General features: G+C 39.0%; 2 protein-coding genes across 3 annotated transcripts; both read left to right on the top strand.

Annotated features, from left to right (window-relative positions):
- The first annotated feature begins 83,583 nt into the window (after positions 1-83,583).
- On the top strand, positions 83,584-239,059 carry TLL1 (tolloid like 1). 2 transcript variants are annotated; one of them, XM_028521099.2, is made up of 21 exons: positions 83,584-84,690; positions 160,072-160,182; positions 163,749-163,829; positions 165,401-165,553; positions 166,303-166,420; positions 169,679-169,857; positions 173,044-173,149; positions 178,385-178,509; positions 185,305-185,420; positions 190,911-191,013; positions 193,223-193,339; positions 194,541-194,686; positions 199,541-199,736; positions 201,953-202,078; positions 204,236-204,396; positions 207,168-207,348; positions 217,002-217,127; positions 219,708-219,835; positions 229,195-229,408; positions 234,742-234,992; positions 236,367-239,059. In XM_028521099.2, exons 1-21 carry the CDS (start codon positions 84,522-84,524, stop codon positions 236,496-236,498), a joined length of 3,039 nt encoding a protein of 1,012 aa, XP_028376900.1. In that variant the 5' UTR covers positions 83,584-84,521; the 3' UTR covers positions 236,499-239,059. The 2 variants fall into 2 exon arrangements, with proteins under 2 accessions (XP_028376900.1, XP_035887821.1); XM_036031928.1 differs by lacking the exons at positions 83,584-84,690; positions 160,072-160,182 and having other exon boundaries at positions 163,752-163,867.
- A 25,857-nt stretch (positions 239,060-264,916) lies between these two features.
- LOC114503383 (phospholipid-transporting ATPase IK-like) lies at positions 264,917-281,005 on the top strand. The gene is made up of 26 exons (XM_036034457.1): positions 264,917-265,014; positions 265,168-265,223; positions 265,680-265,771; positions 266,259-266,372; positions 267,391-267,492; positions 267,785-267,846; positions 268,392-268,464; positions 268,592-268,662; positions 269,093-269,175; positions 270,232-270,390; positions 270,718-270,806; positions 271,338-271,528; positions 271,628-272,022; positions 272,398-272,586; positions 272,663-272,793; positions 273,640-273,804; positions 273,946-274,057; positions 274,847-274,922; positions 275,089-275,233; positions 275,499-275,733; positions 275,819-276,042; positions 278,116-278,199; positions 278,799-279,032; positions 279,208-279,346; positions 279,552-279,679; positions 280,799-281,005. The coding sequence occupies exons 1-26, from the start codon at positions 264,917-264,919 to the stop codon at positions 281,003-281,005; spliced, it is 3,654 nt and encodes a 1,217-aa protein (XP_035890350.1).
- The last annotated feature ends 7,353 nt before the right edge of the window (positions 281,006-288,358 follow it).

The raw sequence follows: 288,358 nt of genomic DNA, 5'->3' as shown, positions 1-288,358 counted from the left end.
CCATTTATACTTGTCCTTTCACAAGGGTTTCTGGATAAAGCTTAAATTCAGTCAACCTAATTATAAGTGTTTTGCCTATATTAACTCATTTCATCTTTCTAACAATTTATGAGGTGGATGCTTTTATTTTTCTACTTTTACTGAAGAGGAAATGAAGGCACAGAAAGTGAAGTAACTGATCCTAGCTTGTATAGCTGGAAAGTGGCAGAATTAGGGTTTGAATCCAGGTCATCTGGCTCCAGTCTGCCCTCGTAGCCACTGGTACCATGCTGCCTGAATAAAGACTACGAATAATCTTGTTCTTAATCCTAATCCTGAGTATTTGTGGGACTGCCTTGTGTGATTATTAGTAAGCACTGTGCCCAGTTCAGCCAAAATTCCTGGGGAGAATCACTGGCTTAGAAAAGCCGCATCTGACTGAGGTGAACACACCACGAGTGAGCAGAGGTGGTGTCTCCTTTCACAAGCGTCTCTGGATGCAGCTTAACTTAAGTTAACCTAATTATAAGCCGTTATCCCCCTGTTGTAGAAAAACTCTGTAACTGGATACAAGAAAATCTTCTGTGAAAACTTGTCTCTCCAGGAAGGTTTAGCACTGGTCTCAGAAGCCCCATTAAATATGATCAAAACTGTTTTTTTTAAACAGTTATGCTAAAAAGGAAGATTGAAGGGAAGGGAAATAACAACATTAGCTCAGTTGTCTTTGGGTGGTAACACAGTGGCCAACTTTTTTTCTTTTCATTTTTTAAAATTTTTTCCTAAATTTTTCTAAAAGTGTATTACTTAAAAATGTTTCTTAAGTGTGAGAGAAAATTGCTATTAAGCAGTTGTAAAAGGAATTACACATTATACGGTTGTGTGTTACAACTTTGCTCCATTTTCCGGTTGTTTTCTAATGTAAGGACACTCATGTACTGCATGTGTGTGCAGAAGTTTTTACAAAAAAAGTAGGATTATTTGTTCATATGGTTTTACGCTCTGTATTTCATTTCTCTGATCAGAATACTGTAAATATCTTCCTCTATGAATAAATACACATATATATCATACTTTGCCATACACTGAATAGGCAAAAGTAGGTTTACAGTTGTTCATATGGAAAATAATAAAATATTTAATAAATGTTAATGAAAGAACAAACTGTTTTGTGTACTCATGACTGTAAATTTACTTTTTCTGACCCCTGTATTTATTTGTAGTAACATATAATTTTTAACCATTCCCTTATTGCAAATATTTAGGTGGGTTCCATTTTATAGCTATAATAGCCCAAATTTTATACATTTGCTTTAATCACTTGTTTAATTAGTTCCCTGGTATAAATTCCGAGAGCGGAAATACTGGGGCATTGGGTGTATATTCGCAGTCTTTCAGTGCGTATTGACTAATTGTCGTTTAGAACAGTGGCTCTAAATAACTCTCTACCCAGTAGCGCCCGGATGGAATACCTGTTTCCGTAGAGACACACCAGATTCTTCATCATCTTCCGCAATAAGATAAGCTAAATACAATCTATATGGATTATTTTTATTTCTTTGATAGCTGCTGAGCTTCATGTGCTTTTGTCATTTGTGTTTCTTCTGTGAATTTCGTATTTTTGTTCTTTGTCCATTTTATTTATTGGCTTTTTACTGACTTGTAAGAGTTCTGTATCTTATTTTTAATCTGTTTTTACCAGTTGGCGAGCTGATTATCTAGAAATCCCTCTACACACGTATTTCAAACACTACATTTAAAGAAGAGATAAGGTGGGTATCCAGAGGAGTTCTGGCGCACACTAAGTGCCGAAGCAAAAGCAGGGGCCTGGAGCTCTCTGGAGCAGAGGGGTCTCTCGCGGCGTGGTGCCTGAGCTGCAGGAAAAGGCGGCACTCAGGTCTCGGGAGACTCTCGGGAAGAAGAGCCGAGGATTCAGCCTGGGTGAGAGCTGTTCCCCTGGCCACAGGAAAAAGGTTTCTCCTTCTCACCACAGTTTCTTCATGAGACAGAACTAGGGCTTGATGTCCAACTGGGCAGCGTATCCTTCCCAGGTCCTCCAGGCCCGCTCAGGGTTACTCATCCCTTAGATCTCTGCTCAAGCACCACTTCCGCAAGGAAGTTTTCCCTGACCTTGCCCTCCAGGTCAGACCTTTTTAACAAAAATTTTTAAACGTTCATTAGACAGTGTCCTCCTTCGTGGCCTTTCTCACCATTGCGATTTTACATTTATTTACCTGTATTTGATTTATATTCACTAAAATGGACACTCTCTGAGGGCAGAAGCGTCTAAGAGGTTTTTGCAACTCTTCATCTCTCTACACTTAGCCTGTCACATAGGAAATGCGTGACTAAGATTTGCTAGGTAAACGGACTGTAGAAAAACATGCACTGTGATTTATAATTAACATCCATAGAGGAGAGTGAGTTCAGTCACTCTCCATGAATACGTTTCACATTTTCAAAAAATGATGATTTGATGAGCCACTTCAGATATTAGTAAATAGAAAAGTCTGAACTCGAGAGATCATAACTTACCAGCAAAATGTATGTTCTAGGGCCCCAAGTGAGCAAACCACTTTTTTCTCCCTCAGGTTCTAGGTAAGCAAGTCCTGTTTAAGTAGAATAATTTTTCATTAAATCCCTCATATCTTTGTCTTTTTAAATGCTACATAAAATTTTTTTACTAAAAAGTTAAAATTACAGTTTATATTCAGTATTATTTTGTATGAGTTTCAGGTGTACAGCATAGTGGCTAGAATATCATATATTTTACACAGCGATCCCCCTGATATGTACAGTCCCCATACATACATAGTTATAACAGTGTTATTGAGTATATTTCCTAAGCTGTACTTTACATCCCCTTGACTATTTTGTAACTACCAACCTACAGCCTAATAACTTTTTAAAAGGCTATTGGTTAGACGCACAGAGACCTAGGGATTAAAGGAAAATACCGTCTGTACCTCTGCCATTCAATGACAGCCACCAGGCACTGTATGGAACAGCGGAAAGATGGCTAGTCAAAACCGAGACACACGGTGTGTGTAAACTGTGCACAGAATTTCAAAAACTCATTATGAAGAAGAAGGGTGAAGAAGATATGAATAATTTTTATAGGTTGAAATGGTATTTTGGGATATATTGTGTTAAATGAAGTATGTTATTGAAATTTATTCCACCTTTTTCTTTATACTTTTTATTAAGTCTAGTAGAAAAATTACAATTAAATATGTGATTTACAATATATTTCCATTGGCTGGCACTGCACTGTATTATAACTCACAGACATAAAACCTTACCTAGCTAAAATCAGCTTTGTACTTATTTACTACTTATTTAAAAGAATTGCGAACTCAGAATTCTGCAAAAAAGATGTTTAAGTAATAAAAATCTGTTATAAAAACGTAAGTACAAAAGCTTACCCGACGGAAGTCTTCAAGGTGCCACTGAACCTTTATTATTTCTTATTTTACCCATAATTTAACACATTTACTTATTCACTTATAAAGTCAAAGAAATAAAAAGGTAACCAATAGTAAGCACATGTGTATCTGAGGATTCAAATTCGTACTCCTTCACATCTTGTTCGGCTGAAAAGCTGGTAAAAGGAAGGCGATAATAGTATGAGAAGGGCAGGTAGAATAACAAATGCGGAGCGCTGTGTATAGCAGTAAGAGGAGCACAGCCTCCGTACTCTCGGAGGACTTTCTGACATAGTTCGGCCCAGCTACTGACGTTAGAAAAAGTTAAATGACTGACTGCAGGGCAGTCTCCATTTGGAAAATATAGGATGAGTTCTGTCCAAAATCATGAAAATAAAAGTGTAAATTTGGGTGGTTTTTTTTTTTCTGTTAAGGACAGCTCGTCTCCTCAGATAAATGGGAAAACAGGTGGAAAGAGGGAGTAGGAGAGAGAAAAATAGCAGTGTGTTTTGGTTCATCAAAATTCTATTATAAAGGAGCTTACCTTAAAAGTTAGTCATTTTTATTGGATAAGACATTTTAGGACAAATACAGATTCGATAAATAGAACGTTGTGAAATAATACCTTAGCATTGATACCAGCTATTGCAATCCACCTCTTTGTAGGAAAATGTTCTCCCTGGCCTCTCATATCAACTACAATCCTCTGTGTGCTTTTATGACAAGATTTTAATGGAGCCTTTGGATTATTACACAGTTTGGCCTGAGGGAGTGAATGACCGTCAGGGCCGTTCACTGACTTCAAATCACATGTTATCAGTGAAACCTTCACTGCGGAGTTTCCTTTCATTGTATCTCCAGGCTGACCATTTCCTGTCAATGTCCTTAGAACGGAGAATATACTGAAAACTGGGGTCAGCCACTATGCCACTAACGCTACACTTCTGGCTTTGGAAGATAAAGCAGTTTTTATTTTGTTTTGTTTCAAAATATTATTATTTTTTCTTTTTTTCAAAAAAATCAACATTACATTTTTCTGTGACTTGTTGCTTGTTAAAGATCAGCAAGGTACATTTTAAACAATGTCTGATGCTGTCCAAAGATTCTCCCACTGCAAAATGAATTAATTTCTTCTTGTGCATATTATGCTTCATTCAGAAATTTTCAGGCTCTGTCCAGCACACAGTCTATGAGACAGCACAGAGTTGGGGGGGCGACCGAAATCTAAACATGACCCTTGTAATGTGGGGTCTCATGGAAGCAATGTATAATGATTAGCTCATGGAAAAGAACTAGGTTTTTGAAAACCCACAGTGTATTAATTGGCAATATCTTTCAGATATCCATCTACAAAGGTGTGTTCACAAACTTGTGTTTTTTTAGGATAAATTTCATAGGTCACTGTTCTTATTTCTTCATAATTTTATTTTTGAAAATTTAATGTAGTCATGATTTTGACCATGTTGGGAAAAATAAGCATATCACTATATAAAAGAAAGTAAACAAAACCCCAAATATAAGTGTCAAAATAGGAAGACTTTAACTGTGCCAGGTGACCAGAGGACAGTTAGCACAGCTGCTTGGAAGTGTGACAATCACCCTCGCCCTTTGGTTTTCTCACATTATTATTAGACTGGCTAATGACCAAGGTGCGAAGGATTAGGATTCTGAGCTCTCAGTAATTAGCAGAATACAACCTGTTTTGATTGGAACAACAGAAGGAGGTGGACGCCACTTACATGCGTGTGTGGGGGGTGGGTGGGGAATGGGATGGAGGAGTAGGCAATAACTGCTTCTTTCCAAAAAGATTTGTTATTCTGTTGTTGTCATTACTACCATTTAAGAGAGTTCCTTCCGCTTTGGCTTCAGACCCCATTTCCTGCTCTGTGAGGAGAGAGCTATCTTTATGAGCAATAAAATCAACTGATAGTTGCATAAAGTAAAGCAAAAAAAACCTGAATCAAGAGATAAAATGAACCAGTCATTTATGCAGTCACGTTAGTGGAGAATGTCCTTAATCAGTACCTCCAACGTAATTATCTGGCATTGTGCAAAATCAGAGCTGGATTCCCACACAGGTAAATTAGCATGATTTTGACAGAGACAGGGAAGGGCTCTCTGCAGGAGAAAGGGTCTGGACAGAGGTCTCTGAGCAAGTCCAACTCAAGGAAGTGGTGTGTACTTTAGACAGAGAGACAAGACAGTCAACGAGAGTAAATGGAGGCCTGAAGAAAAGATGCCCATTTTTAGTTCCAGTTAAGCCCTAAGCAGGGATGAGGTAGGGGAGAAAATATAGCAGTTGTACGGTTTGTCTTCAAATTGTTTTTATATTATTATTGTCTTTTTGTTTGTTCACTGATTGCTGGTTGATGTGTGAAAAAAGCCATTCACTCTGGTCAAATGCTGTTGAACCCCTTTTGGCTCCTAAGAGGATCTAAGAGGAAATTTCTGATTCTCTTGCAAGTATCCACACCAGTGTAATTTTTCTTTCATTTTGCAAATTCCAGGGTCTCCGCTTCTCTGTCACATGCACTCCAGGGACAGATGGTAGAGGAAGACACCACCTGGCTGACAAAAGACACTACCTGGTTGGTGCTCTGAATGTCATGCTGAGAAGCAGTAGCTGTCACCAAGGAAGTAGCGCTTGTTATATAACAGCACATTTGGGCACTTGGTTGTGTTCAGTTTTGCTGTTAATTATGTACTGCCTTTTATGTTTAGACTTGACGTGTACATATCTGCAAACTGTCAACTCCTGGAGGACAGAGAACGTGTCGTGCTTCTCTTATAGCCTCCAAATAACAAGGAACACAAGAGAATTAAAAATTTGATAAATTATATTCAACGTTAGACTATTAGTTCGTGAGGGCAGAGCTGTGACCTTTTGTTCATTGTTATATCTCTAATGCCTAACACAGCTCCTCACATAGTTAAGTGCTTCATAAATAATTGTTTAATGGATGAATAAATGAATTTTAAAAAATCATGAACTATATTATCAGCTGAGGTTGAGGCTGCAATGAAGGACAGGAAGAATGGAATGGAAAAACTTCCTGCTCTTGGGTGATATGTACTCTAAAGAGCACATGAGGGCCATTAAAAAATTATTGAAATTATTGGGGTGACATTGGTCAAAAAATGATATAAGTTTCAGGAGTACAATTCTATAATGCATCATCTCTATATCGAATTGTGTTCACCTCCCCAAGTCAAGTCTCCTTCCATCACCATTTATCCCCCCTTTACCACCTTCTACCTCCCCCAACCCCCTTCCCTCTGGTAATCACCATACTGTTGTCTGTGTCTATGAGTTTGGGTTTTTTTTGTTTTGTTTTTGTTCTGTTTGTTTGTTTGTTTTTGCTTAGTCCTTCACTGTTTTCGCCCAGAGCCCAGAAGATCATCTTTTTACAGATGGTTTCCTCTACATTATTGGCCGTGGTCAAAAATAAGGGCAGAATCAGGGAAACCTGAATGAGGTCTAGTTATGCTTCTGAGTCTGTGCAGTCAGGATGCACGCCACCACTCACTGCCCTGTTCCCAGCTCCCAGTTTCCTCATCAAAGGCGGGACCTGGGCTGAACGCCTGACTTTGTTTTAGTTAAAAGGACCAGCTTATATTTTCTGGTCAAGTAATATTATCCTTTGTGAAATCCAAAGCATATGGTTTTGATTACTTTATACTTTAAACTCAGAGAAGAAAAACAACTCTTGACTCTAACATTTTTTGCAAGGCCAGTTATAGCTCATGTCTACATGAGCCCCTAGGTTCATATACAAGGCTCACAGGTGTCACCTGAATTTGTTGGTCCTACTATTTCAATATTTGATTCGATTCGGTCTATCAGTTTTTCCCCATACACTAGATTAGAAATTAGGTACCATGCTTTAGGCAGTTTTGTGTTTCCTGTTTGGCACATGACATGTGGTCATTAGTGTTTGTTAAATGAGTGAATGAATGAATGAGTGGTCATTGTATTCTCACTACTAACACCCTTTCTTTCTCTCCTTGAGAGGAGTTGCTGTTTTTTTCAGAATATAATTATTTCTCCTCTGATTCATGTTCATATCCTGTATTTTAAGACCTCATGCTGGGAAATCCTAATTTCCTCTGTTGTAAGGTTGATTTGACTACACAGAATCTTCTTAACCTTGGTTTGTTACAGCAAGTTCCCAGCATTCTGATTCATGATTGCCTCATTAAAATCAGAACAAAATATACAGAGGAACATTTTCCATACACTCCTCAGGTTATGTTTTTTTCAGCTTTCCTTCTGCCCACCACGTTGAAACTATAGCTAGAAACTTAAAAAAAATAAAACAACTGAATGGGCAGTTTAAATTACAGTCTGACTTACCTGAAGTTAAATATGAATAAAAAAGCAGTCTAACCATGATCACCTAATATAGTCAGGAATATATTTAGGAATTTATTTAGGAAATGAAAATCAAAATAATATTGATGTATTTTTAAAAACAAATGCCTTTAGGATGTACTATAAATATGATGACTCTAGCTAACTTATCTATGCATGATATACATAAGAAAGTTAAGACAATATATCTTAAGAGTTCTCATTTACAAAGAGAAATTTTTTCTCTTCTTTTTTTATAATCTATATGACAGGATGAATGTTAACTAAACCTATCGTGGTAATCATTTCACAATATACATAAATCAAATCCCCATGCTGTACAGCTTAAATTTATATGATGTGTGTCAATTATTTCTCAATAAAACTGGAAAAATAAATACGCTTAACATTTGAGTGTACAACTTAGGTTGCATATCATCATAATTATTTTTCATTACAAGAAGCATATTTTAATGAATGTGCCCTTTAAAAGTGTGTACTATCTTTCTTCTCAGTAGGCCATCGGATAAGGTAGTATAGGATTTTTCTCTTCATGTTTAGAAACACTTAGAACCAGTTTTATGAAGAACTCTGTTGAGTTCTCATAAGAGTACTACTATGAAAATTTCTGATTCTAATACTATTTCCTCTAAGGTTTCTGAGACTATTTTATAAAATGCTTGGAATATTTTTCTTTAGAAACATACTTTTCATTCTAACCTACAAGCCCAACTTCCTGAAATAGTTTTTGAGCACACTCCCTCTTGTTTCCCGGTTATAACAAAAGATGAAATTATTTATCTTGAAATAACTTTGAAAACATTTACAGACTTATAACATAGGTAAAACTTGACCTTGATGCCATCCCTCTGTCTCTCCCATCTGTTTGCACCCAGCCCTCTAGGCCCATTTCGAGCCAAAGGCTGTCACCCCGAGCTGGTTATTAAATAGCCTGGGAAAGGTGTTGATTGGTAGCTTCAATTGTATCATCCCTAGTATTATATTTTATACAGGATTTTATAAACAGAATATCTTTGGAAACCCAGAAGAAATGGTTGCATATCATCATAATCATTTTTCATTACAAGAAGCATATTTTAATGAATATGCCCTTTAAAAGTGTGTACTATCTTTCTTCTCAGTAGGCCATCGGATAAGGTAGTATAGGATTTTGCCAGTGATAATATTTCTTGGGACAGTAATTTAAAGTGCCTCCAATGGCAGCCTGCTCCAGTCAGATCCTGTCAACAGACATGTTAGGAACTACTAGGCTGTGGCCAGGGTTGGAAACATGTTTTTTAAAAGAAGAATAACAAAAGTATATTTTTTACAGCAGGCACAATGTTATGGGGGCCAGAGAACAGATATGTTCTGCTATTTCCCCCAAAGTAAAACAAACAAACGAAATATCCACCTATGATTGCCCACATATATGCCTCCAGGTCTTCCGTGGGTGGCTGTTGTATGTAAATAGGACAGGTGGTTTTATAAGAGAAGCAAGAATGAGAAAGAGATCTGTTGGTATATGTTCGCCTAACAGGGAGAACAAGAGAGAACCAGATTCTAGAAACCCAGCTGACTTTCTGATGGGGAGATGTCATGTGGCAAGTGTTTCTGAGCTCTGCAGAAGTTATGACTAAGATTTATGGGGGCAACAGCTATAGAATAACCTTTTATTCTAGATGACCTAAGATTTGAAGTTTCAAATCTTCAAAATTTCTAGTTAGAAAGCTAAAATTACCTTTAAAACATATACTTTTAAAATAATTTTTATCATATTAAGAGGTGAGTTTCCTATAATATTTTGTGTGTATATTTTATAATTATGCATGTCTATGTGTACACATTTGTACATTTTTTATTTGTAGGTACTCATTATGCTTATTTGCATTTTATTCATGAAATTTAAAAAGAACTTTCACGTCTAATATATATTAAAATAAAGTATTCATATTCATGAACAATAAGTAGTTTACATGAAAATTAACTTTAACATACCTAATACTTATAGAGATCTATGTTATAATGTGGATAATGAGGGCACATGACTTGTTTTCCCTGTCATTTCTAACAATATTTATGAAAACCCAAAAAAGAGACTCAGAATTATTTTTATTCTCTCAACGTTAAATTCTAATTTTTGATGCTTCTAATCAGCTCTTACCACTATTGTCTTTTCCTTTTTCTTTTTCATCTTTTTATGCAATATTTGCTATCTAAAGAACATTATATGCGACATAGGTTTACTAATCTATGGCACACTAATAAAATGAATGACCGCCCACGCAACAAGTATTCCTGTGCGCTCTTCCCATCCCGCCCTCCAGCCTCACCCCTTAGGCATAAGCAGTATTCTGAACTCTGTGCCTGCCACCCGCTCCTGCATTTTTAGTTTCATTGCATATGCACGTAGTCATAAACACCATACTGTGCATTCTTCAGCTCTTTAAAAATGTTATCCCACAGTCTTCTGGAATTTGCTTTTTTCACTCAACACTATGTATTTTTCTGATTCATCTTTATTGTATATAACTGATTGACAGTGTTTTGTTGAACGCATATATCATAACTTGTTTATCCATTCTCCAGCTGATGAGCATTTGGAATCTCCCTTATTTCTGATACTGTGGACTGATGCTATGAACATTCTTTGTACTTTTAGTGCACAAATATAAGGCTTTCTCTAAAGTAAGCACCTATGACAATTGCTAAATTGTAGTGTATGAACATACCCAATTTTAGTAAGAAATGTTATTTTTTTCTAAATCTGTTGCTTACACATTTTCACCAATATTTGGTATCATTAAATTTAATTTTCCCCAATTTAGAGGCATAAAATAGAATTTTGGGATACTCTTAATTTGCATTTCCCTTACCATTCATGAGGTTGGCTACCCTTTCATGCAGTCTTCACTGTTCTTGTTTTCTCTTCGAAGAAATGCCTGAGGATATTTTTTTCCTATTTTTTAAAATCACATTGTCTGTCTTGTACTGATTTGTAGGAATTTCTTACATATTCTGCATAGTAAAGGCTTATTCATTATGTGCTACAAATTCATTCTTCCAGAGTGTGGCTTGTTTTTTCACTGTATTTATGGTGTCTTCTGATGAATATAAATTTGTAGTTTTTAATCCAGTGTGAGTTATCAGTCTTTTCTTTTGTTGTAATACTTCTGCCCTCTTTAAGAAATTCTTCACTACTCTGAGGAGAGTGGGTTTTCCCATGATGATACTTTCTTGTTTTTTGCCCCCAAAGCGTTGTCTTTCATACTTGAATACTTAATCTATCTGTTCATTATTTTCTTACCTGTTGTAAGATTGGGGTTCAATTTAATTTTTTAACAACCTTTGTAAGAATTGTTCTTAGGTATAACAATATATTTTGTTCCTACAGAAAATGCTAACAGTCATCAATACTGATTTTCTCAGTGTTTGCTGATGATATAGAGAGGTGCCATAGGTATTTCACTATCGATCCTAATACTTGCCAGCTTGCTAAATGCATGTTCTAATAGTCTGTAAATTTGTGGGGAAGTTTTGTCTTGTTTTGTTTTACAATTATATCACTTGAGAATAATGACAATTTTGTTTCTTTCTTTTTGGTGTGTAAAGTTTTATTTCTTCTTGGATTACTATGCTGGCTCAGACTGCTGGTACTATTTTTGATGGCATAGTGGGACACATTGGTCCTTAACTTGTTCATGATTTTAAAAGGAATTCTCCTCCTATTTTACCATTAGCCATCCTATTTCCTTTAGCCTTTTGGTGGAAATCTCTTACTAGGTTAAAAATTTCCTTTTATTTCTAATTTGCTAAATTTTTTTAGCATTTGCTGTGTTGAATTTTACTGAATTTTTGTTTTGAATGTATTAATATTTAATGTGGTGAATGATATCTATAGATTTTAAAATGTTAAGAGACTCTTAAGAGTCTGGAGACAAATACCACTAGGTCATTTGCGAATTTGGGGGGTTTTACTTTATCTACTACTATATTCATTTTGGGCCTATTGCATTTTTCTTCATGACTGAAACAGGGCTATAATCTTCCTTTCATATAATCCTTGTTTGATTTTGGTATTTCGGTTATATTGACCTCAAAAGAAAAGTTGGAGACTATTTCTCTCTTTTCTTTTAATTATCTTTAAAAATGTACGTAAGACCAAAACAATTGGTACCTTGAATGTTTTGTCCAATTTGTCTGTAAAAGTATTTTGGCCTAGTGTTTATTATATGCATATTTTAACTACTGATTGAATTACTAGTGTATAGTTAGGGTATTTCTTCTTTTCTGAATTAGTTTTATAAGTGTTTTTTTCTTAGCATTTGCTTCTTTTACATATATTTTCAGTAAAATAAAGTTTATTGGGGCATTTTCATACTCTCTTTTAATTGCTACTATAACTGTCCTCTTGTTATCTTTTTAATCCCTTTGATTGGTTGGTTGGTTGTGTTTTCCAGCTTTTTCTTGAACAGTACCTCTAGAGGTTTGTATTTTGGCTTAGTTGATTTTTCTTTAGGTCAGTTATTCCTGCCTATAAAAAAGTACCTCCTAACCTCCACATTCTTTGATTTATTCTCTTGGTCTTTTGTTTTCGCATATTGGATGAAAAACCCATTAATTTTGTTTCCCTTTGAATATACCATTTACAGCTATAAAAGGCTACACTCAATGTACTGCTTTCAAAGCAAATCACAGGGTTTGTTTGACATGTAATATTTGTACAATTGTTCTGTTCTGAGTGCCTTACAGTTCCCATTATGGTCTCTTTTTAACTTATAAGTTATTTAGAAATGTGTTTTTAGATTACAAATACATGTAACTATTGTTGTTTTTTGATACTGTACCTTGATTGTACAATGTCCAGAGAACATGGTCTAATAAAATGATTTTTTACATTACTTCAAAACTGATTTTGGCTTAAATTATGTTTAATGCTAATAAATGTTTTATCTTTGTATATATTAGATAATGTATAGTCTCTAATTGTTGCATGTAGAAATCAAATTTGCTGAATGTGTTGTTCAGATCTTCTCTGTCTTTACTAATTCTTTTCTGTTTTTATATTTGTAATTGAGTGAAATGTGTTGAAATTTCTCCCCCTGATGGTGGATTGACAATTCTTCCCTTTTGTTCAATGTACTCTTACTTCCTATATTTTAAGACTAATTTTTTCCACAGTGATCTGAGTTTTGATTTGTTAAGTCTTCTTGATAAATTTAAACTTTTATTCTTATTATTTAATGATATGTTCTAATCTTTAACAATGATTTGATTTTTTAAATTGATTTTGTCTGATATAAGCCTAGTTACCCCATCTCTTTTTTTGATTGTATTATCTCGGTGTGTCTTTGTTGTCAGTATTCAAGATGGTGCCGGCAGTCCCCAACTTCTGGTAACCAGTTCCTTGGTTAGTCCTTTCCCACACTGAATAGGATGCTGCATACACAGCAGCGTGCAGCTTCAGGCCCAGGTTACAAAAACTGTCATGGATTCTTGCATTGCCCGCTCTGAGAGTTTCCATCTTGTGAAGGTACCTGGCCCATAAGAGGTCCTTCAGCCCCAATCAGGCCTTGAGATAACGGTGGGGCCAGCCAACATTCTGACTGCCATCTCTTGGGAGACCCAGAATTTGAGTCAGGCACTTAAACCACTTCTGAATTCCTGGTCTGTGGGAAATGTGAAATAAAGCATGTTTGTTGTAGGCCATTAAGTTTGGAGGTAATTTGTTATGTGACAAACGTACATATTGATAAACAGGAGATGCAATCTAATTGCATCCTTTTACTTTAGTCTTCCCATATTACCGTATTAGAGGTAAACAACACATAGCTATATTTTTAAATCCAACTCAATAATCTGTCTTTCACTGGGAACTTTATTTACTATGATTATTGATATAGTTTGACTTATTTCTGCCATTCTACTTTTTTATTTGTCCCACTTTTTATGCTTGTTTCCCTTTTTAAGTAATTGGTTGAGTTCTTTCTTATTTCATTTTTCCCTCTATGATGTTAGTGTTTATATTGTTACTACTTTTCACTTAGTGGGTATTATGGAAGTTTTTGTCATTCATATTTAATTTATAATGTCCAAAGATACCTAAAGTACTGACAAGATATTATTAAGCTGTAAGAATACAGTAACAATGATTATTCCCCCTTCTGACTCATATTTTTGCCCAGTATTTTAGAGTTGTCTTTTTAAATAAAACTACAGATAATTAGATACTATTTTTAGTATCTTATTATTATATTATTTTATGCTAGTACTATTGTTTAAATTAAGATAACACATCACTCTTTTTATCACTTTTTTTTTTGCCTCTCAGATTATCCCTTGCTGGTAATTTTCTATTTTCTGGAACTGCATCTTTTAGAAGTTCCTTCAGTAAAAAATTGTTAGCAGTGAAGACTTTTTGTTTATCTGAAAAAAGACTATATTTCACTCTTATTTTTAAAAAATAACTTTTCAGGGTAAAAACATCTTTACTTACAGTTATAATAGTTTAATGCTTTCTATTGAGAATTCTGTATGTCTAATTTTCTTTATGTCTTTATTAGGTGATAGGTCTTTATTCTCTTGATGTTTTCAATAGTTTCTCTTTCATTTGGGTGTTCTGCAATTTTGCCAAAACATACCTATGAGTAGATTTCTTTTTATTTATACTGTTAGAGATTTCATTTATTTTGCAACTTTTCAGCCACTGTCTATTTACATATTTCTTCCCCTCAGTTGTCTCTATTCTCTCTTTTTTGGCTTCCAGCAACACATATCTTAGAACTTGTCATTCTATCTTCTATGTATTTTAACTTTAAATATTTTATATTTCTTTTTTTCCCATTTGTACTTCATGCTAGGTAATTTTATCAGATATATATTCAGTTCACTAATTATTTCTTTAGCTATGTCTAGAAAGCTGTTTAACTGGTTTATAGATTTTTAATCTAAAATTTTTTATTTCAAGAAACTCCGTATTGTTTTTTTAAGTCTTTCTGACCATTATTGATGGTTGTATTGCTTACGCATATTTATAATTCCATATTTTATTTTTAAGCATTTATAATAGAGTTTTTATTTGTGGGCCACAGTAGTGGCCCACAAAGGCATCCGTGTTTTAATCACCAGAGCCTGTGAGTGTTAAGTTACTCGGCAAAGGGGAAATAACATTACAAATGGAATTAAGATTGCCCACCAACAGATAGGGAGATTATCCAGGATTATCTGTGTGGTCCCAATATAATCACAAGGATCATTAAAATTGGGAAAAGGAGGCTGAAGAAGTGGGTTAAAGGAAAAGATGGGAATAAAAGCAGGATCAGAGAAATACAAGATGGAGACAGAGGAAAGTAGGTTGTCTCTAGAAGCAGGAAAGGCAAAGAAATAGGTTCACCTCTAGAAGCACCAGAAAGAAACACAGCCCTCCCACCACCCTAATTTTAGGGTATCAGATCCCCAGAACTACTATATCATAAACTTGTGTCGTTTCATACAACTGATTTTGTGGTAATTTGTTAAAGAAGCAGAAGAAAACTAATGCATAGCTATTATATATTCTGCGTCTGACTGCTTAAATATATGAAGTCCTTAAGAGTCAAAGACCATCGTTTCCCATACCTGCCAGTTATCACTCTTAGGGTTTACTCCTTTTTATTCTTGGTGATACATTTATGTTGAATTTATATTTTATTCATCTGAATTTGTAGGAATTCTGTAGACTTCATTGGGAATGTTTTTCTCTTACTCTACCAGGGGTCTAGGTGCAATAAAAACTTAGAAATAAATTTACTTCTCTGGATAATTAATTTTTAAAATGCAGATTCAGTTATCAAATTTTTTTAACTTTAAAGGTAAAGTAATTTGCATATATTATTTAAAAACTATTCTTTAACTCCTTGCTTCTGTTGTTACACTGTAATGGTCAGAGTAAAAGCAAAACCAAAAAACCTTTTTTGTCTTTAATTGAAATGTTCATGCAAATAAGATAATAGATTAAATCTTTGCCTATAACATATTTACATATGCCAAAAGGAAAGCTGAATGAGCTGAAAAATCAGAAAATTTTGACCCTGTGTAGAATTTTTTGAGGGATCTTGTGTGAATAAATAGGGACACCTATTTATTCAACTTTAGGTGCCCCTATTCAATATGTGTCCCTATTTATTCAACCTTAACCGGTGGTTTTTATTTATGTTTCCATGAGATCCAGAGAATGGAAAGCAAAACTGTGAAAGGCAACACAAGTCAATGACTTTTGCCATCAGAAACTTGGATGAGAGACTTGGAAGGAGGGACTTGAAAGTCAATGATGGAAATCAGATTTTTATTACTGGTGACTTTCGCCAATCCAAGTTCTTCATGTATTTTTTCTCACAAATAAGGTAGAATTGCTTGCATTTCACATCAACCAACTGTGTGACTAATTCTTAAGTGTAACTCTCTAGCTCTGGTTAATTGGCTTGTGGGAAGCCCATTAAAGTTGTCAACATCTTTTTTACTTAGGCTGTGACCTTTTCTTCTTCGGGTACGGGCTTTTGTGAATGCAAATTGTGGTTATCTCTGAGATATAACTTACAATTGTAAGAACTTGAATGTATTTTATTTATTTGAAAGTATATGTATTTATACTTTAAGAATGAAGTCATCCTGTCCATTCTTCTTCCTTTCAAAATGTAAATATTAAATGTAACTGGCCCCTTATTTTATTAATCATAGCACATGTGAGCTTGGTATATAGACCTTTCAATGACTGGGTCAAAGTCAAGGGCAGAAAGTATATAGAGATTTGTGTTGTGTGCATATATGTAAACATCACACAGAATGATGTTTTAGAAATCCAATGATGAATTTGGCCTCTCCGGTTGACCCTTTTGAACAGACCCTTGCATCTCTGCCTGCCTTGTATGAATTAGAATGCCTCCTCCTACTAGTATCCTCAAGTTCCACTTCAGTTAGCTGGACAATAAGAAAATGCACTGCCTTTTATATAACAGGACTTCAAAAAGGCAGGCAAAGTTCCAGTGTGGTTGATTCCAGGTTCAGCAAGGTCTTTAGAGACCAAATTCTTTCACTTCTTATGTATGACATCTTCACATTTAGCTTTCTCCAAAAGTGCTGAGCAACTGTCTGCAGCTGTTCTAGGTATCACTTTGGAACATGAAAATATTAGGAGGACAACGAGTAATGACTTGTCATCTGGCTGCCTCCTAGGAGAGAGGGAACATTTCTTAGAAGGCAGACAGACATCCTTCTCGTCTTACTGGCAGGATGGAGCACACTGCCCATTCCTGAGTCAGTCACTGGCGAGGAGACCAAGGTTAACCTTAGATCTGTCAGGCTCCCTCTTAAAACAGGGTGGAGTCAGTCTCCACTGAAGCGCCTGGATGACTGGGGAGGTTTTATGAGGGTAGAAGAAGGGAGAGAGAGATTATGAGTAGGCAAACAAGTTTCAACTACATCACTAAAATATTTTATTTCTTTTTAAAATTTTATTTATTTATTTTTTTATTGTTCAAGTACAGTTGTCTCCATTCCCTCCCCCCCCCCCCACTGCTCTCCCCGGCCCCACCGACCCCCACCTCCCACCCTCAATCCTACCCTGCTTTGGCTTTGTCCACGGGTCCTTTATGCATGTTCCTTGATGACCCTTTCCATCCTTTCCCCGTTATCCCCCTCTCCCCTCCCCTCTGGTTATTGGCAGTTTGTTCTTTATTGCCATGTCTCTGATTATATTTTGCTTGCTTGTTTGTTTTGTTGATTAGTTTCCACTTACAGGTGAGATCATGTAGTATTTTTCTTTCACCACCTGGCTTATTTCACTTAACATAATGCTCTCCAGTTCCATGCATGCTGTCACGGAAGGTAGGAGCTCCTTCTTTCTTTCTGCTGTGTAGTATTCCATCGTGTAACTGTACCAGTTTTTTAATCCACTCATTTACTGGTGGTAATCCACTCACTTAGGTTGCTTCCAGCACTTGGCTATTATAAATTGTGCTGCTATGAACATTGGGGTACATAGGTTCTTTTGGATTGGTGTTTCAGGGCTCTTAGGATATAATACTAGCAGTGGAATTGCTGGGTCAAAAGGCAGTTCCATTTTTATTTTTCTGAGGAAATTCCATACTGTTTTCCACAGTGGCCGCACCAGTCCGCATTCCCACCAACAGTGCACTAGGGTTCCATTTTCTCCACAACCTTGCCAGTACTTGTTGTTTGTTTTATTTATTTATTTAGATTTGAGGTCTTTATAAGAATCTATTTTAAACTCTAAATTAAAATTTCTCATTTATAGTCTTTTTTTTTTAAAGATTTTATTTATTTATTTATTTTTAAGGAGGGAAGGAAAGGGGAGAGAGAGAGAGAGAGAGAGACATCAATGTGCGGTTGCTGGGGGTTATGGCCTGCAGCCCAGGAATGTACCCTGGCTGGGAATCGAACCTGGGACACTTTGGTTCCCAGCCCGCACTCAAGCCACTGAGCTACGCCAGCCAGGGCTCTATATTCTTAATGAAAATTAGAAATGGACAGCCCCTGGACTGCTAGCTGCCCTACCTGTCATTGAAAAGGGACTCTCATGGCCGACACAGACGGCTGATCTGCCACCCAGACAATTACACAATGAGTCAGCCATGAGAGTGAAACACAGAGAGTTTTCAGCACTCCTGAGCATTACTTTCATTGTTAAGGCAGATGTTCAGATGAAACTGAAACTAAAAACAACCTTGTTTTCTAAATGGAGTATTAATCATCCTGGAGGAGAAAATGAAGCAGCCATTCTTTCTGGTACTGTGGGAGTTGTTTCAGGTCATTAACCTTCCTCACTGTGTGCCTTAGAAAATCACTTTGAAAATGCCTTAAACTAAAGAATTACAGTATATGAAATAAAAACATTAGCCCTGACTGGTGTGGCTCAGTTGGTTGTGTGTCATGCTGTGAAGCGAAAGCTCACTGCTTTGATTCCAGGCCCAGGACTGGGTTGCGGATCCGGCCCCTGCTTGGGGCACGTATGTGAGGCCACTGATCGATGTGTCTTTCTCACATCAACGTTTCTTGCCTCCTTTTTCTCCCTCCCTCCCTTCCTCTCTAAAATAAGTAAATAAATGAAATCTTTTAAAAAATAAAAACATTAAAATAGAAAAGTCAAGGGAATGGCTAAAAAAAAGTCCAAACAATAGAGTAATATATGGCCTTAAATTCTCATGTTCAAGAATACTAAATGACACAGAAGAAAATGTATAATGTGGTATTAATTTAAAATTAGGATACAAAGTACTTATGTGTTATGATCCTATCAGTAAACTATTTGCAAGATCTTGCTTTGCAAAATTTCAAAGTTGGGATAGATTGCATTGTTACCAAACATTCTCTGCCCACTCTGATAAAGGATTATGATTTTGCACCCATCTCTTAGGCAGACAGCTGGCTTTGGTCAGTTAAACAGAAGGGTAGTGATGTTGGCCATGTGTGAGCAGAAGCTTCAGAACCACCACTGAGTCTTTGTCACCAACCTTCTCCTCCTGCTTTGAACATGTGTCCAGATAGGGGCCATTTGTCATTTTGCACCCATGAATTAAGAACGCACATGGAGTTTACATGTAATGTAGACAATATATAAGCCTCTGTTGTTAGAAACCATTGATATATCTAGGGTCTGTTTATTCCTCAGCACAACCTAGCAAAAGCTACCCAAGGAGGTCATGTACTTGGTATTTCAATTCAGAAAAATAATAAATAATATAAAATCACACCATGAGCTATAAATATTATTTACAATCACACCACAGACACTGCCAGGGGGAACATGAGTATGCCATTGCACTGTGGAGCTCAGCGAGAGGAAAAGGAGAGGATTTGTTCTCAGATTTGCACACTCCTACTGGGCAGTGTTGGAGTTTTCCCTTCTGCTTGGTCTGAGCATCCTTTATTCTTCCGGCTCCACTCTTCTCTATGAATGCATCCGGTGCCCACCACAAACTACAAATTATCCAGCAAAATGTCCACATTACTGCTCTCCTTATTTCCTCATTTGGCATCTCTCTTTTTCTCCTGTCCATTTTAGTCTCTGTTCAGGGAGGTCTCTGATAATGTCTTCACTGTCAAATCTAATGGCCTTATGAGTCTTCTGGGCTTGTTTTTAGCCCTTAACTCAGATGTGCACCTCTGTCCCTCCCTTGGTTCCTGGGGCAATGTGATGTTTTGTCTCTCCTCACACTGCTGGGACCTTTCCTTCTGTTCAGTTGTTTTCCCTTCTTTTACAGGAGTGTGTGCCTTAAGCTCCATCTTTAGCTTTTTCTCTTATTCTTCCAATAATATCTTCTTTGGCACGCATCTCCATTAGTTTCAGAAGTGCACAGAGGAATGAGCATTGGATCTGTGGGTTACTTTGATTTATTTCACCAGGAAACAGTGGCATGGCTATTGGTACATAAATCCTTCCAAAGCCATTAGTGCATTTCTGAGATTAGTGTAAAATTACAGTATGGGACTTAAATCCGTCTTCATTCATTACAGAAAAATCTTCTCATCGGTGAAATTATTCTAAAACTTGTCTCATGGCATTTTACTATCTAACCTCACTTTTTGAGGCCTTTTTGGTATGATATGTGATCACTCCTTTTCATAAAGAAACCACGCTCAACAAGATATAGTATTGATCTTGGCAAGATTTTATAAGTTACATAAATGGGCTCCCAAATATGGGTTTATGGACTGTTATGTTCATGTAGAAAAAGAACCAAAATTTGAGCTAACAATTTTATAAAGCCTGTTGCAAAAGCACATATGCTGAGAGACGTCTGTTTTCTGTGAAGCAATGAAAGCTTCTGTAAAACTTTGTTTTTCCAGTTACTCTATTGGAATCTAATTAATGGAGTTTCCCATCTTACTTATTTTTGAAGAAATAAAATCTACAATCAGAAAAATTCATATTCTTTCTGAAATCATGTATTGTAAGCATCCATCTTCACACACAATGCTATCCTGAGGAGATAAAATGTATCATGTTTAAAAGACCCTTAGAAAAAGATTTTAGAGTTTACTTTTGGTGACTTATTCCAATGACTAAAACTCCTCAGGAAATTATTTCCCGTCTAACTGGAATATTTCATAATATGCTTAAATGGTTGCTGTTACTATGTCTTCACTAAAAATGCCTATAAAGGAACATTTCTAAACTGGAAAACTATTTTTTAAAATTACTCTTTGCCAACTGTCTTTAATCTAATTTAAGTCTTAAAAAAATTCTGAATCATTTTGAGATACTCTGAATGCTTTTCAAATAAGGTTCCCATGTAATCTCCAGTGTTTAAAATTATGTAAATTCACTTTTCTTAGTTTACAGTTCTATAATTCAGAATATTTTATATGTGTCCATTTACTACATGATTATAAAATATATGCATTTAGTTAGACTTACAAAAATGCCTTTTAAATAAACCTTCCATCAAGTTTAGACCAGTAACTGTCAAAACAAAAAGATGGTCTATGAAAATTATTTTTTGTTAATTCTTTGCAACTTCCTGACTTTTGTGGCCACTGTTACCCTTCGGCAGGATTATCGCAGTGTAACATAAATAAGAGATTAACTTTACAGTCACCCTCCATTCACCATAAAACTCCTTGACCCACTCAAGTCCAGTGGGGTCAGCGTTTTCTTTGGCTAGCTTGAATCTTTGGCTGGGGGACTGTGGGACTCACGCCATTGAATACTGTCAGCACAAGGGATATCCTTTGGAAAACAACGCAAACTCGCTCTCTTTTTTTTTTTCGTACAACGGTAGGGAAACTCTCATTCCTCAATTCATTAATGTCAAAGAGTCTAAAGAAGTCTGTAAGGACAAAGAAAAGCCCTGCTAATTAACCATTGTGTTATAATCATCATCAAGGTTTACAAAATACTTTTTGTGCCAGGTAGCACACAGATTGCACACAAGACAATTTCTGCTGACAAATTTTCTGCCAGCCCTGCATCTCAGGTCTCCACAGTTGGACTTTTTGTTCCAAAGCCTTCTGATTAATTAGGAAAATTCAACAGGCAATTATGAAAATAACTCCCCAAGTCATGTAGGCACAAGGTAGTGTTTTCCTGTTATATTTCAAGTAAACAAAAGGATATTGGTTGATTGTTGGAGGGGAGTTGATTGTAACCTTTTGGCTCTAAATAATGAGCCGTGTGTAATTCCATTTAATGGTTTGGAATTCCGAAGCTATGGAGTTCATTAGGGAAGCAGAGGAAGTAAACACGTGAAAAACAGGGAAAGCGACCGTTTGAATCCCAGCTGGCTTCCTTTCCCCAGCATGAATTTCTAGGTGGACTAAATCCACAGGCACTTCTCACACACGGACAAACTGAATAACTTTTAGTTGTCCTCTGCTGTCTTTTAACCCAGAAGTCTGGTGTACGTGTGCTCAAATGAACTGATGAGGGGAACTGCGCTGAAGGACTTTGGACTCGGTAAGAAGAGAGTTACTGAGAAGCTGATAAAGACGGGCACTTTCACTTACAGTTTTAGCTGGATAGAGCTGCTTCCCCCCGGGAAAGCTCGCGGGTCCATGAACACAGTCCACTGCCCCCTTACAGGAAAGAAGCTTTTTATTACCGCAGCCCACGCCACCTGCGTACCTATCAAGTGTACATTGGTTCTCTTGGGAACAACAGGGTGGGGTAGTTACTAGAAACAAGGCTGGGAGCCAGCAGTGTTCCACTTCCAAATTCTGGCTGACTCCTCCAGCGACCTCTGTCTAGTCCCCTCAATAAAACTAACCACTGCTTATTTAAAACTGGAGCCAGATATGTAATGCCTTGGGAAATATCCACACTTCACTGGGATTTCTTTGGCACGGAATGCATTCAAAATTATCCTTGTCACCAATAAATTTTTATTGGGCATCTTCCATGAACATATGATAAGTGAGTCAAAAGGCATGTAGTATGCCTAGGTTTCCATGATGTGCTTCTCAAAATTGAGTTTGTTTAAAGGGATTATTTTGTACTGTGTTTTTAAAGCATGAGATTTAAAAACATGTACATGAATCGATCTGGCATTTCTGTAAATTAGTTCTGTAGTGGCTGATTGTTAGGTGTTGTCTGTGCTACACAAAATCATTTTTTTCTTTTGATTTAATCTTTATTGTATTTTTTCCATTATCATTTAGTCCTCTAATACTCACCGCCCCCCCCATAATCACCACATTGTTGTCAATGTCCATGGGTCCTTTTTCTTTTTTGCTCAATCCCTCTACTCCCTAACCACCCCCAAATAACTGTTATCTGCTCTGTATCTACAAGTCTGTCTCTGTTTTGATTACTAGTTCAGTTTGTTCACTAGACTCCACATATAAGTGAAGTCTTAATATGTGTATTTCTCTGTCTGGCTTCTTTCACTTAGCATAATGTTCTCCAGGTCTATCCATGCTGTCACAAAGGGTAAACTTTTCTTCTTTTTTTTTACAGCTGAGTAGAATTTCATTGTGTAAATGTCCCATAGTTGTTTTATCCACTCACGTGTTGATGGACATGTGGGCTGCTTCTATATCTTGGAGATTTTAAATAATGCTGCAATGAACATAGGGGTGCTTATGGTCTTTTGAATTAATGAAGGTACGCACAGACTAAAAGTAAAAGGTTAGAGAGAGATATTTCATGCAAATTGAAAAGAAAAAAACCTGGGGTAGCAGTACTTATACCTGACAAAACAGACTTTAAAACCAAGGCTAGAGTAGGAGACAAAGAAGGACACTACATAATAATAAGGGGAACAATTCAACAAGAGGATATAACCCTAGTAAACATTTGCGTGCCCATAAGGAGCACCTAAATACGTGCAACAGATCTTGATGGACATAAAAGGAGAGATTGACAGAAATACAATCATAGTTGGGGTTTTTAACACCCATTGACTTCAGTGGATAGATCTTCCAGGCAGAAGATCAACAAGGAAACAGTGGCCTTAAACAAGACACTAGATCAAATGGATTTAATTGGTATCTTCAGAGCATTTCACCCCAAAGCAGCAGAATATACATACTTTTCAAGTGCACATGGAGCATTTTCTATGATAGACCACATGTTAGGACACAAAATAACTCTGAATAAATTTAAGAAGCTTGAAATTATACCAAGTCTCCTCTGACCACAATGCTATGAAACTAGAAATCAATCACAAAAGAGCACTGAAAAACAAGCAAAGACATGGAGGTTAAATAACATATTATTAAACAATGAATGGGTCAACGACCACATCAAGGAAGAAATTAAAAGATACCTTGAATCAAACAAAAATGAGGACACAACAATCCAAAATCTGTGGGACATTGGGAAAGCAATCCTAAGAGGGAAATTCATAGCATTACAGGCCTATTTCAAAAAACTAGAAAAGCTCAAATTTACACTCTAACTTCATACTTAAAAGAACTTGAAAAAGAACAAAAAACAAAGCCCAAAGTGAATAGAAGGAAGGAAATAATAAAGATCAGAGCAGAAATAAATTAGGGTGTAAAAAAATGGAACAAAAGATCAATGAATCCAAGTGCTGGTTCTTTGAAAAGATAAACAAGATTGACCAACCTTAAACCAGGCTTATCAAAAAAAAAAAAAAAAAAAAAAAAAAGGAAAGGGCCCAAATCCAAAATAAATAAAATCAGAAATGAAAGAGGAGAAATAACAACTGACACCAAAGAAATGCAAAAGATCATAAGAAAATATTATGAACAATTATATGCTAACAAACTGCAGCCAAGATATCTTCACCAATTTTTAACCAGCACCGGTGAGTCTGGGGCCAGCCTGCTCTGAGTGTCTGTCCCTTCTACCAGTGTCCTTGTGTTTTTTTTCTATGTATCCTTAGTTATAGGACTTCTGTTCAGCTATATTTCAGACGGGTTCTCAGTGATGGTTGTAATTTTGATGTGGCTATGGGAAGTTCTGAGTAGCATGCTTACCTACTCCACCATCTCGACTGGAAGCCCTCCCCACTGCTGCAACTAGTTTTTGTATGATTCAGTTCCCCTACTAAAAATGAGACAACCCAAAATAGGATTTTTAAAAAATCACAAATATCTCGTTATTGACAGCCTCAGGACAAAATAGGTAAGAGATGAACCACAAAGAAGTATGTCTAAATGAATCAGAAAAGCATACCAGTGTTTTCCAGTCATTTTTCAGGAATGCAAATAACAGATGTAGGTTATCTACACCTTTAGAAGAAAGCTCTAAGTTCTTCCCAATAGATGCAAAGCTTTCTTTTCCCAATTTTGCATGTGATATCATTGTCCTTGGATGTCAGTGAATCTCCATCAAGAAGGAGGTATTAGCTTGAACTGCCATAACAAAATGCCACAGACTGGTTGGCTCAAACAACAGAGTTTTTTCTCACAATTTTGGAGACTAGAGGTGAGATCAAGGTGCCAGCAGGTTTGGTTCCTGGTGCAGCTGTCTTCTGGCTCGACAATGGCCACCTTCTTCCGGTATCTTCACGGGACATTGCTCCACGCCTGCACTTGAGGAGAAAAAGAGGAGAGGGGAAGGGAGGGGCGGGGAGGAGAGGAGATCTGGTGTCTTTTCCTTATCTTACAAGAAAATCAGCCCTATCAGATTAGGGATCCACCCTTATCACCTCATTTAACTCAAATTACCTCCTTAAAGGTCACGTTCCTGAATATAGTCACATTGGGGGTTACAAGTTCAACATAAGAATGTTGGGGGATGCAATTTAGTCCATAACAAAGGACAGATATTGATCAGCAATTATTAATCAGGTGTGGGCACAGGGAACTAGTACTGTCTAACTCCGTTACTAATACCAAGTAATAATTGTGTGGACTAATTAATAACACAAGCCAATTAAGGACATTAGGCTAAGTGAAATAAGTCAGACAAAGACACACTGTATGATACCACTTACATGTGGAATCTAAAAAACTGAAGTCATAGAAGCAGAGAACAGATAGGTGGCTACTAGAGGCAGGGGTTAGAGAAATGAGTGAAGGCGGTCCGCTGGCACAAACTCGCAGTGAAGTAAGTAAGTTCTGGTGATTTAATGTACAGCATAGCAACTATAGTCAACATACTGTGTTGTGTATTTGAAAGTTATGAAGAGAATAGGTCTTAAATGTTCTTTCTCATCATGAGCAAAGAAGTTTGTAACACTGAGAGGGGATGGATGTTAACTAAACTTATTGTAGTAATCATTTTGCGACAAATACATATATCAAATCATTATGTTGTGCACTTTAAATCAATACAATGTTATATGTAAGTTATATCTCAATAAAACTTGGGGGGAAGCAGCTTAAATAATAGTTCACTTTATGCTATAGACAAATACAGAAGAAGACACTTTGCAGTGTTTATTGGAACCAGAGTGATTTGGAATCACCATTTTAACACTCACTGGTTATGGGAACTTGTGCAAATAGCTTAACCACTCCGAACCTGAGATCTTTAGTGTGAGAGAGTGTTATGAGGATCAACATGTTATATTAAGTATTTAGCACAATTCCTGACACATAATATATACTCAGTAAGTGATAGTTAATATTATGAATTATCATTTCTAGTATGGTACTATAAACATCAAAACTGAATTAATTTCATTAGCAAATGGACATTTGTCAAAATTCTGTAGTAAGCTAAACTTTTTGTATTCTTCACACTTCCCAGCAGGAATTCTCCTGGTCTGTTTCAGAGTTGGAATTCAGAGCAATATGGTCTCTCTGGTGATAACTCAAGTCCCCAAAAGACATAAGAACTTGCTTTAGGTTCACAAATGGGCCCTGGGCACAACCGCCACAGCACGGCCGACAGGAGTTCAAGTACCCCCAGGAGGGTGCGCTGTGAGAGAAAAAGCACCAGTCCGAGGGCAGCATGAAGCTGGTGACCCGTGCAGTGTTGATCGTGACACCTACAGTCACATGACCACGCTGAGGCTGAAACACTGCCTCAGACCACGGACATTTGCTTATAAATATGAGTGAAGATGGAGTTTTTATTTTCAGCCATAAACCTTCTATTGCTTGGCCACATCGACCTCAGGGTATTTTAGATCTTATGAGCAAAGTAGATTTGTTGTGATTATTTTTCTAAATCACTATTCTTCACATAGCTTTTGACATTTACAAGCAATTCAGTTCTCTCTCCTGAACACGATTTTATAGATTTGCCTAGGGTTGGCATTGCCCTTGCTTCTTGGCACAGCATTATGTTACTATTTTTAAGGGCAAGCATGACAGTGTAGATACTGAAATGGAAACAGAGCCAAAACGAAGTTTGGATTCAATTAGAAGAACCAAGAAGCTGACATTCAAATGTCAATGGATTCCCCGACTTACTTTTTTTTTGAAAAACGTTGTAAGATTTAACACTCAGGGTTGCTACTATATTAAGCAATATCCATTTATTTCCATCACAGTGAATAATCACTAGTGCTTTAATTTCAGTTGCTTCCTAAGGACTTTATTTTTGAGCATATCCTTTAAAATCATGCTCTTTAAATACTTATCTCTACTCATCCCTTCTCTTTATAAAAATTGTAAAAGTTTAAAAGTGGGAATGGTTATAATACCCTGTGTTGGGTAAGGGTATAGTGGCCATTATTACAAATAATTAGTGAGAACATTTTGATTTCTAAATTGCTGTTATGATCTAGCTATCCATATTTTGATTTTTCTCAAGCTAAACTTTATCTCACTTTAATCCCTCCAGGTAGCCTAACTATTTTAACATAACTGGATAATATTCACATACCTATTTCTTTTCCTCTTCTAAAACCTGATAAGGTTAAAGGTTACATCTGATCTGAGTCTATTGGTTTCACACTCAGGAACTTTACTTTCTATAAAAAGGAAAATAAGTATCACCAGACCCTTTGAAAATGAATGCAGTGAAATTTGGGCTGGTCATTTTTTTGAGAAACCAAGAAAAATGCTGTCAGCCATAATACTAAATTTGGCAGTGCAGCACTGTGCCAATGGGTATTTTAGCAAGGCTGATGCTATACTTGGGAATTTGTCAAGAACATAAATAATATTTCATAACACATCTGGCTGTGTGAAAAGTAGATGCAGGCTTTATTCTTCAAGCTAACAAGAAGAAATGCCACACATTTAAAAATGTATTAGGGTGAGTTCCTTCATTCTCTTCTTTTTAATCGTATTGTGCAGAAAACGCCTAGGCAGCTTTTGAAATGTCCTGTCTTTGCTAATATCGTGGGATTTCTCCACCAAATGAACTTTAGTTGTGTTCAGACAGCCAATGGGAAACTAAATAATTTTATCTGGACCCTTGGACAGCAAATCTTGCCGGTGAAGCCAGTCGCAGGCTGGCGAAATGAAGACATTTTCCAAATGGCTGTCCTTAAACACACACTGGACTGCCTTCCCTCACCTGCTGTTGCTCTTCCAGAACATTTGCTGGTGACAATGAATAATTGATGCACGATTATGTCCATGATAAAAATACTCCCACCGAGAAGTGACATTATTATTCCTAAAGACTCACAACTTCGGAGCTCAGAGGTTCCTTGAAAAACAATTCTGACCAAGCTTGCAGGAGAAGACAGGCTCTTAGACAAGTTAAGTCAGGTCCCTATTGCCATCTAATCCAGGGACCTTATTTTATGCCATTTATATTTTTATTATAATGTGTTTATTAATTTTTAAAAGAACTCTAAATTTTATTTTTTAATTACAGTTTACATTCAATATTATTTTGTATTACTTTCATTTGTACAGCACAGGGGCCAGGTAATCATATGCTTCACAGAGTGTCCCCTTGTACTTCCAGCACCCATCTGGCACCATGCAGTTATCACGCTGTTCCTGACCATGTGCCCTGTGCTGTACTGGACATCCCTGTGACTGTTTGGTGATGACCCATCTGAACTTCTTATTTAGGACCCTTTCGATTGCACTGCAATGCCACCTGTCCCACAGCAGGTGATTTTAATTCCCATGCAGACAAAGATCCATGATAATTTATTAACATTTGTGTTTGTTCGTATGTACTTAATCTTTTTTGTTCTGACACTAATAAGTGAAAAGAGAGGAGGGCCCTGTTGCCTCTCAAAGATCCAGAAGTTTCAGTTTTTGGGAAAGGGTTACTTTTTAAGGAGAGAACATCCCCTGAACACCCAGAAAGAGCCCTCGATTTGAAGCCTCAGAGACCACCCCCATGAAGGGACCCCGACACTGCTGTCTGGACGGTCCCCCACATACTCACCCTGGAAGCTGGGAACGCGCAGCTGGGTCCCATCTGCCCCTGTCTAAGCACAGCAAGGAGGAGGCTGAGAGCCGTCTGCTGCTGACAGAGCCCGCAGGGCCTTCCAAGTAACTTTTCAAGAAGACAGACAATTAGCGTTTATTTGTACTTCACACATATTAAACCATGCGACACCCCCGTAACTGTTATCCTTATTTCACAGAGAAACTGGGTAAATTGCCCAAAATCACACAGCAAGTGGACAGGCGTCAGAACCTGAAGCCCAGGGAGCCCAGTGTCTGAGGCTAAGCTTTTAAAGTAAAAGAATAATGTTTACTGTAATTCTCGTCTACTCGCCTCCGATTTCATGGTGCTTCAAGCATAAAAAGAATGCAGTTTCTCTGAAGACCACTTAATCTAGTTATTATCTGACTATTTGTAGTCTCACCAGCTAGTTGATGAATGCTTGCCTGAAGATGTGGCTTCATCGCATGCCTAGTAATTATATAATTATTAAGCATGGAGGAACCCAGCTGTGTTTTGGTTTCATTGAACATCTTGGACTTTTATTCAAACATTTTGGGTTAAAAAAATCTGAAATACATTTTGCAAAGGAATTTTTCATTCGACTTGAAACCCAGTTACATTTCAGAAGAAATATAATCGATGTGTTTCTGATTCGTCTACAATTAACTCATCAAAGATTTTGCTAAGTAAACACTGTATTATGTTTAAGAAGCTGGACAAGTCATTTAATGAGGTTTATTTGCCCATTTCCATTTTCTAATAAAATATCACCTTTGTGAAATGAATACCATTTTAAACCACTTGTCATAAAACTCTAAACTTACAATGTTTTAGTTGTTTCTAATTGTGGCTAACATGAAATCTTTGCTTCTTATTGTAAAAACTTTTAGAACGCTTGAGTTATCATTAGTTTACAAAAATTAAAAAGCCTAGCTATAAAAACTTCTGATTTTGTGTAATATTACTTTTTTTAAGCAATGTTAAATAGAGATTAAATATTTGCTAAGGGACTACTTTGTATATGCTTTTAATTTATTAAAATAAGAAATATCTACACAATGCCTGTCATAGAGTAAATACTTAATAAATAACCTGCAAATGAATGAATGAACCAGTGATGAATAAGTGATTGAGTACATTAAACTAGTAGAAACTATCCTGGACCTTTGCCATATTGGCTTTAGATTCTATTTTAACAGAACTCCTATATTGAAAGAAACAATGTAATAATTTCTTGTTAGTAATTTCTTATTTAAAATTGCTTGTGTCTAAAACAAAAGATATTTACATAAAATAAAAAATATTAATTCATTTGCTTGATTATTAGCTTGAATGAGGTACACACATAATATGCATAATGTATAAAAACAGTATGTATAACATTCATATGTTACCCATATATTACAGACATGCAGATGTAATGTATGAAGCATGCACATGTACATACATAGCATACAGTATACACACATTAGGATTATATGTGCTGTATATTATCATATATATTACATAACTGTATGCATCCTTATACCATCTCATTTGATAGTTACAGTGATATCATGCGGTATTAAGCTGATTTTCTAGAGAAATAAACAGAGGGAAGAGTGTTACCTTGTACTTATCTATGCAGTTGGCCCTTGAACGATGAGGGGATGACACTTCCCCCCACCACACAGTCGAAAATCTGCATACAGCTTTTGATTCCCCCCGAGTTTACTAATAGCCTACTATTGACAGTAATCATAACATAAACAGTTGATCAACACATAGTTTGTATTATATACTGTATTCTTACAGTACAATAAGCTAGAGGAAAGAAAATGTTAAGAAAATAATAAGGAAGAGAAACTACATTTACAGTACCATATGTATTTTTTTAAAAAAATCCACATGTAGGTGGCCCTTTACAGGTAAAAACTCTTGTTCAGGGGTAAATTGTAATTGAAATATACCTAAAAATCTGAAACCTTCTTTTAAGCACTTTCAAGATGAGATATTAATGCACTGATTTTCTTCCTTTCTTTGACTATATTAAAAAATTTACTTTCCCTAGGTTTCTTCTAGATTCCACAATAGAATTATACAATGTACTCACATAAGGCACAGGATAATAAAGGTCATGTAAAACTCCTGGTATCTTATCAGACTAAAATCTGGAAAGCACTAATCTAGGCTATTTTCCCCACCACGGAGCTATCTTAGATTTTCCTCTTCCTTTCGTATCTCTCCTTAGTTTTTCTTAAATCACGAGAGATATATAGTTGTATAATTGTGGTAATGGCTTTATTTCTCCTTCAATTACTTTGCACTTAGAATGAATAATGTTATGAAGAGAAACTATAAGTTTATAGATAAATAAATTCCAGAATACATTGCATCTCATTTTGCTTTGTCTGTGTCCTGCTACAAGAAATAAGCCATTGTTGGTATTTTTTATATCTTTGTACTCAAGACTAGCTGTCTTAGTGCTCATCAACAAATTCTCAGAACAGTCAACACTTAGCAGAAATTTGTGTTGCCTGATCTGTTTTATAAATTGGAGCACATGGAGGTTATATATTCTTAGAAAAATGTTTCCTCATTTTCCTTTATAGTCTGTGAATTATGCCTTAGGATGCATTGAAAGGCCCAATTTATCTTAATCAAGTTTTCACTTCAATTTGTCAAAAGCTCAGATCTTTCCTTAATCCATCACTGGCACATTATTCTTTGTTGACAATGTGCCAGAGACATATGCATTGTATGCCTTCTCTTAAACTAAAAGATAAACAAATAAAGAGTGAATTCTGCTAAGCGAACAAAGACCATCATTTCCTACCCTGTATCTCTCACCAGACTGTGAAGTCCTCATCTCTTTCTGAGAACTTTCAGAACTTCAGCTGTTTCCAATGACGTTTTACCAGCAGGCTAGCGCATGCCATCTGAGTTTTATGTGCGCACGTGAAGCACGGCCTGTGGTTCTCCTGTCAAAAATAAAGTGTTCAAGAACTCGATCTGTTTCTGATGCTGTCAGCATGCAAAACACAGACTGCGTTTTCTGTAAATGCAGTAGACTATGTAATGCTGTTCCACTTGACATCTGTCTTCAAGCCTGAGATCCTGTTAATTTACTCCAGACAGACAGACTCTTCTCGGTGGATTCCAGTTTACATTCACTTCCAAAGAAGGTGTAATTCCTCTTTGTTTTTTTTTTTTTTTTTTTTGTATTGCAAACTGTTCACAATTCCTTTGTCAGCATCTGCTACAAGATAAGCCATGAATTGTTCCTTGTTATGGGTCCCTCCATAGCCCTAAGAGGAAGCCCCACCTGTCTCCCAGCCACCTGGGGCTACCATACGAAAAATGGACACATCTAGAAGATTAATCCAGCACACACTGTCCACACACACTAATTCTGCAGTTTTTCTTTTCTTAATAAATACTTCATTTTACTTGTTTTTGCTTGTGGTCTGTTGTGAACTGCCTAGCCACACACAGAGCTAAGCTCAAACTATTCTTTCCACTCAGCTCAACAAAAAGGGCAACTTTGCCTGGGCAGATGGGGGCGTGCACTGCTGTGTGCGATCCATTTCCATGTCAGCGGACGCTCTGCACTTTTCAGAAGCAATTTAGAACATATTTTAAAATAAAATGTGATGGGCTGGGTTGTGCTCTAAGTACATGCACTAGACAGATAAACCTCTTTTTTCCTCCTTGCACTAAGACTAGTTAAAATTAGGGAAGGAGAATTAAATTATAAAGCAATATTTGTGCTTTGTGTGTGGTAGGGAGTTAGCCTAAATACCATGAGAGGTTTAATAAGCTTCCAGTTACATAACCAACAGTAATTTGTGAGACAGGAAAATATGGCACCAAACCGTCTTCAGTTAAGAAAAAATTAGTTAGCCATCATATTATATAAATTGTCAAAAAAGAAGTAAAAAAAATCAATGGACAAAAGCAAGATCTATAATTTCGAATGTTGTCTCTACCATTACTCAGCCACTTAATTCCTCTGGACTTCAGCCTTGTTACATAAAATAAAGGGTTCAGTTTACACTAGCACTTCTAATACAAACTTCTTGGAACCTAGCTTTTCAAGATCTATAGTGAAAAGAATTTCATGATCCAATAATTTTAAGAAATTTAGATACTTATTCTCTCCTTGTCACATTTAGAAATTCATGAAGAAATGTGCTTTCGAAAGACTTTGAGAAGTCCAACAGCAAAGAACCATGCAACTTTGATTCAGCGTTTCTGAATTTTATTTGACCATAAAACGTAGTATTATTAAAGTACTGGGAATTGCTGCTTTACATAATTTATGAAATTCTGTTATTCTAAGTCTTATGTACATTTCATGGTTGATTAATAACATTACAAATTCAATATTTGAAATTAGTATAGCATTTATCTGATATTTTACCATTTTAATTTCACTATTTCCTGTATTGAACAGTCCATATCTCAGAAACGTACATAAGTGACATTGAGATAATGAGCAAACTCTGGTCTTCAGATTCCATGATCATGATCTTTATCCTCAAAAAACTTGTTTTTAATATCATTGATTTTTCAGTCAATTGATCATTTTGAATTCACACATCTTATAACTCTTTTTATATTGTGAATTTTATTATCGCATCTTCGAGTGTCAAAAGAATGTGAAGCCCAGTAAATATCAGTCAGAATTAGAACTCAGTTTCATTTGTTTGCTCTGTGGCTTAACTTCCTGGGCTCTGTACCATCTGAATGACTGGCGTGATCCAAACACTTTTTAGAAAGTAACAGAATGCTTCTACTTAGTGCTCTAGAAAAATTACTGTGATGAGTGGGTCACAGACAGAGTTTGCAGTCGAGATGATAAAGTTTTGGGGATATGAGGAATTGATGAAATGTCATGGGGTATAATTAGGTGCAGCTTAAGAACAGTAATCTCTATAATTACATGATAAGAAAAACACTTGGGGACACCCAGATCACACCAGATGCCATATAGCTTTGTCACCTTGAAATGATTCAGGCAATAATTTGGCAGCTGCCACACTAGGGGCGCCATATGTCTGATGATCTCACAGAGCAGAGTGCTACCTTCTGAATCAGTTTCATAACTATGATTCACACCACACTTGCTAATCTCCCTCTCATTCTTTTACCTTTCATGCTATTTTAACCTTTTTATCCTACTTTGCACCTTATCCCCAGAATTAATCATGTAATTACTCCAGAATGAATAATGAATGAAAGAGAATACCTACAGTACAGTTCATACAAAAATACCTATTGTTCATTTAAGAGACAAAGTTTGACTAATCTATCAGTGTTAAGTAATACTAATTCTAAATTGCGTACAAAGTGCTAACTTTTTTTGGAAAGCACAAGCTTACTCTACCCATGTACAAGGGCTAACTTATATGTCAACGGTTATGGGAAATGGAAAAGAGAAAAAAATTTAGTTCTAGATGGGCTTCATAAACATCAACTAGATCTTGAACTTGAAGAATAAATTGGATCTCAGAGGCAAGGGAGGAGGGAGATGTTGTTCTGGGAGTTTGGGAAGAAAAAGGTTGGCAAACTTCTTAAATAAACTTAAAAGACTTATAGCCTATGCTGTTGCTGTCACAGCTGTGCAACAGTGTCCTTGTAGCTCAAATGCAGCCTGGCCAATACATGTATGGATGGATGTGGTTCTGGTCCAGTAAAGCTTTGTTTATAAAAACAGGTGGCCAGTTCACTGGCTGTCGTTTGCTGACCTCTGCTGAGGTCTTTTAACACCATAAATGATCAGCATTCGACCTTGCTGTTAGCATCCTGATAGCATGGAAGTTGACAATAATAATGACTTTCCTATAAGTTAAGTTCTCTGTGCCTTCCACCTCTTCCTAGACAGAACCTAGAGCTTGGCTGATTCAGGATGCCGGTTGTTACTATTTCATGATAGAACAGTACCATGTACTGGGCACTTTATTTCATTATGTCCCCGCCTCACAGTGAGAAACTGAGATGACCTTGAAACTGAGTCATGGTAATGTGCTCAAGTTGCACAGCCAGTAAGAACTGGAGCAGGGATAACAACCTAACTCATCTGGTCGTGAAAGCCTAATTATAACTGCCTTTCCTCCAGTCTCTGCTGAGCTGGTCTTAAAACACAGTCTTCAAGTATTGAATTTAGACACCACCAGAAATACTTCTAGAATAATATAAGACAAAATGAGAAATGCTCAATCCTTAAGGCCAAACATTAAGATAATCACTGCCCAACCATGTTTATGACACTGGCTAAAGCAACTTTGATTTCAGGGTTACTGATTCCTGAATCAGGAAAGGGTCACCAGAAATTGCTCCGTTCTCAATTGTAGTTAATCCTCTTTTATCCTCTTCAATACGACTTGTCCAGAAAATAATAGTAAAACTAAAAGTGCTAAAATTTGCTGTGGTTCCAAAGGCAGTTTTCATTTTGTTTTTATCGTTGCTATCAAACGTTTTAAAATTGGCTTTATTATTCACCATCAACACAGTGCAGTCGTGAAAATCCAGTAGTTTTCCATACTGGAAGTATCTCATCTAGGATTTAAGCTGATAATAGAAAAGAGCATTTTTTCCACTTCTTTTTTGAGTTTAATACAAAATTCTAACTATTTTATTTCTTTACAACTTAATTTTTTTTATTCCCACTTAACTAGAAAGTGCCCAGGCAAGGTAGGGAAGCAAGTCAATCCCAAACCTCCTGGTTTTAATGTGTCAAGTCTAGTGATGGGAAAATATCTCTAAAAAGTGATAAACCCTAGTTTTCCCACAGGACTGAGCACGAGGAGGAGGATAGAGGACTCAGCGGAACAGAACACCCAAGGTCACGGGTTCTGAGCACAGAGACCGAGTCAGGTAGACTGGGTTCCAGTTCAGCAGGTCAGCCCTGCTGTTCACGGATAACCCGATTTCCATTATTTTTTAAGTTAAAATGTTTGGATTTTTAAAGTGTTTCTTCAGAAGATCAACTTTCCTTTCATCATTTTGATCACTGTGATTGATTATTCCAGGATCCATGTCCATTTTCCCTGTATCTCTTTTGGAGTTTTGTGAACAGACAGTACACACGAAGGACAATGGTGTTGGTTCATGCAACAGGAAACCATGTTTGTAGGGTGTACAGACACCCCCTTACCTTGGGAGCATGCTAGCTGAATAGCAGGAGCTGTTTTGTTTTCATTTTGTTCAATGTTCTGCGTTTTTATTCCCTAATCTGATCTTTGTGAGTTTTTATGGCATTGTCTTTTTTAGAAAAATGTGGAGTTCTTTTTATGATCTGGATATCAATGCATCGCCAATTATGTGTTGAAACTATCCTCCCCCATTTGTAGGTTGTCTTTTCTTTAATTCTGGTGTAATTTTTTTTGTGAATAGTTTTGTGTGTTTGAGTGTGTTAAAAATTCCCCTTTATTCTAATGCTATAATGATATTCACCTGTATTTTGAAAAATTTCATATATTTATCTCTCTGATAAAAGGTCTTGAATGCACTTGAGGTTGATTTTTGTGTATAAAAAAGCCAGTGATCCATTTTTTCCCATTAGTATAACCAGTTCTCCCATACCAATGATTAAAAGTCATCTCTTTCCCTCAAAGCCTGCAATGAAAGTTTTTTTTATACTAAATTTATACAAGTTAATTTATACCAATACCACAAAATACTAATTAACTTTCTAATATGTATATTATGTTTTGATATCTGTTAGGGTGAATTTCCTTAACTTGTTATTCATATTAGGAGTTTCTTGATTATTGAGCATTTATTCTTCCATAAAATTTTATAATCCATTTTTCAGAAATAACTTATTAGAAGTCTGACTACAATTAATTACATTGACTCTATAGGTCAATTTGGAGCTGAAAAATCTCCAGTACTTTTTTAGAAGACTTTACTTATTTATTTCTAGAGAGGGAAGGGAGGGAGATAGAGAGAGAGAGAGAAACATCAATGTGAGGTTGCTGGGGATCATGGGCTGCAACCCAGGCATGTACCCTGACTGGGAATCGAACCTGCGACACCAAATCTCCAGTATTGAATAAATGTATTCACATTCATGATAAATATTTCCATTTATTTAGGTCTTTTGTTAAAGTCTTTTAAGAAATGTTATAATTCTCTGCATAATATCTTATATTGAAATTATCTTATATATAATGTGTTTTATAGTACATCTATATGTTTTTGCTTATTGAAATACAATTGACTTTTCACATTAAATTTGTCCTTTGCAAATTTGCTAAACTTTATTAAGAATTCTGTTTTTCTCTTGCTTCCTTTGGTATCCTTTGTAAACAGTCACATAACTTGCAAATAATAACAATTTTGTATTTACCTTTTCTATTTTTTAAAGTCTCTTTTTTAATGATTTATTTAATTAGTATCTACTTTAATAGTAAAGTAGTGATGTTAGATATTCTTATTTCTGACCTTAAAGGGAATTATTTTAATAATTTCTATTAAGTATGATGGTTGCTATAGATTTCACTGAACACTTTCTAAATCTTAGAAATTAGCCTTATTTTAAATTCTCTAAACAAGGTTGTGTTTATCAGGGCTAGGTTTGATTTTAATGAACACATTATTTGAACTGTTGAGGTAATTATAAGGTCATACTCTTCTAATGTATTACTGTAGTTCATTTATAAATGTATTAATTTCCTAGCATTAAAGCAATCTTCATTCCTGGGAAAGTTTCCAAACTGTCTGCCTGGATGTAAGGCACATCTCTGGGAGCTGTGACGAAACCTGTGTCCCCGCTAGTCCCCACGTTTCCCTTCTGTGAGCCCTGTATTGCCGGGTCTGCAGCAGTGCAGAAAGGAAGGTGGGGACACAAGTTGGGGTGCAGGTGCTAACCGAGAGGAGAAGGCAAGTCCCCTGGGAGTTGTGAGACTTCGTACTATATTTATTATGTAACGTTAATGTTCCTCCGCAGTCCCTTCACCCTGCCATCCCACATTCTCTTAGACTCCAGCTCCAGGAATCACTCTCTTGCCTAGATTTCAGTTTAAACCCGTATCAGCAGCTGTAATCCAGCCAGAGAAATACATGCTGCTTTAGAAAACGAATACAGTTGTTGCTTCTGTTTCCCATGATGCCCCACAGTTTCTGTAGTTGCAGTTAGCTGTGCTGAAACAGGACAGGCATGGAGAGGCATTTGTACCAATTTACACTCCATCCCCACTTCCTTCCCGTTTTCAGTGTTAGTTATATGGGATGTCTAATGTTTAGTAAATAAGTGAAGCATCTTTATTGTTAATATTTAAAAAAAATTCTTACTAGGCATTTTGGGGGTTTTGGTGACAAGGTTTTCAGGAGCAAATTCTCCCAGTAATTTTTTTTAAATAAAAACAACAGTATTGATCTCTCCAAATAATGGATTCCCCAAAATGTGGTTTTAATAAAATATGTTGACTTATATTTATAAGGAACCCAACAACAGGCCAATAATAGAGATACTATTCCTGAAAATACTGACTCAGAGAATTGAACCTGACAGTTTTTCCAATTACGTGGCTATTCATCAGGAGTTCGAAAGGCCCTTGATACAACCAGGCCTGTGGGAGCCTCAGTGTATCTCTGAGGTTCCCATTAGAAACAAGAATGCCCCCAAACCAGCTGGTAATTCCAAGGATGCAGAACTGTTCAGGAGCAAACACAGTGGAGTGAGAAGCAGGGATCTGACCCCAGTTGGGCCTTTTGCGGATGATCTCAAGCAGAAAAGAGAAAATCAGTTTACCTTGATTTCTTCATTTGTAACTGAGAGTTGTTGCAAGGAGCAAACTGAAGAAGAGTCACTTTAGAAAGCAAAAAAGTGCCACAAACACATAAAGTAACACAAGACTTGTTTCAAAAGTAAATGGAGTCCCTTGAAACTATTTTTTTCTACTTTTATTCCTTTTGAGACTATTTAAACGAGAACTGGTGTTGGGGAATTGTGCCCAAGCAACAGCCCCTCGCTGGGAACCTGAAGAGCTTCCAATCTCCCTCGCTTTTCTGTCACCCGTCCCCCTGAACCGGGAGTGTTAAACTGAGTAAGTTGAAGAGTTATTCCTAAAAATGGTAAGAACACAGGAGAGACGACTATTCATTCTCTCACACGGCACAGTTTCCTTCTCGGGTCCTTTGCTCTCAGCCCTTTCCCGTGATCACCCAAGTCGGTCCTTGAATGAGCTTGATGTGACAGGGGCATTTCCAGGGTACTTCGCAGAAGGTGTTCTCCTGTGACCATTGCCCCTCTAAGATTCTGGATTTTGGTTCAAAAGGATTCTGGCAAAAACTGTGGTTTGCGCAGGAAAAACATTCAACTTGCCAATAGCCTTGTTTTTTAGTGACTGCGCACACAGAGAGAGAGAGACAGAGAGAGAGAGAGAGAGGGAGAAAGAACGTGGTGCTGAGGAAGGAGATGCCTTCCCAATAGTGAGGAAATTGCCAATAACTCACAGAGGTGGAGCCTTAAAAAGTTGAAAAGGTCGCTGTCCCAGCTGTGACAACAGCAGGCATTTGTTTTATACTGGAGTTATGCTCAGCGTTATCTGTTATATGCTCTCCGTATAAATCATTTTGACCCGTGTCACTTCTTAAACAAAATTATCTGCTTTACAGTTGCTTCCTATCCTGATGTCATCAGTATTTATAGCTTTTTCTTAAGTTAAAATTCCAGTATGATTTTAATATACTATTTTTGAAACTAGAATTTTTACTCACCACATTTTCATGTGAAATGTGAATTAATTGTCAGGCCAAGTTGAAAGTTTTTTGAAGCCAGATTTAGGAGTAGGAGAAAAAATTAGGAATAGAAGTTTCCAAAGCTGCTGTTGTTATTGTTAAGGTATTAAACTGTTAATTCAATTATGAGTTAAGTTAAAATTCATAAAATTTATGAATGTAACATTTACCACTTTAAAAGCCTTAAAAACCATTGTTTCTGATAGAAGTCACTTACTGTGAAAGATAGTATCTCTACCATGTGATGGCATCCATAAAGAGGTCTTTACTGGCTTGACTTGTGTGGCTCAGTGGATTGAACATTAGACTGCAAACCAAAGGGTTGCTGGCTTGATTCCCAGTGAGGACACATGCCTGGGTTGCAGGCCAGGTCCCCAGTAGGGGGCACATGAGAGGCAACCACACATTGATGTTTCTTTCCCTTTCTTTCTCCTTCCCTTCCCCTCCCTGTAAAAATAAATAAATAAATAAATAAAATCTTTAAAAAGAGAGGTCTTCATTAATTTAGAAAAGCTTCTGATTTTTTTGTCCATAGCCCTTTTAACAAAAGTGTCTAATATGCAGATTTGATTATCTTAATTACCAAAATTGAAACTGAAAAAAAAGAGAGAATGGTAGCTGTCCTACAGTAATCATTTTCTCTGGATGTGCATCTGTAAATTATTTCTACTACATTATGAGTGAAATGTATGTCACAAAGCTCACTTTACCAGTGCTTATCACAATAGTGTACAATAAAGGCAAACTCCAAACACATTTTCCTTTCTCAAAGTAGCAAGGTATTGTCTACATTGCTTCTTTTAGAAACAGCTAATAAAAACTGGGTATTCTCCTTAAATGCTCTAAGAATAAACACATCTAAAGTAATATTTTGTTATCCATTCCATTTGTTTATTGCTCCCTATTCTCCATCTTTTCTTTGTATGTCAATGACACCTTTCCCCTAACTCACAACTGTAAATAATATTCCTCCAACATAGGAGTCTAGCCACACGCCATTCTTGAGCATGCTGTGACGTATTTGAAGATACTGTATGAGCTAGCAGGTCTTTGAATTGGTTTAGTGAGGATTATTGTATGAATGCTTACTTTTGTATTTGCTTCCTGTCTTTGATAGAGCATTTGTAACATGTTACTCATTATCCTGAATTATGTGATTTCTGGTATGATTTACTTTTTCACGTACTATGTTCAATGTGCTTTAAAGAATATGAATCAAGTGGTATGCCTAAAGACTCCCTTTCATTTTTTCTTTCTCATCTTTTTGTATCTTAAGGCTTCCTTGCAAACATACTATAAATAGACTGAAAGTTGAGCCAAATATTAATAATGTCTAGTGATAATAAGGTAGTATAATCATGTTGTTACAGTTTTTCATTGTCATTGTGCTCTTAACTCCCTGCCCTCTGAAAGTAGTTTGAATGCAGATATATGTGTTTGAGAAAAGAAGAGGAGAAATGCTGGTACCATCTATATATCCTTCCTCTAGCCTAAATCAGCATGAGACAGCCTTATAAGTGTGAGGAAAGAAATGGGAAAAGTCCAGTACAGCATCTTATGAAGGTCACTGTTCACCTGTTGAAAAGGAGAAATTATTTAGATCATAACACGTATCTTGTCCTTCTCCATTTTCCTTTTCCAAAGGACTTATTCCATTTAATTTGTCATTGGCAAAATATATACATGCAACTTGATATAAGTCTGCTTGAAAAAAAATACCAGAAAGAAGAAATGTGATTTACCGATTCCATAGGACCAGCCAAAACTACAGGTAAGAGACCTAACAGAAGACATTATTTCTGTTGGTTTCCTTTGCTTCAGGTTGGTTTGTGAAGGCAGGCCAAATAGAAATAAAATATTTATTGTTGATAAAAATAAAGTATTTATCTGAAAAAACAGAGCAAATGGAAGAGTGAAAGCGGCATTACATTTCAAGAGACTGCATCATCAGACCAAGATACACTGCCCCATACTGTGATCAGCAAGAAGATAAGGTCTTCGCCATCTGTGCTCTGGAGGTCTCAAGTTTAAATCTCAATGGGAGGCTGCTGTAGGAGCAGGGGAGGGGTAACTCATTTGTATATGTTGTTTCCTTTATGCTAAAGCAATAACTATGTCTGCATACATTTGTCTATAAGAAAGGATAACATTGCCTCCATACACTGATATTAAGCAGACTAACCTTTAATCGAAAATGAAGACCCATTTGAACTTACCTGATATGTTTCAATCTTAGCTGACAAAGTTTGGGACATGCTATACACATAAAAAGGGCGTCAACAATGATACCTACTCTGTTGTAGTTCATCTACCCATTAATGTTGTTGGACTCCAACAACATTGTTTGAATTCGAGTTGGCAGATCATATTTAAAAGTAGTGTTCCATTTAAGATAATCCTATTTTCTTTTCCCTAATGTCTGGCAACAGAGTAAGTGAAGAGTCCACAATCAGGTTAAAGTTGCTTTGGTAGTAAAACAAATATACTTTAGGTGCATGTTTGCGTGTTGAAATAACCGGGCAGGTGTTGGCATCTGGTGCTGTCTTGGCTGCTCTATGATGCAGCTGCAGTTAAGCCTGGCAGTGGTTGTTGTAGGTACTCGAGGGGAGGGGCATCACCACCTCTGTAAATACATCAGGTTCTTTGCATCATGCATATTTTAATTTCCTATGATTTCCCTTGTCTCCCAGAGAGACTGCACTTATATCTCAAAATATCTTCAATACTAAAAGCATTTATAGAAAGTATAACAATTTTTCTCAAAACAATAAATACCCTCAAAATACAAAAGCTACATCTTCATTTCTTCCCTTTTGGGGGCTCACATCCACCCACATGTATCTCTCTCTTGCTTCTAAGCCACAAGTAGTCATTTCATGATGAATAAAATCATTATGTCCAGAAAACACATTTAGGTTTTTTTCAAGGAAGTATTTATTGTCTGCACAGTCCAACATATAATTCAGCTTCCTGCATAGGATCCTAAAGGAAAAGTCTGATCTTTCCTTTCTTCTGGACATGGCAAGACAAAACCGTCTTCATAGCTCCTTAGTGTGTTACATGCTTGGTCCAAGCCTTCCTTCCCACTGCCCACTGAGTCAAGGGCAGACACTCAAAGTCCTTGCCAGTCTGGCTTCCCGTGATCTCTTCCAGGCTTATTTCTAAGTACTTTCATATTCTACACTCCTGCCAACCACCCATGTTGCTATAACAGTAATGTATTTTCCTGCTTTTGCATTTTTTGTCCAAATTTATTCTCCCTAAAACATTCTTGGGACCTTTTTAACAGTCTGTTAATTGATTTTCTAACACCATTTCAAGGCCAAATACCACTTTATTCATAGACTTTCCAAGTACCACCTGTAAAAAATATCTTCTCCCTTTTTGTTTTTTTGTAACTGTCTTTTAGCAATTACCTTATTGCAGTAATAGTAAACTATACATAACCAATTATATTAAGGCAGGGGTTATGCCATTTATTTTAACAAATTGTTTCCTCCATAATGTCTTATATCCCTTACAGACAGAAAGTACTTGATAATTATTGGACTGAATTTGCTAAAGAGCAAATAGATGTTAATGATAATCTTAAGTGCTAAAGGGATGTAGAGGGCTTCTGGTTTTCTTTCTTGGTCTTATCTTGGTTTTCACAGGTGCATTTACCTGACCCATACATACTGAGTGTCTGACTACCACTTGGCGAAGCATTGGGAATGCAAGAAGTAACAAAACAGGCTTGCATCCTGCTCTCGTGGACCGGCTGTCTCTGCATTTATGGTTGTCATGGAATTTCAGTTTCCTTACCTAGGAAATGACAGGTTTGAATTATATAATCTCATGAGCTTCTTATGATTTTAAAACTATAAATGTAACATTTTGCAAGATTATACATGCACATTGGAGATATGAATTAACTTCTACATTATATTTATTTATAAACATAAGACATATATATGTTTACTTCATCAATACTAATGTCATAAAAACATGACATTCATGATAAAAAGTTGGATTTTCGGGTGGGAGAAGTGAGTTGTCACTTGTTATGACAGATAGGGTAGTCAAAAAAGTTATTAGATATTTCCTTCATCTTTTGGAGATTTTGGAAAAAAATATTGTCCTCCTCTTTTCAGGAATCAAGAATTAGAATGACATTAGAACACAGGGAAATTTGTATTCCATATATATTTTTGTCATATGCCTTAATGTTTCTATGTACCCACTTTACCATCATATTAAAGTTCCCTTTTTTCCTAACATGTAGTTAATGACCAGCACTGGGAATATAGTGATATTCTTGATATAGTGGGGTCTTGTTGGATTAGTTCTTAAATCATAATGTTGGGTGGTTGGCAGTAAATATTCCATATGTCACCAAGTCTTCAGTCTGAGGAAACTTTGTAAATTTTTTTCAGACACTTGTTTGTGGAAGAGAGTGTTTACCATGCACTCCTGAAAACGATTAGAGATAGCCCTGGAACTACGAGATTTTCTTTGCCTATTAATCTGGTTGTATCATGTAATCATAGTTTATCCTTTAAAATCTTCTAAAGCACTTTAAAATGAAAAGATACAGTATATTTCTAGCTAGGGGCTAGTGTTGATTACGCTCATCGTTCAAAGACCTTTAGATTACTCCACTGTATTAAAAATGAATAAAAATATTTTGTGCACTCTGAATTATTCGAGCTAGGCAATACAAACTAAGGTCAAGAAATGTGATATGCCTATTATTCAGTCCCATATAGGAGGCCGTCTCTGGGGAGAGCTGTGTTTGCTTTTGACGGATAATCTGGACACGGCATATTCTCGGTGGACGTGAGGTAAAGCCGGTAGAGTAGAAAAGTGGAAAGGGTAGACTGGAAGAGTTACTTAAAACCAAAATAAGATCAAAATAATAATCGCATTGCTATCATTTAAATATAACTCTTATTCTATTATGAGAAATTATCAGCTGGAGCGTAGGAGGTGAGTACATACAGATGTGAAACTGCTGTCCAAACTCATTACCCCATCACGATTCAGTTGAATCATGCTCTCCAAGGAGAGTGATTTGTTATATTTGTGAACAGGTGGCAGCTTCATCTACTCAGAGACCAATTATGTAAAACAGCATGAAAATAGCCTGGGTGCCAATGTGGGGGGTGGGGAGGGCAGAGAGTAAATCTGTCACATGTTACAAAAGCAATAGTGATTCAATTTTTGAACAAGGAAGATTTTTTTTTAAGTATCCAATGAATTAACTCCCTGCGTAAATGTCTATCATGTAAACTCCATCTGAGTACCTGCTACTGATTCTATTCGTGCAGGTCATAGGAATAAAACTAACCTTCATTATATTTCAATAGTATTTTGCCCTAGGATATACTGCTGGAACTCATTTTAAAGAGTGGTGACCCTTAATAGACAGACCAAAGTTAAGATTTGGAAAACATTGACAGATCAGCTTGCAACCAAGAGCCCAGGCTGCACATGTGGGTTAAAGCATTGCCTACCAAAGTTACTACTTACATGCAAATGTATCTGGTTAGTACAGAGCTGCTTATTGAATTAACTGGTTGCCTCCTAGAAATGAAGAAAGACGCTAGACAAATAGGGAGCAAGTCTGGTTTATTTTGAAGAGGGTGAACTGATCAGAAAGCGTGCCGGGAGGCTGAACGTTTTTTTAGGCACCAGGAGCAGCATGAACAAATGGGATGGTAAGCTGGTGAGGCTGACTCTGGGAGGAAGGAGAAAGCCAACTGTCCCCCCAACTTACCGACCACTGGATCTGCTGACAATTTAAAAAATGCCTTTCAGCAATGCTTCTTGGTAAAGCCCTTTCATACGAAAGTTGGTAAGTTTGGGTGGAGGGTCAGTTTATTTATAGCCCAATAAAAACTCCCACAAGCCCAAAGACAAGTGAAAGTAAAGCTATTATTCCTTAAGCCTGGAAATGACTTAGACGATGGTAAACAAGTTAGAAACGTTAAGGTGTTTATGTCATTGATCTTTGACCTCACTTTTTGTTTTTTACATGGCAAAGGTTGCCTTCAGGAAGTAAAAACATTAACAGTACTCAAATACACTGTATTTGTTGTTAGCTTTGGGGGAAATAATGAAGTCTCTTTGTATCACAATAGGTAATTTTTTTCAATACTTGTTTGGGATTCAAATTCTTTTCTAAATATGTTGATTTAGTAGAATCAGCATCACTAGATTTTGACCAGTCAGGCACAAGCATGTAGGATATTTAAAATTTATTGTGAACTTTTCTAATTGAGCTCATCCTGACTTTATAATGATGCTGTATGTGCTGCTGAGCTTTTTAGATTTGGCAAAAATTGAGTTTCTGATAGAGATTTCCTTGTGAGCTGATGGTTTCCAATCTCTCTGAGGATATACAGTTTTGTTTTGTTTTGTTTTGTTTTTTTTTTTGGTGTCTGGGAATGTGATACAGCTAAGAATGGGAATAAACATCCAGCTGCACCTATCTAAACACATAATTAGTCTGCCCCCCAGGTCTTCCGTGTAATCTGCATTAACTCAGTGTTGCTGTATTGTGGTTGGTGTTGACTGGCTGCTTAACGTCTTATGTGAATTTAAGCTTAGGCTAATATGCAACTAGTTCAAGTTCCTTTACTCTACAGATGTTTACACACGATTTAGATTACAGCCTACATTTCAGTTTAATTTGAATCTCTCTAAATGAATCAAAATTTCTATCTATATTTGGTTTAGATTTAGATACATTTTTTAAGAACTTTTGTCATCTTAGATTTGTGTCTTCCAAGGTGCTTACCAGAAGTCTCCTGGTTTGGCTATTTCCACATAATTTGGGAAAAATTTCCAAGATCTATTGGAGATACAGCAGAGGAAATCTATGGAATTGGAAATACCTGTGGGAATAAATTGTTTCCCAGGGTTTAGAGTTTAAATTTGTCAGATATAAATTATTAAAATAGCTATTTTAACCTGTCTGCAAAGTTAGGTTAAGGGAAAATGAAGCTGCAAACTTTTGGGGGTTTCAACACCTGTTAATTCAGTGTAATTGTGAATTTAATTAATATGCTACTCACTTTGCCAGCTGGATTCAAATAAAATTAAGCCATTCTGATCTCTCTGGTAGCACCCAATCATCCCTTCACTTTTCATTACCTCCCCCTAAGTCCTTCACTCTGGTTTTGTCCCATCATCAATGGTCTAATTTGCCTTCATTTTTAAAATGTCTCTTTATCCTTTCATTAAGTTCCACTTCAAATTTTTAATCTTTATTACATTATATTTGCCAGTCTCCAGTCTACTGGTTTGTCAATATGTAAACCACTTATTTTAATTCTATCGATGATAGAAAACTATTCTAAATGCAAAAAAAGAGGCTAGTAACACACACCTGTTAGGAACATTGTGTGTATGACAGGAGAGCAAGAGATTATGCTCCTGTGGAATATGCTTCAGAGTAAATTGGTTGAGTGTTAACGTACTTTTCAAAGTATTGTAAGTTTCTATAAAATGCTTACTTTTCTTATGCAGATTCCTTATGTGTGGGAATGGGCGTGTTACCTAAAGGAAAAGGCAGAAGAGGAAACTTTGCAGGTACAACTATCCTTCCTGAATCTGTCTGTCCGACCCACTGAACTGTTTTAATATCTGGTGGAGTGTATTCAAGGCCCCGTACAGCTGAGCTCAGGTTTTCCAGTCGACTTGTGCAATGGGCGTACCTTTTTAGATTTAATTCTTAAAACACAGAGAAAAGTATTGGCTGGTTAATAAATGAAAGCCTTTGCCTTGCTTTCATACACTTTGAGGATTGGATGGGGCAGTATTTCACATGCAAACGTTTTTCATCACAAGTGGCATTTTTCTATCATTCCCTAAATGAAAAGGATTCCTTTTTAATATTATGGTTCTTTTTTCCCTTTAAGAATTAACTGCATAGGAAGCCTGTGAAAGATTGTTACTTGTTACACAAGAATGGAATATAAAAATATATAGATTACAGGTTTTAATCAGGATAAAAGAACCATTTTTACAAAAGAAAACAAAAAATCGAGAAATTCCAGCTCTCACAAAACCCAGAGTCTGCCTAATCAGCCATGAAGTAAACATATCAATGTCTGCGAATTCAGTAACTGAATCTGTCTGGAGAGCATGTAGCATTTACAATAACGTTCTGGGTGGCATCCAAGATCTCTCGGCTCGCCGTGACTTCATAAGATATGGACAGACTACAGCTCACTTTCCTTAGTCTCATCTCAAGCTGCCTTCCAAGTAGAACAGGTTAACTGAGCTCCATTATCAGTTAATTTCCCATAATTTTTCCCTTTTACTGAATTTATTGGAGTGGCACTAGTTAACAAAATCATACAGGTTTCAGATGCACGATTCCACAACACATCATCTGTGCACTGTATTGTGTGTTCACCACCCCGTGTCAAGTCTCCTTCCATCCCTTTCATATCGTCCTCCTCCCACGCACCCCTCCACCTCCCCCCGCCCCTCCATACACACCACATTGTTGTCCCATATATGAGTTTTAAAAGAAGGAAATCTTACCCTTTGCAACAGCATGGACAGACCTGGAGAACATCATGTTAAGTGAAATAAGCCAGTCAGAGAAAGACAAGTATATGATTTCATTCATATGTGGAATCTAATGAACAAATTCAATAAAAAAGCAAAATATAGACAGACTCATAGATAGAGAGCAGGCTGACAGTGAGGGGCGGGTGGAGGGATTGAGCAAAAAGGAAAAACAATCTCATAATTGTTTACATCTGCAGAGATGGGAGAGCATATATTTCAATCTCTTACTTTCCCACAACTTATTCTTAGCCTTCACTCCAGCTTTCTCTTTTTCTTTTCAAAGGTAGCAAAGCAACCAGTATTGTGATATGTACATGTGTATGTGTGTGGTTACACACATACACACAATGTTCTAAGACATTTCTACCCAAAGTATTTTTGTGTGTATATATTTCTTGCCCATTTTTTAGTAGACATCTAAAACTCTCAAGAAGACAAAATTTCATTTAACAACTTACTGTTGATTGCCCACTAGAGATCCATTTCACAGTGAGGCTCACTTTCAGTTCATTTCAGTGAGACAGTTCACGCAGTCTGGAGAGGCTGTGCTCTCATGGGACACAGCCAATTGATTTTGCCAGAGAGTTCTATCTCCACAGCCATGGGAAATGTCTCTCATAGAGGTTCTGGTATCCCTGGCAAGGACAACGATGACCTGGCTGTAAAAAAATGCCATTTATGACTGGTCTGATTTGGGATGTATCAAGCTGTTTACAAATTGTTCTACTAATATATCTTCCAGGAGTGTGATTGGGAAGGAAGTTGCGCAGGCTAATAGAAGTTGCCAGGATTTCCCTGTTCCCTTTGTTTGGCATTTACCTCCGTATTTATTTTTCTAAAGCTGCCCTGACACCTGCTTTGATTTCTTTTAGAGTTTGTTTGTAAACCCTCAGTTTAAAAATATTAAGTTGTTAGATTTGCTTCTGATTCCCATTTTTTCACTTCTCTCCATCAAAATGAGACAAAATTATGCTTCACTGTATTTATGAAGTCTCTTTATATTTCATCATCAGACCAGGACTCATTCCCATGCTGCCGTCTGTAGTTTAAGATGGCTATACTCCTTAAGTTCCACACTCTGCTCCTTCTTTTTGTCCGATAACTATGTTTCTTTCTTCTTTCTTAAATTGCTTATGAAATCATCACCCATATTTACTATTATCCCATTAATAACAATAATTAATATTTCTGGAATACTTTGTAAGTGTAGTGCTAACTGCTTTGCATTACTTCACTTGATCTTAGTAACAACCCTCTCATGTAGGTAGGTGCCCTTTGAAAGCTGAGGAGGTTGAGGCACGCACACAGCATCACAAATCCACCCCGCATTTTCAGCCACTCTCTCTTCAGTGTACCTTTTCATTGGGTTGATTTATGCCAGAGCTCTCTCTAAACAATGATTCTTAACCTCTGCAGCTGTCTGGAGAGCCTTTTCCTTTGCTGGCTCCCCTCTATCTTCTTCCTGCACCGACTTTTCCTGACACAATTCTGTAGTTAGGTTTAGTTCCTTCCCAACCTCCCGTCCATGTACACTGTGGGTCCCGTTTCACCCCATAAATCCCTAGGCATTATCTGAGAGTCAGCAGTCAGGCTGGTGGTACCCAAGGCCCTGTTTACAGGTGTGCTATGAGATGGCAAGATAACCGGGAGCTGGGAAATCAGTCATAACCAGTGTTCCTGTCAGTAGAGGGCAGGAAAGCATACTCCCTCAGTCATATGGATGAGCACTGCTTACAGCTGCCTGGAGTTCTTGCTGGGACACAGGGCAAAAACAATAACTGTTGATATTTGATTCTCCTGCTTGGCAAACCAGAGGTTTATTCCATTGAAAATGTTTGTTATCTGTGAGCCTTCTCGGTTGTTTGGGAAAGGGTAGGAATAGGGGTGAGGAGAGGGGAAGTAAATTTACTTTGTTGTCTGTCCCTTCCTCCAAACCTGGTGTGAAATTCCACTTGGCATACTTTCTAAAATGTGGCCTGAGTAGCACACACAATGATACACAGTGTATACAGGAAGCAAAATTCAACAGAGTACCTTTGGCTACCACCCATGCTTATACAGAAGAGGAAATGGGCCATTATCCCACTCTCTACTTGCTGAACTTTGGCTACCATTGCTGTGAGGACAATATTTATCCTCATCTCACTTCATTCAAACTACTGCATTGTTTTCAAGGCACAGTATGAAGCCACAGGAACACAACCCCAGCAAAACAAAACCTTACCTACCACAGCCAGACAGCTAAGTGAGAGGAAAAAACTTTACAAAATTGGGCATACCCAAATGTTGTTGGTATTTGGACACAAGGTCCTTTATAGGATAGGAGTGGATAAACCACTAAGGGTTACTCTCTTGAGGGTGTTTAAAATTCCTTAAGTCATAGAACTTTTAAAGTGGAAAGGACATTAGGGGTTGTCTAATTCATAGACATTTTATTGATTTTACAGATGTTCAGAATACAGATGTGCAGAAGTTCAGAATCATAGGGAATAAATCCATTGCCCAGTATTAAGTAGCTAGTAAGAGATGGAACCAAGACCTGGACTAGGATCTCTGGATTCTCTAGTTTCCTTCAAAGGCATGACATGGTCACATATTTCCCTTTATGGAAGGTGATATGAAGTCTGAGGAGCTATGAGTGTGATTTCAGTCAACTTTTGCTTATCCACAATTAGCATATTCAATTTGTAAATTTTCTACTACAAAATTGTAATCTTGTGCTACTTTTCTTGATGAGCGCACATATCATGCCACCTCCAACTTCATTTATACTCATTATCTCATTGTAACTAAATACTATAATGGTTATACTTCTTCAGCAGAAGGGGAAGGGAGTATTTCTGTCTGGAGGAAATTGAGGAAGCCCTCAAAGAGAGCTTTTAGCTTAGGATTCCAAGGGCAAGTTTCCTAGAATGAGAAAGAGGGAGGTATGAATTGAGTCAGTAGTTTGTGTGCTAATTGGAAAAGGCAGGGTTACAAAAACCTTCCCCACAGGAAAGAGGGAAAGAAAGGAAGGAAGAGGAATGGAAGGAAGGGGTGGAAAGCAGAGCAAAGAGAAGGGGAGGAGGAGGGGAAGGAAGAGTAGAAAGAAAGGGAGGGAGAAAGCATGGAAGAGGAAGGACAGGAGAGGAGAAGGGAGGAGAGGAAACAAATCCAGAATGTCATGGCAGTAGGAAAAAGCAGTTATTTAAATAATTGGTGACAGGATCTGTCTTAGTAAGAAAATTGTTTGGTTTGTTAGTGTTATGAAACATTTAATGGGTCATTTACATGTGACATCATAGATCCTTTGAGATTAGCTTCTAGAAGAAGCTGGCATAACAGTATCGCAAATTAGGTGTAATTATGTTGCATTGAAGACAGCATAAAAAATCACAAAAAAGTATAAGCAAAAAAACCCCTCAGAGAAATATGGTTATTCATTTATATGATGAGCTCAGTGTCAGAAATAAGCAATGACAAAGAATAGTATTACAATGACATTTCAGTTCTGCTTTTTAATCTAGCAATATCATGAGAATCAGTAATAACATTGTTATATTAACATTAGTTAAAGTGTCATTTTCTCAAAAAAAACCACATCATTTTGAGTTGCAAATGTAGCTCCCATTTAGGATTAGAATGCAGAAAACCTTGTTCACACACTTAATGTTTGTTTTGTTGAGTCATAACTATAGCATCTCACTTCATGGTGGTCTGTGAACAGCAAACCATTGTCTCTATGGGTTTGTACAATATGACATCGTGGAAAGAACTTTAGAAATCCACCAGAATGGATTCTAAAAGAGTGTGACCCTGTGCAAATAACTTAACCTTCTCTATAAGCCTTTGTTAAAATGGAGATCATAATGCTTATAATTTTTTTGAGGATGAATCAAATATGATATGGAAATCATCTAACACAGTACCTGGCATTCAAAAGATATATTCAAGTGTAAATTCTCTTCCTTGTTGCCTGCCTAATCTGAAAAATGGTTGTTACTTTTTATCCCTCAGGGAGAAAAACAAAATTCAAAAGGCAGGAAATTGGATTCCTAGTAAATTTGGGCTGAAGAAGTATATTTCAATTTTTAAGGTAATTTAATTTTTCTAGTACTAGAAAGTCAATGCATAATAATATCCAGCTAACTTTTGCTGAATGAATCCTGAGATTATTTCTCTGGACAATTCTGTAATCATTGGACACTGCTACAACTTTCTTTGTGAATAAGAAAATTTATCTAATTAATTAGATTGATGTACCTAATCAGTATAAGCAACTAGAAGGAAGAGCAAAAACAAATAAATATTAAAAGGCAAAGTATGCAATAACCCCAAAGCCCACCCTACCTTACCCCTCTTCCTAAATAAAATAGACTCTAAACATACAGCCTATGTTGACTTATTGCTCATTCTTTCTAAAATTGTGATCGTGAAGCACTAAAAATAAATTCAGATCCTATTTATGGAGTTTTCTTTGTAAGTGGACATTTCACAACATTTTAACTCTTTCCACAAAATTTTGAGTCACAGAACGACAAAAGAAAAGAGAACCTCCTCTGTGAATATTTCCCCGAGGTATATTGTGTTTCCGTCTACTGAGCCACCTCAGGTCAGCTGACCGGATCATCAACAGGTTGATGTCACACGCGGACAGTAGATCCCTAAATCCGCTTCCACCATCGTCCAGGAGGAATAAGCCTCCTGATGGAGAATGGCATTTTAGCTGCCTTGAGCTGCTTTTATTCTAAATTCAATGATCTCTAGGACAGAAAGAGGGTGTCCGATTTCTCAGCACAGCAGACCATACAATGCTACATGTTTTATTGGCAATCTTGTAGTTTCTGCTTGGTTACCATTTCAAGGAAAACTAAACTCATAATATCATGTATACCCATAGCAGTTCCTTGTAAAACTCAAACTTCTCTTTTTATTTGTGTAAACATTTGTAATTAAAAATCAATTATGGTAATCATTCATATTGAAAATGCTATTAAACTAACAACACTTTTTTTCCTTTGTATTTTTTAAAGGGTGACTTGTAGTGGGTGCAATGATTCTTTTAAGAAAGAAAATGCTGTTCGATTCCCAGCCAGGGTACATTCCTGGGTTGCAGGCCATGACCCCCAGCAACCGCACATTGATGTGTCTGTCTGTCTGTCTGTCTGTCTCTCTCCCCCTCTCCCCTCCCTCCCTAAAAACAAATAAATAAAATCTTTAAAAAAAAGAAAGAAAATGCTTTCCTTTAGGCTCACACAACTTCATTTTAACAAACCAAGTGACAAGAAACATATCAAGAACATGATTGAGGGAATAGAAAGAACTTACAACATATCTTTGAATCATGGCTTGACGTCTAATATTCTCAGAACTGCCTAGATGCATGCACAGCCTCTTCCACATCTCATACGCCATCTGCCTCCTTGTGAACCAGGACCAAACATCTTCTCGGTTAGAATCAAACACTTCACAGATTCTGTCCCACGTTTTCTCATAGAAGCTACAGGCTCTTTTGTGGGTGGACTCTCCTCCTGGGTAATATGATGTTTGCATCACTGCCAGCATGCATACTATCCTCTAGATATTCTGTATCATCATAGTTCCCTCACCTGGAGCAGCATTGTCCTGGAGTACACAACAAACAGACCGTATTTGCTGTGCTGGGAGCAATAGCAAAGCACGAGCACCTTTTCTTTTTAAATTTGCTATTTGTTATTTTTTAAAAAATCAAATTTCCTTCTTTAGAAACATAAAACCTTTAAGGGATGTATTTATAATTAGTTTTGAGTTTAGTATTTCCAGCCCTTTATTTCACCCTGCTCCTCCTGTCCTTGAATACCAGACAAGCACTTGCTTCTTCGCTTCCACCTCAAGTACCGTCCTGCTCTGTCCTATTGTGTATACCCCACTGGATTCCCTTCCTGTGTACCTGCCTGCCTCCATCATGGCCCTCTTTCATTTACAGTGGATTACACCCAATTAAAATAGAAGGATTTATTAGTGTCAAATATTCATTTATTTGTATTATACAAATATTGTTTGAGTAACTAACACCTTTCTTCACACATGGACAGTTTTGAAACATTTGTTGATAAAATTTAAACAATTGTCTACACATACGATTTTAGCTTCTGTGCATTCTTATTTGTTTTTTAATGTAAAAGACATCACGATACTTCCTGACTTGTGTCCGGCCTTATGAATAGAACCATGTTTGACTCTGCGCTCCAATTAATGGTGTTCATTTTTCCGGCCAGGTCTCTATTGGCGGCCCAGGATGGATGAGAGCCAAATTTCTGAGGTTGGTTGCTCACTGAGTAGCCTAAACACAGATGCATACACACACACACTCACAACATCAGCAAATGGGATTTAAGGTGGTCCTTCTGGAGTAGCTTCACCTCAAATAGAAATTTCTTCCTCCACTTTAAATGATACTTTGGCATAAAAACTTGCTTGATTTCTCTTGAGTTTCCATGCCTGGTCCAAGAGATACTTACAATACCATGTATCTTATCTCACCCAGATATTTACAAAGAATATTTTTGTACAGTCAATTAATTTAAACCTTCTTACAATGAGGAACACAGGAAGTATAAGGTGCTAGTGAAGAGTGCAGGCTATAGGAGAGATAAGATTTGATCATGACTCAACTGTTTTTGGCTATATGACTAGGGCTATTACTCAACCTCTGGAAATCTCTGTTTTTTTTTTCATTTTTATTTGTTTATCCTTACCTGAGGACATTTCTTTATTGCTTTCAGAGAGAGAAGATTGGAGTGGAGAGAGAGACAGAGACAGAGAGAGAGAGACATTGATGTGAGAGAAAAACATCAACTGGTTACCTTCTCGTTTGTGCCCCTACCGGGGATCTAATCCACAACCTGGGTATGTGTCCTGACTGGGAATGTTTCACTTAACTGAGCCACACCGGCCAAGGAAAACCTCAGTTTTCTTATGTAGAAAGTGAGAAAATTTTAGTGCCCACCTAATGGTGATGTCATTAGAGTAAATGAGGTTTAGCATTGCGTCTAAGCACCCAGTAAATGGTAGTTGCTATTATTACAATTATTGCTGAAATTATTAAGGTTATTTCTATAATGAGAAGTAGGGATATAATTAAGTGTGATCTGTTTTAACCTGGCTAAAAATGATCAACAGTCTCATCTGACTTGGCGATATTTTAGCTCTCAGGATCTCTGAAATATTTATAGCAGTTAAAGGAAATTCTATCCAGGCTTTATAGTAGATGTAAGCACCGCTCAATATCTCTCTGACAGACACCCTAGGCTGAGATTTTATTTTTTTAAGCTTGAAAAGGCTGTGTCCTTAGAATAAAATTTTTTAGAATTTCTATTATAAGGTAAAATGTTTTATCTCTCAGCAAAACAGTATTGGGAATATTACAACTAAGTGTAGAACTTCAGTAGATGCATTATTTTGAATTAGAACCCAAAGATATTACATGTCCTTGGGGGAAAGCACCTATGTAACCAATAGAACAGTGTTTCTGTAGCAACGTGGGCAAGCATAGAAGCAAACTTGGGGCTCTAAAAGCTGCTGAAGACACTGAATTAAGGTGACATGTTGTCAGATAGGATGGCAGAGAAGAACAAGGGTTGCAAGAGTTTAACCTAGTCTTGCACATACAACTTTAAAACTGAAACAATTTACCAACAGGTCAAAGTATTAAATATATGTGGAGAACTGTGAGATATATAGTGTAATGATGTCCCTTTTCCAGGGACACTCACACACGATCAATGGAACTGCACACGCTGGAAATTACTCCCTCTTGAAGGTAAATGCCTGAGAATGACCCTTCCGTATTTATTCTCACCATGTATACAGAAATGCTTCAGTCTCTGGAGTGTCGAATTTGACATTGTAGAATATCAAAACTGTCATTATCACTTGCTTATAAAATGGTAAAAATAACTTGTTCTATTTTAAGAACATGCAGTAGGGCAAACGGAGAAGGACCTGACTATAAGTTTATATTAGATTTCAGCGTTTAAACTCCTTAGAAACATAACAAGACTTAATTTATTGAGAAGTCATAAGCAACAGAATTTCTACTACTACATTCTTTCTCCTCTCCTTTCTAACCTGTCAGCTAGAGTTCTGAAACATGAGCAGAGTCAAGAGAAGAGATATATTAAAATTATATTTGAATTTGGGGACTATGAGGAACTCCAAATTCTCTCTACTCCAATGACTTTAATTCAATGTATTCTTTTTGGGGGGGTGGAAATCCCAGATATATACGCACATAATCAAAATAGCACATTGATATATGAACTATTAACTTAGGAATGGTCACATACAAAAAGCAACAAAGAATAAAATTGAAATGAAGCAGTTGTTGTATTTTTTAAAAAGGTCAATACTTTCAACCTCAGAGAAAATGGATTGCACTTAAAAAAGAACCTGTTATTGATCAATAAAATATACTCTATAAAGTACTGCCACTATTACTTAACATTTTATTCTAATAGAAGAGATACTTAAACAATGTATTTTTCTTAAGTTATAAGACAGAAATACTTGTGAGATTATAGTGTAAACCAATTAATTCATACCACTAATCCTGGTCAGTAACAGTTCAAGACCACGGGTTTAGAGAAGTGACATTTAACGTTTTATAAAACTTGACAGTTTGCTATAGATGATACGATAAAAATACTTTTAAATTAATCGCTGTTCTTTCTAATAATGTCGGGAAGTTGCACCCTGTGGTGTCACCTCCATTTGGGCTTTAGCCCTCCCATCGCATTGGTTAAAAACAAAAACCAGAACAAAACCAAAAAATCCCCAGAGTTTTCCTATTGCAGTCAGTCCTCAACAATATTAGATAAAGTTCAATTTAAAAACAAAGTTTTTTTGAGAAGAGTGGAGAAGAATGGAAATGACTGATATATAAGATTTGTCAAATGTCAAGCTCTGTGACACCTCTGATTGGTCTCATCGGAAGACTGGCGTGGGTCTCCTTCAGGCACAGTTCATTACCCCTGGCTGTGTGCACAGGATAAACTCAGTGTTTTCAAGTCATCAGGGCTGAATAACGCACTAGGAGTCTATTTCCATGTCCAAATATAGGCTTGGATTTTTATCTCCTGGCTTAAATCATTTACGGGTTTTGGCTACTTGAGGAAAAAAAATAAAAGACATGAACACAATATACCTTGCAAAACATTTTTTAAAGGGACGTATTTCATTTGCATCTTGTTTTGTTATTAAATCTTTGTGGACCAAAATGTAACCAATTGATCTCAGAACAAAAATAACTCTAGAGGAATACAGGGGAGTAAGAGCTGCCTGAAGAAGAACCGTCTTCTCTGTGTCGGTCACACCACTCTTCTCGACAAGTCCCTTTGGCAGTTGACACGCGCTCATTCTTGCACTTACACACACACCAGCATGAGCACATTCACTTTCAGGTCTATAGCGATGACTAGCCATGTGAATCTTCCATTCCGTGTAGAAAGGCCTGCCTTCCTATATGGAAAGAAAAGTTAGGCTTGCCATTATTACTTAAGAGGCCTGTAAATTACATAGGTTAGACCAGTGCATAGAACTGAAAGAGGTCTACTTGACCTTCTACTTTGCAGCAATTCAACCAAATTCAGTGTGAGAAGCGGAAGCCTGGAACCATATACTGAGGATTTAACATATCACCAGTCAATGTTACTGCATGCCCTGCACACATGTGGCACTTTATTATTTTTCTCCAGGCTGTGGTTCGATGACCCTCAAAAGTTTAATAAGCAAATAAAAATATAAACAAAATAATGTTCACTCAAAATAACCCAATTAGCAAAGATTTTTTTAAGAAAACTTTCTGCCAGAAAAATTTTAATTTAGTATTGAAATCCCTTGTACTTTTTCAAAAATCCCGAATGATTTTATCGATTTATAAATTTTCTCATACACAAATAAAAAAGACACGGTTTTGAAAATGTGTTTTTATTAAGCCAAAACTTCAAAACTTTATCACCAACTATCTATCTATCACACAAAGCATACACACACATTTACAATGAATTAGCCATAATCTTTAAGTAGGTCAGAAGCTCTTGGCTTCAAATTTGATAATTTTGGAGCAATCATTAATATAAATTCTTTCAACAGATAGTTTTCATTACCAAAACAATATATTTATACCATAATATAATAAATTCATACATTATGAAGATGAAGTGGTATTTTACTAATATTTAAATAGATAATTTTTTCTTAGTAAGAATATATGGGGAAGTTGAGTAGTAATTTAAATAAGTTCCATCTTTCCAAAGTAGACTAAATAAGACTTAGAAACTGAGAGAAAAGAAACATCAACCTTATTGAAAATTCTTGTATATTTTTTCTTATATAGAAGAAAGCAGATTTTAATATGCTTATTAAATTAAAACAAGGTATCAAACTCTTAAGTTGTAACAAATTCTGAGATATATTTTTCAATGTATAAATGCACCTATAAGTACTATTTTGATCTACAGATTAATATAATGTGCATTTACAATTAATATAATACACGTTGACATACATATTAGTATAACCAAGGTTTATATGAGAAAAATTCTGGCTGCTCTGAAATATCAGGAATTTTCTAATCTTCTTTACCAGCCTATTAAGAGCAAGGTACTATTCATTTTATTTGCAGCAGAGTTGTTTGATGGCAATAAATATATGGGACATATACAACAATGGTAGTCTAATTGTCTGAAAATTTAAGCCTGAAGCATCACCTTGCTTAGGGGAGAATTCCAGAAACAGGATCACCTTCTCAACTCCCAAGTTCATAGTACCTCGCTCTCCTGAGCTAAGCAGTGACTTATCCTCAAGGACTCCAGATACTCAGGAGACACTGGAGTCTCTGAGAGTATCCTCCCCAAGGGAGGAAAAATGGTGGCAGGCTTTCTCCCTGTGGCCTGGTGGGAGTCTGGGGCTCAGTCTTGGGAGGATCCGCTCTCTGACCAGCGATGGGGGAACCCCGGGAGACACGACATTTGTGTGAATCTCAGGAATTCAAGATGAAGGCTGACATTGACTCCACTCACCTTGAACAGGACATTTTGGCTCCCAAGGAGACCGCGTGGAGCTGCAATGGAAGGCCATTGCAGTGTGTATGTACTTTTAAAATATTTAAAAATAATAATGGTGATGATGTTAATAACATCTGTACATACACAAAAGTGTGTATGTACTTTTAAAATATTTAAAAATAATAATGGTGATGATGTTAATAACATCTGTAATTTGACTATTCAGCTCTTACTCAATAATGTCTTAAACATTACCACGACAATTTGTCTTTTTTTTTTGTTTTGTTTTACCCATTCTGGATTCTTATCTAGATTGAAGTTTGTGTTTAATATTGGTATTCATTTTTATAACTTAGTTGAGAGTTTTAAAAAACTTGATCAGAGCTACAGATTAACGACAGTGGCACAGGCCCAGCATCAGGCGGCAGTCTCAGAAAAGGCTACACTTGCGGGACGCCAAGTCTTTTGTCTGATGCCATCACTTCTGGGCCAAACAAGGAAGGTAAGATCAAGGTCACTCAATGATATATTTTTGTTTGTTTGTTTTTAGCTTCTTGTTTATCTTTTAAACTTAGGCTGAATCTCAACGTTATTTCTTTGAGCTGTGAAGTCCTGTTAGTTTATCTCCTCATTTCATCTCTTTCATTCACTTATGTGGTCCTTAATATTTACTTGATTGCATTTTTTGTTATGACTTGACAAAGAGTTGACATTTTGTTTATAACACAGTAGTAATTGTGAAGATTTATTTTTTATGTTTTCAATTGCCCTGAAAGATCACGCAGGCCTCTGATGGAGCCTCCTGTGTTGGACTAATACGGCGCCACTCTGATGAGATGTTTCAGTCATGGAGTTCCTTCAACCATGTGAAAACTTGCATTTAGATTCTTTTTTCTTTTTTTTAAACTGACATTTTTTAAAAAGATTTTATTTATTTATTTTTAGAGAGGGAAGAGAGGGAGAAAGAGAGAGAGAGAGAAACATCAATGTGTAGTTGCTGGGGGTCATGGCCTGCAACCCAGGCATGTACCGACTGGGAATTGAACCTGCAACACTTTGGTTCGCAGCCCGCACTCAATCCACTGTAGATTCTTTTCTCTTTATCTAAAGATGTATTATACCAGAACTGTTATTATAGTTACTTTAATATCTTATCTGGATCTATTTTCTGTCATAAACTTGGTGTCTTCCATTTGAGAAGGGATTTTTTTTTCCTTCTTAAATCATTCCTCACCCTGTGAGTTGCCATGGTGGTTAGGCTGGCAAAAGCCATTTCAGAGAGATGAATGTGGTTAAAAGTTGCTGTTTCTTCCTCTCTCTTCCCCACGTGCACCCAGCCATACGAGCCGCAACTACACACACATACCCCACACCATGTACACACACCACACATTGAATATGCACACACAACCCAAAAAGCGATCCAGGGGAATTCTAGGTGTAAGAGTCTTTGGACTGCCCATAGGAAAGTGAATATTTTGTTTATGGCCTTTTGCAGAAGGACTGCTGAGACTGCTAGGGTGTATACCACAGTCACATAGGAAGAAAAATGCCTCTTTCCCAGAGCTCTGGTAGAAGGTCAGTGTCATATTATTGTAAGTGCTCCTATAATGCCCCACAGCAATAGATGTGTCACTTTTTCTCCTCTATTGCAAGTAAAACAGTGTGGAATGGCATACGGTTCTACGTATTATTCTCTAGTATCAACTTTGATCTCTGAACCACAAGTTAAATAATTCAAGATTAGAAGCTCAAGTGACATGAGAGGTAAAAATTAATATATTACTAATTTTTAAATATTTCCAACACAGAGGCTGATGTAAACGAGCTATTTTTACTGTTCTTTCTGCCAATTGTACTGTCTGAAGACTCTGGCCAATGCTTGAAAGCTCTTTTAACTCAGAACTCCCTTAGATGTTCTTTTACGATAAGGAAAAAAAGGAGAAAGCAGAACAGCTCTGTGTTCTGTGGTAATGAGGGAAGGTCAGAAACCACAGCATATAGATTTTTGGAAAAGAGTCAGAACTTTTTGGAGAGAAAAGATAAAGATTATTAGCAACATTGACCTTAAAATCCAATGGAACCATTCCTAAGGCTAAATCGAAATCTTTGTGGAACAAATAACGTGTTGACCCTCAAAATAACCTCATTGCAACTGTAATTATAATGGAGACGTTAGGTAGCGGTGACAAGGGATTTCATTTTAAATTATGGCAGCAGCTTTAGATTCACAGAATAAGCTCTAAGCAGAGTGTTCTACTATCCATATCATTTTTTTGGATAGTAGGACTATAAATACTGTATTTTTCTTGTTTGCATCACTATAGTAACCATATAAATTATCCAAACTGAGATACTCTTTGGGAGTGATAGGAATACTATTACTATTTTGAAGCAACAGGAATAAGCTCAGGCTGCCTGGGGGAAACAAGGATGTATGGTCACCCCCAGAATATATTTGAGGTGGAGAAAATATTTTATTATCCTAGAATATGCGCTAGTATGCACCCTACGGACCCTCAATAGTAGCTTACAATTATTTATGACACAACCTAAAATTAAACCAGTTCAACCTGCAAGATGTGGTTGACATTGAGATTTGTTGCCAGGAGGAAAAGTGATTGAGTTTCATCCAAGTTTTAATCACAGCGCTTTAAAAGCTGTGTTTAATAGAGAGTGATGATATGGTCTAGTAAATATTAGAATTGGAGTCTCGTGAACTGCAAATATGATATGAAACAGTTGTCTAAATATGCCTATCAGTGGAATATTCCTAGGATGTAGGTCTCGTTTTCAGTACCTGCACAATATTGTGGGAATTCCAATAAAAATACACATATGAATCATCACACAGAAATTCTGTAATGTTTCCATGTTGTAGAAGGATGTTTATAATTAACATCCAGTCTAAGACTGGAAATGTCACAACTAATAATACAGAGAAATTTCTTAGGAAAAAAAGCGCTGTTGAAAATGGTATTGTAATTCACAGAAGTATAGAAGATTAGGCTCAATTGAGTTATTTCCCCCAATTTTCTACCATAGTTTTTAAGGCTGATTTAATGTGAAATTTTGATATTTTACTAAAATGTAAAATTTTCCAAAGTTAGCTTATTTGATCTAGGACACCTAGTAAATATATGCATTTCCTTTGAGTTTTAATTGACTACGTTAAAAAAGCTGAAACAGTTGTAGGTAGTGGCCCAATGTAGCTCTTCAGACATTCCAAGTCCAATCTCAGTCCACAGGTTTCATGGATGAATGAAGAGATTACTGAAATCACAATGAGGAGACCTGGCTTGGTGGAACAGGTCTCGAACAACTGTGCGTGAATTTGAGCCTCCTGAGCTGAAGTTCGGTTACCTACAAAAATGAAAGAACTGGATTAGATTGTACCATAGGGCCTTTCTAGCTCTCCCATTCCGTACTTCTGTCCCAGTGATTCAAACCGCCAAAAACCTTTTGGCTCTCATTTGGCCATTAATCTTTTGATGACTATCCTCTTGATCTTGTTAGTGCTGTACCTATTTATCATAGAATGGCTTTCACTGAAATGCATGAAAAATTAACTGCACTTAAAGAAATAATGGTAGGAACATTTCTGCTTTGGGGTTTGATCTGTAAGGAGTGAACCTTTCTCATAGTTTCCCTCTTAATATCTTCACGTCGGTCATCAGCGGCGCATAGCGGCATTCCATCAGTAGTGTGTTTCAGCTGCATTTTAATTTCACCTTTACATGAGAAAATAATCCCAGTTGGTTCATAAGGATTCACTTTCTGGGGAGGCATGGAATAAATTTCTGTGTTGTTTTATTTTTTCCTTTTCGAAGGTATCTTTGCCAGCTACAAGTGAGATTCCATATGTTGTGTGATATTTAAAGAGAAACAGCTCTTGATTTTTTTCGCACCTCAACCACCCTGTTTTAGATGTTCCAAAGAATACCTACCTAAAAATGAGCTGCAAAATAGATTATAAAATTATTTTGACACCATTTGCTGAAGAAAAAATGGATAGTATTTACTAACATATTATCACACCATCACATATGAAAAGGAGGCTAGTAACTTTGCTAGTTACTAGAGTACCGTTTAAAGCAATTGAGTGAACAGAAAGGTTTCTTTTATCTCTTTGTCTCACTTGGAATGACTTCCACATGGAATAGCTACACGGGCTGTGTGCTGTCCAAGACACCCTGATTTTTCTCTGTAGCATTTGCAATTATAATAGTAATTTACAAGTTATGATAGTCATTTACAATTATAAACCCATACCACCTTGGTTTTGTGATGACATATTTGAACACAGTCTAGGTGTTGTCACCTCCATAATAATTCGAACACACTCCTGTTATTCATGATGCTTCAGAGAGTAAGAGCTGTGTAGGCACTAAATAAGTACCTGCCAACAGAGGCTGCCCATAGCAGCCCTGATTGTGGGAGCAAGTTCAGGTGCCTGGAACAGTTTTTAAATCAGATTCCACCATTTCAGGTTACTATTTGCTCACTCTCCAGAGCCTTCAATATAGTAAGTATTAGGAAAATCTCTGAAACAGAAAAAATGAGAAATTGCCCTAAGAATAGATACACTCTTAGTGTGAAGGTAAATTTTACATATATCTCTGCTTTTTAAAAGAAGTTTTTCTAGACTAAATTCTAATAAACTGACCCATTAAGAAAACCTACCATTTCCTGCTGCACAATTTTATGTTTCTGTGGCTATTTTTACAACACTAACTGAAACAAGATGCTCTACCATGGATACTATATACCCACAACATACCCATGGTAGAACATCTTGTGTATCATATTCAAGACCTTTTTTCTTGAACCTGAGGAACAATGGAATGTAAATATTAATGCTGTACTGTCTGAGACTTACTGGTGTCTCAGCAACAAATAGCGGAATATCATTTCTAAGTATGCCAAATAGACTTAGGTGCTAAGGATGTTACAGTACATATTTTCAAAGCACCTTATTTTTAAACCCAGAGAATGTCATGCAAACCTTGAAAGTATTTATCTATGCCTAAAGCAGAAACATAAATATACATTTTTTTACCAGCTGAAATTTAATCATTCAGCCACAGCCTATTATGTTAAAAAATAAAGAATAGTCCAGGAGATGTCTTAAAGTCTCACATTTGCTCTTTTGATTTTTAAGCCTGAATTAAACATGAATGTGTATCCTATGATGTGATGAAAACACAGTTCTGTATATAGGATTATTACAAAGCAATGTTGACACCTACAGAGACTATATGCAAATATCTAAGTTTAATTGGTATGTGTATGTGTATATATATACACACATATATGTATATGAGATATATATATTATATATATAATCTCAATCATTGATTGGTATAAATACTTTAAATCCCAGCTATCTTAATATATAAAAACAAGACAACTTAAGTTTGATGTGCTACATTTAAAAAGGATATTTAATTTAAAATGCAAGTCTCCTTTATTGTCCTTTCAATAAACTTTATTTGTGACATTATCATTAGTGTCAAATCAAAATGACTTGATTATTTTAACATCCAAGGGCGGAGCCCAGCTCACCAGTCCCATTGCCGTGGACCCCTCTGCTGATGTCACCTGATGACATGTGTGAAACACATTCACAGTGAAAAACAAACAAACATGTTAGTTTTTCTCCTTTTGTATTTGAGTAGTATTTCTAGCAAGGAGGAGATCTACCTTTCTTTTGCCGAGAAAGCTAAGATAGTATGCTCCCAAATATATTACTAGAGGCCAGGGAGAAGCATGCCCTTGTTAAGTAAGTCTTTTCTCTATTGGCTCTTTAACTGCATGTTGCAGAAGAACTATTCCCCTAAAATTAAAGCATGATGTGAACTTGGTCCAATGGATATTTTTTAGTAAGCAAAACTCACTAGCTTCTTTAATGAGGATTAGCCAAAGGAAGGCAAAAACCATATCTTTTATTAAACAAGTATTTGGGTGCCTAGTGGTCACGAGAAGAAATCAGGTGTCTACACTGATGAATACAGTCCACTGATTCCAAGTTAAAGCTCAGTACCCTACCAGCTATAGTGATAGAAAGCATCCCATTTATTTGCAATAAGAAATACCTAAGAATTATTTTAATAATAAAAGTTCAGTAGCTTTATGAAGAAAAAGTTTACTGAAAGACAATAAAGCTGACTTAAATGAATATGAGAAACATGCTCCTAAATAAAAACATAGATTAGTATAAAGATGTCAATTATCCCCTAATTAATTTTAAATTTTACATAGTTCCAAAAAAAAGACTTCATTGGACTTTTATTTGCTTGAACTTGTTAGAAGTTGTATAAAGGTTTTCAGAGAAAAAATCAATATATACTAGTGTTGGGAACGGCAATCTGCTTCATTCAATCTATCAATTCAAATGTTAATCTCATTCAGAAATACCATTATGAACAACCCAGAACAGCTTTATCCCAATATCTGGGCACCCCATGGCCCAGTCAACAAAATTACAATCACAGGTGCTAAAGGGCAAAATTAGCTAAGAGCACTTTGAACAAGAATACTAATAAGAGAAGAGTGCTGACAAATAATTATATACTTGATAAGATGTGCATTTCATTATACATATGATTCAATGTATATAATATGAGGTCAAAATGATTAGAACAATGTAAAGCTAGTACTATCTGCACAGATACTTCAAAAGAATAAAATTTATAGTTTATGAGTATCTAATATCACAAACTTTTGCAAACGGAAGAATTAGTCAATAAAATGGTACTAGGAAAATTAATTTTCCATTTTATTAAATTAGAAAAATTTAGATAAAAATATAGAAAATAAATTGCATATATCACTTGATCTTTAGATATGAATGAAGAGATTATAAACTAAAATAAAATCACAAAGAGTGGTTGAATTAGACCATAAAAACTAAAAATTTCTGTGTGTCACAAACATGTCACATGAATTACAGAAGACAATGACAAACCTGAGAAAAATATTTATAGTGATTATGCAAAAAAATAATACTGAAAATCTAAAAAAGGTTTAATTGAAAACTAGGCAAGGATTATAAAAAGTTATTCCCAAGAAAGCTAATACAAATGTGTAATAAATATAAGAAAAAATAGTTTAACATCATTAGTAATTAATCAAATAAATTCTAGTTAATGTGATAGTACTTTGTACATTAGTATTGTCAAAGATTAAAAGTAGATTATATTCACCATTGGGTAGCTATATGGTGAGAATGTACTCTCTCATTTACTGCTGATAGAATATTAACATGATAAAAACCTTCTGAAAAGATTATATATAACATGAGTTTAAATAATGATCATACTTTTCTACATTAATTTCTCTACTTTTATTCTTATTGAATTCTGCTAAAGAATTTATTCTAAGGCAATAATAACAAAAGTATGAGTAAGAATGTTTATTGAAACACCACAAAATTTATAGTTTAAATGTCCAACAATTGAAAATGGCAAGAAAGATTTTGCTGCATCCATACAGTACAATATTAAGAAAATGTTCTCAAATAATTTTTAATATGGAAGACAGAAAATTTATTGAGATGAGGAATGAATGGCCACAGTGTGGGACAGAGCCAGGGTGGGAACACCTGTTTGGGTTGAAGAACTTAATTTGAACATGCTAACTTTGAGATGTAGAAGTACCAGATGGAGACTGGAAATGGAATATATGAGACTTGAACAGGGGAGATATAAATTAGGGGGTAACGTGTCTTCTTGACCTTTTTATTACTGTTTCTGGTATTCTGGTCATTCTGGTTAGAACTCTTTATGTAGTGACTGATTCTTCCTTTGTCAGCCCTTTCCACTGAAAAATACAATTGTTATTAAAGTGTATGAGTTACTCCTAATAGTAATTCATTTACTAGTAGAATAGGTAATATTCCATTAAATGGACTGACATTTTTTCAGGCAATCTGTATTATTAGATGCATAAGCATGGACTGTATTGTCACAAAACCAACAAACCTGGATTGTTTGTGCCCATGGGCAGTAACCTCTCCTTCTCTGGTACGTCCCCACATACCGTTCATATTTTAAGAATCACATGGTGTCTTTTTTCCAATTCTCACAGACACAACGTTTCTTCACACTGAACTTTTCATAGTTTCTATTTTCACCTTTCAGATCGCACCTGTCCCATACCAGCCTATATTTTGCTTTTTTAAAAAATATTTTACTTCATCTCCTATTTTTAAGTTATTTTTAGTAAAGTTAGAGACTTCTAGCATCTCGATTTTTAGCAGATCTGTCAAGCCAAAAACAAAACAAAATAAAACAACAGTAAGAGAAACAAAACAATAAGCGAAGGTAGAGATAGTCTGACAGTAAAGTCATTAACACATACAAAGCATTTCTTAAATAACAGCAGAGAAAACCTGTTCCTTTTCCATGCCAATGGGACTTCAGCAAAGCTGGTTATATTTTGGTCACAAAAAATCTTAATACATTCCAAACAGCAAAAAAAAAAAATGTGCAAAACTACCTTTTTTTGATCACAATGCAAAAAATAAAATAAAATGAATAATAAATCAGTTTTAAAAATCCTTAAAATCCCAGTACTTTGAAATTTTAAAAAATCTTATAATTTTGATTGAAATATAATAAAATAAACTACATACTATAAAATTATTAGGATGAGAAAAATGAATTTTAACTCTTATGAGATACTGCCTGAATTTTTGTTAAAAAATACTTTATGAGGAAGATATAGTGACTTACCTTGCTCAGTACCCATTTGAGCTTCCAATTATGTGTCAGGGGGAGGGGTTTTCTGACTGACAGGAACTAGAAAGCTAAAACCTACTTTGCATGACCTTCTCATGACTAAATTTTTGGATGTGAAATGAGTCTTCTAAGAGATGACTCTCGTGAGTTCTAGAACAGCATTGTCCAATAGAAACAATGTGAATCACATGTAGTTTTAAACCTTATAGCCATCTTACAAGTAGTAAAAAGAAAACAGAGGAAATTAATTTTAATAATGCACTTTATTTTACCTACTATATTCAAAATATTATCATTTCACCATGTAATCAATATTTAAAAACTGGAGTTTTTACATTCATTGTCCCCATTGAGTTTGTGAAAGCTGGTATGCATGTTAAACTTAAAGTACATCGACATTTGGACTAACCACATTGCAAATGTTCAGCAGCCACAGCGGCTAATGACTGCCAAGTTGGGCAGCAGAGTTCTAGAAGATGAAAATGGGGAGAAGCAATTTCCTGCTGTGAAGGCAGTTTCTCCTAGTAGGCACTGTGGCAGATAGGTTGGATTTTCTCTAAGTGGTGTTTCAGTGTCGAAACATCAGAAATAGGTGTGGTGGTGACAGTAACTTCCTGATTTTGGGGGAAAAGCTGGGGGGCGGGGTGTGTTCTTGAAGTCAGCATTTGCAGTGATGGCCTCCAAATTCCTCCCTTTCTAATTGTATTAAATGTGGTACCTCCCTTGGCAGGCCTTGTTCAGGGGTTATTCCTGCTGGATTTGAATCATCCCTGCCTCTTCGGACCTTCCACTATCTCTCTAAACGTACAATTCCACCAAATTTCTTTCTGCTTAAGAGAGAATGTTTTTTGCTCCAGCAGTGGAACTCCAAATGGTAAACTATATCATCATAAATCTCGTGGCGGAAGAAATAGAGATAAATGTATTGAAGACTTAAAAATACTTTTTATAAAGCTACCGTCAATGATATAAGCATAAAATGAAGAAATTAGTAAAGAAAATATAAATTAATTAAAATAAGAAAATCTTTTTGACTAATCTAATAAGTAAATAAAAGCTACGCTGGAAATGTGTAACACTGGAATTAAAGAGCATAAGTGGTACAATAAACACTGTTTAAGCATTAAAATTGTAATAATCACTGTGTTTACATCAATGTCTATAAATTTGAAAATTCTGACCAAACAAATAGAGACCATAAATTTCTAAGGAAAATTGTCAAATGTTATTCAAGATACAGTAAACACCTGAAGATCCATGAAAGAATCAAGCATCTCAGAAGACAGAATATCATTTTTCAGCACAGGAACTTCCACTGATGGAAGTGTCACCCTTCTCCAACCCTTCTACCAGATGTACCAGATGGAGAAATTGGAAAAAATAAAAAAGAACTGAGCTGACACCAGTCTTTCAATTATTTAGGTGGTGTACTGCTAGCCTCCAAAGAAAGCTTCAGCACTCAGAAATATTCATCAAAGTTAACAGAAAGAAACATAATTTTCAGTGATGAAAAGTATGATCTAGGCATCCAAAATGATGTGAACGCATGATTTTTCTTATAACAAAGTGAGTATTTGATACAGAAAAATAGCTACTGCTTATGGCTGATGGCGCTCTCAAGTGAAGTGCACCCTTCAATTCAGCTAAGCCATAAAACAGATGACAATATCACTCAAGAGAGACAGGCTCTCTCACATGTGATTTATGAATAATAAATTAATGTTCACTCTCTATTCTTTAAATTACTGAAGAAGTTGTTATACAGACCCTATGCTATGCAGCATTGTGTTCATAAAAGGATGAGTAAAACAGAAATAGAAAATATCATGTGACGTTTAAAAGATTTACACTTACCTCTTTAGTCATCATTTAATGATGATGTACCCATTTTGAATTTCTACGGCAGCCCGATAATCAGCTCCTGAGTAACTATTTTCACATTATTGAAGCATCCCTTGCTTCAGGTAAGACATCATGTCTTTCCCATTTTATTCTCTGGTGTACACAATGGGATGCTGGTTGAATAGAATTGGAAATAAAATAAAATAAAATGTACTTTCCTTTATTGGTTTACTTTGTGGGTCATGTTTTTCAGAGAACAATAAAAAAACTTTACCACCACCACCACCACCAAATTCTGCCACATCGTCTTTGAATAGCGTTAAACCCATGACTAGTTTCTCTCTCAGAGGTTCTGAGCGACCAAGCCTTTCGATGGCATATGGTCATGGCCAAGTGAAAACTAGTGCAGCCATCTTGATATTGCTGGTCATGTCCCCTCCATCCATTATTTAGAAGAAAATGCCTTTATCCATATCCTTTTCTGTGCAGAGGCATAGCTAGACAATGCTGCACGTCCAGAAATGTGCCTCAAGTACTTTCTTTTTTTTTTTAAATTTTATTGTTGTTCAAGTACAGTTGTCTGCATTTGCCTCCCCTCCCCACCATCCCCATCTCTCTCCCGATTCCAGCCCCCCACCTTGGTTTTGTTCATGTGTCCTTTACAATTGTTCCTGAAACACCTTCCCCATTTCCCCCCCATTATGCCCTCCCACCTCCCCTCTGGTTACTGTCAGATTGTTCTTAATTTCAGTGTCTCTGGTTATATTTTGCTTGCTTGTTTGTTTTGTTGTTTAGGTTCCACTTGAACGTGAGATCATATGGACAAGTCAAGTACTTTCTAGAGTACTAGTACTCACTTGCATTATAAAGAACCTGTGACAACCAAAGACTTCAGTCATCCAGCTTAGACCTTGAATAAAACTTGAAAATTCAGACTAAACCCAAAGAGAATGACTACAGCTAACTGAGATTCTTACTGGCCTATAAAATAGTGTGGATCTCCAAACTAGTATAGTTGTTGCAATTATTCTAGAAATGATGTAGTTGGACATGAACCGTGATCATTTCAATGGCTATTTTTCTGATGATCCATTCTAACACAGTATCATTAAAAGATTCACATTGCTCATGTTTTAAAAATTAATTAAAATCTTATGACTATATGCCACCTCATTCCATACATTTTTGTATTTGAATTATATTGGTTGATTGACTGAAAATACTTTTTCAAAATCACTAATTACAAAATTAGAATCCAGTCTGGTATTGCCAAATTTGATGGAGGAAAAGAAATCATGTAAATCTTTACTTCTGTAATAATATTCTTTACTTTAAAAACTAATCTATAAGAATTTAAAGAAGCTATATTAATAAGAATAGTTCTATGACTATGTAAACTAAATTCCTTAAAAGAGAGAAAAAGAAATCAGAGCAAACAAGTGATAATATAGCCAAAATTAATTAATTAATTTTGTGCTCTATTTATTACTAAAAGAATATAATAAGAAAATATTTTGTCATTACATAGGTAGAGTTTATCCAGTGAAATCTTCAGGACATAATGAGAGTCACCCTCACATGCAAATCTCAGAAATATTACATTTGAAGTAATAATTTTAAACATATCTAAAGTTATATAATCATAGTTCAACATTATATCTATTGCATTATATGTGTGTGTGAGTATAGAATATTGCTGTGCATAAGTATACAGAGGCATTTACCTCAAAAATTACCATAGATAAAAAGTTTTGAGAGATTGTCAAAAATAGTTTGAGATGCAATTAAATTAAATATATTTATTCTATTCTAGGGGATATATATATTTTATACAAATGAATGAACATATTGTATATAAAATATATGTCCAAGAATATGTTTCTTTGGTCAAGGAATCTTATCCTTATTTCTCAGGAAAAATTTTTGATGGAACTTAAGCTTCTTGGAACATCCTCAAATGTTACAGCCCTGAAGAAGTATGGAGTGTTCCAGATTTTCTAAGTGAGTACAAATTTTATAATTCCCATAGCAACTGTAACTCTGGAACACTGAGAACAATATATAAATGTGTAAGTGTAAAGCACATTTTAAATATGTATTACTTAAACCGAATGCCTTGATATAAACAATGATGCTCACTGTTATTAACAATAGAAAGATTAAAATACAGAAAGTTATAAAATACATGTGACGTTTGGAAAGAAATGTAAGATTGGTACCCCAGGGGAGATCTGAAGAGAGACTGTCTCCCATTTTTGTGTAACGTGAAGTCGAGGCTGAAATGAGGCCAGGGCGGGCAGACTTCGGAGAGCATCCGAGGGAGCAGACAGGAGCTGGATTCCTCTTTCATTCTCCCTCGTATTCTCAAGTGAGGACCAACACCCCTATGAAAATTCATTCCTTTTTCCTAAAGTGAGAGTCACGGTTTTTCACAGCACATTGTAATTTTTCATTTGTTTGTCATATAAGTGGTTTATCTCATTGTGTCAAGTTGTGCCTGCCTTCTACCGTATTAGATTCTACATTCGGTCAAGGTGGTGTCCATGGGTCACTCGTCTTTCTGTGCCTGTATTACACTGTTGATAAGTGTGTATTGACCTGAAAAAATGAGGCATAATTATCAAAGTTGTAGTTATTACAACTACACTTTTCAGAATGAGCAGCATGCCTGGTGCCATGTTATGTGCTTTGAGAGTTAAGCCCATGATATTCTCATACTTACCTCACATACTTATTTATACATTTATGTTTTGCATCAAAATGCACTTATTTAATATCTTAATTTCAGAGAATAATGTTTTATAGGATTAATAAACATGTAGTATAATTGTATTGCTTTAAAATTTGAGGATATAATTTTCAAAAATGTTTGCTAAAAAACTGTTGTCAAATAACTGTCCACTTTTAATTATTTGTAAACTATAGAGTAGGCACATTATTTTCTTTTTTTCTTTGATACTATGCTTACATTATTTTTGGATTTTTCACTGTGTTTCCTTTCATTCATGTGCATTTTTATTTTAGTTTTTTTAGTAACTCAAGGTACTCTGATGGTAATAACATTTCTAGAAAATTTGAGGCAAGTTTTCTAAAGGTATATGGGGTGGGCAAAAGTAGGTTTACAGCTCATGGAAAAAGACATGCAGGTTATGCTCATTACAATTAGCTTGATTAACCAAAGAGTATGTTACAATGGCATAATGAGGCTACTTTTGCCCACCCCTGTATATTTTTAGATATGTTCACCCTCTCAAACCTGAATCAATGTTGTGATCTGAATAAAGAAAAAGTTCAAGACAAGCCTTGCGGAGGTCTCTTTATCTGCAGTTCCTATAGGGAAACACACAGGGCAAGGAAATTTATGTTGGCTGACAACTTCTGGTTCTCACTAGAGGTCGCAGGATATCAAAAAACTGTCCAGCCAACAGGGATACAGTTGCCAAAGTTATCTGCATAAAGCAAGCATCCTCCTTGTATGGTCCTGGTAAGACCTCGGAGGGCACTGCCATTAGAGCCCCGCACTCAAAATCACTTTAAGGCCAGTCGAGTGCCCGCCTCCTGTGCTGTTTCTGTCTGAAAGTGAGAGCTTCAACACTGCACAGCCTTTCATGACCTAAATGAAAAACAGGATTTGAAGGGTGGTATACAATTCTCCAGGTCGAGTGCTTTAATATGGTTAAGGTTATCTGATGACTTAGATTATTACTGGATTTTCTCTTTTTTATGAAGTGTTAGAGATATGTAATTATTATCACAGTTGATATTATAAATTCAACACTTACAAAATCAATATTTTTAAAAGAGTTTGAAGTGTATCGCTAGTGAAGGAGATAATATTGACCTGTCCTTTAACTCAACACATTTTAGTAGTTTTCATATGCAAGTATATCTTTGGTAACCTTAATTTTCAACTTTCCTCATACATATAGTATTTTCAATATTCAAGCTCTGATGTCGAGCTCATACTTTTAATTTTTGTTCATCATATTAACTATTAGAACACTAATAAAATAAAATTTTCTCACAACTGTGGTATAAAAGTACCAAGTGTAAATCCAAAGAAAAACTTTAATTTTAAAAAATAATTTTTAATTTTTCAATTACATTTGTCATATATTATAATAGCATCAGCCAATTTTTTTCTTTCTTTCTTTAACATATATCTTAGTGGTTATGCTATTACAGTCCCAATTTTTCCCCTTTGCCCCCCTCTGCCTGGCACCCCTTCTTCTATCCAGCAATCTCCCCCTTTACTTCATGTCCATGGGTCATGCATGTAAGTTCTTTGGCTTCTCCGGTTCCTATATTATTCTCAACATGCCCTTGTCTATTTACCAATCATGCTTCTTAATCCCTGCACTTTTTCTCACATTCTCCCCTGTCCCCCTCCCAGGTGATAATCCTCCAAATGATCTCCATATCTATGATTCTGTTCCTGTTCTGGTTGTTTGCTTAGTTTGTTTTTTTAGAATCACTTGTTGATAGTTGTGAATTTATTGCCCTTTTAATGTTCATGGAGGAATCATTTTGAAAACTTACCTGGGAATGAGTGATATGGTCAAAGGACTAATCTTGCAGAAAAATATAACAATTTGTTACAAATTAACAATATTTGTTTGTAACAATATAACAAAACAGATTTCATCTTTCATATAAATTCTAAAAGGCACAGGAAATCTTACAGGTCAAAAATGTAGTCATCACTTCAGCCGACAGTACTTAACATTTGAAGGAAGTGACAACTGATTTTGCAATAAAATAAGTTCTGTTGAGCTAAATTAAAATTTATCATATATTCACTTTGATGGTTATTATTTTGGGAAGTTGTTTATCGAAAATAATGAAACTTAGGTTGGCGCAGTAAATATCTAGTTAGGCCCGTTTATTTTCAGAGGTGCAACGAGGACAAAATAGTAACTGGTCTACTCTGATAACTGTGCTTTTTGTATAGCTAAGACCATTTACTGACACTTACTCTATTTTATGAAGCACTTCGTGTTTCATAATTTTGTTTATCCTTTGAGATCATGTCCTGTGAATGGAGACGTTTATATACTGGGCTATTAGCATAAAAATAGCTAATAAAATGTTTCACTACATATTGAATTAATTGCTCTACTAATTGTTTTCCTGTTTTACTAGTGATTAAAGAGCAAACAGCTAGTTTCTCTGCGTGTGGGCTGATGATTCCCAAAGTGTAAGCCATAAACTTTGCACTGATTTTAAAGCTAAACACATGACAATTTCCATTTCTCAAAGCAATTGTTATTATAGAGCAAGAAAGCAACAGAGAACCAACTTATTTTTAAAGGTTATCTAGAAATGTTTAAATCTTTTGTTATTTCTTTTGGAAATTATTAAAGTGCTATATTTTAAAAGGGAGCTGAACTTATAAATTGTTCTAGGAATAGGATTTAATTATTTTTATGTTGTTGTTGGAACCAATATAAATGAGCAGACTTTTAAAAAATCCTTTTGAAGAACAGTGAGAACTAGAGATAAAAAAGATAGCAATTTTCTCCAACTATGTTGGTTACAACCGGAATACTTAATAGTAAAGAATGAGTTCCTAAACACGGCTTTACAATAAACCGTGACCTTAAGTCACAGATGGTGGTGTTTTTAGAGGAGTGGTAATAATTTGGGTATAACCTTCTATCAAATACATGTTAACTAAAGTAGAAAATGGAGGAAATTATCCAGAAATGTCAGCACTTTCCTGCTAGCAAAAATTTAAACCACCACACCTATTTCATCTGAAATAGCTAGATAACTGAGGATGAGGAGTGCTTTCAAAGCCTTGTCCGAATGGTTAGCTTTTGATAACCCAGCTCGCCTGTGTGCGCAGTCAGAAGCCTCGTGTGTATTCTAGCGCTCTGCAGACCTCCAAGACCCTCAGAATATCGACTGTTCAGACAGTCCATATTCCTGGGCCAACTGTGCTCTGCCCTGTTGACAAGATTTTTTTTTTAGTTGTCAGACAGAGTAAATCTGAATGAAAGCTTTCCCCAGGAGGTTAGGAAGAGGAAAAACATGAAGGAAATTGTCCCCTGTGAAGTGAAGCCACTTGAGCATCTCAGATTTTTCGAATGTGTGTTGCCAGCCTCAAACAAACCATGTTCACCTATTTTAGGGACCATTAGTTAATGTTGTTAGAGTGCTTGGACGGTGAAAAGCAATCTATCTATAAATAAACACACATCAGATGTTTCACATTGATTGGAGGTTGGTTTTATAGTGCAAAACTATTGCTTTAGGGGTTGGAAAAGTGACCCAAAGTGAGTTATAATGCCTGAAGATGAAGGCCAAGGTCATTAATTATTGCCACCTGAAAGCCAGTGCAGCTTACAAAATAAATTTGGCCTGGTCCCAGAACTAGAGTCAGAGCATAATGGAGAGTTTAGAAATACAGAAAAACTAGTGTTCAAGTGCAGCTGCGTATTATGAATAGAGTTAAATAAGTTATAAAATAACTTAGTGATTTTACAATGCATCATAAAAATGAAAGTCACACAAGTTTTAAATATATGCCAACCAATTACCCAACAACTTATTCAAGAAGTTAGCAGACAATGTCAGCTTTTCCAGTTTAACTCATTTCAGCACATTGGGGTTTTGTTTACTGATCCCTGAAAGATGTTCGCTTCCATGAATCCAGGCTGTCAGACATTTTATTAATTTTTGCCATTCACTCAACAATTTTTTTCAACCACAGTTTACATTCAATACTATTTTGTATTAGTTTAGGGTGTTTAGACATTTATTTTAAGAAGATAAATTAATGGTGTTATTAGCTATGGAGTCTAACTACCATTTGGGCATTTAATTGTTTGTAGGTAGACAGACAATGGAGAGATGAGACTGTGAAGGAAATGATTTCTGATACGGATAAAACATTCTCCTTTTCCAGGCTTCCTTCCTATGCTCTTTTTATCTGTGAAGGAATAACCTTGTTTTTTTCCAACCATTTTATAAATACATATACATTTATAATTTATAACTATTTAGTAACTTTCCTTTCAGAGTCTCTGGTTGGGTTGTTGGCGTTCCCAGGACCATTTGTATTTGCGGGCAGAGAAAAGGCTTCATAGCCACCAAGCTCCTGTTAAATGCCAGGCTCCAGGCTAAGTGACTTACACAGCCGATGTGTTAGCATCACAAAATAACTGTATGAGGTAAGCATTTTATTTTAAAGGTGCAAAAATTTGAGCTAAGAAAAAATTAGTGTTCAAAGACCTCTAACAGGCAGAGGAACAAGGATTCAAAGATGTCTGACTCAGAGATGCAGAGAACAGACTGATGGTTGGTTGCCAGAGTGGAGGGGACTGTGGGGATCGATGAAAAAGGTGAAGGGATTTGGGGATTAAGGAGTACAAATTAGTAGTTAACAAAATAGTCACGGGGATGTCAAGTACAGCCTAAGAAATATAGTCAATAATATTTTAATAACTATGTATGGTGCCAGGTGGGTCCTGGAAATAGCAGGGGGGCACTTCGGATGTGATCATCTAACCACTGCGCTGTGCACCTGAAGCTAATGCAAAATAACACCGAATGTAAACTGTGATTTCCAAAAACCCAAACAATCGAAAATAAAAACAAAACAAAGATGTTGTTTGATCTCAAACCTTGCTCCTATATTAAATGTAGAGATATTTTAAATCAATTTTCATTCACCTTGGTTGTGTGGCTCAGTTGGTTGGGAGTCATCCCGCAAAGCAAAAGGTCTCCCATTTGATTCTTAATCAGGGCACAAGCCTGGGTTGTGGGCCCAGTCCCCAGTTGGGGCACGTGTGAGAGGCAACCAATGATGTTTCTCTCCCTCTCTCTCCCCCTCACATTTTCTCTCTCCAAAAATAAACGAATAAAATCTTTTAAAAATTTAATTTTCACTCTTATTCTAGTGTTAAATATTTCTAATGATTAGACTATGATTTAGGTAGATGACTGATGAAATAGATACAATTTTATTTTTGTCAGTAAAAAAGATATTTTGCACTAATATGTGCAAAGTCCTTTGTGGGATTCATGCACAGAAAAGACCAGGCTTCTGTCATGGAAAAGATGTGCATGAAAAAGAGGCAGCCTTGATCTGATCAATGACTTGCCTGCAAGGCAGAGTCGAGGCACTTCTGTCTGGAACGTACCCTGGGGAGCTAAGAAGGCTGTAATTCAGAGTGTGGCTTGACCAGATGCCTGAAGGGAGAATGGCCTTTAGCTGGGGCTAGAGGCTTCTGGTAAGACATGCAGCTCTCGATTGCGCAGTGCTTGTCAGAAAGATTAGCAGGACGGCAGGGCCCCAAGAGTGGCCAGCTGAAGGAGCCAGTGGAGGGTCAAAGATTATGAGGTGACAGTAATATGCTCACGAATGACTCATTCATTCCAACTCTTATTTCCTATCTTCAAAATAGCATGTGGTCAGAAAAACCTTGGCAACTGGTTGACCTGGATAATGGGTCTCATGGAGTTTGGATGTATCTTTTTTCACAAGGACCTGGTACTATTTTATTATTTATTTTAAAAATTAAGTTATTCTCATTGCATCGTAAGTATGTAGTATGTTTACTGAAGGCTTCAGTATCTATTTTTAACTTTCGTGAATTAAGTAGAATGATATGTACAAATTTCATTTGGTAGGGAAATTACATAGGAAAAATTGGGAGACCTACCTTATGCTCATAATACCAAAAAAAAAAAAAAAAAAAAGAAAAGAAAAGAACACAGCACCAAATTAGCTAAACTAAAGGGACAGAAAATGGCCAGATTGGAGACATTCTAAATTTCAGCTATGGAATTATACTATTGGGCAATTTATAAACAACAACCGCATCACCTAAATCATTATTTCAGTTTGGTAGGTTTTGTATCAGTGGAATTTTTCAAAGAAAACTTCCTCAGTTTAATTTAATTTAATTTGTAACTTTTTGTGTAAGCTAAATTTCTTGCCTCATAGCCCACAGAAAAAACAGGTTTTTCTCACATATCACTAGGAAAATGCCATTTAATAACAACCACCTTTTACATGTGCTTACACCTGCGAAGTACATTATATGTATAATCTCAATTTAACCCTATTTAGTTTTCATTTGTTTCAAAAATCAAGAGTGAGTTAAGGGACATAATTTGCCTAAGGCAAAAATAGCGGACATGCTATTTTAAGTCTGGCAAAACCAGACTTAAAACTGTTTTCCGTCGGTAAAGCCTATGTTCTTAACCAGAGAACATAGGCTTCGTCTCTCTGGCCCACCTTTGAATGAGCTACTGTGCCTTAGAGTTATACCATTTAGGCCAAACTGAAAGAGGAGAAGCCTTTTTCAAAAAAATGTATTTCGAGGGTCTGGAAATAGTTTTATTTTTTGAACTCACTCAAGATGATAATAATAGCAAACAGATACCAAAAGTTCACTATATGCTTGGTACTGAAAGTACATCCAGAATATAGTAAGTAACTGAACCTTTATAACAACTCTATGTACTGGTGTTACCCCTCAGAATACCCCTGTTTTCTAGAAGAGGACTCTGAGGACACACGAAGTTAAAAGATGGGATGAAGGTTACCAAGTTAGTAAGCAGAGAGCTGGAATTCAGGTTGAGGGATATTTCCAAGCTCCGAAGTCTCCATAGCTAGATGTTCAGGGCACTGGAGTGAGGATTTTGTACAGGTGTAGAGGTTACACAATGGAACCCTACTAGTGGGCCCAAACCTCCAGGTTCCACTAGGTGGGAAATAAGGGGACCCCCTTCTCTCTTCACTCCTTTTTCCTCCATTTCCCTTTGGCAAAGCTGATGCCTAAATGAAGGATACAATCGTTTCCAGATGTTGTTTGGCAATAATACATGGTTTCTGAACAAACAAGTCAGGGGCTCCTCTTGAGACTGACATAGCAAGTAAGGCCTAAACAAGCAAACAGCCCAAAGTGCTAAGAGTAAATCCATGCAACTTCTGTATCCAAATATAGCCTTTCTGTATTGGGGGGCTGGAAATGACCATGGGTGATAAGCAGGTAAGAGAAGAAAATAGCCCGAGGTACTGGTGTGAGGAAAGGCTCAAAAGGTTGTTTTTCACAGTGTGGGGCGGGGGACATAGGGATTGAATTAGATCAGTGATTATCAAGCATCAATTATCGTTGGTGTGCCCCTGTTATGGTTGACTTACTATCATAAAGCAACTGACTTGTTTAACCTCGGCATCATTATAAGAAATATATACTTGATTGCAAATTTGTTAATAAGTAATCATTTTTCTAATACACACATATATGTAACTATTAAAAGTATTTTTTAAAAGTTTGGTGCTGTGTTACCTAAAATTATTGCAGGTACCATCAGTGGTTGCAGGATCACACTGTGGGACACTGAACTAAAATTAGGAGATGCTAACCTTGCTCTGTCCATAAAAACCCATAAATTTGTAAGAATTTTAAGGAAATACGGAAAACAAGAATGTGCATGCATGCTAGAAGAGAGTAGAAATGCGCATGGTTGAGTGAGAGTCTACCAGGAAAGGTAAAGCGTTCTATCTGTGTGAAGGGTCACGTCAGAATGGGGTGAAAGGACAGTTAAAAGGTCTTGAGTCACTGACAGCTATAAAAAGAAAAAAACAAAGGGTGTCTCTGTTCCCCAGAGCCAGGGAATGCTAGAGACAAGGGTCACACAGCCAACTACCTAGTACCAAGGAATAACCAGAGACTCTTAGGTCATTAGCCCTATTCAGACCAGAATCCAGGCTGGGTTTTTTTTTTTCTTTTCCTGGGGAAGTGTGTGTCTTTTTCTAAACAAACAAACCAACCAACAAACAAATCCCTTCTTTAGCACTTTAGCTGTGAAGCAAATATTGCCTTCTGTTCACTTTTCCATTCTTTGTCTCACACTATATTTGTTACTTAGGAAACCGCAACAAGCCCAGATTCTGCCTGAATGTAGTGGCATCCTAATTATCAAGGGTCGGGAACATACTCCAGTGATGGTGGATGAAATACTGTGACATAAAAGTCACAGAAAACAAGGAAAATAGGGGACATCTGTAATAGTGTCAACAATAAGAAATCACAGAGTATAAGATTTTAGGAAAAGAAGATGTGGAAGTCAAAGGCCTCTTCACTTACAAATATTTTCCTGAGATGTATATAGATTAATTCAGAACAGCAGTACTAATACAAAGCAGGATTTTAAAAAAGCCTTCAAGTAGTAAGTTTGAACCATATGAAATTGCCAATATTTGCTGGTTTTGACCTACAGTTAGAAGAATTTCATAGGAGTCCATCTACACACACACTCTTCGGTTAACAGGTTAACAGAGGAGCGGGGTGAGATCAAGGGAGAGAGGGAAACCTATTTTACTTGGTACACATTTGAATTACTATTATTTTTAACAAGGGACACGAGGGGGATATATTCATGCATCCCTTGACTTCATAGCAGAAAACAATCACAAGTAGCTTTTCACAAATTGACTAAATTAAAAAATTGACATTTCTAAATGACATTATCTACAAGGCAAATTTATTTTAATTACTTTGGTAGCAAATAGACTATACCAGTTGGCACAGAAGGTGCCTCTCACTTCAGCTCTCTTGGGTGGCTTTATTCCAAAGGACGTCTGGGGGCTGATGGGGCCCTGCTGCAGGTGGTGATGCTGGCCATGGCCAGTTGCCAGCTAGAAACCAAAGTGACTTCAGTGCGCGTCTTACTATGGGAATCCATCTCTTTTTATCTTCCTGAGGAGACCGGATTCACATGACGTACAGGTATGTGGCTACATTCTGACGAAACACTCAACTCCCTTCTCATGGGGATTGTTTTTTCTGTTTTCTTGCAAATTCTTGCAAATTAATGTTTATCGATGGACAAAGCAAAGGCTATTTTTAGTTTGCAATCTTGACAACAGTAGAAATAAATTAAGCTTAAAAGGTATGCGTTTTATCATTCTAAACTTGGGTGTTGTAAATATCAATATTTAAAAATGAATCAAGGGTCAAGGCCTGTGATGTAAATAAATATCCTCTGCAATTATTTTAGCTATAAAGAAACATTTTTATATTTTGATGTGAGGTTCTACTGTGTCAGTCATTCTGGATTACAAATTTATAAACTTGTAAAACTAATTCTTCAAGGAAATAAATTCTTTAAGGAAATAAATGTAAAATACATTCTTTAAGGGAAACATAATAGGCATCATTATATAATGAGGCAGCTGTCCCTATATGGTATCATTTTTTTTCAGGGCAAATGAATGAGATATTTATTCTTTCAAGTAAGTGATGCTTAGGCAAAGTCCAGGTACAAACTCTAGGCAATTTACATATGATCCAATAGTCTAACAAGATGCTTGCTGACATTTAGACGAACAAGGGACATTTTAAAGGTCTGGGGGTAGGGAGTTGGCACACTGTCAGCAGCTCAAGAGCAGGCTCTCTAAAGGAAAGTCAAGTTTTCCAGGCTCTCAGATGGGCTAAGCAGAAAACATTCTTGTTTAGCCCAGCACTAGAGCAACACCATTATTAATTATGCAAACATCTTTTTTTTTTTTTTTTTGTGGATGGGTAAAAGAATTTGAGAATGACTCAGCAAGAGTTTCTACCAGCGTGTGGAACACGCTCTTTTGGAACCTACTCTCTCTCTGCTCAGTGACCTGGGGGTGAAGAGTTTGAGATCTACAGAAAGGACGCGGGGTCACTGAGAAAGCCCCAGTTTTGCCAGTAGGTCTACCTGGTCCTTCCATCTTTTCACGTTTAGTTCAAGTTGGAAATAATTGATACTTCTTCACAGTTAGCCTCTACTTTTTCTTCAACAAACATAAAACCTGGTCAAATCCCCCAACCAAAGACCTGGTTTACTTGTCAAAGGTGTTAGCGTGTGTGGTTACCTTCATATTTCCCTTTAGATGAGACTGTATGTTGGTGGTCCCTTGGGAAAGGGGGAGATTTAAATGTTGGATAAACATGTGAAGGCAACGGAAGCGTTTTACAAGTCTCCACTAGAGTGACAGTTCAAGGTTTGGTTGGAAAAGGGAAGGCGCTCATCACCCCTGGAAATTTCGGGGAGACGTTCTCTCTCACCTATTTGGGAAACGACTTGCAGATGTGGGCAATGCTCCCATCAGGGGTTTTGCAGAGATTTCCTCTGATTTTTTTTTTTTTCCCTTCCCAATTTCCCACAGCCTGTGTTTGTCTTGTGTCTGCGAGGCTGACATGCGGTTTACCTCGCTGATCCTGCTGCCAGGTTTTACACACTCTCCTCTGAAGTGAAACAACGAAGCCCAAGGATACTGAGCAACTCTGGGCATGGGCGCCAGAACTGTCATAGAAAATTTGCTTCCCGAGTATTCCGTCCAACTTCCCTTCCCGCGCCCACGTGAGCCGTAGCGCCAGCCCATCAATAAGGTCTTAACGTTTCCTGCTGCTGCAATCTGTAACTTGACTTGGGATTTTTTTTTTGTTTGTTTTAATTACAGTTTTGAGGATCTTAGTTGTTCGCAAAAGTTTTTGGTTAGGGGAATTTTAAAGGGCTTATAAACTGTTTTCTTACCTAAGTCACGGAGGCTCCGATACTTTTTCTCCATTCCTGGGCTGTACTTGGGTTAACCGGCAGCGGAGGAAAGAAACACACTCGCTGTTTATTTGGGGGGAGGGGACGCAGACACTGCAGCTAAATTATCGTGATTCCTCGAGCCGCCCCCGGTCTGACGCTCAAGACTGACACGTACATCATCTACTAATTGCTGTTCGAGGACGCAGATGCATAATACATTCATTTTTATCTTCGGTAAAATATAAATGGAATTGTCAGCGCGCTCGTGTCTGTTTGTTTGTATAAGGCTATCAAAAGAAGTCAGAGAGGAGGCTGTGGCCCGGATCCTGACCCTGATTGTATGAATAAGTAAGCAGGATGCAAGTGATTGGGTTAGATGCGGCGAAGATTTTTTTTTTTCAAGTTAGGAAGAGGGTAAAAAGACTGTCTGGGGGTGGGGGTGGGGGGAGGCAAACACTGCATCCCCCAGTCCTCACACTTTTGCTCTCCTTGCAGTCAGTTGGTTTGCTGGCTTCTGCAGGCTTTTAAGGTCTCGAGGCGTAGACATGCCTGTCCCCCACCCCCTTCCTCGGTCTCCCCTTTCAGTTCAGATGTGCTGATGTGCAGACCGGATTCATCTTCCCGGAGCGGCGGCGGCGGGCGCAGGCGGCGGCGGCTCGCGCTTGGCCGCCGGGTCCTGGCAGCGGTGTGGGCGCGGCGCGGGAGCCCTAGCTCCGGTGGCAGCTGAGCCCGTGGGGCGCCGCTCGCCCGGCCGCGGCCGTGGGGAGTTCGGCCGCCAGAAGGACGACCTGGCAGGGTGCGAGCGCCCGCTCCGCTAGAGGCGAGTTTGCCCGCAGCTGCCCCTCCCCGCCTCCGGGAGCCGAGCTCCTTACCTGCCCTCCACCCACCCGGAGGCCCCTATCCAACTTCTCTCTGCAACTGGGGGTAACAGGCAGTCCTTGCCCCCTGTACTGTCCCAACGGCACCCGCATGTCTCCGGACACCTGAACACCCTGGTCCAGTCGAACAGCCTCCCCGCGGGGAGAAGAGCACCCGTCCCCCTCGCCCCGCACATCAGCGCGGAACGCGGCTGCCTCACCTCGCGGTCCGGCTCCCTCCTTTTCCTCCAAAGGCAGGAGGATGGGGCTGGAAACGCTTTCCCCGAGGATGCTCGCGTGCCTGGTGGCCTTGGGGATTATTGTCTACGGGGAACTGTGGGTCTGCGCTGGCCTCGATTATGATTACACTTTTGAGGGAAACGAAGAGGATAAAGCGGAGATGATAGATTACAAGGACCCCTGTAAAGCTGGTAAGTGCTACTCCAGGTTGGGACGGTGGCGCGCCGGGGGCCGCGGCGCTGGATTGTCGGTGGGTGGCGGTGGGAGCTCACCTGTTCCCTTCCCTCCTCCGCCAGCCCCTCCGCCGCCCCTCCTTTTCTTCCCCTTCTCTGCTTCCCTCCCCAGCCCGAGGCGACTGGAGTTCCGTGCTAGTGGCCTCCAATGCCAAGCTCCGGTCTCCCAGTTTTGGAAAAAAAAAAAAACAAACAAAAACGTCCTAGATAGAGTTCTGATTCCCCTCCCCTCCCCCAACGAAACAAACGAGCCGTAAACACAGCTGGCAGCCGTAGGTTTTAAATACCAACACTCAGCCGGCTTTATGCCCGGAGGGGACAACACCTCCCCTTTGTTCCCTACAAGGTGGGTGGGGATGGAATTGCTACCTCGGGACACTTTTACTCCCTCTGTGGCCAGGGGTTTCAAGTATGGGGTCCTGGCGAGAAAGGGGTTGTGATGACCTTGGAAACTCTCACGCTGAATGGAATTTAAATGCATTTGTCCACTTAAAATCTTAAAAAAAAAATCCAAGTTGCCACCCCATTCAAACTTGTGTCTTTCTTCCTGTGCACACCCCTGGGAACTGCAGTGGGCCGGCGCTGCCTGAAGCTCAGCTTCTCGTCGCCGGGTTCCGGAGCCCCCGGGGACCTTCCCCTCCCCTCCGCGCGCCCCGTGCCTCTGCAGGTCGGGTCTCCACTCCGGTGCGGGGCGGCGCTTCCCTCTCGCAGCCTCAGGTCCCGCTGCTCGCGCGGCGGCCGGAGACCACGTGAGCGCCGCGCCCCGGGACGCCAGCCCCCGCCCGGGGCTCTCGGACCCTTGCTGTGCTGAAGTGCGGTAGAGGTGATCCAGCTTCAGTGGGGACTCGCGGCTGACTTCTGAAGGAAGGTTACAGGGATTGTTGGGACGGACTGTACAGTAGATTTACAGTAGAGTTTTCCTAACCGGAGGGCACGTTCTGTCCCACGTCCAGAGGTGTGAGCTGCGAAGAGGGAGTGGGCAGAGTGTCCGAAGTGCTGTGTCCCTGCCTCCGGGGGTGGTGTGCGGGTTCTTCGGCCTGGGCCTGCGAGGTCTTTGCTTGCATCGCTAGGTAAACCTTACTCCACCTCTCTCGGGCCAGAAGGAAGGTGGGATGTACACCAGCGAAGGAGGATGCCGGAAATCCCCTTCTACCTTTGATGACACATTGTTCTGACAAGGAGGATGTGTGTGTTGTGTCCTTCTTATCAGACCTTTCTCTTGCTGCAGATACTTAAAGTTCAGAGTAGCTTAAGAGGAACTTGGCAGTCCGGAACAAAAAGTTCTGATTTAATTCAGTTTTGGCTTTTGAATTTTCTGCTTTGACCTTTAACACTCAGTAAGTCCCACCAAAGAGGGCTTTTCCCTGAGGGCTCGCAGGACAGGACACGGTTCTGCCAGGGGTAACTAGTGGCTGGGCAACCAGAAGTCAGTGCAACTCCTTTAACATACTTTTTATTGAGACATTTGTTTGAATAATACCTGCAACTGGGTGCAGGTTTTGTGCTTTATTGTTTCAGGTAAGATGGAAAGGAAGTGTTTGATGCCTAAGGATTGTCTAGGAATACTATTCAGCTCTGTTGTGTGAAAGGTTCAACCAGCTATCAGCCTGGGAAAACCAGAGCATGCATATACATCGGTCCAATTTCAGGAAAATAAATACAGTTTTCTATACAAATTAAAGTACAAGTGTCTGGCTTTGAAACATCATTAATTTCAAATGTGAATACATCATAAGAAATGTCAAAAATTAGCTAATACATTTTCAGCAGTTCAGCTGTTTCAGGCTTATCTTACATTAGAAATTGTCCAGAAGATTTTTGTGAGCCTAAGTGGTTTATTTTCTGTTTATGAATGCTTTCAGTTTTAAAATTTCAGAAGTTGCACCATACGGATTTAAACACCTTAAGCAATAAATGTTTACCTTCCTCAGCAAATAAGCATCTAGGACAAGGAAAAAAACCCTTTAATAGCATACTCTTGTTTTTCTTTTCATACAGGTTGATTTTGGAACATAACTGTTGAAGTTAAAACAACAACCAAAACAATTTGGAAAGGATTATTACTCTAATCTTGTTTCTTCCCTGTCTTTGAGTACAAGAGGCATACTTGTGTGTGTGTGTGTGTGTGTGTGTGTGTAGTGAAAGTGAACTAAGAATGGCCCAAGTGGAAGGCTGAGAAGTTTGCCCAAAATCTGAGATCACTTTTTAAATGATCAGCCCTGCTTTTTAATTTAGTGAAATGAAAGGCTTTAATTTACCAGCTTGGCTAGAGAATGGCAGAATCTTAGTGCCTCTCTTTTGGCACAGTATAAAACAAAGATTGTAATAACAGGAAAATAAATAGTACATTGAAATCCCAAACAAGAGTCAAAAAAAAGGGGCATTAAAATAAGAAAGTTAGGGACACATATGTGAAAGATGGCCACAAAAGCAAAGAAGTGGGTGTTCTCTAGACTCTGGGGTACCCTGGCTCCCGCCTTTCTAAGGTGCAGAGTGGACGGCAGGGCCCTGAAATAAAGTGTTCTTTTTGAACTTTTCTAACAGGGGTCCTAATATTCCCCAGACTACACAGTACCTTGATGTCAAGTAGCTTTATGGTTTGAGAGCACTTTTGAGTACATTATTCAGCTCAACACAACAGCTTTCCCATATGGTGGAATTTGTTAATCTTCCCATTGTACAGATTGGAAAACAGATGCTCTGTGAGGCTAAATGTGTTTGTTAAGATTATCCATAACTTGATTACAAGTTTTTTAGCTGCGAAGTCTGGCTGTATTAAATGATACTGCAGTCTTAGCCTTTTGGAGGCCTTCTTTGAAATACAATACAAACAAGAGAAATTCGTCCAGGTTTATTTGGAGTCTAGACTAAGAGAAATGCAGTTACTTTTACATCTAATATGAGTGGAATGGTTAAAAAATGGTTTCATCATTTCCAAACCCAATTAGAATATAAAGTCTTTGAGGGAAAAGGTCATATCTGATTCTTAATATTTATCACCGGGATGGATTACCACTGTTACGTATTTAGTATATTCTCAATACCTCATCAGTATCTATAGATTATTAATAGTGATCTTCACCACTTACTCACAAACTTCTGTTTTAACCAAAATGAAATGTTACCCAAAGAGGAATATTTATTCATCATGATAACTTGTTAAACATTGTGCCATACTTATTATAGTTGTGACATGATAATTTTTATACCTATCAGAACACTGATTCAAATTCATGAAACTAGAGGTCAAAAAGGAAGCCTTTGTATTAATTGCATTTTGATTTAGAAAGCCATTTTTGGTATCAGTGAAAGCAGGTAGTTAGCACAGCACAGCTTCGCATATATTTATATAGCCAAACCCATTAGGGCAGAATGTAGGTAGTTAATGTCCATCTAAATGGACACCAAGGTGCAGATAATTCAAAGGAATGTCTGACTTTCTTCAGGGCAGTGCATGGTCACCTGAATTTGCAATCAGATTTCTCTTTCTCTAGTTCACAAGGGTCCTGAGGGACACTGGGAAACTGACGCTGCAGGAAGTCGTTCCAGAACAGAAACTGAGGTGTCCTGTTTCACTGTTGAACTCTTCCAATTGGTGCTAATCTGAGTATTATACATGTGAAGAGCTTGGGCAAATTCAGTGTATAAATTAATCTCTCAGATTTGTCTGGAGATTACATGGAAAAGCAGAGACCTGATAAACCAAGTCAGTATTCGCAAATACCCTCCCTCCCCTCCTCCTTTCCCCCACTTCCATCCTCCCCCTCTTCCCCCCTCCCTTTCTTCCTTCTTTGCTCTTTATGTACTTAAGGGGATATCAGGAAAGCTCAGGCAATTGAAAATATAATATCCAATAAAGGAGATTGAAGATATTAGTATTTTGAATGATGGGCGGAAGCAGATAAGGCTAATGAGGCAAAATATTTGTCCAGAAGGTTAACCTTATCCACTTAGGGAAGTGTTAGCACTCTGAGACTTTATACCTTGAATCTTCTGAGTGACTGACTCTTTTTCTTGGAAACAAATCCAAGTATGATTAAAGGTCAGTGACTTGCAAGGTTAAACTTGCCTTACAGTAGCCTATGCAAGCCTGTTGATGTAGAAGTAGGCTTTTGGCATCCTAGAGGACTCTTTTTTTCTGCTTTGCTTTATAACCAGTGTCCTAGTTTCCTAACATAATAATTCTTGGGATAATTTCCTAAGTCTGTAATTTCTCGGTAAGATTTTTATCATTCTTTCAGTCCTCAGTGTTGTACTTCCTGGCTTCATGGGCAGCCTCTTAGGTGTGGCATTTTAGCATTGATATTCAATGCCATGTCTACTTTATTTCATCATAATACTAAATACTTAAACATATTTCTTGGTTGGCAGGACTCTAGGTTGCCAAACCCTCATGTTAAAAATGCATTTCATGGAGCTGCTTCTCTTAGCCAGTTACTTCTGTTTCAGTTTTCATTTCTCAGATTTTGGACTTTTTTTTCCCTCCTGCCTTTGTGGTCCATTCAGAAGTGGCCAAAGTACAGTTTTTGCAAAAGAGGTAGATAAGGCATTATGTTATGTAGACCTGAGTTCTGTTCTTCATCTACCAATACTCATTCTTTAGCCTTTGTCAGTAATTGCCATTTGTGGGCCCCCCAATTTTTGGCCCACAAATGGCAATTACTGTTATTAGGTATGAATAAGGTTATTTTTCTTAAGTACGTTCCCTCAGACTAATAATTCCAGACATGAACTCCCTGAGAGAAGGGATTCCAGGGAAGGGATTCCTCTCTTCTCTTTTTAGCCTTCCTTGGTCCACAGGGAAACAGTTAAGAGTGTGTATGAGGCTAGTGAAGGCCTTCTGGGAAAGTTAATACATAATCCCACAGCTTTCGCTGTGGCCCTCATGATGGCCCACTTTCCTACAGAAGTCTTATATGTGCCATTACAGAGTTTCTTCTATGGAAACCATGCCGTCTTTCCCCGTTGTGTAAGTATGCGTCTTATTTTTGTGCGTCGTAGCAACTTTCCCTGATTTAAAATTTAGACTTACTTGCCTTGTCGTTGTCACCATGTTCTTTGTAAACCTTAAGAATATCAGTCACATCAGTAATCCCTGAGGCTTCCCAATCACCGGGTTTCGTGGGAAGAAATAAGCCCTAACATGTTTCTAGAACTCAGGTAGAAAGTATGAAGTGCTAGCGATTTACCATTACTGGTTTTTTTTTTTCTTTTTAGAATATTACCTCTTATGTGTTCCTAGCATTGCCTTAGACGTGTTAAACCTGGGTCCCTCCCCAAGCGTTTCTAAGAATGCTTAGAAAAAGTAGAGGCAAATAATCCATTTAAAATGAGGCCTTACACATCCTGCTGGGACCATCTGGTGTCTGGGGAGGTGGGGGAAGGGCGATGCGCTGCTCCCCCGAACGGAGGAAAGCCCCCTGCAGCATCTCGAGCCCCCAGCTAGGCCTGGCCTGGGCCGGGGCTCAGGTGTCTGGCAAGATTCCTGGGGATGTCGGATTTCCTCTACTGGGGACATTTTTGAGGCCTCTTACAGCTCTTTCACATTCCAAGACCTGGAATTAATCGTGGACTTATCCTTCCCAAATTAATTCGTGGAGAATCCTCTCCCCAACCCTGGATCCCTTTGAATGATTTAGCAATGTGGTTTGAGTGATCTGTTTTCTCTAGTTATCTACTGAATACTAATGCTTGGGAAGAAAATTTAAAAAATATTTATAGCCTCAAAGCTATGGAATGAATCTCATAAAACGTGTCCTTCCCCAGAAATGTGGGAGGAGGGAATCCCTTGCTTATTTATTTAGCTCTTGCCATTGTCAGCCTTGAAAATGGGATACTGACTGTTGGATTTTGATACGCTGCGGGCTGGCTAATGCAATGCATGTTTTGCCAGCTCCTTCCAAAATGTGTGCTGATTCTGTCAAGCCGGCCCGAAGAGCCCAGCCGTATATTTGTATGAAGAAGTATTGTAAATTAGGTGTTAATTGAAATCCAGAAAGTGACCTGGGGAGATTGTCTAACTCAGCTCTTCTGCAATTTACATTTATAGCTTAAGGTAAAAATTTGATATAGACCATATGAGAAACAAACCAACTTCCTTGAATGATAATAGCTCTAAAAAGTTGAAACCATACATTAAGCAGGAAAGACGTGCTTCCAAAATATATTCTTTCCCCCCAATCTAATTTTATGTATTAGTATCCTACTCAAAGTATTCACTTTCACTGTTTTAAAAAAGACATTTCGACAGCTTTTAATGCACTGGACTGTTTTACAAGTTGTGGTAGTCTTTACAGAGATGGAGACACACACCATGTATTTATATCGCCATTTGATATCTTCTGTGTTGTTGAACTTCCTATCGATTACATTTACTTTGTGTGATGGGGTAGGCAGAGGTGGAGGGGCAAGAGGGCGGAATAGTTTCTTCATTCCTTATTTCCTTATCTGTGCCAACCTGTCAGCACATGGGTTGTGCACCACAGGGGCACCTCGAATGGCCCCCGGCCCCGTTGCTAATATTAACGTCTTTTGAGCTCGCTTCTTTGGCCATGAGTGGACTTGAAGTGTTTATTAGGATAACCCTGGCTCTTGTGCAGCATTGGGAACTGCCTTGGCACCAGTTCAGTGGACTGACTGTCCTGAAAGGAGGGAGCTCCAGTTCCCTGCCTCAGTCGTTTTCAGGACAAATGCCCACTAGTTGAGGGCTTACGGTATTTTATGTTTTACACTCAGGTTATTGAGTTATGAGGAACGCCTCATCTCATGCAAGTTAAATCTTTAAAATACCCTGGGAATACCCTCCTGTATGACTACAAAACAGGCAAGTGGAGAACTTTCAGGAGAGTAAATTCTTGGGCCCCACGTACCTCACATCTAGGCCTCCATGACTCATGTCAGAACAACCTAGTTCATGGCTTATGTTAAACACCCCATCAATTAATGTTATTGTTACTCCTTTTGGACAGAAGGGGATGCTGAGGCTTCGAAAGGTTCTTGGCTGGGCTGTCATCACAGCTGGTAAGTGGTGAGGACTCGACTCCAGGTTCTGTGTTCCAGAGGCCTTTCTGGTTTTCCAGTCCTCTACGCTGGCTCTCCAGCCAGTACAGATGCATTAAGCCTCGCAAGTCAAGTGATGGTATTTGTGCGGGGGGGGGGGGGGGGGTGGCATCCATCCTCTGTGATGTTCTTTACTGAGAACGCGCCTTGCCTTCACCGTCCTTACATTTTATAAGCCGTATACGATGTGGTCAGAGTGGGCAGAGCTGCCAGGGAAATGCCCCAGATAGGTATGAAACAAACGAAAGCGCTAAATCATGCAGGAGAGGCACTGCTGGTGCTCTGCCCCAAGTATGTACAGCAGGCTCTCCGTGGTGATTAAGGCAGGGGTTGAGTTGGCTTTGCGTAGAATTCAGTCACTGGTGTAGCTTCTTGGCACAGGTTCCAGCATTTCATGTGGTACATGTTAACTTCTTTCACACTTGCAGTTTGCTCTCTGGGTATTCAGTGAATTCATGATTATGAGCCCCTGGCGTGTGAAGAATATCCTTTCAAATGCAGGCGATTCAGGAAAGTGGTTTACAGTGTACATTATGTATGCAAATGATGTGTGAATGCCTTTGAGAAAACAAATATGCTTTGAGAAGGTATCTAAGTAACTTGATGTTTTTCATCCCCAAACTTGCCTAAAAGCCCTAAGGGTCAAAAGCTTGACAGCACTTGGTGATCATAAGGTTAACTAAGCTTCTTGGAACTCCACTCTGGTTTCCTAAGTCTGGTACATTCAAAATATAGACTAAATGTACTATTTATTATCATTTCTTTGAAGAAAATGTTTTTAGCTAAGTGTCAGCTTTTCGAGGAGGAAAGTTCCTGCTTCTACTTGTTCTCTCACAAGTGGGTAAGAACAAAATCTGGTAAAACAGGCTTCCCTTTTCTGTCTCCTTCTTTTTTAAACCCAAGGACAAAGGAAACGTTTTCACTTACATATATATTTTTAGCCCCAGGAGAAGAAATGCTATATATCCAGACCTGCGTGGAGCATAGACTGCAGACAGTCATCCTGGAGGAGTAATTGGGATTTGCCATCTGGAATTGGCTTGTGGTGCCTTGTGTTTCTATGGGGAAAACGATTCGTGTGCAGTTTGCTGGGTGAGCTAGTGACCCAGGGTTAAAATACCGAAGGAAGATAGTGATTAAAGGATATACGTCCAGTGTGTCCGAGGATGAAAATGTTTATGGTTAGAACCAGATCTCTAGGCTATATAATGGAGCCCAGAGGTGGAATGTGACTTCATGCACACAACTGTAGGCTTCGTAAACAGGTACCCTATGATATATCATGTCTGTATTGAATGGCACCTGTAGCCTGGTGTTTTAAGATAACTTGCCTATGTCCTGCGGTGATGGGATTAGATTTGGAATACGGGACTCTGGATACCATGTATTGCCATCGTGGCCGTGATGCTCTTCTTTTTCACTTTTGGAGGGGCATTGATACATTTTGAAAATTGGGGTTGGCTTCAAAAATTATATTTTAAGATTTCAGGGAGGCAGAATAGTGCATCTATTAAAAACATGGGCTTTGGCGTTTGGTGGACATGGGTTCGAATACGGGACATTCCGTGTAGTAACTGTGTGGCTTTTGCTAAGACGTTCAACCCCTTTACGTGCACTTTTCTGACCTGTGCAATGAAGATGGTGTTGTGATGCTCGTGGTATTATTTTAAGAATTAAATGAATGTAAAGTAAAAATCACTTTATATGGGCCACAGTAGTAAACACTGTGTAATTTTTATTCATAGTAGCATAAATATATAGGAGGTAGGAGGTTTTTTTGAATTGCAACTATTTGTGGGAAGATGCTCTTTATAAAAACATTTAAGGGATGAAGTTCTTCTTTCTTGCCAGCATATGCATATCTCAAGTCCAATAAACATGGCAATTGAGAGGTTAAGCTCCCAGATAGATCTTTTTGTCTGGAAAGGTATCAGAGGTAACCAATATAAACATGTTTGTATGTTGTTCTCTTGGCTACTTGCTCAAGTGCCTGATACACTCAAAATATATTGACAGTTTTCAGTTGACGTTGACTAATGTGTAAATAGAATCTTGGCCATCTAGTCTTTCGGTAATTTCTGGTTCAGATTTTATTTGCCATCTGGATTAACTTGGAGAGCTTACATATTCACAATCCTATGTTTGTACAGAGTTAAATTTAAGCACATGGCTCTAAGCTACAAATATTCATAAATTCACCAAAGCTTTATTGAACACTTCCTGTGAATGAAACATGGATTTGTCCTTGGGGTTACAGGAGTATGAAATCGGATTCAATGCCTGACCTGGTGTAGTCTTAACTTTACCATTTACAGGTAGATGATAGTTTAGGGATAAATAGTTGTTTATATTCAAATCACATAATTGTATGGTAAAGTTATTTCAGTTTAGTATTTGAAAATGGATCCTATTATAAATTATGATAATCAGAATATGTATTCTTATAAGATTTTTCCTGGAATTTTCTTTCTTTATTGTGTGCAGTAGTCTCCTCTTATCTCCTGGGCACGAATACATTCCAAGACCCCCAGTGGACGCCTGACGTCACCGATTGTACCAAACCCTATTAACAGTATGGTTTTTTCCTATTCATACATACCTGCAATAAAGTTTAATGAATAAAGTAGGCAATTTCATGGACAGGAGATTTGTGTTTACTGTAGATCTTAGCAACCTCAGCATATAATTTTTTCTTTCCTTATTTAGCCAATAATTTTCAGCTTTTCACTTAAAAGAAGCACTTTATAGCTTCTGTTTGGCATATCTAAATTGCCAGTCTTACTACTCTTGAACTTTGGGGCCATTATTACATAAAATAAGGGTTTCTCAAACACAGCACTGAGATGCTGCCACAGTGGATCTGATAACAAAGAAGGCTGTAAGTGCCTGATGGGCAGGGGGCCTCTGCCAGGGGAGTCCAACCTTTTGGTGTCCCTGGGCCACACCAGAAGAAGAAGAGTTGTCTGGGGCTACACATTAAACGCCCAAACACTAATGATAACTGATGAGCAAGAAAAAAGTTTTAATTAAATTTACAATTTTGTGTTGGGCCACATTCATAGCCATCCTGGGCTGCATGCGGGCCAAGGTTGGACACCCCTGCTACAGCATGAAGATGCTGGACAAAGGGATGATTCGCGTGTGAGGCAGGACAGTGTGGGACTCCTGAGATTTCTTCATGATACTCAGAATGGCACATTGTTTAAAACTTGTGTCAGTTTTGTTTACAGGTCAAGAGAAGCAAAAACATATGATGAACAGAATGGCTGTCTAGTCTTTTTACCTATACTACTTTACTGTCGTTTCGAAAAGCAAATACAAGGGTTGTTTTCTTTAAGGAATTCTACATGGTTAGTGGTATGGCAGTCAGAAAACAAATTGTACTGGTCGTAGAGGAACCAGCACTGGCTCTGCCCCTGGGTCTGTGTGTAACTCTGAGGACATCCCTAAATGCGCGCCTCAGCCTCTCAGGCTCAGAAATCCCTAAGGCTATTCAAACCCTAAATCTTTTTGAATCCTGGTGTTTCTGACATTGAAAGCAAGGGCTCCTCTGAAGTGGTACCAGGAAGTCACAAGGCCAGTGGCCTCCACTGACCACTGAGAGAAGGGAAGGTGTTTACGTTTCTCCAATGGTCACTGGTCCTGAGCCCTTGGGTTTCTCAACGCTTCCAGCCGAATCACGGCCAGGCTGCAGCTGCGGTAGACTGGGAGTCCCCTGACTTGCCTTTGCCAAAATTAGCCTTGAAAACTATTCATGCGTAGTTTCCCATCTCTCTCTTCCCACCCCAGTCTGCCAGTAAAAAACCTGCCAAAGAAGTGACAAGGTAGGTGCGCATCACCGATGTGCTTCTCAGGGCTTGTCAGTTTCCTGTTACCATTGGAGTTGAAGGTTGCGACCCCACCGTGAAACGTCCCTACCCAGCAGGGAGAGGTAGTGTGCTCGTTGGAGGAGCAGAGCATGTCCAGTGGTCGGAGTCCAGTTATTGCAAGTGTGGGGTCAACATTCACGGTGGAGAGAACAAGAGCTACAGGCAAGGGTATTGCCAGAAAGTTTTTCTGGTTTAAAGCATTTTACTGCATATGCCATACATTGAGAGATACATGCTTATATCAGTTCATCAGTTGTACCTGTCCTTAAAAACATTCTCCCACTTGGCACAAGTATATGTTGTTAATTATCTGAATTGTCTAGTAAGGAATTACTCTTTTAATCATGTTTCCTTATGTAAAATATAGTTCTTTTTTAAATGAAGAGTCTCAGATTCTTAAACATATTGTTGCTGAAGGAAGTTTTCATTCTTGGATTTTTGATACCAATAGAAGTTAATTGCATGGATCTAGGTAGCATAGCTTAATTTAAAGAATGCTAAATACTGTGTCTGGAGTCTTTGGTGCAAGTCTTACCTCTTCTATGTTGAATTAGATGGTCTTGGTTTACTTCATGTTTCTGAACTTAAATTCTCTCATTTGTAGCATGGGGATACTGATGCCTAGTGTATAAAACATGTAGATTAAATGCACAAGGTCTTGGTAAACTGTGATGCACTGTTCAGATGTAAATTAGTACAACCAGTATATTGCATTAGATATGTTTCAGGAAGATGTTTGAGGGATAAAAAATAAGATGTTTCCTTTCTATAAGGATTTCAGTCTCTAACAGGAAGAAAAGCAATGAATGTTTTGATTATCAATATGAAAATGCAATAAACAAAATACTATGATAACACAGAGGAAGAAATGTATTAATTATGTTTGGGATAGAGAAAGTTTCTTAAGGAAGGTAGAATTTGAGCTGGATCTTGAAGCCTTACAATATTTTTTCTGGAGAAAAAAGGTATAAAAATTTACAGTCAAATAACTGAGATAAAAATGGAAGCTGTAGAGGTATGTAGAATTTTATGAAAGTACAAGAAGTGGTCAATAGTCCAATGTAGGCAGAGCAAAAGCTTTGTAAGGGTTTGTGCTTTGGCAAGAAATGATTCTGGAAGGGGCAATGGAAAGGATCTTTAATGCCTAGCTAGGGGGTGTGAACTTGATCCCCTTGGCAGTGGGAAGAGCATTTGCTGAAAATTGAAGTAAATCATCGCCTTAATTACAGCCATATTTAATAGATAGGTGAGGTTGTAAGGATGGTCGAATGTAGTTGGTGTAGGAAGTAAAGAGCAAGTGGAAGCAGGGAGACAACTGGTTAGAGATACAGTAGAGGTGAGTGTCGATCAGTGCTTGCATTTGGATTGTGTCAGTACTTAGAGAAAAGAGAGATTGGATTTAAGAGAGCCGTTATCCACTGCTTGGCCTGGAGGTGAAAGTCGAGAGAGGAGAGGAAAAGGAGCCACCAAAGATGGTGTCTTCATGGCTGCGTACACGAGTGTTTGGAGAGAGAGTGATACAGGTGAGTACGGTAAGAAACAAAGAATTAGAAACATGTTCCTGTTTTGTAGAGCAAATAAAGTTGGTTTTGAGATTCCTTGGAGTTGCATATAATTTTTGATGTTTGTTTCATCAGTTCCCCTGTATTGTATTGTTCTTCAGGAGTATATTGGTATTATTTGGATTTTTGTGTTCTATATTAGGTTTGAAATCAATTTGTCAAATCCCACTGTTTAAGTTTAGATTGGAATTGCATTGATTCTATGGGTTAATTTTGAGAGAACTGTTTGTATGATATTAAATCTTCTAAGCCACAAACATGGTATATACCTGCATTTGTTTCAGCTTTCCTTAGTACTATTTAATACATTTTTAATATTTTTATCTGTAAAAGTTTTTTCTGAACCATACAGCCAGGGAGAAATGTATTTTATTTTTGATATACTTTTTTTCCCAACATCCTTAATAGTCATTTGTTTTAATAACTTACCTGTATAGTCTTCACATAGGCAATCAGGTAATCTGCAATATACATGTAGTTTTGTTTCTTCCTTTACTATCCTTATGCTTTTAATTTAATTTAATTTAATTTTTCTTGTCTTACTGTGCTGACAGTCTTCCAGGGTTTCAGAGAAGTGATGACTAAGGCTAGTTTACTCTGTTTTCAGTTTTTAAGAGAATGCTTTCAATTACTTATCAGTTATGCAATTTAGTGACTTCTCTTAAAAAGAAGATACTTTTTATCAGATTAGGGATTCAGCATTTACTGAGATGATATAATTGTCTTTATTTCACTTTTCAATTTGGTGAATTGGGACAATTTATTTAATAATATTAACCCACTTTGCATTCCTGAGATGAACCCAATTTTAAGCACGACCAATTACAGGAATATCTGGGAGATAGTAAGGGTTTGGTCCCAGACTGCCGCAATAAAGCAGATGTCCCAATACAGTGAGTCACAAATTTTGTGGTTTCCTAGTGCATGTAAAAGTTACATTTACACTGTGCTATATACACCGTGCTCTGTAAACAGGCAACAGCATTCTGTCTAAAAAATGATGTACACATCTTAATTAAAAGTACTTTATTGCTAAAACATGCCAACTATCATCTGAACCTTCAGCAAGTAGTATCGGTTTTGCCGGTGTAATTGGCAAAAACTGAGTAATCTCTTGCCTCAGGGTTGATGAAAACATGCAATTTGCAAAACAACAAAATGAAGCACAATAAAAGGAGGTATGTCTGTCTGTACTCTTTCTCCATCCTTGGATTCAATGTATTGACATTTTGTTTGTTTTGTTTTTATGGTTCCTAGTTAAATTGGCCAGAAACTGTTCTTTTATTGTTGTTGTTGGTTTTGGGTGTCAAGACTATGCTAGCCTCTTCCATACTTGGAATAATTTGTGGAGAACTGGAGTTATTTGTTCCCTTAATGAATTTGAAAGGTTTCTTTGCTTCTGTTGTGTGTCTGGGAGTATGAACAGTTCGTGACAAGTTTAAACTATGTAAATTCCCTGCTTGAGCTACTGGGCTACCACGGTATGCCAATTTAGAATGCCAAACTTGCTTTGGGGATGATTTTTGCTCATGAGAGTTCAGAAGGTATTTGCCTTTCTTCCCTAATTAGTTTCAAGTTTGAAGATCTGTGCTGTTACCTGGGGTGGTATGAGTTGAATAGTTTTTCTTCCTTAAACAGAAAAGTCTCAGGCTTGGGAGTCTCGGCTTATCCTCTCAGGTGCCTGGGACTGTGTATTCTGTCCTCTGAGTCCGGCTTGCGACAGAATCCGACAGTCATTTCATCCAAGCTTGGAAATGCCCTCGGTTGAAAGCTGGCTTTCTTTAGTCCTCTTCTGTTTGCATTTCTGGATCCCTTCACTCAACCAGGAAAATGTTTTTGCTCATCTTGTCATGCATGCAGAGAGATTTTGAAATGTGTTTTATTTAGTATTTTTAGTTAGACAGGAAGTTCAGCCCCAGTACTTAGCCTGCCATGTTGGCAGAAACAACAGTTTCTAAAGAGGACTTTGAATGTTAAAAAGTTCTTTTTTAAAAGTTTTTCTTCTTTTAAGGTTTTATTTATTTATTCATTTATTTATTTTTAGAGAGAGGGGAAGGGAGAGAGAATGAGGGGGGAGAAACATCAATGTGTGATTACCTCTCAAGTGGTCCCCACTGGAGACCTGACCTGCAACCCAGGTATGTGCCCTGACTTGGAATCGAACTGGTGACCTTTTGGTTCACAGCCCACACTCAATCCACTGAGCTACACCAGCTGGGGCTAAAAAGTTCTTTAAAATGTTAAACATTATTGGGCATTTCCTTTAAATTTAAAATTATGGTGATTAAAGGGCTTTATTTAAAACTCACTTATCATTGTACATTAAATATAACCACAAAGCCTTCCATGAGAATATACCATGTATCTCATTTTGTTAACATGGAAATTTCACAATGATTAAGCGATCATGGTTTTAGCGGACTTTTGAGGATATTCATTCCATTCTAATGTGCACAAGACCTCCAGAAATTTCACCAGTAATTTGTGAAGTCTTCATTGTAAATGTAAACATTTTTACGCGTGTCACTGGAGAGGATTCCTTTCAAATTCCCTGGGGGAAGATCACACAGATGTAACTCAGAGCAGCCGCTGTGATGGGTAAGGAGAAGACACCACTGGCACAAAGCAGTACAAGTTGTCTGCACTGACCGGTGCTGCCTGTAGGCAGATCTGATTACTCTTTAACCTTGTGGAAGGAGCTAAGGTTATGTTTTCCCTAAAAGTTCCAGTGAGGAAGGTAGGCAATGTGTTTCTGCATCTTTTGATATTTAATGCATTGGGGTTCACTGATTTTTGAAAAGATGGAAAAGCAACTCACCATCATTCAAATTCCTAAAACACATTAGTAAGGTTTTTCTTTATTTTTTAAATTTAAAATGAGCAGATTTTCTTTAACCTCTTCTCACATGTTTATTCAAACTTTTAATAATATGACTTTAACCTTCATTGACATTTACACTGTTTTAAAATTTCCTGTGTAACCTTTCAGTTACAGGGCCTCAAAGGAAATTTTACTCTTTAATTTGTAGAAATGTAGCTCTGAATATACTTCAGCTCCTCATGTCAGGGGCACTAGAGTGCTATTCTGAAGTCCAAATCAATCCAATGTCACATTTCCCCCTGTCTTGGAGCAGATGATTTACGTGAAGTTGAGGGTGACAGTTTGTGAGTATGAACAGAAGTGAATTAGAAAGGTCACTCATTGCCCCAAGTGTGTCATTTACTTATTTATTGTGGTTTCCTGAAAATATGTCATTAATGATTTCTTTGCATTAAGCATTGCTCTCTCGATGCCTCTTTTAAAACCTCAATATTCTCTGCTGGGTCAATATTAAGTTATTAACATGGAAATCATTAACATGAAAGATCAGACTCATTTCATAAATTTCCTGGGAACATAGAAAATCAGAAGGTGGAGAAAGCAGCTCTGAGGATGAGGCTGGCCTACTTTACACTGTGCTTTCCAGCACCTCCTAGTCCGGGCATCCCAAAGGCTCTTCTGCCCTTTACACTTTTGCATCCCTTGTATTATTGCCTCTGCATTATGCTCAGTCATTCTTAAGTAGCCTTGATCTGGGGTGTGGTTATAGAGATTGTTCTTCTCTAAAGAAATTCTTCTGGCCTAACTTTGGGACTTCATCTTCAAGATGGTAGCTGTCACCCTCAGTTCCAAACTGTGCTTGCTATTTTGAATCATTAGTGAGCCCTAGTGGGTATTGAATTTTGGAGTGAGATTATCACTTGACAGTCTTATAATCTTCCACAGAATGATAATTTTTAAGCTGCTTCTTTAGTAAGGTTTTTTTATATGGGTGTTCATTACTTAAAGAAACTTTGCTCTAAATTGAATGGTCATATTTATTGCCATGGGGTTGGATAAAATCTTCATAAATTCAAGTAATGTGAACTGCTTCTGGCCAGGATGGAGTTACAGGGGCCAGATTTATTGTTGCCTGAAGCAACTAAAAATAGACAAGATATATGGAACAGTATTTCTCAAGACATTGGGGTGTCAGGTGACAAAGGAAGGTCGTCTTTGGACATAGGAAATAAATGAGGTTAGCCCTATGATTGCATCAGCTGACTACCTGCAGAGCCAGGTAGGAGAATCCAGGCAGAGACCAGAAGTGTCCCTGTCTGGGTATGCAGCTGTGAGTTCAGAGAGCCCGAGGCAGCTAGAGTTTGCAGGACAAAGTGCCCAAGAGGAAAGAGCAGCACAGAGAAAGAATTCTGGAGACCTACAGAGAATCCCTGTCTTTAATCAGCAGAGTGTCCAACTGGAATATTCCACTGATGATTGGTTAGTGTGTTCATGTAAAAAGACCACCCAAGGATCAGGAAATAATGACCCAAAAGGATAAAAGGGAAAAAATCCTTGGAGCTCATACAGACTGGGTAAATAGTATTCTGTTCTCACCAAGCAGAGTGGAAAAACCTCATATTTATTGGACATCAGGTAGAATACTGAGAAGAGTTTTTCCGCAATATTGGGGAAAACTTAGCTCTAAACTAAGTAATGCTCTGGTCCTACCTAACAAAGCTCGGAAAAGAGACCACCAAGGATCCAAGTAACTTAACTGCTCCCCAGAACAAAAAGTAAACAGTATTTATAGGAATATAAACATATCCAACAGCTAACAAGTTAAAATTCAACCAGTATTGCATCTGGCATCCTATTGGTATTGCAGCATCATTTTGAGAGGCAAAATGGAAACAATGGGACCAAGTATGTTATACCCTTAGTAGAAAATATAATGTAGATATTGAAGAGAATTAAGTATATATCTTTTGATCTAGTGAGATATTCATAGTACAATAAATGAGAAAAAGAAAGTTTCCTCAAAACCTTCAAACTAAATATGTATATTTGTTTATTTATTATTTACATAGAAGAGATAGAGAAAAATAGAGGTATGGAAGATATGTACAAGCCTGTTAATATTTATTATCAAAATTTTTTCCTACTCTAAGATGCACCTTTTTACCACATTTTTTGCTTCAAAAATTTTTACCCTATTTTCCTCTTCTAAAACCTAGGTGGGTCTGGGGTCTGCACATAAGATGCACTTAGGTTTTAGAGGAGGAAAATAGGAAAAAAAATTTTGAAACAAAATGGTAAAAAAAGTGCTTTTTATAGTCTGAAAAATATAGTACCCGAAAAAAAGGAATTTGAGTAGGATGTAGAGGCTATATAATTTTTCTTTTATATAATTGACTTGCTTTACTTGTAAGATCAGCATAAATTACTTTTAATTTTCAAAACTTAAAATTTAAGAGGAAAAATAATAACAAAAACTATATGGGAATACTTAAAAATTATTGTAATATAGAATAATAGCATAGAAATATTAATTTGACTATATACTTTGATCACAACTATCAAATTGAGATATGTATATGTATAAGGACCAGTAAAAACTCCAGAGTGATGGATATGTATACTCCCTTTTTTATATTTAAATGTTTGTGAGCAATAATAACAATAGTTCTAATAAGTAAAGTATGTAAAATATAGATGATATAGACAAAATAAATGTAGATATAAAATTGTAAAAATGAAATTATTATTCTTATGATTCATTTTTGTTTTTGATTTTCCCAAGCTTTATGTAATGTTGTCTATCTTAAAAAATATCTCAACTGGGCTTGTAAAGAACCACAAAAATTTGATTCACAATGAAGAGAAAACTCAACCAAATGAAAGTGTCTCAGAAATGATACATACAATAGAAGTAGTTGACAAAAGTGTTAAAATAATTACAGTGGCATTTTATATGTTCAAGAAGCTAGAAAGAAATTTAACATATAATGTGGTGACTTGAAGGATGTAAAAATGACCCAAATCAAATTTCTAGAGGTGAAATATCCAGTGTCTGAGATTAAAAATACACTGAATTGTATGACCAACAGATTGTATGCATTGCAGAATAAAAGATTAGTAAATTTGAACCCAATGTAAAGAACTGTGCAAGATGGAAGACAAGAAAAAGACTTTAAAAGCCTGAACAGAGAATTGGTGAGCTGTGGGACAACATCAAGCGGCTTAATATGTAAGTAATCGGAGTTCCTGGAGGAGAAGTAACAGATGGGGCAAGGTGTGGTGTGGTGGAATTACTTGAAGAAATCATGGCCAATTTCTACATCTGATGAAAACAACAACTCTGCAGATGCAATAATCTCAACAAATTCCAAGTACAAAAAAAAATGAAGAAAACTGCACTGTGTCATGTATAATCATATGTCGTAAATCCAGTGATAGAGAAAATACTAAAGAAGCTAGAGAAAAGAACACATCCCAGAAAAACATACAAAGGAACTACATATGCAGGAGAAAAGACAGCAGATTTCTCATGTAAGTGGTGCGAACTAGTGGACAGTAGAGCAGTGTCTTCAAAGTACTGAAAGAAAAACATTGCCAACTTAGAATTCTTTACCCAGTGAAAATATCTTTTAAAAATGAAGGTAAAATACTGTTTTGATGGTAAAGACATACAAAAGCTGAAAGAACTGATCACTACCCAGCTTACTCTGCAAGAATTGTTACAAGAAGTCCTTTAAGTTGGATGGCAAACAACAGATGACACTCTTACTCAAAGGGATGAAGAGCATGGGAAATGGTAACCACATGGATAAACAGACTTTTTTTCCATTATTTAAACACCTTTCATTGTTTAAAACTTTTCTTCTGCACTGTCTTTTATGCCTCATTTCGCAGAGGATTTGGCGTACTAAATGCTCCCTATTTGCTGTGATTTTCAGCAGTGTCACGTGGTTCTCATCTACTGGGCCATGGGCTACCTTGTCTTCTCCCGTTCCTAGCTTCCTAGTCTTCTTGCTTCCTGGCTTACTGCGTTTGTACTCCCTGCCTCCTTGGACTTAAAAACACACACGCCTACTTTGATAAAGGTGAGATTTGGTGAAAAGTAGCGTCAAATAAAACACCGAAGAGGGTGTAGAATAAGTAAGAGTGATAAATATTGGAAGTTTAGGATTCGGAGCTGAAGTAAAGAGATAGTACCCAAGTGTGTTAAAACCGAAGTTAAGATCCCTAATCTGTTTTCTAAAAGTGTCATTAGTCACTTTGCTGATTCACTTCCCAGACTCGCACCCATGAGAAACCCCGCAAATGTCCAGTGACGCGGGTACTCTGGTTACATAGTTTAGAAATGATTCTGCTTATCTTTTCAGGGTAATACGGTAGTGCATTTCTAGGATAGGAGCAATGTGGGAGTCAGCAAACTGTTGACTTGTTTTTGTGAATAAAAGTTAAAACAAAGTTTTGCTGAAACACAATTCTTTCACGCAGTGCCCACGACTGTGTTCATGCCACGACAGCAGAGGTGAGTAGGTGCAACCGTCAGAGTTGGTGCGGACCTCTTGCAAACCTAAATTATTTACTTTCTGGCCCCTTAAGAAAATGTTTGCTGACCCCTATAATGAACTAAAATGAATAGTAGCAAATGTAGCATTTACTATGTGCCAAGTCGTTTTACTATATGAAGTAAAATGATTAGTTCTAATATTCATAAAAGGCCATATAAAGTAGCTACTATGAAAATACCAGTTTCACTGAGGGAATTGAGAGGGGTTGAGCAGTTTGTCCTAAGTCACAAAGCTTAACGTGGTAGGGCCAGGATTTGAACAAAGGTGGCTGGACTCCAAAGTCTAGGCTTTTAACAGCTGTCTTACACTGCTGCTCCAATTAAAGAAATAAAGGAAGTACAGAATTAAAAAAAAGAAAATCCAGCATGTAGAATACATGAATTTCTGGATAGCCAACTAATTTAAGTGAAGAGCAGGGAATTATTTAAACAACAAGAAAGAAGATAAGATATATTAGTTTTAGATTAATTATTGCAGTGGCTTATACAAGAAAGAATGATTGTGTGACCAGCCAATTTTTTTTAAAAAAATTTAGTGTTATTCACCCTTAGTAAATGACTTCTTTGACTTAGGCTTGTATCTCAGTCTAGTATTTCACAGGACAGGACACGCAGGCTTTTTTTTTTGTCAGCCTCACTGTTCCTCAATTTTATCTTTTTTGTTTTTATTCAGTGTAATATCCATGGAACTGTTCCACCACGGAATCAAAATCATTTCCAAAATTTTAGTTTCACAACTTGGATTTTCCTTAAGCCTGTTTTACATTTTCTGCATCACTGTAGTAGAGAAATCAGTAAGCATTTATTTCGGCAATTGTTTGCAACTCAAATATGTGGAACCAAACAGGCTCAAGAGATTCTGACAGCTTGCTTATTTTTCTTGAAACTATTTGAGTTTAGGTTTTTGACACATTGGTCTCAAAAGAGTTTAAAAATTATAAACATACAATCTGCTAACTTTCTCCTTATGGAAATTATACCAGCGTTGAGCATGCATTAATATTTAAGAATATGTCAGAATTATGCTTTTATTAAAAGACCATCAAGTCCATTTTTGGACTTCAGCCACAATGTCCTTTCCCTTTTAGGGCTGCAATAGATATTTCTTTCAATGTGTTTTGTTCATCATGAGATGTTAAAGCAATTTCTGTTTGTTGCGTCCAGACAGCCACATCAGTAACAGAAATGTGTACGTTTTCTTTTTCTAGGCACCTGTGCACTATGTGAGGTATTAAAGAGTATCTTGGAGAGAGTGTCTTGTCCTGCAGGGAGATGACGCTATGGTTGGGAAGAATAAGTATATCACTGATTGTGATAAAAATGCACAGGAAGGTCAGTTTCACATAGGACACTTTATAAACTTGTGGTAAGGTAAACAGCATTACAATATTGAAATACCTGTTCAGGACAATAATTTAAGTTCATGCAAAATACAATAAATCTTTGCAGCATAAGTGTTCTGCTGGGAACATAAATTTTGGTTATTAACATCAAGTTAATTTTCAGTGCCTTCTATAGTCCCCCCTGGCAAAGGTTTTGCCAAATTTCTTGAGTGATAGAACTGATCAGCAGGAACCAGTTAGAGGCCAGAACAAAGGAGAGAAAAGGAATGGATGTTAAGGAAAATGACAGAAGAACATTCAGAATACAAACGGTGTCCTGCTCCACAAGGGCGTGAGGAATCATGTTGTGGTGAAAAATGCACTAGGCTGAGAGTTAGGAAATTTGGATACGGGTCCTGGCTGTTGAATTTTTCGAAATCCTTGAAACCGATTTCGCAGGGTTTAGCATGTCATCGAGATCACGAGTTTCACACAGGAAAGGATTTGTCAGCACATTGAAAAGGTCTGGGAGGACACATAGGTCAAGGAGTTCCTTCTGCAGAGCAGATCGGGCTTGCAGGGGCAACAAAGGGAGACTTTTATTTTCCTCTGTAGTATTGTTTGATTTGTTTCTAATGAACAAGTGCTACTTTCTTTAGTTTCACCCAAAAAAAGAAAAGGGAGAAAAAACTGTAAGACAAAATTTAATTAAGTAACTTTAAGACATCAGTGCATCTGATCTCTTAGTCTTAAATTCTCCAATAAAATTAGGGTGTTTGGTCCCTAAAACCAGTTTCCTCTCTTGTACCATGTGATCCCATGGAGAACCACAAATATGCGTGCTTCCCTCACTACCACATAAGAAGGAATCTTTGCATTAATGTGTTCAAGAAAATCAGGTAACTGAAATGCCCTGGTATACTGTAATGCTGAAATTGTAATTTGGGTCAGTACTATGTAATTGAGTAAAATAATACATCATTTCGTATAATCATACCAAACACTTGAAATAGTTACTGTTATTGCTGCCCATCATCCAATTTTACATAGAAGGACACTGGGGCTCACCCAGGTTTGCTGACTTGTGCCTGTGCACTCTGCTGCTAAGTGATGAAACCCAAGCCCGAGTCCTTGTCCGAAATCTTAATTACTAAGTACGTCTGCTCCCTCCGTCTTTTGGGGTATAAACGTTCCTCCATGTGTGGAAGTAATGATTTATTTTGGTTTACAAAATAGGAAACTCCAAGTCTGTTTGATTTTCATCAAGTGCTTCCTTTGTGACCCTCCTCCTTTCTTTTCAAGTTAATTTTTCAATACACCTGAGTTAACAGCTCCCAGCTCCTTCCCGTGCCTCACATGATTTGCCCTTCCTTCCTATTCTTCCATCATAAAATGCATTACTCACATTTTAGTCTTCCTGAAATACAAATGTCTTTCGACGTATGGGTCTGTTTCATGTGACAGTATTTCTTTTTTCTACAGAAGAATTAAAGTCAAAGATGTTTTTAAAAATGATACTGACTCTGAACCCAAAAAGTAAGATGACGCATTGTTGCTGTTGTAAACAGTCTAGGTGCCCACACATTCCATTCCCTGACTACCTTCCTGGGCCTCACGGGCAGTCTCACTCAGATCTTCAGCTGGAATCTCTGATTTCTGAGTCTCTCTGAATTGTTTATATAGATCTGAGCCTGCCTAGATCTGCCTCACTCTGTTGTTGCCTCCTAATTCTCATTCCAAAATTTGGTTTGGTTTGTCTTCTGGTTTTGTAATCAGTCTCTGTGACTGATGTGAATAGCTCTCAAACCTGTCTGAGTATCAAAATCACCTAGAGAAAAATGTTAAATTTGGGATTCTACAGTACGGCTCAGAAGTGCAAAACCAGTTGCTTGAATTGGGACCTGGAAACCTATATTGAGTGCTTTTCATGCATAACCAGACTGGGAATCCTGTCGCTGTGATATCTTTACCTGAGGCACTTGGTCATGTAGGTTTTCTCCGGGTTCAGTGGTCTGGGTTCTTCACTAGGTTTTGGGAGTTAGGGAATAGGATATCATTCTGTTATGGCACTTTGCTTATCAACTTCTTATTGGGAATTTTAACAAGTAGGCATTCTAATCTACAGAAACGTGTATGTTTATACTTACAGTTGTGTAAGCACATCATAGTAAATTGCATTTAGAATCATATTCCCAATAGAGGTGCTCATTTTACCATATAACAAAAAAAAAGCCTTTAGGACTGAGTTCTTTTCTTTTCCATTCTTTAATCAAATATAAGATACTTTATGCATTGGAGTTTCAAGCAAATATTTTTAAAAATCATCATCATCATACCACGTGACTGTGAAGTAATGACATGCTTATTCCAAACAGTTTTTGAAATAAGAGATTTCAGCCAATTTCCCAATGGATACATTTCATATTTGAATAACAAGGCCAAATCATTGATTTTTTTCAATCCCCTTTAAGTACTTGTGAGTTTGTTACATTTAAAATCACCAATGAGAATAAATTTACTCATGTTAATCGACACATTGAATATTTAATTCATGTCTACTAAATGCTAGGAATCGTATCAGATGCTAGAGAGAAACACGGTTTATGTCTAGGTGTTGCTGACTGTTGTCCCTTTTTATTGTGTAATAAAGAGCCCTTCCACCGCCGAGTGTTCTTGTTCAGCCCCTCATGTTATTTTTCCCTCTGACGCAGCACGCGCAGGTTACTTTTTGAACTACGGTTTAATTACAAAGAACTGTTTAAAGCAAATAAAATGATATATAATTTATTCAAGGCAAAGCTGATCCTGCTTAGCTATGAAAGTCAAGTTGAAAGTATGTTAATATACTGTGTTCCAAAACAGAATCCTGTATTACGGAGCCTTCCCTCCTGTGTCTTAGCCTTAATTTGCAGTTGTGCGAAATAACAGCTGTCTCTTAGTAGCCGTTGGAACTGAGGTGCTATGTAAAACACCTGTATTGTAGTTTATAATTATTTATAGCACACACTGGGGAAGTTCTGAAACTCTAAGAAGTCAATGCAGAAAGTCTCTATAATCCTCTCATTCTTTACCCTCTTTAGTTGCTTATAGCACCAATAAGAAATGTCTAAACTCTTTTCAGGAATGTTTATATTTTTCTGTTACCCTCATTCAATAGTGTTTTCTGCTTAGCTTTCCTCCTTAGCTATGTGTAAAATGTTCATAGGGCTTGTTTTTTCCATTGCTGCCCCAGAGAACAATGGGCTGTCTTTAAAATGTTATATTTATAGGGATTTGGAGAAGTCTTGAACCTACTTGTGTTCTTTTTCTTAGATTTTTTCCCTAAATGCACATTTATAGTTTTTGGAGTCTGTGGAATGCAATTTGTACTGCTTTCCAAACCCGTGGAATACTGTGACTTCAAGAAAGGTATCTGAAGGTTGGAGGTTTGAGCCAGTCAAGTGTTACCTGAGAGAGAGATAGGGTGGTCCTCCATTGAGACAGAGGGATTCCCCGGATGACGAGTGTGGACCATGGCGATCCTCATGCAGAACAGGAACAGTCTGAGACGGGTGTACATAGTTCTTGCAGGCTCCTCGCTGGCTGTTGGGTTAGCCTGCCTCATTTTCACAGTTGCAGGCAGAACTTTTGTTTTAGAGACAAAAACTTTCGCTTACGTCCAGCCCAACAAACAGTTTGAACTAGAGGTTTGTGAGTTCTTCCTGCACACCAGGTCCTTCAGAGGTGCCCTGAAGTGAGTCAGGTGGGTGGTGCTGATGCAAAGGAATCACGTCACAACTGCAGATTTTGAACTGGGGCACCTCTTTTATTATGGACTGCAAGCAAGGTTGTCCAGACTTTGCCCTATGCTGCTCAGCAAACAAATCTGCTCCCTGCCCTATCTACCTAGGCTGTTCTTTATACAAAAACCCTCGAACAGATAGCCCAGAACAAAGGACACCAGTCCTCCTGCTCACAAGATGTGCTCCCACGATACCTTGGAGAATGCTCTCCTAATAGTCCAGAGCAATGAACATGTTCATGCTTTATTTAAACTGTTCCTACCAGAACTTTTTAACCCCACGTACCAACTCTGGTTTACGGGAGTTTACCTGAGGGTGTATCTTTTTATATCATCTTTATCATAGGTGATGCTGGTGATTAATAGTCCAGCTCAGACATAAATAACTAGATGTACAGAGGAGGGGAGGAGCAGGTCATCAGAGATCAGGCCCCATTTCATATTATATGGCAAGTGATAGCGGCCTTTTGAGGTTCTAGGAAGCATGTTAAATGTTTCCTAGAACATGTAGCCCCAACTGGAATTTCCTTTTAAAGAAGATGGTCTAAGAAAAAAAAATGGAGAAAGAAAAACTGCCAAAGAAATAAGGTCCAGCCGTTCAGTTATACCTGAGTGTCAGGTATAAGTACTGAGAACAGAATGAAGTCTCTTTCTGCATTTTGAGTGAAATATTGTGGTTAGGATTAAATGATTAAGACATGGAGTGCTCTGATGAATTACAGGTTTATATCTTTCTTTGCCAGGTGCTTAATTGCCTGCAAGGAAGATAGTGCTTTTGAAGTGAATTTTGTGTTACTGTTCATATAATTGAGGTTATTAGTACTGGGGATTATTTATTTGCTCAGCACTATCAACTAGAAGACTGAGGCCCAGGAAGTCTGGGAGACTAACGTAAAGTCCTACAGGACAGAGGGCGGAGCTAATCTCTTACATCTCCCTGGACAGCATGCTCACTCCTCTCCCTTTACTCAAAAGGTGCATGTAATATTAAGGTCAAAATAAGAAAGTGACGGGGAGAGGGAGAGAGAGGGGGAGGGAATGAGGGAGGGAGGGACAGGCACACACAGACAGAGAGGGAGGGAGGGAGAGAATGAGAGGCACTGATCTCAGCAGGAATTGTAATCCTCTCTGTATAGAAAACTTTACTTGTCACTGTAATTACCTACCCAAATTAGTATTGTGTTTGGGCGCTTGCCAGAATGAATGAAGGTGCATTTCGGTTTATGACGAGATCTTGGCCCTAGTGTAGAAATATATTAATTGCCATTCAGAATCATTTTAAAAAAAGATGAATATCTGAGATGCAACTACAGGATTGCCTTAAGCTCAATAAACAAACAATTAAACTAATTATAATTTGCCAGTGAGACTTTCAAGCATTGAGAAATTGGCCTTGTTTCATGTTTGGTGAGAGACAGAGAATTTCAGAGTGGTTTAACTGCTTTCATGTGTAGTCAGAGGCTTTGGCTGTATTAAGCTGGAAGGGATCTTAGCATCTGTTGAGATGATTTTTCTTCCCTTCCAGGAGCCCCAAGTTCTTGGAACTCTGAGGCAGGGCAGAGGGACCCACTGAGGATGAAGGTCATCTAATCAGAGCCACTCTTGGCTTCTGTTAATTAGAAAACAAACTCAAACTCTGACCAATATAATATTTTATATCTTGATAGGAGTTTGTGTACATGCATTTATTAAAACTAAGTGAATATACCCTTATGATTTGTTTTATTATATTTGCATTTTATGTAAAAAAACTAAACAATTACTGAACTCAATTATAACATGATGAAGTACTTAGAGGGAGGTGTGCTGATGTCTGTGATTTACTTGGAAATGTACCAGAAATAAGGTGGGTTGATGGATGGGTATGCAATGAAGCAAGGATAGTCAGATTTTAATGGTAGAATGTAGATGGAGGGGTATACATTCTATGGCTGCTGACTGCATGATTGTTTCAACTTGGCTAAATGTTTAAAAATTTTCTTAGTTATTTGTAGGGAAACTCACCAATATAGTTCCCCTCCCATTTTTATAAATGAGGAAAGTGAGGTTCAGAGAGAATAAGATTAAGTCACTGGCAGAGCAAGAAGAACCAAAAATCTAAGAACTGGTTCTGCTTCTTATCTTTACATTCAAGTTTGAGCATTTGCTCCAAGATTTCTCTTACATCAATGTCAGAAAAATCATGAATATTGTCAAAGATGGGAAAAAGGGCATTCTACAGAACTATCAAAACTCCTACTTTCAGGAGGATATCTTTCCCCCTCCTTTAGGGTTTATTTTTCATGCTTGTAGCACTGAGGCAATTTTTGTGTTTCTCGCAGTTTAATGCGTTAGAACTGACTGGGAACTTACATATTTTATGGTATTTCTGAGCCAACTTTCCATTCTGTTTTCCACTCACATAAAAATAAATGCATGTGGTATTTCTTGATCAGTATATTCCTCCGAAACTCTATAAGTGAAGGTAAAACATTTTTAGAAAAGAAGGTCCATGAACTTGACATAGATTCTCCTGATGTCTTTTCGGGGGAGGGAGGAACTGGCTTTGCTTCTGGTGTTTGGTATAAGTCATAATGAAAGACTATCTAAAAATGACTTTTCCTTTACTCTTATACCCTTCTAGAACATTTAGAGGGTAAGAATGTCTGGAGTCAAGACTGCTTAGGTTTAAATTCTGTAAATTCTGGTTGTGATATTTCTAAGTGTGAAACCTTGGGGAAGTTACTCAAATTCTCTGAGCCTTTTTCTTTAGGAATAAAATGGGAATGGTAGTATCCTACAGATAAAGTATTTAGTAAAATCAGTTGTTACAACTTTTACTTGTGGTAACCTTAGAGTTTGTTAATGAAGGACTTATATATAACATTTTATATGTGTATCTTGTTTCATTTATTTTCCTTTTTTTTATAGTGACATTCACTTTCACAAGGGACTGTACTTCTGGATATTTATAGAATTTAGATCTTCACTTTTCCTGTCAATAAAGCATGCACACTCTAATTCTTACAGTTGTTTGCACAAAAGCATGAGTCATCTATGGCACACATTTTAGTTAAGATTGGGTTTATTTATTCCCTAACTCTGTTGTCCTTTAAGAGATTCTTGCTTTCTCGGATTTTAGTGTTGATTACTGCTATTTAGTTTCCTCCCTAGGATTCCAAAATGTAAGAATTATAGAATTGTAGATTTGTACATCTCAAGAATAAGAATTATAGAATTCTAAAAGTGAAAAATTCAAGTTTTGGTCTGCATAACTTTTAAAATTTTAATGTAAAGATGCTACCTTTTCATATTAAGTAGATGAAGGTATTGTTAATTGTAGACACAATTTCGGATTAATGACAATGTTAACTAGAAGGTTATTGGATAAGCATTTTTTATCCACCTCCACATTTATATACACATGAAACAATAGTATATCATTGAAGGAGAAAAAATGTCAAGTTTATATTTTACTATAGTTGAGTAGTTGTGTAATGCTTTCTTTGTCATTTGTAATCTTTAAAAAAAAATAACGTGATATTTCATAATTTCCAAGAATGATGAAATGATTTTATGGTACAGAATCATCAAATTTGGAGGGCTGGGAAGAAGCTTTGAGGTCATCTGGAATTTTAGATTCCTGGTTTTTAATCCTATTTCAGGAAATTAAAAAGCATACTAATGTTTAGTTGTATTCCAGATGTATTAAATTAGAATTTCTGTGAATGGGGCCTGAACCGTCTTAGTTTTCAAAACCTTCCATGAGGTCAGTGGCGGAATCATCCACTTGTTTTCTGGCTCACATGTAGAAAGGAAGCAGAGCTGCTCTGGATCTCTGTGAAGTCATAGAGCTGTTTACGTTCAAAATTGAAACAGAATCTTGGTCTCCTCTTAAACCGGTGGTTTTCCCACTCTCCCACTCTGCTTTTCTTTTGTTGGTCCAGATTGTGTTATTTATTTTTTTTATTGAGTTTATGTGGCTCCAAAGATCCTTGGGGTAGATTGCTCATGTGCAGCCAGGCCTTGTTTTGGTGGATGAGCTTCAGGAATATCATGCATTTGTATTTCCTGAAACACTGGGGAGTGAGTGAAGGTGTTGGCGTAGCCCCTGCATCCCTGAACTGGACTGGTCCAGCTGCTCCACAAGTAGGGTTTTCTGCGCCAGGAGAAAGTGCTGTGACACTTCTAGTTGGTTACTCTTAAGTTTTAAGCACCATGTATCAATTAAATTATATTCTACATTATTCAGTAATAATAGAATATCTGTACAAGGTATACCAGGAAAAACTCCAGCCATTGTTAACATAATGAGAAAGGCTTGCGCAACATTGATGTAACCTGGCAGCCAAGGAGAGTGCACTGGATGCACACATGTGAACAATGACGCCTTCCCTGTACTAGTAGTGGGGGCGGTAGATGCCACTGAGTGAGTGTGTGCACTGTGCGGCCAACACATTTCAAAAAGACTGAGTGAATAGAGCAATGAATCTCCATCATATTGTGTGTTAAGCTTGAACATTCCTCCATGGATACTATTGGATGATTCAGGAGGCTTTTGGGGACAATGTAATGAGTGCAGTGCAAATAAAAGGGGCACAACTGCTTCAAAGATGGTCAAGAATCTGTTGAAAGTGATCTATATTCTGGAAAGCCTGCCACAAGCAGAACACCTGAGAATGTTGAATGTGTATGCGCTGCAACCAACAAAAATTGGCAATTGACCGAGTGAGAACCAGAAGTTTATCTGGGGATTCCAAAGACTGCATCATCCGAGATTTTGAGGCAGGGTCTTGGCATGAAACATGTCATTGGCGATTCCAACAAAAGATGTTGCAGAGTGTTTGGAAAAGTGGAAGAGACACTGGGAGAACTGTGTGAGGCCCCAAGTTGCCTACTTTGAAGGGAACTGAGGCACCATTGTCCTGTGTATAAAGTTTCTTGTATCTTCTTCAAGAAATGCCTCTATTTTTCATAGTACATAGCTGGATACCTTCTGGACAGACCTCATATATTAGACTAGTGTTAGTTATGGAACATATATTAAGTTTATTTTAAAGATGGTAGGATAAACAATAAATATTCTGTACTTAAAGTTCATTGAAAATTATTTTTCCCGTTTTATGATATTAATTCTTATGAGTTTGTTCCTATTTATATACAATATAATTTATATATTATTTACCATTCATTAGCATTCTGTGTGTTCCAGAACTTTTAAAATATGGAGTTATAGTATTATCATGCCATTAAAGCTAATTTCCAAATGAATAGCAATATGAAATGATGAGTTTGTAACCCTTTAATGATATATTCTTTGGATAAATATAGTTTATTCTAGGTTTTCATCACCATTTCTTGCTGTGGTGGGATAACAGTATAGTCTCAAATGGCATGCGGCCAAACGTGGATGCAGGGTTAGCGCCTCTCGCAGGCCTTGTTTAAAGCACTCACGCTGGCATACTACTGTGCTTCTTTACTTCCAGACCGACCACTGCTCTAAGCAGTGTGGGGGCAATGCCTGGGCTGCCGAGCCCTTCAAGTTCAAGAAGAAGCACCTGGACTTCTCATGATGGGAGGTCGAAGTCAATGTAAGTGACTTCCTCATTTGGGGGGCTAAATCCCTTCCGTGATTCAGATCTGTGCGAAGTCAGCCACATCAGTGATCATTTCCAGTGTGTGTTTTACATCATAACCCAGCATAATGCCACTGGCCTAAAATAAAACTTGAGAAATATTGCCCAGGCAATAAATTCTTTTGTATCTCTGGCAAAAAAACCCCAAACATAGTAAAAAATATGATGTGTTCAGGGTTTTTTTTTTGTTTCCTTAGGGTTACTTATAGATATTTTAATTCTGTGAAAGTATCACTTTGAGGACATTGGAGTTACTTTGAAACTTTGCATGAAGTATAGTTCAGAGAAAACTTAGAAAGTTTAATTTAAAAATTTCTTGGACTTTAAAACTGAGCATAAATGGACTCATAAATGCATGAGTGGGCAAAGCTGCAAAATTTGTAGCTTTGGGAATAGTTTTAATTTTGATGTATTTGAGTGTTGTTGTTGAACATTGCTGCTCAGTACAGATTTCTTTGTTTTCAACATTACTTCATGAATTCTTAATCAGGTAGGAGTTTCCCAAGGTAACAACAACTCAGTAAATTGTTGCAGAAAATACTTGGTATATGCAAATGGATAATAGAAATGGTAGAAATAATGTTCATTTGTGACAAACTGCAGGAGACTAGGCTCGGATCTTTCCTTTAGGGCAGCATAATGAAGTTATAATATACTGCTTGTAGTAAGATGGCATTTTCATTATAAACAGAGATAAGAGGAGAAAATAAAGATAGAAAACATTAGAATAATGTCATTTTATCTTCTTCACATCCTGAGGTGTACATGTATTTTTGAATAATTTTTCGTGCAGTTTATTATTTATAAGGTAATGGCATTTAAAGATCATGAGAAAATCATTTTTTGTACAGTTGAATTCTAGAACTCATGTAAAGTTGTAATACTTCACTATACAGAAGGAAACAGCAAGGTTCTACAGTAAGCAAAGATTCAAATTAGTTTCTATTTCTCTACCTAATGGCCTGGATATAACTCTGATAAACATATTTGAACTGATATTATACAAATTAATGTTTTATTGCCAATTTCCTTCATTGAATTCATTCTGTGAAATATTAAAACAGTGAGTCCTGGAAAGAGCATGGTGCACAGAGCAAAAAGCCCCGGGTGAATTTTAAGTTCCCCCTCCCAGCTTTCTCACGCGTCCCTGGAGTTCTCTGAGCACCGGGTCTGACTGCCTGTGCCGCCTACCCTCCCAGGTTGTTGTGAAGACCAAATGAGATTCTATATGTGAAAGCAATTTGTTAGCTCTAACCAGCTGTCAAAAATTTGTTACTCTCTTGGGGCAACACTTGCAGCAAAACATTTAAAATAATTTGAGTATTTTATCCAGCAGCTTTAGAGAAAGTTGTCTTCTTTATAGAGATTTTATTTTAGAAAGAAGCAAGAAACAAAATATATAGGGGGTTGAAATAACGGGATAACAACATCAAAATATTTACAAAAAGCAGCTTTAGTTACCATGGCATATCCTGGGATCTTCATTAGCCCTCCTCCCTCTCCTCTGCCCTCTCTCTGACTCCCCCCGCTTCTGTCTCTCCCTTTCTCCAGTCTGTCCTCCACCCACTGACTTTCCAAGGTCGAAGGACTTTCTTGCCTGTTTCCTGACCTCAAGTTTTATACCCTGCGGACCCTCTTCTTTACTGGTGTTATATCACTTAGACATTCTGGCAGGTTTTGTATGAAGTTTTTTGACGTCTTTCCCTTGATGTTTTGTAGTAAGAGAAGGCGAAGCTCCAAGCTGCTGGACCACAAAAAGGAGAGTAGTCTTTGATCCCCAGTGAGTAATGAAACCACAGGTAGTGTTGACAGGTGTGTATAGCCACACTGCAGCTGAGACAGTTTCTTGGTTTGAAACTCTTTAGTTAGCTCTGTCACTACCATTTTCAGTTAAAAAATATTTTTTAAAACCACAAGACATGTTTAGAATGAAAACTCAGGGAAAAGCTGAGACAGAAAAGTAATGCATAAAATGAAAAGTAAGCAGAGTTTTGAGAAGAAATATACAGAAATACGAATTGTGTGAAGATGACAACAAAAGTGAATTTTTGGGTTGGAGATGAGAGGAAGGCTGTTGGATGAGTGAGAAAGACAGAGAAAACTCATTTTGCCAGGTTGCCATGGCTTGTCAGGGCTGATTTCAGAGAAGCTGACTGTGTGTGTGTGTGTGTGTAGGGGGGTGGTCTCTGGAACCCAGGGGTGCAGTGCACACCCGTTGACCTACACTGACCAAGAACATTGGAAAGGGAGAACAAGGCCGAAAATGAATGGAATATCTGCTCTGAAACTATTTAAACGTGTTAGCATCAGACACTTGCTGTGATTCTTTTATTAGTTATTTTTGTAACACGTAGTTGAAAGGGTGATTAAGAAAGCTCAGTATTTGTGTGAGCATTGTTTGCCATTTTGTAATTACCATAGGGCAGAAAATTGGGGATGCTTTTCCTCCATCATTCCATTTCTTTCATTTCTTTATTATAATCATCCTTTCCCTTCCCTGACTTTTGTTCCACGTCTCTTTCTCCCTTTCCTTCCTTGTTTTCCATTCTCCTGCTCCAAGATTTTAGAATGACCTCTTTAGACTTACAAGGCCTAACTTACAATTGGGCTTCTCCACAGGATTCTCGTCCAACACATCAATCATAAGTAATACCAGTTCAAAAGGGAATCACGTACTTCCTTGAATTTTCAAATTATCCCTGTTGACTGAAGAGGCTGATATTGATAAACATGAAGTTAAAAAACAGACCGTTACCTCAGTAATGTAGGTTATTTGTTAGCATTGTCTTATGATTTTCAAAATTTATATGTATGTAAAAAGCTGGAAATTTTGGGACCTGCTCTTTAGATAGAGGCCACCCTTCTCTGAGGGTTCTGGTCTGGTGGCCAGTGCAGGATTGATTGGAGGGGGTTGGCCTCTGCTCCCTAGAGATCCCTTCCTTTGCCCGGCCTTCTGCTAGTGAGTGATTCCTAAGCTGTGGTAGCAGTACACCCTGGCTCGCAGGCAGGGGTGTCATCAACCAGCTTGGACTTGTCTTTGGGCAAATTGCAGAAAAGCGCCCCCCTCTGAGAAGAGGAACTGCAACAAGGCACTTTTCTTTCTAGTTATGGCTCAAGACTGCAAGTGGTCTAATTTAGGCCCTCGCTGGCCACCGGGAACTGTTGCACTCGTGTGAACAGTGGGGTCACGTGCAGCAGTCCTGCCTCCATGCCACAGACAGGGCAGTGGGAAAGGGGGAGGTTTCCCTAAAAATGATGACGCTTTATACATGATGAAGTCCCCTAAATACAGCAAAAATTTTTTTCACTCTTTGTCAATAATCAGAAATCACTGACTTTGGAACTAGTAGGTTATACCATTTTATCTGTCAGTTTTCAATGTTTTAGATAACTTATTTAAAATGTTATATAAATAAAGTACTAATTTTAAAGAAAGTGGAGTCACATGATATTTGAAAGGGAATATGAAACATAAGACTTGTTTCTATGCTATTTAATGAAGCTGTGGGGTAGGGAAATAAGGCAGTTGAAATGAAGGATTAAATTTTGAATACTCGCACGGGTCAGAGAGTTAGTGGCAGTAATTATGAGTTGCCAGCCTTGGTAGCATTCCAGATTCTCAGTTAACTTGGGAACTTTGGGAAGCTGAGGATTGCAATAAAAGTAAAATATCAAACATGTGCGTATGTGTGTGTAGATCTATCTATCATCTATATCTCTTGTTTAAAAATATTAATTTAGGTTTTAAGACCTTACTGAGGAGATAAGCAGGATGGGAAACATTTCCGGTTAAAAACTTCATATGCAAAGTTGTGATATTCCTCTTCACTGCATTTAAAAATACAACCGGCTGTATTAAAACCCCACAAGAAATGATATCTGGAAATAATGTGGTTGGTACTTTGCCTTTATTCTTTGGCTAAAGTTCTTATCTTGCAGACAGGAAGACCATAGGGGAGGGTGGGATGGAGAGGGAACCAGGAAGTTACTCTGTCCCAGGAGACAGAAGGCAGAGAGGTGAGTCTTGAGCATCTTTTGGTCCAGTTTGCACAACCTAATGATGGAATCACCTGAGTTTCAGGAGTCCCTGCTGTGATTCTGGACAGCGCAGCTGGCATTAGAACCATGTATTGTCTTCATTGATATTTAAGCCAGAGAGGGCAGCTGCCACCCAAGTGGTGCCATGCCAAAGCCAGGAGCTGGGAGCCAGACTCCAGGAGCTCCCAGCCAGCTAGCTATACTCGGCCAACTCTGTTGTGTTATTATCTTCCCAGTAATGGGACCTCATTGTTTTTGCACTTGAACAACTATAGTTTTAGACCGTACCTATGAAGTCACAATAAGGTGTTGCTGCATTAGATGAATAGAGTATGTTAGCTTTGTGTTACACATTTTTAAAAAACAATCTCAGCTTCTTTATCAAAAATAAAAAGTAATCGCTCTAGCCAGTATTCATGTTTGATATTACAGTTTTGAAATGTAAATTGGTGTTATTCTACTTACTGAGATACTAGAGCAGAACTCTAATTCTGAAGCTGACTTACCTTTATAAAGGACCCGTGGGTGAAGACGTTGGTGTGGGGGAGGATGGAATGTGGCAAGTGGAGGTGGGTAAGATGGGGGAGGGTAATAGGGGAAAAATGGGGACCACTGTAACTGAACAACAATAAAAAAGAATGCTAAACAATGCAAGTATATAAAAACCTCAGTTAGAAACTGTTGCATGCTACGAGAGAAGGCATGGTTTTGGGGAGATACTATATGTACTAAAATCAAATGAAGGATATTTGCTTACTCTTTTACTAATTTTTATTTCCTTAGACTATTTTGTAGGAATATTGAATTACATGTGATGTGGAGGAGGGATCTTTAAGCAGTTTTAAAGTAGAACTAAAATAAAAACTATTAAGATGATTCCCTAAAACATGTTAAGTGTATTTAATTTCCTTTAGAACTGGAAGTTTTACTAGGTTTTTTTCTGCTCTAGCTGCAGCCATAGACCAAGTGACAACATCACTGTTTTTAATAAAAGGATTAATAAAACTGTAAGAGGATTAAGCATTCAGGTTCTTGCTTCTATGCTTAATATGAGAGTATCAGCTTGAAGCCAGTATACTATAAATGCTAATTTATTGGCACTTTGCTTGCAGTAATGTAGACGATTACCTCCTCTGAGCTTGTTTACCTGGAGTATTGTCATTCTTAACCAGGAGCGATTTTACCTACCAGGAACATTGTGCAATGTCCAGAAACATTTTTAGTTCTAGGAAAGTTCCCCAGAACAAAGCATTAGTCCAAAATGTCAATAGTGTCACTGTGCCAGAAGCCCTAATCTAGGAGTATTTACAGTTTGACTTCTTCCTTATGTCTTTTCTCTTTCCTTTGCTTTCTTTTTTCATTCCTCTTACTGAAATAGGTATGTGCATTTTAGTATGGAGAAGGGTAGAGGCATCTGTTTTGTGCTAAGTGTAATCTTTTCAAGGTCATTTCCCAATAGATGGGATTGTAGAGAGTGAGAAGGAAGTCAGGAGACCTGTACCGTAGCTGTATGACCTTGGACACATCACTGCAACTCGCCCATTTCTTTATCTTGTAAAAATCAGAACTGAGTAGGATCTAAGGGTTCTTTTAGCCCAACATAGTCAAAATAATTTGGCTAAAGCATTCATTCAACCCGACATGAACGCCTCCTCTGTATCAAATGGCATGCTAGGTGCTAAGGGTGAAACAGTGCAGGAGACCAGGTGATGTAGTTCCTGATTGCTAACTGTTGTGAGTCATTGGGGAGACACACGTGTAAGCAGAAGTGCGGTCAAAGTTCTACAGAGCAGGAGAGGGCAGCCCTACTGTGGATAAGGAGAGTTGGGTAAGCCGTCAGAGAGAAGATAGAATCTGACGTGGCTTTTGGAGAAGAGGGATTTGCCAGAAGGCGAGGAAGGCATTCTAGGCAAAAGCAACTGCATAGGCAAAGACATAGAATTATGAAAGCCCTGGTATGATTGGTAATGTTGAAAAGTTTCCCTATGGTTGGAACATAATCACTGAATAAAAACAGTCTTCTTCTGTCACCTTCAATATCACAAAGTTTCAAAAGAATATTAAAGCTAGAAAAGTCCATATGACCATTTCACCCTTGCCCCTTTCCCCTTTAGCCACCAGCCTGTGCATCACGAGCTCAGGCGGCCTCAGTGGCCGCCCAAGGATTCACTCCTTCAGGCTCCTGTCTCTCCGACTTGACTCATTTTAACTTGTTTCTGCTCTGCTGCTTCATTGTTCATGCTCGGGCTAGTGGTGCAGAAAAGTCAGGAACAACAAATCCATATTTTTAAAAAACAGCCTGATATTTTCCCCCCATCTAGTTCCCTTGAAATGATTTTGAATTTTAATAACCCCCTTGGGCAGTGGACTTCGGTAATTAAAATGTTTGATTTAATTCATAAATGCAGGTGAACCAAGCGTAGCACCATCCCACGTGGCCCTTCTAAAACACGTAGAGAACCTGATGGCAGAAATAGTGCCGGAGCTTCTGGCACAGGCGGAAGACAGGCAGCACAGATGTTTGACTTCGAGTGAGCAAATGCTCAGCATTGCCGAACAGTTGGCCTAAGTCACCACCACACTCACTTTTCTCTTGCAGCTGTGAAAACCAGTATCTTCCCTTAGAGGACAGCATGAAAGGAAATGAGAGTATTCTGGGAGAAATCAATCTTTCTATCATCTGTAAAGAAGTCCACGCATTTTGCATGAGTTTTCCCTCAGTGTGTCTGACTACTCAGGAGAAGAGAGTGTAAGAGGAGTAACTCCTTCTGTTGCTTTGCTTTGGAAATATCCAGATACAAAATGAAGCTATGTAGTAGGTATCAGAGTGACTTGAAGAGAGTTTAGTAAACCTGTCTTCTGTTTCCAGCCAGGTGGCTGCCTTTTTGTGACACTTAACTTCTTGGTGTCTGAATTTCTCCTTTTAGAAATAAATCTGAGAATACCTGCTGTTCATTGCTCAGGACTTATGAAGTAATGTCTTTCGAGTGTTTGAGAAGAACAAGGTTCTATAACACAAATAAGTATTTTCCCACCCTTGGTATCCGTTACTCCTTTGTTTATATGATTACATTCTGAGTAGTCCGACACTCAGCAACCTTCCCCCCAGCCATCAGAATGTAAAATTCATGGTTAACTGTTCATTATGAATTTGTCCCAACCTTGCTTAACCTAATAAATATCCCAGAAAAGAGCCGACTTGGCTGGAGTTGAATCAGTACAGCTTTGCTAATTCGGTCACTATTAAGCCAATATTTTTTAATCTGAAATGAACTGAGAGAACATGTTCAGAAATCAAGGCCTGGGTGCATTCTCCCAGAAATCACTGGAGTTCAGCTTGGCAAGCTTGTCTTTATCAGCTTGGTAAGAGGAGCAGGAGGTACGCATGACTGTTTCCGGCAAAGTTGTGCCCTATGGTGTGTACAGACACCCTCCGTGGTAGTTGCCGAGGGACTACAATGCAGAATTAACGCGTGCGCATCGTAGTGTGATAGATGAGAATTTAAAATGGTTTGCGTTCTTAAAAAGTATCCATTATGCAATAGGTGCATATTCCTTTGTTATTTATTAGATTTTTGTTTTCTGTGTCAACAATGACTTACTGCATGTTCTAGCGCAGGAGTAAAGTTTTGTGGAAATGGCCACACTCATTCATTTACATGGGGCCCATGCCTGCTCGTGCATCACAGCAGCAGCGTTCAGTGATTATGATGGAGAATGTATGGCCCACAATGACTGAGATAGAAATGTGAACTGTCTTGCTTATTTTTTTAAAGATTTATTTATTTATTTATTTTTAGAGAGGGAAGAGGGAGGGGGGGAGAGAGAGACAGACAGACAGACAGACAGACATCAATGTGCAGTTGCTGGGGGTTCTGGCCTGCAACCCAGGAATGTACCCTGGCTGGGTATCGAACCTGGGACACTTTGGTTCCCAGCCTGTCTGGCTTATTACCGAAAAGGTTTGCTGACCCTCACTTCAAAGAAATACCTTTTGTAAACAAAAACTGATTTCTGGAATTTACAGAAATTCTGTCAGGGAGATCATTCTTTCCTTTTGAAGAAGTGGTAGCTCCTAATACTTTTTTGTCATCTTATTTGCTTTATGATACCTGAGAAATTCTTTTAAAATGCAAAGTTGAAATAATATATAAAGGAAAATATATTTCTTATGATGTGTAAGCACTCCAGAAGAAACATGCATGTGGCAACATAGTGACTATAAAGTGATATTGAATAGTATGTCACCAGTTATGTTGGGGAAATGGATAAATAACAATAACAATACAAATGTCTGTAAAATGCTTGTTATTCTGTGTTAGACACCATCTAAACACTTTGTAATTTCTTTCATCAGCAACCCTTTGAAGTAGGATAATTATTACCCTTATTTTATACAGGACATATTTTAGTTGTGAATACAGTTGAGGAATTTAACTTGTAAGAAAAATAAACTAATAAAATATCACTTATAATTTATTTTATGGGTTTATTGATACACAACTGAATAGTGAAATGTCCAGGGACTGTAGAGCCCAGGCACTGTGGTCCATGATGAAACGATGAGAAGGATAAGGTGTGGTTTTAATACCATAGAAGAGTTGTCTGAATTGTAATTTGGTAGTTTTCAGTTCTGAGCTTAATTTAATTTTCTTAAGGTTGTTCTAGGCTTAATTAAGTTTTTTAAAATATGGTTGGGTTTCTACTGAGTTTATTTTTCTTTTCATTTAAAGTTAACACATTCAGATGTGCCCATATTGGAGATGGCAATAGCTAGCTTTATATTCTGCACAGGTAGCTCTCCATTCAGGAGTTCATTCTGAGATGCTCCACTCACACAAAGAGGAGGTGGCCTGAGGCGAAGGTAGATTTCTAGCAGGTGGCTGGATAATTGATAAGCAGACGATGTAGTCCTCTGTATGACTTTTAGTAGCAAAGGAGAAGTTAGGTTAGATTGATTTGTGAGACTGTCAGAGGAGTGATTGGTTGAGATTGACGGCAAGTAGAAGTGCCAGTTGAGACTTAGCTTTGCTGAAAGTCAGACGGGGGTTGGACGTGGTGCATTAGGTAGCGAGGCGTTTGAAGTGAGCACGGAGCACCACCCCTCTCTGCCAACTCTGGGACTTGTCTTGGGGGAGCACAAAGGACACATTGGAAAGAAGTGAGGGACAAAGGCAAAGAATGCCACCAGAGACGTTCGAGACCAGAAGCTCCCCCAGATAGTCCACACTAATGAGGATCCTCCCACCCCACCTTTTTCTTGAACTCATGGTATTGCTCTTTCAACTATTCGGCGTGCTGTTGTATGCTTTTAACTCTGAAATGTTATCTACCCTCTTCCTAGAACCACCATCTCTTCCAGATTGTTTGTTTATGTGGGTAAAGAGCTTTCCGAACAAAAAAGTACTCCTCATCCCTGATTCTTATCATTTTTATGAAATTCTAACTATACAGCTGTTTACGTCAAGATAAAATGGCAGAATAATAAATAGGGATAACTTACAAACCTTCCAGCATCTGCAGGGATAACCATGCCACACTCAGACGATAGACGTTAGTCATAAGGCAAGAAATGAAGACTGCGAGTGGGGAGTTAGTACTGTGCGTAATGGAATGTTCTGGCATTCAGATTTCAGATTTCCTCCTTAAGACTTTGTTATCTGTTGTGGTTAAAGAGGTGTAGAATTATTTTTTTGAAAATTTATTTTGAAACAATAATCATTAATTTAATAATCATCAAATTAGTTATAGAGATTAATTTTAATCCTATAATTGGCATTGCTTTGTTTAATGATATAAACAATATTGATATTATTTTTGTATATTTATGTTTATTGATATTGATACTGTTTATAAAATTATTATCAATACATTAATAGTTCATTTTCTTACATTAAAATCAGTTATGAGCTCCCTTGACTCTGTAAAAAGAAGTCTTCCATTTTTTATGCATTCATTCAATATTCTAAACTTCCTCCGAAGATGAAGCCCATGTATACAGTGGAACACTACTCAGCCATAAGAAAAGATGAAATACTGCCATTTACAACAACATGGGTGGACCTTGAGAATATTATACTAAGGAGAATAAGTCAATCAGAAAAAGCTGATTTCAGTCATATGTGGGATGTAAAACTGAAAGTCACAGACCCAGAAAACAGTATGTGGTCACCAGAGGGAAGGGGTCGGGGTAGTCAAGGGTCAAGGGGGCCAAATATGTGGTCACAGAAGATGATCTGACTTTGGGTGGTGGGCGCACAGTGCAATGTGCTGATCAGGTTTCATAGAAATCTACACTTGAAACCTATATGATCTTATGTTACCTCCCCAAAATTTAATAAATAAATAAATAAAAATAAACTTCCTCTGAGACAGTAGCTTTGCCGAACTGTAGAATAAATGGAATTGTCTGGTGTACGAAAAGAAAGCCGTGAAAGCTACAGTGTAAATGTCCGTCGGCTAACACCTCCACCGCACAGTGAGACACTGCAGTTATCTGGTCACGTTTACCACTTCTGAGCAGGAGATTAAAACAGCTTTCCGTATATGATAGTTTCTCAAAAAATGCTTGTATAGGACTTCATAAGTTTATATTCTGCTATATGTGCCCCCAACACTCAAAACCAAGAACAAAAACCAAACATAAAACCAAATCCTCACTTTTTTCTCTCTCATTTTTTGAGCTTTTGTTGCATGCTGGTGGTGGCGGGCACTGAAACACCAAGGGAAGTCGCCCAGTCTCCTTTTGCATAATTGTTTAGTAAGTTCTCCGCCCTGTCTGATCAGTTTTTTCTCATACACTCCCTGGGATGTTATCTGGTGCACGAGGGTGGGGAGGGAAGGTTGTTTTGTGACATCATGGTCTTAGGGGACAGGAAGCGTCAGATCTGAGCATTGTCCCTGAGTTCTCACTGGCCTCTGCTGGGAGGTGACAGTTCTGGTCTTGTGCCCACTGCTGTTTCCTTGGCTGGTGTTCATTGTGGAAATCAGGGATGATGAACTTGTGTCCCTGGTGACGCAAACCCTGTGGACAGTTACTATTGTTGAAAATCCTGAGGCGTCTGACAGTCCATTCCATCCTGGCAGTCTGTCTGTCAGCTTTCGATTTCAGCTCCTGTGTTGCAGGAGCTCCCTTGGATGTCTTATCCAGCACCATCGGGACTTCTCCGTCCTGCACAGGGTACAGAGGAATATCCCGAAAGCCTTCCTTGCCCAATGGGGGTTGAGGAGGGCTTGGGCCTACTAGCTTGCACTGGCATTGTACTCAGAAACCCCACACTGGAGGAGGTCCCCTGGACAGGCACATCCTCCCAGGTCCCCAGGTGCTCTGCGCTCAGGTTTTCCCTCAGCGTGCCCGAGCTGCTGCTGGCCTGTATCCTTTGCCCTTTCAGCACACGGGGTGGGAGCTGGGGCACTCTTGAAGACTGATTTCCCTGCTGGTTCTCCTACCCTTCCAATTTCTATGAACTTTTCTTTCTCCTTTCTGGTATACTGGATGTTATTCTGCGTTGTACCCACCTCCTCATGCAGGCATTCATTCTTTCTTTTTAAGTGCAGAATGACTGCTGGGAAACACTTTGTGTCACAGAGGAAAATTTTTAAAAAATACAGTGATGTTTTCAGAATATCATTTCTACTAGTTGCACTAATCAGGGCAACTGGAAGTTGGAGGATAAAGCCCCTGTGTCAGGTAATGATTCAGATGTCTTTAAAGATACAGAGTGGTGCTCATAACTCAAACACAAAAACCTCATGTCTAGCTGTAGGGAAATGTCCCCCAGAGCTGAAGGCAGCAAGGAAGAGCTTCACGTGTGAGAAAAGGCAGGAGGTAAAGGTACAGGTTCTCTCTGGTCCATACCACGTTCTATCTTTACACAATTTCAAAGGCAATTCTTTTACTTCCCGTCATTCTCTAGAAGTGACCAGTTAGTATTTTACATATTATGAACTAATGTACACATATTTGATGCATTTCAATCCACTGCAATTGAGATCAGGAAATACTTCTCTATAGTGATCTGGATCGTGTTTCACTGTTGGTCTCACTCCAATAGACTCCAAGATCACCTCTAACCAGCCTGCTGGTGGCTTCATTCCCTCATTAGTGACCTTTGGGAACCCAGTACATTTTAATGTGTTTGTCACAATGGCCACAGGATCCCATAATAAAAAGATAACTGTAGTACTTCTTATTGGTTCAAAATATCTGGACGGCAGCCATGGGAAATGAACTAAAAATGTTAAGATTAATGAATCTGAACCAAAGTTTTGTGTTTCCTTTGTTATGGAACAGTCAGTATTCGGGGGTTTGTTCTTCCGTTGAAGTGACTCTTAGAATTAAAAATGGAAGTTCTGTAATCAAAATAGCAAATCATATATCTCGAGTGCCTGAACTGCTTCTGAAGCTTTATATATTAAAAAAATTTCAGCTTTAAAAAGCAGTAGTTATTTCCGTTTTGCAGATAAAGAGACTAAAAATCAGAAAGGTTAAATTACGATACTAAAAAGAGTGGGATTGGGATTAATTATTAGGCCTGTTTGAAGTCAACACCCATCCCTTTTCAAGTTATTAAGCTTCAGTAAATAGATCAAGTTACAAATACCTATGTGACAAAAAAAAAATCTTGTGACAAATAACGTTTCATGCTTCATTGTCTTAGGAATACACTGAGAAAGTTATGTGGAAAGAGCCAGTATTACCTGTCTGACATCAGTCTCTTTTGCTCTACAAATATATAAATTAAATGAAGTACTCACTTAGTGGATTGAGCACAGGCCTGCAAACCGAAGGGTCATTGGTTCAATTCCCAGCCAGAGTACATGCCTGGGTTGCGGCCCAGGTCCCCAGCAGGGGGCATGGGAGAGGCAACCACACATTGACGTTTCCCTCTTTTTCCCTTCACCTCTCTCTAAAAATAAATAAACAAAATCTTTTAAAAAATGTAGTACTACCTTAATGCACTTGATCTAAGTTTTAGATTTTAGTATTATAAAGTAAAATTCAGGTGTAGGAAACCAAACCAAGCAAACATACAGCTTAGTGAGTATAAGGTGGGTATGCTGGTAACCACCTCCCAAGTCAAGAAAGGGAGCATTTCCACAGGCCCAGCAGCTCTCTGCGTGCCCTGCCCCTGTCAGAGGCCGCTCCTGATTTCCGTAATAACCACTTTTCCCTCTGGTTTTGTCAGCTCACAGTACAATCCTAGACACTGTAGTTTACCCTGACCCACTTAAAAATGTGCTGGGTCTTTTAAGTCTCTTATAATCTACAGGTTCCCCTTCAGTCTCCTTCTTTTCCTTATAATCGACCTGAGGAGAAATGTGTACCCTTTAACTGGTGTAGCTGACCACAGTCTAGATTTTGCTGATTCAGAGCTCGAGCATTCAGCCTGCGTTTCTGCCGTCTATATTTCCTGCACTTGGCAGTCGCCTCCAGACGTGTCATCAGACTTGAGTTAGATCCCTCTGGGGGTGGCGTGTTGTCTTATCAGGATATACATCATTGTTTGGTTTTAACTTAAAGAGGTATTAGTAGCCATTGGTATTTAGTGCTTCTAATGATTATTAACTCCTGGAGAGTTACAAAATAATTATATGTTATCATTCTTCATTTACATAAATAATATTTGAAGAAATACTTCCTCTTCTATTTTTTTTGTTACTTCAAAATATAGTTCATATGGGAAAGGCAGGATGAGTGTTTGATTCTCTTTATTTGCACAATTCTAAGACAGTAATTTTGTTTCCTGTCATCCTCTAAAAGCGACCACTTGGTATTTTTAAATATCATTATGAGCTGACTAATTTAAACATACTTGATATGTTTCGGTCCACTGCAGTTAAAGTTGGGAAATCTTGCTTTATTTGATTGTGTACCTTTGATTGTGTTTTTTATGGTTTTCCCTGTGGTTTCTCTGGGTACAGCATCCTCATGTGACTCATCACAGTGTACTAGTGTAAACACTTTCCTACTTTGAAGGAAATAAGGAACCCTTCCTTCCATTTAGGTCCCTTTACCTTTCCCACATTTAATTATCATTGCCTTGAATGGTGTATGGTATTACTCATATGAGGAATCTAAAAAAAATGAACTCACAGAAACAGAGATTAAAAGGGTGATTACCAGGGAGTGGGGTGGGGAGTGGTGGGGAGTAGGGAGATGTTGATCAAATAGTACAAACTTCCAGTTTTCAAATGAGTCAGTTCTGTTGCAAAAGGTGGGATTTCCTTCCTTTTTACGGCTGATTAATGTACTATATATTTTTTAAAAATCTACTCATCACTGATGGCACTTGGGCTGCTTCCACATCTTGGCAATTGCAAACAACACTGCAGTGAACATAGGGGTGCTTATGTTCTTTCGAATTAGTGTTTTGGGTTTCTTTGGATATATTCCCAGGAGTGGAATTGCTGGGTCATATAGTGGTTCCACTTTTAATTTTTTGAGGAAACTCCATACTGTTTTCCACAGTGTCTGCACCAACCTGTGTTCCCACCAACAGTGCATGAAGGTTCCCTTTTCTCCACCTCCTCACCAACACTTGTTTTTTATTGACTTACTGATGATAGCCATTCTGACAGGTGTGAGGTGATATCTCATTGTGATACAGAATCAACTGACACACAAAAGAGAAACAGACTCATAGATACAGACTGACAGCTGTCAGAGGGAAGGAGAGTTGGGAAACTGCTTGAAAAAGGTGAACAGATTAAGTAAAATAAGACACAGACACAGACAACAGAATGGTGATTACCAGCGAGAAGGGTGTGGGGGGAGTGGAGGAAGGTAAAGGGCGGATGGAGACAGAAAGACACCTGACTTTCGGTGGTGAGCACACAATACAATATACAGATAATAGGTTATGTAGAATTGTACACCTGAAACCTATATAACCAATGTCACCCTATTTTGTTAACCATTGTCACCTCAATAAATTCAATAAAAATTTTAAAAAGTGAGTAAGTTCTGGGGATCTAATGTACAGCAGGGTGATTATAGTTAATATTGTACTATATACTTTAAAGTTGCTCAGAGAGCATGTCTTAAGTGTTCTTACCACAAAAAAGAAATGGTAGTTATACAACTTGAGGGAGATGTTAGCTACAATATAGAAATCTATCAAATGTTATGTCAATTATATCTTAATAAAACTGGGGAAAATGAGTATCATTATCTTTAGCATCAGATGATATAATTTCTGTATCAACTCTTAACTATGATTCATGAGGAGGATAGTCTATTGTCTACGGCCCAATTTCTGCTCCTTCTGCTGTTCTTCCTATTTTCTTCATGCTTCAAGATCCTTTTACCTATCATTTATCATTGTTTCTTGGCTTATTCACTGGAAAAACTTGGACACATGTATTTTTTAAAAATATTTATTTTTAGAGAGGTGAAGGGAGGGAGAAAGAGAGGGAAAGTATCATCAATATGTGGTTGCCTCTCACGCACCCCCAACTGGGGACCTGGCCTGCAATCCAGGCATGTGCCCTGGGCTGGGATTTGAAGAGATGACCCTTTGGTTTACAGGCCAGCGCTCAGTCCGCTGAACCACACCAGCCAGGGTGGAAATCTGTGTTTTTAAAGATATGATAACTGATGAGTTTATTCAGGTAATACCAAATCAAATTTTGAATGTTTGGGTTTTTACTCAATTTCTTCATTTCACTTTGGTTCTCAAAGGCACAGAGGAAATTAGATTATTCCATACTTATTACACCTATGATACCCAACATTCTCTGAATAACAATAGTAGGACTATAATTATGATTATGATTGCTGAAAATAATAAAACATAAGCTACATCTTTTTGCACAGGATATATCTATTAACCTCCATTTTTCTTTTTTGGGGTCAGAGCTTTTAGCCATAACGTACAATATTCGATTCCTTCTAACTTTCATTTCTTTTTGTTCTGCAAGTGAACTTCTTATTTAGTGCTCCACGTAAGCTTTTCTGATGATGTCCATCTAGTCGTTTTGGCTGTCTGAAATTTGTTCTCTAGTAGATTCCTTAGGAAGGGTTAATAGTAACCATATTCTTTCAGTTCTTAATGGTTGACAGCAGTTTGTATCCCTTATATTGCAAGTCAGTTTTGTTGGGTAAAAATCTTTGGCATGTATTTTCTTTTTTTTTTGAGTATTTTATGTCTGTGGATATTAATTATACAATAGTGTTTAGGACATTTTTTCTGTATTTCCTCAAAGGTACCTTTTCTTCTTTGTTTTGCTTTTTTTTTTTTCAAGTTGGATACATTTCTCATGTGTCTGATGGTTCTTAACTGTCGAATCACATTAAATGTGAAGTGCCGAAAAGTTGATTGGAAGCCGCCTGTGCCTGTGTGTGCTTGCTGGCTCTGGCACTTCACTATAGAGTGATTGTATGACTGGCTAGTCATTCACTGGTAAGTCCAAAATTATTTGCACGTGTTTCTTGCTGTGATTTGCTACCTCCAAAGAAAGAACCACCAGTGTTCTTCCTGGCTATAGAAACTGCTAGTCTTATACATGTGGGACAGGAAAAGGGAACCATGTATCTCACTGATGGCTACGTAGAATTTCACTCAACACTTTTGCTTTGAATGTCACTCCTCATCCTGGATTTATTCTTTGATTAGTGTCCTTAAATCTGGCATCTTCATGGTTCAGTTTTCTCCAGAATCTATAAGACGTCTTTCTTCTGGGTAGCTTGACAGATCTGGATGGGTTGGAGTCTGGGCATCTAATTATTCTTTAAATGAATTTTCAGGTGACCCACCTGTGTTCAGCCCCAGTCTCGTCACAGCCTTCCACTATACTTGCAGGTAGCACTCCACACACGAGTCTTCCTAGGGTTTTACAGGGCAAATTAACTTGTTTTCTCTTTGATATTTCTGTACGGTTTATCTTTCTTCCATTCTGGTGCAGCCTTACACTCTGGTGGTGGCCACTTTCTTCCATTTTGCTGAGTCACTTAGTATTCCTTTATCTATTTCCTGTCTGGATTACAGTTGTTTCCTAGTTTCCTTCATGATGATGTCTAGACTTTGTTTTCTTTTTTATTTATTGTTTAGGAAAGGTTTTTGAGACTACAAGAGTATAGAAATATCTTCGCACATCCATCTTGAAATAAGAAGTCTACAGCTATGTCCTCAGATATCTCCATGGACTTCTCGTACATAAACTCTAGTCTTTTGCAGCATTGGACACAATTAATATACTACTATTGCTAGGGTTTCTTTTCCTTTAAATTTCATGCTTTTCATTACTCTTATTCTCTTATAGCTTCCTTTCTCTTTTATCTGTTCTTATGGTACCTGTTTCATCAATAGTACCTCTTAAACATAGATATAAATCAGGGCTTTATAATTATCCCTTTATGCCTTTTGATCAGTAATCTCTCAGACTATCATTGTTATTGCATTTACATGTTCTATTGATTTTAATAAAAGTCAAATGGTAAATTCAAAAATATCTGTTTTACCAAAGCAGCTTCTCCTCTTCCTCTTTCTTTTGAGGGGTACTATAATTTTCCTATGCAATCAGGCTTGACATTTTAGAATTACCTTTAATACAGCTTACGTATTTAGTTAAAAATTAAAACAGTCCATTTGGTTCTTACTTGAAAAGTGTATGTGATTGCATTCAATGCTTTCTTTCCGTTGTTGCTTTTTGAATCTGATTTGTGCTGTTTTTCTTTTATTCTAATAAAAGATATATCACGCATTTGCATAGCTAAAGAAATCTGAGTGCAAATTCCATCACACTGAGATAAGAAAGTTGAAATTCTTAAGAACTGTACAAAATAGCTGTCCCTCTGTACACACAGCATATCTATATTTATATCTACATATGTGTGTATATATATATATATATATACACTACACACACACACACACACACACACACACAGGGTCAGGCACAAATAATGCCCCTTTTTATTACAAAATATTTTATTACAAAATCATAAACATGTAATTCTGTAACATAACAATAGCATACTCAATCATACCATATGCCATTTTAGATGAAATGTTTAAATTGTTGTCCATCTCGTGTGAGACATTCACATACCTTACCAACCACACTCAAGCAAGCCCTAACTTCTGCTGGACCCTGTATGTATGTATGTATGTATGTATGTATGTATTTTTGTGCGTGTGCACATATAACACGCACATATATTATATAATGCATATAACACACATATATTTTTTGTAAAAATTTTTAAAAGAGTTTATTTATTTAGTTTTAGAGAGAGGGGAAGGGAAGAGGAGAGAGGGAGAGAAACATCAATGTGTGGTTGCCTCTCACATGCCCCCTGCTGGGGACCTGGCCTGCAACCCAGGCATATGCCCTGACTGGGAATCAAACCTCAACCCTTTGGTTCTCAGGCCTGCGCTCGATCTACTGAAATATAACACATATATTATATACTGCATATAACATACATTATATATGATATTATTTTATTATTATAGTGTTATCATATTTTAATGCCTGGTATGTGTAAATATGTGTGAATATATATTTATACATACCAGGCATGAAAATAATCAGAGATTGGTAATTTTGTGGTGGATAAATTTCTTGTGTGGAGAAAAGTTTATTTCTTAATTTGTTCAAAAGAATAAGATTTCTCATCAATATACACATGTGCAAAGTAGAAATTGTTCCAAGCAAAATACAATGAGATTTTTGCCCTCCTGGATCTTTTTCTCTGTGTTATTGTGAGGAAGGACATGATGTGGCTGTGTGAACTATTACTTATTTTATATCATCTATTTTATTAAAAAGCGGAATGCACACGGCCACCATTTGTTACCTAATTTCCTGGCTGAGTACAATATTGGATAAGACCAGACTTGCTTACATTTTATAAGCATTCATCATCTATTGGATGATTTCTTCCTGGTGTTTTATAGCCTGCCAGTTAACTGGAAATGTTACACATTAGGTTAATTCTGTCTCTTAGAATTGTTTATTTTACTTATTCTACACCAGAATAATTCAGAATTCAACATGGTTTTGTTATAGCAGAGATTTCATGATTGCTTTACATCATGTAGCTCTGAGAATGAGATATTTTTTATTTCTCAAAGGTTTGTAATTGGGTCAAGGTTATATAAAAATTTAAAGTGGCTGTCTCAGCACTTAAATTTGGAAGACATGGTGTATTTATTTGTTATTTTGTTGTACTGTCTACTTCTCAGCATAATGCATGTGCTAAATAAGACTCTGCTATTACGATAATTCAGAGAAGGACTCTACTCTTTATTCACTAGTTTATAAAAGAGTCCTAGAGAAGGGGTAATTCCTTCAAGGACCTACCGAATATATTGAACCTGTTCTTGTGATGACGCAAGAATTAAATTTTAGGAGGAAAGTAGGAGTGAATTGTAGACAAGAAATTATTTGAAGACGTAAAGAAAACCTCTACCATGAATGAATGAAACAAAAGTGCAAACCATTATAGCATAGCTTAGAATTTACGAGGAGGGAAACACAGGATGAGGTATTTGGTGAATGATAAGGCTAAGGCATGTTTTAATTATTTAGTGTTGCTGAAATTTAGCAATTGATCTAACTTAGCATTGCACCTTAACATATTACTAGGACTTTTATAGCCCAGTGCCAATGTGAAAATGTATTTAAGTTTCAAGTACATCCATTTGAAAAAAGAACTTAAAATTAAGTTAAAATAGGAAATAATTGTCCAAACGAATTATTTGCACATGTAGGGGATAAATACTATAACCAATAGCTGATGGTTATTAGCTTTCCTTTCTTTTCCCCCTCCCCTTTCTTTCTTCTTTCTTTCCTTTTTTTGTTTCTTTCTGTATTTTCCATTTTTTTACTTTTTAGTTTTTATATTCTAAATCATGAAGCATTGTATTCAGGCTCTTTTCCTGCTTCTTATTTTGCTCTCTTTCCTTGTCACTTTGACATTTTTTTGAAATTTTGGGAGCTCTTAAGTAAAAATGAGGAAAAACATTTGTTATTGGAATTGCATGCTGTGTGTCGCATACATATAGACTCAGTGGCTTTAGAGGTCCTCCGAACTGAGTTTAGAGCTTGGTGAGGACACTTACTAGTTTTATGACCTGGACCCAGCTAGTTGTCTTTTCCTATATAATAGTAGCAAATATTTGGATATTTAGCATGTTCCCATCATTCTCTTAAGCTTTGCTTATTAATCCATCTCTTCCTCACACAAACGGTAGGTGTTATTAACCCATTTTACAGATGAGGAAATAGGAGCAAGAGGGAGAGTAAGCAGCTACCCTGAATTTCTTCATCAGGAATATCTGATGATAATCTTTCCCAGGTTCGTTTTTGGCCATTTCTTTCTACAAGACTTAGGTTCCCAACAACTTTGTTATTTGCAGTTGCTGAAATATATCAGGTCATTTCATATTTGTGTGGCTTTGTAATGTACTTTGCTCTGAGGTTTTCCCTACCGCCCTCCTGGTTTTTCTTTCTTTTTTTTTTTTCCTGGTGAACTCTTCATCTTCCTCCGAGACTCAGTCCGAGCCCAGCATCACTTCTGGCAGAAAGCCTTCCTTCCCTGGCCACCTGTGGCTGAATGATGCTGAGCTCCCACTGCATTCTTTATGTTTTATCCTTTCACTTTGCATTACAGTCATTGCTCTATTGCTCTATCCTTCATGATCAGGCTGGGGCAGAAATGATGTCCTGTCTTTCTAGTACCAGAATCTAGCTGAGTACACTTCAGTATAGAGTCAAAATTGTGAGAAGGATATATATAATTTTCAAACTATAAGTTGTATAATTTGAACAGGTTACTTCACTTAGGTTTATTTCTTCATTTGTACAAAGGGTTCAGTACTATTTTCACTCTCACAGGGTAATTGTGAAGCTTGAGATAGTACATGGGAAGTGCACACATGTCGTGGGAAAGTTACTCAAGAAGTGAGAACTGTTTTTATGATCATTGTAAGTGTCCTAGATTATTCACATATGTAGGCTTTCTCAGAACACCAAACCATGTAGTATATTCCTAGTCCTGGGTCTTCTGGAGAACCATTTCCTTTCATGTCAGAAGGATATTTTCTCTGATGATGTACACTATTTCATTTAATGGTTGGAAAGAGCAGAGAAAATTTCTTCAGTTATCAAAATGAATAGGACTTTAAAGTTCCCTATATTCCTCTTTAAATTTGCAATATTCATCTAGGTACTTTCAACCAAAATTAATTGCCCTGCAAGATTAACTCCATTATTCATTTGCTGTACTCAGCATATCAGAAAGGATTGCTTGCTCATGCAAATAGAATAATTGCTTAAGTGGGTTTTTCTTCTGCCAATCTAATTATTTAATAATTTAAAAGCTTTTCTTCAAAACCATAAATAAATTTTAAGCTTTCAAGAAGAAAAATGTTAATTTTCTGTAAAATCTCCTTGATTAAAAAAGAACTTTATTAGTTGTATGCACTGTAATGTCCATTTTATTTATGTTTTTAGAAACCTTAGAGAGCTTTGGAAGTTCCAAATTTGAAAAGGTTGCAGGCCCCTCTCTCTGTAGTATTTTACGTTTTCTGTTTCTTCTGGATATTCCTAATAGGATTTCTTAAAAGAATAGATTATGTGCATGTAATAGAGAAAGCTTTCTTTAACAGAAAACTGTGTACCTCCATAAAATTGAACCTTTAAAATACTCATGCCAGGAAGTATTAAGTAAACCATGAATCTGAGCTCTAGCTGTGGTTATTTGGAAATTGTTTCCTATAGCCTCCCTAAGCCACATGTCCTCTATGGAAAATGTGAAGCAAAATACTTATTACTGACCTCATCATTTAAAGCCATAGTAAGCAAAGTCATGAGAAAGAAAATGCATGCACTACATAAATAAAGCAGCTAAAGTAGATTGGAGTTATGTTTTCATTTTTGACTTTTTGCTGTGTATTTTATTGGAAATGGACATTTATAGCTATTTCTTTTATTGCTGCTGCATATGCACAATATATATTGGCTTTTGCCCATCATAATGTTATTGAGTTTCGCTATTTCACCTTCCTTACAGGGATTGACTTCTTTATGGTCATGTGTATGTATTTTTAGTAGTTTCAAATAAATTCTTGTTTCAAGTTTTATGGATTCAGCTATTTGAGAATGAGCTGTCTTCTGATACAACTTCACGATAAAAGGATAAAATGCCCCTTGGAAGACATTCAGTGTCTGGAGATGTTCTTATTATTATTGGTGATCTCAATGGTTGATTTTAGGCTATATTTTTTGGAGATATATGTTTTAAAATGCACTACATTAAAATTATTTTTGTACATCAAATTGTGTCGTTTATTGTTTTAACAACTGCAAAAGCTATCCAAAGTACTTAATAAAAGCCAAATTCCTCATCTGGTCTCTCTCCAAGGTTATTGCAGGCTCTTCTCTTCCGAGTCACAATGCTTTAGTCTCCATGGTCATATTTATGTTCTTCTAACACAGGATGCTTTCTGGTCTGGGGGCATTGTGCATGCTCTTCTCTTTGCTTTGAATATTTTTGGCTCATTTACTTAGTTGACTTATTCCTATTATTCAGACTTCAATTTAAATATTAAGTTCTCAGAAAGGCCTTCTTTACCAACCCCAAATTACTCTTTCCCCATATTGTCTGTCATCATTATATTTATTTACTCGATTATGTGTATGTTACATTTTGTTTCCTTTTTAATTGTGTTTCTTCTCTATCATAAATGGTAGACTTTGAGGATGTGGGATTTATCTCTATTGATTAACAGGAGTCCCTGCATCTGCCACCATGATTAGCACATTATCAACACTCAACAATATAAGACAGATTGAGACTCAATGATTAAGCATATATATTTTTTTAAGATTTTATTTTATTATTTATTTTTAGAGAGGGAAAGGAGGGAGAAAGAGAGAGAAACATCAATGTGCGATTGTTGGGGGCCATGGCATGCAACCCAGGTGTGTGCCCTGACTGGGAATCGAACCTGCGACACTTTGGTTCACAGCCCACACTCAATCCACTAAGCTATGCCAGCCAGGGCTAGCATATATTTTTCTTTATACAAAGAGAACAGATTATGCAGAGTTCCTGAGGCAGGAAGGAACTTGATGTGTTTTTGAAATTGAAGGAGGACCAGTGTGGCTGGTCCACTAGAACACAATGGGTGGCACGATGAAAAGGTCTGAATTTAAATGAGTTCAAGTTCATTGCTGATGGAGCCTGGATGAGATGTGGGAAAGAGTAAACTGGCAAAACGCATTAGGAGGCTTGTGCAGCACATCAAGGAAAGATGGCGGTTGCACTCCAGCAGTGGTGGTAGAGTGGGTAAGAAAAAGACGGTGGGAACTGAGAGATGATGATGATGATGCATCTCTGCAGATGTGTGATTTTACTATTGCTGTTGCAAGTTTGGGGGAGGGGGAATCAAACAATTTCAGAAAAGCTGTGTGAAAGATATCTGAGATCCAAGTAAAGATGTCAGCTCGGCAGTGGATGGGTGAGCTTCAAACTCAGAAAAGAAGTTTTAACAAAAACAATGAATTCGGCAGTCTTTGATGTGTAACTATTCTTCAAATACACAGAACTGGATATAACTATTGGGGGTGGGGGTGCTGTTGAGAAGTAAGCAAGTTCAGGGAAGAAGCTTGAGAAATCTTAACATTTAAGAAGCAGAATTTTGCACAGTAGGCAAATAGACTCAGCAGAAATAGCAGATCCTATAGGAGGAAAGCCAGGATGGTGAGCAGTGGTCTGCCTCGCTGGATGCTACCAATAGACCGACTGAACGATCTGAAATATCACTAATGTTGGCGAGGGGGGCCATGGCCCCCAACAGTCGCACACTGAGGGAAGTTTTCATGGTGTTTCAGGGCAAACGTTGTTCAGCAGGAGTGGATTAAAGAGGCAAGGGGGAACTTAAGGCAGCATGTATAGACAACTTTTAAAAATTGGTCTGAATGGAAAGCACAGACCAATTAGTATTATTATACTAATAATAATACAAGAGGCATTTGGGATCAAGAGAGGTCTTTAAAAAGAATGATAGTATTGGAGCAAGTTTGTATGTTTTTTAAAAATATGTATTTTATGTATTTATTTCTAGAGTGAGGGGAAGGGAGGGAGAGAGAGGTAGAGAAACATCAATGTGTGGTTGCCTCTTGAGTGTCCCCTACTGGGGACCTGGCCTGCAACCCAGGCATGGTGCTGGGAATCAAACCAGTGACCCTTTGGCTCACAGGCTGGCGTTCAATCCACTGAGCCACATCAGCCAGAGTGCACATTTGTATGTTGATGGGAGTCATTCAGTAGAAGGAATGGCTGGTGATTCAGCAGAGCGGGGAAATTGTCTGATAGGGCTCCAGTGATACATATGACAACTGATGCCATAAAAGGGGACAGTAGAGGACCTGCCTAGTTGTAAAGTACATTTATTTGTGCTGAAGTGGCACCATGATTAATTCTAAGTTGATGGTTTAATGTGAACTGTTGAAAACATCAGAAAACCTGAAAAAATTATATAAAATCTACATAAAAGACTATGTAAGAGTCTAAAAGTCAAGAGAATATTAAAATGGGATTCTAAAAAAAAATTCAGATACCTGAAAAGAAGGCAGGGAAAGTCATAGGGACACAAATGCGGTGGACAGATGCAGAAGCTGGCCCCGCAGAGATTCCTGTCCACAGGTTACACACTCAGACACCAGTCCCAGCGCAGCTGCGAGGGGGATTTGCAGATGGACTTTGGGTTACTAGGCCATTGATCTGAAAATAAGGAGATTATCCCAGATCATTCAGGTGCGCCCACCTTAATCACATCAGCTCTTGAAAGCAGAAGGCAGAAGAGTCGGTCAGAGAGATGGAGCAGAAAAAGTCAAGAGGGATTTGAAGTGTGAGAGGAATGTGTGAGAACAACTCAGCTGCTGTTGCTGGAGGTCCAAGGTGAAGAGGATGAATGCATGGGACTTGAAGGAGCTTAAAGAGGGTCCTAAGGAAAAGGGGATCTCGGGGATCTCTGCTGCATGGCCCCAAGGGAATTAATTCTGCCAGCGACTTGAATGGGCCTGGAAGCTGATTCTTCTCCGTATCCTGCAGAAAGGAGCGCAGCCCTGCTGACGGCTCTGTTTCAGCCCTGGGACACTCTAAGCACAGCCGCCAGCTGGGCCACACTGCGCCTGGACTTCAGACCCTTAGCAGCCGCAAGACAAACAGCATTGTGTTAAGCCCCAGCATTTTTCATAATTTGTTACGGTAGCCATCAAAATCAGTATAGATTCTGGTACCTGGGAGTGCGGTGCTTCTGTAATAAAGACCTAAATTGGTAGAAGTGGCTTTGCAATCAGGCTGTGGGCAGAGGCTGGGATAATTTTGAGGAACATGATAGAAAAAGCCTAGAATATGATATTAGTAGCATATGAACATTAAGGGTGCCTCTGGTGAGGTTTTAGAAGGGAATGGAGGAGGGGCATGCTGTGGGAAATGGGAGGAATGGGGGTCATTGCTATATAGTGGAGAGCACTTGGCAAAATTGTGTCCTGTGGTTACGTTGCAGGCAGACATTGTAAGTGATGGACTGGAATATTTACTTGAGCTTTCCAAGCAAAATGCATAATTTTATTGGATGACTGGAAAGATCACAACTGTATACAATTTATTATAACCTGTGAGGAGTAAGGGCGGAATCTCTTTCAAACAGATTCAACATGTCTAAAGAGGTAAAATGAAGGTCAAAGTGAAATGTTAAAAGCAGTTATTGTCTTGTCAAGGCATAGTGCTGTAAGTATTAGGTTTGGCATCCTGACTACCAGAGCGTGATGCTGAAAGGATGAGTGACTTCTACATTTTGACACTTAACCATGGCTTTGGGTAACACAAGGCCAAGTGTGGGAGGCAGGTCCAAGTGAGTATGTACAGTATTCATCCTTTGCTATTCACTGTCATTGCTCAGGTTCCCACCCAACCTTCAGTATTTCAGGACCGTGAGGTACACCAGATGGACAGCCTGTGCTTCTCACATACTCTGGCCCCCCCAAGCTTCCCTTGTCCATCTGGAGTCTGGTTCATGGTGCCAGCACTGCAGCGCCAGGAGCTAACTTCTACCTGCCTCTCCACTGCTGTGTGCTCTCCCTGGAGCATCTATTTATATATCGCATCACGCTGCAGCACCCAGCTGGTCCTGTTGCTGTTGCTTTCCATTTCTGACTGTAGTGGTATTTATTCGTCATTAAAGAAACACCTTTGAGATAGGTCATCCATTTGTTCTTTGTCTTTTTTTTTGGTACAAATGACGAGAGTGAATTTCACTCATTTTAGTCAAGGACACCCTGCCATTTGTACCCTTATGTTTATTTATCAGTAGACCATCATTTCCCTTAAATGTCTTTTTGTAACTTTATTAGGGAGAAGTGTTTCTGAACTGAAAGGTGAACAGAGTCTTTGTGATTGAGGTAAATTCCCTTGGAGAATTCTTCTGAGTTTCTAGACCTAAGAAGGGGTCCCCTGGCAGAATGGCTTGTACTAGTTAGACTATTTTCTCATCATTTTATTTATTATTTTTTGTAGTGATCTTTGTTACCAAACATGGGTGCTCATCTAATGTATCTATTTCAGACTTTGGTGCAGAGAATTTTAAATTTGGCTATGACATTATGGTTTTGACTTTTAAACTCAAATGTATATATCTTACATCTTATTTAGATCTTTATGACTTTAATTCCTCAAACAACCCCTGGTTTCTTTCCAGCAGTCAGTCATTGGATCTGTATTACAAGGCTGTTGCAAAGGGCCATTACCCGGTGATGGTGGAGGATGCCACAGAATATGGAGAGAGCAGGGTCCGAAACACATCTTCAAGTGAGATCAACCATAACTATATGAGTGCAATAATCAGAATTCATACACATTTGAGAGGAGTAGTAAATCCACTTAGAGGGGTCAATTGGGTTGGAAGATTTTTAAGGATCTGGAAAATATTGGTAGACTCATAAAAAGATACATGGAACAAATTAGGACTATAAACTTAACAATAATACTGAGGTTGGAGGATGGTGGGGGCGGAGGGACACAGTCAAGCATAGTATTATGTGACAACAAAAGAAAGAAGTCTGAGACTCTGGGTTTTTAAGGTGCAATATTACAAAGCCTGTCAAATGAGCATATATTTGGATTAGTTTCTTTCCATGATTGTCTTATCACTACTTTATGTTCATCGTATATTGTATTTTCTTATTTTGTCAGGGCAAGTGGAGAAATTATATTCTGATAGTTCAGGGAAGTTGCATTTTGATTCTCTAATTTTAAGTTTTATAGTGAACATTGAAGAATAATAAACAAGAAAATATAACCCAGGTGAAAGAAAAATGCATAACATTATTGGACGACTAGAAGGATTGCCATTGTCTGTACTTCATCATAAGCTGTGAGGGGTAAGGGTGAAATCTCAATGCATAAGAGTCTCCATCTGCACCTGGTAGGAGAGGATGAGTCTCCACGGTGATGCTCTGAGGTTTATAGTTCACTGCAGCTGTGCGTTCAGCATGAAAACAGATGAGGTGAAAAAGTGTGGTTGGGAGAAATGGGAGGAGATAGCAGTCCTGTAGAACATTATGAAATACCACCAATTACTGAGATAACATGTGTGAGGTGATATCTTTGTTGATGTGTATTGTCATTAAGACCTAATAAGAAACATCTCCACACCAGAATCTCAAGATTTTAACCTAAATATAGCAGAGTCCCATTAAGATTTTACAACTCAGTGGGGAGACATCTTATCATATATATCAAAATTAATTAAGTGCTATAAAAGAAAGATACTAGAAAAGTATTTGTAGGTAAATATTACAGTCTAATCTGAGTGCCTGGATTTGAATCTGTTCAATGATTTGCTGGCTGGATTTCTGTATGGCTCAATTTCATCATCAGTTTTTCAAAATCTGAGGCCAATAACTAGACTCCCTTGAAAGTTGTTGGGTATCAATACCTGTACCATGTCACTTTAGTGCTTGTTACACACAGTAAGTTAGTGATGAGGATAGTTACGGATGAAATGTTGTGAGGGCAACGTTGTAATACACAGAGCATAGGGCATCAGAAGTCTCCGTCTGGGCTGGAGTGTCTCTGTCTGTGTGAGTTCTTTGGGCACGAGGCACGGTGCACCCAAGAACTCTGACTTGAAAGTCGTCACGCAGATTTAGGCCTGACTTCTGGCCTTGATGCTGCTTACTCTGGACTCTGGTGATTCACTAAGCCTCTCTTATTTTTAGTCTCCTCATCTGTTGTAAATCTACCTCAAAGGGGTGTGGTGTGGGTATTAAGAGACTCTCTAAATCAAATATAAATAAATCCATTTATCTCAATTACCCTTGCATAATTTGGGGCATATAGTTTGTTCATTTTGAATATGTGAAGACTGTGTTGATCGATGTTCCCTAATGGTTTCTGTTCGGATTGCTGAGATTTCTAAAACTGCAATTTTACTTTGCCCGTGACTTAGTCTGCATGTTAACTTAAAATAACCAAAGCAGTATAAATATATATGTTTCATGTTGGGATAGTATATAGGCTCAGAAAAGACTTAACATGTTTCCTGATGGAAATTTTTGGGTTATTTTGATGAGATTATATTTACCTTTAAGAAACTCTACATATTAAAATCTTTCACAAAATATTTTATCAACACCCATTTACTCTAAAGTCATATTTAGGGCTTTTTAGCCCTGGGGAGCGAGATTCGAATCTTGGAGTAAATAAAGGACTGGGACATCGTTATACTTCTGCCTCCCCAAACCTTGTGTGAATCGGGCACTTTAATTCTTGGAGTTTCAACCAGAGCCTTATTAACTCTTGTCATAGAATTTTTAATAAACTTACCAGTTTTACTGATCCATGTCAGATTGAATCTGAGAACTGGAAGAAGGCCGAGCAAAGCTTTTGGGAGGGAGTAAACTGTTAGCTGGAGAAGTGACCTCATAGACAACCGGAGCAGGACATAGTAAACTCAATGTCAACACGGATGCATATTCTTGCAGATTCCAGTCATGTGTGTTCATAGTGCCTACAATGAGTCACTGAGAAAGAATGTCAGCTACCACTGTCCGTGAAGGTAGACATGTGGATATATTTTATTATGTTGCCACATAAAAATTTGATGTGGAATGTTCACTTGCCCGGAATACTAAGAAGTGTTATAGTATTTAGAGTGGCAGCAGGAAGGATTGAACCTTAGGAAGTACAGGAATGAGAGGAGAGGGAGCAACCGCAAAGAGCTTGACTGGAGACAAAGGGGAGAACAAAACCCGTGGTCGTGGGGCAGTGACAAGACGAGCAAGGGATGAAGCCACACTTGGACGGCTGGGGGGCTCTCAGCTCTAAGGCTTATAAACATCTCCCAGGGGCCTAGTTAAATGCAGGTTTATGGGCCCTGTCTTCAGGGAACATATTCCAATTCCAATGGCTGTAACCCATGGCTTGTACTTTGAGAAACGGTCCCAGGGAAGATAGGACCATTTGTTGAAGGCTCTGTGTGGACGAGTGATGGTCAGAGCTGTCCAGAAAGATTAATCTGGTGGAGTGGCACATCACAGGCCAGTGTGAAAGCTGCTGACCAGTTCTCCTAGAAGGGAATGAGAGCCCGGCCCCACATGCTGACAGAAGCATTAGAAACGAAGAAGTTACTGGGGGTGTGTGGAGGGCAGAATGTGGTGATTCACACTCAGTACGGGGTAGATGAGGGAGAGGCCAATGCTGAGTTAACATACAGAGATATCACTGGAAACGAAAACCACTCTAAAGGCAATCGATAGACCTTATGTTGGGCTTCTTTATTTGGCTGTAATGAGTCTGGTTTCTATTCAAGGTTTATTCATGAATTAATATAACTCCATGATAACATGCTTGGATTTGAATTTCACCCCTCACCAAAACTGAGACAAGTTTGTTTGCCTCACTGAATTTCAGGTGTTTTAACCTATAAAAGGGTGATCGATCGATCTACCTCATAGAGTGGTTACGAACAGGAAGTGTAAGCATCCCTTCTCTGAACCGTGTACATTGGAGAAGAGCTACTTGTCTTTGGTCTCAGAACTCTGTTTGCAGAACAAGAATTTTAATTTATCTGTACATATTGACTTGTCTTTCACAACATGGAACTTGTAAACAAGATGTATCTAACTTTCTGAGGTTATTTTGACTGTGTTTAAAGAAATACTACATGACTCACCATTGTATCCTAAATGTAAGGACTCATGTACCTCTAAGTGCTTCTGGGCCAGAGGATTTCAAAGTACACTTTTTCTGTGCCCGGTTCCAATTCTGAGTTCTTAGCTGTGGTTGCTAATTCATCAGTTCTTGGCTTTAGAACATAGACCAAGCAAGTAACAGTGAAAAACACTACTCTTCACTGGTCTTTCCGGCAGTGGTTATGGATTCCAGGCTCAGAGCATCCTCTTCTGGGCTGTTGTGAAAGGCCCATGTCCGCCCCGATGGTTGTATTAAATACATGATGATTCAAATGAACAGAGAGGGACTGGCTCTCTCCTAGAGAAAAATCGATGCCAGTTTAGCCACACTGATGGCTTAAGAGGGAAAGATAATGAGTTTTGTTTTGGCAATATTTTTTTTAGAAAGAAATTTAAACTGTAATGTTTTTAGCCAAAATGTCATTTAAAAAAAAAAAACAACCATGAGCTGGGAAATGTTACAGTTCATCCCTTAAAAGTCAGCTTTTCTCTCCATGTGACTGTAGCAACGGGATGAAGAGCTGCACAGGGCCCCGTAATACCTCGGGCGGGAGAAATGCGCATTGTGGTTTTGGAAAGCCACTTTCACTGCTGCCCGGGTGGTGAAAAGAAGAATCTAAATGTGTATGAGTTAAGCCTGGGAGGACCTGGAAGTGTTTTGAGTTTGGCAAAATTAAATTTCACATTGAGATGTTTTATGTTGAGCAAAACTCAAAACATATTTTGAGAATTGCTTTGTCCCTTCAGTTTATACCTCTGGGTATTTAAAGCAATATTTTGATTTCTGGTTCATTTCCAATATTTTATGAGAGATTTCTGATAACCACGGGACCTTCTTCTTTGAACTTGGGACTTTTGTTTTGCCAACATTAAATTGTCTCCCAATCCTGAATGCCTGAGTTCAGTTTGAAGTTTTAATTTGTGCCTTGATGATTGGCCAGATATTCTCAGTCACTACCTGTATGTTTATGTTTGATTATATTGAAATGCTTAATTAGTCTTTCTTTTGATTGGGTATGTAGTTTTCCTAGTATTACAGTGTGTTTCAGTTGACATTCATTTAGAAAGAGATCAGGACCCTAAGCCATTTAGCATCAAGATTGTCTACAACTTTTATTTGGTAGAGTTGGAGTGCACAGCATTGTAAGTATTTATATGTACACTAATTTTTATAATGCTGCATGTACGTTGGATATATTCAAACAGGCTCCAAATTCAGCAGTTCTATCTGTAAGCCAAGTTCTGAAAAAATATATGGAAAATCTCCTTGAACAGATATAAGTTATGATAGCAGAGAGTATCATAAATTGGTTGTTTTTTTCTTTTTATTTTAGAAATGACCTAATGGAAGTGACATGGGGTCTACTTTTCCTGTCACAGACGTGTGGCATTCTTGAGGTCATGAAAGCAAGCTATCGAGCATGAGTTCAGAATTATTCATCACTGTTCTTAGAAGGACTTTTTCGTATTAAATGTTGAAAACAACTTATCTTTGAAGAATCTTGTTTTGTATATTTTATTATTGCTAGGGCACATTCTTATCATATAAAGTTTATGAGAAATTGTTATTCCTAGCTAGAGTTTTACTCTGTGTAATGTTGTATGTATAATTTTACAAGAGTCTCCAGTTCCCACACAGATTTTCATTCTGCATAACTCTAAAGGAATTCATTAACATGAAACACACTGGCTAAGAAAGACTCTGAATGTCTCATTACTTTATAAGATGTAAACATTGAACTTTTAGTGAGTATTCTAAGGCCATAGAAGATACCTTTTTTGAATAAATATTAAATTCAAAAAGTTTTGTTTTCTGCTTTTGTCTATGAATATTTATAATTAAACATGATTTTTATATGTATTCACTACTTTTGTGCTTAGAGATACTCTATTCTAGAATTGACATATTTTTAAAATACTGTAAACATTGTTATTTCTTTAAGAAACCTCCCACTCTGATTTCTAAATGTGCAAAAGAAGGAACACAAACACACATTCACAATGACTTTGGGGATAATTCAGTGGGAATGCATGACAGTAGACTACACACTAACAGAAATATGACTAAATATAATATTCTTAAGCAGGTGAATTCTCTGAGACCTTTAAAGTGTGTTGGAGACTATCGGTTTTCCCTGCCACCAGGCTGTATGAGGCACAACATTTTTTTATGCTCCCAAGAAAGCTTTCTAGCTTTCACCTGCAGTTTGTAATGGCTGATAAATTGCCCTTTGTCTTTAGTTAGCATTTAGCAAGAACCAGAGAGTTTAGCATTAGCCACCTTACTTGCTGTCCTCAGAGGTACTATTTTCCCTGCACTGCACAAAACATGATATATCACACCAAGATGCCTTTTGTAGTCTATCATCACAAGTGAATGGTTATACTGTTAGCTCCTGTCAGTGGCTGTGTTCCGCCTCCAACCAGTGATCAGGTCCTCACTGACAGCCCCAAATCCTCATCTCTAAAATCTCATTTTAGTGCCTGTTTATGTGTACCAATTTGGGCACCAACTGTCACAATTTACTCGAGAATCAGACTCTGTGATGGAGGTTAGCATATGGGTTTTATGTTTTTATTTTTAAAGTATATTTTATTGATTATGCAACTACAGTTGTCTCACTTCCCCCCTCCTTTACTCCCCTCCACCCTGTATCCCCCCTCCCACCAGCATTCCCCGCCCTCCTTAGTTCATGTCCAGGGGTCGTACATATAAGTTCCTTGGTTCCTCCATTTCCTATATTAGTCTAACCTCCCCCCGTCTATTTTGCACCTACCATTCATGCTGCTTATTCCCTGTACCAGCATGTGGGGTTTATCAAGAAGAATTCTTGGGCCCACCATTTATGAAAGCAGAATTGGACAGAGGAAGAGTGGGCTATAATGTAGTCTCCAGTGAAGGTATCAGACAGGTCTTGAGCTTTGATGCGCGGGTAACCCATCAGAGATGTCCCAAGTTGAGTCGAGGGGGCTGTACCCTTTTGCACCCTCCTCGACTAGTCATTGGGTGCTAGCTACTTATAAGAAGTGGGTTTGCCTATGGATGAGGCAGCTTTACAGCAAGTGGGCTGACAGCTGCAGTCTTCCAGTCAACAACCACTCAGCATCTGGGAATAAGTGCTTCAGCAAGAAGTGGGATCTGGGCAGCCCATTAGAGCATCCTCTTAAACTACTGTAGAAAAGACTGGTAGTATTACCCCACCACCCATCGCTCTTCATATTGATAGGGGTAGCAGAAACAGAAGACTTCTAGGGTACTGTATAGAAAAAAAGTTTACCCTTAAATATAATACCATATCCAGACACATTTATAAATAATTTCTGCCAACTATTTAAGGAATAAAGAATTCTATTCTTAGAAACAAGTGACTAGAAAAGAAATAATATTTGCAACTCATTTTATGAGGTTACTATAACTTTGATTCTAAAGCTAGACTATAGAAATAACAGAAAAATAATATGGGCCAATTTCTTTTAAAATCAAAATGCTAAAATCCCAAATAGGAACCTAGGATTCTTTGAGCTGAAAAGTATCTGCCAAAATCCTTTAAAAGAATTAAATCCTTTAAAAGTGGTAAAATATAAGAAGACTTCTCTTTAATGGTTGTAAGCCAGATATTCCTGCTGTCAGTGCTTATTTTCAATATTAAATGAGTATGAAACTAAATATCTTTAAAGTAACAATGTTTTTATATAGTCATGAAATTATAATTAAGATCTCAAAAGGATTTTCCTCATAGCTTGTCACATGCTTTTAAGATTCATATGGAAAATCATCTTGCTAAGAGCAAGTGGGAAAGTTTTGAAAACTTAGGAGATTAATCCTATTTTATAAAGAGATTCACCATAAAGAGATCGTTAATAATATAGCAGGGTATTGACCAGTAATTTATCAGTAAAATACAACAGAGGGCCTCAGTGTGTGACACCTGGGACTGGGTGGTAGGTGTTTGGAGAAAGTAGGTCCATGCTTTATTCGGAGCCGAGAGAGTTATTTCTCCATGCAGAAGAGAAATTTAATTTTTCCCTGTCACAAAGGAGAAAGAGTTCAATGTGGACTAAAGACATACATGTAAAAAGTAGATGTTTGAACTTAGGGAAATATAGGAAGCTATTTTTATAACCTCGGAAAAAAGAGCTGTTGCTTAAATATGTCTCAAAATCACAAAATACAAAGGAAAGGGGTTATAAAACTTGTGTTTAAATGCATTTATATAAATTGAGGATACTTAATAAATTGCACTCACTATAAACTAGAAACTACTCTAATGAGAGAAAAATTAGTATCCAGAGTATATAAGAAGCACCAATAGTCAATAAACATAAAAAACCTTCTGAAGAAAAGAACGTGCCAGACTATGGGAGCAGACCATTCACAAAAGAGGAAGAGTCCCAATCTCACTCGTCACCAGGCAAGGCGTTTTGTAAAATCTCTTTCTTTCTACAATGGTTGCAAAGCAAATAAGTTGATTTCCTAGCATCCTCCAAAGGTGCTCACTTTTTATAGTGTTATTAGTGATCTAATGGACTTAAATATATGTGATTATGTGTTTCAATCCTGTCATTTATTCTTTATCCTTATCTATGCTCAAATTGTTCTAGTTTGGCCAGTGGAAGCTTACTCAGTTGTTCCCGAATCCTTTAACACAATGCTTTACTTTTTGTTGCTTTATTGCTTTCTGCTATTGTATCCCAGGCTCATCTTACTCATTTCCTACCTCAGACTTAGATCAGCTGTTTCATTCAAAGAACTCTGATTTTTCTACTGGGAAGTTTTCCTGGGAGCAGTGGGCTTTGTTACCTCTGTGTTGGCCATTCATTTTTCTCTAGGTTTTTTGATTGGTCCGAGGTAGGACATGTGTTTATATTATTTTTGCTATATTAAAGTTATAATTTTATTGTAGTATTTATCGTTATCTACTGAACTTCTATTTTGAGCATGATGTCATGCTAGGTACTGATAATGAAGTTTATTTTGTTCTTTAGATTTCACAGATTTGTGAAACCATATCATATTTGCCTTTGACTTATTTAGCACAACACCTTCTAGTTCCATCTGTGCTGTTGCAAATGGTAAGATTCCATTCTTTTGTGGCTGAGTAATATTTCATTGTGTATATATAAACCACAATTTCTCTATTCACTCATCTACTGGTGGGCACGTGTGTTGCTTCCGTATCTTGGCAGTTGTAAATAATGCTGCTGTGAACTTAGGGGTGCATATGAGCCCCATAGCTTTTGGATTAGTGTTTTGGGTTTCTTCAGATATATGACCAGAAGTGGAATTGTAGGGTCATAAGGTACTTCCATTTTTTATTTTTTGGGGAAATCCCATACCGTTTTCCACAGTGGCTGCACCAATTTGCATTTGCACCAACAGTGTGTGAGGGTTCCCTTTTCTCCACATCCTCACATCCTCGCCAGCACTTGTTTATTGATTTGCTGATGATGGCCACTCTGACAGGGGAGAGGTGAAATCTCATTGTGGTTTTACTTTGCATTTCTCTGATGATTACATCGAGCATGCTTTTACATGTCTATTGACCATCTGTATGTCCTCTTTGGAGAAGTCCCTATTCAGATACTCTGCATGGTTTTTAATTGGACATTTCCACTTTTCAATAAAGTTTATTGTGTCTATATGCCAGTGCAGGTAACCACCTTGTTGCTGCAAATTTAAAAAGAAAGGAACCACCTATTTCTTTATGTCCACCTATTTCTATATGAGACCTTTATGTGGTTGAGTCAACAGCATGACCTCAAACTGAAATTCTTAGCCAACCTGTGCTTCCAACTTAGTATCTAACCTTAACAAATGACCTAAAGGCAGTGATAATGAAATGCTATATCAAGTAAAGTGTAGGTATTATAATACAATAGGCAGTAAGGGATAGTTAGCTTTTAAAAAGTAAATTATATCAGTAGGCTAGTGGTATGAATAAATATCCTAGGATTTTCTAAGGCCTGAAGAGGGTAATGGTGATGAGGGTACTTTGTTAGTATTAAGCACCAGACATGTGATACTAGTATAACTTAACTGACACTTGATGGAACTTTAAAAGTTTAAAATGTACAAAATAATAATGACTATGTATATGTCACAGGTCTTTCATTTTTTTTTTTTACTTGTTTTGGTGTGAATAAAGTTCCTTTTAATTATCCTCCTGACTGTTCACAGTCTCTGAGGCTATGAGCAGAAGAAATAGAAATCAGTGTGTGGAGTCAAGTTTTTAGAATGTCAGTGTATTTTACATTTTACAAAGTTTACTTCCCCGAGCACATGTTGTTCTGTGGGCTGTTCAGTGGGAGATATTAACCAAAGTAAAAGGACTCCAGCCTCTGTCTTGGGCCCAAGAGGAAACTGTTCACAATGATGAATAACAACCAGAGAGGTTGGAATGCGACATTTTCTCTCTCAACCTTTCATACCCGTAGACCAAATGAAAATGGAAAAAAGTGGTAAAAAAGATTCTTCTGTTTGTGTGAAGCAGAGACCAGCCGGTGGACAAAACATAGCTAGAATATAGAAAATAGTAAATATGCAGGAACAGTTTTACTTCCAGGAGGACATCAAGATTACTCCAAGAGCTTAGTGTCAATATTTAGGGAAAAAAGCAAACTTAATGTAAGAGGTACCAGGGTTGACTGCTACACTGGCCACAGATGTAAACATTAAGGGAAGAAAAAAACAAGTGTTTGCTCTGTCGTTACAAGATGTATGATGTGGGAAATATAAATAAAACAAATTTGCTAGTGGTTGAATATAGTATATTCATTATCTACACAGTATAAGAAAGGTAGTTTTAAAAAAACCTATGAACTACAGTATTTCCTTTAATTAAAGATTGTGAGACAGAAAATATTAGGCTGAGCAAAAAAGTTTAATATTTATTTATTCATTTCTTGATCAAAGTTCTTTTCTGTCAGTGTTTTTGCTTTTGAGACAAAGAGCTCAAAATGAATATTTGTGGTATGGGTGATATTTTAAAAATGTTCTGAGAAATCCTATCCATGGCATTGTGGGCTATAAATGCAGATTGATATGGTATTTCAATGGATCTTTTGTTATGGGAAAGTTTTTGTTTTCTGACTTAAAAAGAAAGCTGTGTTTATTTGAAATTTAACATTTAATCATATTGCTTTCAAAATGGAAATTTTAACATTTAATTAATTGCTTTTGAAACAGAACAAAGATTCTAAATAGACAATTTGCTGCTTGTGTTCTGTGTTCAGAATCAATTGATCAATCTAGATTAATCTTGAAACTCATTAATAGCATGAAAAATGACTTTATTATCAGATGTCTCCATATTCTGGAGGACTATGGAGTATACATATGTTTACTTGTTTTGTATTTCAGATTGAGATTTTCAATACTTTTGTGTTGAGATTATATTTTATTTCTTGTTCAGGATATAATTGAAGAAAACTGTTCAACTCTGGCAGCAGTTTTGAGTTCTTGAAGGAGACCTCTAAATATGGAGAATGTTTGGACAGTGTACTTATTTACTTATTTTAATAACCTGATCCAAACAGTATCTACCATTTTATATTGCACCAAAAAATACCTCCTGGCTCCAAAAAAAAAACTTTGGTTGATAAACACATCTTGTTTCACAGTAGCTAGATAAGAGTCACGTTACTTAGAAGCACCTTTCAGTTTGGTTTATGAGGGAAAGATGAGTAACACGTTATATTTAATTCAGCATTTGTGGTGAACTACATGCACACTTCTTAATGTAGTGCATGTTATTTTTTCAGTTTATGTGATAGAATACAGTGGAAGTGAAAATGCAGTTCTTGAAAAAAAAACCCTATAAAATATTTAAATAAAACATTGTATGGGAGGCTTTCTTAATGAAGGACCACTAAAATAATTGGACTGCAAATACCTTTTTATTGTTAGAAATTTAAGAAAGAAATGTACTGAATGAAAAACATTCTTTTATCTTTAAAAAAAAAGGTTGTATTTAATCAATGTATGGTTGCCTCTTGGGCACTCCCTACTGGGGACCTGGCCCATAATCCAGGCATGTGCCCTGATCTGGAAATCGAACCAGCGACCCTTTGGTTCACAGGCTAGCGCTCAATCCACTGAGCCTCACCAGCCAGGGCCTTATCCTTATTTTTTGGAAGAGTATTTCTGACAGTCTATATAAAAATATATCTTTATTTATTTTTGTATTGTATCAAGAGTTTTTAAAATTTTAGATAATTGTTTCCCACAGTTGGAACTTAAATTAAATTTCACATGTGTCATCTTGGGAGAAAAAAATTATTCTGCACATATGAAATGCCACCAGGAAATTATTTTTTCTTTTAAGTAGTATAACATGGTCTCCAAAATGTATATATTAGAAATTTTGCCAAAGCTTGCTTTTCCTTGGGAATTTGCTTAGGGGTTGTCAATCATGCAAAAATAGTTGACTTTTGAGCCTTCCTGTTGCCCTTGTCGGAGGACATTTTCACTCGGCCTTTATTGGAGACCAGAGCAGGCCTTCACATGATGTCATTCTTCCTCCCTAAATCCAATATCAATAAAAGCAGAAAGGTTAAGCTCTATATTGAGAAAAATGTAATAAGAAAGTGCCCTTGGCTGTTGTTGAATCTTTGAGCTGTCTCTCCAAATCCCATGAATCTCAAGATAACTGATCTGTTAGTTCAGTCACGTACTTTCTGAGCATATCAGTGTGGGGTTTAAGGGACCCATTTTCCATAACAACACTTAATATATACTACGGAAATACAAAAGGAATGTGGCTGCCTTTTAATTGTTTTTGTTCAAAAGTATACAACAGTAATCCATTCTAGATTCAAAGAATTTGAAGTACTCTTTCTCTGGAATTGTTGAATATCTAGTATTTTGGATATTAGGGCAAATTTGTAAAGTGTGTTGCAAGCCTACACTCCTTTTTTACTTTATACAACTTATACCCCATTCTGTGGTATTTTCTCATTTACAGGTTTGTTGTGCCTCAGAACAAATATTGAGGACTTAACTGTATGTCAGGCCCCCTGGCAGTGAGGGTTTAATGATAGCAACACACTTCCTGTGCTCAGTAGTTGGAAACTTAGGTTGAGGAATCATATGATTGAAAATACAGTAAGAAATCTTGTGTGTTGCCTTATTACAGAGAGAAGCTTAGGCAGGATGTGGAAGCAGGTGAGGCTCCTAATGGTTAGTTGGGAACATGGGGTTGCTGGGAGGGCTTTCCATAGGTGATGCCTGAGGAGACTCTGACCACTTGTCTATCAAAGTGTGCTCTCAAGTATTGTAGTCACCAGACACCAGATCTCTTAGGATTAAGTCAAGTAAATATGTTCAGATTCTCTAGGGTATTCAGTTTGCAAGTGTTTTCTCCTGAGCCGACTGAGGAAAGACCAGCATCGTGGGTCTTTACTTTGTGTGATCTACTGGTGACCTCTCCTCTGCAAAACATGTGGTGGCTGTGTTTATAAACTGCTATATAATAACTCATACAAACTCAGAGGAAATCACAGACTTGAAGCCCCCATGAAGCTGGTCCCTGGACCACAGCTTTAAAACTGGAAATGAGTGGAACAGACATGATTTAAAGTTTGACAGACACACTGCCGGCATCCTACTCAACAGGCAAAAACTACAAGTGTTCCCCTCAAGAACAGGAACAAGACAGGGAAGTTGGCTTACGTCTCTTATTCAACATGGTACTGGGAGTCCTCGGCATAGCAGCCAAACAAGAAGAAGAAATAAAGGACATCTGAACTGGAAAGGAAGAAGTAAAACTGTCATTATTTGCAGATGACATGATACTGTATATAGAAAACCCCAAAGATTCCCCCAAGAAATATTAGAACTGTTAAATGAATTCAGCAAATTAACAGGATACAAAATTAATATCCAGAAATCAGTTGCATTTTTATATGCTAATAATGAACTAGCAGAAAGGGAAATTAAGAAAATAATCCCATTCATAATTGCTACAAAAAGTGTAAAATACCTAGGGATAAATGCAACCAAGGATGTAAAATGCAATACGTGGAAAATTATAAGACACTGAAGAAAGATATAGAATGAGATACATAAGTGGAAGTATATACCGTGTTCATGGATAGGAAGAATTAACATCACTAAAATGTCCATGCTATCCAAACTACTCTGTGCACTTAGTGCAATTCCTATCAAGATTCCAATGACGTATTTCACAAAAAGAACAAATATTTCAAAAATTTACATGAAACCACAAATGGCCCTACATAGCAACAGTTATCCCAAAAAAGAAGAACAAAGTTGGAGGAATCATGTTACCTAATATCAAATATACTAAAAGGCCATAGTAATCAAAACAGCATGGTACTGGCATAAAAACAGACACATAGATCAATGGAACAGGATAGGGAACCCAGAAATAAACTCATACCTTTATAGAAAATTAATATTTGAAAGAGGAAGCAAGCATATACAATGGGCTAAAGATAGTTTATTCAGTAAATGGTGTTGGGAAAATTGGACAGATACATGCAGAAAAATGAAACTAGACTATCTTCTTATACCACACACATTAAATTCAAAGTGGATCAAAGACTTAAATGTTAGATCTAAAACCATAACCTAACCTAAAAATCCTAGAAGAAAACAAGCAGCAAAATCTCAGACATTGTTCATAGCAATATTTCATCAGATATATCTCCCCAGGCAAGGGAAACAAAAGAAAAAGCAAACAAATGGGACAACACCAAACTAAAAAGGCTTTGCACAGCAAAGAAGTCATCAACCAAATAAAAAGACAACTCACAGAATAGGAGAACATGTTCCTTAATACATCTGATAAGGAGTTAATATCCAAAATTTAAAAAGAACTTACAAAACTCCTGCCAGAAAAACAAACAGCCCAATTAAAAATGGGCAAAGGACCTGAATAGACACTTTTCCAAAAAGGACATACAGATGGCCAATAGACATGAAAAGATGCTCACATCACTAATCATCAGAGAAATGCAAATTAAGACTACAACAAGATACCATCTCACACCCGTAAGAATGGCTATCATCAGTAAATCACCAAACAACAAATGCTGGCAAGGATGTGCAGAAAGGTGAACCCTTTTGCACTGTCGGTGGGAATACAGACTGTTGTAGTCACTGTGGAAAGCAGTATGGAGATACCTCTGAAAATTAAAAATGGATCTGCCTTTTGACCCAGCGATCCCACTTCTGGGAATATATCCAAAGGAACCCAGAACACTAATTCAAAAGAACATAAGCACCCCTGTCTGTTGCAGTGTCCATCACTAGATGAGTGGATAAAATAACTATGGAACATTTTATCTTGGCAATATACAATATACAATTGTCAAGATACGGAAGCAGCCCAAGTGTCCATCACTAGATGAGTGGATAAAATAACTATGGAACATTTACACTGTGGAATACTACCTGGCCATAGAAAAGAAAATTTTACCATTTGTGACTGTATGGGTTGACCTGGACAACATTATGCTAAGTGAAATAAACCAGTCAGAGAAAGGCAAATACCATATGATTTCACTCATATGTGGAATCTAAGGAACAAAGACAACTAACAGGGAAGATGGGGACAGACTCATAGATGGAGAGCAGGATGACAGCTAGTTGGGGGGTAGGTAAGGGAGTGGAAGGATTGTGCAAAGAGGAAAAAGGACTCATGGACATGGACAACCGTGTGGTGATTGCTGGGGGGAAGGTGTATAAGGGATACTTATACACCTGATAATGATAAATGATATTGGAAAAAAATAAAGATTAAATTAAAAAAAGTTAGGGTGTAAGGAATCACAATCTTGGACTGTATATTCTCACCATATACTTTTTTATAAAAGGTGTTTACTCTGCTGTAATAAAAGAGCTCTGTCTTTCTTGGTCTCTGATTAAAATTTTTTTGGTAGTATGATGAATGCAAATAGCTGTTAGGAGAAAAATGAAACCTGTGGTTTTCCATGTAGTTTAACAATTGTTCTTCTTGACATTTTATTTTGACCTATTGGTTAGCTTCCAGCCCATTTTTGACCATAGGAATCCGAGTGGAATTCCAGATAGGAAATATTCTCAATGCACGTGAGCATCTCCCTAGTGTTGTCCTCTACAACCGTTTCTTACATTGCTTTTGGTTCTGCTGTCACTAACCTCAAATTACCATGTAATATGGGACTGAGCGTGTTAATTCGTAGTTTTAAAACTTTTTCTCTCTAGTTTTATTATTTTGCTGCAAAACAAACAGAAAATAAATAGAAAAACAAAGATCTCCAAAGTGCACTTGGGAGTTACAGATACTTGGGAACCTAAATAACAAATATATGTTAGATTATAATACAAATTCTAAATCCATATTAACATAAATTGTCACAATCCAGTGTGTTATATCAATGCCTGAGTGAAATATTTAACATGCACAAATAGGACACCTTGATTTAACTAGCGGGGTGAATTAAGGAAACCTTCAAATGTGTGAAATATAAAGAAAGTGTGCATGATAGGTTGAAAATTCTAACATGTCTATTTTCTTCGATCGACAATGTTAAGATTTTTTGAGTTGTAATATTTTATTTTATTTTTAATCGTTATTCAGTTATAGTTGTCCCAGTTCCCACCCCCCACGCTGTTGCTCTCCCTGCCCTGCTCACCCCCCTTGATTTAAAGATATATAAGGCTTACAATCTATCAAACCTGCACTCTACACATAAATGAGTTGGCTTAGTCACTCACTCCTGCTTGTTCTCAAAGAGTATTTGGTTTCCTGAAGCGATTCATGGTATGTTCAGAACCACCAAGCTATTCTGAAGCTATTAGATCAGAAAAAAATGGCAATAAATAAAAAATGGGCTCACATACTCCATAGTTTTGTCTCTTTGGAAGAGTCCTCTGGCCTCGTGCCTTTTGTTCTCACCAGAAGTGATGTTTTTGCTTCTGTGAAGGGCTGTATCCTTGGATTGCTGTTCCGTGTTTGATGTAATCCATCAAGACATGACTCCTATTGCATGTGGCAAGTCATTACAAGAAAATAAAAATCCAAAACACATTTGAGTTTTATTTTACCATACCCTTTTTATTATATAAATGTCGTACTGACAAGTTGTGTTTTGTTTGGTTGGGTGCCTCAGCTTCCAAGTCAACCAGCTGATTCAGAGGGGAGTAAAAGTTTATTCTTGCAGGAAAAAAAACCCCACCGCTAATAAAGATGATTACAATGATAATTACTTGTAGTGATGGGAGCTTGTTAAAAATGTAGGATTTGAGGCCCCTTTCCAGACCTGCTGAATCAGAACCTGCATTTTAACCAGGTCCATGTGATTCCGATGCAAATTAATGCTGGAGTAGCATTGTCTGACTGTCTCCAGCCTCCTCCCTGCACTAAGAAAGGATGAGCCAGGCTGAGAGTCACCAGACCCTGCCAGAACCCACAACTGTTTACTTAATAAGGACACATGATGGAAGATTTAAATAATTCGAAAGCTTGGATTTACCTGCAAGTGTGGTAAAATCTTGAAGGAAAAAAAAAAGACAATGCAAAATTTACTCTTATAAAAACTAACAAGCCTTCCATATAATTGCAAAATATTGTATTTAGGCAGGCCACCTCCTTCTTGGGGTGTCTGGCTTTAGGGCCAGTGATGCATTGGAGGTTTCTATTGCCTGTTTGTGAAGCTGATTAGAATCTGGATTCAATTTTAGGTATCAAGACCAACCCCTTAACCAGGGCTATAAACTGTTTTACAGACTTTTCATTACTTGTTTCTATGACAGTAAAAGGTAGGAAGCATCTCTTTTTCTTCGATGCTGCCATTCCATTGGCGTGAGGACAGAAAAGAGGGGTTATGGAGACAATTCTAACTCTAATAAAATTTTTGTGGATGTTGAACTGATAACCTACATGGAGCTAAATTTTATTTTCTTCCTTTCTGGATTTACACATAAACCCAACCTCTTCTTATCTCATGACAGTTTTTTATGTGGGGACTAATCTGGGTGAATAATTCTATATGATAAACCTTCCATGAAAATCTAAAGCATTGTATGGCTTTCAGGATTCAAGTTTAAATTTCATAAATTAACTAATTTCATTAGTTTTTATAGCTAAAATGTATAAATATGAAGGTTTGAACCCAGTAAAGATCAGTGATTTGAAAAGCATGGGTTTTGTCACTTCCTAAATGTTTCACGTATTTTCCTGCTCTTCTGGTTTTGCAGAAGAAAAATCTAAAGCAATTTTTAAAAAGGAAATTTGTAAACCTGTATCAAGAAGCAAATATCCCAGCATTTTCAAGGCATTTGTCAATGTTTTATTGTCCCATGATTAATTTATTCCTTCTCTTAAGTTTTCTGTTTCCTAAAGTTATTATATTTTGATGTCTGGTAGTACTATGGGATTGATTAGTTTTGGACTCAAAGAGGCCATTTTTTGTTATGCTAATTTTCTAATGAGCCTTGTTCCCATTGATTTTGCTTTTAAATATTCTACATTGTAATTGAGTGTTTCTTTTTTAGCTGTGTTTTGGGGTGACATTGCCTTAGATGATGAAGAGTTAAATATCTTTCAAATTGATAGGACAATCGACCTTACACAGAACCCCTTTGGAAGAGTTGGACATACCACAGGTATGGTTGATTATTTGATTTAACTTGCATTCATTTCAAAGAAATATATTCTTGAAATGCTATATATACTTTTTGGATCATTTTTAGTATCTCTGTGATCAACTTTGATTTCCTAGACACAAATGAGCCTATGAAGAAATTTAAGATTTGTTCATAGTTTTTATTTTATGACTTTATTTAACCAACAGGCTGTGGTGTTCAGTGTGTACCAGGTCTGGTTTCAGTGCTATGGAGACAGTGACTCTTTGAATCCTCGTAACAACCCCCAGAGTGTTGGCACGAAGATAACTGTGACTTACCAGTGCGGAGAAGCAGGTTTAGAAGGTCGTAGAGTTTGCTTATCGTCACGTAGCCTGGAAGTGTCTGAGTCAGGACCGAAGTTCAGTTCTGAGGAAGGCCGAATTTCACACTCTGGAGCATCGTCTTCAGTTGCCTCCCATTTGCAGCTGCAGATATTGAGTTGCAACATGTAAATTATTCACAGAGTAATCATACACAAACTTATTCGGAAACATTCATCTACCTGCTTATATAGCTTTTATGAAAACCCAGAAGATAATTTCAATTATAGTGTTTTGACATGTTTGAATTGTGCCCGTGTGAGTCTTGTAGTATTTAAAAGGTGGTTGGGGTTCTCATTTTGAAATATTTTTATCAAAATTATAAAATTCTTTATATCAATATGATTTTTATTCTGTATTCTATTTTGGAGAAAATTGGAACATTAAAAATTCTTTTGGTAGTTAGAATTAAAAAGTTTATTCAGTGTTACACTTTTTGATCTCATTGAAATTCTCCTTATACACAATACTGTATTTTCTTCTATTGTGTGGAAGATAAAATATATAATTTATTTAGGGCATCTAGCAGACAAAAATTAGGCTTAAGCCTTTTTATTGTGAATTAGTATCTCTGTCCAATTTACATTTTTGCGACTTTTTATTATGGCTAATTACAAACATATGGAAAAGTTGACAGGATAGTGTAAGAAATACCAACACAGTGGTATTCCCGCTTACATATTCAATAATTGTTAAATTTACCATATTTGCTCTGTGTGTGCCTACATGTATTAAGCATATATAAAACATTTTGTAATTAATTGCAAAGACCGTAACATTCTGATATTAAGTAGGTTTGCATGCACTTCTAAAGAATAAGCATATTATTCTGTATAATCGAAATACCACTATCACATATAAGATATTTATACTAGATAATAAAACAAAGGCTTATTTAAAATGATCACACACACCACTTTAAAAAGAGGATGCTCCAGCCTCTGTTGTATGTAGTGGTGGCCTTTTCTGAAACACACAGCAAATACAGGAGGAACACTGCATCGCGGTGTGATCACAGATGGTTTGTTCCTGTAGGACACGGTTATTGGCAGCTCTCCAGTTGCTGTCTCGCACTTAACGTGGCCACAGAGACAATGGATTTGGGACAAGAGAGCAGTGATACAACTCAGCAAATCATAGATTTATTGTGTTACATCTCGTTTTTTTATTTCTGTTTTCATTAGTTTTAAGCTTTATTTATTCAGGTCATTTCCTTAACCCATTCTCTCCCTTTGTATTGGGACCATTCATTTTCTGTGATTCAAAAATTTTCGTAGTATTTAATTTTGTCATTTCATGTATAGTTAAGCCCTGAAATAGTAATAGCTGGAAGAAAAATACCATTATTTTAGATAAATAGTGTAAACCAGGTCATACTGTCAATCATGAAAAAAATTCTAAATTTCTATGTGAAAGGTACACATGTTTGAAAGGAACTTACATTACTCAGTTGAATTTCAATGAGAAAGTGTTCTGTTTTAGTGTTTTACTTTAACTTTGCCTTTTCTTCTCAGTTTCTGCTGAGTTGATTATATTTCTTATTTCTTAACTTCAAAATATTTAGTTTTTCCCATAAATATTTATTTAGTTTTAATATTTTTATTTTGTTATTAGAATATGAGAAATAACCACTTATTTTATTAATTTTCTTTTTTCCATCTCATTGTACTATCTAGACAGAATTTTATTTTAATGACTATAAAATCATTCAAAATTCATAAATATAAAAACATTATATGCTGTGATAGTCTTAAAAAATTATTTTTCCAAGTCTATAATTACTCTAATCCTAATTATCTAACACTAAGACTTTTTTCTCACAATCTGTTTCATTCCTATAAATTATGAAACATAGTTGTTACATAATGTTCACTTTAAACATATAAATGCCATCTTTTAAGAATGTTTCTTGTAATTGCTTAGGAATGGATACGTTTAAGTATTACCTCATCTCTAAAATGTTCAATGAAAAAAATTTCAAAAATTTTTCTCAAGGGTCACAGCAGAAATGTGACTGTGTAATGCAGATAATTAAACAGAATCTTAGTGAATAAGCACTCTAACTTATTTACCTTATAAGGACTTGATTGATTGTCCTAAGGGGCTTATATGGTAATAGTTTTTATTATTTTTTATTAGCTTCAATCTAGGTCATTAAGTTTCAGCATTAATCCAGAGGGGGAAAAACAGATATTGGGAAGCAGTAGTTCAAAATCCAAGACCAGTTTGCTGTTTTCCTGAATTTCTGGTCCTCTTTCTCTGTTTAGCCCAGAGAGACTCATGAACCACACTCTTAGTGGCATGAATTCATTTACACTTGTTCTGATTATCATTAGTGATAATATTGTTTGCTTGCTCAGTGATCCCTCTTGGTAATTTGTCTATTAAAAAGCCAAGAAGAAGGGAAACTAGAAGACAAAACTGAGAGAGCATTTTATGAAAGCCTTTGAATAGGAGGATTTGATTTTCATCAAATGAACTGCTTTTTGACTTATGTCAGGAATCTGCCTTTTCTAGTCTTTGTTGTTAAATTTGCAAGAAGATACATTTCCTTATTTTCACCCTCTCTACTACCTTTAAAGTTATGAAATTATTTCTATCTCTTTTTGTAAATTTTGCAAATTACATAGCATAACACAATGTATTTTGCAGCTGAAACTCCTTTTGAAGTCTAACCTTGAGACTTTTTCCTAATTAGGTGTTATAACTAATTTTTAAAATTTATTATATGTATTATAAGATATGACATGCTTCTAGAAATATTTCAAAATTGATCGTTGCTATGGAGCAAAACTCACACTGTGCATTTGCTCTTCTGTTTTTGTTCCCATTTGGTGACCTGACATCTGAAAATATTTAGTTTGCATTGGGGAAATAGCTCGAGTGCAGTCAGCAGGGCAGAACAACTTGCTGTCACCCTATGTGATGTCATGGTCACAGTGAAGAAAAATGTTTCAAATTATCAGTAGATGACTCAATTTCCATGATGTCCAAATAAAGTCATTGAGGTTGCTCTCCGGCTCTTCCCCAGTGCCGTAGTTGTAGTTACCCAAATTTGTTAACATGTAGTTTTTATCTCCTAAGATGTGTGCATAGTTATGACACTCTCTAAGACCACATAACAAAGGTGTCTGAAGAGAATTTAATATAGCCTATTACTTTTGTTTATTTATAAGAACTTTAAAATACGGTGTTTCATTTACCTATTTTCTTTGATTCCTTAAGGTGGATATGGAGACCATGGTATGTCACAGAAACGAGGGGCCCTCTACCAGCTTATAGACCGGATAAGAAGGACTGGCTCTGGTATATCAATGTTTAAAGTTGCAGACGCTTGACTTGATGTACAGTAAATATTACACTCATAGCAGTTCAGTTTGCCATTGTGATGCAAAGTGTGTGAAGGATGTTTGCTAAGAAAGAGTCCCTTATTTCTGTGTTGTTAGTTGAGACTTGACGTAACTTTTTTAGAACTTAACTGTGGACAATTAAAATGTTTTGTTGACTTATTTTCAGCTGCTTTTTATTTAAAATGTATTAGATATTTATTTTATTGTTAATATTTATTTCTAGTAAATTGGGTATCACACTTATGGTGTTTTTATCAAGCATTGAACTACATCAATTTTAACTGAATGCAAAATATTGTGACTGTTTTGAAATCAAATCCACGTAAAGTAAAAGGACAAATTGATTTATTAGATCAGTTTGATCTAATAAAAGTAGCTGAAAATTTTTGACCCTTCCAAAAATTAATATAGAGAAACATTCAGAAAAACTGCACTCTGCTTTTATAGTTAGTTAATATTTATAATATTGAACTTATTCACCCCTATTTGTAGATTTGAGTTGTTTTTTAAAAAGGTATGTTCAAAGTTCATATCCTCAATCCCTTTAATTGATGGTTTGTTATTAATTATTTGAAATGACTTACATTCAAGTATTAATTTTCCTAAGTATAGATGCTTTTCTCCAGGATATTAAAAATATGCTATATCCTGTAACTAAAACAAAATAATATTAAATGCAACTGTAATTGAAAAATAAAATTTAGAAAAAGATGTTTGGGACATGGGCATAAGGGACATACATTCAACATTTGTTGTATATGAAGTGTATACTAGTGGTAGGGTGTTTGTGTTGGCAATGATAGATGAATAAAAAAATAATTATGCCAGTTTAGTAACAAAAAGTTATGAAAGGCCACCAAGAAAAGTTACCGACTACAGATTTGAAAGATGCTCCAGAACAGGCTGCATTCTGTGTTGACCTTCACCTTGTGTACGGATTATGCTGTGTGCCTGGGTACGGATTCAGGGGAAGTCGTAATGGAGATGGCCCGTGGTCCAGAAGGCTGAGTGAGCCCTTACCTCTCTCAGTGTTATTTCATTCACTGACTCTGTGATGTAATTTCATAATTTTAATCTGTACTACAGAATGTCAATCCCGAAAAAAGGATTGAGGATTTGTCAGGAGTAAGAAGAGTTTTGACTGTACAGAGTTTTTGAACAACGTGTTTTATTCTGGTGGTGAATTTCTCAGTGACCTAGTAAAGTAGGATATTTCCGTTAACATTAACAAATTTTTCTGTGACCTACAAAGTTTGTCTGACTTCTACCGGCTGGAGGCTGTTGTAGGAAAATTCATTAAATTTGCTCACAGAGGATTAAGAAGTTGCATTTTGACATGATATACTTAAATATTTTAGTACTTTTTCAAGTATGTAATATCCATGAAGCTTTTCTTTCATGCATTTTGACTTCAGGCATACTTAGACGAATATGTAAATAAGACATTTTAACTTTTGTCCTTTAGGAGGTAAATGACTCCCTGACCGAGGACTTCTGTTTCACAGAATCTTTTAAATGTCACTGCAGGCTCGGAACAAAACAACACAGTTAAGGGAAAAGTACCTCTAAAATTCTCAGGGCAAAATGAGAAAAATCGAGTTCCTAGAGCTGCTACATCAAGAACCGACAGAATATGGCCTGGGGGCGTGATTCCTTATGTTATAGGAGGCAACTTCACTGGTAAGATATTCCCAGTGTTTATTGTGGTAAAGAAATAGTAATTCTTATACCGATAAAGTGTACATTTTTATAGAATACTAGTCTAGAAAATATAGTATTAAATCAAACTTGAGAAATACTTCCCTCACTTCTGTAGTTAGTTTAGAATATCTTTACATTGAAAAATATCTTTAGTCTTGAGTTCTAAGGGTCTCAAGTACAATTCTGGTTTTTAAACTGAGTTTCAAATGTGTCCATTAAATCTGGAAGTTGATTTCTCGTCAACCAACAGGAAGAATGTATGTCCCATTTACGGGGCCTTGTATACAAATATTTGTTTTTTTAAAGGTTTTATTTATTCATTTTTAGACAGAGGGGAAGGAAGGGAGAAAGAGAGGGCGAGAAACATTAATGTGTGGCTGCCTCCTACATGGCCCCCACTAGGGACCCGGCCTGCAACCTAGGCATGTGCCCTGACTGGGAATTGAACCAGTGACCCTTTGGTTCACAGTCCGGCACTCAACCCACTGAGCCACAGCAGCCAGGGTGTACACACAGATTTGTAGAGATAGTAAGCTTGGACCTTCTAATTATAAAGCGAGTGTCCATTCTTAGCAATGACAAACTGGTGGAGCTCCAGGTGGGCATTCTTTGGTTGATGATAGTGGTGGCATCTGAGCTGCCCAGCCAGACTCGGGGTAGAGGAGTCCATGTGCAGCATCCCTCTCCAAGGCAGGAGCTGTTTTATTAACGCCATGCCCTTTCTCCAGGCAGCCAGCGAGCCATGTTCAAGCAGGCAATGAGGCACTGGGAAAAGCACACGTGTGTGACCTTCATTGAAAGAAGTGATGAAGAGAGTTACATTGTATTCACATATAGACCTTGTGGGTGAGTAGAACCAGGGAATGCCTTAAGTCAATATAGAAGGTGAAAAAAAAAGTCCACAGGTAGGGTTCATTTTCTAATACGTGCTTAGTGTTTTGCCCATGAGAAAGTGTGAATTTTACAAAAGGGAATACTCAGTTTTAAGTAAATATGCTCTTTGATCATGGACCCCATGCATCTGTCTCAAGGGCATTCCTCCGCTGCCCTTGCTTCTTTCCCTCATGCTCTGGCTGTAAAATGGCCTGTGCCCGCGTCCCTGAGTTAGAACCTTCAGTGCCATCGTCTGGTGATTCTGTTGTGCTTCCTCCAAACTCCCTTCAGTGATGGATTTTAGTAAGTTTCTATCGATGTGCGCTGTGCCCTTTGGTTTCCACTCTGTCCTGCAGCAGTGTCCTGGTCGACTCACGTCTTTGTCACCTCGTGTCTGGTCCATTCCAGTCGCTGTCCTGTGTGGCCTTACCAGTTCACTGCCGCTGGCATTATCATCACGGAATACCAGTCATGGCAGGATGCCACACTTTTTTAGATTCTTTAGCATTTCTTCCTAGAGTGTTTTCTATATTTGTTTCTTACAGAATGATAACAGAAACTCTCTCTAAAATAACTGTTCTGTCATTTGTGAAAATGCTGCGTGAAATTTTGATAGATATTTCAATAGCAGTGTGTTGATGACCATTATTAATATTCAACCTCTTGAAAAGAACAGCAAATAACAGGGTTCTCTAAACTTGTTTTTAAAAAGAAACACCCATCTTACCCTTTTAAAAGTGAAAAACACAGAGCAGTATCCTGGGACACATTTTGGGAAATGCTAGCCTGAGAATAAAAGCCAAATTCCTTGGTATAACATTTAAGGAATGCCATGAACTCACCACAAGTTCCGTCCGTAGCTGCTTCTGCCTCCACATCTTTCCACAAACCCGGCGATCTAGCCACGTCACAGCAGCAGCAGCCCCCGGAGCAGTGCCATATACTGTAAAAGCCGTCTTATTGCAAAAGTTTTCAAACGCTTTGCCCTGCATTTCCAGTTCATTGGGAGTTATATTTGCATACTTGTTTAAATCCTGCTTGAATTTTCGTTTGCTGGCATGCTAAGGGTACCCGACAGGGTGTGCTGTCTACACTGTGTCACCTGACGAGGCACAGGAGCCTGGACCTGCCACGCTAGTGATTACGATGGGCCAGGGCATTCAAGTGGTGACAGCCACGTCCTGCCATCCTAAAAGTTCCCATCATTGCAAAATAGTGATTTTCTAAAGGTGCTCTTTCATTCCTTCTACGTTGGTCATCTGAAATTCTTCTATAAGGAGGAAATTTCTCTAGTCACTTGTAGCTATGAGAGTACCCTCTAGTATAGATTATATAGGGAAATAAAAACAATGTTTAATTTCTTTGGAGGACATTGTTCTTGCCCTAATGGTGTATTTTGTAGGGAAAATCTATTTCACTAGGTACCGTGAGGACGGTTGTCATTTCGCTCTGTGCCATCATATTTTCCTAGATCATCTAACTTCAAAGTGATGGATTTCATTTGGTCCTGAGTGACATTAAGAAAAATTATATGTCTTCCAGCTATTTTTGGATAGTGCCATAATTTTTTAGTTATTATTTAACTCAAGTGATTTTTTTCTTCTGAGTTCCTCTAATTTTAGCCTGATAAGTTTTGGTTACTTTTGAAATACCTCCTAGTTCTTGATATCTATTTAATATTTAAAAGGTCCAAATCTAGGCTGTCTTTCCTCTTGGTTATTTACTAGGAAAGGATACAGCTCAGCTTAGATATTTCTAAGTACATAATGTATTCAGATCAATACATCTATTTTCTCACTCTACAAATTTGTAAAACAAATATAAAAAAGCACCAATCACTTGTTATTTTATTGCTTAATTTCTGTGTGTAACAGATTCATATTTATACTCATTTTCTTTTATTCATTTGGCTCCTTTCACAATTTTTTATTTCACTTGTTCGATCCTGCTAAACTATTTTTCCCCATTCACTATCATTTCTTAATGTTTTTGCTTGTGATATTTTAGTCACGTGGAATGCCTTTACTTTCCTTTTTTTATCAGTGGCTGTCTTTCACATATTTCATTTGCAGCTATTTCTGAACTGCCCACAGTGAAGCTTTGCTATGAAGTTTCCATTTCCGCTGCTGGCTCACCTGCCATTATTAGTGGTGAGGGCAGGTAGCTTATCTCCATGTCCCTGGGCACCCAGCGCACTGCCTTACAAGTAGGGACCCCAGTGGTACAGGAAATACTGGCAATTTACCTCTTAACTCAAGCACACCGTGTGTAACTCAAAATAAAAGAATTTAAAGGAGTATTGAAGAAAATTTTGAGCAGTGGGAAAAAGTCTTGATAGAGGTATTGCATCAAATAGAGGGTACTTTGAAGGTGACTGAACTTCAAGCATGTAAGAATAAACACACATTTTTATAAATAAATCCCTGAGTTTGTGGGGTCCCCCATCATACATTTTAGGGTGGGGAAGCAGAAAGAAACATGAAAATAAATGAAATGTAAAATATATTAGCAGACCCTAAATTCTAGGGCAAAAAGTAAAGCGATGTAAGTGGGGTAGAGGGCATTAGCGCAAAGACTTGACAAAGATGAGGAAACGAGGCAGCGGATGTCTGGGGAGCATAGTCCCTGGTGGAGTGAACAGGCAGTAAAACGGCCCCACATGTCTGTGTGGCTGCGAGGAGCGAAGGACAGGGACAGCAGTGAGGGATGAGATCTGCCCGGGGAGACGTTTGTGAGTGAAGATCATATAGGATCTTGCAGTTTTTTTTAAGTGCTTTTGACTTTCTTCTAAGTAAAAGAAACAGCCTATATTAGTCAGCTGAGGCAATTTATAAACTTTGTTTTATAGTTAATACTTTAATAATGGATTATTGCCAGTTAAGCAGGTTGACAAGTTAATATAATACTTTAGATAGATCGTGAGAATAAAAATTATATTAGATATGAATGTGAGTCGATAAGTCTTGAGTTCAACTATATGTATAATAGCATATTAATCAACATTGTAATTTATCACTCCTAAAAGTGATTGAAGGCATATGTCTAATATATGAGTTAGTACGAACAAAGCACTTCAAGTCATTAGTTAGAGACTTTTGTTATAGATAGGCTGTCTGCCTCTGAATTTGTTGAATTTTATACTTCATCATAGTCCTTTAGAAAATTTTACCATATTGTAATTCACCCAGAACTGCCATTCCTCCACCACCACCTCTCTCTGCTTTATTCCAGATGCTGCTCCTATGTAGGTCGACGGGGTAACGGACCTCAGGCAATTTCCATCGGCAAGAACTGTGATAAATTTGGAATTGTTGTTCATGAACTGGGCCATGTGATAGGATTTTGGCATGAACACACGCGACCAGACCGAGATAACCACGTGACCATCATCAGAGAGAACATCCAGCCAGGTGAGAGGATTGGGTTTAAGGTTGACCAAGAATCTTTTAGTCATGTTTGTACTATTTATCTTTTAACTTCTTGAAAAATGTGAACTGATTTTTTTTGATATGATAAAAATCAACATTTTGCTTAATTAATAAATACCCATGATGGTGTTATATTTTTCGTTGTTTTTTCTTCAGAATGAATGATCGTTGTTGTTTTTTTAGGCTTACTTTTTCCCTTAAGATATAGATCCTTTATTCCTAAACTTCTATGTTTTCCAAGAATGGGTATCAGCTCTTGAACCATAAATCCATATTGTTAAATATTTTGAAGCATTTTCTATAATTAGCTTTATAATTTCTGTGTAAGGATTTAGAAAGAATCCAGGGTTTACAATCAAACATGCTGCTACCAGAGGAATCTATACCGTACCATGGACAACTTCTGGAGAAAATTCCAGGGAAATGAGCCGTTCCAGGATAGTCTAAATGGTTTCCCTTTCTCTTTAAACTGACTGCCCTACAGACCAATTATTAAGAATGTTTTCAGCAGTTGAATATAGTATACAATCAAAAATTAATTTTCTCTGACAGTTGATGTGTGATGTTTTATTTTAAAGCTTTTTATTTGTTTTAACTTGAATAAACTCATAAACATCAGTACATTTCAATTTTCAAGAGAAAACTCCTATGGTTGGAATTTTCTTATAAGATAGTATGTATTTCAAGCCTAAGCAAAGTAAAAATGTGTCTTTATTTGCTTATTTGTGACCAGTTTCAAGTTATAACCATTGAATTCCTTAGAATTCCTCATTATTAACAGCATTGATCTATTGATTTATACATCACATTTTTGGTGACAGTTATTTCTTGAGGCACTATTAGATATTGGAAATACTGTGATGAAAAATACAAAGCTTAGTGTGTATGTACATTATATATGCAAGTGATTGCAAGTGAGTGAGCAAAGTACCAATGGTCGTATGTGGAGACGTGTGACGTGAGACGTGTGACAAAATGTATCTTGGAGGGTCAAGGGAGGTGTCACAGAGGAACTGAAGCTCAGAAGTAAAGACGTGTTCTAAGTGTACAAAAGAATGATGGAATTTCTAAGCTGAAAAAAGCATCATGATTAAAGATGTAAATATAGAAAATGAAATTATTTTTGTTTGCCCATTGTGACTGCATGGTAAGTTATAAGTGGGCAATTAGCTGGTGATTATCCAGGGGAGTTAGATCGTAGGGGATCTCCTATATGAAGCTAGGGGACTTAGATTTTATACTTTTAGCTCTTGGAGGATAATTAGAGCATTGGAAGCAGATTGAGTTCAGATTTAAAAAAAATAATTCTTTCATTTTGGGGATTATTAACTGAGAATGGGAAAATGGGGCGTGGGAAAGGTGAACCCAAAGCCAGGGAAACTCATTAAAAATGTAAATGAGTAGTCTATGAGATGACCAAGTCCTCAGTTAAAGTAGCACACGTCAAGAGAAGCAAGAGGGAATAACCTTTCAAAAATATTTGGAGAGAAACATCATGTGAGGCAATATTTTTGAGAGGAAGAAAGAAAAATAATGATTTCATTTAGTGTCTTCTTGAGTTTGAGAATCCATTGGATGATCCAAATTGAGATACTTAGTAGACAAAGGGAAGGTGAGTCTAACCCTTAGGCTGCATCTGGATAGCAATTTGACAGTGAATTGCACTGTGTAGGGAAGCGCTGGAGGGAGAGGGAAATGACTGAAGATAGAAAATGAGGAACACCAATATTTAAAATGTTTTGTAGAAAATCCACAAGACTAAGAAGGTTTGGTCTAAGACACAGAAAATTAATGAATGTGATGCCTAAAAGAAGAGACCATTTCAAGAATGATGAAATAATCTGTAGTGTTGAATATCAAAGAAAAGTAAAGACAATGTATTCTCCCAAAATAAAAGACTAATGTGTGAGCCAGCTGTTCATTTTATACTTCATATCATTAGGAGAGAAATAAAGAGGGTATAATATTTCTGAAAATTTTCAATTATCTATTAAATGAGTAGTTTTCTGTTAACCACAGTTATTAAGTTTCTCCTATTTTGTAGACAAAACTTATAAAGGAAATACCTTTCAAGAGCAAAAGTTATTTCTTAAAATAGAACTCTGGTTCAACATAATATTTTATGTACCTAAAACAAGCAAGAAATGTACAAATAGTATATGGGTACAAATGTATAATACTTAACACAGTGCTAAGCAAATTATGGCTATTTATAAATTTTGTTGACTCTACATTCAGGCCAATAGAAAAAATAATTTATTGAGTGGTATTCCCTGCGTATTTGGAACTATTATAGCAGTTCAATGCTAGTATGTAAGTATGTAAGAACAAGTTTATGACTTGCTTTGGCTCAGAAACTTCGGATCAAGTGTTGTTCAAGGGCGATGTCTAGTAAGCGCAGACTTTAGCTTCGGATTTATATGCGAAATTAGTGGCTACGAGAGGAGCCACATTGGTTGAAGGACTGGATTACCTTAATGTATTTTAGACTATGCGTTTGAGAAGGAGGCTTATTCTTTTGAAGCGTACTCTTCTTCATCAAAAGTGCTCTCCACTTAGAGCTTGGAGTGGATTCATCAGAGATTCTTGTTTAAGTTTTGGATGAAATTTGTTGCTCTTGTTTTACTTTTAGTGACAAAATCACATTGCTAGAGTCTGCTGTGTTGTGTGTACTTACAAATATTGTTTTTATATATTTTTTTCATTTTGTAAAAAAAATATAAAGCAAATAGGAAGATCATTTTTGTCAGTCTTGGCAAATGTAGTCATAAAGAGAAGGTGGGAAACTCATTAAGTAAAATGTAACTTTTTATAATCTTTTCTACAGTACTGAAAAAAAAACCCATAAGATTTTAAAGAAATAAATATGAGACTAGAAAAGAGTATTCATTAGAAAAAAACAGACCCAAAGTATGTTTTTGGTAATCCACTCTTTTGCCAAAAATAACTTGTTAATGAAATTCAGTATGACACTTTCAGTGTGGTGTAGAGGAACACGGTGGCACTGGATGGATACTTTTACCTGACATGGATGTCAGTATATAATTACAGTGTGCATGAAAATTAGCCATTTAGTGAAGAGAAGGTGCAGGCGTAGGAAGGAGCTCTTCTTTTCTCTCCTCTGACTGTTAGAAGGCTTCTGAAATGTTGTTTGTGCCTGATTCGTAGGTCAAGAGTACAATTTTCTGAAGATGGAGCCAGGAGAAGTGAACTCCCTGGGAGAAAGATATGATTTTGACAGTATCATGCACTATGCCAGGAACACCTTCTCAAGGTTGGAGTCTCAGGTTATACCTTTTGACTTTTAATTCTTTTCCTCTGCGGGGCTTCTCACAAACCTATGTCTATCATTAGAACCGGAAGCATTCTCAAATACTGTTGCCATGAAGCACGAAAATACTTGATTGGTATTTATGGCCAACACCAGGCATTTGAGATTTTAAAAACATATTTTTATATTTCCTATCAAATATATAAATTCAAAGTAAAAATTAAAATGAAGTGTTCAAACTATTTTATAATGCTAAATCATAAACAAATTTAATTAAAATGATGAAACCAGCCAGCATGTGAAATTGGCAAATCATTATTTAACGGAAATTAGGCATTCACAAGTCAGACAAGGTCCTCGTTGTTGCGTTGGAAGGTGGTACCCTCCATGTGACTTGTATTTTCTGTTGCTCAAGGAGTAGTTGCACTCAAAGATTGCCATCCTGATTTAATTCTCAGAGAACATGTAAGGGAGATATTTTACTTTATGTAATTTAGAATTTCATCACTTATCAAATTTAAAATCATTTTATTAATTAGTGAATGCTATTTTTAAAAATGTAATAAATGTGGGTTTTGATTACTTCATTCTAAAGATGATGTCATCAAGCAAATAGGTCTCAGGTAAGGAATTTAGAACCATCGAGGTCACTGTCTTTTCCATTTCATGCCCATTTCACACTCAGATGTCCATTTCAACTCACTCTTGTGGCCCACTTGCATTATTTCACAATTTACCCACATCTGTTTCTAAAGGCTGGGTCAGGAACCAGATTTAAAAATTCAAATTAATCCCCATTTTGTTAAAAAGGAAATTCTTGGGGAAGAGTAAAGTAGGATATGTAAATAAACTCCTAATGCTGGGGTACATTTTAAATGATGCTTTTTTGAAAAGGCCAATTTTTATTATTATAAAAATGTGAATATTAATAATATTTAAAACTCTTCAAAGTATATATTGATATATACATATATATCAATATATTCATATGTTCAAACATAATAAGTATCCAAATGTTTATTGTTTGTGGAATTGAATTTAGGTTTTGGTCGAAATACACCCATAAATTTGGCCTGAAATTACTCTTCATAAAACTTTATGTCTAGGTCAGTGCTTGAAATTGAATTTTTTGTGGAAACATGTAACAAATGGGGATTTGGTCCCAGGTCACCAAGGGGCACATATCATATGCTGCTGAAGTATGTTGTTTAGAAATAAACCGAATTGTAATTCTTTGCAACACATGTGGTACTAGAAAGTAGAGAAAAAATTTATATTTTCTTTTCTTGATAGAGGATGAATCTATACCAAAATTTAAAACCTATTTCTCCTTATTTTGTACTCCTTTTACATGTTTAAATTGTTTTTTCCCATAAACCATTCTGCTCTTGCTGCCTGCAGCCCCTTACCTGAGCACAACCCCTCCATCCCCACCACCACCTTGGTTACTGCATGCCAGTCAGCCTTGACCTCTTACATTGTCCCATTGTTTTAAAATTATCCTATTCAGTTTTCCTAATAAACTTGTATGTCTATAGTGAAAGTAATGATATCTGCCTGTCAGCAAAATTGATCCAGTTAACACTATTTTATTGTTTTGTTTTTTAAAGATGATGTTTATTAGTTCATACATAGGGTTAAATCACTGAATTCGGGAGATGAAAAATTAGCCAACTTCTCAGTCTCCACCTCTAAAGTATTTGAAGTCTCTCTGTTTTTCTCTCTCTCTGTCTCCCTCTCTCAATCTCTCTAGTAAAAAACACACAATATAATATTTACCACCCTAACCGTTCTTATGTGTACCGCTCAGTATATTCACAGTGTTGTGAAATGGCTCTCCAGAACTTCTTCGTCTTGCAAAGCGGAGACCCTATGCCCATTAAACAACTCATCTTCCCTTCCCTGCAGACCCTGGTACCCATTATTCCATTTTCTGTTTTAATGAATTTGGCTACTTTAGACACCTCATTAAGTGGAATCACACAACATTTGTCTTTTTGTAATTGACTTATTTCACGTAGTGCAATGTCCTTAAGGTTCATCCACGTAGTAGCATGAGACAGGATTTTCTTCCTTTTAAAGGCTGAATAATATTTTATTGTATGCCTATACCACATTTTGTTTAATTATTTTTCAAAAACATTTTGGTAATTTGAAGTCCTGTGTGATTTCATATGTATTTAGGACTGTATCTTTCTATTTCTGTGATAAATGCCATTGGGATTTTGATTTGGATTGTGTTGAATCTGTAGATCATTTTAAGTAGTGTGGACATCTTAAGAGATTAAGTCATCGCATCCATAATCATGGAACATCTTTCCATTTATTTGTGTCTTCTTTAATTTCTTTTAGCAATGTTTTATAGTTTTTAGTGTACAAGTCTTCACTCCTTGGTTAGGTATATTCCTAAATATTTTATTATTTTTGATGTTATTTTATTTTATTTTTTAAAGATTTTATTTATTTCTTTTTAGAGGAAGGGTAAGGGAGGGAGGGAGAGGGGGAGGGAGAGGGAGAGAAACATCGATCAGTTACCTCTCATACACCTTGAACCAGAGACCTGGCCTGCAACCCTAGAATGTGCCCTGAACAGGAATTGAACTGGCGACCTTTCAGTTCATGGGATGATGCCCAATCCACTGGGCCACACCAGTCAAGGCTCTTTTTTATGTTATTTTAAATGTATTTTTTAAAATTTCCTTTTCGGATTGGTCATTGCTACTATGTAGAAATGCAACTGATTTTTGTGTGTTGATTTTGAATCCTGAAATTTTGTTTAATTTGCTTATTAGATTTGACAGCTCTTTTGGTGGGCTCTTTAGAGTTTTTTTACGTATAAAATCATGTGATCGACAAACAAAGATAATTTTACTTCTTTCCAGTTGGATGCCTTTTTCTTCTTTTTCTTTCCTAATTGTTCTGGCTAAGACTTCCACTGCTGTGTTGACTAGAAGTGGTGAGAGCAAGCAGTCTTGCCTTATTCATGATCTTAAATGAAAAGTTTTCATTTTTTCACCATTAAATATGATATTAACCAGAAGTTTTCATATATGGTGTTTATGATGTTGTGGTAGTTTCCTTCCATTCCTAGTTGGTTGAGTGTTTTTTATCATGAAATTGTGTTGACTATTGTCAAATGCTTTTTCTTCATTGTACTTGTCACTGTCTGGGTTATCATTTTTTTGTTTAGTGTTTTTCCTCCCTCCCATTGGAAATGTGAGTATCATAAGGGGAGGAATTTTTGTGCTTTTCATTTACTGCTATGTGTCCAGACCTATAACAGTTCTTAGTAAATATTTCCTAAAGGAAGGAACAAGTGGAACTGAAAATGTTATTCTTTTAAAATTGATTTTATTGGGGTGACATTTGTTAATAAAATTATATAGGTTTCAGGCGCACAATTCTTTAATACACCATCTGTATATTATATTGTGTGTTCACCACTCCAAGTCAAGTTTCCTTCCATCACCATTTATCTCCCTATACCCTTGATCACCTCCCCCCACTCCCCTTTCCCTTTGTTAATCACAGTACTGTTGTCTGTGTCTGTGGGTTTTTTGTTTTGGTTTTGGTTTTGCATAACCCCTTTGCCTTTTCCACCCAGCCCTGGAACTCCACTCACCCATGGGGTTCAGTGGTGCAGTCTTCTTGATCACCAGTGCCAGGTGCTCCAGGAATGTCCCTTATGTGGATTATGTGGGCCCTCCTGTTGTAACTGAGTCTTGATTGCTATTGGCGTGTTCATGCATGGGGTCAACCCTCAGGCTCAACACTGACTGTAGTGTGCTGCCTGTGCAGGTGCCGAGCACACAAAGTGGAATTTGCCTCAGCAGGGGCTGGTGCCTTGTGACACCTCCCTTCAAATATGCCACTTGCAAAGCTTATTGGGTTCTGCTCTGATGCTGTCTGCAGCTGGCCACTGGGTGTGTTGACTCTGGGTCTCTTGGATGGGATGCAGGTGCAGGGCAATGTCAGACACTGCCTGTGACTGGCCCTGGGCAACCTCTTTGGAGCAGTCTCGATGTGAAATCTTCTGTAAATCTTTGGTTATAACACTTCTCAGCTAGTTTTCAGTTCGTCATTGAGGGTGATTATTCTGTAATTTAGTTGTAATTTCAATTGGGTCCTGGGAGGAGGTAAGTGTAGCTTCCACCCACTCCACTGCCATCATTTGAAAATGTTCTTTTAACCTAAAGTTTAAATGTCACTTATTTATTTAAAAATTTTGGAAAGGAGTTTCTCTCATTCATCTCAGTTTAAGAGATATTTTTCCCTCATTCATCTCAGTTTAAGAGATATTTTTAAAATTATATTTCTTAAATATAGAAAATTTCTCTTTAATACACATTCCATTCTTCTCACTACTTGGAATAGTCTTCCATTCCATCTAACTTTCCTTAGAGCTATAAACGTTGGCATTCATTGTGAAGTCAGACTATGTTTTTGGTACAGTATATTCAGAAATTGTAGTCATGTGCATTAACTAAAGTTGTGAGTTTCTGTTAGAGCCTTGGGTACAAACAAGTCAGTATCTGTACCTTACCATTACTAAAGAATCGCTTAGTTATTTGGTTATTAATTTTACCATGAAAATTGTATAGTCTGTGTATGTGTATGTATGTGTGTGTATCACCAAAGTATTTTGTTTTTAAACTCTCCTATCTAAAATTTGACACTTTATTTTTCCTTATTTTTTAATGTACACTATAATACTTGGAAGAATTATTCTTAGAAGACTACTAAGGTTAATTAGTGTTTAACTTAAAAAAGTAACCTATATACACATGTATATGTGTACTTCATTTCCCTTTTACAATTCTAATAACTCCAAAAATGTTTATTGTAGGTTGTCCTTAAGAAAATGCGCCTCTATGAGGAAGACTTGTTTTATAACTTGGCGATCTAAGGGGTTCTTAGATCTGTGTGAGAGACCAAAACAAAAGCCACGTGTGCTTCATGGGGACCATATAATGTTCTAGATTTCAGAAATCTTACAGTATAGGCTTCTAAGGAAAACGTGGATATCGTCACTGACTTTAGGCTAGGCAAACACATTTAGTGCTCAGTATTATTCTACTTCAATGGGAGTGTTTTGAAAGTCGGAACACTCTTGAAAGCTCAGCACTGATGTATTTCTCCTTTGAATGACTTGAGTTTGGAAAAAACCCTATTACTTGCTAGGAGTAAATGTGCCTTAGTTGGGTGACTTATGTGTGGCTTGCTTCTGATTTTTTTCAGGGGGATGTTCCTGGACACTATTCTGCCTTCTCGTGATGACAATGGCATACGTCCTGCAATCGGTCAGCGAACACGTTTAAGCAAAGGAGATATTGCACAGGCAAGAAAGCTGTATAGATGTCCAGGTATTGCACCATACAAACACGGAGCGTAACTGTGCCAGAGGGCGCTCTTCCAGATGAATCAGCCACGATTTACTCAACTGTTTACTCGTTTCTTTCCATGCTGGCAAGTGATGTGTTCAGTTCAAAGTCAGTAATCATAAAATGAAATAGGAGAGAACCCTGGAACACCCACTGATATAATTAAAAACAAATTACTAGAAATCAAATTTTAAGCACAAAGATAGTAGGTTTTATTTCTTTCAATTTAAGGAGTAAAAGCAAAAAGCATATTTGTCTGATAGCTGTTATTAAATAGTTGCATGATTTCGTAGTCGAATGCTGCATTTCCTTGCCAACATAAAAAGAATGTCCTTTATTTAAACTTTAGTATCGAGTCCTGAATGATCTTTTCTTGCAAGTACCATCATTAATTGAATATAAATTAAAATGTTGTTATTGGAATTGGTAACTGAGTTGCAAAGAATAAGTTTTAACCATGTTGCTAGTGAGCTACTGTAAGGTCTTAATAAGAAAGTTCTAAGGGAACATAGTGCTTACTGGTCCAAGAAAAAGAGTCTGCTTCCAATTTGGAAATGCTGCGTACTCTGTTCACCTACTGCACACTCAGAATGCTTCGAAACACCTTATATCAAAGAGGCATGTTTAACTTTACTTAACACAGCTTTTCCCAATTTTTGTCCCTGAATGTATGTAATATATATATACATATGTAGCATTTTTTTTTTGGTAAATCTAAATTTCCACAGGAAAGATGAGTATATAAGCCAATGGAACCACTGTGACAAAAGACATGGGTGATCCTTGGCTGATTTCTGGCAGTATTGGATAAATTATGCTTTTTAAAATTTCAAAGTAGAAAATTTTAAGAAACATTAGGTGATTAATGGCAACTAAATAAATGGATAGTTCCCATATAAAAATCATTTTGATTGTCTCTCTAAATATATGCATGTACATTATATTTAAAGAGCACACTAGAGGTGCATTTATACCCTGAGCTGTAGCAAAGTCAGTCAGTAGGAATCAAAAAGTAATCATACACATGGCATTTAATTTTCAACCTATGATTCTTCAATATTTTAGTTATTAACAGGAAAAATAGTAAACATAGTTTTCACTTGAGACTTTAATTATGAAAATGGATAAATGGACTATTTTCTTACTTGAAATATGATAATATTACATTGCTTTGTTTTATATGGCAAAACCACGTTCATTTGGGCACCGCCTTTGAGAGCAATGTCTTATGTTTCTAAAGCAGTATAAAACACAGGCCACTGTATTGCAGCTTGTGCATTTGTGTGGAGTAAGGGAGAACTAAAAGAAGTATAAATTTTTAAAAAAGATATGCTAACTTTCAGTTCTCAAAGGCTTTGAGAATGACTTGTACTGCACTTTTTTTTTATTTAAGTGTAGTTGGTATTCAATCTTATATTAGGTTCAAGTGCACAATATAGTGATTCTACATTTTTGTACCTTACAGTGTGATCACCCCATTAATTCTAGCAATCATCTGTCCTTAGTACTCACCAATCAACTCCCTCTCTTACTTTTTCTTACTCCCCCTCTTTCTGTTCCTTGTTCCCATAAGCCACTGCAACCCCTGTTCCATTCTCTCTGTCTGTCTGTCTGTCTCTGGCTGTTAGTTCTGAGCCCTTTCTATGGTTATGTATTTAAGGTTCTTCATTCCCTCACAATGGGAGCACTAATGATATTGGTAAAAACAAACTTGTTTTTGGCAAAATACAGGTCAGCTACACTGGTGCAGTAGGTTTAACAGTAACTCCAAGGGCATCCATGGAATAGTGGTGAAGATCCATAATTAATACATTGATGTCTAAATAGGATGTCTTATCTGAGAATCACCTAAAAAGAAAGTAAGAATTTATAAGGTGATTAACTACACTGAAGCTCCGTTTTATTGTCTGTAAAGTGGGAATAATAACACCTATATACCAGAGTTGTTAAAAGGATTAAATAATCTATTATCTGCACAGAACTTAATTCATCACTTGGCAAGTAGTAATTACCTTTTAAATGGCATTTATGGTAAATGTCATGAATTCCTCAGTGGAGTGCTTTTCATGTGCTCTCTCTGTATTTTCTGCTGCTCGTGGGCGAGGCTTTAAGGATGCAGACATCAAGGGATGAGCTAACACAGGGACCTCACCGTACAGGAAAAAAAAGAATGTATAAGTTGACATCTGGTTGTGCCTAGGTTTTATTACAGAGAGGAGGGGTTATAAAACTGCATACTTCTTTGGAGTTTGTCTTACTGTTTTGTTAAGAAATTGTTGATGAATAGTCAATAAGAGGTATTTGCTACTTTTTACTCCAACACGTTTACTCTGCATCAGGTTATGCACAAAGCTCTGTTATTTCTGCATTTTACAGAGATGTCCTTAGAGCTGAATCTTGAAAGGAGTGCCGGCCTCGTTCACACATAGATATCCAGGCTGTGGCTTTTACGGCCTCAGATAACTGGGGTACTGAGTCCAAGAGGGCAAGTGCGTAATAGGCAGGTTGCAAATACTGTTGCTTCTCCTTCAATAATATAGAAAATGTATTTTTGTCTATCAGAACATGAACATTAAAAATGTGTATTTTTAATTCCCTTGAAACAACATAAACTTATTTTTGTAGGACTTTCTAACTGATAATTTGTAATTCATTATTATATTTATCTATTTATATATGCCAAAAGTGTAAGTTAGATTGGTATCTGAAACATCAGTTACTTATTCTATTTCTGTGCATACTTGCCATGAAGAAGCTTCCTACAGGAATATAGTGGTGTTTTTAAGGTGATGCAATGAAGGTAAGTTTCAGTTTAGGATTGTTTTCATTGCCATTGCTTGCTCTTCCTTTTAGAAGCAGGCAAGAAAAGTCTCCTGCACATCGCTACGTGAAGAAGGATTAGGGTCCTTTATAGTCTTGGCACTCTCCTGATAGAAGAGGCAGCCATCCATTGCCAGACCACATAGGTCCATGAAGGAAAAAGGAGGGAAAGGCAGAGCTGCTCAGCCCTGGGAGTGAATAGGTTTCTGGTCACTGCTGCCCAAAGGCCCATCCCATGTCCCTGACAGATGCCAACCCTGTCTAGAATTAAGACATTTTAATGGACATCAGCTAATGCTCCTTGCCTGTCAAAATCTCTTGCATCCTGCATACTGTCAGGACAAAAAGTGTCCACATGTGGGGGTGGAGAATGAGTCATCTTTACAATTATTCATCTTCCTTTTACCCCAATAATTTGCATTTTGCTTGTGAAGCAGAACCTCTCTAGGGTGTATGAGTTCTAGTGTATCTTCTCTTCACAAGTGATTAATTTGTTTTCTTTCTTTGGTGGGGGAGGCTGCTTCTTCTTGGGATCACTTTATCTTTTTATTTCTAAGTTGCTTACTTTAATTCTTCTCCTGATATAATCACTGGTCTTTATTTGCATTTTTTTCTTAATTTTGTTTTTCTGTAGCCCAGTGAGCTTATTACTTGTAATTAGTTAGTACTTATATCAACTATCAACCCTAATATTCTGTCAGTGATTCTTAATTAAATATGCAACATAACAGTGAAATTAGTAGGAATGTAAAATAAATTGATACCTTAAAGGGGCTTCTGAGGATATCTTCCTTTCATATGTGTTATGTGTTCATTTTGTGAACAGTGAAAGGTAAAGGTCTAACTTCATTTATTTGGATGTGCATACCTAGTTAGCCCAACACCATTTGTTGAAGAGACTATCTTTTCTCCATTGTGAAGTGTTGGCATCCTTGTTGAATATCGTTTTACTGTATGTTCTTGGGTTTATTTCAAGTCTTTATTCTGACCCATTGGTCTGTATGTCTATCTTATGCCAATACAGATAGACATACTGGTTAGATTACCATAGATTTGTAATATGTCTTGAAGTCAAGAAGTATGAAGCTTCCAGGTTTGATCTTCTTTCTCAAGACTGTTTTGGCCATTCAGAGTTTGTGATTCTACATGAATTTTAAGACTTTTTTCTGTCTTAAAATGCAAAAAATGCCATTGGGATTTTGATAGGGATTGCGTTGAATCTTTAGATCACATTGGGTAGTATGGAAATTTTAGCAACCTTAGGTCTTCCTATCCATGAAGACAGGATTTATTTCCGGTGCTTTGCTTTCTTTCATTTCTTTCAGTGATGCTTTGTGGTTTTCTTCAAGTTCTTTTAGCAATGTTTTGTAGTTTTCAATGTGCAAATCTTTTGCCTCATTGGTTAAGTTATTCCTAAATATTTTATTCTTTTTGGTGTTTTTATAAATGGGATTCTTTTCTTCATTTCCTTTTCAGATTATTTGTTGTCAGTGTATGGAAATGCGACTGATTTTTTCATATGTTGATATTTTATCCTGCAATTTTGGTGAATTTGTTTATTCCAACAGTTTTTTTATGTGCATGTATGGAACCTTTATGGTTTTATACATATAAGATCATGTCATCTGCCTAAAGAGCTAGAACTTTAACTTCTCAACTATGATTTGTTTTAGAGTAATTTCAATTAGTACAGTGATAATAATTTCCTTTGTATATTTCTTAAAGACTTTTTTCCTAAATATGACTGTGTTTTGTAATTCAAAGACACGTTCTAACAATTAAGACTGCATTTTTCCTATCTGTGGACAAGGTACGTAGGAAGAAGAATTAGGCCATCATAATATTTTACCCCTTACAAAGCAAGTCTGTGACGTGCCTATCAACAAGGTAGTTGCTTTGCAGAAGAGAAAACTGAGGTTGAAACTTATGAGTCTTACTTGTGTGACATAATAAATAACAATGCCATAAAAGTTTTCTCATCCATATACCTTGCAGAGTATATGGACAGACTGCATTTTACTTAGTGTTGGCACAGTTTCCCTTGCTAATTTTTCTTTAATTCTTTAATAACAAACTTTCCCTTTACATTTGAGCATTTATCTACAAATGGCTGGGAAGGCTGATGAAAATCTTCCATAGTAGAAGTTGAGTAGCCTGAGACAATCGCTCTTACTGAAGATACTGGACAAATAATTGCCACAATTTGACTCTTGTTGCTTACACTTCTTAGTTATAAGCAGGTGCTATATATTTATTAAATTTTTGAATTTATATTCTATATTATTTTTTTCATTTATGCCCCCTTGTTTTCTTTCTATTATAGCATTATTGTTATATTTTTGGATTAACTATATTTCTTTGTTTTAATTACACTTTAGGAAATACATTACCAGTATTCTCTGTGACTTAGTAGAGTTTTTGGTCATTGCAGAATTTATATTTAAACTCGGTGAACTAGTTTAAATGCTGTGAGTTATAATTCTTCTCATTGAAGCATGCTCAATTTCAAAGTGACTGTCTAGCATCTAAACTGACTTTAGTAAGAAATATGTTGATTGCATTAATAAATTTTAACAAATTTTAATTTTTCTTAGGGTTCTTGTAATGTTATATTTGTCAAGGCCCTTAGATGATTCATGAAAAATGTTGAATGAAATATTTTTGACCACGAGCATTTTTGTTTTGTTCTAAAGTTTCTTTTATCTACCTATTCATTAGCTAAACATTGCTTACTCTTACTTTAAATTTATTTTGTTGGGTAAACATGGCAAAGTAAATTTAAAGTGTTTGTAAGTAAATATTTATGCCATATCAGACTTTTTATAGCTCTGTTGTGTGTTTTCAAAGTCATCATCTTTCTTCATATAAGATATGCAGAACCATCGATAACTTATGGAGGGTTTAGTGAGACAAGAGTTCTCTTGCTGGTAGCTATGGCTCTGTAATATGGTAATATCTCAGTATTTATTTCAGTTGCCTTCAGAGGGAGAGAACTGTTCTTTCAGATTGTTGAGTAAAAATTTAAATGTGACTGGCCGTTTTCGAATGTAGGATACTACAGCATCCTAGCTCATACCATTATAGAATGGTTCTGACCGCTAGCCTTGGCTGAACCAATGAACTAATTACTCTCTGCTTTTGCTTTTGTTGAAATGGCCCTAGAGATATCCATCACACTGATCTGAAGGCTGTGGAGCTGATAATTTGCTATTTCAGATGACTGGTAATTACTTCCAAGAAATTAGACAGGCTTAGTAAGAGAAAAATGTAATTGCTTTTCCAGCAATTTGTACTTAGGATCAACAGAAAAGAGAGAATAAATAAACATCTATATCCTGTTGGAAATTTTGAATCTTCCATGATGTTTTTATTTTTCAGTTTTCATGGGGCTTATTTGGAGAAAAATTTTCATTGTGATGACATTTGGGAACCATTCTTACTGGTTATTTATTGGTCATTATATAAGATTTACTTTTTCAACTTTGGTATGGAATTTACTATTGAGCTTAGCCTCAGTTTACATAGAATATGTTGATGGAATATTTCCCGTGGTTCCAGAGCTGCACCAACTAGGTATCCACTGTCCTGACTGAAATATGGGTCACTTACAAGTTGGCCACTAGCTCCTTGGGAATGAATGGCAAAGGTTTCCATGAGGAGGAACTTTATGCATGCAAGATTATTTATATCCTAGTCTTGTTATATGGGTAGCCCTCGTGATCTTATTAAGTACAGTCAAATTCTGGTAAGAGAGACATAAAAAGTAATTCCTTAGAAAGGAAAAGTCTATTATAAAATACAAATACATATTTCTAGTCTAATACCAAAAGATTCAAGGTTTTAATTATGATACCTGCACCTTTCATAAACTTAAAGAATGATCTTATCCTTTTTAGGACACATGGATGTCATGTTTTTAAAAAATCAAATATATGTTTTTTGTTATTTTTATTCCAGCATGTGGAGAAACGCTACAAGAATCCAACGGCAACCTTTCCTCTCCAGGATTTCCGAATGGCTACCCTTCTTACACACACTGCATCTGGAGAGTCTCCGTGACCCCCGGGGAGAAGGTAGTTCATTGCAGCAAGAGTTCTCTTTCACTCTGACCTACGTACAGAGGTTCAGTGTGCAAACATAAGTGGCTTTGTGTTTTATTCTTGTTGGACTCATTAAATAAGAGGCTAAATAGTTCAGAAAAATTTATAGTGAGTTTTCAAAGATTAGCTATTCTATACAAAAACATACAGAATGGCCCATGTAAAAGCAAAAGGCTTATTTGATAATTTCTTTATTAAATTATGCTCATTAAAAAGGAATGAAACATGGTGTAAAATGCCACTAAATTGGTCTCTCTGAAGATAATCACATGAATTATTATCTCATATATCATAGCACCCTTTTGACAAACATTTGAGGATTATGGTTTCAGCATAGTGGGGAATTTTTTTAGTTGGGAAATTTAATAAATAGGTTAAAAGTCATAAGCATGGAAAATCTAATTTTTAAAATACATATGTTAGAGACAAAATTATGGAAGACTATACCAAAACAATGGTTATTTCTCCCTGTTGGATTTATATATAGGTTTCATTTATTTTTCCTTTCATTACCTATGGTAAGCATATATTTCTTTATACAGGAAGAAATTATTTAAAAAATAGATTATTATAGCACAACAATGTGAATGTACTGAATGCTGTAGCACTGTAAACTTAAAATGGCTAAAATGGTAAATTTTATGTTACATGTGCATTTTACCACAATAAAAAAATGAGATTGTCAGTGCACGTGTATGTCTTGGTCAGACTGAGCCTGCCAGGGTACAGACAGAGTCCTGTCCAACCTGAGGCTGTTCTTGACGTTGCACAGTGCATGCTGGTAACAGTCCAGGACATGCACCTGAGAATGTAGCTGTGTTCAGCTGATAAAAGCATATAATACCGATTTTTCCATCCCTCAGAACTGATGGACCTTTTAACAAGGGTAGGCTTCTTAGGCATTGAATATAGTTAACATGTTTTTTATTTTCCTGTGTAACCCATTTGAAAGCTATCATTTGACTACTTTCATTTTGTAAAAGAAAATTTTGTTAACCACTCATGTAATGGTTTACACATATGGAGTCAGTTTACAATATAATGTTTATATTGCCAAAGGTACTGCTTAAATGTAGCAGTTACTGTATAGACAAATTGTTGACTCCTAAAACGTACCTTCTGGTGTGTGAAAGAAATCTCTGCTATCAAGAATCTTATGCACCTATATCAAGGACAAGGCCTAGTAATATAATAGATGATCTTTGGAAAATAATGGAAGAAAGCAAGATACAACTTGCCATGGATTTGCAGAAAGATAAGAGAGCTCAGAGCTTGGTGCTGGTGCAGTCGATGCAGAGAAGCTTGGAGACCAGTGACTGAAAAGGAAGGAGGAGAACGTTTTTAGCAGCATTGCAGAGTATCACTTATAGACATTGCAAGTGATTAGATAGAAGGTGGAGTGGGCCTTAAGGCAAGGGAGGTATACAAAAACGTCCCTGTGAGTAGTTGCCGCTGACAAAGCCAAATGTCAAAATCCAGATACTATCATATACATTTAAGCAGGAAAAATATTTTCATAGCATAATTCAACTCCTGTTTTTTGCCTATCGTACGTATAATTAATCCCTGATGGAACTACGGTTCTACCAGAGCCACAAAACTAGTGTGTTGTAAGCCAGGGACTCGAACCAAGGCCGTTCTTCTTTAGATTTTAAAGTAAGAATCCTTTACTTTGACCTGTTGATTTTCCTGAGAAATTTTAATAATTAAGCCTATATTTTTATATTTCCTGGTATAGTTGGATTACCTAAATTGGATTAATATTTTTATTTTATAACTGTTTTCATCATTTATATTGTAAGGGATGTCTGGATGTGTAGCTTGGAAATAGTAGTATATGAGAATCTTAACAGTGCTTCAGATTATTAGTGTTCCCTACACATTATCCAGCTAGATCCTTGTGATTTAATTCTGCGGAGCTCAACTTAATATGACGGCCTCCAGTTTACACTGAGAAAACTCATTCAGCCTCAGAAATGCGAAGTCAGCTAACCACTGAGAAGCTAGAACTTTAACCCAGGCTTTCGAACTCCCAGTCACAAATGGCTTCTGGTTGTAGCAGAAGATGCACATTTTCCCCTTTCGTATGATTCAGTCAGGGCTGAACAAAACTTTAATGATCAACTATTATGCCAGGAGTTGGCATATTTTTCTGGAAAGGATATACAGTAAATATTTTTAGCTCTGCAGGCTATACAGTCTGTTTCAGATACTCAATTCTGCTTTTGTTTCTCAAAATCAGACCTAGACAACATGTAAAGGAATGGTTCCAAGAAGACTTTTTATGGAAACTGGCTGCAGCCCGGGTTTGGCCCGTGGGGTCTAGTTTACTGATCCCTGTTCTTCTGTTCCTCGTCTTGTTTCTGAGAAGAGAACTGTAGTTTCCCTAAAGAGTTCATAGACTTGTCCAAGCTTCTTCTGGCTGGAGCCCAGAAATCTATTTCGTTTACTGCCTTTGATTCTAACATCTCTTTTGAAAGAGCTATTTAATAATTTGAATCCAATGGACGAGGTTTGTAGTATCTTCCCATCCTCAGCACTATAAGCTGTCAGTGCTGTTCTGCTTGGTCTTTCTGTGGTGCTTGTGGAATTAGCTGAGCTGGTCAGTGATGTCTTCGTTGTGCTGACAGAAGTTTATTGACATATTTTTCTCTGGAGACTTGCAGACACTCCGTCCCTGGACAGTTGATCTTTCTTCAGTGTCCTCCACTCGGCATCACTGTGAAACAAAGTGTTTAATAAGCAAACTCCACGGCAATTGTATCAATTTAACTTCACAGAATAATGACCAGAAACAAATCTTAGACTTGTTCCTTGTATCTCCCTCAAGCACAAGGGAATTACGGCTAATTTTAAATTGATAAATGGCAATACTTGTTATAAATAAAACATGTATACAGTCGTGCTCAGTAGTTTTTATTTTGCCATTCTGTGAAAAAAGATGCAACATATTTACATACAGTAGCATTACATAAAACACACAAGTATTTTCCAGTGTTTATCGTTTGTAATTCAAGGATGGACTCTGTTCGCATCCTTAGTCAAAGGCTAGCGTTTTGCCTCTACGTCAGAGCCCTAAGATTTGATTTTTAGAAAACCTAATCTTTATTACATTTTCTGCTTCGAAAGGACTCTGTGTTTTTTATTAAAGTAGGCCAGTTTTGTTTCTCCATGGTGCTTGGCGTTTAAAATAGAAGATTAAAAACAAGATAGGAAACTTTTCTGTTTAGAGTTATTCCTTTTCCAAATGTGTGTGCGTGTGCACGTGTGTGTGTTCCAGACTTCAAATATTAACTATTCGTTAGCAATCCAAACACATTGTTTCAATTCTGAATAAAATTTGATGATATACATAGTTTCAGTTTAGCTGATTTTTTCCTTTGTTGAGAAGGAAGTTGAAATTATTTGCATGCTATTATAAAATTCCCCTTTAAATCCAAGAGGGAAGCCACAAAGTAAGCCTTGGGGTCTACCGTTTGGGTCTGTATTCTGCTGTAATAAATGAATTCTTGTATGATCATACAGAATTGAAACCCTGGTGATTGCTATAAGGAGAATATACATACAAATAAAACTTAATATCAGGCACTGGTAGTATTCCCCATTTAAGTAGCAGACTGAAAGTAAATACAAAGTTAAGGAGAAAAACCACAAGTCATTTTCCAATTATGTCCCAAGAATAACTTAATATTGCATTGGTATTCAGAGATGGAAGGGAAAACATATTGGGATCTTCAGAAAAATAGTTCAGAAATTATATATTTTGATAATCAACTCTTTAGGATTATTGAAAAAGAAAGAAAATGATAAGTCCTTTGTCCTTGGTTATTTTGGAAATTTTTGTAAACGTTTTTGCGAATATATGAAATGATGAAATTAGGTGAAAGAGAAGAAAAACAAAAGAAAAACACTGCAAATAAGGTAGATAGAAATAAATGAACCATTTTATGAAAACCAAATTATGCCATATCTACTGTATTACACTTCAAAAAGTGTCTGCGTTTTTACATTCGTGGTAGATTTCATCTCTGTAATCTAGAAAGCATGTTTAAAGAAATTGAGATACATTGAATTCAATGGTGAAATGTTAATGCCATTATAAGGCATGATTGTCTTTCATTATAGTTAAATAAGTTCTTAGTTTCTATCTCTGTAAAATGATTATTTACATATGCAGTTATAACCAACTTTGGGGTACAATTTCATGGATATCATTGCGATGTTGAAGTATAAGGCACCATGAGAAATATTTATTGTTATACCATATCTTTATTCTGAGAAGAAGTAAGCTAGTTAAAGATTGATTTGCTACAAGTAGTACTTAACTTTCATTTAAATAATCAAGAAAGGGGAGAGATATGTTTCCTAATGCAAAAATGGTAATAATATCTAGAATATGGATTCAGGATTAATCGATATATTTTTTTCTTTTTCTTTTTTAAGTCATTCCTTGAGAGTTCTCATATCTAGATTTTTATATCATCACAAAAGGATTATATAAGTATTGTTACAAATTATAGTTTTATATTAGAAGCATTTTAAATATTTATAATTTGTCACTTTTAGCTAAGGTCTATTTTAGTTTTGGGAATAAAGAACATTCACTATGTGCCTTAATCATTTTAGCTATTTTAAGCAGAATACAGTTAGAATGAGTTTTTGAATATAAAAAATAGTTTCTAAGTGAATAGGTGAATGTCTCATTAGTTTGGTTCTCTTTTTGGTATAATGAAGTAAAAGAGAGTTAATTATTTGAAACGTAAAGTCTTTTTATAAAGCAATGAGAAAGTTGTCTTTCCAAGAGCTATTCTTGAATTATCTTCACAAAAAGCAACATCATTTCAAAACAAAGTACAGAATAAAGGGGCATGTGCAAGATCTAACTTGAAAGGCCTCTGAATATATATATTCTTGGATCTAGAGAAGCACAGTGACATCTGCCTTTGATCATAGTTACATGGACAAATTCAAATTCTAGAGCTGTTCCTAAAAGATTTCAACATACACAGTAATATTATGCTCTAGGAATATGGCACACGGTGGCTCTTTTTAACATGATTATATATGTCTGACTAGTCGTCTTTGAAATACATTTTTTAAAAAAAGACATTTATGGTGAAATCAGAATTTTTCATGGTTTAAGCCATGTTTATCTTAGAGAATTCAAAATAAGCTACATGAATAAAGGTTTCTGTTTGTTTCACAGTTGGTCAAATGTACGGAAACTTTGGTTTAGTTGCTAAAGCGTTGTGCTTTTATATTGTTGAACGTTAATGAGAATGATGAAATTAGGTTTTCTGTATTTTTTGTGAAGAAAAAAATATTAGTAGAATACTAATTTAGGGCAAAAAAATAACATCTGTTCGTTTTCAGAGGCGCCCTGGCATCCTAACCTCCAGGAGTCCGATCACCAGGTGCAGGTACAATCATTTTCACTGTCTGTTGTTTCACTCCGTTTTGCAGATCGTTTTAAATTTTACCACGATGGACTTATACAAAAGTAGTTTGTGCTGGTACGACTACATTGAAGTGCGAGATGGGTACTGGAGGAAGTCCGCGCTCCTTGGTAAGACACGACTGACCTTCTGTGTGGCTATGCATATAGTCTGTCCTGCCTACAATCACCTTAGAGTTAAAACTGTATGTGGCCAACACTTTCGTTTTATCATACTTTTGTAAGCCACAGTAAAAATACTCACAGACAGATCGATAAATGAGTAGATTGATTTAAACTAGCTTGAATGATGAGGGAGTACTCAGACCTGAGTTAGCATAATTAGAATAGCTTTCACATGTATTGTGTTTAGAGTGGCTACTCATCACAGTGTCTCTGTATTTTTAATTTTAAAAACATAGTTTTCATGAGGAAACCAGAGAAATTGTGTGTGTCTGTGTTTTGTTTCCTGTGCTCAGGCAGTAGAATGGGGCCTGTTCAATATGCTGTCGGTAGCTGGCTTCCTACACCAAGCATTTTAGCTTGTACTGTAGACGACACAGTTTTGCTTCACCGAGAGTTGCTCTTGTGGCTGAGAAGAGACCTCTGTAGTTTGTGTCATCAACTGTAGCTCAGATTTGGTGCCCAGGAAAGCCTGCAGCCAGTGTTGAACCACAGACCACACCGATAACTCGCACAAGAGACTTTCTTTCCCATTACCTCTGTGTTACCTAATGGTGAGAGCTGCTGTGAGCAGGGCAGCATCTACTCCATGTGGACTTTTGGGGGGATTGTGACTTTTCCTTTATTCTTAGAAGTAGCTTTGCTCCTTTGTGTGTTAAGTACTACACAGATCTTCTTTTTTTTTACCATCTAAAACCTATTGATTGTACACTGTTGTATTCAAAGTGGCAGCGGCTTTAGTAAGTCCAGGAGACCTGTAGAAGTGTTTAAAAGGAAGGAGAAAGTAAAGACTTGAACTAATTTGACAAGTCAGGTTGAGGCAAACATGGTCTTGAGCATTTGGTTTCTTAGCCTAGATGGAGCAATTTCTGATATATGTATGTGCGTTCCAAAGAGAACATTTCAGTTGATTCCTCATGTTGGAGAGTCTAATGTAAAGCTAAAACACTGGAGAGCATAGCCTTTCAGAGCGCTCCCAGCATCACGTGCTGCCGAAGCTGGGCACCCTTCACACTGCTTCAGTCGGATGGGGATGGGAGTTTTCGTGTGGAGAGCTCCCCCTCCCCGTGCTCCCCAAAAGCAAGTGTAGTCATCAGACCGGCAGCATCGTCATCGCTCGGAGGGTTGTTAAAAATGTGGACATTCATGTTCACTCCATCCCTTCTGAATTAGAGACTGTATTTTAAAAGACTCCCCAGCATTCACAGGCACATTAGTGTCTAAGAAACATTGTTCCCTTTTACATGCCCGTAATGTACTTTGCCAGTTAGGAAGACAGTTCCTCACCTGTTAGCTGCTGCTGTGAATTTACTTTACACTGACTGCCATTTAACTGTATGACATCATGGCCTGGGGCATGCAAAAATGGATGACAATGAATTATTGTTTGTAGAATAATTTCATGTGCATTGTCATATTTAACCACTTTGTCATCATATGGAAGCTCAGAGCACAATGGCAGACATACAGGAAGAATGAATTATTTTTGCACTGTCAAGGGAAGAAAGATATGACAGGAATATATTCATTTGGCATTATACTTGCCTAGGGATGTACACTTAGAAAAAAGCCAGAGCTTCCATTACATTTTTCTGGTACTGTTTGCCATGCTGCCTGCCGCAGTATAGGTGAGAGTGCTGCAGGTGAGGTGGAACCTGTGCAGCAATGGAAGAGCCTTCCAGCAACTCGGGGGGTTCCCCGATGAGTCACACTGGGCCTGGCCAGACAAAGAACCCCACTTCGAGTTGAGACATGCTTTGACCAAGTTACTGCCCTACTAATGACCAGACCGACAACTTGAACTGGTGTCTTGTACTTTTTTCTGTTCTTCGTAGAATAATATTCCCTGCCTCGATGTATCACATGACTATTTACAAGTTTGTCTTTTGAACTAGCTGTTTCTTCTTTTTATAGATAAGATACTGACATCAGTTGGTTCATCTGAGCATGTGCTCTAATAATTTATAAATGGATACAAAGAGATTGTTTTATTTCTCCACCTTTATTAAGTAAATATTAAGGTACAGTTATGACTTTAGTTACTAAGGATAGAGACAGGAACCGAATGCGGTTTCATGCATAATTTATAGCAAATGGGGAAAGCAGTGAGAATACAGAGTCACATTTAGGAGTCTCTCTTTATGCTTGTATTTTTTAGGCAGGTTCTGTGGGGACAGACTGCCCGAAGTCCTCACCTCCACAGATAGCAGAATGTGGATCGAGTTCCGCAGCAGCAGCAACTGGGTCGGGAAAGGCTTCGCGGCGCTCTATGAAGGCAAGTGGGGCTGCGCTTCACGGGTCACGTCCTCTGAGGGCCCTTGACAGGGACATCCTTTCTTTCCAAAACATAAGAGAATAAAAACAAATAAGTCCAAATTCACTAGAGTGCTATTGTAACTGTACTTTCATTATGAAGTTTTCCAAGCTTAAGTTGTCATACTCACCAGGATGATTTTTCATAAAATGACTCGGTAAGTACAAAGGGCAGGAACAACCTGGTTTCTGGTACCAGAGATGTACTAACACATGCAAGTACTCAGGGATGTGTGGGGGGAGAGGGGAGGGCATGAGAGTTCTTAAACTGCAAATGTTTCTGCATGCTAGTGTCAGAACATTATGAAGAAATGATCGTTTTCTTTCACATTGGATCTGTGTCCCTTGGGTGCCCGTATTGCTGAAATGCTCAGTTTTAGGAAACTGCACAGAAAGTAATTGTGCACATTCTGGAGCACGCATTGTCCCACGGAGCGGGTCAGCGTTCAAGGAAGAGTTTACTGGGCGCTTTGTTCCCTCCTGCTCGGAGACAATAGGTCGGCATTGTACTCCCCGGCTCGCTCCCTTCTCGCACGGTTGTGGGCAGAGGAGACCCTTCTCGCCTCTGCCCCTGCCAGGAGTTTAGGAAATTCAGAAGATGGAAGATTCCTGCTTCCCTCAAACTTTGAAGTAAATGGAGGCGTTTTGTTTCAAAGATTAACTGCATGGCAGTGAGAAGGGTTACTTGGAGGGAGCCGCAGATGGCGAGCACATGGCGCCAGCCCACTGCCAGAGGCCCAGAGGGCCCTGCGGAACTCCCCCCAACCAGCGGTTTCACCTGAGGTCACAACACCGAGGGAAGCTGCTCAGAGAGTCACAGAGCAAACTCACGCTAAATGTGCAAAACCTCTAAAGGGTTTTCAGTGTTAAAATAGGCTTTTCTTTGCCGGGAGGGAGGAGTAAAGGTGTGAATTAACAGTGATTTAAAAAAATCATATATTCATGTTATTATCTGATACTTATAGCTAAGTGGCTAGGTTTTTCTTTTCTTTATTTTTTTAGCAGCATCTAAATATTTACAACAGTACAACCAGCCAACTTTGATTGTTATAAACTGGTCTTTACAGACTCAGCTCCAGGCACTGAATGAAAATGTTATCTTAGAAGAAAACAAAAATGAAATGGTGTATTGAGGTTTATTTATTTATTTTTGCCGTCCTCAGCCATCTGTGGAGGTGAGATACGTAAAAACGAAGGGCAGATTCAGTCTCCTAATTATCCCGACGACTACAGGCCGATGAAGGAATGTGTGTGGAGAATAACAGTGACAGAAGCCTACTACGTCGGGTTGACCTTCCAGGCCTTTGAGGTAAAGTCTTCCAGGCAACCTTCTGGGGGCGTGGGCTCCATAAACGACAGTGGCATTTAAAGGGATCCTCATTAAATAAGCAAAGGACCAGAGAATCAGTTTTTTAATCAGCCGAGAGGCAAAGGATTGCCCATAAAATGTAACATCAAGAGCCAAAGCAGTTTTCCCCCCACCATCTTTGCTCTTCCCGCAGACATTTTCTAGAAGATTAAAGTGAGTTTACATTATCTGTGCTATTTGAATTAGAATGTTTGAAGTACTGACAATAGTTTCTTTTGACAAATGCACTGGCTTGTTTCACAAGGCTGTTTGAAGGGTCCATTAAATAATAGAACTTTTATTTCTCTTTTAAACTAAGAGGTTAAAAGGTAGGCTGTCTTTTTTGTTGTTGTTGGGGGGAAATCCATTTTTGCCATTATGCAGAAAATTGTTTATATCAGAAATAGGGATTTAAGTGTTCTTAGGAGCTTTTGACTTCATGAGGAATACTTTTGGAGGAGGAGGTCGGCACCGGCATCGTGTTATTAGATGAGGACAAAGTGAACTGCAGGCCCGTCAGCATTGTGGACCACAGTCTGGGCCCCGAACTCCCGAGCTGGCTGACGAGGCATTTTCGTGGGGTCAGAAGAACTGTGTTAGGGATTACAAGCCAAGAGATGGGGGGGAGTGATCAGGAACTCCAGAGTATGTTTAAATTTTAAAAAATCGGTCTAGAAATTGTGAGCCCAAGTGCATTGGGAAGGAATGATGAGATGGAGGTGATAAATCCTGGCACGGGTTGCATGGAGCCACAACCGGAGATCATGACTTTATTGCTTAGGAGGAGGATTCGCTGTCCAAGCAACCAGAAAGCAGAGGAGAACCCCATCCACCTCCAGAGTGTGCTGAGTGCAGTGACTGTGGCGGTGTCTCTGCCCCCACAGCAGGAGCCCCAGGGGCAGCAGGCATCACTCAATCATAAACCCAGAGAGTATTGCACCCCACTGCAAGCTGTGTCATATCATTTTTGAGCCTTGTCTCTACCTCTTTGCATGTGCCATTTAATTTCCAAGACATATTTTTTTAATCATGAAAAAGCTATAGTTTCTGCTGTAATCATGTTTATGCTCTTGGCGGTTTTGCATTTTTGGAAAACTTGGTTCTGAGATTATTTGATTCTCATTTACATTTTGGTGTATTAATGGATCAATAAGATTGCAAACATTATTCAAATTAGAACACTTTATCATTAACAATAAACTAAAAATTGGGTAGGATTCACCTGCTGTATAGAAAACAAAAGAACTGATTCATTGAAAAATTATCTACCTAATAACCTCAATACTTGTATGTTGTAATGTTGCAAAAATTAAGCAATGAACTGTCTTTCAATATATAATTCAATGTTTTATGGAATTTTATTACAGAAGTGAGGTCAGAAAATGTATTTATTCCATGCATCTAAAAACTAGGATAGTACAAAGGACAAATAGGAAAGATTTACATCTCACGCACTTAGAATCATGCCAAACACAAAGTAGTTACAATAAATACTTGTTGATTGAGTGAATGAGTAAATTATTACTGAGCTTTAGGATTAGGGAAAAGTCATGTCATAGTTTGGCTCACAGTACATTTTGTTATCTATAGTTTCCCTTTTCTCTCTTAATTTTGATTTATTTCCTTATGTGTTTTTCCTCCTTCATTTGTGTATTGGATATATTTGAGTGTCTACTAGGACTCATCTTCAAATGACTAGGCCCAAAACTTCGATTGTCTTACTCACTAACCCACACTTCTTCAGTTTTCCTTATTTCAGTACTTACTATTTCAGCATGTCACTATTTACTCAAAGAATATCCTCAATTCTACTTTTCTCTGCAACCCTGAGGCCAGCCCATCAGCACATTCCATTTATTTTTTTCTTTCAAGTATGTGCCGTACATAACCACATTATACCCGTGTCCTTTTCTGGCCACCGCTCTGTTCCCACCACTGCCCCTCCTCTTGAAACTTGGCCATGGCCCCACATCTCTACCCTGATCTCCATGTGGCCAGAATGATACTTATATAATGTAAGGTAGATCATGATGCTCCTCTGCTTAAATATTTTCAGGGATTTTCAATTGTACCTACAATAAAACACAGGTTTAATTACCATGGACAAAGGCAAACCATGATTTGGTCCCAAACTCCTTCTCCCTCTCTTTGTGGCCTGTGTCTCTGGGCCTTCCTTCTCTTCCTCAAAAACACCACGTTTATTCCCCCATCACAGCCTTCTACTTCAGGATCGTTGCTTTTTTTCTCCTCTCTTCCTTAATTCAGATTTCTGCTTAATTACCACCTCCTTAAAAATCCTTTCCTGGTAACTCGAAAATATTTTCTTACTTACAAGTGTCTATAAACCATTATTCTGTTTTACTTTGGTTCATTTGCGCTTAAACATTTTTCAATTTGTTATGAATTTGTTTATATGGTCTTTGTCTCTCACTGTATATGATCATTAGAGGGTAGGAATCTTAGCTAATTGATCACTGTATCTCCTGTACTACTAGATACATGATAAATTTTTGATGATAGGAGGGATGAATGGATGGATGAATTAAGGTGAGTGTGAGAACATATGATGATCAGTGGCTGGAAATTAATGTATCCTTTCTTTATCAAGGGTGCATAAGCTTCCGTACAAAAGGAAACAGGCCTGGACAGGTGAAAAGCTTTACCTTATGGCAGACCTACCATGCAGTGTGCCTGAATTTAATTAGAGGTCCTGAGTTCGAAGACATTCAGAAGTGACAAAGAATTTAGAAATGTGCTAATATACTATGTAAATCTTTTCAGATTAGGGAACTGAATTTAGGCCATTAACCTAGTATCACACAATGAGCACCAAACCAGCATTAAAACCCAGGTACGGTGGATTTTCATTACTCCCAGAGTCTGTATTTACAAATCTGCCTACTCTCTAAAATGTGTTTGTAACCCTCAAATCAGTACTCACGGTGCTTTCTGGGCTACTCGTGGACATGCCCAGAGCAGCAACATATCTGAATCATCTGACTGCACATTCCCAGCTCTGATGTGCCCTGTGGAGAAAATACGTATTTTAGATAAGCATCATTCAGGCATGAGTTACAGTGCTTTTGGCCAGAGTTCAGTGTTAATGAATTGATGATATATATTAAGGTGCCTTTAAACAGAAACAGTTAAAAGAAGATTATATATTGATTGCTTGACAAAAATTTTATGATCAGGAGTTTGCAGATACCTAACCCACTATTTTGCAGGAGCAATGTAGCCATTAATTCAGTGTTTTCAGTGACTTTATAGAACTTAAGTACCATAAATACTGAGAATTGACTGTATGTATGTTTTAACTTGTTCTAGTGGTTATCAGGTGGTTTGTTTCCTGTAGTCAGTTGTCTGTTTATAACAATTTATTTTTGTTTACATAATATATTTTTGATATACAGTTCATACATTTAATGTTGGAAATGTATAATTTTTAGAAAGTCCTCACCAATCTTCAGTGTTTTGTGGTTTTCTTGGTTATTATTCACTGATATCAGTCTTTCTATTTTTATAACTTTTTAATTGTCTATATTACCCTCTCCCCTTTCAGAGAAAAGATCCCTTAAGATAGATTTGTCCATTGTTCTGCTGAAATCTATAAAGAATTTAGTAGCTGTCCATTATCTCTACCTTTTTGTGAATTTATGGCATGACTTTACCTCTCCTAATGATATTTAGATTTTAATGTAAGTACAGAAAGAAAATCTGAACAAGTGCTTTTGTTAGTGAATCTCTGGCAACTCTGAGCAGAAAAGGACACTATTTGGGGATTAGAGATCCTGAAACTCCTGTAGGCATACCCTGCGAGAAGCTGTTCTTTCTGTAGTGGTTACCGGTGCATCTCGTCTTAAGACCAGTTCTGACCTGACTTGGTGCACGCCTGCAGATGATGTCTAAAATCACTGTGGACAGCTTGTCTGCGGGCTGGCAGCAGGGATTTGTAAAGAAGCCGCTATAGCACTGTTTTACTTGAGTGCTTCAGTAAGCTGAAATACAGAAGAGAAAATGTTTGGAATACTGAAATTGCTTATAGTACCAGCTTTCCAGAAATGTTAATAAAGCATGGAAGAAGAGAAATAAACTCAGGGCTTACTTATGTTTACATTGAAATCTCCACCTACATTACATTAAGCGGGGTTAAGTTTGAGGTACTTGTCCACATTTCTACATACTATTTTGGCTATAGGTCTCTTATGATGTTTAACAGTCTTACTCATCACTACTGCAAGCTACAAAGTCCTAAACTATTTACAGAAGTATTTATGTTTGTACTTTGTGGACTGCCTTGCTAAAAGTAATCTTTTCACCCTTTTAAGGATTTTATATTAGTTTAAATTAGGTAGACTAGTCTTTGTTAATGAACTAGGAAGCCTAGACAAGGAGATCTTAATTATTTAACATTTTTATGCTTGGGATATGCTGTGTTGGGATATTTGGCTGAGAATATATATTGGTTAATAACTATCAAGGAGAATTAAGTACTTCTTCAGAATTATGATTAGGATACAATTCTACTCTGAAAGATTACCACTTGTATTTTAATTTTGTTTTGAAAGGCAGTTAACTGTTGTGGAGCTCGTGCATGTAGGTGTTTTGTTCTGTAGACTTGTTTTCGTATCTGCCCACGTCTGCCAGAATGTGGGTGTCATTCATGGGCAGCGTAGCTATTGCCACGCATACTCGCCAGAAATGTTCGCATTTGACACAGGTAATCTGTCATGTGACCCTATCCATAATAATCTTTTCATAGAAGTCATTTCATCTATTAATAAGGTATATATTCACTTGTCTTCACTCTTTCAGATCGAAAGACATGACAACTGTGCCTATGACTACCTGGAAGTTCGGGATGGGACGAGTGAAAACAGCCCTTTGATAGGGCGTTTCTGTGGCTACGATAAGCCTGAAGACATCAGGTCTACCTCCAACACTTTGTGGATGAAGTTTGTTTCTGATGGAACTGTGAACAAGGCAGGGTTTGCTGCCAATTTTTTTAAAGGTAATTTGAAATCATTTGAAACATGAGATTTTCCTTGTCAGGGGTAAGTATGATATTTCGCCTTGAGGTAGGGGACACCTGGAGCAAGGTTTTACTGAAAGTTGAAGTCTGCCCTGTTCGTCAGGGGATTTTGGTGGGTTTAGACGGAAAAGGTTATTGGTAAAACACTGAAATTTTGGACTTTATAGCTCAGGATTGGAGTTCCATTAGGATATTCTACCATTTTTTTAAATGAAATGGACAAAGAAAAATCCCAAAGGGTATACCCCAAAGGGTATAGACTGGGAGAAAAAAATTGCAATGTAGTCAACAAAGGATTCATAGCCGGTAAGGGGTTTACCAACTTGTAGTTCATCTATTTGTTTTTAGGTGGCAGCACTCTGAAATCACCCATTGCAGAATGGCTTTCACTGCACTGAAAATAATTTATGGCATCCTTATTGGAATACCTAAAATGTTTTTTTTAAAGTTTGTTTTTAAGACTTTATTTTATTTTATTTTTACACAGAGGGGAAGGGAGGGAGAAAGAGAGGAAGAGAAACATCAGTATGTGGTTGCCTCTCACATGGCCCCTTACTGGGGACCTGGCCTGCAACCCAGGCATGTGCCCTGACTGGGAATCGAACCAGCGACCCTTCGCAGGCCAGTGCTCAATCCACTGAGCCACACCAGCCAGGGTGCTTTTTATTTTTTTGACAAAGAATTATTATTGATCTAACACTTAATATTTATTTTGGACAGAGTTATTACTCATAAGCCTTAATTTTATTGTGTAACAAAATTTTAGTTCACTTTCATGTTCCATATTTAGTGTATATTATTAAAGTAAAAAAACTATTTTAGTAAAAATTGTAACATCAGATATGCATTTAGAGAATTTATAGATGCTTATGTTAAATTTGTCATTATAGAATAAAATCTTTTATGGGAAGACAATAAATTTGTCTTTACTGATTTTTATGGGATAAGTGATGGATTCAGTTGGGTATGTCAAAATTTGGTGTGATAAATAACATATTTTTGGACCATAAGATACACCTAGGTTTTAGAGGAGGAAAATAGGCAAAAAGATTTTGAAGCAAAAAATGTGGTAAAATATTCAATAACATAAATAACATAATATTTCACCAATGTAAATGTAAAGCTACATTCGGACTATAAGACGCAACCCCTCCCCCCATTTTCCTCCCAAATTTGGGGGGAGGAAGAGGAGCAAGAAAAAAAAGTGTGTCTTATAGTTCGTAAAATACAGTTTCTATCATTTTCATTATTTAAAAAACAACAGTATAATGGATATTTCCTAAGAGTTACTTAGGTATTCAGCATATGAATGGAAAGGCAGAGAACCTTGGCAATTTTACTGTCTACTATATTCAAAGTATTTATTAAAATGTACATTTACATGTTTTAAATCTCCCTGTGTTACATTGTATAATATTCTATCAGGATTTTCTCACGTGATAGTTATATATTTGGTTATCAAAAATGCTTAGTGTTTTGCTGATACATAATTATTCCAAAGACAATTGTTTGCAAATTTGCTAACTCACATTAGGTTATTCCTAAAAAGTGAAATTGTAGAGTAACTTGTTATGTATATTTTTTAAATAGTATGTATTTTTCACATATATGTTTCATACATATTTTATGTATAATTAAAATAGCATATAATTTACAAACTATGGAATTGTTATATTTTTGGATTAATATGTCTTTAAAGAAACACAGAATGCTTTAAACTTAAAGGAGTTCCAGTAAGTTTCTGAGTTTTTTTCTTTTTAATTTATATTCATCGTAATCTATTTCTTTAAAAGCATTTTAAAGGCTCTCTAGCAAATTATACTATGAAATCAATAGGTGAAGCTGTGTTTTTTCAGTAAGTTTTTGTTTCATTCTGAAAAATCTCTCGGTTTTAATAATGGCCTTTGACCTTAAATGTAGAAGCTGCATATAATGCGTGTGAGACAAGGTGGTCTTCAGGGGGCCCTGCTCTAGGTTTCTAGGATTCTGGTTCTTACACATTCTTGGGTTGCATACCATGAAGTCTTCTTTTTTTTATGTATCAAGGGCTTGCAAATTGTTCCTGCTTCTTTCTTGAAGCAATGGTCTCAGTTCCATTCAGAGCTATTAAGCCTATATTTTCAAAAAAAATCTTACATCTTAGGAAGCAAAAACGAAACACTGCAGTCACTCTCTAACTCTCTCGGTCTTTACAGAGGAAGACGAGTGTGCCAAGCCTGACCGCGGAGGCTGTGAGCAGCGATGTCTGAACACGCTGGGCAGCTACCAGTGTGCGTGCGAGCCTGGCTATGAGCTGGGGCCGGACAAAAGGAGCTGCGAAGGTAGGACTGGCTCTGCGCTTGGCGCTCCCTGCCCGAACCCCTCCGCCGGATGCCTTTCATTCTCTATAGTCCCATTCTCTTGCTCTCTCTCTGCCTCCCTCTTCCTTTCCTTTCCTTTATAGTAACTTCTTTCCTCAACTAGTAAGACTCAACTTATAGTCACCACTAATGTGAACCTGCCTAGGTTCTCATTATAAAGTCAATCATTTCCTCCTTGGGTTACCAACCAGGTCAATTGTTTATCAATCAATCAATCAATCAATCTAATCTTTATATGTTTCTATTTTGTCTCAAGCAATCTATCTAATCTATATATGTTTCTATTTTTGTCTCTCTCTCTGGGCCTTGATTTTTATACACCTGTCTATGCACCCATCATTTACTTTTTCCTCATGTAATTTATGGGTGCATCTTTCTTGTTAAACTGCAGACACCTGATTCTGAGTCATCTTTGTATTTCTGGCACCTGGCACAGTCAGATACAAAGCAGACACTAAATATATTATATTAAGAAAAGGTTCATGAGCAAAGACGTTTTGTCATGTTTTCTACATTTCCTCTGTTAGTTCATGGTGATATTTCTTGTAGTGTTTTGTTGCCCTGTCCTGTGATCTCTTCCTTCAGAATTTTTTTTAAAGATCTTATTCATTTATTTTTAGAGAGAAGGGAAGAGAAGGAGAAAGAAAGGTAGAGAAACATCCATGTTCAAGAGAAATATTGACGGGCTGTCTCTTGCAGGCTCCCATCTAGGGACCTGGCCCGAAACCCAGGTGTGTGCCCAGGCCAGAAGTCAAACCAGAGACCTCTCGGTGTAGGCCAGTGCTCGGTCCAGTGAGCCACACCAGCCAGGGCTCTTCCCTCAGAATTTAAAGCTGACTCTTTTCCATGTCCTGTTCCACACTGTAGGCTTTATACTCAAATAACAGAAAAGTTCATAAACTGATCTGCCTTTCTCTATTCCAGTCCTCATTCATTCCCCTCTGAAATCTCTGCCAAAGTCATTCTCAGTGAACTTACAGTGCTTTAACATCATTTATAGCTGTGCATTTATTAAAGTTACTTCTGATGTTTCTCACAACAATGTAAGCTCCTCACACATGGGCACCTCATTTTCTGGTGTGTCTGTAACAGAGGACATAGTAAGTGGCAAAGGTAGCAGAATTATTTGCTTAATGAATAAATGCCACACTCCAGTTGACCTATTTATAAAAATCAGGGACTCCCTGTTTCTTCCTAAAAGTTTAAACTTAAGAGATGTATCTATAAATATAAAGATACACACACACACAGGGTTGGGAAAAAGTAGGTTTACAGTTGTTTGTATGAAAATTATCCAATAACTACTAAACAATACAAGAATAAATGTTTCATGTATCACAACTGTAAACCTACTTTCACCCCACCTGCACATGTGTGTATACACACAAAGACAGTTAAACAGAGAACAGTTACTTTGAGTAACTCTTGATTCCCTAGGAGTTAATGGTAAACCATGTACAATATACTTATCATCAGCTCGCTCTCACATACCCTGATTTTGCTAAACTCCCTTCCAATAAGGAAAAAAGGTAACATAAATAGTTACTCTTTTAAACAGATCATCTGAAAGGGAAAGAATACCAGGTGTTAAATGAAGTTTTGGGGATTACAGCTATGTTCCATTTACTATAGTTTATCTTGCCTGCTAGTCGGGCAACTCTTTCCCAGAAATTGCTTGTGTTGGAAAAAAGAGTTGAAAGAAATAAAGAATTGATTTTGACCTTACTGCATCAGACTGTGTCGAGCTTTACATGTATCTTTTCATTGATTCTCACAATAACCCTATATGTTGTAGATGTTATTAAACCCACCTAGGAGACAAGGGTGCTGACACCCAGTTTTCCTTATATGGGTCACCCAACTTTACAATCTAAAATGTTGTAGTGCAGCCATACATTGCGTGGCTCCACAGCTGCAAAATAATCAGTTAATACGTGGGGATAGATGATTTAGAAAGTTGTACTGAAGACTTTAGGGACAGAGATTGCAGCTCTCTAGATTCTGAAAAATCTGGAAAGCGGTTGAAATTTGATGTGAAGATGTTTGGTTATCGCAGGAAGGCACAAAGATGGGGATAGCTGTGTTCAGGGAAAACCTTGTCTTTCTGTTCTCCTCTAGCGGCGTGTGGCGGACTTCTCACCAAACTCAATGGCACCATAACCACTCCAGGCTGGCCCAAGGAGTACCCGCCTAACAAAAACTGCATGTGGCAAGTGATTGCGCCGACCCAGTACAGAATTTCTGTGAAGTTTGAGTTTTTTGAATTGGAGGGCAATGAAGTAAGTGAACAATAAATGTGATTTTTTTTCTGTCATGTTTTTGGAATTCCTGCAGGCAAACTGGTGAACCAGAAATGTAGAGAAGGAAAGACTGTAGTTCAGTGGCAGTAGTGTTGGCGTTGTCATCGACATTGTGCGCTCTGCTGCTCATTTCTGCAACTGTTTGCAATTCCTGTTGGCATTGGATAGTATTGTGCACTGTTTCTGGGAGACCGAAAATGAGGGAGTTTTTATTTAGTGTATTAATATACCACATTTTCTGCTTTATTAAAGAACTAAAAAATTTAGGGTCAGCTTTATGTCACATAGGTTTTTCTGAAAAAAATAAATCAAAATCTGCTGGTTGAGTCATAACAAAAATATTCTTCTGGGAGAACCTGGTATATTTGTGGAAATGGTTACATTTTTATTACATAAGTAATTTGTTATTATTAAGGTGCTTGTGGTTCACAAGTAAGGACAGATGAATACTTTATCCCCAATAAAAGATGCTTTTAGTTGATATTACCTTTGATTTACAAGATTAATATTTTTAACCTCAGTAAAAGATGCATTTACTTGGTACTGTCTTTCCTTTACAAAAGTGTTCTGTAGTAAAAGTACAGTTTTGTGTTAGGTGACCACATTTAAACAAGTGAAATAATTTATTTGAAAGGCAGTCCTGTGTGTTTTTAAATCTCTTACTAATGGCTTTGAGGTAAAACGAAGTTGTTTACTTCTGTGTTTCTTTAGAGGAGATTAAAGTTTGAAATGTGACACACTTATGTATTTCAGAGAATTGTAGAACTGTAGGGCTCAGTGGGCATTTAAGATCTTTACATCATGTCTAAGTTTCATGATGGGAAAAACCACAATTTATATTCATAATATACTTTATACACACGGACATCATTTTTCTTTAGTGTTATCTGAAATTTGGAGATACTTTGAAATGAAGAAAATAATTTCTATAATATTTTTTGGAAAAGCTTTCATATGAGTGACACTTTTTTGAAAATGGGAATCTCCCTGCCAGTTCTGTGGTTGGATATAACTCTGCGTTGAATGACTTCTGTTCTCTCCGTTTTCCCTAAAGCTGTTAGTGGTGCCAGGTATGGCATTTTGATTCATGGATTGGTTGATGTTCCTAAGAAGGCTAGAAGTTTGTATTCAGGAGGAAGAAGGGCAGAGGGCTTTAAATTAATTTGGAACACCGTGTTCCAAAAGCATTCTTCTCATGGTAGTGGTCTTTATTCCTGGAGGGACCGTTCACAAACTCTGTAATATGTCCCAGAATTCTTCAACTTACAATGATGTTCCTTGTGTGGAAGGCTGTTACAAAATTCTGTGCATTTTCATAGTTTGATGTCCTAACTATTTTAAATGAAGACATAAGCAAACACTTGACCCATAGACTAGTGAGTTGTTAAAACTTGGTTATTGGGTTGATTAAATTGATACCCAAAAGCAAAGTCACTGTCAAACAACTTTATCCTTGGTAACACTCTCCTCTGTCAGAGCCCTTCTCCAAACAAAAGTTGCAGCTGCAACAAAATAGACAGAAAATGTACTTCATTTTTCCTAGCAGTATTTTGCTAATTCACTGCCTAATGAATATCACAAGAAGTGGTAATTTGAGTTGACATATTGCAAAAGTACAGGTCATGCCCCAGGGTTCAATCATATGCATTGTTAAACCTGCTAATTTCTCATTTATGTAATAAGGTCATTCACACAAGATGTATTCTTTAGGATGTGCCCTGTCACAACTTTAAAATTGTTGTATGGAAACATCTGTTAGTGCCCATAAAATTGCTTAAGGATACCTGGCACTCACATAGCTTCTTCCATTTTGGTGGCGGTTGTGTATTACATATAAATTTGATTTCATTTTAGTATAAATTTCTGCCCCCATTCCACTGTTTAGAATTTATTCGCAATCCTGCAGCGTTGCTGCAGAGTAACTTCACGGTACCTAGGAATTCAAAGAAATTAAGAAGCACTGGTTTGTTTGTAAGTTTGAAAGGCAAGGGATCCTTTTTATTATATACCTAGTATCTATCTCACTTTGAGTGTTCCTAAGGGTGCTGTTTTGAATTGAATAAAGTTTTGGGGAGGCAACTCTGGACGAAGCCAAACTCTGTGTCCCCATGCTGCCCCTTATGATATGTATAATTTGGGGCAAGTTATATAAATTTTCTGAGCCTCAGTTTTCTCATTTGACAATAGAAAGGATCATTTCTATCACTAGTGGTTGTTTCATGGACTAAATGTGCCAAATTCAATGTGTAATTGTTGTTAGTATGAACTAAGACAGTGCACGACAAGTTCTTTCGATTTCTAGTGAAAATTTAAACATTTAAAACGAGATATCAGGTGCACACTATAAATATATATTAATAAGCACACATTTATATATAAATCTCTTGGAAGAAGATATTCAGAGAATTCTCAAATCTGTTTTCGAAGGCTTTCTGTCTCATATTTGGACCCTTTTCTTGATTTTTTTCCCTTCACCTATTAAGTCCAGTTTGATGGGTATGTAAAGTACAGCACAGGGAATATAAGTCAATATTACTATAATAACTATGTACAGTGCCCAGTGGGCAGTGGAAATAGCAGGGGGATCTCTTTGCAAACCATATGATTGTCTGATCACCATTCTGTACACCTGAAACTAATATAAAACAACACTGAATGTCTGCTGTATTTGAAAAGTAAAATTTAGAAAATAAACGTGAGTTCTCTGATACTTTCAAATCTGGTGACTACAATAGCCATTCTCCCCCTAGGTTTGCAAATACGATTACGTGGAGATTTGGAGCGGCCTCTCCTCCGAGTCGAAGCTGCACGGCAAGTTCTGTGGAGCCGAAGTGCCCGAGGTGATCACATCCCAGTTCAACAACATGAGAATCGAGTTCAGGTCGGACAACACTGTATCCAAAAAGGGCTTCAAGGCACATTTTTTCTCAGGTATCAGTATGTGCGAGCTGCATGTGTATATTACAAATTTTCAACTGGCATAAATCATATGTTATACGTTCTTCATAGTTTTCTATAAATGTAACTTGGAGGTGCACAGAACGCATGAGCATTTAGCCTAGGTTGAACAATTTACTTAAAATAGGATGTTCACAACAGGGGCCCTGTTGAAATGTAGCTGTCAAACACTCAAATCTTAAATAAACTAATCAAATATTATAAAAGCTAGTACAAGTAACACAAAGCTACTGTAATAATATTCTCATATAGTGACTTTACTCTTTACAAGCGGATGGGGTAATGATACCAGACTTCCAATAACTAGCAGATGTTTCTCAAAATAATATATTTTTGTTTTCAGAATATGTGGTCCCATTTTTTATTCTTACTACTTAGCAACATATTTCTCCTGTTAGTATGTGTTTATTCTTATTAGCTGATATTAAAATCACACTTTGCTTCACCACCATAGAGGTGATTACAGAGAGAGCTAAAACTATGGAAATTACCCCTTTACTAAAAACAGTGTTATTAGCAGATATATTTAGCATTTTGACATTTTGTGTTTGAAATTTCATGTTTAGGTTAATGAATTCACAGTAAAATTTATCTGTCTTAAAAAGCTGAAATTTGATGAAAGGCCCCCAGTTTTAAGGAAATATATAGAAATAGAAACACCAGTAAAATTCCTTTATTTTCCCAATTTCAATCTTATAAAAATATTATTGTGAAATGTTAAAAATAGATACAATTGTAATCAATCTTAGTAGAGCAATCTATTCTGCCTTTCAGACTGGCAAGCAATTTAAAGCAACTGAATTCCAATTATGTTTTAATATTAGGTCATTTGGATTGAGTTAATTCAAAGTCCATTTATTCCAGTCCCCATGTGTTTAAAATTAATGAGATCTACAATGGCCAGGGTTTGTTTGGGGTTTTCAGTGTAATTGAAGTTAATGGTTCACAAGCTCCATTGAGGTCCAAGTCATACAGAAAAGTATGTTCAAAATACAATGGATCCCAGCTCCCTTGTTCTCATTCCCGTCCTCTCCCCAGATGTAACTGCCTTGTAAAAATTCTTCTCAGGCATTCATCTAAGATTTGTGTTATTCAAAGTAGACTTTTAATATCCCATTTCAATGAAAGAAAGACTTCCTTAGTCTTCACTATTTTAAAAATATTATGTATGCTACCTATTTTAGATTTCCAACCATTAGACATACGATTTCTTAGGGCCACTTGAATATTTATTTTAAAAATTGAAATTGTAAAGTAAGTTTTATCATAATATTAATAATATTCAGCATCCTTGTCACTTTAAGTTAGGTATACATTTTATTTAATAATAGTTGTTAAAAAGTATTTGTAACTTGTTAATACTTGTTACATGCTAGGTATACTGGTGACAAAGTATGATTAAACGTAAAGTTACCAGAGTATTTAAAATTCAGTCTCTGATATTTTTGGTCAGGCAGAACTTTCCAAATTATAAAGACAGATTATTTTTTGTATCTTTAGAACAATGCTATTGCAATGTAAGGCATGCTACTGGAATTCTCATGCCATAGATATGAAGGCACACACAGCAGGTGCTGTTCTCTGCACATGGCAGGACTTAGTCTGCTCCTGTCTCTGTGTAGCTGTGAATTGTAGCATCATCTGAGTAGCTTGGCCGCACTGAAGCTCATAATAGTTAATTTGCTGAGTAAACCACGTTTACTGATGCAAATCATTTTAGAAAATCATCTCTGTTTCTAGTGTTTATCAGTCCTGTATTTAAAAATTATAACTCAACTAGGAGACAGTACTTCATTAGCTTTGACAGCATCTAAGCTAAGTTTTTTGATGATATGTAGGTAGTTAAGTGTGCTGAACAATGAAGTTCAAAGTGAAATTAAACCCCAAACCTTCCAATAGCTGCCAGTTTGAGAACTGGCTATGCAGACACACATTATCTCTTTAATAATCACAATAAGGCTGTGTAGCATTCTCATCATTATATTCATTTGGCAGATGAAGCAGCTGAGGAGTTAAGTAAACTGCTTAGTGTCACCAAACATTTAAACCCTTGTTTGTCTTGGTTTGGCTTAAGTCTGAGAGCTGATCATGCCCTTTGCGAATGGCGTTAGTTACACTTACGCTGAACACATTTGTGACCTGAAAAAGAGCAGCTATACTTTTCACCTCTTGATTAGATTTTTATTTTGTGAAGTCCAAGATAATTATTATTAAGTATAAACTTTCCGTGTCTTTTTTCTGTGCATTGAAAAAGTCTTGGCAGTGTGTCAGATTCATGTTTAAAATACAGTGGCTCTGGGTGAGTAATTCGATCTATTTCATATTTAAGTGCCTGGAGGATCCCCTTGCTCAAGAAAAAGCAAGATAAAAACTTTATATTTGTAATAAAGACATGGTGTGGTACTATCAAGAAGTGGCAACAAACAGGGACTTATGTTACCTACTGTCCTAATTATGGTCATCTCACAAAATCATAATTTATAAAAGATCACCTATTTTAAAGGATAGATGCTACTCACATTGAAAAGATTATCTGAGTTCTAATAATGCTTTAAGAATAATGATATATAGCCATGTGTTGATTTAATGATTCCATTGTATAAGTAGTTATCTATGATAAAATGTTAATGCAAATCTAGGTAGAAAACTGCACTGTGCCCACAGCTGAGCACGGGGGGGGGGGGGAGCAGACCTGGAAGGTGCTCCCCCAAAATACCAAGAATATATGTGTTAAGGCTGAGAGTTGGTGCGTTCCAGTTCTTCTCCAAATTTCTCTCAGTTTTCATCTGCTTTAAATATAAAAATAACTTTAGGAGAAAAACACACATCGTACTTCTACCTATCTGTTACCCCAAATATTTCTAGACTTGCAAACATTACCTAATACATTTTGATCATTGAAAATTAACATTATGCTAAGTGAAATAAGCCAGACAGAGAAAGATAAATACCATATGATTTCTCTCATATGTGGAATCTAATGAACAAACTGAACACGGAAAATGGGGACAGACTCATAGATGGAGAGCAGATGACAGCTGGTGGTGGGGGAGTGGAGGGGCTGAGCAGAAAGGGAAAAGGGCCGATGGACACGGACCACAGAGTGGTGATTGCTGCAGGGATGGGGTGTAAGGGGACTGAATGGTAATGGAAAAAATACTTTAAAGATTACATCTTTAAAAATGAAGACAATTTTTACATATTAATTAGCTAATAACCAATAACACAAGTTAATATGTTTTTAATTGAGTTAAATTTTATAATTTTACTTTTTATAGTTAATTTGTAATAATCTCTTATTATAGACAATTGCATAAATGTTACTCTATTATGCCTGTTAATCAGGAGATGTTTTATAAAGACTTTAGTCTTAAATGGTTCTGTTCGTAACCAGTGTTCTAAAAATGTCAGAAGTGTTATGTGTTTATGAAAAACTAATGAGTGATATAACATGTTCAACTACTTTTTCACATTCTTTTTCTAAGAACAACTATCAAAGAATTCAATAAAAAACCAATATTTGACACCAGGTGATTCCATATTACTTGGAGAGGAAAACTGTTTTAGAAGTAAATTCTAGCTTTCTTTCTGCTAACTGATGCATCAAGGAAAAATGAAATATACTTAGGTTTTTAGTGTATAGTATACAATGAAAATATTTATAATCATATAGAGATTTTAGTTATTTTGTCACATGGCCCTTGAACTTAAGCCCTTAAGAGACCTAGGAAATGGAACTAGAAGAATGACTCTAAGGTATTTTTTTATTTTTAAATTTATTATTGTTCAATTACAGTTGTCCCCATTTTTCCCTCATTGCTCTCCCCTGCCTGGCCCACCCCACTCCCATGTGCAATCCTCCCCCCGCTGTCCTTGTCTGTGGGTCCTGTGTACAGGTTCCTTGACTTCACCCTTCTCCTTCTTCCCCCCGTTATCTTAGAATGATTAATATTGATTTCCTGTCACCTCCATGTTCATAAAAATAATAAACCATCACATATGAATTCTCCTATAATATCTTAAATTAGTCATGAAACATTCTATAGCTTGAAAATTTGGAATTTATTATAGCACATGTCAGAAGGTCTATAAACTCTTCTATAAGTGTAATGTATTGTACTAATTGTAGGGTACATTTAAAAGGCAATATAATGAAGTAATACCAAAGCAAATAAGGATATTAGAACTACCAAAGTGAAGTCATTTGGACATGATATAGAATTATGTGTCTATTCAATTTGTAGCTAATTCAGAATATAGTGGCAGGCATTTTATAGAATAAGAATACATTATGTTATTTTCTTGAACTGAGTGAGGTTTTTTTCCCTAGATGAGCAATATACTTATTTTATATGATAGTAAAACCAAATTAATTTTATGTGATGTTGTTCTTGAACTTAGTACACAAATATGCACTGGTATACACAATGTAGTTTACATATTTTAAGTGGTCAGGCAATGTTATTTTTCAGTTATAAATTATAACTAAAAACAAAATTATTTTTCTTTATATGGGTTATAGAGACTTAAAGATACTATTAGTAGGATTTTATGCATTTTAAAATTTTAATTGTAACATTCATTATTTGGAAACAATATAACAAGTAACTTTAGGCGATGAGAGCTGAGCATAGACATTGTACCCTTCTAGGGAACCCTGTACTAGTGCAAAGATTCAATTATGACTTCTAATAGTGAGAATCCAGAATTTGAAGAATAAAGCTCATTTAAAAGCAGTCTTCCTCATGGGTAACTTCAATGGGAGTGTGATGTATTACTGATGGACCTAGTGACTTAGTTTTGGGAAGAAATGGAATAAAACCCACATGTCCTGACTCCCAGCTTCCTCATTCACCTTTTACTGTATACAGCTATTTCTTTACGTTGTTCCTCCCATACACCATTCCTGTCAGGGACTGTTCATAGGTATTTTAGGAGCTATTCAACCTGATTTTATTCTAACAAAAGTTTACATATCAGTGTGATTAATTTCAAGCAGAAACACAATGAGAACTTCCCTATGATTTTGAATCATGTTCCAAGTTTTCGTTATTAATGGCATTCAAATATTTGCATGTTTTAGAAACAGTGAATTGTCTTGTTGTAGGTCAGAGTTTATGAGTGATTTTTTAAAGGTGATTATTCAGTAGTTCTGTGCTGAAACCTGTGCACACCACGTGTGTGTACACATGCATGGGAGTGTGTGTGCACGCACACAAGTATGCATGGGTCTGTTTGTTTTATGTTTGTGCATTTGTTGGGAGTATATCTGCTCATACGTGTTTCTTTTCCGGTGGATGGACCCTTCTTTTCCTACAGACAAGGAAGCTTTCTGCAAAGGGAAGATTTTTATTTTTGAATCTTGCAAGAACTTGATACAGGTTGCCACTTCCATTCCGTCCAGTATGTATTATTCATGGACTGATGGCCTCTGGTAGTCTCAGAGGTACTCTGCAGGCCTCTGCTGGGAAAATGCCACCTCCTTTGTCCCTTATAATGGACCTGTCCTTCATCTAACATGAAGGAATGGGAAGGAGCTATGTCCATTCCAATGAAGGAGGCTGATTTCCATCTTTAGAAAATAAATGTTTTTATTTCTACTCAACAAAACATTCACTTCTCTCACTAATAAAAGCTATCTTAAAAATGTTGTGCCTACAGTATGAAAATGCTAGAAAATTTCAAATGAATTATTGATCAAATACTCATTTATTACACAAGCATTCTAAGAAATATATAAAACTCTGCATTCTTCTTTCCTTTGGATTTTCATTGTTCAAAATATTTGTAATTTGTGTTGTAAGAGAAAAAGGGAGAAAAAAGTGAAGTCATAATTGTGTTTGCTAATAGCTTCTTCCTCTGATGTGATGACCTTTCATACATAGGAAGTCTAGAATATGTTTGTGGAATGAGATCTTTTATGATGTTGCTATGTCTCATTAACATAGATATTCTTGAATTGCATTCACTTCTATCGTTTATTTACTTCTATTCAAACAAGTGTTTTTTAGAATAACCTTAACATATTCATTACTCCCTACACAACTTAAAATATTAAGTTAAATACCTTTCTTTATCTGAATGACATAAGACACCTGGGTAATTTAAGTATTCCAGTGTTTACTGAAATTGTCTTTTTCACATCACTCTCTGACTCATGGAGGCACTTTTACATGTTAGTTTGCTGGGCATGATGACTTTCCTCCGGTGCTTTTAGTTACTGTTTTGATTAGTTCGGTTTTGAATTTTAGCTAAACTACAGATGAATGCATACATATATTCTAGCATATATTCTAAATTTTGTGCAATATTAATTATATTAATCAACATTAAATATAGGGATAAAAGCAGGAAATACCAATCAACTGGGAAACTGAAAAAAATAATAGATACTTAGACAATAATATATAGATAATATTTTTCTTCATCCTCTTTCTGCTCCTTCTTCTTCCTCCAAAAAGATTTTAAAATTACTATTGTTTAACAGAACAGAAGTGTAAATAATTGGCTATAAAAACTACTTTTCAAATATGATTGCTTCTACTTTCAACATTTCGCTTTAGTTAACCAATACCATAGTTCAGACTATATTCTATCAAATCTAAAAAAAGCATTCTCCTTAGAAATATAACCTAGTGACTTCAGATTTCCATGAAAATGAAGCTTCAATATTAGGAATATTTTTTGTACTGGAGTTGTTCTCACTGTGAAATGACTATTGATTTAAACACTCAGCAGTAGTGACTTGTGATGAGTCATGTGTTTATTTTGACAGTTTTATACCCCTCGCGTATGTCGATGCAAACAGACCCAGATAAAAGGAGGATTCGGTCCATCCCTGCTGCCATCGGGTTTGTCACTTAGCAACTACTTTGCTTACAGTTGTCAGATTTCCAGACAGCTCTCAAGTCTTGTTGACCCACAGTACAACTAAAGGTCAGCTTTATTTTAAGCACAAGAGTCAGCTTTATTCTAAATACAACAAGCCATCATGATATAACATTTTCATAGGAAATATGTGTCTATTTCAGAGTAAGAAATTCTGGCACCAGAAGATTTTTAATTGGCTCTTTCCATTTCACAAAGATGAAGTGTCAGGTCTGTCCAGAAAAAGTCCAGCCTTTGTTAACATAAGGAAAATGGTTAGCACAGCATCGATGTAACCTGGCAGCCAAGGAGAGTGGACTGGAGTGTGCATGGGTGAACAATGATGGCTGCACTATACTAGTCTGTGGGGGTGGTAGGCATCATTGAGTGAGCATGTGTCCTGTGTGGCTGTAGTATTCAAAATCACTGAGCGAGTAGAGCAACAAATCTGCATCCAATTTTGCATTAAGCTTGAATATTCCCCCACAGAAACTGTTTGGATGATTCAGAAGGCCATAGCAATGGGCTAATGGTGATTGGCAGCTTTATCACCATAATGCACCTGCTCATGCATCAGGTCTCGTGCAATTTTTTTGCAAAACATCAAATCACCTAAGTTTCTCAGCCCCCCTACTGCCCAGATTGGGTGCCCTGCAACTTCTGGCTTTTTCTAAACTCAAATCACCTCCGAAAGGGAAGAGATGTCAGACCATTGAGGAGATTCAGAAAAACATGATAGGGCAGCTGATGGTGATTGGGAGAACTGTGTGGGGTCCCAAGTTGCCTACTTTGAAGGGGACTGAGGCATCATTGTCCTGTGTACAATGTTTCTTGTATTTTCTTCAATAAATGTCTCTCTTTTTCATGGTACATGGCTGCATACCTTCTGGGCAGACCTCATATTTCTTCATCCACTTATGAGATAGTGTTTTATGAAGCATCTTAAATAAAGAGCCTCTGAAAAGGTGCATTAAAATAAAAAATTTAGATCACTTGCTGCTTGACTGTCGGAATTAGAAAATGTATGTAGCTGCTACCATGGCGGTAGGAAGTATGGTTTACCATCTACCTGTTCTGCCTAAACCATTAATAACTCAAACTATACTTTTCACTACTGAAGAAAATAAGGGAACAGGGATTTCAAATTATTATAAATTCTCCAAAATTAATTTTACAAGGCTAATTTTCTATTAACTTCTAATTTCTGTACATTTTGGTGTCTGATGCTAGATGATTTTCTTTATTCTATATTTTTTGTGTTTTTTTTCAGTTTCCACAGTAAGTATTAAAAGTATAAGGGAACTGTTGAGGATAGGTAGAGAACACATAAATCACAGATACATTGATTCTCATACATTATTTAAAACTTTGGGACTGCCTGAATGCGTTTGGAATACTTGGATACTGTCAATGCATGAATATATCCCAGGGGTGTGCGAGTGCTGTGTCATGTCATCAGTCGCCAGAGGGGAAAAGTAGAGGTATCCTTAAAAACTGCTCTCAGATACTTTGATTAAAAATGTCTTTCCCAACCCCTGTTCTCAGAGTGGATATTGGGTTGATGAAACATAGCTTTTGCTATGTGAGCCACCATGAGCTCACAAATTCCCTTTGGAAAAACCCTTTGACAGTGTACATTATGAATTCATCCTCATGTCTGATGTGATGGTCATGGGTCCCTTCTGTTCTCTCCGCTGTGGGAGTGGTGGCACTCTGAGTCATATGTCATCATATGTGTGTGTCATGAGCAGTCTGCCAGTTTGGACTTTAATGGACAAGCCAGCCATCACATGAGAGCTGAGCGACATCAGAGGGTAGATGATGCTTCTCACTGGATTGATTGTCTGCTCATCTGGTTTGGCCGTTGCTCCTGTTGTGAATTTATTGGCTCTTTCATGACGCTCCTATTTCCAGTTCTAACCTTTGCCTCTAGCACAATAACAGCCCTTTTAGGGAATTACTTATTAATAAACTGGGCTGCTGGAGTAGGGCTTTTTTTTTAGATTTTATTTATTTATTTTTAGAGAGGGAAGGGAGGGAGAAACATCAATGTGCAGTTGCTGGGGGTCATGGCCTGCAACCCAGGCAGGTACCCTGACTGGGGATAGAACCTGTGACACTTGGAGTAGGTTTTAAAAAATATGTAAATTAGCTTTCTTCTTTACGATAGTGTAATAATGGCTTTTTCGGTCTTGGAATGTTATGAAGTGTCCAGATTCATCACTGCTTAGCTGAACTTCAAAGTTAATTAAAAAAAACAGCTACTAGTTGTGCTAACTGATTTTTAAGTGATTATACACAATTCCTGGAGCCTCGTTTCTCTTCTATCTAGATACCATGGTTAACCCATTGCAGGATTTCTTTCTAATGCCATTTCTTGCATTTGTTCAAACTATGGACAATTTTTAATTTATTTTTAACAATGGGCAGTAAAAGTTTAGGACTAGCTGTAAGAAGATCTGTGCTTTTCCTCTCTCCTGCCCCAAACGTCTGCTCCAGGAGCGACGGGGGACTACAAGTTCTTGTCCTGGTGCAGCCGGTCCTGGAAACTCAATCCATGGTACAAGGCGCCCAGCTCAACAAGGCCTGGGGGGAACTAAGACCCTATCAATTGTTTTGTCTTTTTGTTTTATGTTGGGAACAGGAAAAGCTGCAGCTTAGTTGACCCTTTGCCAATGTTAGCCACAACTAAATGATTCCACTTTGCTACTCTTTGTTTCTCAAGCCACTCGCTAAACTATGTGTCATCTTTTTGCCAGACAAAGATGAGTGCTCCAAGGATAACGGCGGGTGTCAGCATGAATGTGTCAACACGATGGGAAGCTACGTGTGTCAGTGCCGTAACGGATTCGTGCTGCATGAAAACAAACACGACTGCAAGGAAGGTATGGAAGCTGCGTGCCGTCCTTGACGGCATCTGGAATTTCACACCGTTTGGGTAAAACACTGCTTCCAGGGAGAGTTAATGATATCAATAAAGCGATACCATTTTTGAGTGTTCAAATTTCAAAAAAAAATATGAGTGTGGGTGCAGTGCTCAAAGATCCAAGGCACACTGTGGGAAACCTCATGTTACCTAACCAGTCAGCACTTCACACGCAGGCGGCATTGGGATAACCTTGTACAGCAGACGTAGGCGCTGCTAGGATGCCATCTGGCAGTCAGAAGAACCCCACTGTACCCCCAGGTCTTTGTAGAACAGGCCTTTGTAACAGTCTTTATATTTAAACTTAACTTCTGCTAAAGGCCTTACATTTGGTCTAGTTTCTCTCCCCAAAATGTCTCAAGTATATGCTCTGTGAGTGATGCCACATTAAATGCCAGGAGAGTCAAATGCCAATGCCTAGCAGAGGACAGACATTTGAAAGTGGCAGATCCTGTGCCACTGAAACAGTTTTCAGGCTTGTTTTAGAAGAAGAAGAAAGAAAGAAAATCACACTAGGAGCACACCAGTACCCTTCCAGAGCCTTTGGCCCCTGGGCCTTATAATATTCCAAGATTTTATAAAAAACAGTGATCTTAATCTCCTTAGCCGGTAAGAGCTCGATGGGCACAAGACATAGTAACTTTGTTTTCATTTCCTCCTTTGAGGGTCTGTTCCTGAATTTTTGACAACTTGGACTTATGCCTACTTTGAAAGAATTACTATGGCAGATTTTATAACTTGTGTCATTAGCACATGTAGAATGACAGGTACCTGACTAGAACCACAGTTCAATAGCAACTGTTGTTTGCACATTCAGGTAATACCCTGAATTGGTCCATGTTCCATTTGTTCCATTCAAATATGATAATGGGTCAAGGTTTTTTTCTTCCTGTTTTCATTGAGCTGTTGGCATTGCCCAGAATCATATGCAAGCAGGCTTTTTGTCTCTCCTCACTGTCATATGAGTACAGACCCATGAGGATTCTGATATTTGTAACTCAGTAAAGTGCTCTATGAAATCAACAGGCTGGGGAATAAGCCCAGTTATTTTGCAGCTTTGGATGGTGATTCAGAGCAATAGAGACAGCTTTGCAGAGTAAGCATGTAGCCCATGGTTCACAGGTAGCAAATACATGTAAGTACCCTAAATCTCTGTTCATTATGGTAAATATTTCAAGAAAGGATTTTATAGGAAACTTCCTTTTGGATGGAACTATATTCAGGTTCTCCAGTCAAGTTCATTTTTACTGCCAGTAAAGAGGTCACGTTTTCTTTTACGTTTGCCACGGTGTAGGCGCTGTCCACGGTTCATCAGCCAGCCTCTTGGCATTGTCTCACGGGCTCTTTGCCAGATTCTGGGGACCCACATTTCCTGTGGTAAAGACAGGGGTCTGGAATTGAGAAAACCCTCGTTGAGATAGGGTCCTGACTTTAAGTAAGGCTATTTTCTTGCTATATGACCCCATATTGTTGGGAAAGAGCTGCATTTCACCTCCTTTTTGTACTCCTCACAAACCCAAAGCTCCCGATGGACACCGAGCACAGTCAAGGGCAAGGCCTAGCAGCGAGCTGTGACGACAGCACCTGGACGCTGGCCTAGTCCCCGCACTGGGGGCCCTGCAGTGTAACAGGGGTCCTGCCTGTTCAGCAGTGAAGTTCCCCAAAGAGATTTCTTGAAAATTTTCAGAGAATTTTTTGTATTTCAGAATGGGATACACAGCATATAACAAATAAGTCATGGCCTCAATCAGGATACAAGGGCGCTGCTTCATTAACTACACAGAACGAACAGAGCCCGCGGCTACTAAGTGTTCTTGAAGTTTAATATTAACAAATGGTTTCCTTTAAGATGAAGTTATTTTAATTATGAAAAACCTGAAAGAAATTTCATGTTCATTAAATATCCTTGGAAATTAGTTTAGAAGCTATCTCCATGGCTAATAGCTCTTCACTTATTTTTCCCCTTATTGCTTCATTATACTTTCATGAAATTAGAGTTAATTTATTTTAGCAGCTAAAATTTTAGTTTCAGTGTTCAAGCATATACTTTAACTAAAGAAGAAAGAAGTGTAAATACATAATTCATAAAGTGGCTTGATGATGTTAATTAGCTATAGATTATGTTTTGGTTAATAGAAAAGAATGAACTGAAATGGCATAATCCATTGATTTTGTTTGTGACATTGCATTAAATATTTTGCACATACCAAAAGCCGATATACTTGATTGTCAGTATATGTTGCTATGTTAAAGTCTGAGCTCACAGATCCAGCAGTTTTAATAGTTTATTTCCTTTTAGGCATTTCTAAAATGCATTGTAAATAGTCAATTTCATGAAAGCAAGAAAACAAACATTGCTGGATTATGCTCAGCAACATATATGCCAAAGCAGATGGACATGATAACAGAGACTGGAATAATGATTAGTTAGTATTCAAGAAAATCTCTCAGTAGGATAGTGGGTACATAGGCTGCTTTCTTGTTGGTCCACTCCTGGGCTAGATCCCTGCACTTACCAATATTACCTTTGCCGGCACAGCTGAGTGTGAGCAGAAGATCCACAGTCCGAATGGCTTCATCACCAGCCCCAACTGGCCAGACAAGTACCCAAGCAGGAAGGAATGCACATGGGAAATCAGTGCCACTCCAGGCCACCGAGTCAAATTAGTAAGTGAGCAAGTCATTCTTTTTTTATTAAGCTGACTGTCTGTGTCTCCCATGGAAGCAAAATGAATGTTTATTGAACTGAATTGAATTGAATTGGTAAGCAGATGGAAAAGATTTTCTTTCATACGCTTGCCTACTAACACTAAACAAATCCCCGATTTCCTAGATCAAGACCATAGTAGTGGTCGTCGTGAACTTCTCTTACAGTGGTCTTTCCTGGATGTGCAAAAGGCATTAACAAAGCTACTGCAAGTATGTAGATAATATGTTATTTAAAATGATGTTTCCAAATGGAGAAAATAAAGGAACAAAAGAATTGGAAATTCATCAAGACATCAATAAAATACACACTCATTTAAACACACCATAGTAAATTCTACTGGCTGTGTCACTTCTATATTCTTCATATACAGAGCATGTAGATGGTTTATAATACAGAGCATGTAGATGGTTTATAATATACTATCCAGTTTTGTTTTGTGGTTTGTGAAATATTATTTTTCTGTAATATAACTGCCCTCTTTAGATGGATACCGATAGCCTTAGACTTCTCCCAAATTCAAAAATGAATATAATGTTTGTCCTCTCCCCTGTGTTCTTTGAGCCTTGCATTCTGTCCTTGTCACCTCAGAGTAATATTGAGTCTCATTATAGGCTGCAGAATACTTGAAGAGCATTTTTAAAAAATAAAGCCATAGGAATATAGACATTTTAATAACTTCCTACATTATGTTGTTGTCAAAAGCAGGAGGCAATGCCAGCCATCAAAGCTCCGAGGACAGTCTGAACAGTCACCGTAATAAAGGACAAGAACTTGTGTTGAGAACGAGGCTACCCATCCATGGTGGCTTACTGGAGCAGTCCAGCCATAGAGTTTTAAAAATTTTTTGAATCCTTTCCTTCAGTGAATTTTTTTGGCCAAGAAGGGGGCTGTATTTCTAAGCAGCATTGTTATAATGATAAAATTAGAGACAGTCACCGACGCATTCATAATCCTATTGTGGAACTCCTTGCTATCATCACACTTGTGAAATATTAGTAAGTGACCTTCCAAACAGAGACGTTGGTTCATTCCAGCCACTCTTTGGAAGGACGCTTGATGCTGAGATGACAGCCCTGTATGAACTTGAGTGCTTTTCAGTCCTGTCCAAGGTCCTGACTGAGGGAACGGTATTCTTTTCAGCAGTGCAGTTAGCTGAGGGAGATGGGAACATGAATTTTTTCTGTGTGTAGATCCAGGTTTTGTCTGGTATCAAAGTCTTCTCTGAAGAGTTGTGTACATGCATGAACATGTATATATTTTGTGTGTAGAGTATGCCCGTGTAGCATCACTATACGAAGACATTTTCATTGGGTATAGAATACTAGGCTGACAATTTTATTTTCCAGTCTGCACTTTAAACCCTTGACTTCATTATTTTCTGACTTCCATTGTTTCTAATAAGTCTGCTGTAAACCTGAGTTTTATTCCCATGAAAGTAATGATTCCTTTTCTCTATGGCTGCATTCGACATTTTCTTTTTATCAGCAGTTTGAGCTCAGTGTATCTAGGGATGTGTGTGTGTGTGGTATTTTATCCTTCTCAGAATTCTGTGAATTTCTTACACATGTATTGTAGTGTCTGTCGTGAATTTTTGAAAATTTTACCATTATTTTTTACAGATTTCTTCTGCACTACTGTCTCTCTTCACCTTCTTGGACTTAAGTTACACATACGCTAGGTTGTTTCATATTATCCTGTAACTCTTGGATGCTCTGTTAATATTTTTCATTCTTTTTTTGAGCCAAACTTTCAGCAATTTCTATGAATCTGTCTTCAAGTTTCTAAGCAGTTGTTTCTTCTGCTGTCTTGAGTCTACTGATAAGCTTTTAAAGACCCTTTTTATCTTTCTTATAATGTTTTCTAACTCTAACATTTCCCTTTGACTCGCTATTATAGTTCTCATGTGTATGAGTCTGCTCAGGCTGCCATGACAGAGTGTCTAAAACAATAAAAGTATGTTTTCTCACAGTCCTGGAAGCTAGAAGTTCAAGGTCAGGTGCTGTCAGTGTTGGCATCTGGTGAGGCCTGTTTCCCTGGCGTGTAGATGGTGCTTCATCTCTCTGTCCTCACACAGCCCTTTCTCTGTGTGTGCATGGACAGAGAGGGGTCCTGTGTCTCTTTGTCTTACGAGGACATTGGCCCTGCGGGGGTGTCAGACCCACCAGGGGCCACATCAGCCTCGAGGTTGCCTTCAAAGGGCTGAAATAATTTTAGGACTGTATACATATAACTACTCCTTAGCTGTTAAGGAGTTGAAATTACATTTGGCCCTTTGAAGGCAACCTCAGGGCTGATGTGGCCCCCGGTGAAAATGAGTTTGACACCCTGCCCTGTAGGATTAGAGCCTCTCCCTTATGACCTCCTTTAACCTTAAATACCGGTACTGTCCAAAAGGACCTCTCTCCAAGGACAGTCACACTGGGGTTTAGGGCTTTAACATATGAAGTGAGGGGGAAGGGTAATTCATCCCAAAACACAATCTCTCCACTGAAATTTCTCACCTATTTTTGCATGTTGTCTGCATTTTTATTAGAATCCTTAGCAAATTAATCATAGTTACTTTAAATTCTGTTTGATAGTTTAAACATAGGGGTCATGTTCGAGTCTGTTCTGTTATTTTCTCTCCTAAAACTGTGTCATTTTTTTCTTGCCTTTCTGCATGTCATGTAATTTTTTTATTAAACACCAGACTTGATGTGTATAACAGTAGAGACTTTGTGTCTGGAAGTAGACACATCTCTTCTCCCGTTAGGCTATTAGTGTAGGTGTGTGTATGGTAAGGGGTGTTGCTGAGTGAATCTAGTCAGTTACTAAGCTGACTTGGGGTTTTCTTGTTCCGGTGATTACCCTCAGTGCACCATTGGCTTCGAATTCCTTTGAGAGGCATTTTCTCAGTGTTTGTCCTTCGTCTTTCACTTCTCCATTTATATCCCCTGTGAACTGTGTGCCCTCCGCACTTCCCTTGCCTTTCCCAGTGGTAGACCGCAGTTGCTCGTTACTTGGTGCTTGCTAATCCGGTGGTGAGGCAAGGGGTTCTCTATTCTCTCAGCACAGCCTCCTCATTAAATGTACTCTGTGTTTTTACATCTCAGGGATGTTCTTTTGCACTGGCAACCAAACTCCACCTTGTGGCTCGGGGTGGTCTTCCATGGGAGAGTTTCTTTGCTCTCTTGCAGCTGTAGTAGATCTCCAATGCTATTGGAATAGGATCCTGTGCCCAGGCCTTCCCCGGGGGTAGAGGTGTTTTTCATTCAGTTTTGTTTTAAACATTTCCCTCGGCTACACTAGGTCTGTACCTTTGCCCTGGTGGTCACAGTGTTCTGCTGCTCCCCCAGAGGCTTAAGGCTTTGCTTCCCAGAGAAGAGCCGCCACAGGGCGTCATGCTTTTCTCACGGCAGTGACCAGTTCCCTTTCCCAGGCCTGTGACACCGAGGAAGGCACTTGGCCATCTCCTGCTGTGCCCACAGCCCTTCTCCGGAGCAGGAGGTTGAGATTGCTGGTCATAGAGAAGAGCCTGTGCGTGGCTGCAAACTCCCCATGTCTGCAGCTCCCAGGGGTTTTATACTCTGAGCCTCACTCACACCTGATCTTTACCAATCCATTAAAAACTGTAGCTGAATGCTTCATACCTGGCTATATGGCATGTGACATCCCTTCTGAACTCTGTCACTGTGAGCAGGTGCTTGTGTCCCAGCTCTGCTTGGAGGGGCCTGACATTCAGCAGATTGGATAGGACTTGGTTGACTGGTGACTTCAGTTCTTGGATGTGTTCAAGCAAAGTTGTGATTTTTTTTTAGTTCACATGGGTTTTTCCCATTAGAGTAAAAGCAATACTATTTCCAGATTTCTACATCCAGGGGGAAATAGAATTCCTGATATCCCTCTGATTCTTAATACTTTATTCACTCTCAATTATATGCTTTCTAGCTGATTGAATATCTGTTCCAACTCTAAGCCTGCTTCTTCATAAATTACAGCCTTTATGTTTTACGCAAATCTTCCTCAAGAAAACCTCCCTTTCTTGAGGAATGGGATGTAAGCATGTCTGTTCAACAATGGTCATACTTGCCATTAGCCTACGAAGGTGACTTTCAGAAGGAAAATGAGAGCTTTGAGGCAAATACGGATCTTTGTTCAAAGAATTTGACTTTGTGATCTTAGTACAAGTGCTGACAGTCTAAGCCAGGTTTTCTCAAATGTTGGCTCACATCAGAATTACCTGGGAGACTTGTTAAAACACTCACTTTTGCCATTCCAAGTTCCTGAATAAGAGTGTAACGTTGATTCCACCTTTTTCCCCCTCTATCGTGTTCTTATAAAACACTGTAAGAATCAGGATTAGTAAATAAGAAAGCAGTCTCAGGCAGTTTAAGTCAGGGGCAAGTTTATAAAACTAGCAGGTATATTAATACCTTCAAGCCCACCCTGTCTCTGCATTTAATCTTAATTTTAATTACACCATCCTGCATCAGAGAAAAAAGAGATCCCAAATTGCTGTGTATGTGCACATATATAATACTTTAAGTGGAAAAACAATCATGATAGTAAGACACACTTACAATGATTGAGTAAAACCAAATATACAAGTGGCCAAAGGAGCTGGTTGAATTAAGGATCTTGGAATGGAGGGATGGTGCTGGAATATCTGGGTGGGCTCCATGGAATCAGAGGGTTCCTTCTGGGAGGCAGGCAGGCAGGCAGGCAGAAAGGAGAGATGTTACGCTGCTGGTTTTGAAGACAGAGGAAGTAGACGTGAGCCAAGGAGTGAGGGCAGCCTTTAGAAGCTGGAAAAATGCGAGGAAACACATTCTCACCCAGGATGTGTAGAAGCAGCACGGTGGTGCCCAACCGTTTTTGTAGGCTACTGACTTCCAACAGCCCTAGGACAACACACTGGTATTGTTGTAAGCCCCTAGTTTGTGGTCCTTTGCCATAGCAACAATAGGAAACTACTAGACTTGCCTCGTGTGTGTTTAATCATGAGATAGTTACTACCACATGATAATAGCCACCAAGTAAAAGAAACCTTGGCTGAAAGATATACGGAAAACTCTTCTTACTAAAAATGGGATAAAGTTCTAAATGAGTAAGGACAAGGATCTATTATTTCTGGCTTCATCCTGTTTTGGTTTTGAGAGACCTAAACCGATCATCCAGTTTCAGGTACCTTTTTCATTAGTTTGAATTACTCTTCATTAAAAACAGAACCGACAGTACTGAAACAAAGTTCCAGGCAAAGGGACATACAGCACTGGGATAATGTACTTACGTCATTTTTATCTGTTGTATCATAGCCTAGAGTTTTGCCAAGTTATATAGTTGCAATGTATAGCTTCACGTATGGGATATTTAGAAAACAAAAACACCCACAGGTGTTATAATTCTCTGCCATAAATCCATAAAGAGTATACTGAGCACAGTTATAGGGGACTCACAGGGGAAAGGGATCCTTTGAATTAGAAGACTGGGGTTTGTATTCCACTTGCCATTCTTTTCAGTGGCTCCTAATTCTTTCAGTATCTTGTGGGAAACCAGGTGACAGTTCTTGCCGCAGACAGGAAAAGGCGAAAGGTGGCTGGGACCGCAGAGCTCCAAATCTTATTTCACAGCTGCTTGAACTGCATCCGTCTCTTTAAGTCTCTTACACGATCACCTGGCTACATTTTATTTCTGCACAAAGCGCTATCGCTTTATTATCTTGTCCTGTGTGGATATAGGTTGTGACTGAATGGCCTTATCCTTTAGCCAGTGCCCATATTCTCAACACAAGCACTTCCGCTGATGTTCACGTGGAGGTCCTGCGTGTGCAAGCCTGGCTGGCGGCCAGTGAGGTCGAGTAGTCTCGCTTGGGTGTTCCTGAAGCCCACAGTTATTCTTTCCACAGCCTCAAATGAGAGTTCAATTTTATTTCTTTTGAATGGGACTCCTTAATCACTTAGTTTGTCCTGTGGAAAATACATTAAGATTCCTGACTAGAGCTTACAGTCATTCCCTCTTTCTTGGTTCTTTCTCAAACCTAGATGAGTAAGCTTAAAATCACAGAGCTATAATCACGGAATGAATAAGGTTTAAGCTTGAATGGTAAAATATCTGTATAGTATTAGTGTAAGTGCTTAATAAAAATATTTAGAAGTCCCCAAAAGGAGGGTAGTGTTTCCATGGAAATCAGAGTTACTTACAGCTGCATAGCTCAGCTTTGCTGGCTGTCCTGCCCTCACTATAAAGTTGCAGGGCTTTGGGGGCATTAAGTGTCTGTGGCGCATTTTAGTAGTGTTGGTCCCTGGTGGCTGGAAATGTTCACATTGCTGAGATATAGAGATTCATGACTCAGCATGTATCATAGAATAAAGTAATAAATTGTGTATCTCACTTGATCTTTGGAAACTTGAAACATATTTTTAAAGATTTCTAATTTCCCATGGGCTCCCAGAATACTTTTCTGTGGCCTAGACATATTTTGTATTGAGGTAAAGTCACTCTACATGGGGGTCCCTCTACGTGGATGTCTCGATGACACTAAGGGCCAGATTTATGAGATCTCAGGGTGTGGGTTAGTCACGCCTTTGCTTGTGTGTGGCAGAGCACTTGGGTTAGGCCGGCTGCTGGAGAAGGACCACCCTGTCGTTGCTGTCAACCAAATACACTGCTACCAATTCCAAGAGGAAAATTCACTAATACTCTAATGAATGAGAGTTGTTTGCATTGCTCAAGAATATGTCACTACAAAACCTTTGCCTAATTTGATTCCCACAGAGTCAGTCTGATTTCATTAGTAACCTGATAAAAAGCTGGAGCCAGGTGGCTCCAGACCGGGTGTCAGTATGCCCCCAGCCCCCCAGCTCAATGCCACTTTGTGTGGGGTTGCTCTGTTCTGTACAGCAGATGGCATGGTTTCCTCCAGGCATCCTGCATCTCGTTGGGGAGGGAGTGGTCACACAGTTATTTCACTCACTTAGCTTTCAGTGGACCAGTCAATGGACTGAACGTGTGTGGTCTGTGAGTTCTGATCCCATGTTTAACTTTCACTTAGAGTATATGCTTAGAATGCTGTTACCTCCATTATTCTTACAGTTTTCTGCACTGTTGGTTCCTCTGTTCTTTTTATTTATAGATAAATTATTCTAAGTTACATTAAAAAAGACAATTAGTTGACATGGCTTTCAGATATTATTTTCCTCTTGAAATAATATCGACGTCATAATTCAGAAGCTTGATTTCCTATTTAATAAAGTTCTCTGGGTGCAGTTAAGGCAATTTTCTCTTACTGGTTTTTTAACAGTTACAAACTGACACAAGGCTGTGGATGTGTATGCAAGGATCAGGGAAGCTGATGAGTACTCTCTCGTGAGAGGCAGGAAACGAGCAGTCCTGGTCTGCCGCTTCCAGAGCACTCCCGCTCAGGGGTCTGGCCACGAACATGGGGTGGGTGGGTAGGCACATGACTGGACAGGCTTTCAGCCGACCTTGCATTTAGGTTCTTCCATATCCCATGTCTCCTCACCTCCATTCTCTGCCGCTGGATGATAGAGATTGGTAAGTGACACACTCCTTCCGGGACCACCTACCTTGAATATTGTTTCAGGATGATGAAACTCGGTTCATTATGTTTCCTGCACCATTTTTGTTTCTTTGTTTGTGTGTGTGTCTGTTTCCAGTGCAACTCTTTGTGTGATCGTCATTTTTTTACACTATCCAGTTTCTTTGGTCAAACACAGTGAATATTTCTTTTTACCCATAATGATTATAACAAATAATTGTTCTCTAATGCTTATTGGTTATAACATTTTAATTTAAAATAAAGAGAAGGAAAGGGAGGGAGAAAGAGAGGGAAAGAAACATGAGTTCGTGGTTGCCTCTCATGTGTCCCCCACTGCGGACCTGGCCTGCAACCCAGGCATGTCCCCTGACTGGGAATCGAACCAGTAGCCCTTTGCTTCACAGGCCCGTGCTCAATCCACTGAGCTACACCAGCCAGGCCTTAACTTACACTTCTTATAAATTAGAGTGAAGTGGAATGAGACATGAATAATCAGTCCTCTTTCTTTTCTTTGATTTCTTTCATAAATATTTTCATTCCTTTTCCCTACATTCTAATTAATATAAGTGGCTTCTTTCATTTACACCCTTACTCCCCTAAAGTGAGAAGGGAAAGTAGACAGTGGTGTGGTATGGAATAGATAACCATTCACCAAGAGAGAACTGTTCTTAGTCACTTTTTCTTTGAAAAGTACAAAATGTATGTCTTAGGTAAACTGAGAATTACAATCACTTCATAAAATCACATTAAAGAAAACACGTATATAAAAAGTTTATGTGTGAATATTTTATGCCTCAGGGATTATAGAAAAATTAATAAATTTTCAAGTATATTATATATTTTCTCGGGTTTCTTTTTTTAAGCTTTACTCTCTAGACTTAAATAATAGTGATGGCTTATTTTTTGTAATGTATGATGGTTTTTCTGGGGAAAGAAAAAAGTCTAAATTGGCAATTGCAAATAACCTATAATTCCTGGAATTATTAATAGTTTGGATAATGTTATTTTTACTCCATCACAATTAAACCCTTCTTTGTGATATTTTAACATTATACATTTAATGAACCTTTATTTTAAGAATTTGAGAAGATCTATACACAAACAATTACTATACAGGTAACTTAGAATGATTTTTAAATGGCAAAGCACCTAAACTTTGTGAGACTCCAAATATTAAAGTAAGTGTACCGTCTGTCTGAAAGGTAAATTTAAAAATCTAGCCTAGAGACATATTAGTGTTTTCTAACAATATGGGTTGTAAAATCTAGAGAAGGAAACATACAGTGAAAATACCTTTGTTTTAGTTATTCTATTAAGATTTACTGCCTTTAATTTTTGTCCAAATATGCTAACTACTCTGGATTTTTCTTCTCAGTTTAGGTTCCTAAAGGTAAGACAGTGTTCAGTAGTTTATGATCATCAAAACTGGAAGGAATCACTGTTTTAATATAGTGGTTTAACGTTTTCTGATGTATTCATAAAAAATTCAGAATAAAACATTACTTTGTTACCCTAAATGGTCTCAATACCGGAGTAGATTTAATTGCAATAGTAGAGTTAGTTCCAATAGTTGAATAGTAGACTCTCACCTTGAGTACTACATTTTTTTCCCTCGTGTTTTTCCTGGAGCTTTTACAGTCTATTGATTTTACAGCCCTTTCAATAATGTGCTATATGGATTATCATTTGCATGGCCTGGAGATATTTTATTAATCTGTATTTGTTTTAAAAACAAGAACCTATTTTTAATGGTATGTGATTTTTTTTCTTTATAAACAGGCCTTCAGTGAGTTTGAGATAGAGCAGCATCAAGAATGTGCTTACGATCACTTGGAAGTATTTGATGGAGAAACAGAAAAATCACCAATTCTTGGACGACTGTGTGGCAACAAGATCCCAGAGCCCCTAGTGGCTACTGGAAATAAAATGTTTGTTCGGTTTGTTTCTGACGCGTCTGTTCAAAGAAAAGGCTTTCAAGCTACACATTCCACAGGTCAGCAAACTAGGGCTCTGCCTCTCTTTTCTGACTGAGGTCCAGGTTTTTCTTCCTGGGAAGGCAGTGGGTCCCGTAACAGGATCATCAAGGCTCCCCAGACACAGCAGAAGAAAACTCACTGCAGCACGGTGTGAAATGTGTGGGAGCCGTGTAGCATCCGAACTGAATAGCTTTGTAATTGATGAATATTTAGAAAAAAAACAAACAGTAGTTTCTTTCAAATGCAGTATGATCAAGTAGAACTATTTCTCAGTATGTCTATAATGTATTTTATATTAAGTGTAACAAGTTTAATTTATGTCATATTTAACAGATAGAAATCTATAGCTTAGTACTAAAAAATTGTGTGTTCTTTAAACCCTACGTGGTTAGCTAGTTTTTGCATTAATATGTTTTTGTAAACCAAATTTGGGATTTACCTCTGTTTTATAGAGCGTCATTTTCTCCCTTTTATTTGGCGTGTAACACAGTACCCATATACCTAATCCTTACAGATCACAGCTGTTCTAGAAGTCTTTAAGAAATAAAATGCAATTCAGAAAAATATGAAACATTTTAGGCAAAAACGTAGAATAACATTGATATAAGTTGGAGCCCATTTAATAATATATTTCATAAGTGTCTAGGAAATGTTTTTTTCAGTTAAAAATCAGTTCATTGCAGATGTTTACTCAAGTCATTTAGCTTATAGTGCCATCTAGTGGCGTTACCTATGAATAAACTCTTCAGACACTTCTGGGAGAAGTCGATCTTGATGTAGAGCATAAAAAAATAGTCTATGTAGCCGATTTTCAACTTTTTTCATCTCATGGCACATATAAACTAATCACTAAAATTCTGCAGCACACCAAAAATATATTTTCTATTTTTTGACAATCTGACAAAAAAAAAAAGGTATCATTTTGAGTCATTCACACTGAACAGCTATGGTTGTATTGGCTAGTGTCATTTTTTTTTTAATTTGACGGTCTAAGGGGTAATCCAAGTGTCCCTGACTAAATAGTCAGGTATTGCCTATTTTAAAAATTATTAAAATTCTTACAGCACACCAGTTGAAAATGACTAGTCTATATATTTGTCCATGAAACAATTTTAGTGAAGTAATTTTCATTACAGTTTCATGCTGATTGCTTTTCTTTTCTTTTTTGTTTCATTTCGTTTTAGAAGTCAGAATTTTAATTATTCTTATTGTCCAATATTATTTTTCACTCTAGTTTGTTTTATTATGGGCATAGATTTACATTGAATCTATGAGAACATGGATATTAATTGTCAGGGTACTTGTGTGATTTATACTAGTAATGATTGGACTCATAAATAATGCAGATTCATAATTTTTTATGGTTAATATAAATATTTTGGTTTGAGAAAAATCTTTTATGGACCATAAATTTCATACTAATGAAGGATTTTCCATACATATGACATTCACTCTTTAAATATTTTTCTGATAATTTGTCCTGTGTTGAAGGAGTGGAAAAATTGGAATTCTGTTACTCTGTCAACATTTTTCTGACCATATAGAGTTCATGGCATATGTTTAATGTTCTGGGTATTATAGGTTCCAAGAATGCAGTATGAAAACATGCTGTGAAAACTTTCAAAATAGATGATGATGTAGTATTTTTAAATTGTCTATATATAAATTTCCTTTTTTTTAGCTTGATAAAAATTTTATTTAACAGGGGAAACTTCTTTTTTATTCTTTGTGAATGGATGATAAAGATTATTTTATGTTCCATGGTATCAGTACGTCTGGGTTTTTGGTCCAACTATGCCATTACATATCTGGGAACTTGGGAAAGATAATTTCTTTGGATCTCAGCTTGCTCATCTGTAAAATAATTTCAAGGTTTCGCCCTGGCTGGTGTGGCTCAGTGGATTGAGTGCCGGCTTGCAAAGCAAAAGGTTTCTTACAGCCATGGAAGTCTGTGTCTCCTTAAATTGCCTGGCATCTGCTTGTGGAGCCTATTTGCAATGCCCATTTTACCAATCAGAATCCATTGATAGGATCTAATTCTGTATATATCTTCATTTTATAATTGAAGTTGATATTTAATATTATATTAACTTCAGGTGTATAGCATAGTGGTTAGATATTTATATAACTTAACAGATGGCATCCCCGGTAAGTCTAGGACCCACCATTGTAAGCACGTACTCGTACATATACTTTAATTATTTTAATTATTGAACACTGAATATTCAAAAGAGCTATATGATATAGATACTATTTATTTTTAATTTTTTAATTGATTTTAGAGAGAGAGGAAAGGAGAGGGACAGGGAGGGAGAGAAACATCCATGTGAGAGAGAAACATCAATTGGTTGTCTCTCACACGTGCCCTGACTGGGAGCTCAAACCCGCAACCTAGGTGTGTGGTCTGACCTAGGATCGAACCAGCAGCCTTTTGGTGTATGGGATGATGCTCCAACTGACTAAGTCACCCTGCCAAGACTATTTTTATTTCCCAGATAAAGGAAGTGAAAATTTGGATGTGTTATTAACTTGCAAAGATTTCTAAAATTATGTCAAAGCCTGGGTTTTATCCTTATTCTGTCTCTAAAGCTTATGTACATTCCACTACAGTATATTTTATCTTACTATACGAATTTTGGATTAGGAGGGAAACCGATACAAAAATAGACCACTACTATTTGAAGCAATAGGTAGAGAGTGAATGCTTCCTTGTGTTAAGTTTTAAAGGAATCCTGTGCCCGAGGACTCTCACCGATGAGTCCCACTTTTTCCCGATGCAGTTCCCATCCATTCAGATTACCCATGGGAACCACCTCAGCCTCATTTTGTCCAGTGATATGTGCCTTGGTATTGCCTGATCCAGCGCTGTCTGCTCAGCAATGAGGATTCTGAGACCTAAATGACAACTCTCTAACACAAAAAATAACAGCTGGAATTGGAGTCCTGGCTCCCCAACTTTTTGTCATTTGCTCTTGTCAAAATTTTGTTTGTATGTGTGCTTTTTTCCTTCATGTATAAATTTTGCCCTCAGACAGCTTTCTTGGAATTTTCTAGATAGATTTATTTTATTCTGTTACTTTCTAGAAGTCAAAACTGATGAAATATTCTTATGTGCCTCCTATGTATTTCTCCCCAAAGCTTTCTTTTCAACAAGTTTTTAGTCCATAGTTTTTCACCAACTATTTATTTAGCATAAACTTTGGATAGACACTGTACAGTGTTAGTAATTTATGAGGGAAAGTTAGGAATTTGAGGGGATTTATGGAAACTAGATGGAATTCTTGCCTGTGGACAGCTTATAGTCAGATAAGTTAAACTGATTTTCATTTTCTACTACTAAGACAGCCAAGTCCACTACCATGTCTGTCTGCTTTTTTTGCTACATTTATAAAGTGCTCATGCATTATTTACTGCCTTCTGGAGTACAAGTGGCTATTATGAATGAGCCCTGAAGTATGCATTTTTATTTGTGTCAATAAATTTATATTTCTGCACATAATTTTAACTTTATCCACAAGAAAAGCTTCTCTTCTTTTAAAGATTTTATCGATTTATTTTTAGAGAAAAGGAAAGGGAAGGAGAAAGAAAGGGAAAGAAACATCAGTGTATGGTTGCCTCTTGCCTGCCTCCCACTGGGGACCTGGCCCACAACCCAGGCATGTGCCCTGACTGGGAATCAAACCTGTGACACTTTGGTTTGTAGGCTGGCACTCAATCCATAGAGCCACACCAGCCAAGGCTACAAGAAAAGCTTCTAACATTATGAAATTTGAAACCAGGTGATTGGAAATATGCTTTAATATTGCTTTATGGCTACTTTTTCCTCAGGCAATGCTGTCTGAATCCACAGGAAATGGACTTCATTGGAGAATCTTGTTTTCCTCTGACAGTAGATCCAATTTCTTATAGGTCCAAATTTATTTTAATCACAGAGTGAATGGTATTGTTCCAGTTTTAAATAAACTAATTGAAAGAAACGAATGATCCCACAACAAAATCCTGTGTATTTGCTCAGAGGATACCTACAATAAGAAAAAGGGGAAATGTGTGTGGAGAGAAAGTGGTATTTTGAAACATGGCATCGTCTGGTAGGACTTTTCCAGAGCACAGGTCACTACACTGTCAATACCATTTAAAAATCAAATGATAACATTATTAAGGTTTTTAGAAAGGAAATTATTTCGATCCAACTCAATTACATTAGAATGCCCACTAAAAGCATTTGTAGGTCAAATTATAGGACCTCTCCTAGAATTTAATACTTCACCAGGAAGTAAACAAACTTGTCTTCCCAAATTAAAATGAAGGCCACCCCTGGACTTCTCTTCCCTTATTTCGCCTTCCTTGCTGAGCTTCATTTTCCGTTTCCCAGAATTCTGCAATGGTGCTCCGGCAGCTTGCAGAGTGTTTCCACGCAGTGCATTTAACAGTGGTATCGCTGGCATGCCGAACTCCTCTGTTGATGTTTTTCTGACTTGGTAAATGAATTGGGATATTTGCAGGAACTGTGTTTAATTACTCTGTTTAAAAATCTCCTTTTAAAGCGATGTGCCTTGGCTGGCGTAGCTCAGTGGATTGAGCGCGGGCTGGGAACCAAAGTGTCCCAGGTTCGATTCCCAGCCAGGGTACATTCCTGGGTTGCTGGCCATAACCCCCAGCAACCGCACATTGATGTTTCTCTCTCTCTCTCTCTCTCTCTCCCCCCCCCCTTCCCTCTCTAAAAATAAATAAATAAAATCTTTAAAAAAATCTCCTTTTAAAGCGACGTGTTAGATGACATATTGAACATATTTCAGAAGCACTCATAGGCAGCTGCCCTCATGCTGCCTATTATTTTCTGCCCATGGAATTCCTTTCAGGGCATGTAAAAACTGTACTTCTCACATTTACTATTCAAGTGTTTGTCCTGAAAAATGTATCCTGCAGACTAAATTCTCTTTCCTTTTCTTTTCATGGTTGGGAAATTAATTCCAGGTTTATTATTTTGAGCCGTCCATAGGAACCCGGAGGGCTCGATGCACAGGATTATTTGAGTGATTTATAGGAATGCAGTGGTGCACGGAAACAGATAAACAAAAGCAGGACCTTTTTGAAATATTTTAAGTCATTTGTTTTTGAAACTCCGCCACTTTCTTGACATTTTCAATAAAATTGAGTAATAATGCCTTTTGTCATTTTCAGATAGAAATAAATTTAGAAGTTAGAGAATGGTGAGACTCCACCAAAATTCTGTAATAGTGTCAACAGTAAAAATAAAGTTAAAAAATAAAATCATACTTAAAATTTAAAAAGGAAGGAAAGAAATCGGACCTCATTGAACTTACTCTTTTATTTCTTTCCCCCTGGGCAGAGTGCGGTGGCCGGCTGAAAGCAGAACCCAAACCCAGAGACCTGTACTCGCACGCTCAGTTTGGTGATAACAACTACCCAGCGCAGGTCGACTGTGAATGGCTGTTAATGTCAGAACGGGGCTCACGACTGGAGTTATCCTTCCCGATTTTTGAAGTAGAAGAAGAGGCTGACTGTGGCTACGACTACGTTGAGCTCTTCGGTGGTCTCGATTCAACAGCATTGGGGCTTGGCCGCTTCTGTGGATCAGGGGTAAATATAGTACCAGCAGGATACCGTACACATGATAAGGAATGCCTATTGATTCGTGATTGACATGTGTAACATATGCCAAACAGCAGCGTTTTTATAAAAAGACTTGCAATATTAATGGCTTCACACATTATAACACGCCTCACCAATTCTTACCGCTTCCCATCTGTTACGAATTTACTAATAATATCTAGTGGGACAGATGAATTGGGTAGTTATAAGTTCTTGTCACTGTCCACATTCTACATGTTATATTCTTGCTTTTATAGTGCCATAAATATTTAAATTTTTAAATAATATAAATGGAACATACTTATACACACATTTGACAATTTTGTTACTTTCTAAATTAAAGCATCAAAGAGAACAGAATGTGCACACTATTCAGATCGACATTCTCTTTACAACATTCTCTTGTGTACAAGAGAGAATGCCAGATACAGGTCAGAAGTGTGTCACTATGAGAAATAAGAAAAAGACCCCTGACTGGTGTGGCCCAGTTGGTTGGGCATTGTGCCATGAAGTGAAAGGTCACTGGTTCAGTTCCCAGTCAGGGCGCATGCCCGGGTTATGGGTTCGGTCCCCAGCTGGGGTGTGCATGAGAGGCAGCCAATAGATGTTTCTCACATTGGCATTTCTCTCCCTTTCTCCTTCCTTCCCTTCTCTCTAAAACTAAATAAATAAATATATACATATTTTTAAAAAGCAGACTCTCAGGAGGCACCCCAGATCTACTGGACTAGAATCTTAAAAAAAAAAAAGAGGAAGAAGGAGGAAAACTTAATGTTTTCTCAATGCTTTTTCCCCTAGAATTTATTGCACTAATATCAAATGGTCTTCTGAATATGTATTTTGTTAGGAAGAAATTAGTCCCAATTTTTGAATCTCTATCAGTTTCTATTACTTAAATAACACTATTAAGCTCCTGTCCAAGTAGCAACTGAAATGAAACCAGACACCTACTCAGAACTTATTCAAACAAGGAGGAACAGACGGTTTGGATCCTACAAGCGGCTCTGCCTCAGAGTCGTGCCTGAAACCAGGCTAATGTCTCTTTGCCCTCTCAACCTCATTTTATTTATTTATAAACCACCAGAACTTGGCTTAAAAATTGGGGAAAAGCACCGAGTTCCAGAACTTGGAAGCAGATTTACGTATGTTCAAAGCCCAGCTCCCTCACTGACTAGCCATGTGACCTTGACCATGTCATTGCTTCTCTCAAATGCAGGTTTTCTCATCTGCAAAATCCACATCCGCCTTTTAAGGTTTTAAAAGGATTAAGTTATATGTCCCCCGTGAAAAATTCCCAAACATGAATTACATTAAACAGAAAGTGACTCATTCTGTTTGTTTGTTTGCTTGTTTTTTCTTCAGCCACCAGAAGAGATCTATTCAATCGGGGATGCAGTTTTAATTCATTTCCACACTGACGACACAATCAACAAGAAAGGATTTCATATAAGATACAAAAGCATTAGATATCCAGACATCATGCACACCCAATAATGACTAATACCAGAACCTCCTCCAGAAAATAAAGGAATGTGTGTAATGGGGAGAAGACATATTTTTTATTAAATGAAGATATTAGCACAAATGTTTTATATAATGAATGATAACAGAAGAAAACTGTATGACCAGAATTCTCTCTGTGCTGAAAGAGAGGTTTCCAGCAGCTCACCCCGATCGGCATTACCGGGATATTCAAACTCCATGCTTGACGGTATAACTAAAGCTGGTGAAAGGGCATCGTGTGCTCCAAGGGAGACTCCACAAGCTTTTGTTCACGGCCTGACACAGATGCCTCCCAATTCAGACGGGCAGGGTCAGGGCCTGTGACCCTGCAGAGTGTTCCTTTTGACAATTGCACAAGATGTGGGGGAAATAAAATGATCTTGCAGGTCATAAACTGGAAAAGTTTATTTCTTTGTTTAGTTCTCCTTGTTTCTTGGGATAATTGCTTTGGCTTTGTGTCTCGGACGCAGTGTAAACCAGATCCATAGAAGGTGTTGTGAAATGGCAGTCTTTAGAGGGTGATTTGTACTTTAAATGTAGGTGGGTCCAATGTTTGGAAACTGGAATATTTCAGCTTCATTATTTTCACTCGCAGGCCAGATTAACCTCTTTGAAACACAAATGATCCTGAAACCACTTTATTTTACTGATATTTTGACAAGTTTGAGATGTCGAAAGTTTCTATTATTGCAGTTAAACTGTAGACATCATGTATTTAAGTGCTGGAAAGTGCCCAGTTGATCAATAAACTCAGTTCTTTCAGTGGAAATGCTGCCTTTTCACACCAAATCCAAGAAGCCTTGTGACGTCTTATGAACTTCGTGAGAAAACTCCCAACAGGTGTGAACAGGATTCTTCTAAGTGATGCCAGATGGGTCATCCTCAAGTTACCACTGCTGCTGCTATTGTCTTTCTTCTGTTGTTGATCTGTTCTAGTTGTTATTGTTGATGTTGTTATGATTCATGTTGCATTTAAAAAAGTGAAGTGGGAGTAGGCCCTGTAAGAATTGAAAGATCTTTCTTTTTGTTCTTCCTGGGATTCACTTCTTAAAAACGCAATGTTGGAAAAAAGAATTTGTTTCTGAAGGACTTTCTATGGTGCTATTCAGTAAACATTTTTTAAACAAAGTTTTTGCCCTTCGAGCCAACCACCGGCACACTGCAAATGTCTCCTCGTGTCTGGCTGGTGGCATCTGAAGACTAAAGACTTGTTAAATGTATCAAGAGTGTGTCATTGCAAGGGTGGCACTTGTCCTGTGGAATGACTACTTCTAATGCCTTAGAATTCTTGCACATGATCAAACATCCTTCTAGAAACACATCTTTTGAAATATTGAACATAATAGTGTATGTTAATTAGCATCTCTTTGAGGACAGTCCGTTTCTGGGACAGAATATTGGGTATAAATATGTTGACATGCTTTTGTTGTAGAAAATGATTTTCTGCTTTAAAGCCACGCGTGTTTTTAATATTAATGTATGTATATGTGAGCCTGCCTGAGTGAGTGAAGCTATAAGAAGGTGAAAAGTACTGGGTGGATGGTTTGAAAAGTTGAGATTTATGTGCCAAGTTCTATGAGAATCCTGTTTGAAGTAGCACCTTTTCTGAGGGGGTTTCATGGACAAATAATGGGAACTTCTCATTATTATCAACCTGTTAAAAAAAACTGGCTCTTTCCTTCAGAGAAACTCTATTTTGATATTTTTTGATGTTGATGTAGATTGCTCTATGAAGTAGCTTTGTTTCTGTTAGCTGTCCATGAACACTCAATATTAATAAAGGTGGGGTGTTTTTCTTCATTTTTACAAAGCTAAACTATACACACAGATGTAGTTTATTTGTTTTTCTGTTATTGTTGCCCTAAAGAACCTTTTCTTGCATACAAATTAAATATGTAAATACATTTTTAAAACCAATCTTTGGATCTTATTGAATGTTACTTTGGAAATATATAACTATTGCCTGCAAAATAATGAGTTTTTAGTGGAGCTGATTTATTCCAGTAACTTCTATATTTTTCACTAATCTCCAATTAGCCCAAATTTATCAGGAATGGGAAAGAGAAAAGAAAAAACATTAACAGCCTGGTACTGGGCACACGCACTAGCTCTTTGTACCCTGTATGCTACCGTTTGAAAACTGTGTTGACGTTCTCATTTTGTAGTTCAGGAACTAAAGCTCACAGAAGGTATGTGACATGCCCAGGTCACAGTGTAAAGGGACATGCTGAAACCCAGCGTGTCCGATATAAAAATCTGTGCTTGTCCTACAGAATGTAGTAGAATCAATCTTGACAGACATAAATAGTAGATTTTTTATGATGAAACTTTTCCACACTGAGTAAATTTTAGGGGTGAACGACAGTGAAACTTTCAGGATAAACCTATTGTCCCTTTCAGAAACAGCATGACAATTTGAGTATCAGCTGTAGATAGCTTTAAGGACCACAGTTAGTACTAGAAATTAAAAAAAAAAGAAACCTGTAGTTCAGCTTAACAATAACCCACAACCTTCGGACCAACTGAAACCTGTAGTTCAAAAATAGTAACCATGGACCTTTTGTTAAAATAAACATTAAATTATTTTATCTGCTGTGGTAGGGGAAATGTAGTGTTCTACTTTAAGAAATATTGTGGACATTCCAGTTGATAGTAGGCTACAAAGTGCTGCTTCCACAACCAAAACACTAAAGTAAAAAGGTGTTTAGAAAGCATATAGAGATGTTGTCGCAACTTAGGTCTTCCATGTGGACATGAATTTCTATTGTATCTTCTGTCATTTCAGTTCACTGCATATTTTTATATTAACTCAACTTTGATTTAAATGTGTTGTTAAATGCAAATACAGACAACTTCATTGTTTTGTTGATAATTGTTACTGTTCTAGACATTTTATTAAATTAATTGTGTAAATTATTTTCAACCCCTACATCAGTATATTGGTTGTTCTGTTTGCCACAGTTCTTACTCCTGTGCATTCTATACACAGAAAAAAACTGCTCCCATGTCATATGATTTTTATTAAGTTATTTTAAAGTCATTAATCGAGTTTATTACCATGCCTTAATGTACCTGAATAAAATAACATTTTTTAAGAAATGAATGAGAAATGGAAATTATATTTTCAAAGTCCCCAGAATGTTCCCCAACTACATCGGCTAGATTTTTGCTATCTAAGACTAATTTTAATATATCACAGTATCAGATTCAAATTCTTTCCAGTTTTGTTCTTAAATATCTTAGTCTCTTTTTTTTTGGTTTTTATTATTACTCTATTTTTTATGGTGAGCCTCAAATAGGAAATTATGTTCTCCCATACAGAAAATCTCTAAAATCATCTAATAATTGTTACTTTTAAGAAGAATAAAAGTTATTTAAAAAAAAACATAAAATTACATACATCTCGTAAACTATACTCATGTGGCATTAAAAATGACTTTCACTTAGCAAAATGTTTGGAAATTTTATTTAGTGAAAATGAAAATAAGACTTACTGTTTGGAAAAAGTTTAATACCACTTCTTAAATTTGGCATGGGAGGTGAAAAAACAGAAAAAAATAATTACCTCTTAAAGTTTTATACCTTGAACTGCAATAATGCCTTCCCATTTTATAGGAAAAGGTGTAATATGAGCATATCAAAAAGAGAAAAGCTGGTCTGTAAATGAATTGAAGCATTTTATGCTTCACTGTGATTGATGTGCTTCACTTATGATTTGCTATGCTTCAGTACGTAGTAAATCATTGTCGATGAATACTTCATAAAGTTGAAAAATTTAGTAATTAGCTTAGGAAACAATTGTTGGTGAGGCTGGCTCTGGTACTTTGTGAGATACTATTATTAGTCTCTGAACTTTCTTTCAACATCTACCTTTTACACTGTCCAGCCTTCAACCCACCCGTCTTTCACTGTCCACTGCCGGACTCACCCTGAGTCCGGGCTCACTGTGTGAGCCTCTTCTGCACAGGGACACCTGATTCGTGCTGAAACCGCGGCGGGGGGATTCCAAAGAGATTATTGGCCCGGAGCCCTGCATTTATGTCCTCCCTCTAGCACAATATCTTAAATAAAATTTGACGCAATATCAACTTCAAATTTTAGAAGACTTGGAGGTGGAAATACACTTGAACTAAAGCTTATGAAAAGAGAAGACCGAGGGAGCCAACATACAGTGTAAGATGTGTAGCTAGGAGGTCCCGCAGCTGGGTCTGCTCTTGCCTTTGAGGCCCAGGTGAAGGTGCTGAGTAAATGGTGAAATTACGTGTGTTGTCCTGTGTGGTTTCTGTGTGAATACAAGCTGCTGGCTTTACCCCTCCCTCTGCCCCGACTCTGCTCTCTCTGCCTGTATTTTTCAAATAGCAGGATTCTATGTACTCTGTTTGCATGAGTGATATAATTTCTCCTCCAGTTGTATGGTCCCTGAATCTAGGTGTAATATTAGAAATCCTTCAAATTTACATTCCATATTCAATTCAGTACCAAGGCTTGCCAATATTTTCTCCTAATTTTTCCTCTGTTTGCTTCTCTTTATCTCTATTGCCGCTTACTGAGTGCAAATTACTGTCATGTCTTTCCTGCTCTTTTGTAATACCTCGTTATATACCAGTCATGTAAGTCCTCTACATATATTAACGTACAAAACCCTTAGCCTATGAGGCCAATATTAGGATTACCCTGATTTCACCTGTGAGGCAATCTGTTTAACATCACACAAGCAGTAAGTGAAAGCTGGAATTTGAACCAGGTTGTGTGCCCATGTATACAACATTACATACGGAGCCTTGTGTTGAGAAATAAGTATTTTATTTTCCTTAAGTCCAGGAAAATGGATTGTGAATGTTTTAACTGAAGTTATCTTGAGTCCTTTATACAGCCTTATGAAATGGAGCATCACATTTTTCATACTGGAGTTTCTTAAATTATGCCTGAGCAAAATGAAAACTATAACATTGAAAAATGTTAGCTCACTGAAATTCTCTCTACGGGGAATTAACATAATACGATCCAGATCTTTTTTCTTTTAAAACCTGACATTTGCCTTAACTCGGGATAGAGCTTGGAGAAACTCAAGGGCAAAGATTTCACTTGCTCTTAGAAAGTACCCATCCTACATCAGCACTCTTGAGGAAGGCTTGGGCAAGTGCCGGCCCAGGTCTGCGTACAGTGGACCCTGCGGCCAGAGCTGGAGGGCAGCTCTTCTCACCCCGCCCCCCTGATGACGGAAGTATCCCTGTGATTTAAACTCCAGATGCACAGGAGGCCTCCTGTTTTGAAAACTAAGGAGAGTATCTGGTCTGCATTGTAAAGTCTGTCTCAAACTGACGCAGAGATCAACTCCGTGACAGTCTGCAGATTTACTTAATTAGGATTAGACTCTATTTGAAAGTGACTTGATTTTCCTAGGTTATATTTGGATATGATAGATGAATCCAAAATCAAAATCTCTGTAAGTGGGTTGACACCATTACCCAGAATTAAAAAGCCTTAAAATCCATTAAATTTCCTGGAGAAAACATTTTCTCTCCAGAGCAAGGGGTGTTTTTGGGAAAAAAAATCAGTAATTTGTACTGTCTGTCCTGATGGCATGTCTTCATCCATTTCGGATGGTGTTGAGTCCAGTGATTCTGTTGTCTAAAGTCATCAAGAGCCCCTAGCTAGGAGACCGTGTGTGTGTGCGTGTGTGTGTGTGTGTGCGTGTGAGAGAGAGAGAGAGAGAGAGAGAGAGAGAGAGAGAGAGAGAGAGGGAGACCATCTTTTAACAACTGTTTCAATTCTGGCCGTTGGCTTTTCCCTCGGCTCCAGCGTTTGCTGAATCAGGCAGCAGCTCTTCAGAGCTCTCCTCACCGTCTGTGACAGCTCCAGCGGCCACTTTCTAATTGAGTTGGTCTTCCCAGCATCTCACCTTCTCTCACTGTTTCCAGGGGACTAAGGCACTGTCCCATTTACAGCCCGTACATAACTCCAAGGACATGGCGTGGATTTGGCCAGCTCCCCAAGGGCATTCCTCCACAGGCCTATGTAAAACCAGAGGGGCACCCCGATTCTGTCTCTTTGAGCTTAGCTGTTACTATTAACTTCAGATGCACTGACTTTCGGCTCAGGATGAGGTCTCATCCTCAGTGAGGTAACTGTACACATCTACAAAGTCACAACTTAGCAGGTTAGAATAGCCTGTGGGTAGGTATAAGTTTACTGCCAACTCTTTTTTTAGCATCGGCTTTCCTGTTTTTATCATTCAGGGTCCCCACCTGGAAAAAGATGTTAAAACGTGGTATTTAGGGGTAGAGATAGTTATGGAAAATTTGAATGTTTCCTCACCTCATTTCTACTCCAGGCAGATGTGATGATAATATAAAATTTTCAGTGATATCTCCAGATTGGGGAAGAGAAGGCCTGAGGTTTACACTTACTCAATTCTGTTTCTGTTTATTGGTATAAATGTTAGTTTTGTAGAAATAGGGAAATACAATTTTGCAAATGTAAGACCAGTATATCATTTTGATCTTGGAAGAAACTGAGTTCTAAATTTTCTCTTGTTGGATCTGGAGTTTATAAGATCTCTCAGACTTGGGTGGTCATGGGGTTGGAGCAAGTTTTGAAATCATAAAAAGAAACTGAATAGGTTTCTAAGCAGAAGAAAGGAATTCCGAAAGGATGAAACCATTCTGAGCCAAAGTGCTGAGGATCGATGCTGGGCTAAAATTCAGACGGAGGCAGTGCAGAAAGCCACGAAGGGAAGCAGGGAGCTGTGTGGCTGGAAGGGCTCCTTCCCTGAGACAGCAGACGGCAGGCCGGGCTGGGCCGGGCTGGGCACTTCTCTCTTACCCTGCTCGAGAATATTAAGTTGGCCCTGAGCTACACAGAGTTTTCAAAAAGTGTATGTTAAAATTAACATTGTTTGGAATTCAAAATTTTAAAAACTATTTTGAGGTTGTTGCTTCACAAAGCATACTGCATTTTACATATATTTTTGCTACCGTATTCATGTGTGAAACAACTGAATAAAGTAAAATACTTGAAAGATTATTCCCCTCTGTTAGCTGGCTCATAAATCTAAGTGATAAGTTATTACAAATCCAATTCAGCATTACATCGCATGTATTGTTTTTTAATGAGTGTGGTTATCTATTTCTTCCCTCAGGGCTGGAGATGTGGTTTTAATCCAGGGTAAGGCCCGCTCTCTCATATGAAGTTGTGCACGCTGGCCGATTTCAGTAGTAAGCCACGTACAGATGCTTCCCATTTTCAAGTACTGAGTAAACTAATGTAGTTTAATTGTTTTTAGATACAAAGTTGTGCTTGATGGCCAGATAACCAGAAAAACAACTATTTATCAACAGAAGAGTTTCATTAAAAGTTACGGATGCAGTAGAGTTTTTCAGCACATCCGCTTTGTTTTATTTCTGGCACAGCTAGCTGGGTGAGGAGTCGTGGCACAGCTAGGATCGTTTCTATTAGTAGTAGTTTGTAAGATTCGAGAAGGGACCTGGTGAGTAGCAACCCTCAGTGTAATTTCTCCCAAATGAACTAAACTGTCTGAGAAGATGCCAGGGACCACAATGAGAGTCTGTCAGGTGGGTCCTGTAGACTTCATTTGACTCTTTGCCTGACTCCCAAGAGGAGAGCACTCGCCCGGTCTGCGTGAGAGCTGACTCCATCCGCCATCGTCCGATTTCAGTCCTCCATACTCATGGCACGTGCTCTTTCCTGGCTTTGGAGGAAATAAGCTTAAAATCCCTCCTAATGTGCTTGGCTACCTACAGCCCTTCTAAAATGTGCTTTGGAGGGGTTATTCAAACATTTTAAGATCCAACTTGGACCTGCTATCATCAGACTGTCTTTGAAGCACAATTTTCATCAATTATATAACTGGACCCCTTGGAAGGAATTCAATATAAGTCACCTTACAACACATATTTTTTCAAGCCTTTCTTCATTCCTGTGCAAACTAAATTTCTTTTAGGTGCACAGTTGTCTAAAAGTAAGGATGTAATACTAGACAATGATGCTCTGTGGGTCACTGGATAGTTTCAATGTTTGATATTGGAGAATACAGGTAATAAAAGTCAAAAACCTGGCAGATGGGGAGGAAAATACCTTGCTAAACATTTGTGCCATTTTGGCTAAAGAAATCTTGTTAATTCAGAGCAGAAGTAAGAGGCAGAAGGAGCAAAAGCTTGTCAAGCTCTGAGTTAGGTAAATGGGATGGTAAAGAAGACCTGACAATTCAGAAAAACAGCCCAAGTTTTGTCTTGGCATCATGACCTCTCTCTCTCTCTCTCTCTCTCTCTCTCTCTCTCTCTCTCTCTCTCTCTGTAGCTGAGCCAAACAAAACTAATGGACAAGTGAAAAATCAGATCTACATTTTATCCAGGGATTTTTGCTGACACTTGGCAATTACAAGCTCAAGGAGTAAATAGAAGACCACCTTCTCCACACTGAGGATATAGCTCACTGAAATCTTTTTGTTGGAAGTTGTGTTTGAGGGCAGGATGTCCTCTAAGACATGGATTTGGGAGTGTGGCATCAAGGATCCCCGGTGCCTCATAGGTGGGATCCCACAGCTCACATGCAGGGAAAAGGCTGTTAACATCTTGTTAGTCTATAAAACACTCTGCACTATTCTGTCAAAGCAGATGAAAGTTTAAAAAGTAACTTAAAGTTTGGCTGATAAATATTTTGGAGAAAACATTAAAAGCCACAAAAATTAATTTTTAAGAATTGATAAAATGCTACACTTGCTTTGAACAACCAAATTTGAAGTGCACTATACTTATTTGTAAGGAAAATAAGGATGCTTATTTAAACATTAGTGGTTGGTATCACTTTGCAGGCTGGAATTAAAATAAGTGGAAAAAAATCACAAAGTTATCCAAGCATACTTTCAGTAGTATAAAAATGAAACATTTGTGTTTTCTGAAATACATAGGAAGTGGGCCCTAGGGACTTCATGATATTAATAATACCCATAAAATCAAAAGCAGATATAATGAATGACCTTTCCCTGAAGCAGCTCTGAATACTCAGTGTTGTGTTCCTTATAAAATATATGAATGACAAGTGGAAGGTGTGCAAACCATGTGGGGGCAGGGAAGCTACTGCATGAAACGCTTTAGACGTGATCACCGTGCCCTGCTGCTCCTATCAGGTAGAAGGAACCAGACGTTCTCAAGCTCTTTAAAGTTAAATGAGATCAGGACAAGTGTTACATTATGTTAGAGTTATCACTAACCAGAGGCAATATTTAGATTATTTCCCCTATTGCCTTCTTGTGCTTGCGACCTCCTCCCATTTCACTCTCATGCTACCATAACTCCCGAGGGCTTGAGGCCACCAGCCAGCACTGGGAAAAGGGAAAAGTGATGAGACACAAATTAGATTCACAGCCACCCACTGGCTTTCCTGAGATGCTAGCAATCATTTAGCAATAGAAGGACTCTTTCAACCTATACAAGCCTAAAGTGCTAACATCTGTTATACACAAAGCTAGTTTTAAGACCTGACATTTGTTGAAAAGGAGAACATGGATTCTTATTTGCTTGAGATTTTACTCAGTTACATCCCTTGCACTCACCAAAATCCTCAGTGAAAAACTCAGCAATACAAAACAAATTGTTTGCTTATGTTATTATTTAATGTATGAACTACCTTGAGTCCGGGCGGGGGGTTTGTTGGGCCCCTTTCCTTCACGTTTCTTAAGAACGGTAGAAGCAATCTGTGCTGTCATTGAAACGTGGACTTGTAACTCACAGGCACAGCATTTTCAGGTTACCGGAAACGTGTCCTATTCACTTTTGAGCCTCATCTCATATCTCATTAAAGTTATTTTTTCACCGAAAGATGTTTTGCTGGCACCTTCCCGCCGAATCCCACGTCTCTTCGGCGTTCTAGCCCCGACCACTGCATTCGGTCTGCCCGGCCCCCCTGCTGGGAGTCTAAGAGCTGTTTCTGATGTTCACTTTTTGCATAGCCCGTGTTTAATCAAATCACCACGTACTGTTTATGGGACTCCATGAACGGTTTTTGAATCGGTCCCTAGTTCTTCACCCTAACTCACTCAGCGCCCACCTAGACTCTCATCACTGTTGTTTGGATTACTCCACAGGCCCCTAACCGATGTCCCTGCATTAGGACTGTGCTTGCGTTTCCCGCACCCTCAGAGCTACTGAAGGGGTTGATCTTAGCAAAAACCGGTCATGCGGCTGTAGATCAAATTCCTTTGGCGATCCCCATTACCTCCAGGGTAAGCATTGACCACACTGGGCATGGTGTGGATGACTCTCTTACAAGGACCTTTATGAGACACTTTAGTTCTCCTGGAATCGTTAGGAGGTTTGTACCCTGGGTGCCTCTCTGTTATGCTGTTGTCTATGTTACAGTACGTTGATAATGTCAGCCCTATTGCTGAAGGCTAGATCAGAGAAGCAACCTACTGTGCCTTCTAAAAAGTGACTATTCCTAGTGTTACCGAAAAAAAAAAAAAAAGAACCTGAATTTGTGAGAAACTTCTATTTTAACTCAAATTTTGGTATGTGTGTCATCACCTCAGTGATTCTGGATTTTGCCTTTTATATTTAAGTTTTCCTTCTCACATCAAGAAACTGTGGGCATTAAGCAATACAATAGAGTTAGAATAAGTCAGAGGTTGTAAATTCTATGCCCTAGGTTAATGCTTTGAAAAAGACGGTTTAAAAATAGAAAACGCTCATGGAATGAAATCACTGTGTTAATCCTGAGGCTGCTGGGTTTCTGTTTTGTTTACATCTGTGTAATCCCAATTCTTTTGACACTCGGCTTAAACACATCACTCCCAGTCCTGGCTCTATATTCCAAATTCCAGCCTGGAATGAGGTTTATGGCAACGTGATTTAGAGTCTGGAGAAATGTGTTTCCTGGCAGAAGTGATCATAACACTGCCATGGTCGCAGTGGTGGGGAAAGTGTGTTCACTGCCTTTTGTATGGGTCACCGCTGGTGGTCTCCCATAGGTGTCTGTCCCAGGTAACCCAAGGCAGGGTGCAGTGCTCTGTGGCACAGCCCCAGGGGAAGGATGCTACGTGGGCATCTGCCGTGTGAGCTGTGGTGGGAAGTTTCCTTCAGGACCTTCTCTGATAGCCGTTCTTACTTCCATAAAACCAGAATTGCTCATTTGGAAGGGCACCATTATTTCTTGCTTCACAGAAGGATGTTTATATGTTTCTGTGAAGCAAAACAAATGAAAAGCATGTAGAGAAAGTTGACAGTCTACATTTTGTGTTTATTGGTCACTCAAGCCAGTTGGGATTAGGGCCGTGGAAACTCGGTCTGCTCCCCACAGCAGGCGGCATAAAACCGGGGCAGCGAGCAGGGAACCCTCACTCTGCAGGGACTTCTCGAGGTCTGCTTGGTGGTGCTGGTGCATGGATCTATTTCCTGGGCTCTGGGTCTAATGTGTGGATTTGAAAATCGTTGTTTACTTATTTCTTTGGCTAACTTTCCAAATTTGGTTGGGTTTCCCCAAACATGCATTTGCATTATTTGCTTATGTTTTTAAAGTTTTAGTGTAACTCTGCTGACTTTAAGCTTTGTTTAAAAACTGATTCTGGTGGGAAGATTAAAAAAATAACCCAGAAGCTATGCTGAAGTACAGCATTGCCACTACCTTCACTTTCACATGTGACATAAGGCACTTTTAAATGTGTGTCTTTCTTTTTGGCCTTTCTTTTCTCTTTGGAGCTTAAAAGGCATTTGGTTAATGTAAATAAAAGCCCCAGGCGGGATGGGGTGTCACTGATCTTTGTAATGATTTTTACAGGAGGGTCATTCACCAAAAATGTTGTAATTATAATTAAGAGCAGAAAGCTTGAGAGAAACTATTTGTAATATACAGAAAGAAAAGTTAGTATGCGTAGTGCATATGGCCTCCTCTAAATCAGTTATAAAAATTTAAAAGTGCTTAATTAAACACACACACACACACACACACGAAAGACCACAAGGGAGCAGGAAAACTACAACCACAAGGAGATAGATTTTTCACGCGTTGTATTAGGAGCAGGAAGGCAGTCGCTTCTCTTGCTCACCCATGACCGCTGCTCCCTCATCCTGGTGTGTGAAAGAATTACATTTCCCAACTCCTTTGCAATTAGAAGGGGAAGGGGATGAGTGCCAGTGGGTGGGAAGAGGAAATAGTGGTGTCATTTTTGGATCTAGATGTTTAAAAACGACCTCTCTTCTTCGGCAGCCACCTTTGAGAACATTGGTTCCAGATGGTTTAGCTGCAAGGTTAGAAGAGAGAGTTTTGGTGGTAGACAATTAAAATTTTGGTTGTAGTAAACCACTGGGATAAAACAGTTATGTGATTATTTAATTTTTGTGACACTATAACACTATTTGGACCGATACAAAAAGTAAAACAGATCGGTGACGTTTGGTGGGGGGGTGGCTGTGTGCAGTCACGAGCACCCACTGTTGATGGGAGAAAATTTTATAGCAAACTATTGAAAATGAGCTAAACATTCATAAATATGCAAAATGGTTTATCCAAAAAGATATATGCTGATGCGGACCCCGGCTCATGGGGTCTGCCCCATTGTGGATGGGGGAGAGGCATTCGCACGGACTACCGAGTCCTGTGGAGGAAAAGGACCAGTGGCTTCACTCTCGAGGGGAGCCAAAAGCCGAGGCTCTACCATGACAGCCTTTATTTCTGTTCTCGGCACATTGCATGATGGTCCTCATCTACTATGCACAGGTTCCCTTTAGGTGGTTACCTTTTACAGAAAACAAAGGAGACAGATGCTGCTAATCACATCACAGAAGAAGGATATTTGCAAACAAAAAGGGAAAAGTGGTTGAATCAGTTACACTCGTCCTTGGAAGATTCAGCATGGGTTTTAGGAAGTTACAGTAAGCACTTGCTGTCTCCATTCAGGGTGGGAGAGTTTTAGCAAAAGCAAGTCTCAAAGCAGCCTAGGCACATTGCAGGCCTGATTCCCCACAGGAGGACCTATCCGTGGGTGTGGGTCCTGTGCATCTCTGAGTGGGAGATGGGTCCACGCCACTCAGAACTGTCTCATACAATATGCAAGTCTAAATAATAAGGAAGGTTTACATTTATTACTACTATAAAACACCCTTGATGTATCAGAGAAAACAAGAAAGCTATGAAACAATGGAACGTGTTTTATAGTTTTCTGCATTATACCCAGTTATATGTAGAAGAGAATGCAATTTTTTAAAAAAATTTATTTTCAGAGAAAGAGGAAGGAAGGGAAAAAGAGAGGGAGAGAAACATCAATGTGTGATTGCCTCTCACACCCCCGGAAATGGGGACGTAGCCTGCAACCCAGGCATGTGCCCTGACTAGGAATCAAACTGGCGACCCTTTGGTTCAAGGCCAGCACTCAATCCAATCCACTGAGCTACACCAGCCAGACAGAATGCAAATTTTAAAAAATAAAAAAAATGCTCTGATGAATGGATAGATATGAGATACAGTAAAAAAAAAAAATGGAATGATACTCAACTCACTGAGCTGTTGAACAGCGTTGTTTATGGGGCAGGGAGGGGGAAGGACTTTGGGACTCATTTCACATATTGCTAAGCTGCTCAGAATTGTTATGACTATCATAGAGGTTTTTATAACTGAAAAACCTGTCCATGATAAAATATTTATATATTTCAGGATCTCTGAGGTGATTCATACCTTAGCTGTTAACATTCATAGTAGGAATGTGACTATAGCCTTTGGTTTCATTGCTAACAGATGCAAGGTATTTGGGAGTTGTGACTGGTCTTACGTCCCAGGAATAAACAAAGCTAAATTGTTCATTTAGTAAGACCACAACAAATAAAAACAGCTATTAAATGGAACTTATTTCTAGCTCGATGTGTTATGGGCATATGGACTTTTATCTTGTTCAGTTCCAAACTCCAGTGAAATGACTCAAAGGAGAAAAGTAAAAAAGCAATTTGCGTTCAAATAGGATTGCTTTCCTTGCATAAGCCAGAAGTATTAATAAATGACTGTATTAGGAGAATTTTCCAAAAAAGGTGTAAGAGAAAAGTCTTCAGAGACACAACAATAATGCTCCTCAGGGCTGGGGGAGAAGAAAAGGAGGGTAGTAGGCAAAGCACAAATCTTGATCTGACTCATATCTCCAAAATATACAAACTTCTCAGCACACTGCACTCACAACCAGATATAGGATAAGCAAGGAGGTGTGCCAAGGGAAGACGGGGTGGGGGCTGCTTGGACTGGCCCCTAGAAAGTACAGCTCTGATTACTAGAGAGGGGTCATCTTGCCAACTTGCAGGATTCCAGCCTGAGAGTCCCATGGTGGCATGCCTTTGAAAACACCTGACCCCTGGAAAGCAAACCTTGTTTTTAATAAAAATCATTGTAATGGCTTCATGGCCAATAGATGTTACTAAATGATTGGTAATGCTGTCGCCAGGCAGAGATGCTAACAGTTCACATGGGGAAGTGCAGACAACACGTCCGTCTTCACAGCCTAGTGCAGCAGCGCTTGCCTCTAGTTTTTAGGTTCTCTGCAGAAAGGAAAAACACCATGACCTTGAACCAGCTCATGCAAGAGAATCAGAGCAGGCACATCTCTGATCTGAATGGTTGGACAATGCTTTGTGTGATTTCAAGAGCAATTAGCATCAGAGTGATTTTTTTCCCAGAAAACAGAAAACAAAGTTAGCAATGACGAGTTGACCTTGATGCTTTACTCAAGAGCAATCTGCCGAAAGCTATTTAGTGCTCCTCCTTTGCTGGTTTGGCTCCTGCGTCTGTCTTGGGAACGAACTATTCATTGTGGATTTCATACCCAGCCAGTTTCAGTGTGTGGGCGGCAAACGAAGCTGCTGACACAGCCTCACTCCACCCTACCGGGGTTTTTCCAGTGTGAGGCCGGCTCCCAGGAGAAGGGCTACACAAGTTCAAGGAAGATGAGCAGAGAAGAACAAATATATTTCATGTTTTATAATTTTCAAAATACAACCTAATTTTTAAATATTACACACCAACTCAACAACAAACTCTTTCTTGAAAGAAAATAGCTTGGCCTTGGGAGCCTGGGCTTTTACCCGTGTACTTTAAAGGAACCTTCAATAAGGGGCCTCAGAAACAAGTGCAGACTATTTGAAATGAACTTTGCAACAGGGGAGGTGCCTTCCAACTAAGGGGGAGTAAGTTTTAGACCCTTTCAAATATTTTAGATAAGCGTTCCCCGACTCTCTCACAGCTCTCTATTCCCTCTGCACAAGCAGACACTGAGTTTCCCACAGATTTTGACTAAAATTTTCGGAAGCTTAAGTTCATGGAATGACATCATTTTCCACGGTTGTCTAAAGAGTGATGGCATTCTGTTTTTCCTGCGGCCTCCATGAAAATGATTTCTAATTTTTTCCTGCACCCATTCGGAAACCTGAATATGATATGTCTGACAGCAAATCAGTGAAATCTCTGGGAAAATGTATGTATACTTTGAGTTCATGGGTGATGTCTAAACTAATCACCAGCGATGGGGAAATTCTCTCCCATTTTAGTGCACATGACATTTGGGTATAAATGGCATTTCAGTGAAATGTTCATCTCTAGTTTCATCCTGTACAAAAATAGCTGTCTTCTACATGATAGAAAAGGGGGGTATGTAATATTTATATGATTTTTGAAATACTTTCTGATTCTTCCCTTCTTCCTAATGTCTGTTGACATTAAAATCCATAAAAGGAGGCTGAGAAAGTTTGAAGAATGAGGGGAATCAGCAGAGGGTCTGAAAAGCGAAGTGCTTTAAGTATAGGATTAATTTACTGAGTCCAGTGCTACCCAGAGGTGGGATCAAATGAGGACTGCCCGCTGGGACTGGACCCAACGGGACTGGAAAGGTGGAAGTCATTGGACCCCAGTCAGAGCAGGTTCAATGGACTCTATTCGTGGGCACGCGGGCCTTGCTAGAACGGGTGAGAGAAAATGGAAGGATTTGCCCACAAGTAAGAAAGTCAGCCTTAAACTAGAGTAGTTTGAATGTACAATCTATTTTTAACAGGCAGAATTTTAAATAAATGAATATAAATGTAGGCCAGCACATATGTGTGGCAGTGGGAAGACAAAGAAATCTACTCAAAGTGCCAGGAAATAGGAGGCAGAGTCATCGTGTGAAAGGCAGGATGAAGAGTGGGTGTTGAAAACCTGAATTGTCGAGGGGAATGTAGTAGGTCGTTCCTGACCAGTGCTAAGGTTGAGTAGAGATTCAGGGGGTGAGGAAGCAGAGAGGCCGAGTTGGTGGATTAGTGATGTTTGGGGGGGTGGATAAAGGAGTTGCCCCGTGGATGGCTAGAGCAGGCTCCCTGGGAAGATGGGAGTTTATAGTCGGGAGACGTGCAGAAATCTTCTAGGGCTGAGTCATTGAGTGGGATTGGAATTGATCTGCTACATGGTTATGGAAATTGCTCACAATGATGGCATGAATATTGATCGGTGGAGAGAAACATCATAATCTAGCATTGCAGTGAACGAGGGAGATAGTTGACTGTAGGAAGTGAGTGATATTGGGCCTATTGGTCTGCACTTCAAAAAGTTATGCTCTCAAGGGAAAAGGAGAAGTAAATGTTCTAGAGTGTGCACTAGAGCTCAGTGAGGTTACCTCCTCCTGCCTTGGAGAGATGTCAAAGCACAGTGATTAATGTTATGGATTTGGAATCAAATTAACTTCTGCTACTTAGCAGATGTGGTGATCTTGTGTAAGTTAAGTGCTTCAGATCCCACTTTCCTTATTGCTTAATTAGGAATGATATTTGCTATCCCACAGAACTGTTTTAAGGACTAAGTGAGATTAATTGATGCAAATTCCTAACACGTTGTGATTATTCAGTAAGTTTGTATGTCATCCACCTTTAGCCTGTGGTGAGAAGAGCATGGGAGGGAAAACCCGTGTTGCATCTTGATGGGACTGCAGGGTAAGTCATGCCCCCGGGGAGTCATCTGGTTTGGGATAGGGCAGTGAGATGTTCAGAGGGTATCTTGAGGATGTAGATGATTTTGCTGATGGCCAATGCAGAGTCCACAGAGTTCGCTGGCAGCCTTACATACGTAGGGAGATTAGGTTCATGCTCCATGGGGATGAGAATGTGGTGGTGCGTGGAATGGAAGTCTTCCATTAGTGTTTGTGGTATATGCTTTATAACATGTTTTGGAATCCTTCTACTATTATTTTCAGAAATTCCCATTATAATTTAATTAGAACTTCCCTTTCAACTTGACCTTTCAAGCAGCTGATAGACATGGGGTAGTCATGACATAGTGTCATGAGCATCTGAAGTACACACTGGCCCCATAGCTCTCACTGCATGAGAGAATGGGGGATTCCATGACAGGGGTGTCTTATCCCTGCCAGAATACTGTGCACTGATTTTGATTCACCTGGAAAAAAATAAGAGAAGCCAAACATGATGAATGTGGAATTATAAATAAACTTGGGTCTAAGTTACCTAAACAAACCCAACCATGTAAAACATAAAACAAAATGACTATTGAATTAGGTAGTGATCTGGTGCACTTTAAACATGCATCCAGACTTGGGTTTTTCAGTTCCCTTGTAAGCCTTCAGCTTTTTGTCAATATGCCTTATCATTTCTCTCTTCAAGAACTTATGTGCATTTATGCTTAGTCTCAGAAGAGAAGTTGTAATATAAGTAGAGCACAGAGAGTTTTAAGGAATTAGTGAAGCAGTCGGGTTGTATTAAGTCTTAGAGGCACGCACTAAGGGAGTACTTACGGAGACAAGTGGAAATAATCACAGACAAGCGGAAGGCACAGAAGATTGGCAAACGGAGGACTGGGATAAAGGCAGGTGCCAACCCAGCACAGAACTTCCCCATCCCCTAGCTCTCTGAGGCTTTACAGATTACCCTGGAGATCTCGTTAGTACATTTATGAGAATTTTAGAAGTTTTCTAAATTGCAAACTTTTTTCACAGGTCATGTTTTTAAGATCCATATGTTACACATTTTGCAGAAAGGAAATCAATTGAAACAAGAGGAGGCCAAAACCTACGTGATTTGAAAATCAAAAAGCAATAAAGAAAGCACATGCTGGCCATTACAGATGTTTGCACAAATTAGAAGCCCTGCTGCTTTTCAGAGATTCTGGGTCAGCACAAGTGAAATATCGCATTAGGGAAAGTTTTCCCCTTGAGGAACTGTTGTACTAAACAGCTGACCCAATAAATTATATTTTACCATAAGCACTCATTAAATGTTTATGGATGGATGTGTGTTACAAGGAATAGAACTGTTTGTGCAAACACAATTTTATTCATATGTCATGTTATCAACATATTACTAATAAAAATCACAAAATTTGTAATCCGATTCATAATTTTTTGTTTCTTCCTTTGCATTTCCTTTTAATGTTAATCTTTTCCACGTTAATTCCTTTATCTCTTGTTTAAGTTTTTTTACACTTGTGCCTATAATGACATTTTCACTACGTAACAAACGAAAATTAAAAATGTCAGTCATGTTAAAACATTAGTGCAAGACTTAAAGACTGGGTGCAGATGATTTAATAGAAGAGTTAAAAATGCCCAAAAGAAGCTTGATTTTTTCCTTTTTAAAGTGTATTTTATTGATTGTGCTATTACAGTTGTCCCATGTTTTCCTCCCCTTTCTCCTCCTTCGCCCTGTACAACCCCTCCCTCCCGCATTGCCTACCCCCTGTTAGTGCATGTTCATGGGTTGTGCATGTAAGTTTTTTGGCTTCTCTATTCCTACACTCTTCTGAACATCCCCTGTCTATTTTGTACCTACCATTTATGCTTCCTATTCCCTGTACCTTTTCCCCATTCTCGCCCTCCCCCTCCCTGCTGATAACCCTCCATGTGATCTCCATTTCTGTGAATCTGTTCCTGTTCTAGTTGTTTGCTTACTTTGTTTGTTTTAGGTTCAGCTGTTGATAGTTGTGAGTTTGTTGACATTTTATTGTTTATAGTTTTGATCTTGTTTTTCTTAGATAAGTTCCTTTAACATTTCATGTAGTAAGGACTTGGTGATGATGAACTCCTTTAACTCTACCTTATCTGGGAAGCCCTTCATCTGCCCTTCCATTCTAAATGATAGCTCTGCTAGATAGAGTAATCTAGGCTGTAGGACCTTGCTTTTCATTGCTTTGAATACTTCTTTCCAGCCCCTTCTTGCCTGTAGGGGCTGGAAAAGGTTTCTTTTGAGAAATCAGCTAATAGTCTTATGGGAACTCCTTTGTAGGTAACTGCCTCCTTTTCTCTTGCTGCGTTTAAGATTCTCTCCTTTTCTTTAATTCTGGGTAACTTAATTATGATGTGTCTTGATGTGTTTCTCCTTGGATCCAATGTCTTTGGGACTCTCTGAGCTTCCTGGACTTGCATGTCTAGTTCTTTCACCATACTGGGGAAGTTTTCCTTCATTATTTTTTCACATAGGTTTTCAATTTCTTGCTCTTTCTCTTCTCCTTCTGGCACCCCTGTGATTCCAATGTTGGAGCATTTAAAGTCATCCCAGAGGTTCCTAAACCTCTCCTCATTTTTAAAAATTCTTTCTTCATTCTGTTCCAGTTGAATATGTATTTCTTCCTTCTGTTACAAATCATTGAATCCTGGTTTTCTTCCCTTCACTGTTGGTTCCCTGTATATTTTGCTTTATTTCACTTTGCATAGCCTTCACTTCTTCCTCTATTTTGTGACCATACTTAATCATTTCTGTGAGCATCCTGATTACCAGTGTTTTGAACTCTGCATCTGGTAGGTTAGCCATCTCCTCATTGCTTGGTTCTTTTTCTGGAGTTTTGATCCGTTCATTCATTTGGGCCATATTTCTTTGTCTGGGCAGGTCTGTTATGTTCTAAGGGGCAGAGTCTTAGGTATTCATCAGGGCAGAGCAGCCCACTTCGCTGTGTTGTGGCACTGTCTGGGGGGGGAGGGGTCTGAGAGGGAACAATGCTGCTTGCTTGGCTCTCACCCCACTTTCAGTCACTTCCCTCATTTCCCCCCAGCAGATTGTGCCCCTTCAGTTGTTGCCCTGGTACTGATTCCCAGGTCGGTGGGCTTGTGTACAGTCTAGGATCCCATGGGCCCCTTCAATGGGCTCTCTTGTGAGACTGGGAGTTTCCCCTTCCACTGCAACCCCCACAGGTTTTTATAGCCAGAGGTTTTGAGGCTTTAGTTTTTCCCCACACTGAAACCCTGGGTTGCATGGTCTGCCTCGTTCCCCAGTTGTTCCTCCTGGCTTTTCCACACACAAATGTGGGAGCACCCAGTCTACCAGCTGCCACCTTACCACGAGTCCTCGCTGCTCTGGCTTCCCGTCTCTGCCCCTTCTACCTTTCTGGATGAATGTTTCTTTAATTCCTTGCTCATCAGACTTCCATACAGTTCAATTTTCTGGCATTTCTGGTTGCTTTTTGTTTTTAAATTGGTTGTTATCCTCCTTTTGGTTTTATGAGGAAGTGAAGCGTAACTGCCAACATCTCCATCTTGGTTGAAAGCTCACTAATTCTCAGACCTCTTCTAATATAAACGATTGAATCCAAAATAGTGTAAAGATAATACAGAGAAGTACAGAGAATTCCCATGTACAATAATGGCCACGCTGATGCTGTTTGAGGACTGGCACATACTTCAGTAGATCCACACTAGAAATGAAGAAAAACATAGCACTGTTTAACAGGAGAAAAAACCTGAGCTCTCACACACTGAGGCAGAATTCAGTGTGTTACTAAACTGCCTAAGAGCAAACCCTGTCAAACATCATTTAAACTTTGCACAGACGCTGAGATGAAGTAAAAGTAAATGGGAAAACCAAACAGGGTTTGGAGGGACAAAATGAATTAACACTGTTAAAAAAAATCTGGAAGAAACTGGCAAGAGCATAGTGGCATCGGCAGCATAATTGCAGATCTTCCTGAATGTCCATGTTAAAACATGCAGTATTGGAATTAGGCAAAGAAGATCTAAGTTCTCAAGAAAGGTGGTCCCTAAAGAAGAGAACAAACAAAAAATATATGCATTAGGAGGAGAAAACCAGTCACACAAAAAATAAAGGAAAAAAGGGATCTGAGACAACATAGTAAATGAGCATACGGAAAAACCAATACCAAGACTTAAGTTAATAGAATTAGCAGACCTTAAAGAAAAAGCCAAAAATTCCTTTGAGCATCTAGGTAAAAAGTTTATGTGATACATAAAAAGATTTAAAAATTACAATACCTTATGACATAAAAATGGAGTAATATATTTAGGCTTCTCAAGCAAAGAAAATGGGTACAAAACTTTTACATGCAGCAAGAACAATATCTAGAAAAGATTAGAAAGAACAGTTATTAAAATGAAGTCAATATCGCCCTGGATGGCATAGCTCAGTGGATTGAGTGCAGGCTTTGAACCAAAGCATTCGATTCCCAGTCAGGGCACATGCCTGGGTTGCGGGCCAGGTCCCTAGTGGGGGGCCACATGAGAGGCAACCACACATTGATGTTTCTGTCTCACTTTCTCCCTCCCTTCCTGTCTCTAAAACTAAATAAAATATTTTTTAAAAGACCCCATTTGCATTTTAAAAAATAAATAAATAAAATGAAGTGAATATCAACATGCAGCTACCTAGAATATTTTCCTACGGGGCCTTTTCTCAGGTGTATACCATAAAATGGGCTTCATGTCATCAGAATGACCAGAGAGTCATCGAATTTTGACTGGCAGTTAGCATTGCTTTACTATGTGGTTACTCATAGAATTAAGGATGGAAGAAAGTAAAAGAAAGAGACTACAGAGTATATAATAACAATACAGCTGATGATGGAGATGTAAAATAAACACTAAAAAACTAAGATGGCATATTTAAAATTTTAACTGTTTTCATTCATCGAAGTGGTGTTAGAATTGTACATCTGAGCTTGTTCTGTATGCACTGCAGCTTAAAACCAATGAGTGCATTTGAATAAGCTACTTGGACCTATTCCTTTGGTTGAGACAAAGACGCCTCTTTCAAGGCTTGGTCGGTAGAGCGGCAGAGGTCTGCAGCATCTTGTTCCTCTGGCCCAGGACCGCAGTTGTTTTTAACTCATGTTGTCCTTGGGAGTTTCCTGTGCTTGTGCTCGTTTTCCGTGAAAACACGTTATCATTGTAACTGTTTATATTTTGTTAACCAATAAAGCTCTTCTTAATAATGCCTGTTAACATTTTATGAAGAGCATTCTTTGTGTCAGGCATTTATTTTTAAAAATTGAAGCAATGTACTAGGTAACATATAGAGAGGCTGACTATGCATCAGGGACTAATTTTCATGAACTATGAGAATGAATTACTTTTTTCCACATATGAGGCAGGCACTTCCATTGTTTCCTTACACAGGTGTTATGACCTGAACGTGTCCCTCAGAATTCGTAGGTCCATGTCAGGAACTTAAGTCTTTTGGGAGGCTCTCAGAATGAGAGGAGATCATGAAGATGGAGCTGTCACGAATGGGATTTGTGCCCTCATAAGAGTCATGAGAGTCCGTGCTTCCTCTTTCTGCTCCCCACTGCGGGAGGATACAGGAGAAGGCAGCGGCCTGCAGACTGGAAGAGGGCTTGCTCCAGAGCCCAGCCATGCTCAGACCCTGCCCTCGGACTTCCAGCCTCCAGGGTTGTGAGGGAGACACATCCGCTCTTTAGAAGCCGCCTGGTCTACAGTTCTCTGTTGGGGCAGCCTGGACTGACAAAGACAACAGAGGAGGAAACTGAGTCACAGCAAGATTAAACGTTGATCATCGGTAAGTGGCAGAAGTGAATTTTGTACCCAGGCAGTTTGTCTCCAGACGCCAAGTTGTTAAATAGTAACCACCCTGCTTCTTGATGATTCACGAAGGGTGGCATTGGATTGGATACCAGATCACATCTTTCTGCCTAGATATGTATTTTCTATACCTTTCGGTCAGAGACACTGTAGTTCTTTTGATAGAGTCGTCTGCACCTCACTAAACAATCAGGAGGGATTCCCTTGTTGAATTTTTGTGAGCAATTGGTGAAGGTCATCTTTCAAATGTTACTGACTTAGAATGTAAGAGTTCTATTCAATTATTGAATTCTGATTGTAGAAGGCACATCTGACCTCAAGGAAGAAAAATGTCTATGAGACAAGAATTATGATGTATACGTGCTCAATTTGATCGAATGAGTAAAATATTAAGAAAACATAAAACTTTCCTCACTGTAGAGAAAGTTGCTGTTTCTTTTCCATGCCTAATTCTCATTCATCATTTGTATATAGCTGTCTAAGTTAGAGTGGAAATTTCTCTCTGTATATTTTTAAGGTCAGTATAGCCTGATATGGGGACTTAGGTGGATTTTGGAGGCAGTGGTGGAGCACAGTTCTGGTTCCGAAGTTTAACTTCAGGGACACTTAGAGACGTCTGACACCCACTGTAGATGTATAGCTCAATAAAACCAGAGCTAGAGAAAATAAATGCAGACAAAACTTTCTCCCTGAATCATAATAGTTTTCTGTAGGTGTCTCTAGAAATATTTAAAATGGGTGAAACAGATACGGCTGAGTTTCCTTAGACAGTACAGCCTTACTGCCTCACTTACACGATAACCTGGCTTTACCTCTGACCGCTGACAGTTATCGCGGATGAAAACTTGCAGTGCCTCCCGGTGAGTTCTGGAGTCCTGCGGCAAGGGCTGCTGTGGGAGGGTCTGGAAGGCGTGGCCAAGCTCTGCGCGAGGCCCCTCCCACAGCAAGCGCTATTCCTTTGGCACTTGGGTTACTTGACCGCCCCCCGCCCCCACCAGGGGGTCGAGTTGGGAGCCAGCTCCCACGAGTTGAGGAATACTCATCGTCAGCAACGGTGGGCTTTTTTGTATTAATTTACCCTTAGAGCCATGGGCATCCTAGGGATGTCTGCCATTCCCCGGCTCTAAAATGAGTGCTAATATCACAGCTTCTGCCAGCATTTCCTTAAATTCTCTCTCTCTTTTTTAGTGAGTATCTGTCTTCACTTGGCAGGAAGTCTCAATCAAACACAAAGTGATTATGGAAATCACTAGTTATTGTAACGTCAGCAGTACGCACTCATTGCATACTTGGGCCTTTCTCACAAACGTAAACACTCCGTGAGATAACCCTAAGGTTGGGCAGTAAATTGAGGCTGACCCTTTCCCCGCGTCTGTAGCCCAGGTGTCTCCTCAGCGTGATTCAGGTCATTTAGAATACAAGCTCAGGAAGGAAACTATCAGCCCTGGTCTTACAGCTCATAAACACTAGATGGCAGCATTGCTCTTGTTTTCCAAACAGAGGGGCCGTGAATTGTGTCATCGCCCCTTCAATCTTTCAGACAGAACATTTTCCAGACAGAAAATTTTGCAGTCACAGAATCTTCTGCTGAGATGGTACTTGCCATGTACTCCCTGGTTTGCTCTGATATGGTTCCTGTTGTTGAAGTTATAGGATTACTATTTTTCTTATGCGAACAGCAATATATTTGTGGAAAAATTAAAGGCAAAATAAAATAAAATAGAAAAAAAGAGGGTGTCTGTCAAGGCCACGTTAATCACACTATTATGATGGAATGTCATTAGCACTAATCAGCTTCAAAAGTTGCTAAGAATGCCAGGCCCCTTTGAAATCTTGGTAAATGAAGAGCAGATTTAATACAAGTAACAGCATTCAGGGAAGCCTTTTACGTCAAATACACATATATTCTATGTTTTCTCCCACTATGTATCTTTTAAAACCTAGTGGAGCAGAGAGTTATATTTAAGCATTTTGACTTCGGCAGAAAGCAAAAGCAACCCCAGAATACCTCGAAACAAAACTTGCCTCTCTGCACTCTGTCTTCAGGATTTTTCTTAATGTTCCTTGCTAACGACCCAGACATTTCCTTCTCTGCCAAACGTCCCTCTGCCAGCGCTCGGATGGCTCAGAGGCAGAGAGAGCTGCCAACCGAAGGAAGTGCCGTGTCCCCAGAGAGGCCTCCTTTTCCTACGGCCATCTCCCCGGAGCGAATAGATCCTCCAGTGAAAGATCAGGTCAGCGGGAGTTCAATGTGTGCTGCGTTTGGACTCGTGTTGCTTTATTGAAATTGGGTCTCAGCTTGAGTCTGGACCATACCCAGACTGACAGTTAATTCAGTCTCCACAGATGGCCCTTTCATCATTGACTCTAATGTAGTTCCGGTGAGGGCTTTTTGAGAATCAGGTGATTCTCAGGAGAGACTAGTGTGACTGCAGAGTCAGGGGCAGCAGGAGGAGACAAGGACAGAGAGAGGTGATTGGGTAGGAGGCTAGGGGAGTCCTCCCTGAGACTAGACTTTGACCAGCCGATCATAGTCCTTCCCTGGGACTTGACTCTGGATCAGCTGCCAGGTGCCATAAATGTTCCCTCTTACGGGACAGGTTACCCATGGGGCAGCCATGCCCCCGGCCTGTGTGGCAGAACACGACAGGCCTGTGGCCATATCTTGGTCCACTATCCCAGTCAATTCTGCAGCCCATGGCAGCTGCAGCGGGTCCTTCCAGGTTTCTGCTACCTGAGCCAATGAGTCTCCCCCCTACCTTTTTTCACTGTGGTAAAATAGACACAACATGTACCTGTTTTGAATCATTTTCAAGTGTACGACTCAGTGACATGGAGCACATTCATTCACATTGTTACACAACCATCACCTCCATCCATCTTCTCTAGACCTTCATCTTCCACTGGACATTGGAGCCCTGCCCTCACCTGGGAGCTGCTTGTGCAGGCCCACAGCATCCCCTGCCCCCACATGGTGCCCCGACCCCCTCTCCTCCACCCCCATGCAGAGACAGAATGAGTGTGTGGATTTGGATGTTGTAGGGCCCAATGGTGTTGTTGTTGGTGCCAAGTGTGTCTGCACACACTGTCATGGTCATTGTCCCTGTGGCCAGGACAGCCCCAGTGGGGGAGCAGGGAAGTCAGCGCTGGGTCCCAGGCTGCCCCCAGCCTGCTTCCGCTCCCTTGTTGGGAGCCAGCAGCCAAGTCCTATGAGGGGTGAACGTCTGAAAAGCTCCCATGGAAAGGGCAATGTGGCCACGGCCCATTGTGCTCCACTTTTCCGATCCCCGGAAATGTCGGTGCCCAGCGCCCTGAGCCCCAGCGCGTTTGTGTGTGGTTCTGGCTGTTGACGGTTGGGAGGGTCAGGGCTGTTCAGGCTTTTAATTCATGCAGAGTAACAAGTGAAGCCAGAAAAAAACCATGTGGGACAGGAGATTCTGGGGGGTCCCCAGGTGCTGATATTGGGAGCACAGAGGTGCTGGGAGGAAGGTTGCCAGGAAAAGGCCCCTTGCCACCCTGTCATTCTGGCTTTTGCAGGGTCCCCAGCAGAGGACATGGCAGCCCTCCCACGGGGCCTCTTGGTCAGGGCTGCATCAGGTTGCCTCCCCGGGCCTGGGGGACCCTGGAGGGGGACAGGGCTGGGTCCACCAGGCCCCTGTCACTCTCACATTCCTCTGAGGCAGTTCTTGGAACCAGTTACTTCGCCCTCTTCTTCTGTAAGCAAGAGGCTTCTAAATAAGTGGTTGCCAGGGTGGCTTCACAGACGCCCGCTCTGGTGTAGTGTCGGCACCCCTTCAGCCTGGCCAGCCTGCTGGCTCGGGGAGGCTGAAACCCATTTCTCACTGCTCAGAAGCTCCTCCACGACTATCCCAGAGAGGAATTCAGGTTCCCTGAGCCCCTCCCTCACAGCTGCGCCCAGCAAAGTCTCCCCGGAAGCCCCGCCCCCAGGGTCTTTCTCCTTAACCCTTTAGGTAGGGCTGGATGCACACCTCTTGGGTGAATGAACAGGAATAATGAGAGGATGACTTGGCACCTGCAGAGGCCAAGCAGGACAGATAGACCGGCTTCCAAAGAAGTGTGATTGACAGGTTGCTCTGATGGGGAAGGTGAAATCGCCACTCCTTGCTCATTCAGTCACTCACCCAACACCCACTCACCAGTGGGGCTGGCGCCTCAGGGCGGGGGCAGCCCCGGGTGAGGAGAAGACACTAGGGCAGAGAGTTGGACACAGGCATCCCCACCTATTTGGTCAGGACTGGGCCTGAGGGAGGAACCCCAGGGCTAGGGGAAAGGTCTCTAGAGTTTACTGCCTTCTTAATTTCTTCACTTCAGGGTGGTCCTAAAAGTGAAAATATGGAACACAGAGCTTAATCACCTTCCCTTTGCCTCCCAAGTCTGTCCCTACCCTTGAGCCCCAACTATCTCAAGTGGACCCTAACTTTAGTAGTCCCTTCCACACATCCTCCCGCCCTGGGTCTAGTTCCCCATCTCCAAAGGGAAACTGCCCCAGCCTCACCATCGTCTCCCACCCCCATCATCTCCTTCAGGAAGTCCCCCACCAAGCACCCCGGAGGACCGCTGAGGGGGTCCACATCAGGACAGAGCCCTGTGGGTTTCCTCCTGGCATTGGGACCGCTCCGTGGCTTGAACGGCCTCTTCGAGCCCCACGCCCAACAATGCGCCTGCGCATAGGAGGTGTGAAAACCCAGGCAGCTCAGACTCAAACTCAGGTACCTGTATATTACACACAGGTGCATCCCTCCTCCGCCCTTATTCCCATACTGACCCCGCCCAACCTACCTTACTTAGGCCCAGCTTTACAAGGTCCTGACCCTAAAAGACGGGCCCTTTAATACCCTGGTGCAAATTAAGATCCCTTCTGTCCCGCCCCACTGTGCAAGATCTTGCCCACTGACCTACTGCAGCGACCTGTACGCCTGTACCACTCCAGACACCTTCCCAGGCTCGGCCTCTGCCCTGGCCCCGCCCACAGGGCCCGCCCTGCAAGGCCCTGCCCCGCGCCTGCGCCCCGGGTTTCAGGACCTGGGGCCGCAGCTTAACGGCTAAAACGTCTGTAACGGGTCCACTAAGTCCGCTGTCCTGGGCACCTAGGAGGTTTCCGGTTGGGCAGGCCACCCACACAGGGACAGAAGCCCAGAGGAGAGAGGGTGATGAGGCCTGGAATGGAGGGCACCCCAGGTAGAAGGGGAGCCCGGAAGAGGTGCCTGTTCAAGCTGAGCTCGGCTGAGAGCCATGAGCGGAGATCAGAAAGGTGGGGAGACGCTCGCCAAGCACGCGGGAAGGGTGCTCCTGGGCGTAGGGAACAGCCTGGCGAGGGCTTGGAGAGGTGCTGGGAGGGGTGGGGCACTCTGGTGAGACAAATTCCTGGCATTGAAGGAGTGACCATGAACAAGGCAGTGGAAAGGCTGGAGTTGGCCTCCATCACAGTTGTAACTGCCTGGAGGCCACGCTCGGACCTCTCCGAGCGGCTTGCGATATAGCATGCAACCCAGGGGCCCGTGCAGTCATTCAACAAACACTGACGGAGCCCCTACCTGGGGTGTATTGTGTCGCAGGTGGGAATTGGGGCAGGAGGGGCAGCATGGAGACCTGGGAGGCGATGGCAGCCTGGTCGGAGGATGGCCCTGGGGGTGCGCAGCCTCACTGGAGGTTCAAGTCCCTCATTCTGGGGGTCCGGCGGAGGTCCCCATACCGAGGGTAGGACACAGAGCCAGGGGCTGGGCGTTCAAAGCCCAGGGAAGGGGAAACTGAGGGAAGTGGAAGGTGACATTTTGGGGAGGGCAGACTTTATGGACAGTGTCTCGCAAGGGCTGGGCCACTGGTGTGACCGTGGGCCCCTCTCCCCAACAGCTCCAGCGATGCGGGCAGCCTGGGCTATGGGGAGGACTTCCAGAAGGACGCCTCAGGTGCATGTGCTGGGGCTGTTTGTGGGGTCTGTGAAGGAAGCCAAGGGGCATCGCAGTGGTGTGTGGCTGATGGGGAAGACCCGCCCCCTCCAAACCCATTGGACAGATCCAGCATGGGGTTCTCCTTGGGTTACAAATAGTTCCGAAGCCCACAACAATGCTAGACTCAAGAACTGGGAGCTGCAGACCTGGAGTAGGCGGGCTGCCCAGGCTGGGCGAGCAGCCGCGGTTTTATCCCCTCTGGAGAAGGAATGGGTGTGAGCCGGCCTCCCGGGGCCTGGCCTCTGAGCCTAGGGAGTGGCCCAGGGTGGTGGTCGTTTACCGGCCCCCACAGCCCTGGCCAAGAAGCAGGTATTCCCCAGCGTCTGGGTTCCCCGGGGCGCCCATGAGCCCTGCTCTAGGGGATCACTAGGTGGTTTTGTGCCCTCTCCGAGGCCCCGCTCTTGCTGACTTCAGCGTTCAGCTGGGAGGTAAAGGCCAACGACAGGACCTACAACAACCAGTTCAAGGAGCAGATTTTCCTGTTTTGGCGAAGGAAGAAGTACAAGGTGGGTGGCCCCAGCCCCACAACCCTCCCCTGCCTCCTCCCACCCGGCCTCCCCCTTCCCCTAATTTTATTGTGAACAAATTGCCAGTTTGGTGCTGGAATTTGTCCTGTGTTTCCTTGCCAATCCCCACCCCAGTTCATGGTAAAATGAGTTAATACTAAACCTTCAAAGTACAATGGGTCTATTAGGCTTTCCCGAAAATCCCCTTGCTTGTGTGACTCACTGGGAAATAGTGGGGCCACAGACCTGTTCAATGAGTCTTTGCATCTGGTACTGTTCCAGTAATGCTGGCTTAAGGCTGCACATGCAGCTGGCACACAGGAATTGCTGGCCTGAGGGCTTCACATTCAGCTGGTGCTCAGTAGCCCTGGCTTGAGGCTTTGCGTGCACTGGATGCTCAATTATTGCTGATTATGGCCAAAGGGCAGGGCAAGGCCAGGGTAGGGCCCTGGCCTGGGCAGCATGCCAACGCTGGCTCTCATCCCAGGGCAACAAGATCTGCACGGCCAAGTACAACTTCTTCTCCTTCCTACCCTTCAACCTGTATGAGCAGTTCCACCGAGTGTCCAACCTCTACTTCCTTTTTATCATCATTCTCCAGGTAGGGCAGGGGTCAGCACCTGTACACATAACCAATCCTTCTACCTGCTCAAATTGCCCCCTCCAGGAAGCCCTCCCTGACCACCTTTGACACATGCTTCTATAAGACACGCAGAGAGTTTAAGTGTGTCTGCACTGTTGGTTGATTGGTTGGGTGGGTGGGGGAGGTGGGAGGGTCAGTGTCTGTCTCCTCCCACACTGGGAACATCCCCATAGCTTCATCCCCACTGCCTAGCCCAGGGCCTGGCATATAGGAGGTACTCAATATATGTTCAATGGTGAAGTTAATGAGTGACTCCCCCAGCTCTGAGGGGTCACAGCCCTTCCCCAGGATAGACAGCCTTGGTCACATGAACCCCCTTGGCCCAAGCCCACCATGTTAATCCCAGAGGGTGAGGAGGAAAGAAGGGTTGAGAGCAGGTACTTGGGACCTGCAGGCCACTTCGCAGCACCTGAGTGGCTCTGCCAGAGGAGCAGATGTCCATCCCAGGCAGCTCCCTCTCTCATTGGGTGGACAGTTTACAGAGCAATCCCCACCCAGTGTCTGGTCTGACCCCCTGCCTCTATCAATCCCATGAATATACTGTGAGCAGGGCCTATGCTGGACACTGGGGATCCAGCAGTGGCCCTGATACCCACTGTCATTAAACCACATAGTGGGGCCCAGGGATGGGAAGGGGACCCACCCCCGACCCAGGCTGGTCTGGTGTTCACTTGGAGCTCAGGCCTGAAGGGTAGCTGGGGAAATAGGGTTACCAGGTGGGGAGCAGTAAAGCCAAGGCTCCAGGGAGGGAGCAAGGTTGGCGTTCCTGGTGGATGTGGCCTGGGGCCTGGGCACACAAAGGAGACAAGTTTTCTAGGGAGGAGTTTTGGGTGGGGAGTGGCTGGCTCTAGGCCCAGGGGGTACTGGCAGGTGGGACACAGGATGCCAGGTTGGGAGGCTGGGTGAGCGGGCAGGGGGAGACGGTTGGGGAAAATATGGGGGCACGGTGGGTCGGTGTGACACACCCTGTTGTCAGGGCGTCTTCTCTGACATCTCCACGATGCCCTGGTTCACCCTCTTCGCCCCACTCGTCTGCCTCCTCGTCATCCGGGCCATCCGAGACTTGGTGGATGACATTGTAAGTGGGGTCGAGGGACAGCCGGGGAGGAGATTGGATATAGGGTGGGGTCCTTGTCTTGCTGTCGCAAGGGACAGGGACAGGTACCGGTACCCCATGGCCCTTTGGTACTTGCTGTCCATAGCCATGGTCCCAGTAGCCTACCCCCTTGCCCTGCCAGGATCCCTGGACAAAATGTGCTAGTGTGAGCTGGAACCATGCTCTGCACCTGGGCCCTCCTCATGGTGGTGTGGGGACGGGATGGGGGTCATGGCAGGGGGGCCGCCCTTCTGACCCATTCCTGTTGACTCAGGGGCGGCATAGGAGTGACAGGATCGTCAACAACAGGCCCTGCCAGATACTGGTGGGGGAGAGGTGAGGCCTCTGGCAATGCGTGGGGGAATTCAGCTGAGGAAGGGGACTCTAGCACAGTTGTGTGTGTGTGTGTGTGTGTGTGTATGGTCATGTCAGGTGGGGTGCCCAGCAGAGTGCCTGGAAACTTCCAAGCTGCCTGGACATCCTGGTTGAGGCTGATATCTGAGACCCAGCCAGGATTTATTGGATACTTGCTGTCTACCAGGCCTAGGGATTGGGCCCTGTGATGGGGACAGAGGCTGAGGACATGATTGGTAACACCTGCAGGCCGGAAGGTTCAGCTGAAAGGGAAGGCAGGGAAGGTCTGAAGGGACTTGGATACAGAACTGGGAGGAGAGGGCGAGGTTAGGGGAGGCTGGACTTCCTGTACAGGCTGACACCCCCATCATCATCCCCCGAAGACAGGCAGGGGAGCAAAGCACCAGGGGCATCTGCAGGCCCCGCCTTCCTCTGTTCTTCTAGCTTGGGGGTGGCACGGGGGGCCAGGGGTTCAAAGATGGGCCTGGTTGGGGCCCTTTCCCACACCTGCTACCTTCCCCCACTAGTTTTCTGTGTAAAAAATGGGAGGACCTGCGTGTGGGGGACCTGATTCGCCTGCATGATGACAACATTGTCCCGGTGAGCTGGTGTCAGCCTGGCCCAGAACTCTGCTTCTTGGGGTGGGCTGCCTTCCTGCTTGTCTTCCTTCCCCCTGTCCCCCCTGCATTGCTGTTTCCTTCCTCCTACCCCAACCCTCCCCACCCAGGCCGATGTGCTCTTGCTGGCCAGCACGGAGCCAAGCAGCTTGTGCTATGTGGAGACGGCTGACATAGACGGGTGAGGTGCTGGCCATCAGCAGGGGCTTGGGGGCCCGGGAGCCAGCAAGGCCTTCACCATTCCCCAACAGCCACAAAGTGTGTCTCCTGAAGCCCACTGGGATGTTTAGGTCATTCATTCTGGGAGCATTTGTGGGGTACCTGCATGCTGGCAGGGGTAATAACATTAAATTAGGTGAAGGGACCCACCTTCTTTGGACCAACATTTCTGGAGGCCCTACCGCGCTCCAGGTGTGGCTGCGGAAAGTGAGGAGGCCTGAGGTCTGGCCTCAGCCATTGTGAAACTGTCCTGTGTGACCTTGGGCAAGGCCTTCTCTCTCTCCGAGCCTCAGCCTCCTAATTGGCAGCTAGACTCTGAAAAGGGGCTGGGGGTGCCTTGCCTGGGTGCTGCCTGTCCCCACCTCTTATCTCGATCCCCTTCTCATCATCAGGGAGACCAACTTGAAGTACAGGCAGGCCCCCATGGTCACACATCACGAGCTAAACAATGTGATGAGCATGGCATCCTTCCAAGGTGAGAGGCGGCAGTTCATCTGCCCCTCCGTATAGTGGGCATGAATGTTCCCCCTCTCACTGGGCTTTGAGGGGTGGTGATGGGGCCTGCTGGGGGGTGCTGGGGGTCGAGATAACTGTTAATGGGCCAGCTTATCCCAGGCCTGTTTCATGTCATTTGAATCCATGTAACGGTCAGGCATTTTGCGTTATTGTTAAAAAACATGCCACACCATTTTACTAGGCATTGCATTTTATTTTTAAAACATTGATTACATTAAATCAAATATTTTTAATTGCTTGATCAAAAAGACAGCCTGTTGCATGCACAGAGACAGGGAATTGACCCATCTGTGGTGGTATATTCTTATTTTCTACCTGAAAAGTGAGATATTTTACACCTATGAGTTACAACTCCTCTTTGCCAGAGGCCCAGCAGGGGGATACGTCTTTTATTTTTTCCTGTCTTATTGCGAAGACAAGTTACTCTAACTGGTGCTGGAACAGAATCTTTCTCTCAAACCACAGCCCTCTGGCTCCTGGCATTCAAAGGCTGTGGCTGCATTTGTTTTCATTACATCTGAGGAAAGCCTCACTGACACGGAGGCCAGGAGTGTGCCCCCGGTTCTGGGCTGAGTCCCAGTGTCCCTAGCATGACAGAGGCAAGGCTGGTGCCTCCTCTCATGGAACTCACAGGCATTTAAGACACCATCGGCAGGCATCGATGCCCGGTGACCTCCCAGGATGGTAATCAGGAGGAAGGAGGCTTGGTGGGGGAGACCTGATCTGACTGGAGGATCAGAAGAGGGGGTGTTCCTGAGGAGACGAGTCCTGCCACTGGGAGCAGCATGCACAAAGGTCCTGGGGCCAACAGAGCAAGCTTTTGAAGCATTCAGGAGAGGAGGCTGTAGGGCAGTAAGATGGAGGTGCCTGTAGGGCAATTTTGGGGCAGTGTGAGGGTGGCTGGGGCCTGAGGGTGACAAGGAATGTTCCCCATACCCTGCCCCACCCAGCATTGTAGAGGGGTGGCCCGACCCAGCTGCAGGTCTTGGCTCCCTGATTGTCCTGTTGTCCGTAGGCAAGGTGGTGTGCGAGGAACCCAATAGCCGGATGCACTACTTTATGGGGCGCCTGGAGTGGGAGGGCAAGAAATACTCTCTGGACAGTGGCAACATCCTCCTACGTGGCTGCAAGATCCGAAACACAAACACCTGCTACGGGATGGTCATCTATGCTGGTACGGCTGCTCTGGGGCCTCGGCAGCATGAGCTGTTTCTATGGGGGTAGGTAACAACCCTAAAGTTGTTGACAAGAAGTCACAAGGCCAGGGCTTGGCTGTCACATGTCTGCTGCCACAAGATGTGGGACTCCCAGCATGGCTTCGATGTGTCTTGAGGTTCTAAAACTGTGGAAATGAACCTAGTGAGCCAGTACTCTTTTATGTAGATGGATGGGTGGTGGCTGGACGGGTAGGTGGATGGACGGGTAGAGGGTTGCAGTGACAAAGGAATGGAGGATGGGAGAGGTGGGTGAATGGATGGATGGATGGACGCAAACCTTGCAGGTGTTGACACAAAGATCATGAGGAACTGCGGCAAGATCTATCTGAAGAGAACCAAGATGGACCAGTTGATGAACAGGCTGGTGGTCCTGGTGAGCCGCCCAGAGCCCCTGCTCTTGGGTGTGTGGGGGGCACAGGAGGGGGGAGGCAGAGGGGGCCTCCCCACAGACAGAGGCCCCAACTGTCATTTTTCAGTCCTCGGTTTCCCTCCTCTGCACATGCGTGAGCCTGACCCTACAGATGGAGGTCTGTGGGCCAGAGAATCTTACAGTCCTGATAGTTTTAAAAAGTCTTGATCCTGACACTTTTCCAAACCCACAGGAGATAATAAAATGTTTACCTGCACTCCATGGACATTTATTTAATAATCTTAACTTCTGCCTAGCCAACTGTCTTTTTAAATAGAAGTCATTTAATGCATTTTAAAATAGCAGCTACAAAACTCAGCAAAACCCCTACAGGTCCCCGTCCCCTGGGACTGCCAGCCACCCCCTTCCAGCTCCCCGCCACCACCCTGATGGCAGAGCTTGGAGGGGGGTGCTTCCCATCTCCCGTTTGTCTTTTACGCTGTGGTGTCTCGGTGCTGCTCTGGGTCCCTCCACCATCTTGCGCTTGTTGAGCAGATCTTCGTGTTTGTGGCGCTAATCTCTATGGCGCTGACCTTGGGCTTCTGGAGCGATGTGACAAAATTCAAGGTCAAGCACTACTACATTCCTGAAAAGCACACGTACAGTGTGATCAGCAAGTCTTTCTTCATGTTCCTGAGCTTCCTCATCCTGCTCAGCGTCATGATGCCCATGGCCATGTTCATCATGTGAGTCCTGGGGCCTCCTCCCTACCCACCACTTAGCCTGAGAGAAGCAGGAGCCCCGGTGGGCTCTGGGCCGGGGCGTGACCCAGCTTGTGTTCGCAGAGCTGAATTCATCTACCTGGGGAACAGCATCTTCATTGACTGGGACAATGAGATGTACTATGAGCCCCAGGACATGCCTGCCAAAGCCCGCAGCACCAGCCTCAATGTCCAGCTGGGCCAGGTGGAGTACATCTTCTCGGACAAGACGGGCACGCTCACACAGAACATCATGACCTTCAAGAAGTGCTGCATCGACGGCATCGTCTACGACCCGGATGAGGAGGACGAGCTACATAAGGAGAACGCCTACCTCTGGAACAAATTTGCCGACGGGAAGCTGCTCTTCCAAAACATGAGGCTCCTGAGTACTGTACGTGAAAACAAGGACAGGGTGGTGCAGGAGTTCTGGCGCCTGCTGGCCGTGTGCCACACAGTGATGGTGGAGGAGAAAGACAGTGAGTGCTTCGCCGGCTGCCGAAGCCCTGAGGCTTCTGAGTCTGTGCTCTGGCCTTAGAGGTCGTCCAGTCCGAGCCCAGGGCTCCCGTCATTCAGCTTAGGGGGTGCTCAGGCCTGGGGCTTGAGATCTGTTACTGAGCTGGGAGAGGGAGGGTCATCTAGACAGGACCCCAGTGCCCACCTTCTTTTATTCGGCTTGGAGGTTGTACTGGCCCAAGAGACCATTGTCTTGTCAATATCTGGTAAACACCCACTGTGTTCACTTCCTTCCCTGGGCATGGAAGATGGGTGCGGGGGGTCCCCAAAAGAGACAGCAGGTTCTCAGCAAATGTACCCCTCTCCTGTCCTGCTCCCATGGTCCCCTCCCTTGCCAGACCAGCTGTTTTATCAGGCAGCTTCCCCTGATGAGGAGGCGCTGGTCACAGCAGCCCGGAATTTTGGCTACGTGTTCCTGGCACGCACGCAAGACAGCATCACCGTGATGGAGCTGGGGGAGGAGCGGGTGTACAAGGTCCTGGCCATGATGGACTTCAACAGCAACCGGAAGCGGATGTCAGTACTGGGTGAGCACCCTCGGCCCAGGATGGGGGTGGGCATGCAAGGAAGCGCTTATGGTGAGCCAGGATTCTCCCTCCACAGTCCGAAACCCCGAGGGCTACATCTACCTCTATACCAAAGGCGCAGACACTGTTATTTTTGATCGGTTGCGTAAGAAAGACTTGTATAACAAAGAGCAGGCCATGCAAATGGCCACGGAAGAGGCTTTAAGTGTGAGTTCCTGTGGGAAGGGAGGGTGGAAGGGTTGAGGGGTAGAGGGAGGAAGGATAGAAGAGGTAGAAAGAGGGAGGGTGGAGGAAGAGGGAGCTGGCCAGGCTGTGCTTTTACCCTTACACACAAGGGCAAGGAGGAGCTGAGCTCTGTGCTACACCCACACAAAGGGGGCACTTTTTTTCCAAGTGACACAAGGGACCCTCTGTTGTTAGGATTTGGCCTGGACACCAGCCCACCCTCCCGCCAACCTCTCCCAACTGGGCCTGGATTCTGACATGGACCCAAACCTTGTGTCTCTGTGGGTGAAGCCCAAACTGCTCAGCAAGCTTTCGAGGCTGCGTCTTTGTGTCTCCTGCTGGCCTCCTCGACTGGCTCTCCTTGCTCCTTAGGGCATTCCCCAAGACCCCAGTTTCTGGCTTGCAGTTTTCCCCATGCTCAGGTCCCAGGACCTGAGCACATACTGTTCCCTCTGCATGGATGCCTTCTTCCACTGTGTCACTCTGGATCATTTGGTCCTCAGGGCTCCGCCATTTCCAGTGAGACTTTCCTGCCTGACCCCAACATGGGCTGACATGCTGTGCCAGGTTCCTCCTCTATGGCCCAGCCCTGACCCTTTGGGGTTCCCCAAGGGTCTCGCTGGGTCCCCAGCCTCGCCCAACATAGGTGTCAGGGGGCATGTGTGGTGCACAGACAGCCCTGGGCTCCCCGCTCAGGACTTCTCAGAGTGCCCTGCTCTGCCAGGAGCCCAGGCAGAGGGAGGAGGCACTGAGGGAAGTGGTGGCAGGAGAAGTGCCCTGGGATGCAGCGTGGTGACAGGGTGGCACCTCCCGCCCGGCTGGCCCCAGTCCTTTGCCGAGGAGACGCTGCGCACGCTGTGCCTGGCCTACAAAAAGGTGGACGAAGACATTTACGAGGAGTGGCGCCACCGGCACGAGGAGGCCACCATCCTCCTTCAGAACCGGGCCCAGGCCCTGCACCAGGTGTACGAGGAGATGGAGCAGAACCTCCAGGTGGGCGACGCACAGGAGGCTTGGGGGGCTCCAGCACCCTGCTCCAGCCTGCCGCGGGACCCTGGCTCCCCCACTCCTACCAGGGTTAGCTGGATCCCTGCTCAACCTGTCCTCTGTCTCTCCGCACCACCCTGCCTCCAGCTGCTGGGAGTCACAGCCATTGAAGACAAGCTCCAGAACGGCGTCCTTGAAACCATCCAGTGCTTCAAGAAAGGGAACATCAAAGTGTGGGTGCTCACGGGGGACAAGCAAGGTAGGTCCCAGGCTGGTCAGTGATGGGTGGGAGAGAACTCATATATGTCCTGATTGCCACCATCAGACTGTCCCGCTGGTCTGGGCTCAGCTGGAGCCCCTACCTTGTCCTGGGGAAGGGCGAAAGGAGATGATCAGACCTGCCAGTGTCCCCCAGGCGCCTCCCTGAGGCCAGTGGCACTGTGCCGAGTGCTTTCAGAGTGTTTGGCTCTTGTGACAACACCATGAGTTGGGACCCTTGTCACCCTTGTGTGTGAGATGGGCTCAGCTGAGTTCGGAGCCCTCAAGGGTGCCTGCTGGAGGCACTTATATATACAATGCTGGCATGGAGCCTTGGGTCCTGTGGCCCTGGGGCACTGACTCTCCCGGCCTCCACCGTGGGTTCTTTGGGCCCCGCCGGGCATAGGGGCCAACAGAGTCCACATTAGCACTCATGTGGGTGGGAGGCACATACACAATATTTAAAATGACATTTTATAGCTGTGTTGGTATAAAGTCAAATGTCCAGGCTGGAATACATACTCACATTTTTATTCTGGTTTTAAAATTACTGGTAAATCAGTTTTGCGGGTTCCTAAAAGTGCCCGTGGGTCCTAGCGTGACAGGAGTACTGATCCCTTGGCGACGGCCCCAGCCAGCCGGAGCGCAGACCCTTTTGCTCGGAGCTGCCGCCCAAGTCTCAGGGCTGGCTCTCATAGGCCTCTTCTGAGCCAATCGCCATAGCCAAGGGATGGGACGAGGTGGGTGGGCCTGGTCTCTGGGCAGGGGGCTGAGCTGGGCTGTTTTGCAGAGACCGCAGTGAATATCGGCTTTGCCTGCCAACTGCTCTCAGAGGACATGCGCATTCTGGATGAGGAGGACATACGGTAAGGAGGGTAAGGAGTCAGGAGTTGGGGCAGACGAGCTGGGTGGGGGCAGGGTGAGGGTTGGGGGATGGTGAACGCACATGGCTGCCCAGGTACGGCCCTGGGGGTCTGCAGAGTGTCCTCAGCCTCCACCTGGCTGGACTCCCGGGGTGGGGGATACCTGCAGGGGAGGAGGGGGAGGAAACGTGTGCCTGGCCATGGCTGAGCCCCCGCTGGGTCCCTGCAGCCCGCTCATGGAAGCCTGCCGGGAGACCTACAGCAACCTGCCGCACATCAGGATGGCCGCCATGGTCGTTACCGGCGAGTTCCTGGTCAGTGTGGGCTCGGGCCCGACTGAGGGGCCCCTGGCACGTGGGACGGGGCTCGGAGAAGCAGTTGACTGCGGGTGGGGGTGGACTTTCAGAAAAGCCAAAGCGAATGCCATGCCAGGAGGTTCTCAGAGGGACTATGGTCCATGTGGTCAAGTCCAGCCTGGGGTTTGGAACTGGAGGCAGGAGCGGCCAGTGGGGGCGTTCACAGAGGAGAGGGGTGCAGCCAGAGTGACGTGCTCCCTTTGCCCGCCCCCTCGCCGGACAGGACCAGCTGGTGAAGAGTGCAACACGGATGAAGCCGAGGAACTCCATCCCCTTAAGGGGCCCCGAGGTGTGGCGCGAACGGGCCTTCGTGGAACTGGCCTCGAAGTGCCAAGCAGTCATCTGCTGCCGGGTGACACCCAAGCAGAAGGCCTTGATTGTGAGGCTGGTCAAGAAGTACTATAACGTGGTGACCCTGGCCATTGGGGATGGCGCCAATGACGTCAACATGATTAAGAGTGAGCAGCGGGCACCGGCTCTGGGTGAAGGCCTCTGGCAGGCTGGTAGTGGCCCCGTACCAACACGCTGCCTGTGCCCCTGCAGCTGCGGACATCGGCGTAGGGCTGGCAGGCCAGGAGGGCATGCAGGCGGTGCAGAACAGCGACTACATGCTGGCCCAGTTCTGCTTCCTGAGGCGGCTGCTGTTCGTGCACGGCCGCTGGTCCTACATGCGAGTCTGCAAGTTCCTGCGCTACTTCATCTACAAGACGCTGGCCATCATGATGGTTCAGATCTGGTTCGCTTTCTACAGCGGCTTCACTGCCCAGGTGCGCTGCAGGGGCAGCCGTTTGGGGATGCTTGCTGGTGAGGGTACTGTGCCCTTCCCCTGGCCTCCACGAGGACGGGGGCACTGCCCACTCACACTCTGGAGTCCTCCTGGGCCAAGGCTTGCCTGAGGTCACAGGGCCACACAGCCTTTCCTATGGCTGCATAGAGTTTGGGCAAAGGGAGGGGATGGTTCCTTCTCAGCTCTGTGCCCAACATTTTCAGAGGTATTTGGTAGATTTGAGCTCTGAAGCCAGGGCAGGGCCGCAGATGCTCCAAAGGGTAGGTCCTTCTAGGGGAGAGAGGGCAAGCCTGAACCCCAGAGAAGGTAAAACTTCAGCGGGGGCTGTGACCCTGAGCTCAAGACATTCTGTACAGTATAATAGTAAAGAGTAGATGGGCCTCCTGGCGCCTTAGAAGACTCATAGGGTGATGATTTCCCGTGCGTGTAAGGACATCATCTGCAGATAGATGGCCCTGATAGGGAGCAAGTTCCCTGTCACTGATACCTGGGCATTTGAGAGGGAGCTTTATGGAGGCACCCTTGATAAGTATATATTGTTTTATTTATTTATTTATTTATTTATTTATTTATTTATTTATTTATTTTTGTTTCTAGATATTTTATTCTTTTAGATGCTGCTGTGCATGGAATTTGTTTTCTTAATTTCCTTTTGGGATCGCTCATTGCTGGTGTGTAGAAATACAGATTTGTGTGTGTGTGTTGATCTGTGCCCTGCAAATTTGCTGATTCTTTTTATTGGCTCTGGGAGATTTCTGGCGAATCCTTTGGGATTTTCTGCATGTCATCTGCAAGTGAACACAGTGTTTCCCCTTACGTCCTTGCCAATTTGGACACGTTTTATAACCTCTTTACCGGACTTCTCTGCTAGAACTCCCGGGGATGGTGAGGGCTGGCACCCGTGTCTCCTTCCCAGTCTTAGTGAGGACAGCATTCCATCTCCCTACGTTTGGGAGCTGGAATTCTTCTGTAGGAAGAACCGGCCAGTCCTCATCTCTCATTTATTTATGAAATTACTTATTTGTATGAATAAGGACTCCTGGGTATTTTTGATTGTGTATTTCACTGCTCCAGGTGCTCCCAGTTTGTCCTTCCGACGTGCGCCTACTTTTTCCCTGAGAACAATCTTCATTTTCTGGCGTTGCAGGAAGTTCCAAGCTCATTTTGTTCTTCCCTTGCCCCAAGGCTAGAACCAGCCACTCCCAGAAGGAACTCCGGAACTCCGGTTCTTGTCATCAGAGAAGGGCAGGGTTCGACCCCAAGAGCTAAGTGCTCGGGGTGTGCTCACTGCTCCTGGGGTGCTGCTGCCGTCTCAGCAGGCAGAACTAGAAATGTACTCGCGTTAGTGCGTGGAGAGAGACACATCTCCACGTCTGTTTCTGTTTCTGTGTCCATCCATCCGTCTGTCTTGCGTACATTAAAAAGCTACGAGGACCTCTGATACCTCTGACACCTCTGATGCCAGCCCCACAGGACAGGGCTCAACTCAGCTTTTCCCAGGTGCTCATTCATGACTCTCCTCGAGCAGTGAGAAACTTGATTCTTGCAAAATCAGTGTTTGGTGCTGATTTGCCCACTCACAGAATGCTCATAAAATGGTTTTTGGAACCGAACACCCGCCCCCATGTCATTTAACTGGACTGGATTTGTGCATCAGGAGGGCAGTTAGTTGGGCACATTGTCGGGTGGGAGTCTGCTCCAGCTCTTGTATCCACCAGTGACGCCCTAAGTCTAAAATGAGCCCAAAGCACACTCTGTAGCCGTTTTTCCTCCTGTAGCTCTTTGTTTGCAGCCCTCCAATTAAAATAAACACTCAAAGGTGCTGTTTTAAAATAATGGGACCCTGCTTCTTATCTCTTTCTGCCTTTCATCTTCCAGACTTGCTTAACCCAATCTTTGATTATAACGGAATTTTCTAACTCACTGGGACTTCTCCGCAGGTGCTGAGCTAGCTTGGGTGGGCCTCCTCAGGTAAAGAGCATTTCCATTCCTGGCCATTTGGCATCTGACGGCTCACCACTAACCACGTTCGCCCACCCGTTTGCCTCCCTAGCCACTGTATGAAGGCTGGTTCCTGGCACTGTTCAACCTGCTGTACACCACCCTCCCGGTTCTGTACATCGGGCTCTTCGAGCAGGTGAGCAGGCCAAGGACTTGCCCCTCCTTCCCTGTAGATGCTCCTGTCTCCACCCCACCTTCTTCCCTGGGGGCCTTCGATGGGGTGGGGTGGGGTGGGGTGGAGGCGGGGCTGGGAGACCACTACCATGTAACTGTTCCCACAGAGCCCAGCCTGATAGTGGGTAAAGCCCTCTTGCTCAGCTACCGTCCCCAAATCTCAGTGCCACCGTCTGTTCATCTGTACGACAGTGGGGAGGGGACCACTGTTGTCTGCTGTTCACCCGCTGCCTCCCTGAGTGGGGTCTGGCTATGCGATCCAGACGAGGGCAGTCCCGTGGAACGTTTAGGGTGGAGGAAGTGTCTTAGGCCTGTGCTGTCCAGGCGGGAGCCACCAGCCTGCCACATGTGGCTAATGATGGGGATTTGAGGCATGCCTGGTGTGACCTGAGGGATGGGACTTTGTATTCCTTTTTTTTTTTTTTAAAGTTTTTAAATGGTGGCAACATGCCAGTAACTAAGTTCGCTGTCTCATTGTTCTCATGTGCATGGTTCAGTCACGCCAAGCATGCATGTGGCTGTGAAACCAACCCTGGAATCCCCCACCCGCCCCCTCCCCAGGATGTGAGCGATGAGCAGAGCCTGGAGCTGCCCCAGCTGTACATCGCTGGCCAGAAGGATGAGTTCTTCAACTACTGGGTCTTCTTCCAAGCCATTGCCCATGGCACGACCACCTCCCTGGTCAACTTCTTCATGACCCTGTGGATCAGCCACGACGCTATTGGGCCCCTCAGTGACTACCAGTCTTTTGCCACAGTCATGGCCCTGTCGGGCCTGCTGTCCGTCACCATGGAGGTAGGCAGGGCTGCTGCCCACCCCCCAACCAGGACCGAGGGCACAGGTCATGGAGGTTCCATCACCTGGTGACCCTGCCTGAGAGGCCTCAGCAGGTGCCATCCTCCAGCCTGCTCCCCGTGGCCTCGCCTGGGGTCTGGCCGCACCTGGCTTAACCTTCCTTTTTCCCATTCAGGTCATCCTCATCATCAAGTACTGGACCGTCTTGTCTGTGCTGTCCATTTTCTTCAGCCTTTGCTTCTATGTGGTCATAACTTGGGCCAGCCAGAGCTTCTGGCTCTTCACATTGTCCCCCAAGACCTTCCCTTTTCTATGTGAGCCCCTCAGCAGGGGATAGGGCAGCCAGGCCCAGAGATGGGTGGGCCCTGTGTCTCTAGGGGGTTTGCCCAGAGGCACCCTGGGGGTGCAGGGTGAGGAAGGGCTGGGGTGTTGGGAAGAAGGGGCACAGAACAGGCTCTGGGGAGGCTTCACCCTGGGCCCGGCTGGGGCCCAGCTGTGACCCTGCCCTGTGGCCTCCAGATGTTGACCGAAACGTGATGTCCCACCCCTCCATCCTGCTGGTGGTCCTGCTGAATGTGTCAGTAAACACCCTGCCTGTGCTGGCCTTCCGTGTCATTTACCAAGCCCTCAAGCAGCTCCGTCCCAAGGTGAGGGCGGTTGGGCCCCCAGTGCATATTGCTGGAAGTGAGGACTCCAAGGAGCTGTGGAGCGGGGGCTAGGGGAGAGGAGACCCAGACACACACCCTGTGCCCTTGAGGCAGGGCGGGGGGTGGCAAATAATGGGCCCCAGGACCTAGGGAGGAAACCGTGCTTCCTGGGCAGCTGGCCTGGTTCCAGCACTGATGTCATCAGACCACCTCCATGAGCTGTCGAGGACTTGGGGGCTGAGATGACAGAAATGACCTGGAAAAGGTTTGGGCAAAAGGGGGACCGTAGAAACACCCCCGAGTGTGTCCATCAGTAGGTGAGTGGATAAACACGGTATGCGGTTCATCCGCACAGTGGCATTTACTCAGCCTTTAAAAAGGAGGAAATACTGATGCTCCTACCTACAGTGTGGATGAACCTGGAGGACGTCATGCTTAGTGGCATAAGCCAGTCACAAAAGGACAGTAGTGTGTGATTCTAGTCGTAGGAGGAGGCCCCTAGAGGAGTCAGATGCATAGAAACAAAGTAGAGGGTAGGAGCCAGGGGCTGGGGGAGTTGGTGTTTAATTGGGGACAGCGTCAGTTTGGGAAGGTGAAGTTCTGGAAGTGGATGGAGGTGATGGTTGTGTAACAGTGTGAATGAATGTGCTCCATGTCACTGAGCCGTACACTTGAAAATGATTCAAAACAGGTACATGTTGTGTCTATTTTACCACAGTGAAAAAAGGTAGGGGGGAGACTCATTGGCTCAGGTAGCAGAAACCTGGAAGGACCCGCTGCAGCTGCCATGGGCTGCAGAATTGACTGGGATAGTGGACCAAGATATGGCCACAGACCTGTCGTGTTCTGCCACACAGGCCGGGGGCATGGCTGCCCCATGGGTAACCTGTCCCGTAAGAGGGAACATTTATGGCACCTGGCAGCTGATCCAGAGTCAAGTCCCAGGGGCGGCTCTCGTTGGGTCAACTTGGGGAGGGAAGAGCCTGGCCAATAAAAGTGGCCAAGAATTTTATGAATGACACCTACCGGGAGCAGCTGACCCAAGAACAATCAACACAGTGTAGGAGCCTGGTGCCCCTTGATTGCCCCTTTTCTCTGCAGGAGGAGGAGGTGGAGGAGAAGGAAGAGGAAGTGATGGAGATCCCAACTGAGGAGATCGTCACAGCACCACGTGCCCGGCGCTCCAGCTATGCCTTCTCCCACCAGGAGGGCTACGCGCACCTTATCACACAGGGCACAATCCTGCGGAGGTCCCCGGGGGCCCACAGACAAATGCACCCAATGCAGTCTGATGAAGAACTCTCCACCAGCTTCGATGCCATCTGATGAATTGTCTGCGGGCATAGCGTCACCCTGGTACCAGTGGAAGGTGCCACTCCGGGGCGAGAGGAGGTTCTGGCACCAGGGGGGAGGTGTCCTTGGGGCCATGCAGCCCTCCTCCACAAGGAGCCCTCCTTGATGCTGGAGGGAGGGGCAGCCCTCTTTTTTTCCCTATTTGGTATATGTAATAATGAAAAAATTAATTAGGCCATGGAATCTAGAAATTCATACTATTTTGAGTTGGTAAAATGTTTTTTTGAACACACATTTCTGAGTTGGTAAAATGTTTTTTTGAACACACATTTCTGAATGTCAATTTTTGTGTAACTCTCACCCAGTGCGAGGGGGGACCACACGCCTTGGAAGGTACTCGCATGCTCCTTTAGAAATTGTTCTAAAAGGAGGCACCGTTTGCATTATCTGGACCACCATAGACCGTGGCATGTTTTGAGCTTTTTACAGAATAAGGATAGACCAGTTTTCCTTGTATGAAGGGGAGAAAACCAGACTTTTAAAATTCCAGTAAATGATAGACTTAGAAATTTAGGCCCCTTTCTTCTGAGATCTCTTTTGGCAATCATTGGAATTTCTTACACGTACACACACACACACACACACACACGCACATGCTTCCTGGTTGAAGACTGGATTACCCTTTCTCCCTAGAAGGCCTTAAAATCCCCAGCAAATCCCAGCACCCCCAGGGGCTGGGGCAAGAGAAGGACCCTGGGGCTTAAGCTTTATTAGCTTCATGGTGAGCCTGTATGTGCACCTGTTATGTCCTCACATGAAGCTACAAGTACTGGCAGTGAGGCAGATTGGGACCCCTGGGGCCTAGGGGTCGCAGTGCTCAGTGGGGACACAAACTAGTCACGCACTCTTGAGGTAAAAAAGGAAAACTCACTGATTTGAGCTGTAGCTCCTAGGTAAAGTAATTTGGCAAAACTTTCTCAGGTTTTTAGTAATTGGTGTTTCTTGATAATGTGATTGACTTAAGGACATTGTTTCTTGTCCTGTGTTTATGACAGCCTTAGCTCTTTCACTGCTTTTAACTCCAAAGACACATTTCAAAGCCTCTTTCTTAAATACAGGAGAATTAATTTCACCTGTTTTCAAACTATTACTAGAACACATCATGGAAGATGTGTGTGCCATACAGATAAATATGCCAAATATGTTGTTTTCTCTACAAAATCACATTTCCTATTCTTATAAAAAATCTTACTCAGTAAATGGCAGTGTAACCCTTAGTTACATGAACTGAGGGCATGAAAAGCCCTGTATTATAAGGAGTCGTGCTATTCTTAAATTACCCATATTTTATGATGACTCATCTCTAAAACTTTCAAGATGTTTTAAACAATACAACATCAAAATTTTGTGATCTCCAATATCCTCATTATACTAAGAGTCTAACAAGTGCTCCGAAGTGTGTGGATTTCCTCGGAGAGAACTGCAGGAGGTTAATCTCTGCTCTGTGTGCTGGTCTCACCAGTGAACGCAGCCTGGCTCTGCTCGGGATTCTCACCCCCTCCAGCTGGTCCGCAGGGTCTGCTCACTGATGCCTCCCAGCAAATGCACACCCTATAACCTCTCTGAGTCGTGTCATCGGCACACTGTGAATGCCCTCGAGAATCCAGGAGAATGCCAGGCAGCTTCTCAACCAGTGTCAGGGATCCCCATCTTTTCTCCTCGTGCTTCCCCAGTGAGACTGCAAACAAAGAAACAAATGTCCCAGTGAAGGTGCTTTCTCTGTATCCATTACCACCTGCCATCGCTTCTAAATCATACTTCTCAAACTAAGTGGGACTGTGTGTCCTGAGGGCCATCTTTCCATTTATCACATGCCAGGGAAGGAGGACAAAGTGATAAAATGATAAAATTACACAACTTGTTTTCTCCTTTAGTGAACTTTTTTTCCTAGAAACTTTGTTCACTAACCAGATAAAGATAAACCAATGCACAAAAATCATTCTGAAGTTTTGAATATTTAACATCCTTGAGAGCTGCCGTTTTGGGCCATACTGCCCCCTAGAGGTCTTTTGTGGCAAGGCACAGACTCTCTGGGTCCCTGAAAGAAAAGGTGTTTGTGTATTTGACACATGGATACATTTGTTGAGACACATCTTTTAATCTCAAAGATTTTTTCATATCCTGTTGGAATTGCAAGAGGAAAAAGCGTGAGAATTCCTGATGATTTGTTGAGAGAATGAGAGGCTTCTTCTTTCTAAAATTCAGCATCTCTCACCCCACCCCTACCTCTCAAGTCTGCATTGTAAAGTAAGAACTGTGTCCAACAGCTCTACTGTGGGAAAGGTATCTAAGAACTGGTGAAAGAAGAGCTATTTTGCAAGACAGAGAAAAATTCTTGGAGGGGGAGCACCCACTGGGAAGTGGGGGTCAGCCTTGGAAGGATGGCAAAGCTATGGACTCCCCAGCAGAGGGAGCCAAACGCTTCAGACAGACCGCACTTTTGTACAGTACCTGTGAGCTAGCCCCTTCCCCAGGAACTGCAGTGAGCGTGCGCACTGAGGAAAGGGTGATTTCAGGACTAAACTTCCTGCGTACCAAATATGATACAAAGCGGCTCAGAACACCTCTAGATTTGGGATTCTGCTGTAAATATGATAGTTACTTTCAGTAGCTAGTGAAGCAAGAGGAATTTGACTTCATAAATAATACTTTCATAAGTCATTTTCTTTTTTATGTTTATATATAATATTTTAGCATAATATAAATTCTTGCTCTCTAATATTTAAAATTTCAAAAAATCTAAACAGCACTATGCATTATAAAAAGGAAAAACTTTAATATTAAATGTTTTTACTCCAATCAGAAAACAGCTGAGTCATAAATTTGAATCAGTTGCTCGTTGCCTTTTCAGTTCTAAGTAAATCGGAAGACAGAGCAAATTTTGACCGTCAAACTTGTTACACTGTTATATTTTCACAGCTTAAAGTGCAGAGAATAGACAAATGGGACTACATCAAACTAAAATTTTTTTACACAACAAAGGAAACCATTCAAATGAAAAAGCAACACATTGAATGGGAAAGCATATTGTCTGATACATTTGATAAAGCATTAATATCCAGAATTTAAAGAACTTACACATCTCAACACCAAAAATACAAACAATCTAAGTTAGAAATGGGCAAAGGACCTGAGCAGACACTTCTCTGAAGAGGACATACAGATGGCCAATAGACATATGAAAAGATGCTCAACACTAGTGATCATAGAAATGTGAGTTAAAACCACAATGAGCTAACGCCTCACACCTGTCAGAATGGCTATCAACAGTAAATCAACAAGTGCTGGCAAAGATGTGGAGGAAGAGGAAGCTAGTGCACTGTTGGTAGGAATGCAGACTGGTGCAGCCACTATGGGAAGCAATATGGAGAGACCTCAAAAAATTAAAAATGGAACTGCCTTTTGACCCAGTAATCCTGCTTCTGGCAGTATATCTGAAAAATCCCAAAACACTAATCCAAAAGAATATATGCACCCCAATGTTCACCACAGTGTTATTTACAATAGTCAAGATTTGGAAGCAGCCCAAGTGCCTATCAGAAGATGAGTGGATAAAAAGTTTTGGTACATTCACACAATGGAATACTATGCAGCTGTAAAAATGAAGGAACTCTTTCCTTTCGCGACGGCTTGGATGGACCTGGAGATTATTATGCTAAGTGAAATAAGGCAGGCAGAGGAAGACAAATACCATATGATCTAATACCTATTTCTAAATGTCTCTCTAGATAGGGAGATTCACACATCCCCTCCAACTGGTGCCATGACAGAGAATGATGCAGCTGTGTGTGCTAGTGTCACAGCACCATGATGCTCTTGCGTCTCTCTCCCATCTGTGTGGGAGCATGCCAGTGACAAAGAGGAGGGACCATGGTCTCAGTAGCCTTGTGGCAGCAACAGGACAGAGCATCACCAGAAACATGGCAGCCGCAGCCCCATCTCCATGAATGGACCTTGGATATGCCTGTGTCTATATAGGTATCTGGCTTTTCATCCTTCAAACCCCATTTGTGTGTGGAAGATGTAGTCTGATTTTGCTGAAATATTCACAGTAAGTTCCAGGTTGAGAAGGTGGAGGACAGAAGTGCAATGAAGCATGGCTTTGTTTTTCAAAGCGATGCACCAACTGTTGTCCCTCAAGCCAAGAATCAGAATCAGCCTCGTGATATACACAAGTACGTGAAAGAGAAGAGAGATGAACTGTGAAATAATGTAAAAGAAAAATTTACTCTTGCGTATTAAATTATAATTCTTTAATCAGGAAGAATCTCTTAAACAAACAACCAAAACAGATTAAAATAGGTCCTATTTTATAAAGTAACTGGAATTTGCCCTGTGGTACTCTCTGTTTGTTTTCTGCAGTATTCTTATGTCCAAAGAGAACAAAGCTGATTGAGCTTACAAAATCGCAAAGGGAAATAATAAGCTAGGAAAGCAGTTCCTCTTAAACAGTAGCAAGAAAAACGAATAATTGATATCAGTTAGCCTTTTCCATCATGGCCTATTCCTGAAATGAACATCTGAATACAAAATTATGTAATAATTATTGAAGCTCATGAGAAACTCCATGTTAGATCAGAACAATATTCTTATAGGTTTCATTCTGATATTCCAGTTGCCTACACTTTCCATTAACAAAATAGTCATTGGATGTAGGTTTTCCTCCCCTACCCCCAAAGAATAAAACTGAATTAGTAGTAGCCTGTACGAGTGGGACCAAAAAGAACACAGGCTTTGGGATTCAAATGACCTAGGTTTACATCTCAGCCGTTTTGCTTAACAAGTTAGTTATGTGGCTTGGACAAGAATCTGAAAGCCTCAGTCTTCTTACTTATAAAATGTGCAGGATTTGCAACATTTCTGTGAGAACAGAAAAATAACGAGGATAGTATAATGGTGCAGAGATGCCTCGCTGGAGATTAAATTTGCTTTTTTAGAGAGTTGCTTTTCCCGATTTAGCTAGTACACTGGCTGCAGAAAAGCTTCTTTGGTTCCCCAACTGCAGAATTCAGAGATGCTGCATTGCTCCCCAGGTTTTTGGAAATTATTGACCAAAGTCTATACTTTATTCAAGTTTGCTTAATTTTTACCCAGTGCCCTTTTTCGTGTCCCAGCAGCTCATCCAGGCCACCACATTACGTTTACTTGTCATGTCTCCTTTGGCTCCTCTTCTGCCATGGGTTTTTGATTTTGCTTGGTTTTGGTGACTTTGTTTCCACCACTTTGAAGAGTACTGGTCAGGTCGTTTGTAGAAGGCCCCCCAATGGGCATTTGTCTTTTTCTTTTTCAAAAAAATTGCACTAGGGTTATGGGTTTTGGGGAGGAAACCCAAAGGTGAAGTGGCTTTCTCATCATGACCTGTCATGGGTATTAACATGATTTTGACACCTGGGATTTTAACATGAGGAAATTCACCAACAGCTCAGAGAGGCAGTCAGGGGAAGCGGGCTCGGGGCTCAGTTCTAACAGAAGCAGCTGGATGACTGTGACCTGGGGGTTGGCCTTCTCTGGGTTCTTGTTTACTCATTTACAGAAGAAATTTCCTACATCTCTAAAATTCTGTCATTTATATCAGCCAAGGACATTGAGCCTGTTCTATAAGCTCACGCATTTCCTTGGAATCTGGGTCATCTCTTCTGAACAGACATTTGTGTCATTCACGTAATGCTGGTAAGAAGAATGGTCAAAGGTCCGTCTTTGGCCAAGGGTCACTGCGGTATGGTGCAGAGCGCCTACATGGTGCGGAGTGGAACATTTTATCAGTACCCCATGAAGAGCTTAGCTCAAAACACGAAGGGGATCTTTGCGCCACATTTTTCCCTGCCTTGCCATCCCTTCTGTTCTCATTTTGCAACTGTCACAAAGCCATGTCTGAGTTAAAGCCAAGCTTCATTACTGCAAGTTTAAGAAAAATGTTCTATTGCTATAATAATTGATACATATGTAGAGCTACTATATCTTCCCATTTATGCACAGAAGTTAAAATCACATTTTCTTAGAAACCCCATAGCCAAAGACTTTAAATTTTTTTTTAATTCTTCCTCTTGCCATCTGGTAGAATTTCCAAAAAGCACTAAAAAGGTAGCAGGACAAAGGAAAGGGACTTGTGTGATCCACAAATGGGGCCATCTGTCGTTGACAAACTAAGAACTTAGCACATGAACTGCGTTACGGGTCCACACCTCACACCCCCTCAATCCTGCCGAACTGGGGGGCCTTTGCTTTCACATGTGGTCATTGATAGTAAGTCACCAGGAGAAATCTAAGCAAGGCACACAGCCCAGATTCCCTCAATGTTCAGGAAGTTAGACAAATACAGATGGTGTCTTCGAAGATATAGGCAAAGGCATCAGTTTTTGTCGAGTGCAAAACTGCTATAAAGCAGAGAGAAAGTTCTCCCTGACATTTGGAAAACAGTGTCCACAGATGGGAGGAACGGTCTATTGGCAGTCAAATCAAACTTCTACACTTTAAATAGGCAAATCACCAATCCCAGAGTGTGCCTGTATGCATTATTTGCTAAACTGTTATCCTGACATGGAATAATTTCTACGTTTCTATTAAAATTTTTCTTCCTCTCAACTTTTTGTAGAACTCTACTTTTCTAGTAATCCAGAACTCACCGTAGACCTTGAGGAGTGACTTTAATATTTGGCAGAAAGGTAGTCATTGATGGAAGCTGGTGTGCAGTGGGAATGCCAGGGCATACAGACCCTGCTCGCCTTTATGTTACCCAGCTCCCTACAGTACACAGAAGATGACCCATGATGCAGAAGGTGTCTAGAATGGAGTTCACACCCAGTGTCTGCACTCCACAGTTTCACTCCTGTCTTCCTCCCCCTCACAGAGAGCATGCCCCTCGGACTTTTTTTACCCAGCCTCCGCCTGCCTCTCCAGGGTTAGCCTTTGCTGCCTTCTGCCTGACCACGCAGACTTACACTCGCCCATCTCTCAAAATGCACGTTTTTGCACTACTCTTTCTCTTTGTATAAAGTAACATTTAGGGGCTGTCAGTCAAGATGGCGACACACACAGATATGGCTCGCCTCTTTGCACAACCACATCAAAATTACAAGTAAAATATAGAACAGCCATCACACAGGAATGTCAGGAATCAAGATGAATGGAAGTCTGACAACTATGGAATTGAGGAAACCACATCCATCCAGACTGGTAGGAGGGACTTGGAATGGGCTGGCCCCACACCCACATGGATAAAAATTCGGGAGGGATATCTTGGAGTGAGGAGTCTCAGGCCCACAGCAGGTCCTCCAGCCCAGGATTCCACTGCCAGGAAGATAAGTCCCCACAAGTTCTGTCTGTGTC

Source organism: Phyllostomus discolor, chromosome 8, assembly GCF_004126475.2.
Source record: "Phyllostomus discolor isolate MPI-MPIP mPhyDis1 chromosome 8, mPhyDis1.pri.v3, whole genome shotgun sequence".
In the NCBI taxonomy this organism is placed as follows: domain Eukaryota; kingdom Metazoa; phylum Chordata; class Mammalia; order Chiroptera; family Phyllostomidae; genus Phyllostomus; species Phyllostomus discolor.
The sequence above is the reverse complement of the archived record's forward strand: the minus strand, read 5'-3'. Positions and strand labels throughout refer to the sequence as shown.

What these genes read in the sequence shown, in the direction of transcription:
- TLL1 (XM_028521099.2), top strand. Translation starts at nt 84,522, where the DNA reads ATGGGGCTGGAAACGCTTTCCCCGAGGATGCTCGCGTGCCTGGTGGCC. An exon ending in AAAGCTGTATAGATGTCCAG is followed by an intron (nt 178,510 to 185,304) that starts GTATTGCACCAT and finishes TTTTTATTCCAG; the next exon opens with CATGTGGAGAAACGCTACAA. An exon ending in TTGAATTGGAGGGCAATGAA is followed by an intron (nt 204,397 to 207,167) that starts GTAAGTGAACAA and finishes TTCTCCCCCTAG; the next exon opens with GTTTGCAAATACGATTACGT.
- LOC114503383 (XM_036034457.1), top strand. Translation starts at nt 264,917, where the DNA reads ATGGCAGCCTGGTCGGAGGATGGCCCTGGGGGTGCGCAGCCTCACTGG. An exon ending in GCTCACGGGGGACAAGCAAG is followed by an intron (nt 274,058 to 274,846) that starts GTAGGTCCCAGG and finishes GCTGTTTTGCAG; the next exon opens with AGACCGCAGTGAATATCGGC. An exon ending in CTGGATGAGGAGGACATACG is followed by an intron (nt 274,923 to 275,088) that starts GTAAGGAGGGTA and finishes GGATACCTGCAG; the next exon opens with GGGAGGAGGGGGAGGAAACG.